Source organism: Cricetulus griseus, chromosome 3 (genome assembly GCF_003668045.3).
Source record: "Cricetulus griseus strain 17A/GY chromosome 3, alternate assembly CriGri-PICRH-1.0, whole genome shotgun sequence".
Lineage (NCBI taxonomy): Eukaryota > Metazoa > Chordata > Mammalia > Rodentia > Cricetidae > Cricetulus > Cricetulus griseus.
The window spans coordinates 213,860,492-214,110,168 of NC_048596.1; the positions used below are offsets into that span (position 1 = coordinate 213,860,492).

Below are 249,677 nucleotides of genomic sequence, written 5' to 3' on the forward strand. Positions count from 1 at the left end.
ACCCATTTTTAAAAATGTGCAAAAATACATTTTTATAGAAAATAGACTACCAGGAATGCACAAATTCATACCGTGAGACATCAGCTTGCAAATTAAGTAGCGCTCACTTTATACAGCAAATTATAAATAGCAGTAAGCTCACCCAAACCTAGCAGGAAACATCATTCAGGTGCCCAGCAACCTGCTACTCTGAGAAAACATTCAAAAACTGATTAAGGCATTACACCTACAGCCAATCTACTAGGAAGTTTGAAAAGTGCCATTACCCTAATTAGAGTTCGTGTGGTTCTCCCAACAATTTCCCCGGCTTGTCAGGTCCTTAAGACTTTTCAAGAGCATGCATTTTGTTCGATATACATTTTGGACAGGGATATGGCCATGGACTTGGCAAGCTCTTCATCGCGTTTTCTCTGCATTTGGGTTTGCTTGCACCAATTGTCATACTCTGGGTTAGGATAGGAGTGGTCAAAAACAGCATCATAGTGTCCATTGCTGAGCCAACTGAGCCAAATACTAGGCCTTAGAGAATCCTCTGGGCCCAGATAGTGGATCATGGTAGACACGGTGGGGCTCTCCAGCCTCCCTCCAGTAGTTAAGTGTATATTCACATTCAGCATCTGCCCCATGGCCAGCAATTCGGGGTATCCAGCCCAAGCCCCGTCTTGGGCAGCAGCGATAATAAACTCCCCCACGTCACCCTCAATCAGGGGGCTGAAGTGGTCGAGGTGGTCCGCGATGTAGTGCACAGTCTGCTCTCGCAGTTCCCGGTGTAGGCTCTGGTCCCCGTACACAGTCTTACTGACAGCTCGATAGAGGCAGTTGCCGTCCGGGATGATGTGGAATCGGTACTTGTTCTTCTGCCGCAGGTACTTGTCCTGCCTCTCCACCTCGGCCAGGTACAGGGCTAACTTCTCATCTCTCGGATCCGCCCGGGGCGCGCCTCCCGCTTCTCCTGCTCCGTTCTGGGACGGCTCGCCGCTGCTCCGTGCGAGTGCGGCGGGTACAGGGTGAGCCTCGGCCTCGGGGTCGTGCCGTCGATGAGACTCGGTCCCGGAGACGTCGCTGCGACCGCTCCCCCGGTCCCAGCCTCGGGGACTCCGCTCCGCCCGGCGCTCCTCGCCCCACGGGCCGGGGCCGGGCTCAGGGCTGATGGGGGCCGGTGCAGGGGCCCGATGCTGGGCGGCGGCCAGGGCCTGGCGGTGCTCGCTCAGTCGGAAGTTCCTGTCGGGCGCGTCGCGGGCGGCGTTCGGGGCCGCGGCTTCGTCGGGTCGGAGCAGCTCCTCCAGCAGCCAGGCGGAGGAACCGCGACGCGGCGGCGCGGGGGCCGCGCGGCGGCGGCGGCGGCAGCAGGAGGCGCTCGGCGCCCAGGGCCCGCACGGCGATGTGCGCTGTGGACGTGAAGTGCGGCGGCAGCGGCGGCTTGCAGCACGCGCCGGGCGGGGCGGCGGCGGCGGCGGGCGGCGGCGGCGGTCCCGGACCGCTCGAAGCAGGCGGAGAAGGCGGGCATGGCGGCGGCGTTGGCGGCGGCTTCGCGGGGCTCGGTGGCCGCGGCGGGTGGGCGCTCTCCGGTATCCGGCTCCGGGGCGGCCGCGGGGCCGGCTGACTGCAAGGAGACCTTGAAGGCGGAGGCGGCGGCAGGCGGCGCGGCGGCCGTGGGGCCCGGAGTGCCCGCGGGGTAGTGGGTGCACACGCTGCTGTAGAGCTGCATGGCCGCGGCCGCCCGCGGCCCCTTATAGCTGCGAGCCCCGGTCGGGGACACACCCTCGGGCGCAGTGCCCCGGAGCCCGAGAATAGCGCTGAGCTCAGCGCCGCGGGCCGCCGCGTCAGGAGCCACGAATAGCGCCCGGGCCGCGACCCAATTCCTGCTGCGCCACAGCGCGCGGGGCGGCCAGAGGGCACCGCAGGGCGCGCGCTCGGCCCGGGACTCGGGCGCTGGACGCTGCGGCAGCTGTGCCCCGCGCCGGCCGCTGGGGACGGTTGGAGAAGCGGCCCGCGCTGCGGAGCGCCGCCCGCCCGGGAGCAGGAGTGCAGCGCGCCGATGGTGGGAGGCGGGGCCGCGCTTGTTTACCTCAGGCCGCGCGGCCGCGTCACGTGGTCCCGCTGGAATGCGCGCCCCATTCAAGCGGGGCCGCCCCGCCCCTAGGTGGTGGCCTCGTGGGTGTGGCCGAGACGGGCTCTGGGCTTCGGGCATGCGCAGTGAGAGTGTGGCCACCTGATTGCTGTAACCGGCTTCCAGGTACCCGGGAGGCTGGATTTGTGGGTTGTGCGGCTGTCATGTTATGTGGCGCTTTGGCGGGACACGCATAGCTGGGGCAAACGCTTAGTTTGGAAAAACGTGTTTCTAAAAAGCTTCCGGACTAGGGACGGAGCTCCGCTTTGAAACTTGCAGGGCCAATGGCATTCATCAACTTCTGAAGCCCTTCCTCGGGTTCATGTGTTTAGGTACCGGCTTCTCAGTGGGTGGTCTTGCTCCCGCGCTAAGCAAAAAATCGACGTTCCTGTACCCCTAACTCAAGTCACCTGGGAAATGCATGGGCGAAAGGAAGTCTTTAGAAAAGCTTTCCTCAGAATACCAAATGACACGCCACTCAAGGCCTTTTGAATGTGGGTGCGGCTGCTAAACTTCGAGGCAAGAGGGAGATTCACAACCAGTATTGTAGGACAACCCAGAAAAATGAAAAAACAGCCTTGTTTCCTTTGTAAAGGGAAGCCAGATATATATCAAACTGGTACCTACTCGCGGTAACAGTAGCATTTGCTTTATTCTGAGTTTCAATCCACTGTTAAATTTAGTTTCCAGACATTCAGATTGAATTTGGAGACTATTTCTTGGTGTGGAAAAACAGCCTGTAGCTTATGCTACGCGCCACCATTCCACTGGAATGCAAATTCCGTTTGTTATTTGGGGTCCTTCCTTGGGGATTCTGAGTCTCCTTAAAGAATTTTAAAAGACTCAAAAGGAAGCTTGGAGACAATTTTATTCATGTTTGAGAGGGCAGGCAAACTGCAAAACATGGCAGGTGGCCAGAGAAGGGAGGAGAGGAAAAAGAAAAAGCCAGGCCTCTTTAAGTAAGGACTAGAAAAGGCAGGCCAACAGGTTCAGCAATGGAGTTTGGCCAGCTGTTGCACTGGTAAGGGATGGTGTAATCCGCCTATCAGGGCAGGAATGGGTATGCTCTAAACATACATTTGTGCTCCCTCTTTTGCTATTAGCCCATTGAAAAACATGGACACACACACATTAGAATTCCCCCCAAGGATCTACCACTGGGAGAAGAAATGGCTGAAGTCCTGGAGGCTGCCAGGGAAGAAACTTATTTTCTGGGGATGACCTTGCAGAAGAGATTTGCAGCAGAGACAGTGATGAGCTTGCTAGTGTTTAGTTAGGCATGCCTCTTATTTTGTGTTTAAGCCTTACCCTCATGTCATGAGATTCAACTCCAAGGCAGGATTTGTAGATTTGTCTCTCTTTCCAGTGTGGCCTCATTGTGTAAGTCTCCTTTTTCTGCTTTCCATTATCCACTTGGCACTTTCAGTTGACTTGTTTGGGAAAGATAGCCAAACCTGAGTTGGAACACAGGCTGTGCCCTGTAATTCTGATAACAGTGGCTTTAGAGAAAAGTAGGGAAGTGAGCCCAGAGTGTTCACAGATGCATGCCTGGTGTCTTCAAGCCAACAGTGCAGAGGGGAAGTCACCCTTTCCTGAAAGAGAGCTCAGGAAAGCAGGAAGGCCAGGGCCACAGTGCTCTTAGCAAGAGACTGACAGTGACTGCAACGTGGGTGAGGGCTTTTGGGAAGGAAAAGTGTATCTTTAAGGGAATTACCATTCCTCCCCCCTCCCCTTTATATTACAGTCTAGCCTGTTGTGCCTCTTCCCTGGGCTAGACACAGAACTATCACATTCTATTCTTTTGACCAGGAGAAAGTAACTTTGTCTCAATGCTCCCCAACAAAACTTCTACCTTTTACATAGTAATTTAAGTCATAAGAGACACTTCCCTTTCTAGTTGTGTAGGGGAGAGGTGAGTTCTAAACTCTTAACTTACTAATGTCTATCTAGATTCCAAACACTCAAGAAATGACCTTTCTTGGACCACTAGGCCCCAAATCATGACACAGAGACTTATTAATTATGAAAAATTCAGCCTTGGCTTAGACTTATTTCTAACTAATTCTTATAATTTAAATTAACCCATTTCTATTAGTCTGTTCTGTCATGTGGCTCATGGCTTTTACCTTTCCTACATTCCCTGCTTCCTTTATGTGGCTATCAACTCACCTTTCAGGTGACTCTATCTCAACTCACCTCTATCAGGGTCCTCTCTGCCCCTAGAAGTCCCACCTATCCTCTTCCTGGCTAGCTGTTGGCCATTCAGCTCTTTATTAAACCAATCACAGTGACACATCTTCACACCGTGCTAAAGAAAATTCCACAACAGTCTTGCTCTATCTAGCACCTTAGTAAGTACACAATGGAGCTGATGTTTACTGAATGAAGGAACTAAATTGAAAGTGAAATCTCAAAATTTCTCAGACAGTGGAGAAGTCAGAATTGCTATCTAGGACTCTTGGTTTTAGCCAGGGCGTCCAAGGACTTGCTAGATCCTGGAGACTGTCAAATGCTCAAATGTTCCAACCTGCTAGGTAAATTCATTGCAGAGAAAGTGAATGACTGCCATTATAAGGAAAGCTAGATTTTGCCCGTGACTTATTGTTCTGCCTTTAAGCATGTTACTCCAAACTCAGTCTGTAGCCTCTCTGTAAGTAACTGGAGTATCGAAACGAGGAAACAATAGGATAATCTTCAAATAATATTTACTAAGTACCAGTATGTGGCTAGCAGGGCTAGTCTAGCCTGAGGAAGATAAGGAAAATATGAAAATTGAAATCTTCAAATAACCCATGGCAACAAGTTGAGGTAAGCACAAGAAAACAAAGTCAAGTGTGCCAAGTACACAGCAGACAGGTCTATCTAGTGTACCAGTTAGGAAGAGGCACAAAGACTTGCTGGCCTAAGCTTTGACATAGGGTACTGCTTTCTCCTTTGGTTCACATGAGCATGGTAGACTGTGCAAAACTGTACATTCATTGTGAAGATCAATAGTATACACAGAGCATCAGAAAAGCCTCCCTCGGGATGAGAGAGCTAATGATTCTATTCTGGAAAATCATCTGCCTAGAATATTATATGCAGAAAAATAGCACAAGTTTCAAAAAACAAGATTCTAAACTGGAGTTTGTTGTTAATAAAAAACAAACAAACAAACAAAACAGGAAATGCTACCAATTACTAACCAGAAACTTAGTGTGTTGTGTATCTTTGTGTACTGATACATTTGATAAGGTATTCATTGAGGAACATTTATTGAGTACCAACTTCACTGCCAGTTACAGGGGACTCAGAAATGGGGTGTTTTGTGCTTTCCTGAGCTATCTTTATAAAATACAATCCTAACGCATTTTTCCTAGGACACATACCCTAAGAACTACCAGCTCAGTGTTTCTTACCTACCCCAATAAAATGAGACTTCCAAAAACACTGTAAGCATTCATACATTTCCTTATTTATCAGTTTTTTTTCTTTATAAACCTATTATGGAAAGAGATGGTGGACCCAAACTTCTGAATTCCAAAACTTATACAAGCCTACAGTCATGCAAGATCCTCATGCTACTTCCTTGAAGACAAACATGGGTCATTGCAATATAATTCATGATTAAAAAAATTCATACATTTAAGGTTAACTTTTGTTGTAAGCATTTATGTTACTTTATGTGTATGTATATGCCGTGTGTGCTGATGCCTGTGAAGGCCAAAAGAAGGGGATCAGATCCCCTAGGGCTGGAGTTAAAGTTGATAGTAACCCACCAGACCTTGGTACTTGGAACCAAACTGGAGTCCTAACCACTTAGCTATCTCTTCAGGCCTTCAACTGACTTTTAACAGTATGTCAAGACAATGCAGTAGAGAAAGAAATTGGATATCTACATACAACAAAATAAGTTAGATTTCCTGTCTCATAACATACACAAAAGTTAAAATCCCAAAATGTTGTGGGATATTTGTACACAATGTGAAGATGTATTGCTGTGATTGTCTTACTAAATTTCTGAATGACCAAAAGCTAGGCAGGAGAGAATAGGCAGGATTTCTGGCAGAGAGAGAGGTCAGAGGGATGAATCTAGACATATGGAAGACTCCAGTCAGACATGGAAGAAGCAGGATGAGCAGTACAGAGATGGGGTAACCTAGCTGTGTGGCAGAACATAGATTAATATAAATAGGTTAATTTAAATTATAAGAACTATTTAGGAACAGGCATAAGCTAAAGCCAAGCATTCATAATCAATAAGAAGTCTCTGTGTCATGACTTGTGAGCTGGCTGTCAGTACAAAGAAAGACTCGTTGCACCAAACACAAGAGCTAACCCTTAGAAAAAAATGTTTGGCATAATTCCTCATGGCTGTGAGTTAAATTATAGCTGCCTATGTTTGACACTAAAAGCATTAACCATAAGAGGAAACTATAGGTATTTTGGACTTCACCAAAATTTGAAGCACTGCAATTCAGGGCACATCATAAAGAAATCACAAAGAGCAGGAGAATGTATTTCTTACAAGTCATATATCTGATAAGGGATTTGTATCCAGAATATACAGTATATAGAAGTTATATAAGGCAACAGTAAATGTTTGAAACCCAGTATTTAGGAAGGAATTACAACGTATTTTCCCAAAGAAGATAAATACACATCCAACACACACTCAAGAGGCTCAGTATCACTAGTGTCCAGGAATGCAAATCCGAGCCCCAATAAGACATACTTCACATCCATCAGGATGGTTACAAAAACCAAGCTAGGCAGGGTGTGGTGGTGCAGGCAGATAAATCCAGCTCTTGGGAGATAGAGGATCTCGAATCAAAGCTAATCTGATTTAGAGAGGGAGATGGAAAGGGGAGGGATACAGTAAGCACTGGCAGCTATATGGATGGTTGGGGGCGAGGGTGTTCAAAGTATAGTGCCTTCCTGTAATAGTCAAGACCTTAAGCCCTAGTCCAGCGTTGTACAGAAACATAACAAAAGTATAACCGAAATATTCTAGAATCCATTATATTTCGTTGCTTTTGAGATAAAATTTTGTATATATTTTGAAAAGCAGTTTGGCAGTCCTACTAAAGGTAACTGCATTAATTCATTTTCTACTATTAAAACGAAATACCTAAGTTCGAGATATATATGTCTGTGATGTGATGGCCATGGGGATGCCCAGAACACCATCCCTGAATCCACTGGTGCTGCCAAGGTCATCCCAGAGCTGAATGGGAAGCTCACTGGCATGATTTTCCCATGGTCCTACCCACATTGTGTCTGCCGAAGATCTGTCATGCCACCTGAAGATAGCTGCCAAGTAGGATGACATTAAAAGGGGGTGTAGCAGACATCCTGGGTGCCAATGAGGATCAGGTTGTCTCATACAACTTTAATAGTGACACCCACTCTTCCACCTTTGATGCTGGGGCTGACTTTGCTCTCAATGACAACTAAAGCTCATTTCCTGGTGTGATTATGAATAGGGCTACAGCAGCAGGGTGGTGGACCTCATGGTCTACTTGGCTTCCAAGGAGTAAGAAGCCCTGGACCACCCACCCCAGAAAGAACAGAGAGAAAGAAGGAGGCCCTCAGCTGCTGGGAAGTCCCTGTCCCAACTCAGCTCCCAAAACTGAGCATCTCTTCTCACAGTTCCATCCCAGACCCCCAGAAAAAGAGGGGGTGCTTAGGAAGTCCTACTCTCTTGAATACCATCAATACAGTTTGCTACACACACATAATCACACAAGAAAAAGAATAGTTTGAGACATAATTGTCGAGGGTCAAGGGCACAGCATCAGCATCTGTGATGCTGTGCTATGATGAAGGCTTTTCCTATGACAGGTGGCATCACAATGGCAACAGGGGAAGCCAGGTTAAGATGATGAGGGTGGTAGTAATCGGCCACACCCCTCTGGATGTCATCACTCTGAGGTCCAGTCTCCCAGCACATGAAGCCTAGGGGAACATACTCACACCACAGCAATTACTCAGAGACTTGCCCATACAATCCAGATATTCTGTTCCCAAAGAAATAAAAACATATGTATCTATATTACAACTTGTCTATCCATGTTCACAGTAACATTCATAATAACCATAAAATAAAAACAACTGAACTATCCATCCATCAAAGAGCAGAAAAACAAAGCATGACTTATGCACATGATGGGATATTAAGTTAGTCATAACTGGAACAAGGTACTAACACATGCTCCATGAATGAACCTTGAAAGTATAATGAACCTTGAAAACATGCATGAACCTTGAAAACATACCGTGTTCATTACTTTTCTCATTTCTTATTCAGTAAGGAAGAATTGGTTTTGGCTTTGGAATTGAAAGCATACAGTCTAGTCCATGTGGTGGAGAAGGCAGGGAAATATAAGGAGGCTGATCACATTAAATCTGCAAGGTGGAACCACAAAGTATTCATGTTTGGTGTTCATCTTATTTAGTCTAGGACCCCAGCTCATTAGATGGTCCCAGTGATATTCATGGTAGGCCAAGACAGAAAGGAAAATTTTATGGGGAGAGGAGAAGGGAAAGGAGTCCCTTGGTCCCTATATCCAGCTGAAGCCTGTCATCAGCAAAGAGCAAGAATTCCAGCATTAACAAGTCCTTACAACCTTTTCTCCTCTTTATCTTTATCGTAAAGTCTTCTAGGAATTTCACTAGAGAGACTCCATCTACAGGGAAAAGATACATACTAAGCCCCTTGTGCAGCCCTAGTGGCTTCCTGTTTTATCAGATTATATTTCCATCCAAGGCATCTCCAGAGCCACCTCATTTGCTAAAAGAGAGAAGAAGTAAGTTTCTTAGCTTCATTTTGAGATGTAACTCAAGAGTCATCAAAATGGTAGTCTATTAGGACCATGGCTAAGGCAATCAGTCCCTCACTTTTCTGGAGGTGCTGGTCCCCACACTTCTGCTGCATCTCTTAGCATGTCTGACCTGAGCACCCCTCTGTCTCTCAACCCTCATGTCTAAACAGTTTATTCAGTTCACAATCCAACCCTGCTTCATACACTGCCTAATCCTGAAACTCTTCTACATCAAACACACGAATCCTGGTTTGTTCTCAGTCACAGTCCCAACAAACTAGGGGAATACTGTTAGGGGTGACAGTGTCCCTGTCAGACCACTGACAGTTCTTCCTTCCTCAGTTAAGCCTCTCTGGAAACACCCTCACAGACATAACAAGAGCTGGGTCTCTCTGTGACTTTGAATGAAGTCAAGCTGGCATTGAGATTAACCCTCCCACATTGTGTGAAATAAATTACATGCAAAATGCTATTTATTGCATGGTATCACTTATATAAAAGTCATCACTTAAAGGAAAATCAGCATTCCATGTTTGATCACTAGCTCTAGAAAGAAAGAAAGGGAAATGGGGAAAGAAGGAAGGAAGGAAGGAAGGAAATAAATAGTGGTCAGGATAGGTAAGAAAGTAATGCAGGTCATGGACCCAAGTCTGATAGCTGGGGAACCAGCATAGGACTGAACCAGGCCCCCTGATCCTGGATGTCAGTTAGGAGGTCTGGGCAATCTATGGGGCCTCTGACAATGGCGCTAGTGTTTATCCCTAGTGCACAAATAGACTTTTGGAGCCCATTCCCCATGGAGGGTTACTCTCTCAGCCTAGACACACAGGGAAGGGCCTAGGCCTTGCCCCAAATGATGTGACAGACTTTGATGATTCCCCCATGTAAGGCTTCACCCTCCCAGGGGAGTGGATTAGGGGTTGGTAGGGGACATGGGCGGATGAGAGGGAAGGGGAATCTTATATAAAATAAGATTATTTCTAATTTAAATAGAAATAAAAATAAAGAAAGCAATACAGGCTAATTACTGATGTGATTTGGGGGGGCTATCTAACATACTCTGTGAGAGAGGAAAAAGATGGCCCAGTGGTTAAGACACTTATTGCCCTTGCAGGGCACACAGGATCAGTTCCCCATAGCCACATGGTGATTCACAGCCATCTTTAACTGCAGTTCCATGGGATCTAATGGCCTCTTTTGACCTTCATATGAAGGTAAAACACTCATACACATAAAATAAACCTAAAAATAATTTTAAGTGTGTTTTAGAAACCATTGTATTACAGACTTTAAAGAGATATATTTTAAGGCACAGGAATTGTGAATTACTAGCCAGTATTGTACCCAGTGCTTTGGAGGAAGGGGTGAGTGTGTCTCCTTTATAACTATCTCAAGCACGACCCTCAGACTTTACTGTGTAAGTTGTAGATACGTTTATGTACTTTTCTGGTAGATTCATGGTACTCTGTGTGTCAGCTTGACATGCAATGGTTAAAACAATAAAAGCAGCAGGATACAGTGACACATGCCTGTAATTCAAGCAGTTAGAAGGCAGAGCCAGGAGAATTGATAAGATTTTGAGGCCAGCCTGGGATACAAAGGAAAGCCCTGCCTCAAGCCCCCCTCTACCTTCACAAAGATAATATAATGCAGTTGAATAAATATTTAAGAAGCTGAGATATTGAAATCCTATTTGAATTTATAATTTTGCTTTTCCTTATATATATTTTAGTATTCTTTTTGTTTGTTTGTTTGTTTTTTGAGAAAGGGTTTCTCTGTGGGTTTGGAGACTGTCCTGAAACTCTCTTTGAAGACCAGGCTGGCCTCAGACTCAGAGAGATCCACCTGCCTCTGCCTCCCCAGTTCTGGGATTAAAGGTGTGGGCCTCCACTGCCCAGCTAGTATTTTTTTTTAATATTACATCTCAAAAACAAAATCCTTCATTTTTAGAAGGGAGGACCACTTCACAAAACATCTGGAAGTGGTTCACAAAACACCTTTAACTAGATATAGAATGAATCAAACCAAAACTGTGATATATCCTAAGTTACAGGGGAAAGACTTGTGGGTTTCTTTCTTACTATCATAAAACTTCATATATGAAAAAAAATCTGAAAATACCCATGGCCCAATGTTTGCATCATTGCCAAACAGATCATCTGGGGAGACATGGATTTCCATCTTTGAGCCATTATGCTTCTGTAAACACTGCCAATGCACTGTACTAGCTCCTGGCATTACCGAAGTGTCAGTGTTCTACTGCCTGCCATCTCCACCCACTCATCTGTCATATGATCATGAAAGGACCCAATTCTGTCACTATTCCTTGCCCATATTGACTGGCATGTAAAAATATTAGTGGTGACTCCTGGCTCAGACTTTTCTTCAACTCTGCAGAGTGACCTTGGCTCATGGCTTCTCCTCAGTGTTCCAGAGCTGCCTAGTACAGAATCTGTGGTCTCCTTCAGGGTTCACGGAAGACACAACTAAAAACAAAAGGTGCAAAGAATTCAGGACACAGCAAGCCTTCTGTAAGTATCTCTTGTCAGTGCTGTCAAATTGAAACAGAACACATAAGCAACAAAGGCAAGCCTCCCGATGAACATATGCTCATACTTAGAAAGCATTCTGTTGAATTGTCAGTGGAACTCAATAAAAAAAGAGACCTCATAATGTGCAGACACCTTAATAGATTTCCTCTGGCTCATCTACCATGGCCGACACACATTGGCAAGAAGTGACAGTTCCAGAAAAAGTGAAAACTACTCAACTATTTTAACCTTTGGGTTCTTCTGAAACTGAACTTTAAAAAAAAAAACATTTTAAAATTACTTGTATAATTAATCCTGTGCTAAAGATGAAAATCCTATTTTTTTAAAAAAAGATTTATTTCATTGTTATTTTTGTTTGTCTTTCCAGACAGGGTTTCTCTGTGTAGCCCTGGCTGTCCTGGAACTTGCTTTGTAGACCAGGCTGGCCTCAAACTCACAGAGATCTACCTGCCTCTGCTTCCTGAGTGCTGGGATTAAAGTCATGCACTCAGTGAAAATCCTATTATTTAATGATCTCATAACTTTAGGATATTAAGTCAAGTAATACATCAAATAATCTAGCAGTTTTTGTTTTGTCCTGTGTTTTCTTTTCTTTTCCCCTTGAGATGGGGTTCTTGCCATATAGCCCATGCTTGCCTTGAGCATCTGATCCTCAAACTGTAGTCTCTTGAGTGATGGAATTGCAACAATCATGATGCTACAATATACATGTATCAAATATAAGGATTGTAGCAAGCTAACTGTCATATACAATACATCAAGCATTTGTCATTATTTTCCAACATTTGGAATAATCAAATCATTTACTACCGAAATACTCAATTTTGCAGTGTACAGTTTTGAAAGAAAATATCCATGAACCTTGGACAGCCGTAGCATGTTGATGACTTTTTCAGTGCTGTGACTAAATGTGAAGAAACAATGTAAAGGAGGAAAATTTGATTTGAACTGATGATTTCAGAGGTCTTAGTCTATCCTGGAAGAAAGCCGCTGATATTGTGGCATTCAGGAAGCAAGAGATGATGCTGTGTTAAAGGGCCTCTTTTCTTTTAATTCTAACAGAGATCCCCCAACCAGTAGGATGGTGCCACTCACAAGCAGGGCAGTGTTTTCCCACTAAGTTAATTCTCTCAAGAAACAATCCTCCCAGACACACCCAGAGTTGTGTTGTACTAATCTATTAGGAGATTCTCAATCAGGCTGTCACTCAGTGTTAGTTAAGACATTCCTCCAAAGCTATCTGTAATTGGTTTGGGATTTTGTAAGAAAAAATATAAAGGATTGACACAGTGTGCTTGGGCTTGGAAAATGACTGGATCCTGCTGGTAAATAGCTGGAGTTTCTATCTACTGATTAGCAAGTTTGAAACCTGTTCATAGGTGGCATTTGTCATCTTGTGAATTCAACTGGGAACTGAGAGAAGTCAGGACTGTTAGTCACAGGGAGGTTTAAATGACATCGTTTGAATATTTGTCTCCATGCCCAGCTTTGAGTCACTCGGGCCTAAAGAGGGGGAGCCCCAGTACTCAAGTTCCCTAGATTCTGTTCTTTTATATTAAAGAAGGAAGAATTGAGAAGCATTTTAATCTGTGCCCTCCTGTCTGCCTCTGACTAACTTCACCAATATGGTAATCAGGTCTCTTGCAATAACTAGGCCTGATAGTTTTAGAAGAGAAAACACTGTAGCCTTGTTTATAAAGAGCTTAACAGAAAACAGAGGAAGCAATATGTGAGTGAGAGCATGTGCAGGCTTGCTTGCATACTTGCGTGCATGTGTGCACACACACAAACAAGTTGAATAAAAATCTAGTAAACATGATTAACGGTTGCCAAGGGTGATTCTAACATAACTCTGTTGTCTGTAGGGCAAACTTACTTAAAACTATCCATTCTTTATAATCCTTACTAGGCTCAAATAAATGAGTGGACTTTATTTTTCATTCCTCCTATGGGGACTCTCCAAGAGGAGCAAAGAAAATAGCCCTGCTCCGTGCGCCTTCTGTAAGGGTAGAAAGACAGACTGAGAAGCACACCCTTAATGGCCTGGAGGTCAATGCTAAAAATGCCTACCTATTGTGTAGCTATTCTCCTAAGCCTCAAGAAAAAGGGAGGAAGAGAACTGGTGTTCAGTTATTTCAAAATTGCTTTTAATTTTTGAAAACAGGAATTGAAAGCAATGCAAATATGTAAAAAAGACTTGAAAGTGAAGGGGGTTGTGGTTTGGTGGTAGAGCTCATGCTTAGTATGTGTGAGGCTCTGGCTTCCAGGCTTGATTCCTGGAAAAGTGAACTTCCATTTCATAACACCCTCTCTACCTCCCAACACATCATCTCCCACTCCAGTGGTAACTAGTATATATTTCATGTAGATATGAATATCATACACACACACACACACACACACACACACACACACACATATATATATATATGTATATATATGCATATAGTATACATTGTGCCCATAGAATTTTTCTGTTTTTCCTCATAGGATCACACTGCATATTTTCTCAATAGGCTTTAATTCACTGTGCTAGATACTTTACTAGCACACAACTATTATTCTTTTAGCAACTGCAAAAAGTGTCCAAAGTAGTGGTGTGTTTTCTCTGTGTGTGCATAATGTCATTTTGTTCTTTTAAAAAATTCATTCTTTGAGAATTTTATACATGTATACATTGTGTTTTGATCATATCCATCGCCTACTTACTCTCCCTCAACTGTAATAGTGTATCTTAATGGCATTTAAATATCTGAACTTCTTCATTAGGCACTGGGGCTGAGAGCATCTTGGTACAAAAGACTGAGCTTTATGTGAGGATTCCCATGTTTATTTTTATAAACATTTCAGAGCATCATGAGGAGGCTTGTCAATATGACATTCTGTATACCAGTCAATCTTTTCTTTCAGAAATCAAACCTCACAACGTATACGTAATTATATTTTAATTTTTTCCTGACTCCAATTTTTATGAGGCACAAGATAAATAGTATATAATGAAAAGGTGTCAGAAGGCCTTTCCTTTAGCATTTGTAAACTTACAGATCAAACATTAATAAATAGATATCTGTTGAATGAATGAATAAAAGTAAAACAAAAAAACTCATACTTACTTGATCATTAAAATGATATATCTTTATTTCTCTGGATATTGAATAAGAAATATGAATTTTTAGCCTTCATCTAAAGTCCCAAGTCCCCTTCAGTTCTGAGCTCCAAGGGTGGTAGTTGTATCTTTGGTTATAATAGTTGGTTCTGAGCCATTCTAAAGTTCTTGAAAGTTAGTAAGCGCTCAGGGTGTTTGTGATTCCTTACAAGGCCTTCCAACTGTGCTGAGTTTTGATTGCTGAGATGACTGAGCATGGGACCCTAAGACAAGTTCAGGGTGGGACTCTCTCCACAAAGAGTACTTTTACAGCCACACATCGGCACTGAGAAAGACCCTGGTGGAAGCATCTGAAATTCTGTCTGACTAAAACTTTTGGTAAAAACCTTTGCTGAAGCTTGGTCCTGCCTCCACTTGATATGCCATGCTTTGTTGATTATCATGAGAGGCCCTACCCCATCTGAATTCTGAATGGAGAAAGAGGAGGTGTAGATTGGGGGGGTAGAAGGAGATGGAGGAGAGGATGGGAGGAGAGGAGGGAGGGAAAACTGTGGTTGGTATGTAAAATAAATTTTTAAAATGATGAATAATAATTTTAAAAAGCTTTGCTGAGCACCTGGGCTGCCAGTAGACAGTTGTGATGGGAAATGGAGGTTCCTACGGGAGGCATTGAAATACATTTCCTCTTCCTCATCATCTCTTCATGTAACTATCCATTTCTATCATTTAAACAAACAGGGAGACCTTACAGAAGTGTTGCTCTGAGTTCTGTGAGACATTCTAGCAAATTAATCAGACCCCAGCTGGGGTCATAGGAACTCCAGGTTGGGCAACACAATCTGCCAAAACACTACCACCTGCAAAGGGACCAAGTGTTCAAACACATGGGCCTGCAGCAGACATTTCATTTTAAAACCATAAGAAATACCAAGGTTGAGAAACTGTGCAATACACACACACACACACACACACACACACACACACACACACACACACACACACATCTTATACACCTTTTTGGCAATGATGCGAACATACTCTATATGATTTTCTGTCATTTAGTTTTAACTTACACGTCCAAACATCATTTTATATTAAACAATACCTCTACAATATCTTCAGTAGCATTTTAATAAACCAGCTATTCTTGAATCTTTTAGAAAACCTGTAACATTCTTGCATAAAGGCACAGTGTTTGTGCCAAACAATGTCTAGAGCCTCTTGCTTTGCCTGCCTTGCCTTACTCACTTAATAATGCTTGAGAATAAAAAGACCTAACAGACACACTTTGAAATGATATTGGATCCTCTATCCCTGCCCGACAATGGCAGCTTTATTTCTAGTTCTTCACCATGTCTCAGAGTTCATCCATTTTAACTGCTATATTGAGACAATCAACTCTTTTGTACCTTACCTTAAGGTAGTATGAACTACACCCACATCTGTGTTTTGACTTTTGAGAACCCCCTCTTCTCCCTCCTCCTATTAATATCCCTAACTTCAGCTGACAGGGCTATATATACCTATATATGTGATGGTTGTTCCCACTTTCATTTCCTGTGACCAAAAGCCCATCACACACACACACACACACACACACACACACACACACACACGAGTCATTTAATATGGTAACACCACCTTGTGGACACAAGATTAGCTCTGTCTTCGGTTTGACTTCTTCTAAATGCTGGTCATATCTTCAGATTCATGAGCACCATTGATACCATTGACTGTGACTTGGAATTTGGAAACTACTGCATTGAGCCCAAGTCTTTCTCTGATTAATCACTGTTTTTCAGCATTAGCCAACTCTTTTCTATCCACCATTGGAGAAGAGTGAAATAGTTCATTTCTTATGCATGTATGGGAGGCTGGGGATTGAAACCAGGGCCCTGCACACGATGAGTACATGATCTACAGCATCCCCAACCTCAGAAATTTTTAAGTTTTAAATAAATTTTACCAAGTAAGCTAAATGCATTCGTTAAGTTTTCTTTCTCTTTTTTGTATGTGTGCAATATACATGCATATGTACATGCATGTTTTAATGTGTGTGAATGCTCATGTGCGTATATATTTGCATATGGAGTTCTAAAGTTGACATTGGGTATCTTCCTCAATCACATTACTTATTGAAGCAAGGTACCTCAGTGAACCCTATGCTTGTCAATCCCACCTACTCTAGATAATCACCCTGTGCCAGGATCCCCTGTCTCTCCCTCTCTGGATGCTGGAACTACAGGCAGCTGCCATGCCTGCCTGGCTTTTCAGTGGGTTCTGGGGACCTAAACTCTGTCCTCAATCTTGCATTGTAAATGCTTTACCCACAGAGCCATCTCCCCAGCCTGAGTAAAATTTTAGAGTATATTGAGACATTCTTCCTAATTATTTCAGATTTGGTGTGAATTGAGGGTGCCCCAAACAAAGCAGGATATATGACTACCAATAATGGACTTGGAAGAGAAAAGGCTAACTTATTGTTTTCCTCTGTTTTGTTATCATATCCATGAATATTTATGGTCTATGGTATTTGGCATATGAATGTTGCAACTTGGTAATGTGAGCTAGAATTAGTTCCTTGGAATTCTCCTCCCAATCTCAAAACTAATTAACTTTGAGAAAATGATTACATTTCCCTGGCCCTTAATTATGCCATCTATAACATGATGACCTAATGATCTCTTTACATTTTAAAATTATATGATTTTTATGCTATAGAGCACTATACAGAAACAGTCTATCAGAACTTACAATAAAAAGTGGGCTTGTGCAGTATCTGGTTATTGAACTTATCTAATTTCTTAGAACACTTCAGTCTGGACACCGGAATGAAAGAGAAACCCTGGGCTGAGCTCAACCAGGGAGCAGCCATGAGAAGAAAAGCACCGAAGGATTCAAAATAGTTCCCTTCTGTCTACAGGGCCATCCCTCAAAAGAAAAAAAAAAAATAAGTGATAAGAGAACTCCTGTGATGGGCAAGCATCTTGAGGAAAACAACAGAAAAACCCCTATAGAGAACAGAGAATTTGGAACCCAAGGAAAATGTGCCAAAAGATTAAATGACAGAACAGCACATGTAGTTTCAAGAGCCACTGACTCCAGATGACATTTGTCATGCTTGTAACTGTCCAGCCTTTTTGGTTTCTTTTGTGTGTGGGGGGGGGGCGGGGGGTGCCTGTTTATGTGTACTGTGTGCATGTCAACACCCTTGGTTGATGTCAGAGATCTTCCTCAATCATTCTCCACCTTATTCACTGAGGTAGGGCCTTGAAATTGAAACCAGAGCTGTCAAATTCAACTAGTCTAGCTAGTGAGATCTTACCTCCTTTGCAGAGCAATGTGATTATAAACAGGCTGCCACTCCCACCCAGCATTATTCCGGTCCTGAACATCTGAAATCCATTCTCCAATGCTAGTGCTAGAAGTGCTTTACCTACTGAGCTATCTCCCCCACCCTCCAGTATCTTTTAAAACACTCCTTTCTCCCACTACAAGCCCTTCCTCCTCCAGGTAAAAGCCTAGATTCATTCATGAGGCTGCTGACAAAATGATGGCCAGAATTCAAGCTAGGTCCCAGCCATCAAATGTGCTCAGCTGCCCTGGACTCAAGTAACAAAGTAATAGGAATAAGTAGCTGAAGAGAGTTCCCGGCAATAGCCCTGCAAGTTTGGGGGACCCATGCACAATAGCAGGAGCGGGACTTTCTTCCAGAGGCAGTCCTTGATACAGTAAGGGGTCCTAAAGCTTGATTCAGACTCTCCCTGGAAATTCTCTGAATGTTCTAAGGCCATTTAACACATTTAAAGCAACAGTGAACACTGTTGTTTGCAACCAACAATTCCAACAGGTACTTCACAGTGTGTTCTCTTAGTAACATTTTCTTAAGGAGATAAAGGAATAATTTGTCCTAAGGCTATATTCTACTCTGAACATTAAATACAGCTATCTGGAGAAAGGAGGAAGGCTGGCTGTTGAAGAGTATACACAAGCCAAATCAAAATAGGAAAGGGGATCCACTGGAGAACTTCAAAACACCAGCCCACATGCATGCACTTGACCTGAAAAAGCAAAAGTTACTTAGTGTGGAGGTCCTCTTAAATTTTAGCAGACTGGAGCTTGGTGTGGGCACTTTCAGGGTTGAAGTTAGCTCACCTCAGTGGCCTCTATATTATTAGTATTAAAATACTAGCTCAATATTGAAAGTTCATTAGAATCCCAGAAGAATACAATTAGAAGAAAGGTCAAAAGAAGAAATGACCTCTTGTGACTACAGGGAAAGTTTGGGAGGAAGAAGGGAGAGGGAGAAAAGCATGTTTAGAATGAGTTTCAATACAGCCAGCTATATCATAGGATTAGAATCAGTGTATAAAACTATTACAGCAAGATGATCATGAGGCTGCCTTAATAAATAACAGGCCATGGCATGAGTGTTTCAACTTTGTGGCCCACACTTATGTTACCACTAGAACATCTGGGCTAGGCATTCTACAGTGTAGTTGAGTGATCTTAGTTCCGTCCTACTCACACATGATAGATAGCCAACACTGTTTGGGCATAAAGAGCATGGTGGGGAATAGAGGAGAAATTACAGTTGTGTACATTTCCATCCATTTCTTCTGAACTTAGTTCTTAATCTTTATTTCTTTGCCATGGCATATGTAAGTTTCACAAATATTACAGTCTTGGGTATCTGAGGCTTGAAAATGAGAGGAAAGAAACCATGGAAATGGCATAACCAGTGAGCCTGTTGGTAGCTGCTGCTCCTACCAAGGCAGGGTATGAACCATGGATATTAAAGTCTACCAGTACAAAAAGAAATCCTCTGTTTCTCATTTACAAAACAAAGTTGGAGGGGGTGATCATATGGCTAACTTCACTTCTATTTTCACTTGTAGAAAAACCACTCTGAAAAATCTTCAGTGTCACCAACAACTGACTGAAAGGTCATACTACATGTCCTGTCAGCTCAGCTGTCAGATCTGAGCCAAACTCCGCATCTTCAGTTTCCTTAGGCCATCTTTCTTTCTTTCTTTCTTTCTTTCTTTCTTTCTTTCTTTCTTTCTTTCTTTCTTTTTTTTGTTGTTTTTTGAGACAGGGTTTCTCTGTGTAGCTTTGGAGCCTATCCTGGCACTCGCTCTGGAGACCAGGCTGGCCTTGAACTCACAGAGATCCGCCTGCCTCTGCCTCCCGAGTGCTGGGATTAAAGGCGTGTGCCACCAACACCCAGCCTCCTTAGGACATCTTAACTGAAGACTGGTAATGATTCGATTCACCTAATAAAATGTCCTAGCAATTAAATGGGAGAAAATTTAGAAGGGAAATGGATGACAGGTTTACCAAAACACCAACCAAAGATCAATGGTATATTAGTCATCTATAGCTTGTGATGAATTGCCCAGAAACCCAATAGCTTAAAACAACATGTATTACTTATAGGAGTTTGTGGACATCTAACATTCAGGAGAACAGGACTGAGTGGTTCATGAGCTTGGAATCAATGTCAGAAATGTCTGCAGTTATACGAAATTTGGCTAGAGATTGTAGAGTAACTTCATAGTGGCTCATTCTCATGAGTGGCAAATGTTAGTGGCTGTTGCCATTACCGTTTTTTGTAAAAGGTTACTCGAGGGGCTGGAAAGATGGTGCAATCAGTAAAATGTGCAAGCAAGAGGACCTGAGTTCAGATCCCTAGTCCCTCTGTAAAAAGCTGGGTCCAGCAGCACACATATTTTTGTTTAGTGAGTAGAGACATGGGTCTTTGGAGCTCACTAGCTAGACAAACTAGCCAAATAGATAAGCTCTAGGTACACTAAGAGCCCCTATCCCCAAAAATAATGTAGAGAGTAGAAGACACCCCATGTTGACCTCTAGCCCATGTACTCATATGCACACAACCACACACAGAAAGGCTATGTGGATGTTTTCATGACATAGTAGCCCATTTGCCATCCCCAAAGCCAGGAGTTTAAAAGGAGCAATGCAAAACCTTCCATGCCCTTTATGACCTAGCACCGATGTCAGACAGAAGCACCTCACAGTAATTTGTTGGACTCAACAGGGCATCCCTGATTTAGTGTGAAAGGAAACTGAAGTGAATACCACGAATACCACAAGATAAATGAACTCAACCAGGAAACTAGCTACTAAAAACCAAGGGGTTATGGTTAGACAGGAAACAGCACTTCTGATTTAGGAAGTAAAATATGAAAGATACCCCCATATCTGGTATATTGAGAACACAAGGAAGAAAGTAGAAACACTTTAAAAAGCACCTCAGGAGCTTGGGTCTACATCTGAATGAGCAATGGCCCCAGTGGAGGCTAGTTCCTTGGGACATACTTACAAAAGCGGACCTTTCCATGAGACACAACTGAAGGAAAGGCAATGTTCGATCTGTACCAGGTTCTTCCTCAGGAATTAAAGCCCAAATATCCTTCAGATTTTTTGGACACCCTTTCTTTGTAGCATCAAACCCATTTCACTAAAATAAGGATCCAGAGACTAACAGTAAAGATGTATTACAACAAATGTGATCTAGTGAAAGTGGCAAACCATTGAAGTTCATGGTCTAGTGAACTTCAGGATGCATCTTGGTGGGTGTGCCGTAGCCTGAACGACAGGGAGCACCTGCAGCCTGACTCTTGTGTTCATGCCCAGCCTTCATGCTTTACTTAGCCAGACTCCCAGTAAGCAGGGCCACTGTGACTAGCTTCAGTGTTGTGGGATATTTGTATACTGTGTGAAGATGTGTTGTTGTGATTGGTTTAACAAAAAGCTTAATGGCCAATAGCTAGGCAGGAGAGGTTAGTTGGGACTTCCAGGCAGAGAGGAAGTCAGGTTTAGAATCTGGGATGGCTTGGACTCTGGGATGGCATGAGACACAAGTGAGACACTGAGGAAGTCAGACATATAGAAAGGAAGAGGGGTAAAAAACCACATGGTAGAAACTGGTTAATTTAAGTCATAGGAGCTAGTTGGGAATAAGTATAAGCCAAAACCTAAGCTTTCATAATTAGTAGTAAGTCTCTAAGGTGTCATTATTTGGGGGCTGGTAATCCAAAGCAAGTCCACTTACATTTGGTGCCCAAAATAGGACACATATTTCCCCATGGGTCCTGAGAAACCTGAAAAAAAGGTTCCAAAATGGGGTCAGTCACAGCTTCCTGGCAACTGTGGTCTCCTGGGTAGGTCCAGTGCTTGCACCATACAAGGTGTGATCTGCATGGTGCAATCGTCCTTTAAGAGGCCCTGCTATGCAACTGAGCACTTGAATGGAGCACTACAAAATAAAATGGGAGACTGGATAGAAACACCAGCTGCACCATGAACACAGCAACTTACCCAAGCTGGGGTGGGTAAAAGTGGCTCCTGGCTGATACCCACTGGCATGAGGCTTGACTCATACCAACCTGAAGGTGTTGGAACCAGCTGACAGCACCTCCTAGACATTTAAGGTTTGGCTTATGTGGACAGAGAAATGCTACAGATGTTAAAAAAAAAACCAAAAACAAACAAACAAAGACAAAACCACAACAAAAATAAAACAAAACCCTTAGCTGGCTTGCTGACTCTGAACTGCCTACTTCTAAAGTAAAAGGGAAATAATGTATTTGATGTAAGTCACTGTTATTTGTTCGCTTTTAGAGTAGTTAAACCAATATTCTAACAAGTGTGTTAACTTGTCAGAGACCATGTAGTAGCAGAGGCAGACATGACATGATGCATCCTCATTTGCTGACATGGGCTCTGTCACCTCCTGCCTTACCCCTTGAAAAGCACAATGTTCCAACCATAAGAGAATGTTCCCCCACCCCTTTCAATACACTAATGAATTCTAAGAATTCGGTAAACATCTGAAAATAGCCACTCATCACTGACAATTGAATGTCCCGATTTATCAAAATCAAAACAAGGATACTCTAAAGATGAGTTTATGTGATTCTATTATGATAAATGATCAGTTTTTTCTAAGTGAGCTCTGTTTATCTCTCTTTTGAGGTTCTGACTCATTTTCTGTGGAACATAAGTCTATTTGGGATATGTTAAATTTGCTGATTGTTTTCAAATGAACTCTTCTGCAAATGTGTTTTTCCCTGTAATCTTGGTATATGCCTCCATCTTACCTCCTTTGTATAGTTATTCCTAGCCTATTCTAAAAGCAGGAGTCTACACAGCTGGTATTCAGCCAACACCTATTAGCACAACCACACTGGTTCACAATAAAATACTGAACTACTTCTTTACTGGTAAATAGCCAATATCTGATGACCTCCAAGACCTCCTCACTGCCTAGCCTCCATGATCTTTTGCTAAGCACTCCTTGGAATTAAGAGTCCCCAGAAACCAATTCCATGACCCAATTCCTTGGGTCAATTACGAGCATTTAAAAATGTCTCTGGAAAGTCAGGCATGGTAGCACACACATTTAATCCCAGCACTCAAGAAGCAGAGACAGATGTATGTCTTTGAGTTTCAGACCAGCCTGGTCTACAAAGCTAGTTTCAGGGCAACCTGGGATACACAGAGAAACCTTGTCACAAAAAGCAAAACAAAACAAAAAAAAAGTCTCTGGGGTGATAGCAAGTTCTTAAAAATTTTCTGAATCTAGTCAATTTCCATAAGTAATAATCCCTTCTAAAGAACCTGTCAGTATAAAAACACTAGCATCAATAATAACAAACCAAAAGAGAAACATGAATTTATAGCAAGCCTCTCCATGTTATATATGAGCACCCCTCTTTTCTTAAGCTAAACTGTATGTTTTCATTCTATGGCTTATAAAATGAGGGAAAGAAAGCATATTCATAGAAATGATTATAAATGTTATGTTATTGACATTCATTCTTTTTGTTTGTCTTTTGAGAGAGGGTCTCTTATACAGCTATGGCTATCCTAGAACTCACTATTTAGACCAGACTGGTGTTGAGCTCATAGAGACCCACCTGCCTCTGCCTTTTGAGTACTGGGATTAAAGGCTCATTCATTCTTAGCAGTTGGTTCATAGACACATAGTAATGTATAAAATTGGTATGTTTCTCTACTAATAACATTTTCAACATAGATGCACTCGAGATAAAGAATGCTATGAAGGTAAATTGTGTTATTTTTTTTAAATGAACCATGGTTAATTTACCCCTTTACTAAACACCACAATCTGGTAACCTTAATACTGTTTGTGTATACTTTTAAAGAATGAAAAAAGATCATTTTTTAAAAATTGTGTGTTTGGTATTGCCTACTGCATCTGTGTACCATGTATATGTCTGGTGCCAGAAGAGGACAGAATAGGGTACAGGATCCCCTGGAAGTGGGTTACAGACAGTTGTGAGCCTACATGTAGGTGCTGGGAATGAAACCTGGGCTCTTAAAGAACAGCCATTGCTCTTAACCTCTGAGCCATCCCTCCAGCCCCTTTTTAGGCTTTAAAAACAATGTAGATAACCTTTCATCAGTTCTGTCTTTCAAGGAGGACAAATATTCATATGTGTACTTGGAATTAAGAGGGGCAAGTGAATCTTTTTGTTGATGTGTTTTTCCAAATATATCCCTTTGATGTGTTTTTCCTAGAACTCACTCTGTAGACCAGGCTGGCCTTAAGCTCACAGAGATCCACCTGCCTCTGTCTATCAAATGCTGGTATTAAAGGTGTGGGCCACCACTGCCTGGCTCTTTTTAAAAATTTTTTTAGGATTTATTTTTAATTTTGTGTATATGTGTGTGTGTGGTGGGTGGTAGTATGTGAGCTTGTGAGTGCAGGTGCCCCCAGAGTTCAGAGCTGGAGTTACAGGCAGTTGGGACTTGCTCAGTATGGATGCTGAAAACCTAATTCAAGTCATCTGCAAGAGCAACATACATTCCAAATCGCTGAGCCGTCCTCCAGTTTCTTATTAACCACTGGGCCATCCCCCAGCCCCTCTTAGCAGTTCTTCAAAGTGAGAAACACAGAGTCATCTTGTGACTTGGGGATTTCCCTTCTAGTTATATACAGACTGCAGTTTCTTAGTGAACAAAGCATGTTGTAAGCATTCAGATAATGATTTCATTCACAACTAAAGTCTCATATGTTGGGCATTGTAGAACACCCTTGTACTTCCCCAAAACCGGAGGCTTAGTAGGAGGATCTCAAGTTCCAGGTGACAGAGTGGAACCCTCCTTAAAAATATAAATAGAAGAAAATGGTAAATAACAGGGAGACATCCTTCCTTCTGATTCTAAGTGTCTTTGTCACGTGTGAGCTTACATTTCCCTGAAGGCACCTTGCTTTTCACAGCAGAATCGATTTATTAACACCACTTGTTTACATGGGGGAGGGAGAACAAAAGTTGAACATGGACACAGGCTGTCTGAATCTAAAACAAAATAAGAAAGAAGGATTGCAAGGCTTTCATGAGTTTGGGGAGAAAGCGTAAAGTCCAGTCTATGGGTGTGCTCACAATATGGATTGAAGAGATGATTTACCGAGAATAAAGAGTGATCAAAACAGTGAATTCACCAAGTGGAAAGAAAAGTCACAGAATGGGAGACAATTCTGTCAATTTGTATGTTTGATAAGGAACTCATCCAGACAGGTGTGAAGAACTCTCATGGTTCAACAAGAGGACAACCCAAGCTTGAAGAGTGGGCCAAGAACTTTAATAAACTGAGGGAAAGAGGGGCCTGGAGAGTAAACACTGAGAAAGAGCCATCTCTATTCTTCAAGAAAATTCTACCAAAACCCACAACTACTTTCAGCTTTCAGCCACTGAATGGTCTGTAACAAAACAAAATTAAAGCAGAAATATAGAGGCGAAAAGTAGGTTAGTTGCCACCCACTGCTGTGGGAGGGAGAAGCTGGGGAAATTGGAAGTGGCAGCTAAAGAGTACTTGTTTCTTCTGTAAGACTATGTGAACATTGTGTTGACAGCTTTGAATATACTAAAGACCACTGGAAGGGACACCTTCATGGGTGAGCTGCATTGTCTTTAAATCATGTCTCAATAAAATTAAAAGAACAGTAACAGGTGCTGGTCAGGGTGTAAGGAACTTAGTGACGGGATCTACTAGGGTGAGGATGGGAAATGAGGCAGCTCCCAAGGAAGAGAATTGGGCAGCTGTTTAAAGTGACAAATATGGTGTTATGTGTCCCCAAAAAGTCTCCTAGGTACGTGCACAGAAGATTTGAAAGCATATATGCATACAAAAACACCAGTGTTCACACAGTCGTTGTTTATTTATATCAACTCAAAATCCAGCAGCCAAGGAACAGGTAAGTAATAAAATGTGATCTGTGAGCACAATGGAACATTAGTTGGGGTTGTGGAATATTATCTTAACTAGGCAAAGATGTGTTACATTTGTTTATGCTGCAGGATATGACTTTAACTGTGTAAACGTGTGTTGCTTTTGTTTTGTGCTGCACTTGTTTACTTATGTAAAGATGTGTTGCATTTGTTTCACCTTGCCTGCCTAAGGCACCTGACTGGTCTAATAAAAAGCTGAACGGCCAATAGCTAGAAAGGAGACTGATAGGTAGGGCTGTCAGGCAGAGAGAATAAATTGGAAAAGAACAAGAGAAGAAGAATGGACAGAACAAAAAGAGAGGGACCTTTCTCACTTTCTCATAATAAATAACTAAATCTGCCTGTTGCTTCTTTTTCTGAGAGTTAGGGGTTAAGACTCTCAGATTTAGAGTCCAACTGAGGCAGCTTTTGGCATGATGGGATTCTGAGGCAATCTTCTGAGAACAGCCATACTTTCTTTATGGTAGCATTTGCTCATGTGTCCTAGCCTACACTGCACCGCTGACTTCATATGAACTGTAAAGTTTCTACCTCCTAGAGCAAGAATTTACCATCCATTCTAGAACAAAAAGGTTTTTTGATCCTGCCTCCATCTGAATGCCCCTACAGCCCCATCTCAAGCCTCTAATTCCTCCAGAGCTAAGCTTACAAAAGAACAGGAGGATGGGGAAATGACTGGTCTCAAAATAGTGAGTAGAAATAGCAACTTCTCTTTTTCTGTATGGCTTAGGTTTTGATCTATCTTTCTTTTTCTTTTCCCATTTCTCCTTTTGCAAAGAGAGATTTTCTGTATCTCAGGCTGTGAGGTCAGAGACTCTAAAATACCACATGTGTCATTGACTGGGACATTTCTCAGAAGGGCATTAACTTTGAGAAGAGTTTGGGCGTTCTGAATGACTCAGATGTAAATGATGAGTCAATTCGTGTTGCTAAAACTGTGGACCCTACATCTTAGCCTTTGGAATATTGGATTCTTTCAGCTTGGCAACTGCAAGCATTTATTGATTTATTTAATAGATTTTCGTGACCATGAGAATGAAGGCAAAAGCAGATGTCTTCCCATGTCAATACAGTCTATCAAGCATTATCTGATACCTGGAAAAGTAATGGACTCAGGAAACAAGTTTTTTTTTTTTAACCACATTAAAACTGTTTCTGACAAATCTTCTCAAGAAAAACGTACTCGCAGTTGGGTCTCTTTTTATTCAATAATTAACCAAGACCGAGTGACCTTTATTGAACACACAAGTATGCTTTTCAGCGTGGAGAGAAAGCTCATATTGTCTGAGGCCACCACATAGCAAGCTGCCCATGTGCTGCCACCTCATAACAAATGTTGTTTTAACAGAGTCCTCTTGGATGAGGCTGCATATGAGAAACATTGATTGAGCTTTTTGTTGTGTGCACTGTTTTGAAACTTCCCATATCTTCTTTCAATATAACCCCACCTCTATTTCATAGCAAAGTAAGAATATTACCAGCAAGCTATACAGGAGGATACTGAGTTACAGAATAAGCAGTAGGTGACAGGTCAAGGTTTAAGCCTTGTCCTATCCAAGGGACATTCTTTTTATGCTTGTACTTGCTGCATTTTCTATGTGCAAAGTGCTTCCAGGGGAGAGTCTAATGGCTGGATTGTTGTGATAAAGACAGGTAGAATTAGTGGTGGCTCTGATGATTTTTGGTATGCCCTTTCTGAGTGAAATTCTGAGTATTCATCTGGAATCCTTGTACTCTTGAAGGGATCATGAATTACTATATAAACATTTTATTTATCCAGATGAGACACACACTTAAGTGACTAAAGCCATTAGTTCCTGCGGGATAGAAAAATGGGATCTCAATACATAAAGATCTTTGAGTGAGGCTTCCAAGAATGGCTCCAAGCTGGGCCTTAGTGGCATCTGCATTTAATCTTGGCATTCAGGAGACAGTAACAGGTGGATCACTGAGAGTTCAAGGCCAACCTGTGCTACCCAGAGAGACCCTGTCCAAAAAACAAAACAAAAAAAAAGAGGAATGTCTCCATGTTAAATAGTTTACACTACAGACTAATGGCAGAGAATCAATCACAAGGCTTTGGGCAGCTGGAGATTTCGATTGGGATCCCCTCCTCCCAGGGTATCAAAGCAATACCATTTGATTCAGATGTGTTTCACAGTTTGAAAATAGTCTGTTTCTTCTTGTAGAACTGGTAAAAGCTTTATACATTCAAGAACTCTAGCCAATCCATAACTTATCTGGGGCTAGAGGTTCTGACTTACAGAGATACTGATGTCACACTGTTTGTAGTGTTGAGATTGTGACATAAATACTGGCTCCAACAGGAGTCTAAGACAGAGTTTAGAGTTCGTTTAACATTTATATTAGTAGTAGTAGTAGTGCTTGTGTGCCCATGCACATGCTCACACTTCACATGGGGCACACATATGGAGATCAGATGACAATTCTGTGGATCTGGTTCTCTTCTTCCACCTTTAAGTGAGTTCCAGGATTGAATTTAGGTCATCAGGCTTTCTCAGTAAGAAGCACCTTTACCTGATGAGTCATCTCACCAGAACCACCCCCCCCTATATTTTAAAAGATGAATAAATGTATAGTTAGATAAGGTTACTCCAGCTAGCTAGATGCCCATTTCTTGGTTTTTATTAGCCTATGTCCTAGCAGTGTGCTTCATCACACTGGTTGGTAGCCTGCTATGAGCTCTCTTATAACGTCACTGTTTCATTCATCCTTCTTAGGACTCTGTTTATAACATTCACAGCACATGGCAGAAAGCAAACACTTATTCAGTACAATCACTGTCACCAAAGCCTCTGGTTGGCTGCCAGTGAGATCATGGAGGTTCCTGGAATTTATTAGACTGTACTAGACAGTCACCAGAGTGTTTTGATACACTATAGCATTAGCAATCCAAACCGTATCTGTCACATGACACCATATATACACAGAAGGTAACTTAAATTTTAGTAACCAGTAATATCCATGGATGGTGCTAAACTTTCTGTAGGCCATTTGCATTCTTTTTCCCCATTATTTATTTTTATGTGCAAGAGTGTTTTGCTAGCATGTATGTATACCATGTACATGCAGTGCCTTCAGAGACTAGGAGAGGATGTCTGATTCCTTGGGGCTGGAATTACAGATGGTTACCAGCCTCCAGGTCCATGCTGGCAATAGAACCTTTGTCCTCTAGAAGAGCAACCAGAGCTCTTAACTGCTGAGCCATCTCTCCAACTCCCAACTTGTATTTTATTTGTTGGTATCCACTAGCATTTTTGCTTATTAACTCCAGGACCATCAAAAGCCAAGCTGGGTCTTACAGATGGTTGAGGCAGAAGGATGGTACAAATTTGAATCCAGGTTAAGAAACATAGTGAGATCTAGTCCAGTTCTAGGCTACAGAGTGAGACCTTGTCTTAAAGAAAAGAAAAAAAAAACCTACTGATGGGGAATGTCCTTCTGTATATGTTTATCTTCTTATTGGTTGTTGAATAAAGTACTGTTTGCCAATGAAGAAGCAAGTTAGGCAGGACTAAGAGTTAAGGAGGATTCTGGAAAATGTAGTAAAAGGAAGTCTTGTGATACAGGCAGGAAGTGACATAGCAGGCAGGCTCATATATAAGCAAGGGCAAGAAGGAAGTCCTTCCTTTTTCTCTTCCTTCTGCTCTGGAGCCACCATGTGATCCCAGCAGGAGAAGATGCCTGCAGCTGGCGTCCAATAAGATAAGTCTTTATGGTTGATAATTAAGACTGAGCATATAAGAAATCCTAGTCAGTTGGCCAGCAGCAATGTAAATAATATAAGGCTCTGTGTGTTACTTGGGACCTTAACATTGGCAGTGGGAACTCAGCCTTTGGCAGAAAGACTTATCATTACACCATACAGCACTGATATATCCAATTTTTATGCTTATAACCTTTTGGTATTTGGTAATTCTTTTTACCTGATAGATTTATGAGTTTATTTTATTTTATTCATTTATTCTTGTGTATTCATGTGTTTAGGTGCATATGTGTGTGGGTGTAGAGGCCATAGGACAACCTTGGGAGTTGATCTTTAGAGGTCATCTATCTTTTTTTCTTGAACTCGGCCAGGCCTCTTAATTTCCTAGAGCTCACTGGAAAGCCACTGACTGCCAGGATTACAAGAATATATCACTCTGCCTAAATTCTTTTATTTAAAGGTGGGTTTGAGGGTCCTCAAATTTAGGTCCTCATGCTTTTAAAACAAGCCCTTTACTGACTGAGCCATTTCCCCAAACTGTAATTGATTCTTAAAGAGATTATTTTTAAAGAAGGTATGCAATTGAAACAAACACACTGTGTACTATCTAGACACACCCACTCCCTCTCCAGGATGGTAGGGTGATAAAGCACACAGTGGTGTCATGGTATTGCATTAGGCGGCAAGGTAAGTGTATGGTCCTACATAATACCTGCTCTGTGCCCCTTATCATGGAGTCCAGGCTGAACTGGATTGTGTGATATAAAACTTACACACCTCCTAGAGAACTGTAAGAGTCAGAGACTCCACTTTGTCCCTGGGGTATGAAGGGGTGGACTCGTTCTCCCTTTAGGGCCACATCATGCTGCATTGTCTCTTCCAATTCTCTCTCTCTTCAAGGCCAGATCATGGTCCTCTAGAGTCACAAGGCTTTCTCTCCTAATAAGTTCATCTGAAGAGATCCTTCCCATAAACCTGTTGATTAATCTTCTTTTAAGTTATAATAATCATGTGCTTTAGCCAGTGTTGTGGGAACTTTTTCTGGAAAGATATGAACAAATGTCTATTTACCCCCAGACAAGGCACCAATGATAGACCAACAGACAGTTCCACAGGTGTGAACTTATGAACCTATTGGGATTACTTACAGAACATGGGTAAGGAGTTACCCCCAAATAACTAGAAAGTCCCACCCCATCATGGTTGATAACATCATGGAAACTGGATCATAGTGTTTCCCTTTCAACTAACCTTCCAAGATCATTTGTAGTTTAGTGGATGAAGGACAGGAGGAAATAAATTCTGGACTTCCAGTTGAAAGTCGCTGACCGTTCTCTACCTCTTTCTACTAAGGAGAGTTTACTGTTACCACTCACCTGGCTGTCAATATGTTAGTTTGATCAACTAGCTGCACACACTTTTGGAATTAGAGATCAAAACAGGAAGTTCATTTTTAAAACAATGGAATATAGAAAGGGGAAATATTCAAACACCATCATAGTGGTTCCTGGGAAATTAAAACTTTGGAGGTCAACATTGTTAGTACCTCAGAGACAAATTTAAGTAGGGTTCAAAGGGTACTTTGATATTCCAGTGTGTATTAGCAGTTTCAAAAGGCATGGGGTTAAATTACAACCCAAATGCCTGACTTTTTAGGTCTTCGAGAGAGGTATGGACAGTAGGGTATAAGGAAATTCTCTGGGTGTTGGGTTCTTTTACTTAGCAAGTATTAGACACCCATCATACTCCAGGTAAAGACTAAGAACTTATTGTCACAGAAAATAGGATAGATGTGGTTCCTGTCCTCTGGAACTTGCCTTCTTGGAGAAGATATGGGAAGAAAAGTAAACATCGAATAATGAAAACACTGGTTAAGTTTTATTGTTAACTTGATACAAGGTAGAGTCATTGAGAAAAGGAGCCTCACTTGAGAAAATGCCTCTATCAAACTGCCTGAAGACATTTTCTTCATTAATGGTTCTTGTGTCTGGGAGGGCCCAACCCACTGTGGGTGTTGCTACCCCTAGGCAGGTTGTCCTAAAAGGTATAAGGAAAGTAGATGAACTCCAGCCTGGAGAACAAGCCAGGGAACAGTATTCCACCATCACCTCTGTTTCACTTCCTGCCCCGACTTCCCTTCATCATGGACTGTAGGCTATAAACTGAAATAAACCCTTTCCTCCCCAAGTTGATTTTGGTCCTGGTTTTTAATCTCAGCTATACAAAACAAATTAAGACAGGAGCCAACTTCATCCAAAGCCTGCCAGGAGCTCACTTGTAATTGAACGATTTTAGCCATTGCATTCAAGAGAAAACACATGATGTGAATTGTGTGGTATGTTGGAAAGAGAGGGTAGGGAAATGCTAATGGGTAAGTTGGGTTGGGAACCCAGTTAGGAACAAGACTAATTATAGAGGCACTTTTACCAGTGTTGAAGGAACAGCAGCCGCCTAAGTTAAGTAAAGAGGGAAAGTTTGATATTGAGTGGGTCACAGGGTGGCTTTGTTCTTATCTTGTTGTTTGCTTTGATTCATTTTGCCATGGTCTCAGAGGAAACTTGTCCAAGTTTGAGAGTCAGTAAAGTTTATATCTAGCAACTGTAAATGCCAGGAGAGCTTCTGCAAGCCAGTGTTTCTTCTTTCCTTCCCCGACTCCCAGAGAAAACAATTAAGGGACCATCATGGCAAGTGGGGGAAAGAAATCTATATTCCAGAGGGGTAATTAGATATTGTTCTTGCATTTTACCCTTGGAATCTTGAGAAAGACACTAAATGATATAGCAGTTAAAGATGCAACTAAGTACCTTGTCATTCCAGGTAGAAAGGGGTGTGTGTGTGTGTGTGTGTGTGTGTGTGTGTGTGTGTGTGTGTGTGTGTTGTTGTTGTTGTTGTTGTTGTTGTTACTGAAGAACACGGTCTGGATGACTTAGATTATTCTCATTCATCCAGTATCTGACTCTGACAAGACAGCACATACATGCTTAGTGACAGAGTGAGCATCAGACCCATGAAAACTGACTACAAGTAGTTCTAATCATCATCTATTAATAGCTATCAGCAACACAGACCTCAAATGAACAGGCAAATGTCAGTGGTGTGAGAACTGAGGATGACTTGCTGGTACATTGGCAGGAATTAAAATGGTGGTTTTGAAAAGAGTCATAAGCAGAATTAAACGCCTTCATTTTTCAAGCCTCTCCCCACCCTACCTAGATTCACTGATCTTTCAGCTTTCTATTTTTACCAGAAAAAAAAAAACTATATTAGGAAGATGTTTGTGTGCTGTAGATGCTGTCTGGGATGTCATGGCAACTGCTTGCTTTTCATCAAGGAGTTTGTGTCAAGATTATACATTTAGCAGCTTTCTGCAGGATGTCTAAAATGATGGGTTTATTCCAGACAACACTTCAGGCATTGGTGCCTTATTCAGAGACTCATAAATTCAAACTTGTGTGAGTAAAGGATGGGATACAGGGATCGTCTATGCTTTCTTTCATCAACAATGGATGACTTACAGAACTCATGTAGATGGCAGGCGCAGCACACAATGCCACCACACAAGTATAGAGGTCCATGAGGCAATGACCAGACTGAGATACAATTCAGCCCTGGTTTCTTGACTCTGCTATGAAGCATGGCACCAAAGACTGCAGGACTCAATTTCTCTAGCTGAATGATAATGAATTATGTTTAGAGAAGTCCTTGGAGTCTTGGTTTCTGTGGTTGAGGCTTTGCCTTCATAAGCCTTTGTTCAAGAGGCTCCTCCGGCATTTCCTCCTAGACAGAGAGAGTGGTGTGGGTAAGAGTTCATGTTTGGAATGAAAACAAACTTAGGTTTAAATAAACCCTGGCTCTTCCCACACACTTGCTATGTGTCCTTGGAAGGGTTCCTCATTTCAGAAATGGACCTTATAATAGTAACCAACTCATAGGGTTGTTGGAAGGAGCCACATGAGCTTAACATAGTATCTACCTCATATGTTATATTAGTTATGTGAGTATGGTGGTTTGAATGAGAACGGTCCCCATAGGCCCATATTTTTAATATTTGGTTCTCAGTTGGTGAAAATTTCTAAGGGGGATTCGGTGTGGCTTTGTTGGAGAAGGTGCATTGCTAGGGAGGGCTTTGAGGTTCCAAAAGCCAATGATATCCCCAGGTCCCTGTGAGTGGTTGTGACTCCGAGATGTAAGCTGTCAGCTAGTAATGTAGCATCATGCCTGCCTGCCTGACTGACTGCAACTCCCCTCCCCCATCATGATGGGCCTAGACTCTAACCCTCTGAAACTAGAAGTCCCAAACAAACAAGTTCTTCTATAAGTTGCCTTGGTCATGGTATCTCATCACAGTACTAGAAAAGTAGCTAAGACATATGAGATAATATATTAAAATGTATTTAATATGGTGCTTGCCCCATTGAGAGTAATCAATAAATATTAACAAATATCAATGCCAGCCTTAACAGATATCCCCCTTAGGGAACTGTTAATTTAACACATGACTAGCCAGCCTTGCAGATTTAAAAATAATAAGACCAACAAAAACCTCTTCATAATAAAGTAAGATAATCTGAGATATGTTAATGTTTGCATATTAGGGCATAATGCATATTTCTTAAACAGTCTCAGAATCTGTAATCTCTAATTGCTTACAGCTAACAGTCCTTTTCATTAACCTGCACCACTTGGATTAATCAGGCCTGGGGTCCGACTCAGGGAGTTTCTATAGAACCATTTTTCCTAGATTTATGCTATCACAGAAGATCGTGGTGGTGGTGGTAGGGGGGTGATTACTCCCTGTCAGCCAGGAAGCAGAGAGAGAAAAAGAAAGGAAAGGCGGGCATCCAAATGTCCTCAAGTACATGCCTCCGACCCCACCCCTATAACTAACTTCCAGTAGGCTCCATCCTTTCAAGTTTTCACTACCTCCCATAGTGCTATAAGATGAGCAGGAAGTCTTCAATACACAGATCCCTAGCAGACATTCAAGAGTTGAACTGTAATACCACTGGGGGGAAAAATACATACTAACCGGCTGAATCCCAGACCTAAGCCTCTGCAGCTAATCCACCTGTGGCCAGTGAAGGATTGTGTCCTAGTTCTCCAGTTTTCCACATTATATTTTAATACTATTATTTAGTTTTTCTAAAAGCAGAGTTAACTTAGCTTTCCTGTCCTAAGTTACATATAAGTAGAGTCACATGAATATTTTGTCCTTAGTTACTGCCTGGCAATCAGACATAACCACACACACACACACACACACACACACACACACACACACACACACACACACCTAACACTAATAAATCTGTATTAACTCCATAGTTACTTCTGATGCCTCTGGATTTAATTCAAGAACCCAGTTCTTAAAGTAATATATATCTCCCAAATGCTATGATGGACTTTGACAGTCCCCTGTGGAGGGCCTCACTATCTCTGGGGAGGAGTTGGGGGATGGGTTGGGGGCTGATGGGGAACATGGGAGGATGGGAGGGTGAGGGAATGGGGGGTGAATATGTAAATATGAGTAGTAATTAAAGAATTCAAATAAAAAATCTTAAAGATTCATTTTTGTCTGTTAATAAATTTGTTTTTCTCTGTGGTGGTTTGAATCAGATGTCCCACATAAGTCTCTTGAGCATTTGATAGTTTGCCCTTGTTGGAGGTATGTCACTGGGGTGGACTTAAGGTTTCAGAAGCCACCTGAAATCCCAGTGAGCTCTCTACTTCCCCCTTTTTGGGGGTGGGGTGGGGTGGGTAAGATCTGACCTCTCAGACTCTGCTCCAGTATCATGTCTGCCTGCCTGTTGCCATGCTCCCCACTACGATGCTGATGGACTCTCCTGTCCCCCTGGACCTTTTTAAGGCCCAAATAAACCTTCCCTTCTATAAGTTATCTTAGCTAAGATGCCTTAGCACAGCAATAAAAGAGTAACTAATAGAAATTCTAAGGTGGGAACATGTAGACCAAACAGATTATCTGGCATTCTGAAAAAGGCAAAACTCTAGTGTCTGGCAGGGGTGCAGTGGAGGAAGAACTCTGGGTAAGAAGGGAAATGGAGGAAGAACTCTGGATAAGGGGGGGTACACTGGGGAAGTGAGCACTTGAAAACAGTGGGATTATGCTCCGACACTATAATAATGGGTTCACATCATCATTCATTTGCAAAAACCACATAGTAGAGATTTGTTAGTAGTTACGGCATAACTGACTGACAGGTAGTGTGTAACTAAGGACAAAACAATGTGGCTCTACTTATATGTAAGAAGAATGTGAAGAACAGACTTGTTGGTTCATAACTATAGCAAACGTACCACATAATTTCAAGATATTAGTAAGAGAGGAATTAAGAAGGGACCTGGAGATCTACAACCTCTCTGAATTTCTCTCTAAAACTAAAACTGCCCAAGGAAAGTTTCTATTTTAAAAATCAAGGTAGCAAGTCTGGGTCATTGTGAAAATTATACTTCTTATGTCAGATCCAGGTTCCTTCTAAGTCATCAACCTGACTCCCATCTTGTCCAGGGTATCATTATTGTCTGCATGGCTACAGTAGGTCACAATCAAGTCTGGATTCCAGTTGGAGGTAAAGGGGAGAGAGAGTGAAGGAAGCATGCCCACAGTGCGTAAGTCCAGACCTGCACACTGCTCCAACGGTTATTCTATTTTGAGAACTTGTCATGGCTGAGAGGAATGCTGGAAAATGTCTACACAGATACTAAGGAGAAGCCAGGCAGCAAGTAAGAATTGTATTTTGGTGAATGGCCAAACATACACATGCACTCAAGTTAATACATATTTTGTGTTTTCTATTATATGTTTAGATGTACTATAATTATTTTCACTTAAAAAATAGGATCATCTAACAACATGCCACCTATTATTTTTCTTTGATCTGGGACATATCTACAAGCTGCTCTGCCCTCGAGTTGTTGGTGACAACAGTAACCTGTTCTGTTTGCAGATTTGCTATCTCTGAAAATCAGGCTGACCTTGAACTCAGAGATCCATCTGCCTCTGCCTCTGCCTCTGCCTCCTAAGTGCTGGGGTTAAAGGCGTGCACCACCACTGCCTGGCTTCCTCATTTGTCATTTGTTATGGAACTCTGTTGAGAGTCATGACTGCAACCATCTTGTTTCCTGCTGCACCTAGGTCCATGTGCTGAACATAGTGCATTCAGAGAATTAGTTGGGTAGGTGAGTGAGTGTGTTGGTCACTTTATCATCACCATGGTAAATGTGCTGATGTTACTTAAGAAGGAAGATTTTTGCTTGTTCTCAGAAGTTTAGCTCATGGTTGGCCCACCTGCTTGGTCAGAGTATCATGGTGGCAGGAGTGTGTTGCTGGAGAGGCTTCATCTGGCAGAGGCTGGGGAACAGAGAGAGACTGCCCCCACTCTCTATCGTCCTTTGTACCCTTTACTCCATCCCAGTCCCAGATTTTGGAATGGCACCACACATATTCAGGAAAGGTCTTCCCCCTTAGTTAGTCCTCTAAAATAATCTCCCAGACATACCAGAAGGCCTGCTTCTCCACACCAGCAGGCACTGCTTCATCCAGGGAAGCTGGCAATCAAGATTAACCAGATTACTGAAGAAGCAAAGTACCTCAGAGTTCTCAGGGCATCTCTGGGATAATTCCTAAAGCAGGATTGCTTCATCAAATTCATATGAAAATTACATGTTTTTATGGCTGTTGCCAGGTTGACCCGAAAAGAGTTCATACTCCCATCTAGAGTGAGTGAGAAGGACCCAGTTCCAAAAATGGGGGAGGGGTACAGATTTATCTTTCAACAAAAATAAATAGGATCAAAGAGAACAGTTGTTTTAAAACCTGATTTAATGCATCCCTATAATTATGTGTAGAGAAAATGTTTTTGTTGTGGGAAAAAGTTGAAGATCGTAAAATAGGGGCTCTTGTTAAATAATCGTGTCTGTTGGTTTTTTTCTCTGTAGAATTTCTGAACACTATTCAATGTTCAAGACAGCTTAAATATGTCTCGGTGTGTATAGATGGCTTGTTAGAATACCTTTCTTCTTCTTAAAAAACAAAATTAGTGGGTAAGGCTATACCTCAGTGGTACAGTAAATGCTTGGCATGTGTAAGGCTCTTCATCTCCAGCACCACACAGAAACAAACAAAACCTAAGTTGAAATAACAGACATTTAAAACCAGTTTTAAAAAACTCAGTATAATACAGAGCAGGAAACCTATGTTAAATGTTTGGTTCAAGGAATGCTCACAGACTCAGTAAGCTTATATAACAATCTCAGACCAGGAAACTGAACACTATTACCACCTCCCAGGAGTCCACTAAGTACATGTTTATTTATACAGATGTTCATCTCAATGATATCAAACTGATCATTGATATTAGTATTGACATACATTATTGCAATTATTTTTATTATTAATGAGGATTGAGCCAAGGTCTTTAACACTTACTATACACAGATTCTACCACTGTGCTACACTCTCAGACAGAATGTATGTCTTATATGAGTGCATTTAAACCACATTTGTATATAGTGGCATTTCCTCTGTCATTACACTACATATTTTTTTCTTTTTTATATTCCTTTGTTTTTATTTGAATTAGAAACAAGATTGTTTTACAAGTCAATCCCAGTTCCCACTCCCTCCCCTCCTCCCCTACCACCCCTCCAACTAAAACCCTACCTATCACTTATCCTTTCTGCTCCCCAGGGAGGGTGAGGCTTTCCATAGGAGGGGGGTCATCAGAGACTATCATATCCTTTGGGATAGGGCCTAGCCCACCCCCTTGCGTGTTGGCTCAGGGAGTATCCCTGTATGTGGATTGGGCTCCCAAAGTCCACACCTATTCTAGGGATAAGTACTGAACTACTACAGGAGTTCCTGTAGATTTCTGAGGTCTCCTCACTGAAACCCACATTCCTGGGGTCTGGATCAGTCCCATGCTGGTATCCCAGCTATCAGTCTGGGGACCAAGAGCTCCCCGTTGTTCAGGTCAGCTGTTTCTGTACACTACATATTTTAAAGACAGACCAATGTAGACAAATAGACGGTTGGTCACATCATGGATAACTAAAATTAACATCCCTGGTCACTCTGCACATTCTCTGAGGTTTCCAGATAGCTCCAAAAGCCAGCCACGCAAGTCATGGAAACAGCTGAGGGGACTCCTTGTAACAGTCAGTGAGGAAGATGATTCAAGTCCAGGGCTATTATTAGACTCAAGTATGTGCTAAATGTGTAAACAGATTATTAAATAATCCCTTGGATGAGGAAAGAGAAAAGGAAGAGCAGAAGTCCCAGTCACTTTATCTCTCCCAACTGTACCATCAGAGTCCAATTCTAGTGTCAGCGTCAGTCTGTGCTCACACTGCTTGGACTCCATGTATCTGTCAGCTGCCTGGGAAGACACAAGCAGCAGGTGTCTGTGTATCTATGAGTGACTCAACTCAGTGCACTTCAAAGAGTGCTCCATGAGAAGTAAAGGAAGAAATGCCTACAGCTGCAAGCAAAGCTCCAGAGCCTTCAGTGAGCATGCATACTCCCCCTGACCCCTGTTCTTTTATCACATTTTCTTTGACCTCAGATGTGCCAACTTATTTCATTAGACTTGCTCTGTTAGTGCCACCATGTGTGGTAGTTTGGTTTAGGGTAGTGGTTAACATCTTACATATGAAGACTCAAGTCTAAAAGATAAACATCTGCCCGAAGTATAAGAGGAATCAAAACAGCCTCCCCAAAAACAGACCCAAGAAAACACAATGAACTACATAAACAAACCAACTGTGGTACAACGTGAAACAGGGTCAGTCTTTGCCTCAGTTCCCAACACAGAAATCTCTCATAACTCCCCTAGTGACAAGAGCACCAGAAACCTCTATTGCTGTAATGTCTGGTTCTTGACATTGTTAAAACCCCAGGGGTTCCCCCAAGTTACAACAGTATTTTTATTTCAAGCCTGTGATGGTTGGCTTTGGTCACAAATTAGAATCACCTGAGTGGGACCCTTACCTAGAGAATTGTCCTGGTTGTTTTTATTGACATGGCCAGCCCCCACACCAAGTGTGGGCGCACCTTTGTTCACTTGGCTTTGTCTCTTGCCTGCATAGACTTTCTCCTCACTGCAATAGTGATTTACCTTGGTGGAGCTGCTGATGCTACTGATTCCTTTGATAATACCAGAACCAGCATTTCCAGGCTCCCATCACTGAGTGAGGACCAGTGGCACTCCAGGGACCTCCCAGGTTTTCAGTGCCAGATTGGGACTTCGGAGGTACCCAGCATCATGGACTAAAGAACAGCCTTTTGGTGTGAGACAACCATTAGCACTATTTTAATGTAAGTTGATTAACAAATACATGTATTTGTTATATATATTCATAATACACACACACATATACATACATACATACATACACACACACATACATACATACATACATACATACATACATACATACATATATATCCTATTGGTTTTATCCCAATAGAGAACTCTTACTAACCCAAAGTCCTTTGGATCACATTGAAGTTGGTGCTAGTGGAGTGAATTTGGGGAGGTGGGGTCTATAGACAGCATTAGAATGAGGTCACATCTCCAGAAAGATCATGACATTAGAGAGTCACTTCAGCACCATACACCAACCTTGAGGAAAGAGGGCTGAAGCATTGGAGACTGACCTCCATAGAAACGCTTAGACAGTAACATTCAAGAGCTTCTAGTTGAACATCTAGAGATGCTAGCAAGGTGGTGGGCCCAGAGAAGATCGTGGAGTTGCCAGCCCTACAGACCAAGTTCTACCTGTCTTTGACTCTGAGTACTCATCTGTAGCTTTCGCAATATGTTTTCCAATAGAAGGTTATAGTTTGAGTCTGAAACTTCTTGGATAGTTCATGTGTCCTCAGCTGGTTAGCACCATTTAGGGCATTGGTGAAACTTTCAGGAGGGAGGGCCTTCCTAGATGAAGTAGGTGACTGTTGGCATGCTTTTGAAGTCGCACCTACCTGGTCCCTAGTCTCTTGCTCTTTCTGCTTCCTCTCTGCTATGAGGCAAACAGCAGCCTCCTCTGCAAGCTGCCACCACAATGGTGTTCTGACCTAGTGCATAAGGCTAAGTGTCTATGGACTGAATCCTCTGAAGTTGCCAGCAAGGTAAAACTTCCTTCCCCGGAGCTGCTTCTGTTGGGCATTTTGGTACTACACAAAAGTAACTAGTTCAGCACTGGTAAACTTTTCTCCCTCAGCTCCAAGAGCCATTCAAGCAAATTAGTCAAACCTGAGAGACCCATGGGTCAGGGGCATAGATGAGCTACTTGACAATCAGCATGGAAACAGGACAGAACATTGTGGGAGTGAGCCTTCAACCTGTGGGGTTCTGTCTCTAGGTAGATAATGTCAGAACTGAATTACAGAACACTCAGTTGGTGACTCCTAGAGAATTGCTTAGGGTGTGGAAACTCCCACACACCAGATCACAAAAGCTTTCTGTGTTGCACTGAGTGTATGAGTAGAAAAGAAAAAAACAAGTTGTTTTCCCCTTAACACATACAAAAAAACATTTTAAAGAAGTAATAGTGCTAAATGTACCAAATAATTACAAATTTGACTTTCAATCTTGGCAGACTCCATCAACATTCAAAATCCCAGTGAATGGGAGAAATTGCCTAAGAGGGAATAAAGTTCAATGTGAGCCTGAAGCAGAAATCTTAAGATTATCAAGTATGACAAGTACTTTTGCATTCTTTTCTTGTTTTGTTATTAGGAGGACATAATTGCCATTGTGATCTAGTAACTAAGGACACTGAGTGACAGGACTCAGGTACATGTCTGGTGGGAGATAAAGAAAACAACCTAGGTCTGTTGGACTCTTATATAGCAGGTTCTGCAAACGATCACACACTCTGTCAGCATGGCTACCCTGAAACATTTGGTTTAAAGAGGGAGTGGTAATATGAAAACAAGTCAAAGCCAAAAGTTATGGGGTTTCCAGACAACCTACAGGTTCATGAACATCTGCAAATGTACCTTGTGACTGTCTCCATGAACCCTGCAGCAAATAGCTTCTTAAGGAAGCCAGCCCAGTGAGGTTTGGAAGGGTTCAAGCAGATAAAAGGACTGGAGGTGGGACTTGAACCTAGGTTTGTCTTTTTGTTCCCACATTATGGTTTTCCCAAATGGATTCCTATGCAAGGGAAGCACATCTGAAAAATTACACTAAAGGAGTCTTCTGTTTCTTGGACTGAGTACCAAAGTTTGGATAATTGATACAGAATAAAGTTTTAGAAGCGAGGAAGTCTCAAGTTACAGGGCTGCATAGGTTAATGTCCTTTTTGCTTGAGGGGACTGTGTGGTATGTCCTTGCTGATGGGGTCTTTAGAGAGCATCACAAGGGAGACAAAGCAAGCATGCCTCTTTGCGTCTTTCTTCCTCCTAACTCTTCTTTTCTTCCTCCATTTCTTTGGTTGTCTTTATTTGTTTACTTTTTATTTCTAGATGAGACCTTTCTTTATAGACCAGACTGGCCTTGAATTCATGATTTTCCTACCTTAGGTTCCTGGGTGCTAAGAATAAATGTGTGTTCTTCTTCCTCCTCCTTTTTAAGACACAAATTCCTCAGGACCTCCTCCCCTCATCAGTGCTTCTTAGCCTAATTGCATCCCCAAATCCCAAATCACCTTGTGGCTGAGGATGTATTTGGGTAGGGACACCCAAAGCATAGGCATAGCACTAATTTTTATGCCTGATTCTGAATATAATTACTGTAAATCTTGTAGGCACATGGTTCTCTACAATCAAACATAAAGTTTCCCATCACTTCTGGGCTCCAGATATAAGTACAAAATAAAGATGCAAATGACAAATGACTAAATATTTCAATATGAACAAGGTCCCACATAAATGATGCTGCTCTTTCTATCGAGACGATTGTATCTTTGACACACTCTGGATGTCTAGCTTTCATCTCCTGTTTCTCTCACTCCTTGTCATTATAAACCCCAGGGTGACTGCACAGGTCCACACTGAATTTCCTCTTCCAATACCTTACAGGAGCTCTTGCTATGCAAGTCTATGCCATGCCTCACCACCCAGAATCCTGATCCTTGGGAAGACAGATCCCCCCCCCAAAAAAAAAAAAAAAAACACTAGAACAATCCCGGTAAAGAAATGTGTGACTCTTTTTGCTCAAGAAAGTTTGGGAACTAGGGAACTTAGGACCATGCTCCAGAAGAGGGAGGTGTAGGGGTTGTGTGGGCACCTTCTTTAGTCCCATCACCCCAAGCAGAGGCTACAGCTGGAGGAATATCAGAGCTAGGTCCTCCTGGGTATAAGGCCCCTCCTGCTGGGCCTATGGGCAGCAGGAGCTGCTCCTGGTCCCAAAGCCAAATGTAAAGACAGATCCTTCAGATGGTCAACATTACTTTTTAAAGTGAATTCCATTATTTTTCAGCTGCCTAGCCTCTCAAACATTAAATGTTTTTTAACGTTTAAATCCCGGTAATAATTTTTTAATCGTTACATTCATTGCTGTACCAAAATATCTGATGAAGATATCTTAAGGAAAAAGCATATATTTTCCTTCCCGGTGGGGATGTCACAGTGGTAGGAGTGTGAGACACGTGGTTGACTTGTAGTCACGGGCAGGAAGCAATAAGGGACACACAAATGTTAGCACGCCACCCACTTCGCCTCTTCCCTACCCCCCTTCTTCAGTCCAGACCTGAGTCTATGGAGTGTTGGCAATCACAGGCAGGGCAAGTTTCCCATGTCAGTAAAAGCCTCACTAGGAATGCTTCACAAGCAGGTCAAGAAGCTTGTCTGTAGCTGATTCGAAATCCCATCAAGTTGGAGCTTAGCCAACACCACCATTTTTCTTTTCCCATTTTTATACCATTTCATGGCTCCAAAGACTTCCAGTCACACCTGCCCAGGTAAAGGGCATTTCTCCCCTCAGCTATCAGCTCTACTCTCTTAGTTTTCCTTTTCTCACCCCCACCTATATTCCCTTTCTTTAGCTTTTTATTGTGTGAGGCTTACCACAAAAATTCTGAATTTTTTAAGACACCTTTCTCCTCCAGCTTGCGTTCCTTTCATCGCCCCGTCTTTACATTACAGGTATTTTTAACTAAAAGAGAGAAGACCACTTAGGGACAAGGGTGGGAGGGAATGTTAAGAGTTAGAAGTTGACTACGAGGTTGGACGCAGTAGAGGGATGATATGAAAACAAAGAGCAACTTCTTGGGTGGAATCTAAGAGGAAATCTGAAAATATGACTTGGATAGCTTCAAAATGCATCAAATGTATATTCTTCCTTCGGTTGAAGTATACACTGAAAATGTGATTTATAGACGTGAAATGCAGGGAAATCATTTCAGATATATTTATGTGTGTGAAATGAATGTTTTTTTCTACTAATTAACTTGATTTCTTGTTCAGTATGTCTGTTTAAAGGGCAAATGTCCCTCTAACACTTCAGAATGTACCATGTAGGCATCCCAAGCACTTATCACAGACTACATTCAGGGAAGGTATTTATGACAACTTCAATTTGTATTCAACTCAAGGTTTTCTTTTTTCTGGCAATATTGGAGGGATGGTGTGAGGATTGAACCCACAACCCTGGGCATACCTGCCAGGCAAGGGTCTTGCCATTGAGCTGTGGCTCCCTAACCACTTTTCCTTAAGTTCAAATGAGGTGTTTTCCTCTCATACTGAATTTTGAATGTGTTTTTAAAAAGTAAAAATAACTGCCACATTGCTTCTGTTGGCACTTAGCTTATATAAATGTTAATGTTTTAAATAAAAATATTATTTTCCTTCAGCTGCATTTGTTACTTGCTTACTGAGTTCTATGTTTCTTCCTGGGAGACAGCTCTCGAATTTCATTTTGAATGATATGAAGAAAATAAGTCTTGATCAACAAGCAGATGATTTTAGGATGATTTGTGTATTGATTCCATAAAATAAAGTGTGTCTGCCTTCTTTTCAAGGTTCCCCTTTGTGTTTTAAAGGCAAATCCATGTGTTGGTTGCAGATTTCTTCTGAAACATTGCTACAAAGGAGACATCTGCTTCCTGTGAAATGAAACAAGAGCAACACTTGTCGGTGTTTTTAGCCATGAAGTGCTGTAGTAGGACAGTGTTGGTGCCGAGGACTGCATGGTTAATTCTGGAGTAGGCAGAATAAGCTATTTGGAGCTGTAATTTTGCAGTAACTAGGTCTAAGGACATGAATGCCAAGCAACTCGCATATGAATCATCCTTCACTTCCTGGTTCTTTTTCTGACATTTTGAAGGGCTTCTCAGCTTCACATGATGCTCCACTTGGAGAGAGCTTAGAGATCTTTTGGTCCACTAAAGTAGACCATGACTTGCTATCTTCATTGTTGTTTGGGAAGTCTGCAAAGTTCTAAAAATTGTCAACAGAGCTCAGAACACAGAAAGAAAGAAGTACACAGCAATTGTTCCTTAAACTTTGTACCATATCCTCTCATATGCTATATTTAATTCTGGGCTTTGCGTCTAAAAGAAGACAGAAAGCTTGGAGAGAGTTGAAAGGAAAGCTGTAAGTACAATTAAGGGTTTGAGAAACCAGCCCCATGCAAAGCTTCAAGAGGTTCTGTGAATCCTCCTGCTGTCCAGAACTCAGCTCAAAGGACTCGAGTTTTCAGCTGCAGGGAGGCCATTGACTTTGCTACTACACAGAGGGGATTCCAGTTAAATATCAAATGTTCTGACCATGGAAGGGTTTACCTGAAGAATCATGCACGCACAAACACATCCCTCATCTCAAAGGGGATAGTTTATTCTGGAGCCAAATATGAGTGAGCTTGCACTGGGAATGCAGATTTAGGTTACCCCAAATTCCACATTCCAATGGGGAAGCTTTTATAGCAATACAATAAAGAAAGTCATGAATCAATACACTTTTCAACTATATTGCTGGAGACATCAGGTAGGCAGATGAGAAGCAAAGTGGGAAACCTCTGCTGAAGGCCCCAGGTGCTATCTGATGACATTCTTAGCTGTTGGTTGGTTAGAAAGTAGCATTTTGTTGTACAAACTAGGTAAATCCAAAAGTTTCACCTAGTGGTCATGGAGATATTAGGTCAGGTACAGAAAAGGGCACTACGGATACTAAGGGGCCAAAGGTGGCCCAAGATAACTAGTTTTTTGGATGTGCAACATTCCAAACTCTCCACTGAGGCTCCAATCAGCTAAGCACCTTCCAGAAGTTTCAGTGGAGGGGGCAGCTCCTTTCTGGAAACTTTTGTTCACAGAACATAGAAAAATCCTTTGCAAAGAACAATGAAAAGTAGGGTAGATTTTAAAAATAGATCTACCATATGATCCAGCTAGCCTACGCCTGCATATATATCCACAGGAACTCAAAGCAACTTACTGAAGAGACTCTTGCACATCCATGTTCATTCACAGTAGGGAACAGAAGCAGCAGCATAGGTACCTATCAACAGATAGAATGGATAAAGAATATATACACAGCAAGAGATCCTGGCTCAAGGGAATAAAGCAGAGAACAACAGAGGAAGACTTCCAAGGTCCTCCTCTAGCCTCTGCATGCACAGCCATTTACACATTCACATGTGTGCATCACACATAAACACCACACACAATGGCTATAAATACTATGTCAGTCATTTGCAGCAAAACGGGTGACCTGGAGGATGTTTTTTGAAGTGAACACAGAAAGAAAGGTAAATATTGTATACTCTCTCACAGTGGAAGCTAAACCAACTAACAAACAAAATAATAACCTGAAAGTAGTCTGGAGATTGGGAAGGGTCTGAATGTGTGTGGTGGGAGAATGGGAGAAGTGGGGTGGGGGGGGGAGCTGCATTTGATCACTGCAGGATAAATGTACATATGGAAATATCCCACTGATGCCTGCTAATGGATACAATTTATATCTATCCAAATAGCTACACACAAGTATACATAGCTATAGCTATGTAGACAGAGATGGGGGGTGGAGAAGGGAGTGAGGGAGAGAGGGAGGGAAGAAAAAGAAAACGATTTTCAATTTTCAGGAGAGAGCTTTGGCCTTCCTGATTCAAAGAGAATGTAATCAATAGGCATTTCCACTTACATAAATCAATGATTGATCTTACACCTCAAATGGAGAAATTCCCAAGCTCAAAGTGAAGTTTAAGGTGAGTCAAAAAGTGATGACAGACAAGTAGCCGCATTGGTGGCAAGTCAGTAAATATGGCTTGAGAAGAGGACAATATTGTGTCGAAAGCCCATTTCTATTGACTTTCACACCAAGGAATTAGTCACTAGAGACTACCATCTCTCCAGCTGAAGCTCAGCTTCACCAGTAACCCTATACAACTTAGAGGAGGGTGTGAGGAAATGGCTCGGTCAGCAAATTGCCTATGTTGTAAGCAACAGGATCTGAGCTCGGACCCCCAGAACCACATAAAAATACATCAGGCACATGCTTAGAACCCCAGCCTTGGAAAGGCAAGGTAGTGGTGGAGTCAGGTGGATTCCTGAAGTGCCTTGCCTGGCTGCCTAGCTGAATTGATTATCATTAGGGCTGGTGAGAGACCCTGTCTCAAAAACTAAAGATGGAGTATGATCAAGGAAAGACACCATGCATCCAACTAGGGCCTGCAAACACACACACACACACACACACACACACACACACACACACACACACACAGTGTGGGGGGTAACACTTAAGAGAAGTCATTGAAAATTGTGTGAGCTGTACAGATTTAGTTCTAACTGAATGCTTACGTTTCCCGCCTCCAAATTCACATGTTGAAATGCTAAGTGAGAGCATTAAGGGATGGTGCCAGGTGATTAGGTCATGAGAACAGAGCCTCATGAATGGAATCAGTGACTGTGGTATGAGGTGTGTTTGATATTTCCTGCTGGTTCCCATTGCAGAGTTCTTAAATCCCTAAGGTGTTGCTGGGTATTATGGTTTAAATCTGGAATGTTCCCATAGGCTTACACTTTGAAACCCTGTCCCTAGCTGGTGGCACTGTTTTAGGATATATGAGCTCAGCTTAGGCAGTGGAGCCTAGCTGACAAAATTGGTCAGTGTGAAGGGACCAGTCCCCTGCTTTAGCAGCCATGAGAGGCTACAGAAAAGACTCAACATGTACTTGCCTGACCTTGCCACTCCTGCCCTAGTCACTAGGAAGTCAGATACCCTCCTCGTGGCAAGGTACCAATTAGAAGTTAGCTGGTGGGGCTGTGCTTTACGGTACAAGTGGCACAAGAGTGACATGCAGAGCATAGCAACTGCCCTAGGAGGACCTATAGGCCATAACAACCAGTTGACCACTCATCATAGGACTGGTCGACCAAGCCCGGAAGCGCACCAATCCTGAGACTGTTGCATACCCCTAGACACTCCTCTTATGCTGCCATATAAGTTCCCACCTTGTGGTTTCTCTGGGTCCTTCTCCAGCCATCCGCTGAGATGAAGGGCCCCAGCTAATGGGGTTAGCTCGTTAAACAACAATAAAAGACTCTTTGCATTTACATCAGAATGGGTCTCTTTGTGATTTGGGGGATTCAGAATCTGGACATAATAAATGGAGATGAACTTTGATAGGGCTCCATCACTGGTTCTGCAGCCCTCTCTGCCTCCTGGTCCATTGTGTTGTCCAGAGCCTCAAAGCCATGGTCCAGCTACCATGAACTCCATGGAACTCCTGCCTTGATGGACTAAAACCTTTAAACCCTCCCTCCTTAAGTTGTTCCCGGCAGGTGTTTTCTCACAGCAATGGGAAAGTAACAAATTACACGGAGATAGGAGTGACTTTTCTCCTCATAGAGAGCCCCTTTGACAAATACCCGAGTTTATCCATGAGATGACTTGGGGTGGGGTTGCTCCTCCATAGTCTCAGAAAAGGGTTGATACCTGGAAAGGCCAAATGGAATAGGGTAAAAGTCAAGCCCTAGGGATTGGAGGTCAATATGGAATAATTGTTACAAAAACACAAGCTGATCTTTGAACAGCTTCCCGGTTGTTAACACATGGAGGGGTTGGGGGCAGGGCACTTGGGGAAGCATAGGGTCCCTGGGGCATCTCTTCATTTGACTGTTCCTCTTTATCCTTTAAATAAACTAGGAAACATAAGCAAAGCATTTCCTGAATCCTGTGAACCATGGTAGCAAATTAAACAAACCTGATGGGGAAGAGGGGGGTGACTGAGAACAGTTTATAGCCTGTCCTTTGCCCATTCGGCCTCTGGCCTAAATTGCTGTCATCTAAAGTGGGCAGGATCTGTGGGACTCAGCCCTCAGCCTGTGGCTCTGACAACATCCCCAATAATGACAAAATTCAGCTGAACTGTGGGACGATGTTGGTTGTGAGAAAAACTCCACACAGAAATATCCCTTATTGAGTATGGGAAGAGAGAGAAAACACAGTTCTTTTTCTTTAGTGCAACCTTTTAAAAATGTCTTTCTTTGCCTCTGATCACACAAGGACAGGGTGAGAGGATAGCTACTATAAACTGAGAAATTGGTCCTCCTTCTCCTCAGACATGGATGGAGGCTCAGGACTTCCCAGTCTGCCATACTGTGACTTGTTTATAAGTTACCCAGTCTAGAGTGTTTTGTTGTAGCAGCCCAAACAGACCAAGACAGTTATGAACCCTTGTAACCCAAAAACTTTTATAACAATTTTAATAATGAGGAAAATTTATTTAAAATTACAATGCTGTGACTGGCATGTTCCTTTATTTGTAGAATCTTTCACTTGGTATTTATTTTGACACTGTGGATTCTCAAATGACTTTGGAGACTCAATAGGGTGCAAATGATAAACTGTATAAACATGCCTACAAGTGTTTACTGTTATGAAAGGAAAGAACTATGAACCCTGAGCATTTTCATGGGATTAAAAGGGCTGAAAATGTCCTGTCCTCAGGAAAGCAAAGTCTCCTAAAGAGACAGATGTATTTGCTAGCAGACCCATACTGTTCATTATACTGGATATTTTTTAGCTCAAACTGTCTATATAGTGCATTGCCAGGGATGCTAAAAGTATCAAAGAAAATTCAAGACCGATCTTCAATATTAATGTAACAGTTGTGCAAGTATATTTACCAAATTCAATTACTCTAAGTTTAATATAAAATCTAAAATACAAGACAATAGTTCAAGACTCATGGAAAAAGTCACTATCAGAGAAATATGTATGTGTGTAGGGTTGAACTGGAACTTTCCAAGTAAACTAGGGTGTCCTCAAACTCACAGAGCTATGGATTACAGGTGTGTACCACCACAGCCTGCTCATAAATTTTTGTTTTGTTTTTGAGATAGCAGCAGTCTCTCTGTATAGCACAGGCTGGCCTAGAACTCACAGAGATCCCCTTGCCTCTGCCACCCCATTGCTCAGAACAAAGGTGTGTGCCAGCACCACCTGGCCTTCATAGAAATATTTTTAAGGTGGACTATTATCTGAATTAAGATCTAAAGAGAAATAATAAAACAATAAACAAACCTGGATTGAAACAAAGTTAGGAAAAATAAAATAAGCCACTTTTAGAACAATTGAGAAAATCCAATATAGATTCTCCATAAGTCAATATTATATGATTAATGTCAATTTTCTTTAATGTAGTGATAGTACTGTGGATGTAAAATGTATTGCTTTGGTTTTAGATAATCTGTCTTCTCTCTATATATATCTGTACATATGTGTGAATAGCCAGTTGAATTCTTTTTTTCTTTGCAAAATACATAATGGAAAGCTTAATAAGACAAATACAATTTTCAGATAAGCATATACACTATGTATGTGTATGTGCATGCCTGAATATATGCATACACAGATTAATCAAATATGACAAAATATTTAAAACTTTGAACTTAAGTGAAAACATGTGTGTGCATAGGCTATTCTTTAACCTTTCTGTAGTTGTTTAAGTTTTCAAAATAAAAATGGTCATGCAATATTATGTAATATTAGTTGAAGATGTGTTGCATTTGTTTATGCTGTGGAATATTTGTTTAATGATGCAAAGACGTGTTGCATTCTTTTATGTTGCATTTGTTTAACTGTGAAGCTGTGTTACTTTGCCAGTCTAAAACACCTGATTGGTCTAATAAGGAGCTTACCAGCCAATAACTAGGCAGGAGAGACTAGGCTAGGTGGGGCTGGCAGGTGGAGAGAATAAACAGGAGGAGAAATCTGGGAAGACAGTTCTAGGAGCAACAAAAGGAGAAGAGAAGACATAAGGGGCCAGCCACCCAGCTACACAGCAAGCCACAGAGTGAAAAGTAAAGAAAAGTGTATAGAGTAGAGAAAGATAAAAGCCCAGAGGTAAAAGGTAGATGGGATAATTTAAGAAAAGCTGGCTAGAAACAAACAAAACCAAAGCTCAGCATTCATAATAAAGAAAATGCCTCTGTGTATTTATATGGGAGCTGGGTCATGGGCTCCCAAAGAGTAAAAGAGCAAAGAGTTAAAAAACCAAGTAGAATGCAATGACTTCAAAAACGATCAACAAACTCTGCTCAGTCATTAAGAATCCATACAGTACTTGAATTTACAAGAGCAATTTCCTTTGATGGGATCGTTTACTCTCTGCCTCTTTTCTTTTCAGTGCAATAGCTGCTGTTCAAGAATTCTCTTTAATACACAAGCTTCCAGCACGAAATTAATCACTAAAGGAACTGAGCACAAAGGACTGTGTGCAAGTTGAACACTCTTAAGCCCCAAAACCTGAAATCTGAAAAGCTCCAAAAATCTGACACTATCTGAGCAACAGGATCCCACAAGTGGAAAATTCCTCACCTGACCTACTGGAGTGGCTCACCGTCAAAACACAGGCTCACTGAAAATGCCATACAAATTCCCTTCAGGATATGTGCCCAAGGTGGAGATGAAACAAAAATAAATTTCATGTTTAGACTTGAGTCCCATCTCTAAAGGATCTCTGTCTATGCAAATCTTCCCAAACTGGAGAACTAAAACTCGGAACACTTCTGTTCTCAACCTTTGCAGATTTCAAATGGACAGCCATTGTTACCATTTATGATTTTTTCAATCTTTAATTTTCAGAAATACCATCTGTGTTTTTCAGTGTGAACAGATCTATCAGTGAAAAGTGATAATAATTAGGGGCATAATTAAAAATGCCTGGAGTACTGGGTGGAAAGGGAACTGAACACATTCTAAAGAGAACCTTTAGACTTTTGACTATCTGCCTATTGAAAGAAAGGACATTAGGATTTTCCCCCAAATTTCCTGCTGGGAAAGAACTGGCCTAAGCCCTGGTGGCAGCCAGAGGAGAAACAACTTGTGAGGTTCCTGCAGACAAGAATGACCTTGCAGGAAAGACTCAGAGATGAGACAATGTTGTTTAGTTAGATATGTCTCTTGCTTTCTCTACTTAACTCTACCCTCATATTGGAACCTCCAAAGACAGACTTAGGTGGGTCACCAGATCTCATTGTCCTTCTGCCCAGTATAGCCACATTGAATATACTTTCTTTTCTGCTTTTCAATGTTAATTTGGCTCCTTTAACTGTCTTATTTAGAAGCAATAGCTGAAGTGACTTTCTGGGGCACAGGTTGTGACTCTTCAGTGTAACAACACAAGTTGTCCTCTGACCAGACCATTTCCACCACCACATACACACAGTAAGTAACTAACTCATTAAATAAATAGATATTTAAGTAGTTGGATAGATAATAAATAAATGAAAAATATTCAGAATACCTTGGGTTCTCAACTTTTAAAGTATCAGGTCGTAAGCCTTAGGCTATCATTTGCTTAATTATTTTACTAGTGCATAGAGTTTATTTAAACAGACTGCCCATGAACGCATGCCATTAATACAAACATGCTACAATTCTAAAATATTTTGGTGCTCTGATCTTATCAAGCGTAAATAATTCATGAAATTCTATTTCATTTTGCCAGCCTTCTTATTTTTTTAGATGGCCTATCACAACCTCACCATGTTGATTGGTGATTTGCCTATGGGTTACAACTTGCAAATTTCATATTTAGATTAGAGAATCCTTCTGGAATGCTAGAAGCTTGTTTTGTTCTGCAGATTGAATTCTTTGTGAGATGTTTTGCAAAAATAATCCAGCTGGCTCCTAAAGGGCTCCACCCAGTAAATGCTTCAGAAACACAAGCTGAACAAGGCATTCTGTCTCTGCTTAGGAATTGCCTGAGTCACCAGATGACTTGTTGGGTCTTGAGAGCCTGTTGAATAGAACAGGCTTGAGCTGTCACAACAGCTCTGTGTGGCATGTTAACATCAAATCGAGTTCAACACATTTATGGCTTTTTTCTCATTATTATATCCACATTCCAAGATTTCTTTGGAAACACTCCCTATTTAAATAGTATTCCAATTCCTTTGCAATATGGCAGCAAACAATATGGGAGAGATGGGCCCTTTAAGGTATTTCTGGGAACATGCAATGGATTCTTGCAGGGAGAAGTGGTGCCATGGGAGTGTTATGTGAAGGAGAGTTCAAAGGTTTTCTGAGTAATAGCAAAAGAGAGACCTAGTCATTATGACATGTTTGCTTCTGGAGAGAAGGAGTTGAAGCCTTGTGCCATGAATGCATTTCAAGCAAATTATATAGCTCATGTAATGTGAGCTAGAGAAGACCAGGGTATAAAAGTGTGATATAGAAGTCTATCCAGGAAGGTTTCTTCTGTGTACATGAGCTTTCCAAACCCTGCATTGTTGAAGAGTTCCAAGAAGATACTCGACACTTTCATGCATTGCCATTTGACTTTAATGGATTGTGAACAGCTCAGAGTGAATCACAGTGAATATACTCTCCTAAATGGGATTTTCACTCCTCATTTTTACTTCTACTATTGCCACAGAATTGTGCAGTTTTCACTAAAAGGTATGTGGCCCCAACATCTAGCACATAAATCCACATAGGGCCCCCTGAAAAAGCTGGAAAAAATAAAGTTTCAAGTAGGCTCATTGCTTGCAGGTGCCCTGCTACAAAGCACCTGAATGGTGTTTATGAGCAGCATTAGTGGGTGGTGCACTACTCTGTGGCAGGGGACTAGGTGGAAATATCTATCACAGTGTGGACCCAGAAACTTCTCAGAACTGAGGCAGATAGACCTGCAGGCATGAGGCTCCACTGTCACCTACCCAAAGCTGGTGGAGCCAATCACCAGGCCATGTGCTAAGCAGAGCCACGCAGCTGGAGGGCCTACCCACTGCTTAGTTTAGGGTTTGGCTCATGTAGAGAATGCTGCAAGTGCATGGCTGCAGGTGATTAGAAAGACAGGACCAGACCAAGGAAACATCTGAACAGGTATAACCTGCTTAAAAATGTGCTTAGATACTGAAGAAAGAAAAGAAAATGGGCATAGACAGTCATAGAAAAAATTAGAAAAAATAGTTTAATAATAATAAAGTAAAATCTTCAAAGAAGGAGTAAAGAAATAATAAAATAAGACATATAAGGATGGGAAATACACAGGGTGTCTGCATGCTTTTTGACTTTTTTTTGCTTTATTGCTTTAAATTTCTTAAATGCTAATGAATAAAAAACAACAGCTGCTGAGAGACATTGGGTTATAGAAACTGCTAAATTAAACCAACCTATATATTTTAAGAATGTCTTAACTTCAGAATAAAAGTCAGAAAATATGTTGCATTGGGGGAAGAGGTTTTGCTTTTGTTTCCACAGGAAACAAAAAGCAATGGATTTCTTCAAAATTAATAAAGACCAGATTTGATCAGGGAAGACCTCCAAAAGATCTTAACTACAGGCATGAAGAAAAAACAAACAAACAAACAAACAAACAAACAGGAAAAAATACAAAACAAGTGACATATAAACTGATCCCTTGACATGAGAACAGCTCAGAAACTGGATGAGACATGCTAACCCTTGTTGGCTACAGAGTCCTCATAACTTATTACATGCCATCCTTTCATATGTCACAGATAGAGGTTTGGTTATACAGTCCAGACAGACTTATAAAGTTAAAAGATAACGTTAATAGATATCTTTTAACTGTTCAAACATAGAACAGAAAACCATCTTTAGTTGACTTGTGCACACTGTAAATTCCATACTCATGTTAACACAGTTATATATGTTACCCTTAAATGTTTGTGTGTTTTCAGGGCAAAAAAAAAAAGGACCAGACACCAATGGTGGCAAGTAGTCCAGATGATTCAGCCTCAAAATGCTTCTGTTGCAGTTTCCTCAAAAATCTGCATCCAGAACAACTTCAAAGCTGCTAGCTAAGATAGTACAGCTTTACACACTACTCCAGACAGGACTACAGATAAATCCTGCACTTTCCCATTACATAGAGACTGAAAAACAAATGATACAGTCTCCCAGGACTTGACCATTATCTCAATTTTCTCAGGGTACCCTAGAGATTCAATCACCCCCCAGACAACAGGAAGCAGTTTAGAGAGCATAATACCCACATTCCCAAAGGTGGGGTGGGTGGATTTTTGTCATTTAATGAATTATGGATTTTTATCATCATTTGGGGGTTGGTTGCAAGTTGTTGTTGGTCATGGTTAGGGAGAAAGCTGAGCAAAGAAGATTAGATTCAGGGATCTCTTTCTGAAGGAAAAGGGGGGTAAAGTATAGAAATGATAGGGAAAAGGGTAGATTATTGAATCTACTTTGAAACTCAAAAGCAACTACTAGTCTTAAATGTTTTACATTGGTATGGATTTTATATATTATAGAAATTTAAGGTTATTTTGTTATACTGTATATATGTTTCTATTCTTGTTTAAGGAATTGAACTATGCAACTCATTTAACAATGTAATGTAAACTTCTAGTCCTTGAAAGTTATTATTACAGACTATTTAGGATAATTAAGAAATATAGATTAGTAGTTAGTCCTCTATAACAATCAAATTTGTGGCCATGTTAGGTATGTTTTCAAGGGATTTCATGACAGTGAGACATGTCTGCTCCTGGCAGCACCAATTTACTTCAAAAAGGATGATGGACATCGAAGAAACTCTATATAGATTTTGCTTTTATTTTGGCAAAGTTAGCCACTGGATAAGAAACTGCTCTTACCTCAACTGCTGACAGCATGCTGCCCAAACTGGACCAACAGAACACAAAGAAAGCTGACTGCTGAACTTTGTTAAGAAAAGGTAGGCCAGTACTTCAAAATTCCTGCTTCACAAAGAAGTCTGTCAGATATTCTCGGCCTATAGGTTGAAGATGATACTCCAATGTTGCAGAGAAACCTTGGAGTGTATGCCCAGTTGTCTCTGTCATTTCTATTGTTTTGGAAGTTGTTTGATGCACACTTCCTTCTTGGGTCTTTGATGGAGTTAAAAACTAGATAATTATAGTTACAGTTTTCCTTGTTACCAAATGCAGAAAAAAGGTGTAAAGTATAAGGTTGAAAGATAAAAAGCTTAAGTTGTTTATCCTAGAAAATGTTTTAAGTCTAAAAAGATATTTTTAGCATGGTAATACAAATTATGATAGAAAGTGGTTTAGGGGGAGTGAGAGGAGAGTTAGGAGGGGGAACTGGGATTGGAATGTAAAAAAATAAATTAATAAAAAATAAAAAAAGAATGGTTCAGGTATAAAAACCTTAGATTCATCAAGATAGGACAGAAAATAGAGTATTTTATGGACTGGACCCTGTGAATGTAATTCTTACCTAATAATTGTTTTTATTATATATAGTTTTACTATGTTAGAGTTAAAACCTTTATTTTGTATTTAGACAAAAAGGGAAATGTTGTGGGATATTTGTACACCGTGTGAAGACGTATTGCTGTGATTGGTGTAGTAAAAAGTCGAATGACCAATAGGTAGGCAGAAAAGTATAGATGGGACTTCCTGGCAGAGAGTGAACTCTAAGAAGAAAGGCAGAGTGATGAGTTAGACACAGACGAAGTAGGATGGATAGTACAGAGATAAGGTAACATGCCATGTAAAAGAACACAGATTAAAAACATGGGTTAATTTAAGTTATGGGAACTAGTTAGCAACAAGCCTAATTTAAGGCTGAGCTTTCATGATTAATAATAGGTCTCTGTGTCATTTTTTTTTGTGAGATGATGACCCAAAGAAAAGTCAACTATAGGTATGTGTCAATTTCCATTCAGATCCTATGTCCATTGAGATCAAAGACAGTGTTTTCTCACAATGGGCTCTAGCTAGCCTTGAACACAAAATCTCCCAGCCTGAATCATAGAATTAAGCATAGACCATCACCCGCAGCTGGAGATGTTTTATTTAATATTATCTTCTTATATGTTACCTTGTAGACAGAAATGTCTCTACAGATGCTTATGGGATTAATAATGGACTGAGAGACAATGAAGAGTGATTAATTTCTAAGCAAAATGTACTTCTGGACAATCGGGAAAAGCTGGAGCAGATAATTGCTTTACTTCTATGCATATAATTTATAAACACGTGAAAATGGTTCTTTGGTGCCTTTTGATCCTTCTGTTCCCTTTGACCCTTCCCTCCCTTGCTCCTCTCACCTTTGAGCATAAAAAGTCTACAGAAACCATTAGCTCCTGAACTTCTGAGGCTTCCAAAAACTCAAGAAGTGATCATGGAAATGCATATTAAAATGGCTTCGAGATTTCATCATACCTCAGCCAAAAGGGCTAAGGCTTTTAGGAAAAAAAAAAATGTTGGTGTAGACAGATTTTTCTTTGAGTCACCAACTCACAAATACTGATACGGAGACTTAATAATTATTAATTGTAAAAGGCATGTTTTTAACTAGCTCAGAATCGGGGGTGTTAGGATGAAAGTGGTATGAAGAGGGGAAGGGAAATAGTGAAATAGTAAGGGTTAAACGGGGTGGTAGATAGGAGAGCAAGGTAGAAAGAATAACTAACACTAAAAACATAGGGAAGCCTCCCAAAATACATACGTACATATTTTTTTAAAAAAGAAAGAAATGGACAGAAGTGACTGGACCTATTACCCAAGTGAATTCAGGGTCCGTTGGTGGAAATATTTTTGTCCATTTTTCTAAGATGGGTCATTCTGTCAAGGGTGTTGAAGAGGTAAGTCTAAGCCAGATTTCTGAGAGAACAACCTGCGGAAGAGACTGTAACCACATCAGCACCCTGATCCTGACGCCTTCCTCATGCCTGTCCTAGCCCACTGGGAAGGAAAAGGACATTTCTCAAAGGAAGATGCAAAGAGCTAGGGGGCTCCTTCCCTCTCTCCTGTTCCCCCTGCCACATGTGGATTTGCAGTTTTGAGTCCCTATTGAATGCCATAGCATCATCACAGGGAGCTCAGGCAATCCATTAAGGCACCCTGGAGCAGCAGAACCTGTTTCTAACTTTTTATTAGTGTTTAGTAACACCCACCACTTGCAATGATTTCAGGAACCACAGGCCAACATTTCAGGCTCAAAGGCATCAGGTTCCCAGAATGCCTCCTCATAACTACTGAAACAGTGTGTCTTCCACTTTAGTCCTGGGGATTCTTCCATCCCTATGCAGAGAATCCCACTTTAAAAGTAATTTCCAAATGCAATCTAGAGTAGCCACCACATGTTAGGCACATTGGAAAATGTATGGGGCCTCTTATTCAAACAGCAGGATAAAAAGTAAACTAAATAGAGCCTGGGCTGTGACTTTCCTAACACACCCAAGACCCTCAGTTTGCTCCCTGGTACCAGTCAAATAAAAGAACTAATACCAAATGTTTTCCTTTCTTTTACATGCTTTTTCTCAGCTTCTCATGGTATGTTTTGTAATTTGATATTATACTACCCTAAAAAAAAAAAAAAACCTTAAATTGTTATCAGGGGCTAGAGACAGGGATCAACCGTTAAGAGGAGCACTGACTGCTCTCCCAGAAGACTTGGGTTTTATTCCCAGGATTCATATGGTGGTTACATCATCTGCAACTCCAGTCCCAGGACATCAGACAACTTTTGCAGACACCATAGGCACAAGGTACACAGACATACATGCAAGCAAAACACCCATGCACCAAATAAGATATTTAAAAACACACTAGCATGTTGTTTCCAGATCATGTTTTGCAACACCAGCCTTCCTCCTTTTCAGCAGGGAATTCATGTGCCAGGAGGGTATCCCTTCATAAATCTCCCATTTAATATTTATTTTTCCCAATTTTCTACAGAGAGCAATTGCTTCTAGCCTTATTTTTTGAAATAAAAATCAATTTGAATTTGGATCAATTAGTGAATGAGTTAATGGATTTTTTTGTAGTGATAGAGGTGAGACTGAAATTTGTACACGCTTGCCAAGTATTCTACCACAGAGGAAAATCCCTAGTCAATATTTTTTTCCAAGAAATAAAATAACAGGAAAGACCCCCCCACACACACACACACACACACACTCTTAAGTTTGGTCATGTGTGCATTTTTTTATTTGTGATATAATGAGATACATGTGCTGTAATGCATTTCTAGGTTTAAAGAAAATGCCAGGACACAGGTTTGCAATGCTGAGACCCTGAAACTGCAGTCAGCATACTGTCCCCCACCCATGCCTTCACGTTTGCTTTTACACAGAAAGGTGTATGTGACACATGCATCTAAGTTGACCTATATGTCTTGTCTCAACATTTACAGGCTCTGCCAATAGCCTACCTCCCGTTTACTGATGATTAAAGACTAAAAAGGAACTAGGAATTGCCTGTTTTTCCCTTTCTGTATATGTATCATTTTCTCTACAAGTGGTTGACTGATATAGAGAAATAATATGAATAAGAAAGAGGACAGTTGTGGTTCTGTGTCCTTCATATTTCTTAGAATGTTGTTCAGGGTCTACACATGAGAGAAGACATGACATATTTGTCTTTCTAAATCTGGTTTATTTTGCTTAACATGATGATTTCCAGTTCCATCCGTTTGCCTGCAAATGACATCATTTCATTCTTCTTTACAGCTTTATCAAACCCCATTGTGTATATAAATCACATTTGCTTTATCTATTCATTTGTTGATGGGCATCCAGGCTGCCTCTGTATCTTGGCTGTTGTGAATAATGCAACAATAAATACCGATTTGCCAGCATCTATGTAGTCTGCTGACACATTCCTTACTTAGAATGGTTTAGCTGTGTCATATGGTAGGTGTTCTTTTAACTTTATAAGGAAACTTTATATCAGTGGTTCTCAACCTTCCCAATGCTGTGTCCCTTTAACACAATTCTTCTTGTTCTGGTGACCCCCCAACCATAAAACTATTTTTGTTGCTACCTCATAACTAATTTTGCTATTGTTATGAATCATAATGTAAATATCTGTTTTCTGATGGTCTTAGGTGACCCTTTGTGAAAGGGAGGTTTGACCCCCAGGTTGAGAACCACTATTGTATATTGATTTCCATGGTGCCTGCGGTAGTTTGCATTCCTACCAGCAATGAATACACAGATTCCTTTGCCTCACTGCCTCACTGCCTCCCAGCTAGCATCTGTGGTTGCTTGGTTTCTTGATGATACTCATTCATTCTGACTGGGCTGAAATGGAAACTCAGTGTAATTTAATTTTTGTTTTCTTGATAGTTAACAATGTTGAATGTTTTTCATATGTTTATTATCCATTTGCATATCTCTTTTGAGAACCATGGACTTGGTTCATTTGCCCTTTGATTGTGTGAGTTGGTTACGAAATGTTTAATTTTTGCAACACCTTCTAGATATTAATCCCTTGTGACATGTGTAGCTGACATAGGCTCTGTGTCTCTTCACACCACTGCTGCTTTCCCTTCCTATTCAGAAACTTTAATTTCACACAGTTCCATTTGTCTACTCCTGGAATTATTTCCTGACCTGCTGGAATCATTTTTCAGGAAGTCTTAATAGCATCTGTACCTTGCAGTGTTTTTCCTCTAGCAGTTTCAGAGTGTCAGGTCTTACATCAAAATCTTTCATTCATTTTGACTTGCTTAATTTTGAACATGAAAGAAGGATCTAATTCCTTCTACATATAGTTATCTGGTTTTCCCATCACCATTGATTGAAGAAGTTGTCTTTTCCTAATGCATATTCTTGGAATCTTTGTCTAACATTAGGTGATTGTAGCTGTGTGGGTTATTTCCAAGTCCTCTGTTCCAGTCCACTGGTCTATGTGTCTGTTCTTACAGCATGCTGGCTTTGTAACTCTATAGCATAATTTGTGGTGGTACCTGCAGAACCACTCTTCCTGCCCATGGTTATTTTGGCTATTCAAGGCCATTTGTGCTTCAGATGAATATTGGGACTATGTTTTCTTGTTCTGTGAAGAACATCATTGGAACTTTGGTGGGGTTTGCTATCTTGGGTGTCATCAGAAATTTAATGACAATGATAATGATAAGTCTTCCTCTGATGTTTGATATCTCAGAAAGTGTCAATTCATTAGTGAATAAAACAATAATGAAATAAAAGCAGGAGGACATGACTACTCCTAAAGTATGGAGAAGATTCTTACAGTAGACATAAGGGAGAAAGCAGGCAAAGGGAAGAGTCCAGGCTGAACATGACCAATAGACTAAAGCATACCAGGAGGAGAGAGGGGGTGGGAGAGCGAGAGAGGAGCCAATGACCAAGAGAGGCAGCCAGGCCAAGAGACCAAAATGACTGAGTTATAAAAGGGATCAGGCTGGGGGAGGGAAGCTGAAGCTCAGCCCCTGAGAGAGAGAAGTTCAGGAGAGTAGGGGGCAGGGTGAAAAGTGCTGAGTGAGACTTTTCCTGGGTTGAGATCTAACAATAGGCATATGTTGGGTTGATTTATTTTGGTTGCATTACTTGACATTTTCCCTTAATATAACTCCTGTGTTCCTTTTCTGACCACAATGTGCTTTTAAAATCCGTTCTCATTATTGATTTGTTAATGCTCTATTTAGTGAGCTTCTACATGCAGTAGCTTTGGACTGCACGGCGTACTTGCCCTTTCGAATCTGTTAGTTTAAGAACAACTGTGTGTTATTTTCTGTGGCCCTCATTAAGCCCTCAATAAAACAAAGTGTTCTATGAAGAAATCCTACAATTGAAGGCTTACAACTAACTGAAGGATCTTTATAGATCTTATCTAAAGCTCCCTAGGCATGCAGGGACTCAAACAATAGATAATTATCTCCAGTGTTGTCCACACTTACTTACCCCAAAGACTGCTTTTATTAGTAAGGTCAAATCTCCCTTATATCTTCCCTTCCAGAGGTCAAATGCCTCTTGCCCCTGTCAGAAAGAGCAGTCACCTCTGAGGAAGTAGTTGTCTCTGTAGAAGTGGCTTGTGGAGGGGGCAGGGGTGTAGGATGTGTAGTGTGCCATTGAGGTAATAGTTAATGGAGCATTGCTATGTTTTAAACAATTAGAAATTCCTGTTTTAAAAAAGATTTCCCATGAGCTTATTATGCACCCTAGCCCTAATCAGTGACCAACATGTACAGAGTTCTTTTGACTACCTAGGCCAGGCAGTCATTCATTTCTGTCTGTGTAGAATGAATCCAGTTTCTTAGGTGTGTTAGGGAAGTGTTTTATCACCGAACTATTTCCTAACCCCCATCCATAAGCACTCTGAGTTCTAAAAGAAGGCTTAAATGATTAAGATGTTAACTGCTAAATAGTATTTCCTTAGGTTTACCTAACAGAATCTAAGATGACCCTTAGATGATGCCAGAATGTGTAAGGCCTCTCCTTGTTTGATAAATCTATGAGCTATACAAAGCACATCAGTTACTGTGATGGTAAATTAAAGAACTATAGGAACTTGTGCCTGGAGGTCAAGGTCAATATGTTCTAGTCAGATGTCATGAGCATTAACCGGGCTATAACCCTGGAGAAACGATGACAGACTCAGCAAGTTGGTTTTGAGTATGAAAGACCCCGAAGAGGCACTTTTGTAGAGGGAGACCCACACACCCAGGAACCAGCGAGGCCACGAACTGGATGTAAAAAAACAAGAGGCTTTATTGGAGACGCGGGTACCCGGGGCGACTTAGCTTTTCTGAGGCCAAGCGCGCCCGCCCCAAGGGAAAGGCGTCCTTATATAGGGAAAAAGGCGCAAGCTAGGAGCAGGGATTCTATTTGATGGTTCAAATGAGGCACAGAGCCATTCCAGATCAGCATATTCTCAAGGTCTGGTGTCTGGTACAACAGACTTGATTCCTCCCTCCGCGCCCAGGTGGCTGACCTTGGGGGCGGAGACCTTGGGACGGAGCGGTCCGGCGGGGGCCGGGGCCGGCCTTGCGCGGCGGCGGGGAAGTGCCGGCAGCTGTGGGGATCAAGGGTCAGGGGGTGCAGGGGAGGATGTATTCGCCAGCTGCATGCGGGAAAACTTAAAAGAGAAAGCTAAGGGCGGGGGTCTTTCATTCCCCCATTTCTCTTGTAACTGAATGGAATCTTTCATTCAGAGGTCTCTGGTTAAGTCTTTCTCTAAGCTTGGCCATGCTGTCTCTAACTATTAAAAATAATAAATCTAACCCTCGTCTGTTCTGCAGGACTACCTCAGAGAGTGATGTTAAGGATTTCTCAAGTGCGCTTATTGACTCTTCTAGGGCCCAGATATCGGTATGCATGGCTTGCTGTAGAAGTTTGAAATGACTAGTTTCCTGTAAGGCAACCGTACCAGTTCCTATGCCAGCTGCTATACCTCCCATAGTTATTCCCCCGAATAATAGGGCCACGGTTAAGGACATTGGCTCCCTCTGATGTCGGGTTGACTTCTCTAGTACCCTATAAACACATTCAGGTTGGTGATACGTGACTCTGGGCCAAAGTTCTGTCAATATACGAAAGTCAATGGTGGTGTTGAGAACAGTGGTAGAGACGCAGGGGGTCAAACCAGTACTGCCTATGCATAGCCCCTTTCCTGAGACCTCAGACAATGTGAGCTTGTGCTGCATGGCAGTTTCACAACTGGTAGGCGCTGAGGTCTGGTGACGCCGGACCCAGACAGTGTCCCCGATCTGGTAGGAATGGGGAATGGTAGGATGGTCCCTCTGGTCTTTATAAGTTTTTTTTTTTTTTTTAAAGGTGTGAGCCCATATGGCCTAGGGGTATGCTAGGGGGAGTAGGAGGACCCAGTCTCTAGTGTCCCCATCAGGGAGTGATAGGTACTGGCATCCCCTCGCAAGGAAGTTCCCTTTGACTTAGCATTTCAACCAGGGAGAATGGACGGCGAAATTCTTTTCCAAACTGCTTCCTGCTGACTTTGGGACGAAGTTAAGGACCCCAGAAGGTTGAAATGCTAGTCAAAAACAAAAAGGAATTTAGGCAACGGGGAATCCATCAGGGGCTTCTGGTTAGCAGACACTGTTGCAGAGATAGGGGGTGTCCATATCAGCAGACTAGTTCACATCCATAGCAAGTCTAGGGTTCGCAGTCTACTTAGAACAGTCTGAAGTCAGCAACTGGTACTCAGATGTCTGTCAGAAGCAGAAACCTGTTTAAGACATATTTAAACTAGGAACAGAGGTTAAAACTTATTTATAGAAGCCCACAGTGCAGAAAAAGCAGATATCTGGATATCTGTTCAAACAGCAAGAACACATTTATAACTTTGAGTCCTAGCAAAAACTACAGATTTGGGCTATAAGCATGTACATTTTTCTTCTGTCCAGAGAGCTAGGTATGGATTGGACAGGGGTGCCTTTGGCCTGATGAAAAGCCCTTTAAGTTTGTACTTAGATGACAACCAAAATAAACTTAAAAACCTTGAGCTTGTGCCTGAACAGTAGATAGTCATTATTTTATCAGCTAACATACTGACTAGTCTATAGTGGATCTAACTGTCTGATGCTGTCAAGCTGACAACCAGTAATATTTCAGAGATCTGAGAAGGGTATATTTTATCCGAATCTACTAAAAAGTGACAGAAGCCAGTTAGAAGTAGGTCCATATACAGTTAGCCAAACCCAAGTTTCTCCATTACCGTTGGAGGCAGCTGTCTCAAAGAACAACAATCTTCGCCAGGCCTATCTGTGAGAGGTTTTATTTTCTCTCTGTGGAAGAGGGACATGGAAAAGACTGACCTTGTTTTGTCTAGGCAAAGGGGTACAATCAATTTTCCAGTGTCCAGGACTGTCCAGTGTCCACAGTCTTGGCCAGGTTCTGGCAGGCGGCAGGTTTCATATCTGAGCATCTCGCTCATTGGTCCAGGTGCAGGAACTGAGGTGCCTGTAATCTTCGGGTCATTGTCAGGATCTGGCAGTCTGTCTGACATTATAAACTTTAAAGATAACAATTTAAATGCCATATTCTGAAGATCTCTGAAGCATTAGAGGTCTGTTTGTCTGTTTTAATTACTTGCCTTAAGCACACATTAAGTATACAGGTGGCTAGGTAAGGTCTTATTTCTGTAAATAATTTTTAGTCTGACTGTAACTGGTTTTAACTTAGTAAGATGTTTGAAACAGCACAGCTGAACTTAAAACTGCATAGAGCTACCTTATATTCCTTAAACAGTAGCTTAACTTCTTTCTTAGGCAGGGTTTTTCTGTGACTTTGGAGCCTGTCCTGGAATTCGATCTGCCGGACCAGACAGGCCTTGAACTCATAAAGATCCATCTGCCTCTTACTCCCGAGTGGTGGGATTAAAGGCGTGTATCCCCAATGTTCTAAACTTAAGGCGTGTGCTACCAACATCCTGAGCTTAAAGGTGTGTGTTATCAACATCCTAAATTTATTTCTAAAATATAAACTGTAATACCTTATAATAGATCAGCATCTTTCATAAAACAAAAACTTTACATTGTCAGGCTTTGCTCAAAAATAATTTTAAATTGAAGCTCTTTAAGTACAAACATTAATAAAAACAAACATAAAAAAAAACTGGTTTTAAAAAGAAATTTAAATTCCCTTAAGGTCTTTCTGTAATATATAGAAGCATTAACATTGTAAATCTCAATTGAAAAACTTGTTTCTAAGATGGTACCTCTAATTTCCATGCGGTCATCTTTAGTCAAGATGGCGGTTTAAGTATTCTTTTTTTAATTTTAGCAAAATGGCGACCAGTCAAGTCATATGAACATTTTAAAACAAGTATATATAAAACAGAATTAGCTTAATATGGTTAAAATTTTAGACATGAGAAACCATAGCACAGTTTACATTTTTCTCTGACTTATAATAACCTTTTTTCTGACTTTTAACAACTTTCCTCTGACCTTTTACAACTTGCTTTGACCCTCCATAACTTTCTGTAACAATCTTCTCTGCTATGACTTGCTTGCTTTAATTTTCTATAACCTTTTAGTTCATTTCTCTGACTCTCTTAGACATTCTTAGACAAGTTTTCTTTTTTTTTTCTTTCCCTCTTTATTATTTAAGTCTCCTACATTTTTTTTTCATTTCTCAGTTAACATCAAAATTTTATCAAAGTCCTTTTTACAGTTCTTAATAACTTTAAGGCCGTTTAGATGTCCGGATCAGGCCAGATAAGTTTATACGCTCGAGCTGAGGAACAAAGAGTAATTCATTTGCGTTTATGCACATCAATTATAAAACAAAGGCCAAACAACACAGAACACAGAACAGGTTTTCGCAGCGCAGTTTTCAAAGTACAAATCCCTCACATTGAGGGCTTCCCAAGTTCAAAATACAAATCTCTCACACAGAGGGCTTCAAACGCTACCAGGACGTCTCCTGGAGCCGCGGTCGGGAGTTCGGACCCGTCAGTCCCTCCTCGGATCCGCCTACAAATGTACACAGCTGTATACTACAAACGCAAGCGCAATTCACAAGACAGACTCAGACCAGACAAGACAAAACAGCGGATCCGCACAACACTTACCTCCCAGACGTGGGTCGGTGGTCCCTGGGCGGGTCTCAATCCCGGACGAGCCCCCAAATGAAAGACCCCGAAGAGGCACTTTTGTAGAGGGAGACCCACACACCCAGGAACCAGCGAGGCCACGAACTGGATGTAAAAAAACAAGAGGCTTTATTGGAGACGCGGGTACCCGGGGCGACTTAGCTTTTCTGAGGCCAAGCGCGCCCGCCCCAAGGGAAAGGCGTCCTTATATAGGGAAAAAGGCGCAAGCTAGGAGCAGGGATTCTATTTGATGGTTCAAATGAGGCACAGAGCCATTCCAGATCAGCATATTCTCAAGGTCTGGTGTCTGGTACAACAGACTTGATTCCTCCCTCCGCGCCCAGGTGGCTGACCTTGGGGGCGGAGACCTTGGGACGGAGCGGTCCGGCGGGGGCCGGGGCCGGCCTTGCGCGGCGGCGGGGAAGTGCCGGCAGCTGTGGGGATCAAGGGTCAGGGGGTGCAGGGGAGGATGTATTCGCCAGCTGCATGCGGGAAAACTTAAAAGAGAAAGCTAAGGGCGGGGGTCTTTCAAGTATATATTTTACTTCACACTTATATCAAAACAATACACACAAGCAGAAACAAAGTCCTAGGGACCATAGTCACTAGTCTCATGACCGGGGTACCTGTCTAGCACAGGGCCACGGTCAGGACATCTTAAGATTCCTCTGGATTCAAGCAGTAAGTCCACCGAGGTCTCTGGTCTCCAGTGTCTGTTATCAGATGGGGCGGCTCTCAGCTTAGTGGATTGGATTCTCAGGCAGAGGAGAGTTCCATCCAGGACGTGTCCTTCAGTCAGTCATGGTGGGCTCTGCTTCTCAGTCCTGAGCTGGTCCCTAAATACCTTGCTTACTGAAAGACCCCCGGAGGCTCAGGCCCCCAGGATCTCGGCCCAGGACCGCAGCAACACCAATCACCAGGTGGAGGTGGAAAGCAAGAGAGTTGTTTAACAAGCTAACTCCATGTTAGCTTGGGCCTTTCATCCATCCACCATGGTGGATGGCTAGGAAAGACACTGTGAAGCCACAGCATAGAGATCTTATAGGGCAGTGTAAGGGGAGTGTTCTAGGGGTACGAACAGGCTCAGGATTGGTGTGCCTCCAGGCTTGGAGGGCTTGCCCTGTGTTGATTGGTCAACTGGTTGTTATGGCCCATAGGCCCTCCCAGGGTGGTTGCTATTCTCTGCATGTCATTGCTGTGCACTTGCCCATAAAGCACACCCAGAGCCGTAAAGCATAGCACTACCAGCTAACTTCTGGTTGGTTCCTTGCCATGAGGCAGCATCTGACCTCCTAGTGACCAAGTCATGGTCAGGCAAGCGCGTGCTAGGCTATTAAGGCTGCTGAAATGGGGAGCTGGTCTATTCACTTATCACACTCTGCCACACATGCACACTCTCTTTCATTCTTATCTCTAATAGTCGGACAATGGGTCTATGCTCATTTTCCTAATCTCCCTCCAGCCAGGCTTCTGCCTGACCGGTTACATGCTCCTTAAATCAGAGGAGAGAGGAAAATGGAGAAGAGTAGGTGGCATAGGCCCTGGATGATGAAGCCTGCACCTCCACTTCCTGCTCCCTGTCCTCTCCTTTCTTTCCTGTGAAAGCACTTCCCCATACTAGAGTTCCCTAATATGTTCTTTTTGAGTGAGACAACATCTCTATCCCCACCTTCTTAGGTTGCCAGCCCTCCAGTAAACATGACTTGCTTTTCATCAGGTCTCACGTTCAAAGCACTGGTTTTTAAGTTGTAAGCAGATGGATTTGGCTCTGTTTAACTGCCCCAAAGTAAAGGATGGAATTCCTCTTTGGTGTTTCTATATCTGGGAAGTACAGGCTAGCTCTTATTCCTGTGTCTTGAGTAGTTAATAAAACAAACTCACATAAAGCTATGAGTGACTCATTAGCTTGTTGGAGAGGTTGTCACAGAAGGCATGACCTCATACAAGCGGAAATTGATAGCGGGAATGTTGACTGTCCACTAGGACAGGCTTTGTATGAGTTTCATCTTAGTCATGTATTTCACAAACATTTATTGATTTCCCTATATGGTAAGACATTATACTGGTCATTAGCAAGGAAACTGTGACTTAACAGCAAAATGATAAGTAATTGTAGTACATTCTGGTACAGTGAGAGTGGGAATAACTGTGTGCCTGCGGCATGGATGCTGGGAGAAGAATGTGAATCAGGAAATCAGGATTCTTTGTCTTCCCCTTTCTGTGCAGGTCTAGAGACAGGCACTGCGCCTCCCCCAGGCTGCCAGGCTTGCTCTATGTGTCTCATTCAGGCATGGTCAGGTGACCAGAGTTGTTCTGAGGATTTCTGTTCATGCTATGGTTTTATTATTTCATCATTTATCTTGGGTTAATATACAAAATAGTGGGTTTCATTAGAGCATCTCCACATATGTGTATCATTATACTGTTCTTCATCGCCCCCCCCTTTCTCGTGCCCTTGCCCCTCCTATACCTGATCCGTTTTCTTCCCTTCATCCCCCTTCTGCCCTCCTATTGCTGGTATTCAGTTAACTTCTTTATTTCCCACTCCCTTAAGATCTCTTTCCTCCATCCCTATGATCTCCGTTCTAGTTTCATGACCTACAAGTACACATATAAACACATACACATAAAATCTAGGTTCTGCAGTATTTGTCCTCCTCGGTCTGGCTTATTTTGCCTGACATAATGATTTCCGATTGTGCCACCTGTCTTGCAAAGGTCGGCATTAAAGGTTTCTTTGTGGATATTAAAAATCCCATTCTGTATTACATTTCCTTTATCAACCATCTGTGAGTGGACATCTAAGCTGCTTACATGCCCTGTCTATTACAAATAAGTCAAGGGTCTCTGTGCTGACTTGGGAGTTCTACATGTATAGACCCAAGAGTGGCACAGATGGGTCCTATGGTAGCCCTATATTTGAGGTTTTGTTGCTGTTGATTTGCTTTGATTTTACATTTGCCTATTTATTGTATGTACGTATAGAGATCAGAGGACTGCTTTGTGGCAATTGGTTCTCTTTCTAGTATGTAGGTTCTGGGGAATCCAACTCAGATCATGGGGTTTGTCATTAGTGCCTTTAACCACTAAGCCATCTTGCCTATTCTTATTTTCATTTCTTTTGAGGATTCCCTGTACTCATGCTCATAGTTCTTAAAAACTCAAATATAATTCAGGGTTGAGAAAGAAGGTCCAAGGTAAAATGTTTGCCTAGCATGAGCACTACACAGCAGCCCCCCTCCAGAAAAAAAGTCACACACACACACACACACACACACACACACACACACACACACACACACACACACTTCACAGGCCATATTATTTAACATTCTAAAGTATACATCTTCAGGGGTTAATTTTAACTGTCATTCTGACATGAACTAGAGTGAAGGGGGAACCTCAACTGAGGAATTGCCCAGATCCTATTGGCCGATGGCATGTCTGTGGGTCATTGTCTTAATTGCTAGTTGCCATAGAAGGGCACAGCCCACTGTGGGTGGTGCCATCCCTAGGCAAGAAGTTCTGAACTGTATCCACAAAGGTAGTTGAACAAGAGTCATGGGGCAAGCTAGAGAGCAAACCAGAAAGCAGCATTTCTTCATGGTTCTTGCTTGAGTTCCTGCTCTAACTTTCTCAGTGATGCAGTATGACCTGGAAGTATAAGATGAGATTTCTCCCAAGTTGCTCTAGGTCATGGTGCCTATCACAGCCACAGAAGGCAAATCATGACAACATTCTAGTAATTTTAGCATATCCATAAAGTGTAACCACCAACCCTGTCAAATATCAACACATTCTTACATTTCTCAAAAGAAGCCTCCCTATGTAACCTTGCTTCACCTAGCCCGCAGGAAACCATTACTCACCACCACCCCCTTCTCCTCCTCCTCTTCGTCCTTTGCTGAATTTTCCTGTTCTGGATAGTTTGTGCACATGGAATCATAAAATATGGATTATTTTAGTTAGTGCAGTATGTCCAGGGTTAATTTAGAAAAAAAAAAAAAAACAGGGAGTCAATTCCAAAGGTGATATCAAAAGAATATAGGAGAAAAGGTAGTTCCACTTTCTTACCCTTTGCAAGGATCATGGCTGCACCCCCATCCCAAGTGACAGACAGATAGAGAAACTTTTTTACAGGGGTGGAGAGAATTCTGTGGTCAATAGCTTGCACTGAGGTCCATGCTAAGTGGACAACTACCACTTGTAACTCCAGATCCAGGGGATCTGATGCCCTCTTCTGATCTTCTCAGACACCTACACTCAGATACAGATGTTCGTATGCACTTGCGTGTGTGTGTGTGTGTGTGTGTGTGTGTGTGTGTGTGTGTGTGTGTTTATGTGTGTGATTAAAATATACAACAAACCTCTCCTTTTTTTCTTAAAAAAAGGAACATTTGCCAAATGTATTTAACAAAGTTTTCCATGATGTGGGAAGAGTCCATGATTTAGGGAGAACCATGATGTTGTTGTGTGAGAGGGCATTTCTCCTCCTCTGTACTCTTTTGAGAGCATGTTTGGAAGTAACTCCCTTCCTGTTTCTGGACAGTGAGAGTGACTGACCTGGAATAGAGGCAGAAATCTTAACAAAGGGCTGAAAATGAGCCAAGAGGATGCAAGGAGCTAGAGTTGCAACTGCTGTATTGAGCCACTCCCTGGAAGAACTTTCCATTTCATCTCTGGACTCTCCTCTGTAGCACAAATAATAAAAACACAGAGACAGATGTTGAGGTTGAAGCTGAAGATCAGAGAAGTAAAGTGGCCAGCCACTAGCCCTTCCCTCTACCTCATACAGAAATGGACAATCCTGTTCCCAGAAGTCCTCAGACTGCACTGTTCTCCACCAAACCTCAGACTGCACTGAACTCCTGATTCCTCCTGCCTTATATCCCTCTTTAGTGCTGGGATTAAAGGTGGGGATCCCAAGTGCTGGGATCACCTCTGTTTGAGCTCTGTCTTTTAATCTGGATTAATTTCAGGTAGCTCAGGGTGGCCTTGAACTAACAGAGATCCATCTGTCACTGTCTCCTGTCCCGCGCTATCGCCTCGCCAGCAAGAACCACACAGAACATTCGGATCCTTCTGCAGTAAAGCTTTAATGCATCTTGAGAGGAGAGCATAAGCTTACCAGAGCGGAGACCCCGAGCCAAGAATCCCGTCCCCTAATAAAGGCTGGCAGCCGCCGCCTGGGACGTGTCACCCTATGATTGGCTTCAGCTCATCAGGCCATATGACGCCACGGAATAGGCAGAGATCAAGGAAATGGAAAATTACCCAGCGCCTGCGCAATAATTTACATTCAGTGCCTGCAGGCGCCATCATTGTAATGGAGAATGCAGGGACGGCTCCCTACAGTCTCCCAAGTGCTGGGATTAAAGGTGTGTGCCACCACTGCCTGGCCTCTATGGCTAACTATTGTGGTTAGTTTCACACTCTGATAGTCAGGCAAGTTTTATTTATTAGATGATAAACAAATATCACCACACTCCTCAGGTTCACAAGTCAATATATTTACTTATTGATTAATTGTAATGGTCAATGCCCTTTTGCTAAAAGAATCTTAAATAAATCAAGCATCAAGCCAGCCTGCAGAAGAAGACATCTTGACCTTTTCTTTCTGTTCAAATAGAACTACAGAGTTCAAGAACTAACCCTGAATGATGGCACGAGCCTCTAAAACATCATCCAAACCTAAACAGAGTTGTGACTTGTATCATCTTTGCATGAGGGGAGCAGAGATGTAGATGCTGACCTCCTAGAAGAATCAGTTTGTAGAAGTTGCCACTGCATTGTTAATTAAACATTGGCTTAACAAACAACGTCTATCTCTGCATCCATTTTTGGATTTTGGATTGAATCTCTAGTTTAATGGTCTTTGGGCAGATCAATAGGGCAAAGACTGAATAGCAAATTGACCTTCCCAGTCAGGAAATCGTTCGGACTAATCAGGTTTCTGAATGAAGCACAGAGTACTGGCCAAATTCCACTTCCTCTCTTTTGGCTCAAACAAACTGTTCAGCTATTTTGTTTTCAGAAACCTCAAGGTATATCAGTTAACCAGCTGTCCTGAATGAGGCTTGGCAGGTTTGTGTGTGGACACTGAATGAATTCTAAAGGGAGAAAAGAAAGAAAGAGCAAAAGCAGGCTGGGTGTGGACAGAAGTCATTGCAATGAAGCAATCCAATGCAGCATGGGTGAATTTCACCCGCATTTGGAAAGCCTGGGGATAGGAGGGCCACTCAACACCTACTTGATTCTGTTTTTCTTAAAAGAGAACTCTTTCCCTTGCAAAATCAAAATGCTTGATCATTCTCACCAAAACTATTCTGTGGGTCTTTTCCAGCCCATTTCTCACAAAGATTTAGTAACAAGGTCTAGGTTAAGTATAGTGTTCTCAAGACTTTCCTTTTAGGCAGCATTGTGCCCAATGGTTCTGAGGCTTATGTAGCAGCTTACCAGGGATCTGTGGGGAATCCTAGAAAAAGGAATGAACTCACACGGCAGTGTCCCTTGGTGAATCTGACCCAGACGCCCACAAAGGCTCACATTCCTTGCAGAGTATGTGGCTAGAAAACTCGCAGCTCATGGGGAGGCATAGAAGTATTTACTGGTCCATGAATGAGTTCACTGGTTTATGAAAAAGGCAGTGGGGCTATTTCTCTTGCCACATCTTCCTGTAACATTTACTGAGTGACAGTCACCTTAGAGGGACTAGAGTCAGGATTGAGTACTAGGACCACTGCAGCCAGCCAGCCAGTGACAGAGTAGCAACTTCAGGCAGGATGGGTGCTTTGGGATCAGTGACCCCAGTTACCCAGAGCGAGCCATATGGCTCATTGCTGTACTTGGTTAAGTGACCTCCCAGAATACCTTTACCTTCCTCACAGTCTCAACTTGTCCCTTTGAGTCTTAAATGAAGGGGCAGCTCCTTCTCCAGTCACTTGTTTATCTCCCGTTAGACTTCATCCTCAGCTATAGGGAAATGTTCTAGAAAAGTGGTTATATTTGCTAAAACAAGTTTGCATCTTGTTTTTAATTTATTTTTTATGTCTACACATGATTTTTTGGCATGTATATTTATGCATCACATCTGTGTGCCTGCAGAGGCCAAAAGACAGCATTAGATACCATGGAACTGGAGTTATAGACAGTTGTAAGCTGCTATTTGGGTGCTGGGAACTGAACTGTGTTCTCTGCAAGAATAGCAAGTATTCTTAACTACTATGTCATCTCTAGCCCCAAAAGTCTGGATCTTAAATGCCCATCTTTTGTGTTGAAAGCTTGGTCCTGGTGATGGTTGATCTGCATTGTCAATTTAGCCAGATTTGGAATCCTCAGGAGACACACTTCCAGATTTGTGTGTTAGAGTGTTTCCAGGGAGGTGTGACTGAGATGGGTGGCCTACCCTGAGTGTGGGCAGAGCCATCCCACAGGCTGAGTTCCTAGACAGAATCAAAAGAGTAAGGGGGAAAGAAGCTGAAGACTAGCATTCCTCTCTCTCTCTCTCTCTCTCTCTCTCTCTCTCTGGTCCTGACTGGCGACACACTAGGAACAGTTGGTTGATGTGCTTTCTATGCACTGATAGACTATATCCCATAAACCATGGCCCAGGATAAATTCTTCCTTCCTTGAGCTTCTGTTGCCATCAATAGTGAAGGGTTATTGGATCATGAGTGCTCTGACCTTGTAAACTCATTGGTGGATTAGTAGCTTGAAAGATTTGGAGGGATGGGTATTCCAATAAAAAAAAAAAATTATCTTCCTCTTTGCTTCCTGTTGCTGTTTCTGTGTCAAAATACCAGAGGAACATGTGAGGAAGAAATGCTTTATTTGGGATCCTTGTTTCAGAGGTCAGTGGTTCATTGGCTTCACTGCTTTTGGGCTGATGTGAGCTAGAACATCATAGCAGGGAGAAGATGGCAGGCAGACTGGAAGGAGGCTGCTCACCTGCCAGCCAGGAAGCAAAGGGAATCAAGAGAAAGAAAGAGATTGGGATCCCAGTGTCCTCTTGAAAGACATACTTCTCTAACATAGATAACCTAATCGCTCTACCATGCTCCACCTCTACCGGCCCCACCTCCTGCTCCATTTCTATAGGCCCTGGTTCCTGATAGCATTGGCTGGTGACCAAGCCTTTAACAAAAGAACTTTAGGAAAATATCTAAAACTAACCTATACCAGAAGCCAAGGCATTGCTGGATATCCAAAGTAAGAGACTTGCAAAAAAAAAAGGGGGGGGGGTTCTATAAATGTGGAATGATAAGGTAACTGAAAAAAAAATCAATAGATCTAAGTTGTGATAGTTTTTGCAAGAGAAAGATCTGAGCATTTTTAAAGGCAAGATAGAGCAAACAAGGTAAATAGTAGGGTATGCCTTTGAAAGTTAGCTACCTACTTTCCCATCTCATTTGCTTCATTTCTGTAATACTAGAGCCCATTGATTTTAAAGTAGTCACATGGCCAATCAGAATGAACTACGGCCACTGTTGACCTGGTAGGGGCCATGAGCCTGAGCTCTGCTAATCAAGTCCAATGGAGGTACTGTCTTCAGAAAGCTCCCCCAAGGGCAATTTCTCTGCCTCTTGACACATTCTCATTTCTACCTCTTTGCCTCCGGCTATTATGCAGATGCAATGGCCAGGGTTGAAACACTTTGAGAAATAAGGTGGCCACACTCAATGAGTCAAGGCACAGAAGGAAGCTGGATTTGGTGGAGCCAAGCCACCTCAGCTCCCATGGTTGCCAACTTCTACACAGAAGGGCATTAGACCGTTTTGGATACTCTTGTTGGAATGATTATTCTACATAGACAAACTTGTACCGCTTATAGTGGTTTTGGTGGTGGAAGCTTAAAGGACTCTGTGTTGGTCTGTGAAGTAAAATAGGACTCAAAGAGAAGGAGAGACCAGGGAAGGACAGCAGAGGTACAGAAAGATAGGAGGCTTGAAATAGCAGTGCAAATAAGTAAAGCAGTGTATCTCATTCTTCTAGGGCCTGGATAGTCTCTGGTCTCCAGATTAAATCTCCACTATCCTCTACCTAGATATGGCTACAAGAACTGATTTTGGTGCATGTTTCAGTCAGATTCCATCCTCCTCTAGCTCTATATGGTTTGGTAACCCTGAGGCACCAGCAGGAGAGTGAGGATGGGCAGACAAGCTGAATACCTGCTAGGCTTGACTGCATTACCCTTCCGAATTCTACAGCCCCAGTCACGGCTGCGTTCCAGCATGCCTCTGATGTTCCCATGTGTAAAGGGGTGTGCTCTTGCTGGATTTCTGTAACCAGGACCACACCTCGCTAAGTCTTCCCTTCATCAGCCCTCCTCAGCCCCTTCTAAGTGAAGTGAGTCACCTGCTTCCTGTTGGGCCATGTTGGGAAGTATGTTTTGCTGTGCTAGGACTTTTGTGAATCTACAGTATATTGGCCTTTGAATTATGATTAATGTAACTATGCTTTGATAGCACTAATTCCATTTTGAGCTTTTCCGCATAACCCACGCTGTAACAGAGCCAAGGGCGGTCTGAGAGTCACCTTAAGAAACATGAGCCAATACGCAAATAGGAGAACCAGTGTCTGGGACTTTTGTGTCCAAGGTTGATATCTGGAAGTTAGGCTAATACACCTCCTTAAGACTATAAATACTGGGAACTTAGGCTGCCATGTAAGACACAGCTCACATTTGAACAACTTCTTCTACAAAGTGTTTGGCTCATTACAGGTGTTCTGCACTTGGATGCTGTTCTCATCACAACCCTGAGAGGTTGAACCCAGGGCCTAGCAGATGGTTGGCTTGACAAATGTTCTAGCACTGAGCTAGAACATTTAGTGTTTAGTATCCTAAACACTACCTTGTATTATATGTGGTGGGGTGGGGAGGCAGAATTTTGTTTTATTTTGAGACAGAATCTTGCTATGCATTCCATGCTGGCCTTGAACTTGTGATTCTCTTGTGTCAGCCTCCCAAGATTACAGATATGAGACAACCAGATTCTTTTACTTATTTTTGTCTATATTTTAATGTCATTAAATTTAATATAGTATATATCTTGTTATTTTTGCTTATTCTGCTTTTGTGTCTATTGTAATAGACTGATTAACTCAGGAACTGTCTTTGTCATTTGAATAGAGACTTTTAGCCAGTTAAAATTGTCAGCAATTACTAAGGAACTAGACCACTTTATTTGGTCTGGCACAACAGCCACTGGCTGGGGCAAGCCCTGAGGTTCCTGACCACAGTCCATGGTGAAATCAACAGACCTCATACTGTGACCCTTACAACTGAATCATGCCCTGGTGGAAGCAAAGAATACATTAGTAGTCAGCTAGCTGTATACTCCATGAAGAGTCAGGTCAGTGACCATATTATTAGTATTGAAATAATAACCCAGAAAATGTCAATAGTAATGGAGACAGAAAGGATAAGACTGGAGATGGTAGAGATGGTTACTTTACTAGAGGTTCTATGGTCAAAGGTCATATGGTGAAAAGACCTGCAGGCTAACACTTAGCATGTGAGAGAGTGAGACACTTGAATCAATGAGCCCAGAACAGGTTGGACAGCATCTGAGGGCTTCTAAATATCCCTAGAAGAGTTACAATGAATAGGAGACTTTGCCTGGGAAAGCCAGACAAAACACCATTTTCTTCCCTGAAGGACTTAATGCTTGACTTGAGAAGGCAGATCATAAATATGTAAATTTCAATTTACAATGATCAAGACTATATGTAAAATGCCAAATTATGTTCAGAGAAAGAAGCATTCTCCAAGGTTCCCCCCATCCTTTGGGAATTGGTGGAGAAGGGAGGGCTTGGCACTGGCCTTGAAGAAGGGAGACTTTAAGCCTGACAGGGCTGGAAGTAGTTCAGGTGGGGAGGCAGAGTAAGGCTATGGGACCAGGCATGCCCAAGGAGTGTTTAGAGTGAACTGGATTAACTAGAGTTCATGGAGAGAAATAAAGAAAACATGGAGAGGTACAGCAGGGACACCCAAGAGCATCTCTAGAATCAGTGAATGATTTACTTGATGGACTCGAAAGACTTAGGCAAGGATTGTGGCTATGAGCAAAAGGATGCAGAAGAATATCAGCCAAGGGAGAGATGTCTGGAAGAAACAAGACAAGCCTGTAGGACTTGGAAGATATGGGCTGTGTTTAATTCCTCCTGAAGCAAAAGATAACAGCACAGCAAGATGTCCATTAGAAGAGCAGAGTCAGTGCCCAAGGCTTTTACAGAGGGATTATTGCCATAGTCATCTTTTCCTTAACAGTGTACAAATCCTAGACTCCAGGAAGAAGAGACATTGAGCACAAACCACCCTGTTTACACAGTTTAAACATACAGAAAAGCTTCTACCAGTTCGGAAATGATGGGAGCCCTCTGAAATTCAAGTTGTCAGAACTAGCCAAGGTCAGCATTGGTAGCAGGCCTCTCTCAGCTAGCATCTCAAATGTGATGTGTTCTGCATAAGGAATTACTGTTTTATCCTAGAAGGATATTAGACACAAGCTTAAGAGAACTCGGCAAGACACTAGCAAGACTCATGAAGACAGGGACAGCTTCATTTGGAAATGATATGTAGGATGGCGGAGGAAGGGACTGTGCACTGCAGAGAGACCGCGAAAAAGGGGCAGAGTTGGCCAAAAAAACACAGAGACTTCTTTTCTGAGGGATAAAAGGTTCTCTTTCATTCTATTATTTTTTCTGTTGCCTGTTCTGCTCTATTCCTTTTCTGTTCTGTTCTGCCCTGATGTTTCCCTTTCTCCTTATAGCTTATATACCCCAGTAGAATCTTTCAAACAACATAAAAATTACAATGTAGCTAAATTCTATTGTTAAGTGAATGTTTACAATGAATGCAAGCAAAAAAAAAAAAGACCCATTTCCCTTACATGATTAAACGTTTTACATATTACAGGTAAAAAAAAAAAAATATCACCAAGAACCCACATAGAGTTAAACATTTATCCTTTAGGCTTCTTATAGGAGCCTTCCTTCCATAATTGTTTACATAGGCAGTTGTTTTTATAATTGCCAGAAAAACAGGTTACAGGTTTCACTTTTTATATTTTGGAGTCCAGTCCAATTATCTTAACTAACCATCTAATTCTTGGTTTTCTAGTATGTGAACTCAATTGTCTAAAGCTTTGTTTTAACTCTGATGCACACCGAAACTTGTCAACACATTTCCCAATCTCAAGAAGAACATGATCTAACTCCTGGGACAATTGTTTTCCTTAATCATTAACCTAAACCATAGCCTATATGGCTCCTCAAGAGAAACTCGTAAGTCCTAGCTGTGTGACACTTCCTTGTTCTTATTTTTCTATCCTCTGCAGCCCCTGCTTTATCAGGGGTCATGGCAACACTATTTCCTACCTTTACCTACATTAATTTCACCCCAAACTAACCTCTATCATAAACCCTTACTTTATTTATTAGAAATCCTTAATCATCAAAATATTATTATGTGATCCACCGACAAAGAGGGACGCCAATAAGGCGTCTTCTTTGTAGTAATAACCAACACTATTACTATATAAAATCATATTACTGCATAAAATCACTACTTCAGTTAAACAGTACAGCTTTAGGGGAAACTGTTTTCATAATAATCCACAGGTAAAATGCCCAGTAGAACAGGCACTAGGGATCCCCCCCACACTCATTTGCACCGTGCCAGATACCACAGAAAATGACAGCAGTAAGCATGTAAAGGCACAGCAGTAGCAAGAGACATTCTGGAGCAGAAACCCTCAGGCCCTTGCCTATCCAAGGTTCACCCATCAGTGCCTTGCATTCAGGTGGGCCAAACTCCTGAAGCTCAAGTGCCATCTACTGCTCCTCTGACATGGCCACCAGCAGCGGGGACATGGCTTAGCAGAGGAACATTACCTGGCATACTCAGGGTTCTCAGTTTCATCCCCATCATTGAAAACAAACAAAAGGGGGAGGAATTGGGGAGAGGAAGGGTCCTAAGAGGTGAATAAATGGAGCCTGGAGGGGAGAGGTTAAAGTAGGAACAATTGTCCATTCTTATGAGGTCTCAGGTCGTGGGACTTAAGAGGTAGTTAGTTAGGCCTGTAGTGCAACCAGGCTATGAAGCAGAAACTATAGAGAAGAAAATGCAGATTGAATTCCTCTTTTCCCTGGGACTCTACTCACCAGACATGGACCTGAGAGTTGCCTACACAGAACACTGAATGCTATGGGATGAAGAGTTGGATGGGATTTCAGGCCAGTCCCTTTGTATTCATGATATCAAGAATTCATACTTATACAGCATGCTGCCCCTCGAGATGAAGTTTTTCATGCACTATATTCTTGGAGCAATGAGGCAGCTTGATAAGTACACAGAGCTTAGAATGCCATGGCCAGACCTGAATTCTAGGTGGTAACAGAAGCAAAGGGGACATTAAATGGACATAAATTAGACTTATATCCAAAACCACAGTCTCTTTGAAAATACTAACTGAGCATTTGTTCAATATGTTCTCTTGAAGGTGGGTGGGTACACTGGTTTTCCATGCCTTATACTACTTAAGCTTTATGAATAGTGTTCTGGGCATTGCATCTGTTCTGCCTGCAGGTTCTGTCATTGTAGCTGGCCCTTAGATCTCTTGACACAAAACCCATGGTTTTCATGTTAAAGTGTTACGATAAATCTTTCTGCCAAAAGCTGCCTGAGCCCCACTGCCACATGAATACACAGAAACTTGTATTGGGTTCAAAGCGCTTGGCCAATGACTAGGATTCTCATCTGCTAGCTCAGTCTTAATTATCATAAATCTATATATGTTATAAGACTTATCGGACGCCTTATTGGCGTCCCTCTTTGTCGGTGGATCACATCCTGCTGCTGGAGGAGGAAGGGGAAAAAAAGAGGGCCCTTCCTGTTTCTCCTTCGCTTAAATATGAGTCTCCTTGCTATGCCACTTCCTGCCTGGATTAGCACTTCTCTACTACATTTCCCAGAATCCTCTTTGACTCCTAGTTCCGTCTAACTTGCTGTCTCAGTATTTTATTTAACAATCAATAAGATAAACATACACAGTAGTACATTCCCCATCATTAAAGAACATAAGAGATAGTTTATTCTGGAGCCATTTTGAGTAACCAAGGTCCATGAATACAGATGTAGATTACCCTAAGTTCTATGTTCCAACACTGAAGCAGTTTCGTCAAGTTTTATAGTATAAAAAGTCATAAATCAAGGCAAGTTTAAAATACATCGGTGGGTACATCAGAGAAGTAGGTACATCAAGATGGAATTTGATGGTCTAAGATGCTATATGATGACATTTGTAGCCTAATGGTTGGTGGAAGCTAGTTGTCTGTTAATATCTATTAGTCATAAGAAGTTAGTTCCAATACAGAGGTAGGAAGCGACTGACTACTCCAGCTGGCTAGAACTAGCACAAGATGACCATCAGAGTGTACATGGGGGCTTACTCTTGGTGCTTTCGCAGCCCAACTCAGCTCTATAGATGCTAATGGGCATCATGTAGGGCAAAGGACGATTCTTTGCTTCTCTAAAGGCAGTACTAAAAACTGCACATATTCAGAATTCTTCTTAATCCATGACTTACCAGAGCTACTGTATGAAACATACAATGTGAATTTCCAAGATGCAGAATAAAATTGTAGCAGTCATGACGGTTTGAGGAATGCACTGTGCTGTGGGAATTCAAAGTGAATGGTGGTCTAGACAATGAGCTCTCTGTCTGCCTTGTCACTGCCGGGTCCCCTGTGAACACCATAGGGGCAGGCACTGAGCAGCTGTCCATAAATGTTGGTTAAATTAATGAACATAGGGATCTCAGACTTCACCCTGTACCTCCAGCTGGTGGGCTGAAGTAACAGATGACAGCTCTCAGCTCCAGTTCCCATGGCATCAGCTAAGGGCATGATTTCTGTTCTTGTGCAGAGTCTTGGGGGGTCACTAATGATGGATCTTTTACAACATTTGTGAATAGTCTTTTTTCTGTCAGATTGCTTTTCTTTTCCCTTCGTATTTTTTGTTTATTCTGTTTAACCTTCCCTAAATATTTTGTTGTGTTTATTGGGATGGTTCCCACTCATCTTGAATCAGGTGCTTTTCAGTGCTGCTTCCTCCTGAAGGAGCATCCTTCTGTCAGCCTTGCTTTTCTGCCTGTGGGCTGACAGAGGACAGTGGAGCAGCCAACACACAAGACTACCGTTTGTGCATGGCTAAAGACCGTGGTGATTTTATAGCATCCTGGGCACTTCACATCCATAAAGTAGGAATTGGGGCTCTGCACCAGGCGCTTTTTCTTGTGTTTCCTCTTTTCCACTTCTGGAGAGGGGTGAAGGAGATCCTTTTCGAGAGGCATGTTCTCGTAGGGAGGTCGTCACAGCTGGAAAGGCTATTTTGTTGATTCTTAACACTTTATTTATATGTCACAGTGTGTGTTCTTATGCTAGAAGAGAGAAGAGGTATATGGAAGCCATCTGGACAAGCACCAATGAGGCCATTTTATTAGGGAAAATTCAGAGCCTGTGTCTCAAATAGAGTTACTATTGCTATGATAAAACACCATGACCAAAAGTCAGTGAGAGAGGAAAGAGTTTATTTATTTGGCTTACACTTCCACGCCATATAGTCTATCATTGGAGGAAGTCAGAGCAGGAACTCAAGCATGGCAGAAACCTGGAGGCAGGAGCTGTTACAGAGGCCATAAAGGGTTACTGGTTTGCTCCCCATGGCTTTCTCAGCCTGCTTTCCTATAAGACCCAGGACTACCAGCCAAGGTTGGCACCCACAGTGAGCTGGGCCTTCCCACACCAATCACTAGTTAAGAAAATGCCTTGCATGCTTGCCTACAGCCTTCAGTCCCATCTTATGGGGTCATTTTCTCAATTGAGGCACCTTTCTCTCTAATAACTCTAGTTTGTGTCAAGTTGACATAAAACTAGCCAGCACAATCTGTGTTCTTATGTCTTCCAGTGTTCTCAGAGCCCTGCCAGGGGCTATACTGGAGATCTTACCAGCCTTGATGGAGACTGTCCTTTTGTAAATACAGACATCACCTCCACCATGTCTTGGATCCCCAATCCAGACCCGTCTCTAATCCTCACCAAAAATAAATCTCTAATTTCTGCCAAAGTATGGAAATTTTGGCATCTGATCAACATGGACCTGAGTGAGGAATCTGGTATCTCCCTTACTCTGAAAACCACTTTCCATCTTTTTCTGAAGTTGAGCAGGTTTCCATCCTGCCAGCTAGTAAGTTTCTATCGAGTCTTTCACCCATCCTTCTGTTTCCAGTTCTAGTATCTGGCTGATACTGACTCCATCCTGTTCCCCTAAGCTTAGTATGTTTGCATCTTTTTCATACCCTCTCCCACAGCTTCAGCATGGTTGCAAGATGGACCCTGTCACCATTCCCTTTCTGCTAGCCTTTCCCTAGGTTCCTCCCTCTCAATTTCTCATCTGGACTAAAGGCAGCACCCAAAGTTGCTGTCTTTATAAACTCACCACAATGCAGTCTGTTCTCTGCACTGCAAGCAGAATGCTCCAGAGTGGAGGTGCCCCAAGGAAAACATCTGGCCCTTCCATTACAAATGTACTAGCTGGCAGAGCAACCTCTGCAGTTCCCTGAATGAGCTCACCTCCTCTCTTCATGTGTCCCCTTCCTGTCCCATCCAATGTGCGCCCCCCCCCCAACCCATGTCCTTAGGTCATTCATCAAGTGCCTTGAATGACTTTTCCACACTTGTTCACCAGGTTCACTCCTACACAGTCTCTGAAATTCAGTACTGGTGATGCATTCTCCAAGGAAAGTACCTAATAATCCCTAGGAGAGAGTGTGGATGCGGGCAGCTTGAGAGCATGAGAGAGAAAAGGGCCAATGAGGAATTCCTAAGTGGAAGGATGATGCTGTTTGACATCTAGTTGAAAATTCCCTTGTTTTTAATGCTGTCCTTGTAGCCTCTGTCTCCCAGAAGGCTTTCAAGATAGCAGAGTTGGTAGTCTCAGTTCAAGGTGATTTTAGATTAAAAAGGCTGTTTTATGCTCATGGAGAAAGCTTGGGGACAGTGTCAAAGGGACAGGGGAATAAAACCTCCATCCCTGAATGTATGCTAGGAATCTAATTTTGCTCTGTTTCATCTATTTTGTAGTGGTAAGGATGGAATCTAGGGATTTGTACATGTTAGGCCAGGTGCTCTAGCACTGAGCTAAAACCCCCTTGCCATGTTGAGATAGTTTTTAAGCAAAGGCAACTACTATTAACTATTTTATTTATTAAACTATTTTATATATATTAAATATATATTAAACTATTTTATTTATTTAGATATGAAGGGAAAAGAAGAAGCAGAAGATAGATTTTTTTTGAGAATCTTGTCTACTAACATAAACAACACTGAGAAAATGTAGAGGAAAGAATAAACCCATTAATAATCTTACCTATGTAGTATCCATTTTCTTTTCTTTTTCTTTTATGTTCTGTGTGCTTTTTAAAATTCTTTGCCCATTGTAACTGCAGACATTTCCATAGGGTTTTATGGTTTTACTTTTAGGGCTCAAGTATTTTGTGCCTTGTTTTTATACAATGGTTCATGAGTTTCGTATTTATTCATATTAATTCCTATCTTCTTTTTGTAAGGGAGAGCCTGACTTTTGTCTTAATCAGCAATTATGGACTAATAGCCCTTTATCAGGAAGGCGGGTCATTACTGTACTTTCCCAGCTCACCCCCAAATCACAGCATGATTATATAAGAACATTTGAGAGCCGGAGTTGCTGGGGGTGTGATTAGAAGGGCAGCCTGTGGAAGAGGAAGTATGATTATGTCAGAGGCCCAAGACCATAATTTGAACATACTAATCTCTCTTCAGCTAAGCTGTCTAGGATGCCAATGAAAACAAAATCTAAAACCACAAACTGTATCATGCTTTGGAGTCCAAAGAGTTTGTACCAAAAAGTTTTCAGATGGTCAGTGTTGATGTAGAGATAGGGAGAGGTACAATTAGAATTCATTAAGACACACTAGGAAGCCGTAGTGTGGGCTTTTTGACTGCGCCAATGAATTATTCAAGGTGAAAAGAGCTGAATGAGGGAATCCTCTCTTGGCTTGGCAACAGTTCAGACATGGTTCACATTTTCTCCCCAGGTAATAGGGTAACAAAGAGTCCCAAAGAAGCATGCTCCTTTGTTGCAGAGTACTTTGTGAGTATTAAAAGGTCTTGGCAGGAGTTCTCCTATTACAGTTTGAAGCCTTGTTAGTAATTTGGGGAAAAGAACATTAGGACTATAATCTTCCATTTACAAGTTACTAATAAACAGGTTCATGTAAAGTTTGAGGTATCATGGGAATTCCTCTTTAATGATCTTAAGCAAAATAGTAAGCCACATCAATTAAGCAATTTTAAACATCTTGTGTGGTGTAAATGCACTGCCTCTCCATTTACACAGAGAAAAACAAGGCCCTTTCCTCAAGACACTCGTGATCTAGCAGTGTGAGTCTGCATCCTAGTAGTTCTCTGTGATTGAAAGAAAAAGCTCTCCACATGAAGTGTGTGTGTGTGTGTGTGGTGCTGCTGCTGGTGTAGTGGGGACAGTTTCTTGTCTCTGTCCATTTGCCAGTGAGGAGGCCCATTTCCAGTACAGCTGCAACAAAGAAACCTGTGTATCTTGAGCCTTGTTCCTTTCTACCTGTCCAATCCATATGCAGGCTTAGCCTTGACTCTATAGTAGCTTTTTATGAAAGATTCCTTAGATGTTTCCTATAAAGGAATTCTTTCTTTCTTTCCTCCTCCCTTCCTCCCTCCCTCCCCCTCCCCCCTCTCTCTAATTTTTTCCTTTCATTGAAAATAGATTTTTTTCTATCACATAATATATCCTGTTTATGGCTTCCCCTCCCTTTAATTCTCCCTGCTGCTCCTCCCATCCTCTCCCCTCCCCTCCCATTTGGACCCACACCCTTTCTGTCTCTCTTTTGAAAACAAACAGGCATCTGTGGGATAATCATAAATTATAATAACATAAAACAAAAAACTGACACATCAGACCTGGACTAAACAAACAGAAAGAAAAGAGCCCAAGTTAAGGTACAAGAAACAGACACCCTTTTATTTGCATACTCAGGAATCTTGTAAAAACACTAAACTGAAAGCCATAACATGTATGTAAAGGACCTATAGGGTTAAAAGAGAAAAGAAAAATATAAATAAAATAAAAATAAAGAATAAAAATAATAAGATAAATTTTTAAAAAGGAAAAACTTTGAGAGATATTACAGGACAAGGAACCTCCAAAGATGTCGTTGAGTTCATTTTCTGTTGTTCATCTGCTGCTGGGCACACAGCATGTCCTTAGTTAGTTTGCCCAATAAGACTCCCTTGGAGGAAACAATCTTCATTTACAAATGGCTTTCAGTTGGAGGGAATCTCCTTTCTTAAGATAAAATTTCCTTCTGCTTCCCATCACTATTTGGCATTTTCTTGACTGAGCAGAATGCTATACAGATTGTTTAGGAAGAATCTATCATTTTACATGAATTAGTTTTGCCCTCCCAATTAATTAACTTGAAAGCAACCCATAGGGTTCCCATACCTGGTTTTCTGACATCGGCTACTGGGAATTTAGAGTTTGGAAATTGCAATTGGTGATTCGTTCCATCTTATTTATTTGAGACAGGCTCATGTATTGAAGCCTGGCCTTGAACTTACTATACAGCCAAGAAAGACTCTAAGCTTCTAATAGTCTTGCCTCCACCTCCTGAATTCTGGGGGTTTATGAAGATCCAATATCCAATTGAAGATATTTGTAGGTGAGCACTCTGCTCCAAGCCACATCTCCAGGCTGAATTCTGTTTGAAAGACTTTCTGTCACTCACACATTTAACCAGTGTTCACTGAACTCTTACCATGTGGAAGGCAGTGATGAGGGACCTGAGAATAGAAGGATGACAAGATGGATGCACTCTACTACACAGCAAAATCAGTACCACTGAGAAAGCTCTTATTTCTTGTGGCTTCTCACCTAATGTGCTCATAAGAAACTCAGATTTCTTGGGATGGACGTTTTTGTCTTCTGAAGAAGTTTGATGAAGGTAAAGATTAGTTGTTTCCCCAGGTAATGGGTAACAAAGAGTCCCAAAGAAGCATGTTCCTTTGTGGCCTTAGAACTTTGAGAGTGTTACAAGGTCTTGGCATGAGCTCTCCTGTTATAGTTTGAAGCCTGTTTAGTAGTTTGGGGAAAAGAACATTAGGAATGTAATCTTCCATTTTCAAATTACTAATTTGTATTGTAACTCTGATCTCAGTTAACAATGAATACAAGTCTCAGAGCACCATGGGAGGAAAAACACATACACACAGTGAAATCAGGTAATTTGAAGGAAACTGAGAGGAAATTGTGGATCATCAACCTTGAGTCAGTTTCTCGGGTCTTGTGAGACTTCTTACCCCTCTAGAAGGGAATGTTTAAGTCTGGAGAAACTAGCTACACAGACAAACAAAAACAAAAACCAGTTCCTTTTAGGTGGACTTCCACTTAGTGAAAGTGAGGGCGTCCTGCTTTGAATAGCAATTAATGGGCCACCATCCCTGGACTGTTGATTCCTGGAAGACCTGTTGATGATAGCACCAACTGACCTCCAGAAAGACTTTATTTGTGCAAGAAAAATATCACCACAGTGAAGGGTTTCCAAGCAATAAAACCAACATCACAACAGCAACAAGCCTGCCTTTCATACAACTGTGGCTACCATGTAACTTCCCCCTCTAAGTACTCAAAATTGCTAAATACAAGTTTTGGCACAGGAATACATTTCTGTGTTAAGAGTTTAAAGCTAGGCCAGGCCATTATGATTATATTGGCATGAAACTTTAGTCCCAGCACTCAGAGGCAGAGGCAGGAATTTCTGTGAGTCTGTCAACCCAGTCTATACAAACAAACAAGGCTATATAGTGAGACCTTCTCTGAGACAGACACACACACACACACATACACACACACACACACACACACACACACACACACACACATATATATATATACATATATATATATATATATGTATATATATATATATATGTTGATTGCAGGTACAGAGTGTTAATGGGAGAGCCCAGCTGCCTGCCAGATAAAAATCTCAGTTGATATACCTAGAGGGGACCTCTTGATTCCGAGTTTAGACCTGATGTATGGGGTCTGAAATTTGTTAGTGCTTTACCCAAAATCTCACATTTAATGCCCAGATTAAGTCTTTATGGAATGTATACACCAGAGAACATGATTTGGTCATTGGCCTGCTGCCTTGTGATAGCGGGAAAGAACAAGTAACATGGTGATCCCATGGGATGATTTAAGCTATGGGAAATGCTAGGTTGCCCTGCTTCTCAAGAGAAATCCCCTCTGGGTCTGATGAGATAGAGCTCACAGTAAGAATCTTTAATACTCTTATTTTTCTAATCTACATTAAGGCATTATTGTAACTGATATTTTTTCCTTAGCATCTAGTAAAATAAAGATGCATCTTACAAAGCATTAAGTATTCCATGGCATTAAATTCCATGGCATGATGATTGTTCCTATATTATACTCCATCCAGATTTCAATTTGTCCCAGTCACCCCCCTCTGTACTGCAACAGCATCACATGACAGTGCTCTGAGGTAACAGCCAAGATGAAGGGCCCACTCTAAATTACCCTTGGCTCACACACCTTCCTTCTGAAGGGTCCTTCCTTCCGAAAGTTCCACCATTATTCTGTCACTTGGCTCTTTTTCCTTTCCCAAAGGCCCTAATTTAAAGTTAGCTCAAGGACACCTGACAACCAGCATCCCAGTTGTAACACAGGTCACCTGCCCAAACTCTGCCTTACCTATCATTGTCCCTTACATTTCAACAGCCATTAATGGATATTTACAGTGGTAATAGTGACTTGCTGCAACACAGTTTAAGACATGATCTAGTCTCTTTTTGTGCTGGCTAGGGCTTCACTGTTTCCTTTCCCAAGCCTTTACTTCAGATCTTTGCTTAGGGGTGAAGCGTTACATAAAACAAGTTTACATAACAGCGCCCATACCACATAATCACATATTATGGTTGGTGATAAAGAAAAAATAAGCACTTCACATAGCATGACTCTCTCAAAAGAATTTAAATTACAAACCTAAGCTGAAACCTCTTGGCTTTTACTAGAGTTACAGAACTGATAATGTCCAACTGGGATATATAAATTACCATGTTCAGGGCCACCACTTGACTCTTAATCAAACCCTCCTGCTACTTAATCTAAGCTGCAATCACTCTTGATAATTGGCAGGTGACATTTTCATAGGCAGCCACAGTATATTTACACATGTATGTGTTTAAGTTGTGCTCTCAATCCTGTTGACAGAGAAAGTGAAGGATCATTCTAGCTTTTGAAAGGTTCAACTTTCAGAAAGCTGAAAACTTTGGATGCTGCACTTGTATTCTTCGGGGGTGGTTTGGGGAGGGAGAAGGTACCATTTGTAGAGCCTGGCTGGGGTCTGTTTTGCAGTGTGCTATGTGGGCTGTGAGTTCTTCCCACTTTATAGTTTATGCCCAACTGCCTGTTGAGAAAGGTTTATTATCCAGCTTTTGCTGATAAAACACCAGAAGCCTAGAAAGACAAATATAATATGTACTCACTCATAAGTGGGTATTAGACATAAAGCAAAGGACAACCAGCCTACAGGCCACAACCCCAGAGAAGCTAGGTAACAAAGAAGACCCTAAGAGAGACATACATGGACCTACCTAGGAAGAGGAATAACACAAGATTTCCTAAGTAAATTGAGGGTGTGGATGGAAGAAGAGAGGAGGGAAGGGGAGTGGGAAAATGTATAGCTTAATAAAAACATAAATTAAATTTTAATCAAACACCAGAAGCTTGGGAATGTTAAATAAATGAGCCCAATATTCTGTCGGGGACCAGGAAAATTCCATTAGGAAATTTCCAGCAGTTCCAGTTGAATAGAGGATACTAACTGATTTGCTATTGAATAGCATGGTCTCAGTGGAGAATGTCCCCGAGTTTGCATCACTACAGAACTAAGCATTTGAGTAGGCCTGCACCTGGGCGGAGGGTGAGGTGTCTGAATAACAAGAGAGGACAGAGAGAGTTAGGAGCAATCAGGCAGAGGAGTCACTAGAGGAGAGAGAAATGGCTGGGTCTGGGAAGCATGGTTAGGAAACATCCAGAAAGATGCGGAATAAACAAGAGACTCCAGCTTTACAGCATGGAACTGAGAGCTCTCTAAAGATGACAAGATGCCTGTGTTTGGTCTTTATCGCTGTTGGGCTGCTAGGAGTTTCCAAGTCCACGCTCCCCCACTCAGGCCAAACCTCATGGTTACAGTGGCTTGGGGCTGAGACATGCTGGGCCACAACAGTATTCAAAAGTGAGTTTCGAGTCTATATTTTCAATGTTTACCCTTGAGTCCATGAACTTTCTCCACTAATAACCATCAATGAATTCCACATCTGATGAAAGAACACTGGCTTCAATATGACAAACTCTGCCTGTGCCAAGTCTCCTCACTGTAGGTGAGATTGTGATCTGAAATGAACAGTTGTATAAACCAGAGCACTCAGAGATTAAACACAGGTGGCTGACAAGAAAGGTTATATTGCTCATAGTTTCAAACTCATTCCTTAGTGCCTTGAATGCTGAAAATTGAATCTTCTTGATAGGCTGTTGCAAAGTTCCAATAAAGATGTTTTGCTTGGTTCATGTTTCTGGGGGATGGCGTAACTATGCAGCCTGACCAACAAATGCCACGAAGCCCTGACCAATGACTCATGGGCTCAACTGTGAGATCTTGCGTCAGTATCAAAATATCATTTATAATTACCTGAGCCAAATAGCCAAGGGCTTGTCAAACTCATTATACTATCTTGGCTCTGTTCTAATTTAATCTTAAAAAAAAAAAGAACATGTATGGTGAAGAAAATGGCAATGTATTATAGATATCTACATTAAAAATAATTTTATATAATAAAAGTTTCCTAAGTTATGTTGAAGTGTTTTGAAGTTGGATTTTTTTTAACATAGGACCTGAACCCCCTATGTAGGAAGAATGACCTTGAACCTCTGATCCTCTTGCCTCTAGACTGCTGGTATTATGAGCATGTACCACCATACCCATTTTATGCAGTGTCAGGGTTTGAACTCAAGAACTTGTGCATGCAATGCACTCTACCGCTGAACTAAACAACATGATAAATAAAAAACCCAGAGACAGATACTGGGAATCAAGCTTCAAGCTGAAGATCAGAAAAACAAAGCAGCCAAGCCACTAGTTCTCAGGTCTACTTCAGGCTGAAAGGGTTGATCTTGTCACCAAGCCCCAGACTGCTGCCTCTCCTCAGCGTGCCTGAAGAATAATCCTAAATCTGACTACTGAAAACCCCGCTTCTATCTTTTACATCTCTATAATACTGGAATTAAAGGCCTGAGCTCTGTTACTCTTTTAGACTGATTCAGTCTCATGTAGTCCTGGGTGGCCTTGAACTCAGAGAGATTCATCTGCCTTTGTCTCCTGAGTCCTGGGATTAAAGGTATGTGCCTGACTTCTATGGATAACTAGTATGGTTGCTTTGCTATTTTGATCTTCAGTAGCTTTAATAAACCATAAACAATATATCACCCCAGGGCTACATGCCCAGTCCTAGAAGTTAGTGTGAAAAAAAAAATTTAGAAGAGTAAAAGTAACCCTCTCCCCCAAGGAAAACAATTCTTGTTTAACATTTTATATGCTTCTTCCCTCCCTCTTTTCTTTTCTTCCATTTTTTTCCCTTGTGTTTTGAGATAGGGACTAAGGCATAGTCTAATGTGACCCTAAACTCTGTATCTCTTGTCTTCTGCCTGTATCCAGTATGTTGGGATCATGAGCATGGGATCATGATTACTCTCTGTGTAAATATAAAAGAGTGATGGGGCTGGAGACATGGCTCAGCTATTAAGAGCACTAGGTACCAGGGATTTGGTACCTAGTAGCCAAAAGGCAAATCACAATGGTCTGAAACTCCAGCTCCAGCTCCAGCTGATACATTGTCCTCTTCTGGACACACACACACACACACACACACACACACACACACACACACACACACACCACGTTTTTAAAAATTTAAAGATAATGGAAGTGCTACAGTAAATGTCCTTCTCTGTTTTACACTCCTAACACCAAGCTAATTAGAGGGGAGAGAAGAAAGAAAAAAGAACAAAACAAAAACCAGTAACTCTGTAAACAATATAGTGAAAGGAAGATGAAGAACACTTAGTTCTAAAACAAAGTGATGACACCCTGAGCTTAAGTGTCCCTTGTCAGCTGTTGTCACAGTTGAGAATGAGTGATAGCTTCACCACTCAAAATAGCCTCTCTTAATACTGGTAGATAGTGAATTGAATTCCCCACCACATGATACACTGTAAATTGCCATGCCTTACATTCTGACCTTTATATTAAATAAGGATGTAGGCTTGTTTAATCTCTGCAAAGAAAAGCTTTACTCAGCAACACTCCTGGTGTGTGTGTTCAGGTGACAGTGTCAGTATTTTATCAGGCCACCTGCTCTCTTGTGGTATTGCTGACAGCCTGGCTTCTTTATGTCATGAACATAGCCAATAGATGGGGTCACTACTTTCCATCTTCCCAGAGGGTGACACTTGGTAGCAGGCCGAGCAATAGAGAGTTAAGCAAGCTACGGGTCTGACAGACACGTGGGCGGGGCGTTGACTTAGCAAATTTAAGTTCCACCAGGAAGGAGGCTGAGCTCAGAACCTTGGGGGTGAAGGAAGCGGAAAGGGTCCGGAGGCGTGTGGGCCGCAGCAGAGTTATTTACAGGGTGCAGCTTTGCTTGAAGACATTTTAGGAGCGGGTTGGTTTGTGGGCATCTAGGGGCGGTGGGGGGGGCGGGGTGTGCTTTGCCACAAGGTGTATGCTTGCTGGGTCAGGTGGCATGGCGGAACAGAGGGGCACTTCCGGAGCAGGCCAAGCACCTCACCCACCCCACCCCCTCCCGCTCTCCGCCCCGCCCCCGATCCACACCCACCATTCTCAGGTTTCTCTGGGAGTCACCATAGCAACGGACGCTAGCTTTGGAATTCAGACTCTCAGAGCTCAGAACAAGCAGTTAGGTGGTGGCTGCACGGCCCAGCGGTCATGGCGGAGGCTGAGAATGAGAATTGGGAGGAGAGGGCGAAGTTGAAGACCCAAGGATGCCGGAAGATTCTCAATAACCTCGAGGGGGTTATTGAACAATTCCGATTCAACCCCAGGTGACCTGCCCCTGTGCCCACGTGTCCCAGAGCAGGCCCGCAACCTTGTGGCCTTTGATTTCTAAAGTAAACCATAGGCTAAAAGCACAGACTCGGTCTGGGTTCCAGTTCGGCTTAATGTCTCCCCAGGTGACATTAAGGTAACTTAGATGGTTAGCCTCTGTTATCTCAGCTGGGAAATAGGACTGTGGCCAACTATGCCTATTCATCACTGACCACAGGGCATGTTAAATATATTCACCTAGGTACAGTCTAGAAGACAGACAGAAATGGCACAAGGATGCTTTAAGAAAATACCAGGACTCCAGTTTTTAAACACCGATTTCTTCGGCAATTCTAAGGCTGGAAGTCCAAGAAATGGACACACTGATTTGTTGTCTGGTGATCCTTTCCCATAAACACGTTCTTACTGTATCCTCTAGTGGGACCAGCGCGGGAGCTGTCTCTCAACTTCCCTACTCTCTATCACCACCACCCTGGCTTTTTATAAGGGTAAAGTCTTGTTTCTAAGGCTCCCACATCAGGACCCACTCACCTCTCTTGACCCCCACCTCTGGAAGCCATCGCTTTGGAAATTAAGACACTTATATGGGTTTTCTTAGAACCAGAGCACCCTCAAACACACAGAGACAGCAGGCCATATGCCTTTGCAAACGGAGTCATTATGTCAGGGTCCTAGGGTTTCATTCCTCCTTGGGATCATTAGTCCTAAGCCCTACTATTGTTATTTGGATAATGTAGAGTTGACATTTCTGAGAGAAACAAAACAAAACATTTTCCTTAAAACACTTTTTCAAAGTAGTAAGCACATAGCCTTGGATTAACTGCTATAAGATATAATTCCATAGGCAGAGGCCTCAGGGAACCAGGCAGTTGGTTCCAGGCAAGCCCAACACCAAGGTAGCAGCTCCATGTTGAAAGTGGGGATGACTATGGCTGGACCAATCTAATAGTGGACCTGACCCTGTGACACAGTCCTGCTGAGCTCAGCCTCCCTAGTGCAACTGTATTAAATAATAGGTATGTTGGTCAAACTGAGTCAGGGTGCACACAGATCCTGATAAAGCTGTAGAAAGTACATAGCCCACTGTGCCCACATGCCTCAGAACAGGCCCACAGCCTTGGGGCCTTTGATTTCTTAAGTAAACCATAGGCTAAAAGCTCAGACTCGGTCTGGGTTCCAATTCTGCTTAACCCCAGGTCCTGACTTAGATGGAGACAGCTCCTGGCAGACATCAGTGGAATGCTGTGTCTAATCTGTTCCTAAGAGTCCCTTTCTCTTCTGGATTCCTTGACATTCCACAGTGGAATAAGTCCCCAACAAAACATTCCAGCCAGACTCAAGGAACCCAAGGGTACTAACACACCTTAATTTGAACCAAGGAACCACTAATGCCCATAATAATTTTCCTCCACACAAAGGCTCAGGGATCCAGGTTGCAGCTCTGAAATGAGTGGGAGAAACTGAATACTGCAGTGCCCAGGGATCTGAGCATTGTTTCGTTAGGCCTGGGTAAACAGCAGTTCACATAAAGACAGCCTTGGTGAAGTAGACATTCTGGTTAGGGACCAATGGTAAAGTGGTTAAGTCAGTAACTATGTAATGAGTCAGACAGCATTTCCACGTGAAAGAAGAAACAGAAGCAAAGGGTAGCAGGGGAAAATGTGTGTGCATGTTACACATCCCCAAGTCACCAAGTGGAAAGGTGGAATTGTAATTTTAGATGTGGCTGTCAGGAAAGGCTTCACTGTGATGACATTAAGAAGAAAACTGCAGGGAGGAGCCAGACAGATATATCCCGATATATCTGGTGCCAAAAATCCTGACTGAGAGAACAAGAAGTGGAATGTAGGGAGTCTGGAAATAGGAATAGCAAGGAAGCCAATATGGCTATCACATAAAGAGAATGGGGTGGGGCAGAAGACATATGGCCAAAGACTTCAGCCTTTATTTCAAAAGAGGTGGGAAGCCAATTGACCCAAGTGCTAATATTCTCTGACTTAAATATCTATGGGATTGTTCTGCTGTTTTGATAATAGACTATAGCAAGGACACAGGCACAAGTGGGGAAACCAGTTAGCAGACTTTTACAATATCTATCAAGGAGGATGGCCATGGGGCCTGGGTAAAGCACTTGCTATGAAGGTCTGAGTTTGTATCTCCAGCCATGTACAAAGCTGGGCTTGATGAAGCAAAATTGGAAACCTAGCACAGGGAGAAGGGGAAGGTGGGTTCCAGGTGCTCACTGCCAGCCAGTCTAGCTGATACAGCTTGAAACCTGAATTCATCAAGCAGTCCCATTCCAAAAACTAAGGAGGAACACAATAGAGAAAGACAGTCAACATTGAATTCTGGCTTCCACATGCATATACCTGTAGACAAGTACATGGGTGCACCCATTCATGTGCTCACACACAAGCAAATAACATTTGCATGGAGGAAGGTGGTCTTGGGGAACAGGAGGTAGTCCTTGGAGGTGCTGAAGATGTTGTCAGATTCTAGCTGCTCATTAAAAAGGGGATTGGTTGAGTTAACTGATTGACTGCCATGCATAGGACAGGCTCCAAGGTTTCTGACCTGAGTAGCTGGAAAAACGGGGTTGCCATTAACTTTGTTGGGAAAGGGAACATGAGGAACAGGATGGGGGTCATGTGATATCCTCACCTTGGGATACAGAATGTCAGCAGTGACTGGTAAACATCTATTTAAGCAGTTCAGTAGTAAGGTCTAAATGTTGGAAGAGAGGTCCAGCTTGATGTATCAATTTGGAAGTAATTTGTAAAAAGATGCTGTGTTAAGTAAACTATGAGATTTGATGAGATCAGTCAGGAAACATATGTATATATATATATACATACATAAGTATATATATATGTATATATATATATACATACATATATATGTGTGTGCATATATATCTTTGAAACAAAAAACAATAAAAGAATATTTTCCTTAAATAACATTGAGCCATTCACCACAGTGAAAATTTAGCACCTCTAATGTCATCTTCATTGACTAATTCATTAACTGGCATTTGTTAGGACGGACTATTCCAGGGCTCAGTGGGACGTGTTGCTGCAGTCTATTAATAAATATTCATGGGTCTGCTTGTGTAAGTTAGCATATTAATTTTGTGTCTAATTTATTAAACATAATTGTTATCTCCCGAGACCATGCTTTATGCATAATGAGCAACCTATTATTGAGGAGAATTGCACAGACTATAAATAAGGACTGTGTAGGAACCACTTAGCTAAGGTCTTGGAATGTGGGCTTCCGTTCTAGGCAGTTCAGTTAGCATCTAAAATTAGAACTCCTTCAAATCTGAGGAGAAGCTGAAGAATGAACCTTCATATTTTATTTAGGTTCTGGGTGAACCAGACCTTTCTAAACCAACCATACAAAAAGTTAAGACCAGGGTAGGGGGACCTTACAAACTAGATCTGTCCCCGACCCCTGCCTTACAATTTTAAATGAGTTGTTTACCTTTGTTAGACCCCAGTTTCCGAATTTTTGAAACAAGATGTTGAAAAATCACTGGAAGAAGAAAAGGTGTAGATTAAAGCATACATCTTCACAAAGCCTCTGGGGCAAGTTACTCTATAAATAGGTGTATTGTTTTAAACACTCCAGAAGGTTTATCTGTAAAATTATATATTTTATCATTGTCCTATTATAGTAACAGTAGGAATAGCCAACCATCCTATGCTGTTTCTAAATCATAACCTGAAGAAATATATCGATAATAAAATTATACACACACACACAAAATTATCTACATTCTATAAACTTAACACTCAAAAATGTTTTGCCTAAAATAAGAAGGAATAAAAAACACAAATGTCAAGCCTAAGGGAAAATGAAGTTGAATAGAGAAAAGAAGCCACTTAGCACTGGGGGGAGGGTAAAGGATTACAGCTCTAGACTAGAAGAGCAAACAGAGGTCTGTTAAACATACAAAGTGCAAACTACAGAGAAACAGTACGTTCAGTTCTATCTGTTTCATTGATGTAGCACCCAGGGTTTAGACAATTTAGAATGCCCCCAAACGCTGAAGACTGAGATAAATACCTACTTGGAGACAGCATGAGAGGCACTCAAGTTTCAGGCTAAGGTGGCAAAGAGACTTGGCAGAGGTTGTAAGCAGCACTGGTCTGCAGGGATAGCTTGCCCACTGGCTAAGGAACACTAAAAGGTGCAGTCAGACCAAGACTCTTTACAGAACCAGGAGATCTTTTTGTTGTTTTGGCTGCTATGTTTTACCACTGATCTTGGGAAAATTCGGAGGCATCTTCACTCAGAAAGATGCAAAGAATTGCTCCAAATGTTAACATTGGAGAATCTCCTTTCTTAACTATCATTCATGATCACTTCTGGATGGGTTTGCCAAACCGTGTGAGCCTACCAGCCAACTTCCCTGGAGCTGAAGTTACTGATGGTTGTTAGCCGTAATGGGTGCTGGGACCCAAACCAGGGTCCTCAGTAAGACCATCAAGCATTTTTATCTGTCAAGCATCTCTCCAGCCTGGCCACCATGTTTATATAAGTAACAAGATTGCTTCCGGCTAGGGGGAAGATGTGACCTCATTTTTCAAGGTGTCACTCTCTGAAAACATAACTTAGAAGGGGTCAGCAGAAAGACTTCTCCTTCTTGGCATCTCCTAAAAGAATGTGCAAGGGATAAGAAGGGCCTGTGGGGATTTCCAGAACAAAGTGCCAGTGAGGAAAACACGTAAGCACCTAAACTGAATTAAACTAAATCTAAAACACAGTTTCTTCTGGGGGAAAAAGAAATCAGAAATTTTAATTAAAATCTGATGTTTCATTTCTGTCTAGCTACTGCTGAAAATAAGGTTTGTGATCCTAATATTGACGTTCATGGAAGCACAATTGAGAACTTGGTGGGATTAATTGAAAATCATTATTTTGAGCATTAAATTTTAAATCTCAAATTAGCTTTTCATAGTTGAATACCACTGTGCTTTCATAGTTTTCTTCAAATATGATGAACAAATTTTGATGTTTGAAAACCTGACAGTCAACCATGCAGTGGTGGTACATGCCTTTAGTCCCAGCACTTGTGGACAGAGACAGGTGGATCTTTTTGAGGTAGAGGCCACCCTGGTTTACATAGTAAGTTCCAGGACAGCCAGAGCTACATAATAGAGAGACCCTTTCTCAAAGAAATAGAGAGAGGGAGAGAGAACAAAAGAAACCTGATGACAGTAGCAGTATAATAATAGCTCCCCCTTACCACCAATATCAACACTATTCCTTGAGGGCTCACTGTACATCAAACATGACACCAAAGTGATTCTAAGATTAATACACTCAAGTCTATCAATGATCCTATGGACTATGTACTGTTGCTATCCATAAGAAGAAACTGGGACATGCTGGAGAGATGATGGCTCATTGAGAACTGGCTGCTCTTCCAGGACTGGGTTTGATTGCAAGCACCCATGTACAGGCTCACAACTATAACTCCAGTTCTAGGGTATCAGACACCCTCATCCAGACTCTTCTAGAACCAAGCACGTGGTACACAGACATACATGAAGCAAAACACCCAAACACACACACACACACACACACACACACACACACACACACACACACACACACACAATTGAGACAAGAAAAAGTTAACTAATTTTCCTAAATTAATGTGGTTAGATTGTCAGTTAGGATGCTTCCACTATGGCTGGCAGAAACTGCCAACAGGAGGTGCACATTAGGTGATAGTACAGGAAGAGCAGAGGTGTGGCAGGTATTAGTATAGCTAGTTCTCCCGGCGGAGTCACCTACAGCTCTGCCACTGTGCAAGAAGAGAGGGAAGGCCATTGTGCCCTTGCAGGGTCTCCCCTGCTGCTCAGCAGAGAATGAGTAAGAGAAATGTCCACTATGCATCAGAGCCTCTGTCTCTATTGGATTTTCTTGACTTGCTTGCATCCATCTTCCTTTCTTTCTCCCCCTCCTCCCCTCCCTCTCTCCCCTGCATCCATTGCTCTACTCCCCCTCCCTCCCTTTTTTCCCTACCCCCTTTCTCAGCTAACACTTTAAAAACAAAAGGTTGTAGTAAGTTTGATCAAAATGATGGATATATGCAGAAAGTGAGCTCCCTTACTAACTTTTTAAGATTCTTAGTCATCTCAGTCATCTCAGAAGGCTGGCAGGCAGCTAGCATGGCAGATGAGGAGGAAGACCCCATCTTTGAGGAGGAAAATGAAGAAATTGGAGGAGGAGCAGAAGATGGACAGGGGAAAAGAGTTAAACTCTTCTCCAAAGAATTATGATTATGTATGATGTATGAGTTTGGGGAATACCAGAATCCTTACATTGAGTCAGTGGATATTCTTGAAAACCTTGTCATAGAGTTCATTACTGAAATGACCCGCAAGGCAATGTCAATTGGAGATAGGGTCGAGTGCAAGTTGCAGATATTGTCTTCCTTATTCGAAAGGACCCAAGGAAGTTTGCTAGGGTTAAAGACTTACTATGTTTTTGTTTTGTTTTGTTTTTGTTTTGTTTATCAAGACAGGGTTTCTCTGTGTAGCTTTGGAGCCTATCCTGGCACTCCCTCTGGAGACCAGGCTGGCCTCGAACTCAGAGATCCACCTGCTTCTGTCTCCCGAGTGCTGGGATTAAAGGCATGCACCACCAATGCCCCAGCTGACTTAACTTACTATGAATGAAGAATTGAAATGGGCTAGAAAGCCTTTGACGAAGCCAACTATGGATCTTGACAATGTTTGTAATATGTGAAATTTTGATATTGCTGTAGTCGAAATTAAAAAGTAGAAATTAAATGTATGATTATGACTCCTTTAGCATGGTGATTAAAAAATGTGTTAATATAAATAAAAAAACTTAAAATAAAATGTAACCATGTTTTTTCAGAACTTAAATTTTAATGTGAAAAGTGTCACTGTTTTTGCAAATCTTTTTTTATGCCTGGCTTCAAGCCAGGCAGCTGATATATCCTAGCTGCTTCTGCGTTCTTGCAGCCACACAGCCTGGAGCCATGAAGCACTCCGGTGAACTTTTGTGAGAGAATCATAGAGAAAATGAAAAATTCCTAGTATTACTATGAAAAATTGTTTCCTCTCTTGGATTCTCCCACAGGAGTCCTGGGACCCCAAGGGTTCTCAGATCACAGTGGCAGGAGAATCTCCATCTTGATGTGCCACTGTGAGATATACTCATGCATAAATTATAATCATCTCTAGCAATTACACAGGATAACATATTACGATAATAGACTTAAGTACATCATATCTCAGAAAAGTGGAGAAAGCACACAGAGATGAGCAGTGTAGGGAGTCTGATAACCAGCTCATGCATGACCAGATGTTCCCGAAGTTTCTGCATTGAATAGTCTCTTGCAGTATTGTAAATATAATCAAATTTACTTCCAAATATATGTGCTTACCTTTTTCTGAGGAGATTCAATATCTCTATTCTCTTTCCAGATTAACTATTTCAGATAATTTAAAAGTTGGCTTTTTCACTTCAGACCACGCTACTCAGACGGATTGCAGTGAAATTTTGCCATTGAAAGATTTGACTCAATCAACAGAAAAATTAATGAAGGTAGATCTGGGTGTAACTTCTAAGATAACTTTGTATGTTATTTATCTTTTTATGGTGAATTTTGTTTGGGGAGGGGTTGATGTACTGGAGATCAAATCCAGTACCTCATGAATGTTATAAAAAACAACAACAAAAACACTTAGCAGTGAACAACATCCCTACACCTGTGGCTTTATACATCTTTTATTGGCAAAACTGAAATGATTGAGATTGTCTCAAAATATTAAGGTCTTTGGGAAACGGGGCCAGATGGCAGTTGTATTCTCTTTAATTTAATTTTTAAAGATTTAATTTTAACTTTGTGTACATGTGTGTTTTGCCTGCATTTGTGTCTGTGCACCATGTGTGCCTGGTGCTCTCAAAGGTCAGAAGGGATCAGATCTCCTGGAATTGCAGTTACAGATTCTGGTTGTGAGCTGCTATGTGAGTGCTGAGAACTGAACCCAGTCCTCTGCAAGAACAATAAACCACTGAACCATCACCCCGGGCCCCCAGTTGTACTTTATAATTGATCTAAGATATGACCTATACTTGCCGTGTTTATGTCGTATAGGTGAATCTGTTCAGTAAAATTTCTGTTCTTTTGACATACGTAAATACGTTCTGCTTATGATCCATTAAGAAAAGGAGAAATTATTTTACATGTAGATAAATGAAGACAATGAGATACTGAATAATTTTCTAATGGTATAGCTTGGTCAAATCATATCATTTCCCTTGGATCTTTTGAGAAAAAACAGAGTATTTCATAAATATAAGATATTGAGTTATTAAAACTACTACATGAAGTGGAATGCTACTACAAATTGTCTCAGGTGCCTCATTTTTATTCTCACCAATATCTATGCATAAATATCTTCCACATAATTGAACAGAGTAGCACATGCCTGAAATTCCAGATAGTCAGGAAGCTGAGACAGGAGGATCACTTGTTGTGGTCAGCCTGGGCAAATTCATGAAACACTATGTCAAAAATTAAATTCAAAATTTAAAAAGGGGGAAAAAACAAAGATAAAATCAACTGGGGAGAGAGCTTAGTGGGATAAAGTGCTTGTCCAGCTTAGATAAGGCCCTGGGTTCGATACCCAGTATCTTCATTTCACAACTACATCACAAGATATACATCATATATTTCACTAGCCCCTGTGTTGATAGACATTTTGGTAGTTTATAATCTTTCTCTGTTTTGAGATTAACCCTGTATGGGCTCAAGTGCCAGTAAAACTGTAGTGTAAATTCTTAAAGAAGAACTTGTGAGTCAGAGGGTATGTACATGCGCCATTTTGCAGGGCAGTGCCAAGATGCCCTGCTGAAAGACTACCAATTTACACTAAGAGCTTTTGAAGATGTCGCCTGGACAAACACTTGTCAATTTATTGTCCTCTTTTAGAATGGCATATGTTCTTGCAGCATCTTTATAATTTTCTTCCTCGATAACTACATATGCCCAAACTAAGTTTTAGTCAGGAGGATTTAGATGGCCTTGGTAGGGGGAAGCTTTGGGAACCTTCTTTGAGACACAGTACACAAGCACTGGCTAGCCTGCTCTTGCTTCTCTTCTGGTTCCTCCTTCCCACACCTCTCTCTCTCCTGCCCCAGGATTTTATCTAATCCTAATCACATCTCTGTGTTCACACCTGTAAACACCATAGCACACTAAGATTTCACATTTCCCTTAATGTTTTGTGATGGAGATTAAATTCCAACATAAGTTTTGGAAGGAACAGGCCATCCTCAAACCATACCATTCCACTAGCATATCTTAGTTTTGAAATTAGACATCATTTTTGAAGACCTAGACATGGCAAGGGAGAATTATTGGACTTCTTCAAAATAGTATATCTGAGAGATAATATTCAAAGGTAAACCAGGCACCAGGTCTAGTGCTCCAAAACAAGGAATGTGCTGGAATATTGGCACCCAGAACCCCACTCTTGACACCTATATATGGTTTTTATTTTGTAGAAGATTACATCACTTCAGGTGGATTTTGGCTTCCTCAAAGATTTGGTTCAACTGAAGTTTGAGGACCGACTTAAAGAGGAGTCTTGGAAAATCCTTGGTGTGCTTCAGGACAGGATTTCAGAAATGAAAAAATATCAACGACAGGTAGGCGATCTCTCGTTTTCTCTCCCACAGGAATTGATCCTGTGTTGGATGTGTTTGGGTTTGGGTCACTTATCAGGGAGACTGCACTTATGTAAGATGTGTCTCTAGGAGCTAAAGCTGTCAGGAACTTGGGTGAACACTTCATGTGTGACCTCAGTAACCCTCACACTTGCCTTGTACAGTTGGTATGATTGTTACGGATAGGGAAACAGGCTCATTTGCTCACAATTACCACCCAGGAAGTAGAACTTGAGATTCTCTGCCAGACACTTGCTTTTGAATGTTTTTATTTTTAAGTAAGGTGCTTTTGTTTATTTTTCGATAATTCCACGCATATATACAGTGTGCTCTAACCATATCTATCCCAACTCCTCTTTCCAACAACCCCAGACCCTCCCCCAACACATGTCCACCCTGCTTCCATGTGTTATTATTTTTTTGTAAATAATCCATTCAGTTCGCTTAGTGCATCTGCATGGACACGTGCATCCTATCAGTGGCCATAGAACCAAAGACAAATGGCTTCCTCCCCCAGCACCCACCGACCTCCAACAGCTCCTCAGCTAGGGGCGAAACTCTCAGGAACCCTTCCCCATCCACATTGGAATTATTTTTTTCCAACTTTTTTATTTGAATTAGAAACAGGATTGTTTTACATGACAATCCCAGTTCCCTTCTCCCACCCGTCCTCCCCTACCACCCACAACTAAAACCTTATCTGTCACATATCCTTTCTGCTCCCCCTGGATGGTGAGGCCTTCCATAGGGTTTCATCAGAGTCTTTCGTATCCTTTGGGGTAGGGCCTAGGCCCACCCCCGTGTGTCTTGGCTCAGGGAGTATTCCTCTATATGGAATGGGCTCCCAAAGTCCACACCTATGCTAGGGATAAATACTGAACTTCTACAGAAGGTCGCATAGATTTCCGAGGTTTCCTCACAGAAATCTGTTCCTGGGGTCTGGATCAGTCCCATGCTGGTATTCCAGCTATCAGACTGGACCCGGATGTTCAGGTCAGCTGTTTCTGTGTGTTTCACCAGCCTGGTCTCGACCTCTGTGCTCTTCACTGGTCCTTCTCTGCATCTGGGTTCCAGTTCAGATCGGTGATTAGTTATGGGTGTCTGCTTCTACTTCCACCAGCTGCTGGATGAAGGCTATAGGATGTCATATAATTCAGTCAACAATCTCATAATCAGGGGAGGGCATTTAAGGTAGCCTCTCCTCTGTTGCTGAGATAGTTAGCTGGTGTCATCTTTGTAGATCTCCAGACATTTCCCTAGTGCCTGATTTCTCTGTACACCAAAAAATTCTCCCTCTATTATGATATCTCCATTCTTGTTATCATCTATTCTTCCCCTGACTCATACTTTCTACTCCCTCATGTCCTTGGCATCCCTCTTCTTCTCCCCTTTTCATTCTCCTAGCTCCCTCCCCCCTCTTCCTGTGCTCCCAATTTGCTCAGCAGATCTTGAACCTCTCCCCTGGCTTGAAATAGCACAGGTCTTGCTTAGGTAACCATGGCTACTATAAATCCAGCATCTCACAGCACCGTCGATATTCTCTGGCACTTGCCCTCTTTCAGCTACCTCTTCTGCATGCTTACTGAGCTTTAGGGGGCAATATAGATATCTTGTTTAGGACTGAATATTTCTTACTCTCCTCACTTTGACCACCTGAAAGTCTCTGCCTTGACTGCTGCCACTGAAAGAAAAAAGCTCTGACCAAGGTTGAGAGCATCACTAATTTGGGGTTCTAAAAATATTTAGAAGGCCATTGGAGCTTTTTTAAAATGTCTGTTTAACAAAACCTTAGTAGTAGGTTTCCCACGTCTAGGGCCTATGACCTCCTGAGTCATGTGATTTTATTTTAATTATGGGTGTTTTCCTGTGGGTATGTCTACTCCCTGCACATGACACCATCTGGTGCCTATACATAAGAAGGTGTTGAATCCACTGGAATTGGAGTTACAGTGGTTTTGTGAGCATCTTTGTGGGTTTGGGGAATCAAACCTTGGTCCTCTGGAAGAGCAGCCAGTATGCTTACCCTGAGCCATGTCTTCAGTCACAAGTCATTGGCTTTTGATCAGGATTATGGTACCTAGCACGAATTCTCTCCTGTGAAACAAGTTTCAATTCTAATCAGAAACAAAATTGATTACCCTCATAACAGTCACTCTGTGATTACAGCTGTGGTCACATCTTTCCTGGCAGGTCAGGGTTAAACTTGCAGGATCTGCCACTGGGTAAGTCCACTGATGACTTTGCTCCCCAGTGACCTGCATAGTGTTCTTTGGCACTGTGAAAATTAACCATCAGGGAACAAGTTTCCAAGTCTGTTCTAACTTGGTTTCTCTATACACTAAAACAAAATGTTCTGTGTTTCCGTTAGTGAGATGCCATCATCTAGTTAAAATGGGCAAGTCAGAGCAGGGGCACTAGCCGATGTTGTTCTGGAGGCCTTGGACCTTCACCTTTAGATCAGGGGGTGATGTCCTGACCCATCCCTCGGGTCGGTCATTCAGGGTTCCGAAGGGGGACTGCCTGAAAGAGTCATGGGCGAGAGAAGGGAAGGAGACCAAGTGCGCAAAAGAGGGGACCAGAGTCCATCTGTGCAATTGTCAAGGTCTCGATTTATTGGAGCTCAGAGTGGGCTTATATAGCCCTGCAACAAGGAAATTGGGTAAGCGGGGTGGGATAGCAGGAAGGAACGTCTGGTATTTGCTGGGGCTGGGACCTTCTTGTGGTATCTTCGAAACAGCAGGCAGAAAGGCCCACACCTTTTCTCGGAATGCAGTCGTTATCAGTCCTGCTTGGCCAAACTTATCTAATTATGGGTCACATGAGGCTCACAGAGTTGTCTTTAAGCTGCAAACTTTAAAGGTCATAAAAAGCTTACAAAGGTGGGCTTTTAAACCCCATAGTTTAGGGCCCATGGCCCTTAACATCTCCCCCTTATTTTTTCCTTAACAAAGGAGGGAGGTGAAGACTAGGCCACAGGTAGCATTCTTAGGGGGTCTTTGTACACATCTCTGTCTTAGGTTAGTTCGACCTTGCCACCTCACTGACTTTACCTGTCTTCGGGTGATAAAAAACCCTCCATCCAAGGGTCCCATGTCTTAGGTTAGTCTAGGAGGGAAGGAAGTTGCCTGTCATTGAGGCGGCCATTTGTACCCGGGGCTACCAGTGCTGCATGCCTAAGGATGGCAAGTATGGCTCTAAAGCCTGTGACTAGACCTTTAATAGTTTAGAAAAATTAAGCCTCTCTTGATGGCCCAAGGGGTTGCCTGGTTCGCTCTGCTCGCCACGCTGCTCGTCACCTGGGTTCTGGATCCGGTGATACCGTACGGAGACAAAATCTTTAGAAAGGGATGAATCGATTTGACCTTTTATAAAGCAAGTTATTCTTTGGAGGGCCCATGTGCCAAAAGAAATCAGCAGCAATAATCCTATAAGCGGTCCCAGGAGGGAAAGCCAGGGGGAGGTTGAAAACCAATTTTTATATCAGGACTCTTGTTGTTCTCTTTGTTTCTTTCTATCCTCTAGATTTTTCTTTATTTTTTCTATATTATCTTGTACTAACCCAGTTTTATCTTTATAAAAACAGCATTCCTCTTTAAGAGCTGCATAGAGGCCGCCTTCTTTAAGAAAGACCAGGTCAAGACCTCTCCTATTTTGCAACACCACCTCAGATAGGGAGACCAGAGAGTCCTTTAGATTTTGGAGTCCTGTATTAAATAGTCAATCAAGTAGAACAGGCAAGGTAGGAATTAAATGCCTGCAATTCCCTGATAAAGGGGAGGGGTGGAAGAATAGCAGACCCAACTGTCCTCTATAAGGGAGTGGCTGGCTTGATGAGGGGCCTGATCAGTAGGATTAATTAAGGCAGGGGTTCCCTAGTCTGGAGAGGCCCCTAAGGCTAAAGCATATAAGTCAACTATCGGGGGGAATAAGAGGGGGTGGTCGCAATAGTTGTGAAGCATTGGCAGCATCACTGGCTCGGTTGAGGATCATCCAGGTGTAGTTGTAGATCTGATAAGGGCTTCCAGTGGCAACGGCAATCGAAGGTGATAAATGCCCAAGTAGCCAGAAAGACAGCATCTTTTATCTAGAATTAAGCATAATTAGAAGTCTTCTCAGGGGCTTCCCCTGGATGGATTAAAAAGGCATTTAGGCAACCATCTAGCATTATTGGCCTGAGTATTAAAATCCATGCATGTCCTTTTCCCCAAATGAGGACCGGATCTGGTCCGTGCCATTTGTAAGTTAGGGGGTCTTTCCATAAGGCTTGAGCATAATTTTGAGCCCTTCATGGATGCCAGAGGCGATCCGCGGCTGATTTTTCTGTAACATCATACATGAGGAAATTTAACATATACAATGTATGGTATAGAACTCCTCCTCCTTAGGCAACCTGGTGGCCGCCCGCTCTCTGGAGGTCACCATATTGATGCCGAACTTAGTGGGGACATCCGATCAGCATAGTGCACTACAGCCCAAAATTCCTGGACTCAAGTGATCTCCTGTCTCAGCCTCCCGAGTGCTGGGATTAAAGGTGTGTGCCACCACTGCCTGGCTTGTGTATCCCTCCGGCTCAGGAGCGCCACTGCCTGAGCTGTGGGCTTGCCTCATGTCTCACCGCTGCTATAAAATCGCGGAGGCAGGCGTTTCACTCCCCCAAGTCAGCAGCATGCTGCGTCCCCAAAGGCCCAAAGGCCCAGCCATGCCCGCTGACTACAGGCTTTGGCAGGCAGGTCCACGCGCGCGCGCTGGGCGGGACTAGGCCACATGGGCTGTTCCTGTAACACTGGTCTCAGGAATTAAGCACAAAATTGCTGGAAACTTTGCTAGTATATCTAGACCCATTATCTGTTTTTACAGCTTTTGGCATTCCCATGTAAAACATCTTAAACAGTGACTTATAACATGCCTGATGGCTTCTCCCGTTTGTGGAGTGGCACATTTTTAACTTGCCAAACTCTGTAATGTGAGTCACATCCATTCGCCATAAATGGTTGGTGAGCAGGCCTTGAGGATTCATCCTTAAATTAGCCATAGCCATATTGTGGACATATTCCACATTGTTTGATGATTTGATCAGAAGTCTCTCTGGTTAGGCCAAATTTCTTACTTAGACTTGCTATTATGATGAAGAAAAGTTACAAGCCTGTTGAGCTTTTTCTATTTAAGGCAAATCAACTGATTTTATTAATCAATAATTTATTCCATTTGGCCAGTAATCAGGGAAAGACCTATTTAATAGGTTCCCCATGTGACCCATAAACATGATAATTCTTAGGTGAATAACATTTTGAATTTGCTCAAATAATATTTTGACTTGGCTGTTACCAGATCCTGTGCATGTGACTGTTTCTGTTACCTTACAAGCCTTAAATACATAGTGACTGTCAGTATACAAATTAAATGAATTAAATTTAAAAGACCATTGTAACAGCTTGCAGTTTGATTATTTGAGCTGAAACCAGAGCTGTCTGCTCTATTTCTTTCTATTAATAACCTACGTAAGTGACTCTCCCAATAGAACTATCGGTAAAAAATTAACATAGCATATTTTTATAGGACTGCTTTTTACAATTTTCGAAATACAAAGGAAAGGGATGCACAGTGCAAATTGTAACAGTCCATGAACTAGAAATTGGTTATCAATTCTTCCTGAAAATTGAGCAAAGACAATCGCCCATAAATCATTGTTCTGAAACCATCAATTAAACTGTTGCTTAGAGTAGGAGACATGTATCATACTTGGTTTTCTCCTAAAATACTTTTTAGAATCTATATGGCATTTCTGTACCAAGTAGGCTAATGCTTTAAATTAAGGGTTTAAAATATTTAGGCTGGTAAGACGGGTAGGCATAACCATAGTAATGGTTCCTTCTGCCATAAACCAGAAATCGGACTATGCTTTGTAGGGAGTACATAAGTTTCCCATGGTTTTGCATATGATGCTGAATCGCCTCCTCAAATTATAGAACTTGTCTACCTTCTTAGTTAGCTGGATCATTATCTCCTTATAGAATCTTACTTAAAGGATTTAAATCATCATTAGATGTCCCCAAAAAAGGTACTTAACCAATGAATATTTTATTAATTTCTTTAGAATACAACATATGTCCTTAACAATTTTCCAGATTTAAAGTTTCTGAGTAGCCTTTTTTTAATCTAACCTTTGAAGCTGACAAGCTGATAAGACCTCATTTGCATGTTAGCTGACCTGCCAAGCTGTGAATCTAACAGGTTGGCTCTTTTTTGAGGCTTCTCACAAACCCTTTTTAAAATCATGTTTCAACTTTAATTTTCTAGATTTCCTTTTTTTAACCATAAAAATTTGGTAAGACCTATATCCTCTCATCTGCCAAATTTTATAGAATCATCCATAGATTTCTCATGTCTCTAAGCTAATGCTATAGGCTTTTGCTAACTTTTTAATTGACTGTCTCCTAGGGCTCAAATAATAATTTCTCCTGTTAAGACATTGACTGACTGACTGGATGCTCTTTTTGACCCTATTAAAGTGATTTTGATATCTCTAATCATATCCAAGGCAATTTAGGCATTTTCATTCTTTTGCATTCATAAATTCACAATCACATCACGCATCCAGTTGTGGCCACACCGTTCATTCATAACTTGCATACGTCTCACATTTCTCCTTTTGCCTAGGTTATGATCTGCTTGTAGAAAAGAAAAATCCCTAATTGAAATTTCTTTGTCCAGGGCTGTCCGCCGTCCAACAGCTGACCATACTTTGGGTCCCCTGTTCCGGTGCCACTTGACCCGTCCTGCGGGTCAGTCATTCAGGGTTCTGAAGGGGGGCTGCCTGAAAGAGTCTATGGGCGAGAGAAAGGAAGGAGACCAAGTGCGCAAAAGAGGGGACCAGAGTCCATCTGTGCAATTGTCAAGGTCTCGATTTATTGGAGCTCAGAGTGGGCTTATATAGCCCTGCAACAAGGAAATTGGGTAAGCGGGGTGGGATAGCAAGAAGGAACATCTGGTATTTGCTGGGGCTGGGACCTTCTTGTGGTATCTTCGAAACAGCAGGCAGAAAGGCCACACCTTTTCTCAGAATGCAGTCGTTATCAGTCCTGCTTGGCCAAACTTATTTAATTATGGGTCACATGAGGCTCACAGAGTTGTCTTTAAGCTGCAAACTTTAAAGGTCATAAAAAGCTTGCAAAAGGTGGGCTTTTAAACCTCATAGTTTAGGGTCCATGGCCCTTAACAATATGTCCCACATCTGGCATTGATATTTTCAGTTAATAGTTGTCCACTGATACAGGGTAGCTTCATTTAAACTCCTCCTTTAAACACACACAGAGTCCATCTGTGCAATTGTCAAGGTCTCGATTTATTGGAGCTCAGAGTGGGCTTATATAGCCCTGCAACAAGGAAATTGGGTAAGCGGGGTGGGATAGCAAGAAGGAACATCTGGTATTTGCTGGGGCTGGGACCTTCTTGTGGTATCTTCGAAACAGCAGGCAGAAAGGCCACACCTTTTCTCAGAATGCAGTCGTTATCAGTCCTGCTTGGCCAAACTTATTTAATTATGGGTCACATGAGGCTCACAGAGTTGTCTTTAAGCTGCAAACTTTAAAGGTCATAAAAAGCTTGCAAAAGGTGGGCTTTTAAACCTCATAGTTTAGGGTCCATGGCCCTTAACAATATGTCCCACATCTGGCATTGATATTTTCAGTTAATAGTTGTCCACTGATACAGGGTAGCTTCATTTAAACTCCTCCTTTAAACACACACACACACACACACACACACACACACACACACACACGAGTAGAAGGGAGGAGAAATGGGTTTTCATAAAGTTTCTTCACACATCCTTATGTTTGGTTGAGCCACTTCTCAATATTCCTGCCTGACCCACCCCCCATGGCCCTGCTCAAGCCTTTAACCCCCTATACTCCTTTTTTGGTTTTTTTGAGATTATAATATAATCACAACATTTCCCTTTTCCCTTTCCACCCTTCAAACCCTCACATATACCCTTCCCTACTCTACTTCAGATTCATGGCCTCTTTTTTTTCATTAATTGTTATTGCAATTTCTAAATATAACCCTCTTAGTCCATATAATGTTACATGTATGCATATTTTCAGAGCTGACCATTTGACACTGGACAGCCAATTGTTGTGCCTTTCACTGGGGAGGACCACCTCTCGCACCCCCAGCTTCATGGGTTGCCTATAGTCTTGTGTATGGTTTAGGCCTCATAGGCTTTTCCCCCATCCAGTTTTGCATGTCTATTGGTATCAACCTTGTCCAGCTCACATTTGGGCAGTCATATTGGTAACCTGCCCTACATTTATGTCACATGTGTTCTGCATTCTCTCCCCAACTTAAGTCATCTTCTCCTCTTTCTACCATGAGCCCTCTCCAGCTTCCTTACCACTGCAGACACTACAAGTTGAAGAAACAAAAAAAAAAAAGAAAATTCAAAGCTAAGCTAAGATCTACATGTGAGAGAGAACATGTTATTTACCTTTTGGGGCCTTTTCCAGTTCCATGCACTTTCTTGTAAATTTAATTTTTTTACAGCTGAATAATATTCCATTGTGTCGATGTAGCATATTTTATTATCATTCGTCAGTTGGTAGACATTTAAGCTGATTCCATTTCCTATTGTTAGTAGAGCAACATGAACACAGATGAATGAGAAACACTGTAAGAGGATTGGAGTCCTCTGGGTATGTGGTATAGCTTGATCATATGGTAGTTCTATTATTGGTTTTGTGAGAAACCTCTATATTGACTTACAAAATGGCTGTACCAATTTATACTCCCACCATCAGTAGGTATTTCTGCCCCACACCTTGGACAGCATTTGTAATCTTTCCCTTACTTGATGATAGCCATTCTGACTAGGGTGAGGTGAAATCTCAAAGTAGCTTTAATTTGCATTGCCCATAATAACTAAAAATGTTAAAGACTTTTTAAATATTTATTAGCCATGTGTGGCTTTTATTGTTTTGAGGGCTTTCTGTTCAATTCCACGAGCCAATTTTTAAAATTGGATTGTTACCTACCTGCCTAGTTTCCTGAGGGTTTTTTGTTTGTTTTGTTTTGCAAATTCTAGATCCTAATCATCTGTTGCATGTCCAGTCAGCAAAGATTTTCTTCTGCTCTGTAAGCTGCCTCTTCACTCAACTGACAGTTTTCTTTGCTCTTTCGAAGCTTTTACTTTTATGAAATCCCATTTGCCAATTATTGGTCATATTTCTTCAGAGGATGAAGTTCTTCCCATTCAGAAAGTCCTTGCCTATGCCTGTGTCTTGACATGCATGCTACTCTTTCCTCCATCAGTTTCAGTGTGTCAGGTCTTACACTGAAATCCTTGATTCTTTTGGAGTTAATGTTTGTGCAGGGTTAGAGACAATGAAAGGTCTAGTTCATTCTTCCGTATGTTGATATCCAGGGTTCACAGAATCATTTGTTGAAGATGCTTTCCTTTCTCCAATGTGTATTTTCAGTGCCTTCATCAAAAGCCAGGCAGCTATAGTTGCATAAAGTTATATCTGTTTTCTATCCTATTCTATCGATACATACATATCTGGGTTTTTTGTCCAGTATCGTGCTGTTTGTATTACTGTGCCTGTATAGAATAAATTGAAGCCAAACATGGTGATACCTTCAGTTGTATTCTTTTGGCTCAGTCTTTTCTGTGACTGTGAAGAAAAATGCTGGAACTTTGGTTGGGATTGCAGTCATTGTGTTTGCTTTTATATGAACTACCATTTTTGTAGGTTTGATTCTTCTGACCCATGAACATGACAGTATTTCCATCTTCTACTGTTTTCCTCAGTTTCCCTCTTCAGTGCTTTAAAAGTTGTAATTGTAGAAGTTGTTCAAGTCCTAGGTTGGTTTTATTCCAAAGCTGGGCCTTTTTTCCCTTTCTTTCCTTCTTTCCTTCCTTCTTCCTTCCTTCCTTCCTTCCTTTCTTTTTCATTTTCCTTCTTTCCTTTTCTCCTTCCTCCTTCCTTCCTCCCTCCCTTCCTTCCTTTCTCATTGTTATCTGTTTGTTTTGAGGCTATTGTGACTGGAATTACTTCTCTGATTTCTTTTAAGTATTTTTGTCATTGGAATTTAGGAAGGCTACTCATTTTTGTATGATGATTCTAAGAGTTTTTTGATGAAATCTTTATTTATTTCTTAGTTATAGAATTATATCATCTGCAAATAAAGGTATTTCAACTTCTTTTTCTCTATTTGTATCCTTTTACAAATGTATTATTATTATTATCTATGTGAATGCATGTGCACATGTGAGGGTGGGTGCCTACAGAAACCAGAAGATAGTGTCATATTCCTTAGAGCTGGAGTTACAGAGGTTTGTGAATCACTTATGGGTGCTGTGATCTGAATTCTGGTCCTCATAGTTGAGCAACAAGTGCTCTTAACTAAGTCACATCTCCAGCCTTTATATCCCTTTTATTTGCTTCTCTTGTCTAATTGCTATATATAGATTTCTGGTACTAATTAAATAAGAATGGAGAAAGTAGGAACCCTGGTCTTGTTCCAGAATTTACTGAAAGTGCTTTTTAGTTTTTCACCATTTAAAATATTTTTATTGTAGTAAGTAGATCTGTTTAAGTTGTTTGTCTCAGCTTGGTTTAATTTGGTCACCTTTACCCATCCATTGCTGTTAGATTTTCAAATGTATTGAAATATAAGTTTTTAAGATAACTAATGATTCTCTGAATTTCATTGATATCTGTTGCAATGGCTCCATTTTAACCTCCAGTTTTACTAAATTGTGTGTGTGTGTGTGTGTGTGTGTGTGTGTGTGTGTGTGTGTGTGGTGAGATAGACATGTAAGCACCATGATACCCATGTAGAGGTCAGAGGTCCTCTCCTTCCACTGTGTAAGTTCAGGGTATCAAACTCAAGTAATTGGGTTTGGTAGAGAGTCCCTTTACCCTGTGAGCCACCTTGCTTGCATTCTTTGGTTAGTTTGGCTAAGCGCTTGTCAACCCCAGTTTTCAAAGAACCAACTCTTTGTTTCCTTTATTCTTTGTATCGTTTTGTTGTTGTTGTTGTTGTTTGCTACTGTGTCATTAATGTCTGCCTTGATCTTTATGATTTATTTCACCTACTGACTTTTTCCAGGGCCTCTGAGAGTTTTAGGCTAGCCTGATCTACACAGTGAGACTCCATCTAAAATAAACTATAAAAGATTGGTATTATTTCTGTGCTATAAAAGAACACTACTCATATTTTAGTGACCACATCATAGCAGATGTTTGGCTAAGCATTTTGAATACATTTATGCAATTTTCAAGTCTCTCAAAATCCCCAAATGGAAATTCTGTTGGTCTTGAGATACAAATTTCAGAAACTAAGCTTGCCAAGTGTAATACCTCATATCATCTCAAACCATAGGGGGGCACAGTATTTAAACTCAGACATTTCTGACTCTAATGCCTACTTGTTGTTTACACACTATGCTGGAATCAGAATGGATATGAGAATCAAAAGTATTTTTAAAAGTACTCATTCTTACCCTAAGCAAATATAATCAAACTTACTTGAATAATAAAATTATTATAGGCTATAGATTAACAAAGCTAACATTGTTTTTATGAGCCTATTCCATCAAAAAGTAGAAGGACTAGGGCCTGGAGAAGTCAGTCAGTGATTGAGAGTACAGACTGTTCTTTAGAAGATGTGGCAGTTCACAAACATCTGTAACTCCAGGTCAATGGGATCTTACTCCCTCTTCTAGTCACACAAGTGGTACACAAATATAATGCAGGAAAATTACCCATACACACAAAACAGTTAAAATTCAAAACAAAAAAAATATATGGACTATAAGCACATGTGAGTATCAGCAGATCTTACTCTTTTTCTAAGTAATTTTGGGAACAGTCTGTAAGACTCCAGTCTATATGTAAAACAAAACATTGTGAAGTTATCTGTATTTTATCCACAGCATTTTTGTATTGGTGTTGGGTAATCACAAATAAATAATAAATGTGCTATAATAACTTTGTCATAGAAAAAATGGTGATACATTGAAATTCTTAAGAGGTGGGTGGTGAATTTTTGCTATGCCTTCATTCCAGGAGGTATGGACTGGATTCGGAAGTACAGTGGTGCTTACTACATTTATTTCGGTTTGCAGGCTGAAGAGACAATGAGAAAAAGCTTTCAACAGCAGTTAAGTGATGCCATAGCTGTTATCAGAGGAACGTACAAGGTGGGTTTTGAACGCTGCCAAGGACAAGGCTTTGGCATGCAAGCTTTGGCTCCTGCATGGGCAGGGAGTGGAGCTCACTTTGAGTTCCTAGTCTCTACTTTTATCTCTACTATTAGCTTTGAAGGTATGTTTCCTCAAATTTCAGGTCATCTCAGAGAATTTGGGCTTAGACTGATCATGCTCACATTAAGTATACCAAAATAGCACTGTATGATGACAAGGCAAAACTTCTAGGAACTGGAAAATTGCACTCATTTCCAGAGCACGCGGGCAAGTAGCCAAATCATCTGAAGTTCTGTGGTGAAGGTGCAACTGGACAGAAGAAAGTCAGATAGTCATAATACTAGAGTCATAAACACCAGTGATGCAGTGACCTCACTAGTGACAGGGTACTGCTGTGTGCTCAGGATGGTGCTTCACTCTCTCACACAGTGGGAAATGCATGCTTTCAAAGATGATTTTTAGACTTAGCAAGCACCTGATGCCTCTCTTTGTATTAAAGCTACAATCTCATCTTTCGTTTTCATATGCTTTGATACATAATTATTTATACTTATGGCTGACTGGCACAGTGGTCACTGAATGGCATTTGGCATGTCTTCATTTAACTATGTAACTGCATGTTGCATGCTAGAAGATAAGGATGGTGCCTTTCTCATTGGGGTGGCCCTTCTCTTAGCTCTATGCATGACTCATGGCTGAGCATCAGTTAGTACCCCTGAGTGGACGCTTTCCAGAGACTGTTGTGGATTTTGGTGTTGCTCGCTTCTCACCCATTCTCACCAACTGCACATCCTCTCCTCTTCTTTACCAACTTTATAGACTGTGAAAATATTATTTCCACTCTAGGTTTCCTTTTAGCAGTGCCCTGACCAATGGGACACCAGGTGGGTTGCCGTAAGGCTTAGAGGAAAGGATTTGTGCTGATTCAAGAAATTTGCCTTAGTTTGCCTTCTATTGCTGTGACAGACACCAAAACCAAAAGCAACCTGGAAGGAAAGAGTCCATTCAGTCTTACAGCTTACAGTCCATCATCAAGGAAGTCAGGACAGGAACTCAAGGCAGGATCCTGGAGGCAGGAGCTGAAGCAGAGGTCATGGAAGAGTGTTGCTTACTAGTTTGCTCTCCATGGTGAGCTCAGCTTGCTCCATTATACAATCCAGTAACACTCAGTGGTCTTGGCTCTCCCATATCAATTATCAATCAGTAAAATGCCCCACAGATTGGCCTGATGGAAACTTTTCTTTTTCAGTTGAGATGGCTCCTTCCCAGATGAATGTAGCTTGTGTTAAGTTGGAAAAAAAAAAAAAAACAGAATCCATAGGAGAAAATGTCACCCCTTTCCCTTTTTTACATTTATTTGTCTATTTATTTATTTATTTATTTGTTCATTTGTTTGTTTATTTATGGTGGTCATAGGACAACTTTATGGAGATAGGTCTGTCCTTCCACCTTTATGTGAGTTCTAAGAATCAAATTTGGGGCATCCAACTTAGGTGACAGGGACCTTGACCTGCAGAGTCGTGTTCCCAGCCTTTCCATCTTAATTTTGAGGCAGGATCTTTCACTAAACCTGGACCTCACTGTTCCGTCTAGACTGGATTGGCAGTGAGTTCCTAGGATTGACCTGTCTGCACTCTCCCATGGGCCAGGGATATTACAGACATGCAGCCGTACTCAGCTGTCCTGAGCATGCAGAAGATCCAAACACAGGTCTTCATGCTTCTGAAGTAAGTCCTTTATCCATCTTCCCTAGCCCAGGTCCTCCTTTTACTTTGTCACTTTCTATTGCTATGTCACTTTTTGGTAGGTAGAATGGTTACAGCAACCAGAGGACTGAGTTTCATTGTGAGTGCTGAAGTGACAAGGTTGAAAGACAGCCGGTCCCTAGTGATGCTGCTAAGCAACTGGTGTAACTTGCCCTTTTGCTTACAATAATAACCCTCATCTTTAAGCCACTGCTAGATGACTCTTCAGTTACTTGCAGGTAAAAACTTCCTGGAGACAACTGCTTTGTAAACAGTCTTTGTGCCTCTGTGCCAACCATGTTTCTAGGTGACCTCATGCTGCTGTGTCCCACTCACCTGCTCTTCTGCAACGTTGACACTGCTTCCCTCCGAAGCAAGGCCAGAAGAAATCTTGAAAGTTACCTTCAGACTCTAAGAAGGCAGGCTCTCTGCACTGTCTTTCTCTGAGCTCAGCTGCCATGCTGAAAGAAGCTTAATCCATATAGAGAGTCTGGCTGTGGGTACTGGATATCCAGGCTCACCTGGGTCCAAGTTTTTCATCTCTAAACTCCAGCATCTCATGTATGGGTAGAGAAATGTCCAGATGATATCAGCTACTAGCAGTTAGAATCCGTCTGTGTGAGGGAGGCTATGGACCTGTGCACCCTCTGCTACACAACAACTCTGCCATTGCTGTCCCAATTTCCTCCCCTAGAATGCCACATCAACATGATAAAAATCTGTGTTTTATGTTGCTACCTTTGGGAAGGTGTGTTATGCATTAGATGATAAATACAATAGGATCCTTCTGTTCACAGCAACATTCAATTTCTTGGTTGTCAGATTGCTTTGCTCATGGTTTTCTACTTGCACTGATTAGCTAAGAGTCAGCATAGTGCATGTTTTAGAGCAAGTGCTACAGAGGTAAATAGCCTGAGTTCAAATCCTGGCTTTGCCACTTTATTGCTATGTGACTTTGGGTAAAGTACTTGATGTGCTGCTTTGATTTTCTCTGCTGTAAAATGAGGATAACAATAGTCCATACTACACAGATAGGCATGCTCCAAGAGAAAGACCAATGGATCTTTAGCAAAGCATTTAGAACCATAACAGGGCAGATAAATCTTAGTGTTAAACGGATAGCTGCACATACACATAGTCCTCTTGTCTTAGTGTTGCTGTAGTTTCCTCTTTCTCAATGGTCTTGACCTTCTGCCTACTGACTGAGAATAAGATAAAATGCCCATTCATATTTGTTATGTTGAGTCAGATGAAATTCCCATTTGGGGAGGCAAAAAAGCAAGTAACTCATTTATGTGGTACCTGGCTTAAATAATTACAATTATTTTAATAAATCTAAAGCAAAGAAAGCAATAAATCACATGAGAAATGTATTTTTAGTAAAACATATCTTGGCATACGATATTTTCAAATGAATGCTCTGTGGTATGATAAGCTGGGTACCAATGTTATAGAGATGGGGTAGGGGTAAACAGAGAGGGAGATCATAAACAAATCACAAAATATAGTGGGTATGTGCAGATAAGCAAACATAGTAGGGATTTATGGGAAAACCATAAATGAACAGTTATTTCTGCTCGTGAACTTTGCGACGACATCGTTGAGAAGCTAATACTTGTGCTGAAACAAAGTGCTCAAAGCAGATGGGCAAGAAATCTAATGAGAGTCCAGAAAGACAGTTATACTAGCATATATTGGAATATTTTTGGTGGCAATTGATAGAAATGTAACTTACTTGGTATTAACCCCTTCCTCAAGCTGGCCCTAGCACTATACCCAACCCTACTTAAGTAAAAGTGGTTGAGCAAAGTGGGTCCCCACATCTAATAGCACGTGAAAGAGAAGCTGGGACCTGACCAGACCTGTACATTGCCACTGTCACTGGGTGTGGCATTGGCCCATGAGGTAGCTACTGGTCACCTGTGGCTTCTTAGATTGACATGAATAATTCAATCCGTTACTTTTATCTTTTGAGGTCCTGATATGTCTCTCAAAGTGATATTATTAATGATAAGTGGTATTATTAACAGATAATAGGAGGGATTTATCTCACAGCCCTGTATTCTAAGTGAGTTTTCTTGCTGGCTAGATGCTAAGTCCAGTCATGTCTAGGCATCCTTTCTGGTTCACTTACCTTAAATGTTGGAATTAAGTTTCTTCTACCCATTTTCACCCTGTGGAGAGTAAGTGTTCGAAAGGCATCATCAGCATCTGAAGAATACAAGACACAGTATGTTAAGCAAAATCCTCACAGTCATGGGGTGGATAGTGATGGAGCTGGGAGTCAATTCTTATGTCTCTAAAGTCATTCATTCTATAGACCACAGGGTTTCCTACGCAAGAGGAAGAGAGGGTGGTCACTTCTGTAACTATTTCAAACAAGACACTGGACAAAAGGAGAAAGGTGGGTTTTTTTCCCCACTGAGTAATATTCCATTGTGTAAATGTACCACATTTTCTACATCCATTCTTCAGTTGAGGGGCATCTAGGTTGCTTCCAGGTTCTGGCTATTACAAACAACGCTGCTATGAACATAGTTGAACATATGTCCTTGTTGTATGAATGTGCATCTTTTGGGTATATACCCAAGACTGGAATTGATAGATCATAAGGTAGACCGATTCCCATTTTCCTGAGAATCAAGAATCAGCCATACTTCTTTCCAAAGGGGCCGCACAAGTTTGCACTCTCCACCAGCAATGGAGGAGTGTTCCTCTTTCTCCACATCCTCTCTGGCACAGACTGTCATTGGTGTTTTTTATTTTAGTCATTCTGGCCAATGTAACATGGTATCTCAGAGTTGTTTTGATTTGCATTTCTCTGATGGCTAAGCATGTTGAACACTTTCCTAAGTGTCTTTCAGTCATTTTAGATTCCTCAATTGAGACTTCTCTATTTAGTTCTGAACCCCACTTTTTAATTGAATTGTTTGGTGTTTGGTGACTAGCTTCTTGAGTTCTTTGTATATTTTGGAAATCAGCTCTCTGTCAGATGTGGGATTAGTAAAGATCTTTTCCCATTCTGTGGACTGCCATTTTGTCTTGTTGACTATGTCTTTTGCCTTACAGAAGCTTTGCAGTTTCAGGAGGTCCCATTTATTAATTGTCAATCTCAGTGTCTGTGCTACTGATGTTATGTTCATGAAGTGATCTCCTGTACCAATTCATTCAAGGGTACCTTCAATTTTCTTTACTAAGAGGTTCAGTGTGGCTGGATTTATGTTGAGGTCTTTGATTCTTTTGGACTTAAGTTTTGTGATTGGCAGTAGATATAGATCTATCTGCAATCTTCTACATGCCAGCATCCAGTTATGCCAGCACCATTTGTTGAAGATGCTTTCTTTTTTCCATTGTATAGTATTAGCTTCTTTGTCAAAAATCAGGTGTTAATAGGTGTGTAAGTTAATATCAGGATCTTCAATTCGATTCCATTGGTCTTCCTGACTGTTTCTGTGCCAGTACCAAGCTGTTTTCATTACTATAACTCTATAGTAGAGCTTGAAGTCAGGGATGGGGATGCCTCTGCAAGTTCCTTTATTGTACAGGGTTGTTTTGGCTATTGTGAATTTTTTTTGTTTTTCCATATAAAGTTGAGTATTGTGTTTTCAAGGTCTGTGAAGAATTGTGCCAGTATTTTGATGGGGATTGCATTGAATCTGTAGATTGCTTTTGGCAAGATTGCCATTTTACTATGTTGATCCTACTTATCCAAGAGCATGGGAGATCTTTCAATTTTCTGGTATCTTCTTTAATTTCTTTCTTTAAAGACTCAAAATTCAAGCCAGGTGGTGTGCTGCACGCCTTTAATCCCAGCACTTGAGAGGCAGAGGCAGGTGGATCTCTGTGAGTTCGAGACCAGCCTGGTCTACAAGAGCTAGTTCCAGGACAGCCTCCAAAACCACAGAGAAACCCGGTCTCCAAAAACAAAAATAAACAAACAAACAAAAACAAAAAATAAAAAATAACGAAAACAACAACAACAAAAGACTAAAAGTTCTTGTTATACAGGTCTTTTCACTTGTTTAGTTAGCATTACCCCAAAATATTTTATGTTGTTTGTGGCTATAGTAAAGGGTGATGTTTCTCTGATTTCTTTTTCAGCCCATCTATATATAGTAGGGCTACTGATTTTTTTTTTTAGTTAATCTTGTATCCTACCACTTTGTGAAGGTGTTTATCAGCTGTAGGAGTTCCCTGATAAGAGTTTTTCAGGTCACTTATGTAGACTATTATATCATCTGCAAATAGTAAAAGTGTGTCTTCCTTTCCAATCTGTATCCCCTTGATCTCCTTTTGTTGTCTTATTGCTCTAGCTAGAACTTCAAGTATAATATTGAAGAGATATGGAGAGAGTGGACAGCCTTATCTTGTTCCTGATTTTAGAGGCATCATGTTGAATTTCTCTCCATTTAGTTTGATGTTGGCTGTTGGTTTGCTGTATATTGCCTTTATTATGTTTAGGTATGTTCCTGTTATCCCTGATCTCTCCAGGACCTTTATCATGAAGGGGTGTTGGATTTTGTCAAAGGCTTTTTCAGCATCTAGTGAGGTGATCGTGTGGTTTTTCTTTTCCAGTTTGTTTATATGGTTGATTACATTGATGGATTCTCATATGTTGAACTACCCCTGCATCCCTGGGATGAAGCCTACTTGATCATGGTGAATGATTTTAATGATGTGTTCTTGGATTAGATTTGCCAGTATTTTATTGAGTATTTTTGCATCAATGTTCATGAGGGATATTGGTCTGTAGTTCTCTTTCTTAGTTGTGTCTTTGTGTGGCTTGGGTACCAAGGTAATTGTAGCTTTGTAAAAAGAGTTTGGCAATGACCCTTCTGCTTTTACTGTGTGGACAGACTCTGGATAGTCTGGGCTGCCAGAGCGGGTCCATTACATGCTGAGCAGCCCCAGGAAGTTTTAAGGAGGGGATGGGGGGAAGTCAGGCTTAGGCAGAACCTGGACTCACCTCAACTGGAGGGCATAGAGGGGGCAAGACTGTGATTCAGGCAGACTCCAGAGAGTCTGGGCTGCCAGTGTGCATCCCTAACTCTTACACAGGCGGTCTGAAGTCTCTCAAGCTAAATAACACTGTGTAGGTTTCCCTCAGGAATACTCAAGCTCCTAAGTAGATATGTGGACAGCAAACTATTATTTTCACTATTTTGGTTGGTTATAAAAATTTCCATCAGGGGCTGAAGAGATGTCTCAGTGGTTGAGAGCACTGACTATTCTTCCAGAGGTTCTGAGTTCAATTCCCAGTAACCACATGGTGGCTCACAACCATCTGTTATGTGATCTGGTGCCCTCTCTGGCACGCACTGTATACATGATAAATAAATAAATAGATCTTTAAAAAAAATTCCATCGGAAAAAATAGACATTATTGAAAGTCAAATTAACTGTTTCTAATTTTTATCTACTTATTTTGTATGTATGCACTTTTATCATCCTCTGCTCAACCCCTTGAGACAGGATCTCTCATTGAACCTGGAATTTGCTTTTTCAGCTCTGTGGGCTAGCCAGCATGTCCTGGAACTCTTCCTGTCTGTGCCTTTGTACTTGGGTTACAGATACATACAACCATGCCTGGCTTTCACACGGGTGCTGGGGATCTGAACTCAGGTCTCCATGCTGTGCAACTCTTACCAAGTTGTCTCCAGCACTCACATTACTTTTAATATGCATTAGTACACTCACATGAACTTATAGTTTGTGCTTCATAATTTACACACCTTCCATTTTTGAGGTTCTGGCAATTGTCTCTCCCAAGTACTATCCCTCACTCATGTGATGACATTTGCTTTTGAGTTCTATGGTGTTTAATTTTGAGCTCATGTTCTTCAGAGATCTCTGAGCCCCCAGATAGAGGGAGGTTTCTTTACAGAACATTTGCTTCTGTGAGACTCTGCGTGTCTGTGGAGACTATAATGTAATTCTCAGCTGAACTGTTTTAGCCTATCCAGATGTATGAGCATGGGGAGAAAACTTTTCAGAGGGCTTCCTGTCCCCTCTTTTGCTCTATTCTTATAGCCAGTTTCCAGGCTGTCTCTAACTCTAGCACAGTGTGGTGGGAGTGGGTGCAGAGTTCAGGGGGTTGTTTCCTACAGGAAAGGCTGGCCCTGCCCCCATGTTGTCCCACCTTTAATAGGACTCTCCAACAAAGACCAGTTGCATTTTCTCTATTGCTGTAGTGAGCTGGAAACCATTCCAATAGACTATATCTCAAACCATTCCAATAGACTATATCTCCAGAGCTTGACAGATAATGTAATGGATAAGACCACATGTCTGGGAACCTGAGTGGGGATCCCAGCACATCTGTAAGAAGTCCAGAGAGGTGTGCACCTGTAACCCCAGCATTTGGGAGTGGAGGCAGGAGGATTGCTGAGGCTTGTGGGCCACCAGGGTCAGTGAAAGACTGTCTCAAAGCCACAAGGCAGAGAATAATAGAGTGACCACAGGATGTCCTTCTTCGGCATCTGCATGGGACCTGTGTATGCATGCGCGCGCACACACACACATATATAAACACACACACACACACACACACACACACACACACACACACACACACACACCACATACAAAGAGTTCTCCAGAATTTTTGTTTACAGTAAGAGGGTAATTCAGAAATCTATTGTTTATTAGAATAGGTTTTAATCACCATTTGTGTCTTCAATAATTCCTGGAATTCTGTTTTTAATATACATCAAATATTGAAGAATATGGCAGAGCAATGAGTGTCCCTCCAATCTCCATTTCTGGGAGTGGAAAGCAAAAATGGCTAAATCCTGCCTGTTTTCTTAAACATGTGCTAGCGCGACGTGTTTAACCACGCCCACGTAAATTGTGGTTAGCTGCTTTGTCAGATTAAAAATATTATTTCTATTAGGTTAAATTAAAGTTTTTATTTGAATCTTCACTTGGGCTTGTTAGCTTTGATTGACTTATGACCTCACAAGCCTCGCTAATCCTGGCCACCCACTTCGCTCAGGATTAGTCATAGAACAGTTGAGTCTTGGAAATAATAAACGCCACAGGTCTCTGTCTTTTGGCGTAACTGACTCCCCGCTGCCCCCTAGAGATCAGTTAAGGATGTAGTTACTTTTCCCTGCTCTGGAGCATGGCTCTAAAGTTACTTAACTTTTAAGTAATTTGTCTGAAATATTACTCTGTTTTACTCAAAAAAAAGAAAGAGAGAGAGAGAGAGAGAGAGAGAGAGAGAGAGAGGGAGAGGGAGAGGGAGAGGGAGAGGGAGAGGGAGAGAGAGAGAGAGAGAGGAGAGAGAGAGGGAGAGAGAGAGGGAGAGAGAGAGAGAGAGGGAGAGAGGGAGAGAGAGAGGAGAGAGAGAGAGAGAGAGAGAGAGAGAGAGAGAGAGGGAGAGAGAGAGAGAGAGAGAGAGAGGAGAGAGAGAGAGAGAGAGAGAGAGAAGAGAAAGGAAAGGAAAGGAAAGGAAAGGAAAGGAAGGAAAGGAAAGGAAAGGAAAGGAAAGGAAAAGGAAAGGAAAGGAAAGGAAAGGAAAGGAAAGGAAAGGAAAGGAAAGGAAAGGAAAGGAAAGGAAAATTCTAGAAAGCAACATAATCCTTATATTTTTAGTTTTCAGAAAGGTGTTATCTATACTTTTGACAAAAAACAAAACCACTCTCAGTATTTCAAATGGGATTTTAATACAAGGACTTAGGTATTTACAAAACCTGTAAAACAGATGGATAACAGAGCACCATTACCAGCCTTCAAACTAATAAGCATCATTTTGGAATTCCATTTGCTGGATATCTTCCTTTCCCCTTGATTTTGATCTTTTCCTTATTGATAAATTTAGATTCACTTCAAGTCTGTCTAGAATTTTGTGGCCCTATATGAAAACAATCTAAAAGAAAAAAAAAAAAAAAGCTAGTCTGGTGTGATGGCATAAGCCTTTGATCCCAGGCTTGGTGTCATGAAATCTCTGTGCATTTGAAGCCAGTCAGGGTTACATAGCTAGTTCCAGGTCAGACAGGGCTACCTAATGAGACACTATCTCAAATGAACAAATGAAACAATCTGTTTACCTGTTTACTCTGAGTTGTGGAATTATACCACCTTTGAATTAATCGTGTGTGTGTGTGTGTGTGTGTGTGTGTGTGTGTGTGTGTGTGTGTTTTGCTGGGGATGAAATTCAGGAGCTCATGTCTAGGCAAGGGCTCTATCAATGTATAGCAAGTTGTCTTATTTTTATTCTATCACTTTTTCATAATCTTTTCGGCTTTTTTATTCTTTCAAATAAACTAAAATAATTTGGGGGCCTATTTCATCTTCAACAAAGCTTCCCAGTTTGCACTTGTGTTGAAGCTTGATTCAACAGTTTTATTCATGAATTGTAGATTTTTTAAAATCATTTACAGCATTCAATTTCCCCTTCCAAGAATGTTATCTCGTATTATTGGTTCATTTCTGTCTTTTATATTTCAAAAATTTTATAATTTTATATACACTAGTTGTAGATATTTTATATATCCAAGTTATTCCTAAGTGTAATAGTTTATTTTTTAGAAGGTGCAATCTTTTCTGCCACATTTTTATGGCTTATTCCTAGCATATACTAAAAACATTGGTATACTGAAATCACTTAGCAGTTTTATTAAATGCAGTTTATATAGCATAAGGTGTACCCACTGAGAGTGTACATCTTAATTGTGTTGTGCAACCAGCACCACAATTTAATTTTGGAACATTTCACTACACCTTGAATCCATTAGTTACACTCCAGGTGTTTCCTTGCCTTGTCAAGGAGAAGAGAATGTGTCTTCCCAAGGAGGCTCAGTGGGGATGAGCTCCTGGCTTGCTGATGCGTTTGCTTTGTTTGCCCCCTTATTATTCTAAAAGGTCACTAATTCCATTGTCTAAGTAGTGTTCCATACATGTAGGATTGTCTATGCTCCTTGTCATGAGACAGAAGGTCACCACCTCTCCCCACTTCTGTCATTCTGTATCTAATCCAAAAGTTCATCTTCTAACAATACCAAACTTTTTACAGTCATTTGCCTTCATCTGCACACCTCAAGTTATTAGCCACCTCCCCAGAGTTTTCACACATTATTCCTCTTTTCTATTTCTCATGTCTTCAAGTCTGCAGTTTTCTTACTGAACTTTTATGCTTGATCTATTATTAAAAGTGGAATGTTAGGCTAGGGGTATAACTCAGTGGTAGACTGCTTACTTAACATCTTAACATGTGTAAAGTACTAGGTTTGACAGAAAAATTAATGGGTTATTAAAATCCCCTTATATTATCATATTGGTATTTCTTTTCTTTCTTTCCTTTCTTCCTTCCTTCCTTTCTTTCTTTCTTTCTTTTTTTTTAATTTTTTGAGACAGGGTTTCTCTGTGTAGCTTTGTAGACCAGGCTGGCCTCAAACTCACATAGATTCACCTGCCTCTGCCTCCTGAGAGTTCGGATTAAAGGTGTGTGCCACCACTGCCCAGATTTCATATTGCTATTTCTTTCTTAATATCTATTTTATATATTTCATTTTTTTCATTGCTGAGTGCTTATATGTTTATGACTGTTACATCTTTCATGTAAATTGGTTCATTTATTATTATTATGCAATGACAAATTTGTTTTGTCTGATATTAGCATAGTTGCCCTTATTCTCTTCGGGTTACCAATTGCAGGGAAAACATGATGTTGTCTTAAGCTTTCAGCCCATGTGTGTCCTTCAGGCTAATGTGAGTCTTTTATAGGCAGTACATTTTTGGATCTTGTTTCTATTTCATTCATTCACTGCTCTACCCTTGGTTAGATGCTTTGATTCATTTACACTCTAAAGTAACTGCTGATGGGTAAGGACTTTCTGTGGCCATTCTGTTGATTATCCTGGTTTGTGACTCTTTTGCTCCCTCTTTCCTTTCTTACCATCTTGTGATTTGCTGCCTTCTTTTTAGTTGATTGCTTTCTTTTGTTTCCTCTTTATCTTCATGTGCCGACTAGAGGATTTTTGAAATTTTCATCTGTGGTTAACATGAAGTGCATATAAGATACCTCATAGTTAAGAGAGCCTGTTTCCAGGCATGGGAGCCATGCCAGCATCCCAGTACTAAAGAGGCTGAGGTAGGGAGAGCTTGAGTTCTAGACCAACCGGTGTTACATAGAAAACTCAGTTTACAAAAGCTAAGGGAAGGAGGGAGGGAAAGAGGAGTAATTTAAAATAAATAGTAACTTAATTAAATGATATACAACCCTGCACACTTTAATATTTTCATTCATCCAATATTTTATACTATTAATGTCACACTTTATTTCTTTTAAAATTATTTATTCATTAACTACTTACTATAGCTATAGTTACTTTTAATGTTTTTTGTATGACCACTACAGACATGTACCAGGGACACAGATGAACCTGTGTTCTGCTAGATGCTGGGGATTCAGAGGCACCCCTTGGCTGAAGGTGGGTTACAGGGCTTCCCTGGAATAGGAAACTGAACTAATGGCTGCAGGCTTCCTTTAGGAGGCCTGTGTGAGCATGTCTCCCAATGGGTCTCTGAATGGGCAGGGCTGCTTCTGTACTGGGGCTGGGGTGAGATGGAAAAGGTGTTCAGGGCTACTCATGCAATGGGACATGAAACAGTAGACTCTGAAGGCATGGAGACAACACACATCCCTAAGGTCCCTTGGTGGGTTGCTGCTGTTAAATGACAGCTAGGGCTGTTCCATGGAATTTCGAGATTTGCTATGTGTCTAAAAACAATGACTCAAGGACATGAACTGAACAGTGTGATTCCTGCTCAGTTCCTGGGAAGGTGACACTGCTTTCAAATCACAGCTGAAACAGTCATTAGATGGATTTTGGGATCTGCAACTATCACATGCCAGCGGATCTGTTACCTAGCAGAAACATGGGCAGGCAAGCTTCCTCTTGAATTTTTTAGTGGCTGGTGTCAGTGGTGGGACCAAAACCAAAAGTTTATAGCCAAGTCCTCAGTGAAATGAGTCTATTTATGACTCTGTTGTCAGAACTGTTACTGTTGAACCTGCCACTCGGTACATACCTACCCTCTCAAAACAGTTCTTGTTAGGGCCAACCAGAGTTGCCGTCTAGCTGCGTAGGCAATTGTCTCAACAAATGGCTAACAAATTCCTGTGGCTGTGGGAGGGATGCCTGTGGGAAACCTAATTCATCATCTTCCTCTCTTCACTCTTTGTATGGCAGATAAAATTAGAACAATACACCATGTTTTGTGTTTTATCAGATACTGTGGTACTGGATTACTTGATTGTATATTTTAACTTAGAGTGATTTACAAAGAAACATAGGAAAATTGCAAAAATGAAATGGTTTCCAAGACAATAAATCAAATTAAGATACAACAATTTCTGGTCATATTGGTAATGCCTCTCTCTGCCTTCCAGAAATTCTTCGAAATGGAAGAAGAGAGAGCTGCCCTGCAGGATGCTGCCAATATGAAAATGGATGCTTTAGTCAGAAAACTGAAAGAGAAAGAAGAATTGCTTAAGGATTTAAAGTATGAACTACAACAATATGAAGAGATTGGATTTGGCAGGATTGTAAGTTTCATTCACTTTTATAATAGATTAATTATAGTTAGTATTAAATCATGTAAATAGGATTGTAGATAGCAATAACCCTGGGTTAAAAAACATGAGGACTTGAGTTCAGGCCCCAATAGTCACATAAAAGCTGGGCCTGGCAGCATGTCCCTACAACCGTGGTATTATAGGCAGGATCTGAGACAAGAGACTCCTTAGGGCTTACTGGCCATCCTGTCTAGACAAATCAGTGACCCCAAGGCTCAGGGAGAGATTCTGTCCCCAGAAATAGACAGTAAATGAGGAAGACTCCTGCTGTCACCTCCTGGCTTCAGCTTCCACAACACATGTGCACAGGCACACAGACCCACACACTTCCTTAAAGACGTAAACACATTCGCACACACACCTACTCAGAAACGAGTAATGAAAGAGGTTGATTTGGTGCATCTTGTCAATCTCCCCACAATGTAAGCCAGTCCAGTACTTTACTCCCCTGTGGCACATTCTAGAAAATCCATAGTAATCACAAAGAGGATCACTATAATTGTCCTCAAATTTTCATTTATAATGGAAATGAAATAACCCACGTGCCAGTGCCAAGAAAAACCCCATTCTAGAGAATAACCTCATGAGTTTTTATTGTAATTTCTAAGGCTTCAGTCTTCTTTGCAGTTAAGATATCTGAAAAGTGATAAAGCCAATCTTCCCTTGTCAGAGGCTTCCAACAAGCCAACCAGGACTGAACAGAATTGAGGCAGGATAGAAAGATGGGGAAATGGGGCGGGGGCATGGGAAGGACAAGGAGCCTCTGGTGGAAGTTGTGTGAATTCTAATTGGTCTTAATAATAAAAACCCAGAGTCAGATACAAGGGTTAATGCTGAAAGATCAGAGAAGCAGAGTAGCCAGCCACTAGTTCTTACCTCTACTGAATCCTCTGACTGAATGGGCGCCTGTCTCTACAAAACCTCAGACTGAAGGCCATGAGCTCCTATTTCCTCCTGCCTTATATTCCTCTCTCTGCCCAGCCATATCACCTCTGTCTCCACCTCCCTAGTGCTGGGATTAAAGGAGTGTGCCTCCCAAGTACTGGGATTAAAGGTGTGAACCACCACTGCCTGGTTCTGTTTCGTTTTGAGACTGGATCAATCTCTCATAGCCCAGGGTAGCCTTGAACTCAAGGAGGTCCATCTGTCTCTGCCTCTCGAGTGCTGAGATTAAAGGCATGTGCCATCACTGCCTAGCCTCTATGGCTAACTAGTGGCTAGCTCCACACTCTGATCTCCTGGCAAGCTTTACTTGTTAAAGTGAAAACAGAATATCACCACAGAAAGCCTCTTGCTAGCTGAGAATCAAGAATTCTAACACAATTTTGGGGCCTGAAGGGATAGCTCAGGGGTTAAGAGTGCTGGTTGCTCTTCCAGAGACTGTGTGTTCTGTGCCTAGCACCCATATTGGACCATTCACAACCAGTTGTAACTCCAGCACCAGGAGATCTGATGCTTCTAGCTTACACACACACACACACACACACACACACACACACACACTTTTTTTAAGAAAAGAGATTGTATTTTCAAGTAAGAATGTTAAAATATTAATAAGCCAGGTGTCAAGCCTCGGCTATCTGACTTTGTGATCTTACTCTACTCTAGGAGTCTCATAAACTAGCTAGTGTTCAGTGAAGATATCCAACTTCTGGAGTTTTAAGTTATCAGTTGTAATCCTGTTCAATACATCTCAAGACTGCCCTGTGGTCTCATTCATGTTTCTTGACAACCATTTCATTCATGTTTCTTGACAACCATTTAAGAATAAGGATAAAGTCATATTTGGTACGACTGCATGTGAAAGAAGTGTGACTCTCACTTGGACCCTCACTGGGGTGTTTCTTACTTTTTCCCTGAATACTTTTTTCTGTTAGAAATCTCACACTTAAATACGGGTTACATTTTCTCTTCTCTGAATGCATTCCAACTCTGCTGTAAATTAGAACATTCTGGAAATCTTCTCCATGGCCTGGTCAAGGATCTGGCTTTACACAGTGGAAGCCTTGGAGGATAAGGGAAGTCTTCAGGATGCTACCCAGAGTATTGTGGAACTGTGTTGTTGCCCCTATCACGGCTGACAGAATGACGTTGAAATCAAGATGTTGAGACGGAAAATCTCAGATTTCCCTATTGATGGTCTCCCTAGCAAGAAGAGCCAATCACAACCTTCCTGCTTAGACACATGGCCAGTGGGAACACAAATGGGAAGAGTGGACAGCAGAAAGGAGAGCATGAAGTTCTGTCAGGGAGGAATGTGCAAGATAGGCAGGTTCATTCTCATCTCCCATAGGCTCAGCACTTCCAGCTGTCTGGGGCCCAGCAGCAATCCAAAGCAGGACAGGATTTTATCTTGAGCCTCTAAGAGCAAGAAGATGACTGAGTGGGAGTTGCAGGACTGAGGATGAATAGGTGATGCTAGAAGACACATACACACACACACAGAGAGAGAGAGAGAGAGAGAGAGAGAGAGAGAGAGAGAGAGAGGCACACACACACTGACCATCAATCCAGATTGAGTCTCCCTTGTCGAAAAATACCTACAACCAGAAGGGTTTCAGATTAAAGATTTTTATTTTGAATTTGTCTATCAGTCAGCCTGTGAAAACATTTTACTAAGTTCTCTAGGAACAGACTTCCCTCTGTTCAGTTCTCAACTGTAGCTTTCTATTTGAAGTTGCATCATAGGCAGCTGCTCCCTCTAGTGGTTCAAAAATCCCCCGAGAAGCCACACAAAGCCAACCTGCAACTGGATTTGGAGCACAGAAAGGAGAGAAACAGTAAAGATGCCAAGGGGAGGGCCAGCAAATGGCCCAGCCGTTAAACGTGTAACATGGGTCTGAGGACCTAAGCTCTATCCCTAGAACTTAAAAGTGAGAGAGCCCATTCCACAAAGCTGTTGTCTGCCCTCCACACCCCCCAGGTGGCACTCATGCCCCACCCTCACCATACATGTACATACATTACTAATGAATAATTATTTAGAGGAAATCTCAAGAGGAATATTTTTTGAAAACATGCAAAATAAACCAGTTTTGTTTAATCCATGTAAGAGCTGATGGATTCTTCTGATAATCAGATTTCATTAATAACTTACTAATGTTAATAACTAGTCATGCTATCTCTCCTGGCTTGGTTCTGGGAGAATGCTGATGAGATTGGCTAGAAAAGGACAAGTTCAATAAACAAGTAGCCTAAATGACATGTATGGCCAGGGGAAAGAAGAAGGAGTGGGGGGTTCAGGTTACAGAAACCTGGGCTTCCAATGACATTCTTGGTGTCAATTTTTCTGAGAGCAACTTCATTCCAGTTTTTATTCTGTGGGAAATCAGTGTGACTTAGTTGCAGACTTGTGTGGGTTCTGGTTTGCCATGCTGTCTGTTGAGCACTCTCCCTAAGACCTGTAAAGAAAGCTACCCCATTAGAGTGTGTTTGTGTACCTGTGTGTACCATGCAGGTGTGTGTTCACACTCTCGTGCCTGCTTATGCACACCACATATTGACTTTAATTTCAGCTGGAGTCCTTGTATTAGACCGGCTTTTCATTTTTCCTTCTTATTCCAATATGGCCAAGCTGTGTGACCATCATCTGCCCACCCTCCACTGATAAACAGATCTGCTTGTTGCTAACAACACAGCCACAGAGCTGTCATTCAAGAATGGCTACTCTGCAGGGCTGCGCTGTCCTAGGGTGCCACTTTCCTGGTTGTCACTCATTGGGGAGGCACCTGCTCTTCTATGTGGCTGTCACGAGGCAAGGGCATGCATCAGAATTATGCTTGTCTGCTCCTTCACCCCCACCCTCCTACCCTCTACCCCCCATGTGCCATCCACAAATTGAGATGTCCGAATGCCATCCACAGAGTCTGCCAATACCACAGAAGAGAGCTGCTGAGAAGGCACACAGAGAGCTCCCAGGCAGGAACTTCTCAGACTCAGGTTCATATGCATCACCTGCCCAGGTTGCTCAGATAGAGACCTACATAGGCGGTCTGGGCTGGAACCTGAGATGCCGCATCTCCAGCAGGTTCCCAACTGATGCCTAGGCACTTGGTCAAGAGCCCACTGAGAGAAGGAAGGTTCTGCTTTGGGAAGCATTTCTTTCCAGACTCAGCTTGGAGTTCTGAGACCTGCAATCAGGACCTTATGTGTATTCACAAGAGAAACGGCATTTATCCCACCGATTAAAGACCTCTTTTTTTTATAAAATGGTAGAAAATCAAGAGAGGGGAAAGTGCCTTTTTGAATTTGAAATCCCAGGATGATTGAGGATGGATCTTGGATTATGCTGTGCCTTTAAATACCCAACTAACTTTCCTTTAATGATCCCCACCTTCGTTAACCTTGTTTTATGAATGCAGTTTATTTTCAAGGAGATTCATGGTTTAAGCAAGACAGAGCTAGCAATGTGGGGCAGATGGCAGAAGGAACATCACCACAAAACTCTCCACTTGAGTTTGAGAGAGCAAGGCAGCAGCCAGGACGAAGGCTTTGTTTCTTTCGCTAATGAAGTATCCTCGTTGCTCCGGGTGTCTGAATAGTTAATTACTTGCAGTTCCTGTATCTGACAGATGGTGGCAACAGAGCTAAAGGCTAACCTCTGGACAACTAGGACTGCAGATGGATGAAGGAAAAGTGGCTCACTTTAATGGGTTTTCCTTGAATCTTGCTTTCTCACACAGAGGCTTCGAACACATATTAGCTAAGAGCTGCTCCCACTTTAATCACCATCTGATTTGTTCAAATAGTTCTTAGGTTATGAATGGTAACAGACACCCATGTAATCCTCTATGGATGGCCATGAACTGTCAGGTGGGAAATACAGTCTTAAAAAGATTCAAGTCGGTGTTGTTTATATTTAGACCATAAACACATTTTGTAATCTCAGCTTTGGTGACATGAAACAGGAGAATGCTGAGTCTCCCTTTATTTTATTGAGAAAAGCATGCCATTTCTTACCTGTTCATTAAACCTGTTAGTGCTCTCCCATTTCTGCACGTTAGAATCCAAGCACTATGGTTGCTTACTTAGGCAGGTGAAGAGTTCAAGACCAAGGGCTGAAGGGATGGCTCGGTGGTTAAGAGCACTAGCTGCTCTTCCAGAGGACCCAGGTTCAAGTCCCAGCAACCACATAGCAAGCCAAAACTATCTATCACTCCATTTCAAGTGGATCCAACAGCCTTTTCTGACCCCTAACAGCACTACGTGTACACATGGTGCACAGACATACATGCAGGCAAAATACTCATACACAGAAATCAGTAAGTAAATAGTGTCATTGGGATAGCCAGGCTAGGCTATGTAGTGCTAGCCTATCTCAATGACAATAAACAAAATAAGAAGTGAATTATGCTGAGATGGTTTAAATAGAATGAAGAGTTCAAAGCTCAAGATTTATACCCAAGCTTAGTGTAAAATTCAATAGCATATTCAAATGCTATTAAGTACAGTATATATGATTATAATTCCATTGGTAAGTCACTAATTTTAAAGGGTTTTATTAATGTACTATGAAACATTTTAACACTGTTTTTCTTTTAAAACATTACTATCCCAGGGAGAAAACATTCCAATAATTTCCTCTCTGGTTCCTCTGCAGCTAAGTCAGGGTACAGTTCCAGAAGAAAAACGGCATACTGGAAAAGCCACTTTGTTTTTGAGTGTCTATTTATTCTTATTTCTTTGCAATCATGGAATTACGATAGTTCAGCTAAGATTACTTTTGAAGTTCAAAAGCATTTTCAAGTCCATGGGAATTTCAAAGCCAGACATGTAGAATTGTTTTCCCATTTTAGCATAATAATGTGACCCTTATTTTGAAATTGCATTATCCGTGATGGATTATAAAATTCTGCACCAGTCTCCTTGGTCCATGACATCTTAATTTTCCTAAGTGTGTCCATGAAACATAGACAACCATAGGCGAGTATATTCAGATGTTTTCAATAGCTTTGAAACAGACAAGAGGAAGAAGAAGAAAAAAAAAGAGAGAGAAGCCTTCCCAAATAAACTTCTATTGCATAGGAAAAAGCCTCCATCATAATGGACATGGCAAGATTTAAACAAAAGACGCACATAATAAAAATGTAAATGAGTTTGCTTTACTAAAACTATAACTTTAAAGTCCTTTGTTGTAAGTTATCCTGAAACCTTCTTACAAGGTAATCACTTTGCATAGAGATTGAAACCCCAGTCTTCAATAGCGTTAACTGCCTGCGCAGCCCCTGTGACAGGCATGCAAAGCCACGTTAATGTTCAGAATATGAATTGCCTCTGGGTGGCTCCCCCACCCAGCAGAAAACCAACTGTGTGTATATCTGCGTGCCTGATGGGCTCCATGCGGCTCCCAGCCTGCACACGTCACCCCTTTGACATGTGATGGGCTCCTCACGACACTGGCAGCACTGACACTGGGAAATGCCACAAAGGCAACAAGCCCCCCTCCTTAGTCTTGCACTTTGCCACCCCCTGGCGCTGCCCATCCATGGTCTCCCCAGCCTGCCTAGTTACAGGCAGATACTCAGAGGGAAGTGTGGGTGGAGGGGCCCCAGCTGCCTCCCTGGACACAGCCTCCATAATGAATTGACCTGAATGATGAGGGCACACAAACAGTATGATATGCATTATTCCTGTCAATAAAATGTCCCCATGTGCTGGGGTCTTTGTACAGAATGTACTGCGGCCTTTCTTCCAGCCAGTTCTATTTAGTCCCCTTCCTTTTTTCTATTCTTATTATAAGTGTGTAATTGAATTCAGAAAATTATATGATAGTGCCTCTGTATCCGCATTGTCCTAGAGTTGCATATTTAAACCCATGGTTCCCTGCTTAGAAATATGGAATTCCCTGTCTTTACAGGACTCTTCTTCCAAGGAGCTTAGCTCTCCAAGGACAGTCTCAGAAAAGGATATTACGGAATACAAGATGGAGAATGAGAGGCTGCTGCAAATGATCTCAACACTAGAAGAAGAAGCACAAGCACACCAGAAAGAAAATGCACTATTAGGTAACACTTCCAACCCTTGCCTTGTGAAGAGGACACGCAAAATTTATTAATCTGTTTGGCTTTTCTTCTTACATGTGTTTACTTACACCTAAAAGAAATCAGTTTGATAGCTATCTTTTTCTTTTTAAGATAGCTTTCCTTGCTTGGAATATAGAATTTATCTGTATTTGCACTTCTGAGGCATGCTATGTGAACTTAGAGTGCCTGTTTAAAACACACACACACACACACACACATGCCGCGCACGTGCGCCTTGGCAAAAAAAAAAAAAAAAGGGCAATCAGTTTGTTCTACTTTACTTAGAGGTATTATAAACAGACACATGTGAGCATTTTCTTTCACACGCTGATGGTCTAAACTATATCATACATAAGGGAACATGTTAAGATGCACTTGTGGAGAAGCAGGCTTAACCCTTCAGAACAAAAGACACTCAGTTTTTGATAGAAATTTTAAATGCAAATTGTCCTTTTGGTGGTTTAGATCTCCTTTTGTTCAGACCATAAACATTGATAAAAATTACATTTTTAATCACCAGAAGTACACTGTTTTCAAGTGCCTGTTGCTGTTGGGTATGTGTCCTGTTTTGGTTCTTTTTGTATGGTGCTCTGGTAGCCTGCAGTATGAAAGCAGAGCAAAGATTAAGAACATGGGTGTGAGCCTTGGTGAAATGATTCATAGTATAGTGTCCCTTTAGTGCAGGATGATGCCATGCCCTGTGACTCCATTTCTCTTCGGATGTGGTAGGACAATGCTTTCTCAGGTTGTGGTCTTTCTTAGCAAATCATAAAGTGCCACCTGCTAAAGTGCTTAACAGCAAAAAAAAAAAAAAAAAAAGCCCACTGCTAGTATTGATGAAAAGCATGTAGCCCTCAGTCACACTTAGATCTTGAACTTACTCCCTATCTGATCAGCTAACCTAACAGCAGGAAGAAGACTGTGAATGTCAAGGGCATTTGTGAAGGTCACAATCCTGCTAGGACTTGTGAACACCATGCCTGCCGGTGCCTCTACAGCCTGCCCCAAAGCAGGCAGTTTGAATACAGGGGCATACGTGTGTAATTTCATGGTCAGCCTCTCTCTGCTTTTGTTTACAGAGGATGAAATTATGTGTCTGAAAGAGATGTCAGACCAGGATCAGAGAACTATTCAAAAGGTATGTGCATCTTTTACATTGATAAATGACTTTTTTTAAATTGAAATATCAGCACCATTGGTGAAATGACATCATGTCCAGGGTATCTTCAAATGGACAGAAAGTTGGCTTATACATTTCCCCATTATGTCATTTTAACAATATATTTATTTCCTTATTATTTGGAATAGCATGGCTAGTAATAAGAATTCTGACTGAAAGACCCATTGGAATATTGACCATCTCTTATTTGTAGATATATGAACATCCATCTTGTTGGTTGTAAGGAACCTACAAGTTACATCATGACTTTGGAAGTTTCCAACCTTTGCTTGTAAGCATCTATTACTAAGAATAAGACTACACTGCCACATCTTGTTTTCAGGCCGGATATTGGTTGATGCTCTTTTATTCTGAGTGAGAATGGATTGGCTTACTCTGCTAGGTCAGTCTTTATTTATAGAAAGAAAGGTTTCAGTATCATGAAAATCAAGAATCCCCTGTGCAGTTGACACATAGAACCACCAACTGCAGTAGCTCCTCTCCCAGCCCCCGCTGGTGAGCCACCCTGCTTAAAATCTTCTGAGCAGCACTCCTCCCCTGTACAGTCTTCCCTGTATTTCGATCCCCAGTGCAAACAGCGCACTATCTCAACTGTGTTGAGGACCATGCCTGGAACCCTGAAATAAACTCCTGTAGGGATGCATAGAGTGAAGATGCATTTAGGTTTCATAAAATTTACAATGGAAAAGGCAGACCCACATCCCCAAATTATTCTAATAAATGAATGTATTTTCCAGTAACTCAACCAACTGTCAGTTTTTTAGGTTAAACTAGGCAAAATTAAAAGCATGGTTCTTGGGGTTGGAGAGAAGGCTCAGTGGTTTAGGGCACTGGCTGTTCTTCCAGAGACCTAGGTTCTGTTCCTAGTGCCCGCCCACCCATCTATAACTCAAGCTATGGGAGATCTGATGGCCTCTAAGTACAGGATATGAATTTGCCACACAGACATACATGCAAGCAACACAACCATACATATAAAATAAATATTTAAAAAAATAATAAAAGAGGATATATGTGTGTGTGCACAAGCCACATTTCAAAAGCGTGGTGGCCACATGGACCCAACTAATTTAGGGTCAGATTCCAATCAGGTCTGACTTTGCAGTGCAGGATATTCTTGGAGTTTAGATAAAACTGGTTTCAAGAACTGTAATAATAGATCAGAGCTGGGTCATGATTTCCTCTGCTAGGCAGGTTTCCATGAAATGATTTCATTTTCTCAGGCTTCACCTGGTCTCTTCCAGCATTACTGTAAACCCCACTGTTACAGAGTAGTGATGGCATTTGTGGACAGTCCAGGAGTCTCAGGGTTGGTTTTGTTAGTGTAAAAGTGGAAATGTCCAGATTCTGGTTTTACTTTGCCTACAAGGGAAACATGCACTTTATAACAAGCTCCCCAGGCCACTCATCCTTACTACCTCGGGTAAGAAGGAGTTACAGAGGCTTCCTAGTCTATGTGGACTACAATATGTGGCTAAAGCCAAAAACGTGCCTTGTATTTCCTCAAAGGTGCAAACCATGCCTGTGTCAGCTGAAATCCCTTAGTCACAGGCTACCACAGGTTCTAGATTTGGGACGCCCAGGGCTTCCCTCTAGCCACATAGGACCACTGAACATTTGCAACAAGGCCAGGGCTGCCTGCCTCCGGGCCACATGTGACCACTGGACATGTGACCACATGGCCAAGCAACAGAGGAGATTCATTTTGAACAATGTTAAATTTAAATGGAAAAAAAAATGCTTCTTTCAATGACTGGAAAAAACCTTCATATTTTCAATAACTTAGATAAAAAATTTGCCCTTTTATTTGTAAGTTTTCTGAAGTCTACATAGATAAGAATTTAGCTCTCAAATTTGGCTTGTATTTGAAAAAGATATATAGATATAGATATAGATATAGATATAGATATAGATATAGATATGTATGCACACATGTTTTTAAAAATTTGATATAAAATATAAGATATTTCCCTCATAATTTTAATATTTATTAGTATTTGGAGTATATATGTAGAGATAGATAAAAACATAGTTTGACTTTTTAAATTGGACTTACGTATATGATTCATTATGTATTTCTGTTTGCCAGCTCTGTTTTAGACAACTACAGCAGTGCTTCTCAACCTTCCTAATGCTGTGACCCTTTGATACAGCTCCTTATGTTGCGGTGACCTCAACCATAAGATTATTTTCATTGCTACTTCATTACTGTAATTATCTGATATGCAGGATCTCTGATATACAACCCCTAGGAAAGGGTCATTCGACCTTTCAGTATAATCTGCTATAAAATAGCAGATCTCTTTCAGTCCATTCCTCCTCTGAAAGTCCTGTGTTTTCTTTTGCTTTTCCTTCTTCACTTATTGAGAAGAAAAAAATCTAGACCCCTAGGTTCCTGTTTTATTCCTAACTTGTCCCTATAGGCTAGTTCTTGCCCCCTCCCTTTCCTTCTCCCAGGCTTACTATTTATGTAGTAGAGATAGTGTGTGTGCAAGTGGTTTGTCAACTGGAAGCAGGTCAGACCCTGTTGAATAAGAAAGAATGGATCTTTGAAGTTTGTTCCCAATACCATTCAGCAAATTAATCCAATAGTGTTTATAAAGTTACTTTGAATGTCACATACTACCTACTTCTAGAAAATTTCAAATGTGTGGACACGCAAACACATGCACACACACACACACACACACACACACACACACACACACACACACACACACACACAGCTGCAAAGTCATGGACCAAAACTACAGAGCAGGGTGATAACATGGAGAGAAGTTGGCTCTGCTCTATCTGGAGGGTTCTAGAAAAGCTTCGCAGACATTCCCATGTTCTTTCTCCCATGGTCCTCTTGGGAGGACTGCCTGAGCTGTTACTTCCCAGAGAACAAGAGGACACAGAAGCTGGCGGTCAAGTGTGGGTGTGTGATAAGTGGTGTGAAGGGTATTCCAGGACTTTCAGAAATGTGACATGGCTGGCTCATGTAATAGGGACCTGTGGAGGTGACAAAATAAGTATCTGTTGTGGAACACAGAGAGGAAGACTAGAGCACGGGGGAGAGGCAGACAGAATAAGAACAAATGGGAAAAAAAAAAAAAACTCAAAAGCTTCAGCTAAGGGACAAGTTTCTTTCTTTAATCAGTAGATATAATAAAATAAATAAATAAATAAATAAATAAATAAATAAATAAATAAATAAATAAATAACAAGTTGAAAATGGACCTGAGTTTGGGTTAGCCGACTCTTGCCATCTGTCCAGGATAAGCACCCTAGAGTATGGGATTCAGTAGCATTTGTGCTTTAATTCAAGTGGTCTAACAAAAGAAGTCCTCCATCTGCTGCCACCTCATAGTCCCTTCTTGAAATGTCATTCTAGTAGGTGGCAGACCACGAGGCAGAGGGGACCATACAAATGTGATGCCCCGAAAGCTGAGGAGGCTGCAGGTGTGCCCAGCTTTAGTGGTAGGAGAGCAAAGCTGGCTGAAGGCAAGGCATTGAGCTGCCTCCCACAAGCTAGACAGAGCCAGGCAGGGAAAAAAATGGAGGTCCAGAAGTCAGAAGCAACATCTTAAAAGACAAGATATGTGGTTTCACTAGCTGAGGGCATACAAGAAAGGAAGGGTAGCAAAGGTCACTCATGCCAAGGGGTTGGATGTCTTCTGAGTCCCTGAGAAACCTGGACACTGTGCTAGGCTCAGACCTGTGTTTCTGATGAATAGGAAGGGGGAGAGAGGATCTGAGCCAGGGTGACAAGTCAGTAGATGACTTGGATAAATAGTAGACAATATAGAGTCTTGAACAGTGACTCTAGAGATGTTTATCAGATTAGTAAATACAACTAATTTATTGAGTTGAACAAAAGTCTAAATTAGGGCTTGAATTTTAACCGATATAAACAGAGTGTTTCAACTACAAAAAAAAAAAAAAGCTGAATGCATAAGGACAGAGGTAAGATGTGTGGTTTTAAGGAGTATTTTCAGTCAATATGAATATAGTTTGATATGTAAATAAATATAACACAAAAACCTGCAGCAAGAGAATGTGCCATACAGAAAGTTAAGCAAAGCTGTTTTGGGAGATACACTCACTCACTGGATTACATGATGTCACATTTGACAGTGGCAAGGAAAGTTATAAGTACATTGGCATTGTTTTTGTATATTATCTTGGCTATATAATAATATATAATCTGTAGGAAATTATTTTTTTCCTTTGATCACATAAAATGCGTTTTTAACCACATTCTACTGAGGAAAACATTTTAGGTGTTGTGTTATCTTTAATTAAAATGCCATTATTTTTCTCTGTTACAGTTAACGGATAGTAGAGAGAGATTGAGATATGAGCTGGATTGCGAAAAAATAGCCATTCAAGATATGGTAAGATGATTTATATTCCCCCTAAGGAATTTGAATTGGAGACTTTAGTTTCACCTGAATGTGTTTGGTGCTTCATGTGTAACTTTGCTGTGAGCAGTCTGTTTCTCCTTATCAAAATCCTAACTATATATATAATTGCAGAAACTTTTAAGTAGGCATTTGGAGGAAAAATTTGAATGCTGGTATGATAAGCTGGAAGTAAACTCTGGGTAAGAAACAGTATGACAACTTAAAAGAGTGTACAAAGTATTCACATTTTATTCTGGAAATCTGAAAGCAAAATGAAATATGAGAGCACAGGATTTTGAAGGATTTGCTATTTTTAGTTACAAATTGCAGTTAGTGACAACAAGAAAGGAGCCCAGCTCAATAGTTTGGCATTCTGTGGTAGTCTCCTAAGACAACACTGCCTTTTCATGGTCTTAAAGAGAACTTTCCAGACGGCTGGCCTTTTATCAGTTGACTCCCCACCCCCAGGCCCTCAGCACCAGCTCCTGGTGCTGTACTGGCTTTCAGCTGATCGCCACTAGTATGTCTTTGTTACAGTAAACTGTGTTTATTATAATAAAACATAAAACCCAGCTTGACTTGGGTCCCCAATGCGCTTGGAAAGAATATGACTCTGTCTGCAGGAGACTAGGTTGCTCCAGGAAAGCCACACCACTTCAGATAGTGAAACATTTGCTTTTTCACAGCTTGTCACACTTGTGCCAAGTTGTAACTGTCTCCCCAATTCTGTTTTGTTACTCCCAGGCACCCTGTGTTTTAGGTTCCTTGTCATAGAAATTAATGCAAAACAATGGTCCTGGATTACAATGAAGCCTTCTATTAAGCCAACTTGAGAATGCAGGCGAGGGAGGAAAAATTAAGACCCATTATTCACAAACACCACGTGTTAGCAAATGTATTATTTGGTCCTTTACTTTTAAATACCTACATATAAAAAACCTCCCTCCTTTGAGAACACTTGGTGAATTTCTGGTATTCTCACAGCCTGTCTTCCTCTGCTCTTCTAGTGAAGTCCAGCCTCTGCCTCCAAAAGAGCTAAACATACACATAGTGATTAAAGGGAGCTGTTTTTATGGGGTGGGAAGTAAATGTGACATTGTTAGTTTGTCAGTAGCAATTGAGAGGAACCACAGCCGTCCAGCAATGAATTTTGTGCCTGTACTGGGAGTAGACCCCATGCCCTTTTCTTTTTTAAAAACTGTAAGTGTTCAACGGGTGCTATTGTATCCCCCACAGGGGAACCAATCCTGTTTTATTTTCTTGTTTAGAAGTTTGTTGAGCCCCAAGCTTGTTGCCAAGCAGCAAGAGCCTGCCTCAAAAACAAAACAAACAAACAAAAAACAAAACAAAAACAAAAAAACAGAACAACACTAGAGTTTTTAGTATGCTTAGAACTAGTTTGGGAAGTTCCAGTTTTCAGTAGGGGCATGAGCTTAAGTCTATCCTCCCAACTAAGGTTGCTATGGTGGACTTTCTTCCCTCCCATCTCCCCCAGTAATTGATACTGCATTAGAGGGAAGTGACTTTTGGAATCTTTGCCACCGTTGTTTCGTGCTATGTTGTGTTTGTCCATAAACCAGAGTTTAGGAGTATGTTGAAAAGGAGTGGAAGAAAGTGGGAACTGGCCCTTATTTTATAAACATCTAATTTCTCACTAAAGGTCTTCTGTTTTTCCCAAAATATTTTCTGGCCTACTAAGAGTCTCATGTAAAAAGTAAATGTGTATTTAAAAAGCAACAACAATACAAGCATAGGTAGGCAATCATATGTATTATGTTAGAATTGTTACGAGACAAATGTTTGAGGACTCAAAGGAGGAAAGAGTCACTTGGGTGCATGGTTTCCAAGGTTCCAGACTGTGGCCCTCAAGGTTCATTGTTCCTAAACCTGTGATGAGGTATCCTAAACCTGTGGTGAGCTAGGACATTATTCCTAAGCCTGTGATGAGGTAGAACATCTGGAGGCAGAAATGGTGGAGCTTAAGGTATCAACAAGAGGCCAACATAGTCCCTAGAGGCATGCTTCATATTTTCTGTAGCTAAAGTATCACCTTGAAGTTTCAACTACTTCTTAATAATGCTGGCCACTTATTACTCCCCTAGTATACAAATCTACTGATTAGGGCAGAGTACAAATGACCCAATAGTTTCTCCATGATTGGATCCACTTTCTTCAGATTTAACCTTTGATATGCAAGTCTTTGGGGGGGGGGGAAGTTTCATGTTCCTGCAGTAACAAGGAGAAATTGTATCCCTAAAAGGATCTTGGAGGTGGCACAGGAAAGAGTTCTGCATCTTCCCACAGTTCCTAAGAGAATGTTTTTTATTTGTTTTGAAGTGCACAAATGAGCGAGTTCCCCATCGGAAGAGAAGCTTGGCTGAGCTCCTTTCTTGGTCCATTATCCATATGCTTCATCTCTCTCTGCTTTCTCAGAGCTGCCTAGGGGCAAGACAGACAGGGAGTACCATTTGTGGTCTAGTGCCATTCTGGGGACCAGCACTAACAGACGCCTGAGGTCTACTTGCTTCTGTAACTGGGTTCCAGAAGTCCAAATTCCCTCTAATGCATGCTTCAAGTCGATCCAGTCCTATTGTGTGTGATATGGCAATGTTTCCCCAACCAGATAGGAAACTGATGTTTCCAATAATCTGAGAGAAACCTCACTGATGCCAGAATTCTGGGAAGACCAGTACCAAATAAGCAGCTCTGCCAGGCATCCGGCCACACTGACAGCTCTTCTGAGAGCCATCCCTGGCCAGGCAGCACCTTCCTAGTGGAACATGAATGCTGATCCTTATGCTGGGATTTCTTTGCTCTATTACTCAGGTCAAAGCCTTCAAGTAACTAAGAATAATGAACCATAGTAGGTAAATTCTGCCTGGTTCTAATTTTAAAGAGGTCTTTGCTTTCCTATCAAGTATGATATTTGTTGTAGGATTTACTCCTGCCTGAACAGGCTTCTTTAGCCCTCAGAATGGGTGCATATAAGATGAAGCAGACTGGATGTTATTCTTCTCAAATACTTTACACACATCTATTTAGATAATCATACAGTTTTCCCCCTCTGATCTGATCACATTCAGTTGTTACATTAATAGCTCTTATCCAATCATTAGAAAGCTTCATGCCCTTTTTTCTTTTGCATTTTGTAACCATTGCCTTGTATTATGAGTGAGGCTCATCTGTGTTGTTACATCACCCTGCAAATGATAGTGAAGTAGATAAAGGAGAAAGGACCGATTATTAGACACTGACTCATTGATTTGTTTAGAGACTTAAGTACTGACTGTGCTGCCTATTTGCTAAGCATGACTTCATTTGCTACCTGGAACAGAATGGCATTGAGGAATACCTGAAACAATGGGTTGTTGCCCTTAACAACCTGCTGACTGCCACATAAGCTTTTCCGTAAAATCTCACTTGCCCATCTCTGCTACAATAAATCTTTCCACCAAAAGCCACCCGAGCCCCACTGCCACGTGTGCACTTTATGCCAGCCGCCCACTCGAGTTAGGGCCCAAATTAATACACAGAAACTTGTATAAGGTTTAAATGCTGCTTGGCCAATGACTAGGATTTCTTATCTGTTAGCTCAGTCTTAATTACCATAAATCTATATATTTTATAAGACTTATCTTATAGAGGATGCCTTTCACTGGCGCCCTCTCTTGCCGGTGACTCACATCCCACCGCTGGAGGAGGCAAAAGGGGAAAGGGACATTTCCTGTTTCTCCTTGCTTTAATATGAGTCTCCTTGCTATGTCACTTCGTGCCTGGATCACCACTTCTCTACTACATTTCCCAGAATCCTCTTTGACTCCTAGTCCTGTCTAACTTGCTGTTTCATTGGCCCTGTTTCATTGAACTTTATATAACAATCAATAAGATAAACATACACAGTACATTCCCCATCATCTCCTCTTTTCTGTCTAAATAAAAAGAAGGGTGACTTATCTTTTATAATAACTGAAGAAAGCTATAGCCATAACTATCTGTCTTTAACTCTATCAAAGACCACAGAAGGATAATATATAAACTGAGACATCTCGCTACCTGGACAGTCATCCGAAGTTCCTCTGTAACGTTGGGGCATCCATCTTCAGCCCATAGGCCACAGTGTATCTGGCACACTTCTCCTTTAGTACAGTCTTGTTTTGAAAGTTCAACAGTCCCTTTCTTGTGGGTCCTACATGTCCAGTTTATACAGCAACAAACAGTCCAGGAAAGAGCAGTTTCTTGCCCAAATGGCTAATCTTGCCATGTTGAAAGCAAACTCCACAACGAGTTTCTTTGATGCCCATCCTCCTTTCTGATGTAATTGATGTACCAGGAGCAGTTGTGTCTCACTTTCAAGAAAAACCCTAAACCATTTAAATGTCATATTTCTGTAGGTCTTTGAAAAGTTTGAAGAATACTTATCCATCTCAAATACATCTCTGTATATCTAGAAAACCTAACTAATCTAATTATAAGTTCTGACTATTATAGGTAAAAGATATGTATAAACATAATACCTAAACAAGAGCAGAGATATACATATCACAAAATTGACTTTAAAGTTGTATCAATAAATGCAAATCCATAATGCTACGCCCCTGTTCCCCATTATTGTCTATTAAGGCAGTGTAAGCCTAATTAGGAATAACTTTCTTATTGTTTAGAGTTGGGATTGGAAGGAGGTGTTCAAGTTAGACACCCTTTCCACATGACTTTAGGGCTAGCTGGAATAGACATAGTTAGGATGTGCAATAGCAGATTATTGTATCTTCTTGTATTTCACCTTTATGATTGTTAATTTTGGAAGTTTTACACTATTAAGTTTTAATCCTCTTTTAGACTAAAAGTAGCCTCGTGGCCTAGAAGCCCCTACAGGTGTGCCTGGCCATGCCCATGAGGGCGTGGTCAGAGGAGGTCAAGGATAACGCGGGGGCAATTCTTAAGGGGCTGCCGACACGTGGAGACTCCTCTCTCTGGCCTCCCTAGCTTGCTGCCTCTGGGCATGCTCTGGCTTGTGCTTGGCTGGTGTTACTTGAATAAAGATATCTCGTTATACATTTATTTCACCTTGTGGTTTTAGAGTATGAAATGAGAATGCAAACTGGGCCTGAGACCCAGGCCTTTCAGGAGATGCTGTGGCTTCGGTCCACTAGTGACATCTCCTCTTTTACTGTCATTTGTGTCATTGGAATGCTTATTCCAGAAATATTCCCACAACAATGGATATCATTTTTCCTATAGTGAAGAGACATTCTGAAGGTTTCAACTTGATGGCCCTTCCTACCCTGAGCCTTTCTGTGCATGCGTCCTGGTACCATGCCATTTGTATAAGTCTACCCATTGTAATTTAATGTTAAATCTTTATTTGCTAAATAATTTTCAAAAATAACTCTACTGAACTATATTACTGACATCATCATAGGGAAGTTCCACAGCCTCCCAATTTTGTGAACCATTAGTATTTTTGGATTTTTAAAAATTTTTATTTTTAACCAGTCAGTCTGGTATGTATAGTATTAAAGTTTATGACTCTAACCTGTTTCATTCACTATTGGTAAAATGAAATACCTCGTGCTATGTTTCATACTTGAGTGACCTCTTTTCAACTCTTCCTGTTATTGTCTATTAAACAGTATAACTTTTCTGTTATTAAATTGGATTTTGATGTTGTTTCCTGTGTCTTGTGGATCACTTTGCTGTTCTTCATGTGGGTATCCAGTTTCCTCAGCACCATCTGTTGAAGATGCTATGTTTTCTTCAATGTGTTCTTTAGCATTGTTGTCAAAAATTGTGGAGCTGTAGTTTTATGAATTTACATTATCTGTTCTCTGTTCTCCTCTGTTGGTTTATATGTCTGCTTTATGCCAGTACCATGCTGTTTTTGGTACTATAGCTTAGTAGTGTAACTTGAAATCAGATATGAAGATGTCTCAGCAGTAATCTTTTCCTCAGAATTAATTTTTTACTATCTAGAGTCATTTGTGCTCCCATATCAGTTTTGTTTTGTTTGTTTTTTGAGACAGGGTTTCCCATGGTGAGTAAGAGAAAAGGAACAGGATGAAAACAAAAAAAGGGAAAAAACAATAAAATGACAGAATGAGTCCTGGTATATCAATAATTCCCATAAATGTAGATAGCCAAGGGCATCAAACAAAAAAAAAACAGAGAATAGGCTAAGAAATTACAATCCAATACCTTATTGTATACAAGAAATTCACTAACTCCAATTACACTAGTAAGTTGAAAGTTTAATAAAAGAAAATGGAAAAAATAGTCTGTAAACAATTTTAAAACAAAACAAATTTGACCTTATCAGACAAAGTAGACTAAGAGAAAAATGAATTACTATAAAGGAAAGTGATTAAAAATGTATCAATCTGTCAAAAGGACACACGATCCAAGATGCATATGAGGTATAAGACAGCATCACCCATAAGGAGCAGGTGTCGATGGAACTGAAGTGCTGAGCGAACAAATAGATAAATCTAAATATGGCTGGGACTCTCAGCATATGGTTGAACTAATAGAAGAAATAACCATGAATATAGCTGAGCCAAGTCATGCAATATACAAGCTATCAGAGGTTTAATTGTTCTATAGAAGAGACTGTGTAACTACAACAGAATACATATTTTCTCAAGAGCCTATGGCATTAAGAATCATAACATAAACCTGAATGTGTTCAAAATAACATGGTCTATAGTCATAATGAGTCTAATCTAGCAACCAAAAGAAAAGAAGACAATCTCCAAACACTTGGCCATTAAACAACACATTTCCAAACAATTCATGAATTGATGTAAATGTTTGAAAAAGGAATGAAAAGTAAGACATTCCAAATATGTAATATATAGATAAAGCAGTGCTGAAGGGAATATAGCACTAAGAGAACAAAGAAGTTAGAATGCAATTATCTGCCTACCCCAAGAAATTCAAAAAAGAGCAAAATAGACTCAAATCAACAAAAAGGAAATAATAAAGATCATAGCAGAGATCGTTAAAACTGAAAATAGAAAAATAACAGAAGTCAATCGACAAAGAGATGAGTCTTTGAAAGAAATCAATGCAATTGATAAATCTCCACCAAGACTAACACATGTATAAAGAGATGGGTGAAACTCCAAAGTGATGATGAAATGAGATGTAATATAGGAAGTTCAGCCTTCAAGATAACAGGACACCTGTATCACATCCCATCCTCCCAAGGCTCAGGAGGCATTGCAAAAGAGGGGTCAGACAGTATAAGAGACAGAGGCAGTGGATGAAAAGGAAACAGTGTCCTCCAGACTAGTCAACAACCAGGCCACTGTACATGTGCACTCATAGTGATTGTGAGAGCATACAGACGCCCAGTGCAACCTGAATCAAACCAACTCTCAGCATGGAAAGGGCAGGTAGACATGAAGTCCTACGCAGAGGTGAGGAGGTGAGCTACTAGAAGAGGAAGAGTCCATTACCTTTAAGAATGTAGCCCCTGGTAAGTCAACCATGCTCCAGTGGAAAGCCCAAGAAAATATGGGCAGCACAAATTGGACTTGATAGGTGGAGAAAAAAGGGAGGCAAAAAGTTGGGTGGACAGAAAAGGGGAGGAGGGTGAATATGATCAAAATACATTGTAATAAATTCTTAAAGAACTAAGTTTCTTTTTGAAACACAATCAAGAAAACAACAACAAACAATTCAATTTTCATAGATTTCTCAATGTTAAGAACTGAGGCAATTTGGGAGGTCATGGCAGGCAGTTTTCTATGAACTTGAGTCCATTCTGGTCTACACAGAATGTTCCAGACTAGCTATCCAGCCAGAGTTACACAGTGAAACATTGCTTCAAAAAACAAAATAAAAGAAAACCAACATCAATAACAAAACAAGCCGCCACCCACAAAACCTGAAGCAATTCCTGTGAGGAGAAAACTCCAGAAATTTCTATGAAACATTTGTAGTTTCTCACAATGCATCCTGGGAAAGAAAATATCACTTCCCAATGAATTTATGAGACTAGTTAACCCATGATAGCAAATCTAAATAGAGACAGTAACAAATACTAGTAAATGGAAATTTGTTGCATATAAAAAGAATTATGAGTTGCGGTTAAATAAGTTTTATTTGTAGTGTGTAAGATAGTTCAACTTTTACAAAACAATTGTGATGGCTATTCTTGGTTGTCAATTTAACTACATATGGAATTAACTAAAACACAAGTGTCTGGGTACACCTGAGGGATTTTTTTCTTAATTAAATCATTGGAGGTTGGAAGATCCATTTTTAATCTGGAGGTGGGAAGATCCACCTTTATTTGGGACACATCTTCTGCTGGCAGTCTATATAAAGGACATGGAAGAAGGAAGCTTGCTGTCTTTGCCTGCTTGCTCTAGCTCTCACTGGCAAGTACATTTTTTCGTTGGCATTAGAGCCTACTTCTTCAGGATTCTGGCATATTCTGAAGACCAGCTAAGGCATCCAATCTGGTAGACTGAGCAATTACTGTATTCTTGAATCTTCCATTGATAGATAGCCATTGTTAGACTAACTGGATCACAGCCTGTAAGCCATTCTAATAAATCCTCTTCATTATATAATATATTAATATCCTCTCAAAGTCTCTACCCTAATACCACATTGGTATTGGTATTACTTCAAAATACAACTTTCCAGGAGCACAAATCTTCAAGTCCAGGTCAGTGCAATTAGAAGCTTTTGCTCCATGAAAGCACATGTGAAGCACATGAGAAGACAAACTGATGTTCTACCTACTGAGATATCTGGGCTCTTATACATTTGAAAGAGAAAGTATTCTCAAACCATATATCTTCCCAAGGTGTACTATCTAGAATACATAAAGACTTCTCAAAACATAGTAGTAATCCAATTAGAAAATAGCCAAAAGACATAAGCAGATATTCCCTTGAAGGAAAAGATGCCCAACTTTATTAATCAGGAGGGAATGCCACACTAAAGGCACAGGAAGATACAACTATAATCCTATTAAATTGTTTGTTTTTAAAAAAGAAAGGAAAATAGCAATAACTGTAGATAAATTGGCAAGAATGAAGGAAAACTAGATAACATAAGGGGAAAGTTTGGCTATTTCTTAAAAACTAAATGTAATTATACCATCCAGCAATCAAACCCATGGATTTTTCCATAGAGCAAAATGAACACTTGTATTCATGCACAAAAATATTCATTAACTTTACTCATAGTAGTTAAGAGTTGGAAGCATCCCATACATTCTTAACAGTTGAATGATTGAACTATGAGTTCTCTGTATCACACAGTACAATTTCACAAAGAATAGAAATAAAATTGGACTAACCTCAAGAGAATCCTGCTAGATGGAAAGGCAGGGCCACTAGGGTAACATGCACACATCCTTTGCACTATTCCATTTTTATAATATTTTGAAAGATACAATTTAGAACTTGGGTACAAACTATAATAGTATTTGCCAGTGTTAAAGATGAGGGGGAGAAGCTCAATTAGGTAGGTTGGTGCAGCTATAAAAAGCATTTGGCTTTGCCATATCTTCAGATCAGACAAGGGACAATGATGCCTAACTCCACTGTGTTCATTTAAAATTTCTGGTAGGGATATATTATACTAGCTATACTTCGCAAAATGTTTCCATTGAGGAAATTAGGTAAAACATATCAGAATATCTTACATTTATTTATTGCAGTTGCATATGGGTCTCCAATTATTTCAAAATAACTGTCCATTTTAAGTTTCCCATATTTTTGCTTGTTTTTCTTTAAATTTATTTATTCTTATTTTTATGTACATTGGTGTTTTGCCTGCATGTATGTCTGTGTGAGGATGTCAGATCTTGGAGTTACAGACAGTTGTGAGCTGCCATGTGGGTGCTGGGAATTGAACCCAGGTCCTCTGGAGTGCTCTTAACCGATGAGCCATCTCTCCAGCCCACAGCTGTCCATTTTAAAGTACTGAATTAATCATTGGTGAGGAAATGTTTGCAACCTGAATAACCATGCACAATCTGATAGTTGATAAACAAAACCAAGCATGTAATTGCAACACAACCTATAAACTGTTTCCTAAATGGCAATCTTTTCTAATATACAGTTATAGATATCTTCTACCCAGCTGTACTTCTTCTGTTCATTTAAAAAAAGATTTATTTAAACTTTTTAGTATTTTTAGTTTGAGAGAGTACACATGGGTGCAGGTGCCCAAGGAGGCCAGAAGAGGGTGCTGGAGCTTTCTGGAGCTGCAGTTGCAGGCAGTGTTGAGCCACTAATATGGGTACTGGGAACCAATAATGTGTTTGATGACTAAACTTTTTTTTTTTAAATCTGCATTAGTGTTTTGCCTGTGTAAGGGTGTCATGTCCCTTCAACTGTAGTTACTGTTGTAAGCTGCTATGTGGGTGCTGGGAATTGAACCCAGGTCCTCTGGAAGGTCCTCAGTGCTCAAACCACTGAGTCATCTCTCCAAACCCCAGATGACTGAACGTTTTAAAGCCCAGTTTATAAATTTCTGTTCTATTTTGGCATATTTAAAAGCTTTTATATACCCCGGAGTCGGGGAGATAACCATAAGCTTTCTAAATGCTGATGATTTTATCTTTTTGTTGAATATTATGGAGAAAACATTTTTTAAACTGTTGCAATCGGGCTTAACTATAATATTAGGTTTAACTTCACACCCACTGATACTACTTGATATAGAGGCCTTCATAGGCATCAGTGACTATCCTCTCAGATAGCAAGACATTATAAGACACATTTCTAGTGAGTTCTGATCAATGCTTAAAGTAAGGAGGTTTCAGATGTGATGTGACGAATGGTCACATGTATTTCCCATCAAATAAGTTTGGACATAATTACAATCATTGGCATTACTTATAAATTCATATTAAACAAATCTTAGTGTTATTGAAGCATGCGTTAGTAGAATATTTCATAGAATTGTTTTTATGCCTGGAAATCAGTATTAACTTTTAAAGTAAAATTTTGTTTTTTTATATTGTTGAAATTTAGCTGTTAAACTATCTTGTGTGTTTTTAATTATAAGTATAATAATATAATAACATATCAAAATATCAGTTCATAAGCAAACAACACAAGAATCTATATAATCTATTATACATAAAAGCAGCAAACAAATGCTAACAATAGTCACACTTATATGTATTTTTGTTTTTATTTTAAGGGCCTTTTTCTTAGGTACAAGTTTGTTTTCTAATTAACATTCAGCATATAATCTGTTTGAGATGTTTTGTAGTGGTGTCTCCTTTTTAATCTTTGCAAAAGATAACAGATGGTACGGCCCTTGGTTTTTACAGGTCAATAAACAGAAAGAAGACATAGAAGTAAGAAGAAAGTATGCCAGTATAACTGCCAAGGTTGTATGGACTCTATCATCATCTGTCTATCTCTACTGCTATGCTATGACTCTTCATTCAAGAATCTATGCATGCCATTGCTTTCTCATATATTAGTTTAAAAGAAAGTGCTTGCTGGGCCAAACTCTAGGAGTCCAGTCAGATGGGGGGGAAGGGATTGTATGAACAAGGGAGGTCAGGATTATGACTCACGACACATGATGGGGACACCCACAGAGACAGCTGACCCGAGGTCATGGGAGCTGACAGACTCTGAACTAACAGCTGAGGAACCTGCATGGGACTGAACTAGGACCCTCTACATGTGGATGACAGTTGTGTGGTTTGGTCTGTTTGTGGGGCTCCTGGCAGTGGAACCAGTAATCTATCCCTGGTTCATGAGCTGGCTTTTGGAGCCCATTCCTTAAGGTGCAATGCCTTGTTCAGACTTGATGAAGTGGGAGGGGCTTGGTCCTGCCTCAACTTGATGTGCCAGGCTTTGTTGGCTCCCTATGGGACACCTTGCCCTTTGTGAGCAGATGATAGGGGAGAGGGAGATGGGGGAGGGACAGGAGGAGGGTAGGGAGAGGGAACTGTGGCTGGTATGTAAAATGAATAGAAAATTCTAAATTAAAAAGTAATTTTTTAAAAAGAAGGTGCTTGATATCAAGAGTAGTCAATGCTCTTGTGGAAGAGCCTGGTTCCTAGCACACAACCACCTTAAACTCTAGCGTCAGAGGATGCAGTATCTTCTTCCAAACTCTGAGGATATCAGCATTCACACACACACACACACACACACACACACACACACACACACACACACACAATTAAAAGAAGTCTTTAAGAATAGAAAATGAGGAAAGTAGGAAGGGGAGGACGAAACTGAACAGTGGAACCCGCAAGCCAGCCATCCCTCAGAGAGGCTGCTGAAAACCCAAGGGCACAAATTCCTTCTTCTCCCTTCCTCCATTTCTGCTTCCTTTCCCTTTTCCCACCTTGACACAAACCTCAGACTGCCACCTCACCAGCTTCATAAGGACTGCATCTTTACAGGTGTTGCCAAAGAATGTCTGTTTCTATGTTTTTATCCTAGAACAATGGGTTAGAGGCACGTTCAACTTAGCTGCTAATCAAGGCAGGCAAGGGTGGACTGTGGAACTAGGAACAAGGGCAGATGCACATCCATGGAGAATGAAACTGCTCCCTCTGGGACTCCTGCTCAGGGGAGGGCAGGCGGTGGGGTACAAATCTAAGGGATAAAAATAAGAATAATTATTCTTGACTGTTTTTTGAGCAGAGAACAGCCAAGGGAAGAGAGTCAACTTTCTACCCACGGCCTTCAAGTCATCCGCCCAAGAGTTCGACACCAGGAACTGATATTCCACGTTTTCTAAGGCTACCTTCTGCTTCTCTCAGTGTGTCACCTAGGCTAAAAAGGAAGATAAACAAGAAATACTTTGGTGCTGCTATTATTTCCACTCCTTCTCCAAGTGACACTACTGCTACTCCTGAACCAGTGACTCCTCCTGCTGCAGTTACTGCTGATGTCTCTTTCCGTCTTCGTACCAGTGTCACTGAGAGGCCTGACAAGGGAAAGCGCGTAAGAACCATGCTGAACTTCACATACTTCATGTGTAAAAGGTTCCTGTCTTGTTAGCCATTTTCAATTTCAGTCTCATGCCTCCCACTGCCTGCCCAGCATCAGCAGGGCCCACTGTCTAACACGCCTGACTCTCATGTAGGAATAAGGCCTCTGGCAGCAAACCAGGGTGCCCTTGATAGGTCCCTTAGCTTTCTCAGAATGATACTTCTGTTACCCACAGCTGGCTGCATTGCGTCGGTTAGTGAGCCTTAGTAAATCTCTATTGGATTAGCAAAATCTGAGAAACTGCATTCTAAGTGCTTGTTAGGGCACATATCTCTAACTCCTTACTATGTGGTATTATATTACTGATGTATCCCTGAAGGACATGGAAGAATCTGGTCACTTTGGTCACTTAAGAGTCTACACTTCACAGTTAGATAAAATAACACTATTGGGAACAGATATATATGAGTTGTAAGCTGTCACTCTCCTTAACCGTGTTAACAATCAGTTCTCTGAAGTTCAGTTGATTGGTGGCTTATGACAGTTATGATGGCACTATTCCCTAGGCTTGGGTTCTAGGCTGCATACAAAGGAGAAAGCTAGCTGAGTCCAGGCATTACTCTCCCTCTGCTTCCTGACTGTGCATACAGTATGACCAAAGGATGCGACCTCTTGCTACTTTGACTTCACCATGATGGGCTATATCCTGGACCTAAGAATCAAAAAGAAACCCTTTCTCCCCTAAGTTTCTTTTGTAAGGATATATAACAACAGTAACAAGTAGCAAAGGGGTGTGCCTTATTATTGGGTAGTGTATTCCACAAGACTGGCCTTTGTAATGATCCTGGGGAAATTTTTCTTTGTGCTTAGCTGTGAGGATTTTGATGATTATTGGTGCACATAGTCTGTAAGCACCATGAATTGTGTAACTAAACAAGATTCTTTTCTGGGCTGACTTTCAAAGACCTTAGATCCAACTGGTGACTCACTGGGCCAATGGATAGCCCTTAACACAGTGTCCACTTGGATGTTTAGATTTGCTGTGTTCCTGAGCCTTGTTCTGCTAGGTCCTGTGTCCTTCCTCCCCTGCAGGTGGCAGAGTCTGCCTGTCCCTAGGACTGGAAACAGAGCAGAATTACACAGTTTTGTGCAGCTTGCTTCCAAAAAGGGACAGGAAAAGCTACAGGCCTCTTATGCCACTTAATCAGAGAAGTAGATGACTCATTTCTCCAGTGAAGGAGTAAGAAAGAGGGAGACTCGGTATTGCTCTATCTAGCAGGGAGTCAGTCTACTTGGAAGGAAGCATCAAGAACTAAGAAAAAGCATTCTCAGCTGGCATAGTGGTGCTTGCCTGAGTGATCCCAGCACACAGGAGGCAGAGGCAGGAGGATCACCATGAGGTCGGGGCCAGCCTGAACTATAGTAGTGAGTCTAAGGCCAGCAAGGCTACACTGCAAAACTTGTCTCAAAAACAAAAGAAAACCAAGAGACAAAAAGGGGGAAGGAAGGAAAGAAGGAAGGAAAGAAGGAAGGAAGGAGAAATGTTTCCTCTATAAAAATTAGCAAGTATGGTCAGGTGGAAGGCTGAATGAACCTCCAAGGAAGAGATTTCACAGGTGACCAACCAGTGGCTTGATTCTCAAAGTGACTGTTTTATAATCCAGATACTGAGAAGTGTGTTTTTTGGTTCCCACCAAACAAAAACTGAGGGAAGGCTTACTGATTAAGAGTGCTTGCTGCACAGCATGAGGACCTGAGATAGCATGCCCAGCACTCATGTAAAAAGCTAAGTGTGGCTGCTTATACTGGTACCCTCAACATTCCCAGGTGAGACAGGCCAGCCAACCAGCCTAGCCAAACAAGGCGTCTTGCCCAGTAAGGGACCCTGTTTCAAGGGAATAAGGCAGAGCAGAGTAAGACATCTGAGGCCCTCCTCTGGGCTCTGACTTCTTGGGCAGGTGCTCACATGTCTGTCTGTCCATCTGTCTGTTTCTGTGTGTGTGTGTGTGTGTGTGTGTGTGTGTGTGTGTGTGTGTGTCTGTCTGTCTGTCTGTCTGTCTGTCTGTCTCTCACTCTCTCTCTCTCTCTCTCTCTCTCTCTCTCTCTCTCTCTCTCTCTCTCACACACACACACACACACACACACATACACACAGAGACAAACAAAAACTAAATTTCTGGTCTGAGTGGTTAGTGCCACCCATGACAGGAGCAGGGAGACCAATCATCCACCCTGGGTGACTACGATAGAAGAGCAAGGGCTCCTTGCCAGAGGATCATTGGGACAATACTATGTCACCTAGTTTTTCCAAAACAAAGAGATTTTTAGAAAATGTGTGGAGATGTAGCTCAGTGATAGAGTACTTGCCTACCATGCCTGGACCCATAGATTCCATCCCCAGCACTCCCAAAAGAAGGTTTTCACTGAAGGTTCGCATTATGGAGACTTAGGAGTACAGATCTGTCACCCTGGTTAGTGTTGTGGGGAAAGAGGAGACACTGCTCTTTTGGACAAAGGAGGGAGGATATCTTAGGGTTTTTGAGGGGTAGGCTCAGGCTGCCATAATGCCTTTCTGTGTCTGTTGGAGTTTTTACATGGCAAGGAGGGATGACCTTGTGATCTCACAAGGTCACTGACTTGTAAATTTCACTTTGCAAATGTCCATCCATGAAAAGTATATTTTGAACCATCTTTGGGTAAATTCTGGAGGCTTTTTCACTGAATGAACTTAAGCAGGTTGTTACTTAAAGAATTTATGGCCATATAGCTGAATTCAAGGGGCCCTAGTTCAAGCCTTAGGCTTCTTAGTGAGCTGGTGCAGGACAACATGTTCCAGAAGCTGTCAGTGGACAGTGAAGGCGGTACCTTTCAGGAGTGTCTGGGGTCTGAGCTCCTAGATACTGGCTGTAGGAGCACAGAGCGGTGTCAACAGCCAGGCCCAGCAGCTGAGCTCCCATCCAGAGGTCCCAACAGCAGGGGGCAGCTGCACTGGTGGGTTCCCTGCCCCACTTCAGGCTGGAGCTGGATCCTAGATATCAGCTTCAGAAGCCCTTGTGTCCTCAATGTAGATACAGGCTGAGCTTTCAGCATTGAGAGGTACAGGACACCCCACTCCCACCCCCACCAACACACACACACACACACACACACACACACACACACACACACACACACACACACACAGAAAGTGTACTTAGGGTCTCTGAGAAGTATGGTTTCAGTTGGCTTTCCTCCTGGTATCACACTTTCTCCTGGAGGTTTCCAGAGCCTCATGGAACATTCTGTCAAATGGTGAGACTCCCGAGTTAATGTTTAATGAAAAAGCACAAACTGGACAAGAGTGGGGGCATGGGAACCTAAGCTGCTCCTCTCACTGTCACAGTCATTTATTGAGTTTTTAAATACATGTTCTGGTTGACAGTTGCTGCTGTCGCCTATGTTAGTAGTCATAATCGCATGGCCACCTTCCCCTTGTGATTTCTTTTTCCTCTGTAAATTAAGTCCATCAGTGCTCCTCTGCTTAGGATTACCTTTAAATGCTTAACTCAGAGAGAGGGTCGATAGACCTCTTTAAATGACCTTTAAAGGACTTTATAATATCCACTACATGCAAATGACCACATGGAAAGCTCACCGCCGGAACTTTTACATCACTCATTTCACTTCCTAATTAATCATACTTATTTTTGAAATCTGTGTCATTTGGTGGGAACGGTGCACATGCTGCCTGGGGGAGGCACACAGTGATAAAGGCACTGTTTAGCCAGTCTGAAAAACCATGACACAAGCATTGCCTTCAGATATCAGTTTATAAACGATTTCACAGCGTAAAATTTGTATTTGTACAGGGTACTTATGTAAAGTTTATTTTTTGATAGCTGTGAAACAGTTCAAATACTCAGGTTTTATATAACAAGGTTAAACTGGATTCCCAGGTTTCCCTTCCACCTCACCCCACCCCAAGTAATTAGTTAATTAAGGTCACACCCAGTAAATGCCTCTCTGGAAGACTTCTGAGCCTCCTTTGGGGTAGCCTGGTCTACACTGACAGGCCATATGGCATATGCAGTGGTCTGCTCTGGGCCCTTCTGTGTGGGAAATAGGACAAGGGACAATGTCAATCTTGTCCTTGTTCTTTTCATAATACAAAGCAATTCCTATAGGGGAAAAAAGCCTCCAAAAAACAAAGGAACAGAAGCTATAAAATACTTAACATTTCACTATGACTAGGAGGACATTTTTGCAGTAGTTTGAAGTTGTGACTATAATCATCATGCAAGCTAGAAATTTTTAAAATATGACTGTATGATACCAAATTATTGCTACCTAACAAATTATTGTTATCTACCAAATTATTATTTTCACCATTCAGCTCTTTTGTTTGGCAAAATGACACATAAAGTTTAAAACAAACTGTACAAGGGAAGAAAGGGATGTATCTGTTCATTGTTTCAGCATTTCATTCATTTCCCCCTTGGCTGAGCCTTGTAAATCCAAGAGCAGAGAGAAGCCAGCATTTTGCTGGTTGCTGAGCTGGGAATGCCGGAGACTGAGTCAGACAGACAGAGATCCTGGATGTGATCTGTGTGGTCTTTGGAGGCTGTTCCCTTTTATTTTGCATTTCAACAGAGGGATTACATGCCTCTGGGCTTTTGTTGTTCAACCCTCATGCTGTTTCTTTATATTTACTTTTATTGTTATACAGTTTATTGGATTTAGGATTTGATATTTGTTGGAGATACAGCCCACCATTAACAAAACTGTAATGCAACACAAAAATGCAGGTCTGTTCAACAATCTGAACTGCTCCCGAATCCTGGAAAGCTCTGTGCATGTACTTCTAAACCTTTTCCTTTGCCTGTACCCTCTGGTACATTAATAGTGTCCAATTAATAGTGTCAATGTTCATATGAAAGTGAGTTAATAAAGATTTAGATAGAAAAACAGTTCATTTCTTCCAGAATGTTTTGGTTTCCTTTCCTGTTTCTGTGATAAAATGTCCCAACAAAAGCAATTTGGGGTAAGGAGAGTTTGTTCTGGCTCTCAGTTCCTGGGGAGTGTCTATTCTGGCAGTGGAATCTGAACACCAATACCTCCAGGCAGCCAGTCACTTTATGTGCACTGCAAGGCAGTAGGGAATAGTGAAAACAGGGCACAGCTAGCCTTTTCTTATATAGTCCAAGATGCAAGTGTAGATAGTGATGCCACTGGCATCCAAGGTAGACCTTCCTATCTCAATTAACTTCACCAAGATGATCCTCACAGACTTGACGGAGGCTGAATCGTCCCTCACAGGTGTCTCTGGAAGCTTGTTGTCTCAGTAATTCTGTGTCATCAAGTTTATAATTGAGATTAGCCATCACAGTGCATTAGAAGATTACTTTGACATTGATACATTTAAGTGTTTGAAGGAATTAAAAGAGAAAAGAGCTTTTTTTTTTTTTTTTTTTTTTTTGAGACAGGGTTTCTCTCTGTAGCCCTGGCTATTCTGGAATTAGCTCTGTAGATCTGGCTGGCCTTGAACTCACAGAGATCTGCCTTCCTCTCCCTCCCAACTACTAGGATTATAGGTGTGCAGCAGCACAAACCACAAAAAAAGAACTTTTGACAAGAAAAAAGAAAATTGGTATATGTGAATATTGTAAGGAATGTGGTGGATTTTATGGCAGTTAATAAGCATAATAATGTTTCTTCTATTACAAACCTTACTGACTGCAATTTTTTTAAATAAATGTATTTATTTTACATCCTTCAGTTACCCCTCCCTCCTCTCTCCCCAGTACCCCCCCCCAAGTTTTTCCACCCCCACAATCCACTCCTTCATTTCTGTTCAAGAAAGGCTAGGTCTCCCATGGCTATCAACAAAACATGGCATATCAAGTTGCAGTAGACTAAGCACCTGCCCATGTGTTAAGGCTGGGCAAGGAGACCCACTATGAGGAGTAGGATCCCAAAAGCCAACAAAGGAGTCAGAGACAGCCTCTGTTCCCACTGTTAGGAGTCCCACAAGCTGACCAAGCTACACAACTGTAACATATATGCAGAGTGCCTAGGTCAGTTCCATTCCGGCTCCCTGGTTGTCAGTTCAAGCTCTGTGAACCCTGATGAGCCCAGGTTAATTGATTCAGTGAGTTTTCCTGTGATGTCATTGACACCCCCCACCCCGGCTCCTACAATCCTTTCTCTCCCTCTTATGCAGGATTCCCTGAACTCTGCATAATGTTTGGCTGTGGGTCTGCATCTGTTTCCATCAGTTGCTAGATGAAGCCTCTGATGACAATTGAGCTAGGCACCAATCTGGTCACAGGAGATGGCTAGTTTAGACTATGTATCCACTATTGCCTGGAGTCTTAGCTGGGAACATCCTTGTAGATTCCTGGGAGATTCCTTTGCACTAGGTTTTCATCTGACCCCAAAATGCCCCCCTTTTCAGTAATCTCTTTCAGTACTCTGCCCCCTCTGCACTCCCCAACCTGATTGCTCATGTTCCCATCCCCGCCTGCTCTCAGTCTACTCACAAAATCGCTTCTATTTCCCTCTCCCAGAGAGATCTGGGCATTCCTCCCACCCCCACCCCATGAACCCTCCTTGTTACCTAATTGTTCTGGGTATGTGGATTGTAACATAGTTATCCTTTATCTTGCAGATAATATCCACTTATGAGTGAGTACCTACCATGTTTATCTTGGTCTGGGTTACCTCACTCAGGATGATTTTTTTCTAGTTCCATCCATTTGCTTCCAAATTTTCCGGTGTCCCCAATACTCCATTGTGTAAATGTACCACAATTTCTTTATCCATTCCTCAGCTGAGAGGCATCTAGATTGTTTTCAGGTTCTGGTTGAAAATAAATCTGCTATGAACATAGTTGAGCAAGTGTCCTTGTGGTACAATTGAGCATTCTTTGAGTGTATGCCCAAGAGTGGTATTCCTGGGTCTTGAGGTATACTTATTCCCAGTTTTCTGAGAAACCTGGCCACACTGACTTCCAAAGTAGCTGTAAAAGTTTTCATTCCCACCAGCAATGGAGGCGTGTTCCCTCCATTGTGTGGAGTGTTGCTCCACATCCTCTCCATCATGAGCTATCACTTGTGGTTTTGATCTTAGCCATTCTGACAGATGTAAGATGGAATCTCAGAGGGGTTTTTTTGTATTTTTTTTTATTATTTGTATTTCCATGATGGCTAAGGATGTTGAACATCTCCTTACGTGTTTTTTTTTTTTTTTTTTGCTATTTGAGATTTTTCTGTTGAGAATTCTCTGTTTAGATCTGTACCCCATTTTAATTGGATTATTTGGTTTGTTGATACCTAGTCTATTGAGTTCTTTACATGTTTTGCAAATCAGCCCTTTGTTGGATGTAAGATTGGTGAAGATCTTTTTCCATTCTCTGGGCTGCTATTTTGTTCTTTTGATAGCGTCTTTTGTCTTACAGAAACTCCTCAGTTTTATGAGATCCCATTTATTAATTGTCAATGTCTGTGCTATTAGTATTCTGTTCAGGAACTTATTTACTGTGCCAGTGCATTCATGATTATTTGTCATTTTCTCTTCTATTTGTCTAACTATGTCAGGTTCAGTGTATCTGGATTTATATTGAGGTCTTTGATCCTTTGATTGAGTTTTGTACAGGGTGATAGATACGGATCTATTTACATTCTTCTACAAGGCAACATCCAGTTAGACCAGCACCATTTGTTGAAGATGCTTTCTTTTTTCCATTGTATAATTTTGGCTTCTTTGTCCAAAATCAGGTGTCCATAGGTATGTAGATTAACATTTGGGTCTTCAATCCGATCCATTGACCCACCTGTCTGTTTTTATGACAATACCATGTAGTTTTTATTATTATAGATTTATAATAGAGCTTGAAATCAGGTATGGTGATTCCTCATGAGGTTCTTTTATTATCCAGGGTTGTTTTAGCTATCCTGGGGTTTTTTGTTTTTCAATATGAAATTGAATATTGTCCTTTCAAAGTCTATAAAGAATTGTGTTGGGATTTCTATGTGTATTACATTGAATCTGTAGATTGCTTTGGGTAAGATGGTCATTTTTACTATGTTAATTTTACCAATCCATGAGCATGGGAGGTCTTTCCATCTTCTGGTATCTTCTTCAATTTCTTTCTTTAGAGATTTAAAGTTCTTGTCATACAGGTCTTTCACTTGCTTGGTTATAGTTACACCAATATATTTTATAATATTTGAGGCTAAGGTAAAGGGTGTTGATTCTCTGATTTCTTTCTTAGCCCATTTATCTGATCTTGACTTAACTTTGGTAAATAGTATCTATCAAAAAATGTGTCCATTTCTATTAGATTTTACAATTTTGTGAAGTACAGGTTTTTGAAATGTGACCTAATGATTCTCTGGATTTCCTCAGAGTCTGTTATTATGTCCCCCTTTTCCTTTCTAATTTTGTTGATTTGGATATACTCTCTGTGTCTTTTAATTAGTTTGGATATTTTGTTGGTTTTCTCAAAAAACCAACTCTTTGTTGATTCTTTGTATGTTCTTTTTGTTTCTATTTATTAATTTCAACCCTTGGGTTGATTATTTCCTGTCATCTTCTCTTAGGTGTGTCTGTTTCTTTTTGTTCTAGAGCTTTCAGGTGTGCTGATAAGACAATATAATATGAGATCCCTTCAAATTCCTCATAAAGGTACTTCATGCTGTGAACTTTCCACTTAGCACCACTTTCATTGTGTCCCATAAGTTTGGGTATGTTATGCATTTATTTTCATTGAATTCTAGGAATTATTTAATTTCTTTATTTCTTCCTTGACCCAGTGGTGACTCAGTAGAGAGCTGTTCAGTTTCCATGAGCTTGTAGGCTTTCTGTTGTTGTTGAAATCCAGCTTTAATCCATGGTGAGATGAAAAGTTACAAGGGGTTACTTCAATTTTTGTATCATTGAGACTTGCCTTGTTGCTGATTATAAGATCAGTTTTGGAGAAGGTCCCATGCAGTGCTGAGAAGAAGTTGTATTCTTTCATGTTTGGGTTAAATGTTCTGTAGATCTCTGTTAGGTCCATTTGAGTCACAACATCTCTTAGTTCCATTATTTCTCTGTTTAGTTTCTGTTTAGATGACTTCTCCATTGGTGAGAGTGTGGTGTTGGAGTCTCCCACTTCAATGTATGATTTAAGCTTCAGTAATATTTCTTTTACAAATGTGGGTGCCCTTAGATTTGGGGCATATATGTTTAGAATTGAGACATCATCTTCATGGATGTTTTCCTTGATGAAATACCCTTCTCCATCTCTTTTGATTAATTTTGGTGGGAAGTCTATTTTTTTAGATATTGGGATAGCTATACCAGCTTGCTTCTTAGATGCACTTGATTGGAAAATCTTTTTTTTACTCTGAGGTAATGTCTATCTCTGGTGTTGAGGTGTGTTTCTTGTATGTAGCAGAATGATAGATCCTGTTTTTGTATCCATGCTGTTAACCTGTGCCTTTTTATTAGCAAATTGAATCCATTGATATCAAGGGACATATATTCACACATTGTACAGAAGCCTTATTCGACAGCATGAAACAAAAAATTATTTGCATTATTTTTTAATTTTTGTTTTATATTTATGAGTGTTTTGCTTGCATGTATATGTCTGGAAACCCCTTTGGGTGCCTGGTATCCAAAGAGACCAGAAGAGGGCATTGGATTCCCTGGAACTGGAGTTACAGATGGTTGTCATGGAGACGCTGCGAATGAAACTTGGGTTCACTGCAAGAGCAACCAGTTCTCTTAACTCTGAGCCATCTCTCTAGCCCCTAAAATGAATATTCTTAGCTATAAAATTTTAGTTATAAATTCAAAAAGAAAACATACTTAGAAAAATTATTCGTAATCACAGCTCGAAAGTATAAGTACAGTCATTTAATTTTTATTTTCCCACTCAGGAAGCTAAGTGTTGTCTCATTAGCACAACCATTCATTTTCATTTCCATCCATTGTTTGGCAGTCCAGTGTTTGCACCTGTCAATAGAGTGACCACATAAAGACCAGCATGTGTAGTCCAGAGAAAGTGGAATGTCAGCAGCTGGCAAAACAAAATGACAGTTTCATGTGGACAGAGCCACGAGTCAATATAATGTGCTGTAGCAAGGTGGAAAATTTGACTTGGGACAAGGAACAAATACTGTAGTCAATATAGGGTGCTTTGCTTTCCTTTGTTTTGTTTTTTATGGAAAGAAATGCTATCTCCATTGTCACAACTGAACTATATTTTGAGAAGACTGAATAATCACTTGCATTACAGAAGATATGCTGCATCAGTCTTATCGCTGGTTCCATGCTTAATCACCTTATGAGAAAAATAGAACCTTAAAAATTGATAGTGGTCCTGGAGAGATGGCTCAGAGGTTAAGAGCACCAACTGCTCTTCCAGGTGTCCTGAGTTCAAGTCCCAGCAACCACATGGTGGCTCACAACCATCCGTTATGAGATCTGGTGCCCTCTTCTGGTGTGCAGATATACATGGAAGCAGAATGTTGTATACATAATAAATAAATAAAATATTTTTAAAAATTTAAAAAATGATAATATATTTCACTACAAATTCAAGTGCAGAATGTTAAAATAAATTTTTAATTGCTAACATGAATTTGGATGGCATGAAGTAAGACATCAGCATCTTCCAATGTGGTACCTTGGTTTGATTTTGTTTTCCTAATTATCTGAGTTTTAAAAATTTAGGTGCCTTTTCTTCAACACAGTGGTGAAACCCTGGGAGTGCTTGGAGCTTCTGTGCAGTGACCTCCATGACCTACAGTTGGCCAAAAGGCACTGAATTCACCCAGTACCCCATGCCTTGGAAGACAGACCATTCAAGTAGACTGTCTCCATTGAGGACAAATAGATGGAGTGATTCTTAAATGTGTCTGCCTTGTGTCACTTTCATGGCTTCTTCCCTTTTCATTTTGTTAATTCTTCCCAGCTTTTCCAATGGTTATACAGGATCTAGTGTATTAAAAGTCAGGGATAAAAGGCACAGTGAACCTGTAATTTTGATTAATTGTTGTTTTATTTGTCTGTTTGTTTGGGGAGACAGAATCTCTTTGTATCTCAGGCCACCCTCAAACCCACTACCAACAAGGACCTTGAACACCTAATCCTTCACCTCCATATGCTGAGTGCTGTGCACTACTGTTCCTCATGGTCAGGGTTTGGACCAGGTGTTTCATGTTTCTGTTCTTAGCTTTTCATGCAAAGAACTGAGATAAAAATCCGAATAGATCTTAAAAAATAGCACGACAATTTCATTCAAATCAAAGCAGTAGTAGATATTAGAAAGGGATATATGGTCAAGATTGACAACAGGCCATATGAACAAAGGTTTCAACAGCCTCAGTTACTGTTTGAGACTTCCTTTTATGGAGTTTAAAAGAAGTTTGGTTGTTAAAGTGTGCAGTTTGGATGATTCTCTACTTTGGCTGGCAGGTTGTTATACAAATGTTTTCTCTCCTGTGCATGTCCCTTCCGGTAATGCATCTAATTTTAATCATATGCATGCTCGATTGTGCATAGGCATAAAATGATAAACAGAGGGTTCTTCCTAAAAGGCTACTTTAGGATTTAGTTTGCACACCCAACAATAACTCACAACAGAGGGGCTCCCCACTTTCTGTGACTAGACACAACATAAATATTGATGAACAAGATCTATGTAAGTTTGATGCTTGTTAATGAAAGGAGAAACTTATTGCACTGTTCAGAGAGAATAAGTATAAACCTCCATACAGATTGGGGTCCTCAGTTGTTAAGAGATTGCTAGGAGCATTGTTCAGAGATGCTGCCATAGTACATGCAGATAAAAGTCTCAGAATGCCAAGTGCATTGTTAGAAGAGGGGTAGGCACATAGCCCAAATGAAGTAGAGTCCTAGGTTTGTAAACTATTCCCTATGCTTGCCTGACTCATCACCATGACAGGTTTATGTGTGCTAGAGTTTGGATTCAGAGCTTTTTGTGCATACTAGACCAGAACTCTGTCAACTGAGCTATACCCTCAGCCCTGAATTGAGTCAGCTTCAGAATCTCATCACATTCTGCTTGCTACACCAGTTTGCATTTTTTGTTTAATAAATGTGGTTGTTAAACTTTTCATCACTATTACCAAAGAAACAACATAAGGGGAAAAACTGTTTTGCCCGTGGCTTCAGACATTTCTGTTCATCTTGTCAGGAAGGGTAGAATGGAGCAAAACCACTCAGATCATGGCTGACCCGAAGCAGAGAGAGAATACCTACATTGCCTTTCATTCTATGGCTCCCCTTGCCCCCAGTCTACAGAATGGTCTCACACACATTCAAGATGGCTTAGAGCTAAGTTATTCTTCTCTGGAAATGTCCTCTCAGATATACCCAGAACTGTGTTTTAATAATCCCATAGGCAGGACTGGGTATATTGCCTACTGGGTAATGCTTTGCTGTGCACACACAAGAACCTGAGTTTAGACCTTCGGCACCATTTGAAAAGCTGAGCATAGAAGTGTGAACCTGTAATCACAGCACTAGGAGGTGGAGGCAAGAGGCTGAGGGGTCTTCCTCTATCACTCTTCACCTTATATTTTTGAGATAGGGTCTCTCACTGAACCTGGAACTTACTGATTTGCTAGGCTGGCTGGCCAGCAAGCCCCAAGGAGCCCACCAAATGCTGGCACCTCCCACTTTTTGAATTTGCCCCTTCTTTGCCTCAGCTTTTACTTCTGGTTACCTGGGCAAGCTCTTTTTCTTTAGACTACAGAACTGCTCAGCTCCCTCTAACCCCTTCTTTAACACAAGCAGGCAATGGACCATGAGGCTGTGGAGAAATTTGCGGTGTAGTGTTGAGTGGGAAGTTTTCTGTTTGCCACATAGAAACATAACATTCATTAACCAAGGTGTGTGTGTGTGGGGGGGTGTTTCTGGGAATGGAACTGGAACCTCATGTAAACTAGCTAAGTATTCTGCCACTGAGCGCAGTCAAGAGTTTTCTACACAGTGTATTCTTGTATAGTGGTGGATTCGGGTAGGAATGAGCACATGCCCATAAGAATTCTCTGAACTGTCACTGCTCTGGAACCATGTGACATATTCTCTCCCTTTTTCATTCTCCTCTTCTCTCTCCTCTTCTTCCTCCTCCTTCATTTTCAGTCTCTCACTAGCCTGGGCAGTAAGAGCCAAAGATTCACCTGTCTCATCTGCCCCACCACAGGATTACAAGCTGATGCCACCAAACCCTGTAATTCTAAAATGGATTCTGGGAATCAAACTCTGGTCCCAGGGCTTGCAAGGCAAGCACTTAACCATCTCCCAAGATCTTATACCCAATATATTGTCACTTCCAAATAACCTGCTGGCCCTTCTACAGATAAGTCTAGCAATGGAAACATAATTTCCAAGTACTTTTTTAAAACAAATATGGCTTCATTGGAAAATAACTTCCTGCTCCTGCTTCACTGTTTTAAAAGTGTGATGGTGAGTGGGACTGAAGAGATGGCTCAAGCACTTAAGAGCACCCACCGCTCTTCCAGAGGAACTGAATTCAATTCCCATCATCTAAATGGTGGGTCACAACCATCTGTAACTCCAGTTCCAGGGGATCTGATGCCTTCTTCTGACTTCTCTGAGCTAGGCACACAGGTGGTATGCATACAAGTAAAACAGTCATGTAAATAAAATAGTCTTTTAAGAAGTTTTTAAAAGTATAATGGTAAAGTTTGACCTATCGCCGTAGCTGCCATTGCCCAGCTGCATGTGTGTTATGTGCACACTCAATTTTAGGGATCAGATGAGACAGTGAAGACCTCTGGGCTACAGCTGGCAAATTTCAAGTCTCTATTTCATTTTTCAAACAAAGATAGACAAGACAGAAAGGAAAACTATCTAGATGCATCAATTTGACATTTTGTCTTTACTATTGTTTATTCTCTTCACAGGTTAAATTTCAACTACCTCATATGGTGTCTGAAGAAGTAATACTAAACTTACAGGCGAAGAAGGTATGACGCTGACCACTACAGACTCCATTATTAATCTCATTATTGCTTCTGGATTCTGGCTATTCCTAAGAAGTAACAAAGCCGATCATTTACAGAAAATAGAAGTGTGCGGTCATACAGTATTCTGATTTTCAAGGCAATCTCATTATTCTCTCAAGGGAATCTCAACATTTCTTTCTGTTGGTGATAATCAAGATTCACTTACTACTTAGCAGAAATAGCCTTTCCTCACTTAGAAGAAGGACTGGTATCGTCCATGTACTTAACCTTGTGCTGGGTTTTTGTGTTTTCTGTTAAAAGGATGAAGAAAAAAGAGCTTTAGAGGATCAAATAAGTATATTAAAATTTGAATTGGAGAATGAAAGGAGGAAGACGGACAGGTACTGGGCTTAATGATTCATATGTTGTCTGTCTGCAGCTGAGAAACTATTTGACCATTTGAAAATATGTTCCAGGCATAGAAAGGAAATTGATCATATCAACAAAAACTGGGAGAGGAAATTCATCATCCTCAGGAAAAGGTATAGTGTAAACAGTGTTCATATAGTTATACAGATGAGTCCCATTTGCAGAAATACAGCCACTCGTCTTTTCAGACTCTTGCATTTTTCTTTATATATCAGTTAATGTTAAATGACCTCACATAAAAGAGTGTAATCCCACCTATCCAAACATCTTCCTCAGCAGCAGTTTGCATATGATCATGAAAAGTGGTTTGCATCTTCACGAATTGCTTCATATACCAGGTCTTTTACCCACAGCTCCTTTATCTCTTGCCCCCAGTTTACTCACACAATTTCTTCTCCCTGAATTATGTTTGCTTTTTTTCTGATGGTGAAAGTGTAACTGTAAAATTCTGGGCCACATATTGTAGCATACATATGTAATGCCAGCACTTGGGAGGATGGAGCAGGAGGATTGCTAAGAGTTTGAGGATAGTCTTGGCTGCATTGTAAGTTCAGAGACAACCTGGACTACATAAGTGAAACGCTGTCTTATGAAAGCATGAACAAGAGAGGATAGAAGGAAATGACAGGAGGAGAGTTTAAGGAGGGAGTGAAAGAAGAAACTAAAATCCTGACTAACAGTATCTAATATTTGTATTGAATGTAGTTGCTATGCAGAGTAAATGCAGCTTTTCTCCTTTGTCCCATCATATGGACATTTAAAAACGCATTTCCTGTCTACTTGTTTCCTCACATAACTTCCCCCCACATTTTCTTAGTCATCACATACTGGAAGTTTCTTTGCAAAAGACTTAATAGTGAAGGGCAGGGATGGCCTGATGTGGGTCACTATAGGCCAAGCTTGAAGCTCATGCATGACATTAATGCATTGCATTTGCTCTGGAGGGCAATAGTATACTCTGCATGTCATAAGCACATGACACCCATTGTGCATAAAAATCCTACGCCCAATGCTGTCATAGTTAATACTGGCTGCCAACCAAGGTCTCATGTGATGCCAGAAATGGTGCCAGATGGGAAGCACAAGTCCCCTTCTCTGGGAAAAAATGTCTTCTTTGTGTTCCTGTTTGGTTCTGCGTATCTTCTGGTGACTCTTGTGCTCTATAAATATGTATACTTTTGGGGTTTGGCTGTCTGACACAAGATGTCACTCTAATGCCCAGGCAGGTCTTGAACTCACAACAATCCTTCCGTCAGAACCCAATGTGCTAGAAGAAGAGAAATGACTCCCATAGTTATCTTCTGACTACCACAAGCACTTTGTGGCATGTACATTTCCATACACACAAACACAGGGAGAGTAAAAAACAGGAAATGATACCACAGTTGAAATATATTGAGAATGGAGTGGGCAGTACATAGCTACCAGGTGTGAGGAGGGGGAGCAGAGAACACCTATATGTGGGCATGCAGACTATGTACATTACAAAGAGGAAATGGGGAAGAAATGGGCATTTTTGGTGTTGAGGAATATTCAGTCCACCCTGGCCACTCTTTTGGCCCCAAAATATTTATGCCTATCTGTAGCATGAATAACAAAAACCAGAGAGAGAGAGATTGGGGTTAAAGCTGAAGATCAGAGAAGCAAAGATCCTCTCCTCACCATGGCTGGAGACTAAATCTCAGAATATAGAATGAGACACTGGGCTCCTGTGTTTTACATAACTCTCTAGGGTAGATTAAAGGTGTGATCTCTATTTTTCTTTTAGATTATTTCACTCTCATGTCTCCCTAGGTAGCCTAGAACTCACAGAAATCCATCTGCCTCTGTCTCCTGACTCCTGGGATTAAAGATATCTGCCACTACTACCCAGCTTCTATGGCTGTGGCTATCTTTGCATTCTGATCTTCAGTGGCTTTATTAGATCATAAACAATATATCACCCTACCTGTCCTACATGCAAAAATTATATCCCAGGGCATTTTAAGTCTTTCACCCCACCCATGACAGTGTCAGTTCAAGTCTAAACCCTTTCTATGGTTTATATCTCAAAGTCTCAATTCTCATGATCTAAATTCAGGATCAGTGAGGTTCCGGCTATAAATTGATTCATTGTGGGCTCCCAAAGATGTAAACAAGCCCATTTGCTCCCAAATGCAAAGTGGGGTGGGCATAGTATTGATATAGCTGCCAATAATACATTTTAACACTCATGATCAAAAAGGGAGATTTTGTTTTTTGTTTTGTTTTGTTTTCTAATGCTGGGGATAGAACCCAGGGCCTTGTCCATGCTAGGCAAGTGTTCTACTACTGAGATACTTCCCCTATTTTACTATGATGTTTTTGTTCACTTACAATCACTAGAAAAAGCATGTCCAGACACATTCCCAAGTCATATATCTCTAACAACAAATCTCATTTTAGCACTATCCACAATGTAAATAAGCTAAATATTTCCTAAGTGATAAGTTGTGGTTCTTATTATTTCTGATGCTTAATTTCTCCAATCTTAAGTCAGTGAAAACCATCCAAAGATAAAGAATGCACTGTTGAGCTAATCTTTGATTATTTGATTTCTAGTAGAATAATATATCTTAGACTGTCTTGCATATTTGTTTCCTTAGATCTAGAAACAGCCATTTCTCAAAAATGCCCTCATTCATTTCAATGATTACCTACAGTCTGGAGAGGTAGTCATTGCTGTTACTTCTATACTTTTTTGGAGCTAAGAAATTCAGTTTTTTAAAGAAGAAGAAAGTTTAATATTTTTACTTGGAAATACTTAAAATGTGGTCCCTACCCAGATGACAAATGTTGGTCTTATCCTATGACATCTATACATCTTGTTATATTGCTTCTTTTGTTTCAGCTTTCATGTCCTAAAGAATGAGATGTTCATTAGACACACATTTTTCCGGCAGTTTGCAATGATTTCTGAAACCTCCTTCAATTACATTGTAAGTACTTTGAATACATGCATCTGTGTCTATAAAAGACACAGATTTATTTAACATAGAAGCTCTAGTGATAACACACAACAGTCACTCTACAAGCTCCTGAAGGCATAGAACAAAGTTCAGGGCCCCAAGGTGCTCGGTTAGTGTGAAATACAGATGTGTAAATAAGGCTGCTTTAATGCAACATGATGGCTGAGCTGAGATAAAGTCCTTGCAGATCCAGAGGATGGGATTCTTGTATTGGGTAGTAGTGCCTGCCCATTTGTTCATCTTTGCCCACAGATACTCTTTTGGGGTGTATCCAACTCAAGTTCAAGTCTCCTGTCACTTTCAATGAGCCAAAGGAGTAAGCACCAAGTCATTCATTCTGATTAGAAACTGTACATTACGGATTTGCATTGCTATGACAAAATACCTAAGACCTTTGAAGTAAAGCAGTTTACTCAGCTCACAATTGGAACTTCAAAGTCCATATAACACAGTGTAGGCTGGTGGCAAGGGCTGCACCATTTCACAACAAACAGCAACGCCAGGTGAGTCTGTCATAACAAGTAGTCACATCCTGAGCCAGGAAGCAGAGGGAACAAGAGAACCCAGGCTTGTTTTATGCAACCACCATCTAGTGAAAACTCAAGGTTGCACAAAACAACCTTCTGAGAGCACACCCCAAAGTGACAAAAAGACCTCCCACGTGGCAGCAACTCTTGAAGGCTCCATCACTTATTAATGCCATGTTGGGGATCCAGTCTCCAATATGTGAGACTTGGTGGCACAACATATCATATCCAGACTGTTCCATAGCAGACATGTAGGTCAAGGCTGACTCTGAAATAGAGCAAGTACTGCTTATGAAAGGAAATGATGGTCAGTCTAGAAACAGATCTGATAAACTTTAACTGAGAAGTCAGTCGGCATGAGTAGCAACTCCTTTCAGCCTCTGCTGCCATGTTGTTTTCTTTGTATCAGTCAGGCTGTTTTGTTTTGTTATGTTTTTTGAACAGTACATAAGGTTGTAGGGTGTTGCTATAAGAGAATTATAGTCTAAAATAATTTTCTTTCTAATTCTTTTCAAATTTTTCACTTTAACAACCTTATTTATACATCTGTATTTCACACTAACCGAGCCCATTTTCTAGGTATAAGTTACTACAAAGTGTTTTGAAATATCCTGTCAGGACAGTATTTTTACCTAAATCTATTTAGAAATCTGAGAGTTTTAAGAATTGTCTCCTAAGCAGGGTGGTGGCATCTCCGGCAATGTGTCCAGATTGCTAAGAGTGGGCTGACAAAGAGGCAAGCTATTTCTTCACTGTCATTACAGCCTACTTCTTTGGGACTCTAGCATATACCAAAAAACAGTTGAGGCATCCAGCTTCTTAGAGTGAACAACTGCTGGATTCTTGAACTTTCCATGGGGAGAAAGACATTGTTGAAATAAGCCACTCTAATAAATCTAAGTAAGTTTTATATATGTAGATTTGCTATATCTGCTCTGCTACTCTAGAGAAGCCTGACTAATACAAAACATGTCCACATCCCTCTGCTTTGATTATGATTTCCTCTTGATCCACAGTACTTGCTGCTTGTATCTTGCAGAAACTCAAGCCCGTGTATGTGCACTCCACAATGAAGGCGTTGGAGACATCCTCTCCGACAAATGTTTTTCACTCACCCGTGGTAGGTCAATTGTTTTTCCCTATTAATAACATTAATTGGTTAATATTATTGAAGCTCAGTAATGAAACGTTTTGGCTACTGTGCAGGCGCAGCACAAGTATGTGGATATACCCAGTGACCAGGAGCCCGTTACACGCGTGCCAAAAGGTAAGAATCTAGGGAATGGAGTAGGGGTATTTCCCATAATGCCAAACTAATATATTGGAGGCCCTGGTAGCCACCACATCACCAAAGGAAAACAAGGTAAGATCCTATTGTTAGGAAAAAAGAGTTCACACAGAGAAAGAGGATGCAAAACAGGTTAACCTGCTTGTCTCTTCCTCTTCTGTAGTCCAGGCCAGCCAAAACCTCACAGAGATCCTCCCTCCATTTTGCTTTTCTTGTTTGGCTAAAGTATTTGGTATTATGGGTGAAACTGGGACTTTTCAGCCAATTTATAAACTGTGCATTTCTGTATTCTGACTGCTGCTAGTTGAAAATGAATTTTGTCTTTCTTCAAACACAGGAACTATCTCAGTTAAAATTTCACTTCTTTTTACTAGACTGCAATAAACAATAAAAAAACCAAACCCTGAATCTCTAGTTAAATGTCTATTGATCCAATTTAATAACTAGCAGAAAAATAAGACTCTTTCTTACAAATTTCTCTTTGATCAACCCCTAAAGAGCTGCACATTTGATGTGTTCTTACACTCCAATTTATTTTGTCTATATGCATGAGTAAAACATTTCTCTGACCTTGGACACCAAAATAAATCCATGTAAGAGTGCTCAGGGTGAGGGCAGATATATGTAGTCAGAGACGCTTGTGGGCTGAGGGTGAATCTCAATGGTAGAGTGCTTCCTTAGTGAATATGAGAGCCCAGGTTCCTCTCTAGGATTGGGGAAAGATGATTCATTATTTAAAGCTTATAAATGTGTAGCGCATGGTGAGCAAGTAGAATTAACAAAATTATTATTATTATTTTGAATTGTGAGCATTGATCGTGACCGATCACTGAATGAGTGATTATTTGGTATATCAGGAAACATTTACAAGTAGACTAGGTAATGAAACTTTCTGCAAGGGGGGTATAAGCGATAAGAGCTTAAATCCTGGCCTCTGCAGACAGTGTGAAGGGTCTCTTTTCATGGGCGTATTTGCAGTGGGAAAGTTTCTTGTGGTTATATGCACTGCTGGTATCAGGTCAGTGGTTGTCTTCCTAGGGACAAAGGAATCTTTGAGTAATCACAGTGATAGACGCCTCCTCGGGGATGATGATAGACTACAGTCATGCTCAGATTGGACTCCATAACTTAGGAAAAGCAATGTTTAAAGATGTCAGCATTTAAATAATGAATTAGATCTGTTAAATTGCAAATCATATGATAAGTTATTTCTAAAATATCTAAATGTACTTGTGGCTTATCACAAAAACATTGTGGATTGGTAAATTTAGAGTTTGTTGTTGACCTGAAATTTGAATTAGGAAACTATAAAATCAGCAGTGCATTCCCAGACAATCCAGTTGTGGACACTGCATCCGCAGCAATTGACTTTCCAGGACTGAAGAACAGTTCAGTAGAAAGCCTTTGCCTTGTATTCTCAAGGTGCTGGATTACACACACACACACACACACACACACACACACACACACACTCTCACATCTAGGTAATTTTTAATTGACTTTCTAAGGGTGAGAAAATTATTTTTCAAAGGCCCACTTAGAGTAAAGCAGCCCTGGCTGAAACACTACCAAGCCTTCCTCATCCTTAGAAATGCAAAATGTAGAATTGTCTCTACCTAGTCTGCCAAAAGTCCTCCAAACAGTCATTATTTCACTTTTTTGTCACACAAATCAGATTGAATATAAATACTTTGTGTAAACATGAGTTTGCAGACAAAATCACCATAAAGCGGGTGATTTTGGCTATTAATCCACACCGGGGAAAAATGTTTACACCATAATGTCTTTGTACAAAAGAAAAAGAAGCAAATCTCTGATAAAACTTGCACATGTTTTCTTCTTCCTCTCTGAAGATAATGCTGAGAAATAACCCAATTAGCCAACATGTCTGGCTAATTAGCTCCAAATGAGCCAAAATTTGCTAAAATCAAAATTTCCATTTTTATTGATTGAAGACAAGCAAATTAATGTAAGGAAGAAAGCTCAATTAGTAATTTAATAATTTGAGAAGTGGATGAATCTCCTCACTAAAAGGCAGTTTTTAGAGGCAGAAGCTTGTGGATGGATAGTATCCATGACACCCTGGCAAAGGACAACATTGTCACCACCAAGCACATCATTCTGAGCTCCTCAGCCACTTTGTAGGGTTAAGAAAATAACTTTTGTGGCTCCTAGAAAATAATTCAATATGTTACTAGTGTTTTTCAAGCACTGATGGGGAATGTACTGTGTATGTTTATCTTATTGATTGTTAAATAAAATATTGTTTGGCCAATGAGACAACAAGTTAGACCGGACTAGGAGTCAAAGAGGATTCTGGGAAATGTAGTAGAGAAGTGGTGATCCAGGCAGGAAGTGACATAGCAAGGAGACTCATGTTTAAAGAAGGAGAAACAGGAAGGCCCCTCTTTTCCCCTCTGTTCCTGCTCCTGCAGCACAATGTGATCCACCCACAAGGAGGGATGCCAATAAGGCATCTGATAAGATAATTCTTATAAAATATATAGGTTTATGATAGTTAAGACTGAGCTAACAGGTGAAAATCCTAGTCTTTGGCCAAGCAACTTTGTACCTAATATGTCTCTGTATTATTTTGTCCATCCATGCGGCGGGGAGAACTCTGGCCGCTGGCGGAGACCGCCCACGTGGCAGTAGGGCTCGGGCGGCTTTGGCAGAAAGATTTATCATAACAAAGAACTAATTCACAAATAATAATATGGTGTTAGCTATACAGTTATGTGTCTGAGCTATAAGTAAATTTATATCACTTCCTATACCGTGAAAAGAGGTGTTCACAATAAGGTATCTGGCAATGGACCGTAACTGGGTTATTCTCTCTCTTCTTTCTCTCTCTCTCTCTCTCTCTCTCTCTCTCTCTCTCTCTCTCTCTGTGTGTGTGTGTGTGTGTGTGTGTGTGTGTGTGTGTGTTGCATGCACATGAGTGCATAGTATGTGCACCCATGTATGTGCACTTGGAGGCCAGAATGTCTGTCACTCTCTGCTTTATTGCATGGAGACAGGGTCTCTCATAGAACTGGAAGCTTGACTTTTTAGTTATGCTGGATGGTCAGTAATTTCTCAAGGTTCACCTGTCTCTACCCTAATGCTGACATTACAGACACATGCAGTCATGCCTAGTTTCTTACCTGGTGCTTGGGATTTGAACTCAGGTCCTTGTGCTTGCTGAACAGGTTCTCTTAACTACTCACTCAAGTCTACAGCCTCTGGAAATAGGACTCTTTGATGTCACAGGCTTATTGTTGTGGTGGTTGTTCAAAATATTCAAATTAATATTAGGATTTAGAATGCCCCGTGGAACATGAAAAAATAACCCTCTCTGTTAGTGTTCTTACCACATCAAAGATTTAAGTTCCTAGGCTGCATTTTCACACCACAAGATACTCTTTGAGAGTATGTAAAAGCTGACATGTAGTAGGAAGAGATAATATTCTAAGTGCTTCTCAAGTTTTAACTCTAATTCTCACTAGTGCCTCCTGAGGTAAGATTTCCCTTATTAATTTCCTTCACTTAACAGGTAGCTCACATGAGTACATCTAGGGTTGGCAAACTGTTATGGATATACCAACCATGGGACTGGGGGATTCAATCAAGTCACCCAAAAGTCTGTGCCAGGCACCCCTGGACTGGGCTATGTGACCCCCAAAATGCATACAAGACCAGATGAAGTCTTGTGTCAACAAGATGCAGGAGATATTCTGTGATGCCTCAGGAAGACTGGGAAGCTGGCAGACTCAGATTCCAATCTCAGTTCATTCCTCAATCCCTAGGCAGCTCCCTCTGGCTTTCCTCTGCTGTGTAAGAGCAGGGGCAACCCTACCATGTGCTCTCATTAAGAGTATTAAATAAAATAGTCTACTAGAAGACACATGGAGCTCATTCTCCCATTTGCTTTTCTTCACCAGCCATTTCTAATTGAATCCCAAACTAAAATCTGGCAGATCTATAATTTACCACATGAAAGTAATGAGGTTCTAGGCAGTAGGCACATAAATTAAAATAATTTCACCTTTGTTTCTTAAGTAACTAGTTTTCCACCAGGCATGAGTAAAACTGAAATCTAAGGCTAGTACATGCAATGCTTTGAGGAAGGAAATTGAAATAATAACATATAGTCAAAACCTTGTTATATCAGGATGACCTGCCTAAGCAGGCTGCACGTGATTCCTTTGTTATGAAGTCCTGAGAGTTCTAAAGAAAGCCATAGGACTTCATTCATGCTCTAGCCAGTGTTAAGAGATAAAAAAAAAAAAGCTGACTAATAGAAGGGAATGAAAAACAAGGCACAACACTAACTGCAAAATCTCAAAGCAGTTTTTTACATGGTAGTAATTATCCCAAGAGAGCAAAAGTAAGATTATTAATTTGTTTGCCACTTCCCTGTGATAAAATGTGGGATGTGAGCCTCCCATTGTGTGTCCCTTGCTGCCCCCGATTTTATGTACTCAAGCAGACCTTTCTCACAGCCCAGCAATTAGGTGTTATTGACATTGTAATCTCTGGAAATGTCCTTAGTGAGCCCAAAAGACACGAATCCCATAGATAAAACCTCAAAGTAACTGGCTGTGTAAGCACCTTGTCAGGAAGACAAGGCTCAAACATCAGTATCTGTGTCAGGGGAAACCTAAACTGGCGACCAGATTACATTGTGTGGTTGATTTTCTGGGATTTCTAGGAAAGAAGTAACCAATAAGTCACTTGAAAGCTTTCGAAGAATAGTAGAATGACCATAACATATTTGACTTAAAAATAATTAGTATCTTTTTCACCCTTTAAAAATTTGGACCTGAGAATGGCTTCCTCGAAGTCTTTTCTCCGCCACTTGGCAAGAGTGAATGTTCATTAATAGTTAGGATTAGTTGCACATGCTGCTGTTTTAAATACAATTTTTTTTATCACACAAGGAGCTGGAGAGATGGCTTAGTGGTTTAAAGTACTGATGCTCTCCCAGAGGACCTGGGTTCAATTCCCAGCACCCACATGACAGGTCACAACTGTCTGTAACTCCAGTTCTAGAGGATCTGATACCCTCACACAGACATACATGCAGACAAAACACAAGTGCACATAAAAATAAAATAAACCATGAAAAAATAAGGTATATGCTAAAAAAATCACACAAGAAGTTGGAACTTAGATAAAAGATAAGCACTTTTAAGCTTATGTAAAATTAAAATCCAACAAGTTGGAGTTAGTTTATGTATCTTTTCTAAGCTCTCAACTATAATTAATAGAATTTTAAAGATCAGTCGAATTCACATTCAAATGTGTATTTTAAAACATAACTGCATGTAAAACTGATACAGCACATCTTTTAGTTTCTAGCTATAAACACTAATGTGCTTGTAGAGGCTGGGAATGGGCACACACTTGGGAGGTGAAACAGGGGAATCACTGTGAGTTTGAGGTCCAGCCTCAAAGTGAGTTCTAAGCCAGGAAGGACTACAAAGTGAGACCCTGTCTCAAAGAACAAATCTAGATGGAATTAACCCATGAATTATATCTAATATCAGGGCTAGCCTGCGTTTCTAGGTATAGAGTATAAAAAGACTGTCAATGTTAACACTGTCATTGCTACCAACTTTTACACTGTTTCCTTTGCTGTTGCCAATTCTAGTATATTGAAATACTAAATTATGTATCATCTTTGTCTTAGGGATTTGAGCTAATTCTCTTTCTTTGAGAATTTTCTTTGTTTTTCATACATTTACTCTGAGAGATGTTTTCTCCTTGAGACCATAAATCTTAGCACATTAGACAGTGAACTGAAATTGAGCCATCAGTAATCTTAGTTTATCCTTGCCAATGCTGTAAACACTGGATTGCATAGAAAAGGGTCCAGGAGCCAGTTGTATTAAAGATATGATAGAATTAAAGGGCTTTCTAAAGAGTTGTCCATGGGTCAAAGAAGGTATTGAAAAGTATGACAAGTGGGGGTAGAGGTGCAGCTAGCTGATGGTCAAGTGCTCACCTACCATTTACTGGGTCCTTAGTTCAAGCCTCATGACTGCACAAAAAAGACAAATGAAAAGGAGAAGAAACCTTGTTTTTTTGTTTTGTTTTTTGAAAATGCAGTGCTTGGAAAGGTGGCTCAGGGGTTAAGAGCACTTACTGTCCTTACTGTCCTTCCAGAGGACCTGGGATTCAGTTCCCAGGACCCACATTAGGGTGTTCACAACTGCTGATAACTCCAGTTCTAGGAAATCCAGAGTCCTCTGGCCTCCATAGCAGACATGTGATATACATAAGCAAATGCAGGCACAAACACATGAATAAAACTGAATAAATCTTTCTTTAAAAAAATAAAGAAAATGCAGTGCTAATATTTTAAAGCCTTATTATAAAAAGTTCAAAACTAATTAAAACTGTACTTCATTAATTTGATTGACTATCTTTTATTAATTAATTGTACTCATATTTGTAGAAATATGTGTATTTTGTTTGATAAATGCCATTGAGCACAGTTCTTATCATGTGTACACCAGCACGAAGAGGGCTTTTCTGGGGTACATTGATCGAATTTGTTTTATTTATCTTTAAAATATTGGTTTTATCTATTGCAACCATTAGTTATTCAGAATTAAAAATAATTATATGCAAAAATTAAATCCTAACTACCTTTGGTTTCCTCTTTAGCATGTGGCTTTTTCTAAGCAATTTTTCAGAAGTTGGAGGCAGAATTCTGCAGCATCCTATTAGGTCATCTTGTTAATTTAGTAATTCAAATGTTTTCTGCTTTCTACTCTACTATATACTTAATATCTTGCTCTTCTAAAAGAGGACCCTAGAAATATCTCATCATGCCTGAGGGCTTGTCTGTTTTTCTGAATAGTTCAGTACATTTTTGTCTTATTTATTTTAAGAATATATCAAATTAGTCAAATTTATTGCTTCACTGGAGAATCATAGTGTGCATTGTAGTTCTTTCATGTTTTAAATTATATTGTCTCATGTAGCTGATAAAACAATAGTGTTCTTATTAACATTTGCATTGCAGGGACTGGGAAATGTGTACCTAAGAGTGCTTGCTACACAAGCACTAAAACATGAGTTCACATCCTTAGAACCCAAAATTAAGAAGCTGTGCATGGTCACATGCTCTTGTAAGCCTGGAGAAAACAAAGACAGGAGGATTGCTGGGGCTAGATAGCTACAGTCCAGCTCCAAGTTCAGTGAGAGGTCATGTCTCAAGGTGGAGAGTGATGGAGCAGGACAAATACTATCACCCACTGGCTTCTGTGCATTGGCCCAAGTGCACATGCACACTCACGCATGTGAACAAAATACAACACATGCACATAAAAATATGTTTGCACTGTGTCTTCTTTTCAATATTGTTACAACTTACTCTATTATATTTTCTAATTTAAGCAACTTACACTTGAATTTTTCTTGTCTTATCTCTAATAGTTACTCATGGTGTGTGTGTGTGTATGTATGTATGTATGTATGTATGTATGTATGTACGTATGTATGTATGTGCACATGTCCATGTGCAGGAGGTGGATATGTACATATGTAGCTGTGCATGTGTATGAGGATTCCAGAAGACAATCACAGGTATTGTTCTTCAGTGTCTTTAAATAATTTGGAGCAAGTAGGCTAGGATGGCGGGACAGAGAGCGTACCACCTCCCTGCCCCTACTTCCCCAGCACTGTCATTACAAGAATGAGCCACCATGCCCAGTGTCTTTTTTCTTTTTTTGCTTTTTTTTCAGATTTTGTTTATTTATTATTTTATTTAGGAACAAGATTGTTTTACATGACAATCCCAGTTCCCTTCTCCCTCCCCTCCTCCCCTACCACCCCTCCCAACTAAAACCCTACCTATCACATATCCTTTTTTCTATTCTTCCCCTGACTCAACCTTTCTGCTCCCTCATGACCTCTGCATCCTTCCTCTTCTTCCCTTCTCATTCTCGTAGCTCCCTCCCCCCCCTTCCAGTGCTCTCAATTTGCTCAGGAGATCTTGACCCTTTCCTCTTCTCTAGGGGACAGTGTTCGTCTCTTTAGGGTCCTCCTTGTTTACTAGCTTCTCTGGCAGTGTGGATTGTAGGCTGGTAATCCTTTACTCTGTGTTTAAAATCCACATATGAGTGAGTACATATCATGTTTGTCTTTTTGTGATTGGGTTACCTCACTCAGAATGGTTTCTTCTAGTTCCATCCATTTTCCTGCAAATTCCAAGATTCCGTTGCTTTTTCCACTGAGTAGTTCTCCATTGTATAAATGTACTACATTTTCTCTATCCATTCTTTGGTTGAGGGGCATCTAGGCTGCTTCCAGTTTCTGGTTATTACAAATAGTGTTGCTATGAACATCCTTGAACAGATGTCCTTATTGTATGAATGTGCTTCTTTTGGGTATATGCCTAGGAGTGGACTTGCTGGATCTTGTGGTAGACTCATTCCCATTTTCCTGAGGAGTCACCATACTGAGGAGCACAATTCCAAAGTACTTGCCCAGTGCAAATGACATGAGCCATTTGCATCCAACCCTGGTCCTTGAGCTTATAAGGCAAGCACTTTACCAACTGAGCCCTCATAACCACTTTCTAATAGGTAAATTACATTTAAAATTGCAACTTTTGTAGACATGTAATTATTTCTATCTTATTTCCTGATATTTATATTATTTCCTAGTGTGCTTTTCACTATTTCCTTTAAATGGATAACATTTTCTGTATTCTTTCTCCCTTTTGCTTTTGAAAACTTGAGGTACTATTTATTTTCTTTAAATATATACATTAGCATATGTGTACCTTTTAATATATATGCATGTTTAAAGTGTTGATGCTTGGTTTAGTGGGAGTCTAGTGATGGCAGATTCTGTGTTCATTTTTTTCACTCATTATTGGTGGAAGTTTAACAAGAGGTGAAATCCCAGGTTGTCAATGAATTAGTTTCATCTTGTTGGTGACAAAATACCCCAAAAACATGACGCAAACTTAAGAAACCCGGGGTTTATTTGGCTCAGTTTGAGCGTATAGTTGATCACAGTAGGGAAATTGTGGAAGCAAGGGCTTAGGGGAGTTGAAGGAGAGAAGAGAAGAGTGTTCCCAGCTCTCAGATGGCTTCCATGTTCCTCAGTTCAGGACCATGGCCCATGCAATGGTGCCCCTATGGGTAAGGTGGGGCCTCACACCACAGATAACCTACTCTCCATAGTCTCAGAGCTGTGCTTGGAGGCATATCTCCTATGCCACTCCAGACCCTTTTGTTGGCAAGCATGATTAACCATCACAGGCAGCCAGCCATTCTCCCTCCTTTGCTATTTTATCAGTACTTTTGAGCCACTGCACAGGATTCTGGAAAGTTATGTGAAAATTTGTCAATAGCTGGTGGGTTTTCTCCACTTTTTTATGGTTTAGTCATTATTCATGGTGATTATTACCTCTACAATCTATTCAGTTCTATATTAGTTGCTGTCAATATAGAGAATATGGTTAAGATGAGATAATTTATATGTTTGTTTACTTCTAGAAAATTTTCCACTGTTGGTTTTTCAAATATTGCTTTTCAACATGCAGCATACCCTAAATTATTTTATCCTGAAACATCTCTCAATCAATTCTACAGTCTCTAAATCCACACAATTCTTACATTTCTCTATTTGAATATATGTTCTATATATTCAGATCTGTTTTCTTCACATTATAGACCAAGGAAACTTCATTTTATTTAAGCAGTATTTATACACTCTATCCTATGGTGTATGCTTCAATACTGTTCCAGCTTTCTATTTCTCTCTTCAGCAGAGCCAATTTAAACCATGTTTCAGTCCCTCATTTGCTAACTTTCATATTTCAAAGACATTTGTTTTTTAATTTTCTTGTATCTATTCTTTCATATGCTTTTTGGCGTATTTTAGACATAATTTTGTTTTTCTTTCTAATGGACATTATTAATCATCTCATTGAATATAAATACATGTTTTAGGCCATTTTGATACTATTTCATTACCTTGAAATATCTGCAAATACATGTTGTGACAACTATTATCTTACTATTGTTTGTTTTATATTATAAACCAGTATTTATTCTGACATTTTGATTTTTAGTTATGAACATCTCTCTCCACCTATCTCTCTCCAACCTCCCTTCCACTTTCTTCTCTCTCCACAGCAACCTCATTTTAACTTGATAGCCTAAAATGATTCCATCTCAAATAGGGTCACATGGAGGCACTGGGGTGCTAAAGTTTAGATTTGAAAAGTTCCCCAAAGCCCTGGTGTTAAATGCCTGTTGTGTACTGAGAAGTGGTCGAACCTCTAAGAGGTGAGACTTAGACTTAGGGGGCAGGTTTTGCTCTGCTGGTGGCATGTGCTTAGGGATATTGTGGACTCCAGCATTTTTCAATCCACTTCTGATTTGAAGGCAAATTGCTTTGCTCCACTACCCTGACACCGCCACATCATCAGCTCAAAAGAGTAGGGCCAACGGATGGTGGGTGAACTCTGAAACCACATTCCAAAATAAGCTTACCGTCTTCACAGACTGGTTTCCTCAGGTATTGTGTAGTAAGTATTGCATAGTACAATAGAGAAAGCTCACAAACACTAGGAGTTAGGACTTCAATATTTTTTGAGGACATGGGATTCAGTCTACAGCATACTATTTTATTATTTTACAATTTTTTACCACAAAAAATGTTTACCTTATTTTATGCAGCATGTCTTTTTTATTTTTAAATTTACTATTACGTCCATGTGGAATGTTAAATAATAAATTCACTACAGCATTATGCTCCCTCATCCACCCCAAAATAATTCTATATATTCAAATCTGTTTTCTTCACATTATAGACCAAGGAAACTTCGTTTGACTTAAGCTGTATTTATACAGTCCATCCTCTGGATGTCAATAGCCGTAGTCATTATTGTCTTCTGCATCAAAATTACACCTTCAATATCTGTTTTTAAAAGATTATTTTTTCCTTAAAGTGATTTTATTTTTTTTCCAACTTTTTTTATTTGAATTAGAAACAGGATTGTTTTATATGACAATGCCAGTTCCCTTCTCCCATCCTTCCTCCCCTACCCGCCCCCCCCAACTAAAACCTTATCCTTCACATATCTTTTCTGCTCCCCCTGGATGGTGAGGCCATCCATAGGGTGTCATCAGAGTCTTTCGTTTCCTTTGGGGTAGGGCCGAGGCCCACCCCCGTGTGTCTTGGCTCAGGGAGTATTCCTCTATATGGACTGGGCTCCCAAAGTCCACACCTATGCTAGGGATAAATACTGGGCTTCTACAGGAGGTCCCATAGATTTCTGAGGTTTCCACCCATATTCCTTGGGTCTGAATCAGTCCCATGCTGGTATTCCAGCTATCAGACTGGGGAGCAAGAGTTCCCAGATGTTCAGGTCAGCTGTTTCTGTGTGTTTCACCAGCCTGGTCTGGACCTCTGTGCTCTTCACTGGTCCTTCTCTGCGTCTGGGTTCTACTTCAGATCGGTGATTAGTTATGGGTGTCTGCTTCTACTTCCACCAGCTGCTGGATGAAGGCATATAAGTCAGTCGTCAGTCTCATAATCAGGGGAGGGCATTTAAGGTAGCCTCTCCACCGTTGCTTAGATAGTTAGCTGGTGTCATCTTTGTAGATCTCCAGACATTTCCCTAGTGCCTGATTTCTCTGTAAAGCAAAAATGCCTCCCTCTATTATGATATCTCCATTCTTGTTATCGTGTATTCTTCCCCTGATTCATATTTTCTGCTCCTTCATGTCCTCGGCATCCCTCTTCCTCTCACCTTCTCATTCTCCTAGCTCCCTCCCCCCTCTTCCCGTGCTTCCAATTTGCTCAGCAGATCTTGAACCTCTCCCCTTCTCCAGGGGACCATGTATGTCTCTCTTAGAGACCTCCATGTTTACTTGCTTCTTTGGCAGTGTGGATTGTAAGCTGGTAATCCTTACTCTATGTCTAAAATCCACATATGAGTGAGTACATATCATGTTTGTCTTTTTGCAATTGGGTTACCTCGCTCAGAATGGTTTCTTCTAGATCCATCCATTTTCCTGCAAATTTCAAGATTCCATTGTTTTTTTCCACTGAGTAGTACTCCATTGTGTAAATGTACTACATTTTCTCTATCCATTCTTTGGTTGAGGGGCATCTAGGCTGCTTCCAGTTTCTGGCTATTACAAATAGTGCTGCTAGGAACATCGTTAAACATATGTCCTTGTTGTATGAATGTGCTTCTTCAGGGTATATGTCTAAGAGTGGAATTGCTGGATCTTGTGGTAGACTGATTCCCATTTTTTTGAGGAGTCGCCATACTGATTTCCAAAGTGGCTGTACAAGTTGGCACTCCCACCAGCAGTGGAGAAGTGTTCCCCTTTCTCCACATGCTCTCTGTCATGAACTGTCATTGGTGTTTTTGATTTTGGCCATTCTGACAGGAGTAAGATGGTATCTCAGAGTTGTTTTGATTTGCATTTCCCTGATGGCTAAGGATGTTGAACACTTTCTTATGTGTCTTTCAGCCATTTTAGATTCCTCTATTGAGAATTGTCTATTTAAATTTCAGGGCTAGGAACTTAGATTAGTATCAGATCATTCCCCTTGTGTAATTTCAGTACTCAGTACCACACAGACACACAGACACACACACACACACACACAGAGTATACACAGGGAAATTCACACACAGACATACAAATACACACACACACACACACACACACACAGAGAGAGAGAGAGAGAGGAGAGAGAGAGAGAGAGAGAGAGAGAGAGAGAGAGAGATACAGACACATGCACAATATACACACAGGGAGACACACATAGACAGACAGACAGACAGACAGACAGACAGACAGACAAATACACAAGTGTGTGCATGTTCACAATAAGTCTGTTACAGTTTTAAATGACTTTGTACGAGTTCTGTGTAAAACATAGTTCATATTTCAGGAAAAGAATATGTATGGGTTTGAGTATGTCCAATCTTACCCCTCCACCAATACAAAACAACAACAATATAACCAATGAAACTCCAAGTTCGTTTCTTGTGAATTATATCTTCTTAACTGCAATAGGGTCTTTGCAAGTGTAATCAAACTCAGATGAAGTTGTTAGCTGGGTAGCAATGAGATAGGTACTTTTCTGCTTTTTCTGAAAGCCACTGGCTCCTCATTTGGGTCCATATTTAACTAAAACAGATTGAAAGCATAATACATCTTCTTTTATTTGTGGCTGTCTGTCTTACTTAACTGAAGACACAGAGTTAAGTCACTGCCCCTAACTTTTCCTCTTGAGTGAGCTTCGATTCTAGGTACAGCAGCGTTTCACTGGACACAGTGGATTCCGACACCAATGAGACAAAATAACAGTGATGGCGAGGCTACATCTTGGAGCAGAAGTAATCATTTAAGGACCACTGCCTTATCCCTTCAAGCAATAATGATTTCTTTGGACCACACTCAAGCACCAGAACTAAGAACATCCAAGGACATTGCACCTTTATCAAGACTGCTTAATCATGTATACTTCTTGCCACTTAGCACACACCTTCTTCCATTTAAACATAAAGCTGGTGTCTATACCATGTAAATGAACTTGGGGTCAACAGATCCCTTTATCTGTTCTTCCCAGTGTGGCCACTTTGAATAAATCTCCTCCCTTTGCTTTTCCCAATTACTTGTCTCTTTAATTGGTGCATAGGAGACAAGCTGATAGAACCTAGCTTGTTGGGCTTCCAAATTCGGGCTTTTACCCTAAAATCTCTGGTTATACCAAATTAATATCTGGTATCAATATTAGAGAAAACACTATATAAACACTCAGGACTCCCAGGGACAGCATTAAGTTATGACAAATTGGGCTGTGGGAGAGGAGAGAAAGAAAAGAGTAGAGAAAGATAAGAAAGGAAGAGAGGAGGTAATCAGGGGAGGGAGACTGGCATGATTAAACTGCAAGCAAGGATGCATGGTTCATAGCCATCACCAGCAACTGTGGAGAGGCAAAGAGGGCATGCACCCAGTCTCAAAGGAATCATGGCTTTCTGACCTCACATGCTTGAGTTTTAGACTTACAGTCGATAGAACTATGAAAGAATGCATTTCTATTAAGCCATCCAGCTTTGGAAATGTGGTGATCCAAGTAAGTATCCTTCACTGTGTATTGAAGCACTTTGTACTCCATTTGGTAGCAGCGTGGGGAGATTATAGAGCCTTTGGAAAGAGAAGCCCTACTGGAGAAAGTACATCGCTGGGCATGGGGTGAGCATTGTGGGTTTGTAGCCTCACCCCTTTCTGTTTGTGCTCCACCCCTCCCCTCCATCCTGTGTGTGGATAAAACTGTGATAGACCAGCTTTCTGCCACTGCTGTCATCCCTCCCCCACCATGATGGACTCCATCCTCAGGACTCATGAAACAAAATAAACTCTTCCTTACATTGCTCTTGTCGGATTATTTTATTGCAACAGAAAAGCGACTAAGACAGAAATTGGAACCAGGTTGTTACTGTGAAGAATCTGACCATGTTGTCTTTAGGAGGAACCAGGAAGACTTCAGAGATAAGGAAGATTTTATAATGTTGGGCTAGAAAGCCACTGAATGTTGTAAGCAGAGCTCACCTGGACATTCAAGTAGGAGCCTGGAAGGCTAACAATGCTGAGAGTTATGTGAACAGTGAAACCCCAGATAATGAGATTCCAGAAGGGAACAAGAACTCTATTAGCAACTGGGATAGAGGCCATTCATGCAATATTTTGGCAAAGAATTTGGCTATTTTCTGTCCGTGTCCTGAAAAGTTACCTGAAGTAAATTTAAAAACAATGAACTAGATGGACGTTGGTGGCATGCCTTTAATCCCAGCACTCCCGAGGCAGAGGCAGGCAGATCTCTGTGAGTTCGAGGCCAGCCTGGTCTCCAGAGCGAGTGCCAGGATAGGCTTCAAAGCTACACAGAGAAACCCTGTCTCAAAAACAAAAACAACAAAAAAACAAACAAAAAAAAACAACCCTATGAACTAATGTATTTGGTGGGAGAAATTTACAGCAGCATAGCATTGAGTCTGTGATGTGGTTGTTACTGGTTGCCTTATGCAGATGTACAATGAAAAAGAACAACTAGCAGGGCAAAAATAAATGAAAACTGCAGCTTGGAGAAGAAAAGAGCATTAGGAAGCATTGTGGAATATTTGTTTATGTAAAGATATGCTGCATTTGTTTAACTGCATTTGTATAAAGATGTGTTCTTTTACCTTGCCTACCTAAAGCACATGATTATTCCAATACAAAGTTGAATGGCCAATAGCAAGGGAGGAGGTTTATGTAGGACTTCTGGGCAGGGAGAGTAAGTAAGACGAGGAATTTAGTATAGGGAAAGGAAGAAAAGAGATGCCATGCCAGGGAGATGCCAGAAAGACATGAAGGAGGCAGGAGAGTAGGACATACAGAATGAGAAAGTAAAAAGCCCCAAGGTGAAACATAGATGAATAGAACTTGGTTAAATTAAGTTAAAAAGAGCTAGTGGGACAAGTCTAAGCTAAGGCTGAGCATCTATAATAATGTCTCTGTGTCTTTATTTGGAAGCTGTGTCTTTATTTGGTGGTCCAAAGACAATCCAACTATGGTTGTGTTAAAAGAGAGATTAGCACTATTAAAGAGAAGACTCCTTCTCTTCATTGGGAAAATAGAAAAGTACCCTCAAGGCAAGACCACACCTGACTAAGTCTCCATCTTGTGAAAGATTGATAAGGGGCTGCTTATTTATAGAAAGCAGTTGCTTCGGTGTCCCAGTGTTGGTGCAACTGTGGTCTACACGGCCCTGCTACAAACCATGAGGGCAGCCAAACTCAGCAGTTTCATCCATGAGGTGCTGGTTTTGGAGACAAGAAAAATGCAAGATTGAGGGAGTTCTGGATTCTTCCTTTGTAGTTTCAGAAAGCTACTGTGGCCAGGACACAAGTGACAGGGTCACAATTCCTGCAAAGATGCCCTGAGGGGCCATTGAACAAAGCTGTTGTAGTTGTGGTAGAGACCTCAAGACACTGGAGCTGTCAGAATCATAAGGAGAGTGACACACAGGAAGTGGAACTAGTCCAAGATAGAGATTTGTAGCTCAGGCAGAAAGCTGGGGGACAGACCCACCTAAGCCCCGGAAACCAAAGCCCTAGATACTGGACATGGAGCTGCAGGATTTGGTGTTTGCCTGCCTTCCTGTGGCCTCTTCTTTCCCCACTATGCTCCCATTCCTCTCTTCTAGAAGGATAATGTATCTAACGTGTCACTGTGTTCTGGGAATGTGTAAGTTGTCCTATTCACCTTAGGGTCATAGTTAAGAAATTACCTTCATTCTTAGAAGGACTTTAAGCTTCTGAACAGTATTGAGACTGTAAAAAAAACTATGGGAACTTTGAAATTGGACTAAATGTATTTTTCAGTATGATATGACCATGAGCCTGTAGATACCTGAGGTGGAATATTGTGGTTCATATGTTTGGTCCCCCACAGGTGGTGTTTATTGGAGGTTGCAGAAACTTTAGGTTGAGCCTTGCTGGAGGAATTCAATAACTTGGGGATGGGTTTTAAATCTCTCTCTCTCTCTCTCTCTCTCTCTCTCTCTCTCTCTCTCTCTCTCCTGGGTGTGAATGAAAATTCCATGCCTTCTCCACCAAGATGGACGCTATCCCTCTGGAACCCTAAGCAAAACTAAACTCTTTCCTTCTTCAGTTGCCTTTGTATTAATTACAACAAAAGTAACAAATGCATGAATCAAACCCAGGATAACACTGTAACAATGTAAGACATCCGTGTTATAGAGAGTTAGATTATATTCTGCCAACCAAGTTGAAGGATCTAATACTTCCATTTTGCCTCACAAGAGATGGTAAGATGTCCTACCACATGGTACCTGTCATGATGCTGCCATTGCTTCTTGGTTAGAACACTACTGCTCCCCAACTTCAGCTTTCTTTGATAATAATTAAAATGGGATAAGGCTCCTATGAGTATGTGTTTGCTGAATCCCTGGCAGTTAGTAAACTAACAATTGTTTGACAGAACCGAACTGCAGTGGCTCAGTTAATAGTGCTCACCTAGCAAGCATGAGACCTGAACTTAATCCCAGAACTCATGAAAAGTTTAGACACTGTGGCTTTCACTTGTCATCTCAGAGCTGGGGAAATGGAAACAGGAGGATCTCCAGACTCACTGTCCAAACAACCTAGCCTACTTGGTGAGCTCTATAACAGACCCATCTCAAAGGATGTGGGTGGCATGTATATACTTGTTTGCCTGTGTACCCACAAGGACAAACACATACACAAGAAAATTGAGTCTCAAGTCTCAAGCTCATTACCTTGAGTTTCTAGCTGATACAGCAAGATTATGCTCTCTCAATATCTCTAACTGTCCTCTCACTAAAGAGAGCATCTATAGTGGATTCTTCCTGACTCCAAACTGGGATTAAAAACTAAACCTCCTGTCTCTTCTCTCTCCAGCCAGTTCAGACTCTGGATCACCTATTACTCTCTGAATTGCCCTTGCTGTGAGCATCAGATGTCAGGCTCACCAAGAGTATCACTCTCTGGCTTCCCCACTCTCATGTTTTGTTATTTCTTATTTGTTCCTTTAATAGATCTCTATAGCTTTCAGTTAAGCAAGGAGAACTATTCACAGCTCCTGCTTCTCCCCTACAAGAGCTCTCCAGCTGGTCCTATCAAATAAATACCTTGCAGTTTTGAGGCCATGCTGGGCTTCTGGGTTTCTGCAGGTGTCTTTACCTAATGCTGGTCTTCTATATGGTTGCTGGGTTCATTAGTATTCACCTGATCATGAGCAGCCTCACACAGGCAGTCTGCAGAGCTAATGAGCAATAAGATTCTTGTCTCTCATCCTCAAGTAGGCTAATTCAGGCTTGTTCAAGATGGACTTTGGGTTCTCAAGGACAGGAGAGAACAAACTTCACTTGAAAGGTTTGTTCAAGTTCCTATTGTCTTCACCCTTTCCTGTTTTGTATCAGTCAAATAAGATTATGTGGCCAAGACTAGGGCCGACTTGGGCAAAAACCACAAATGCTGTGGATTCTAAGGGGCCACATTATCTTCTAGCTTTCACCTTTTCCTTGTCCATTCATTCATTCATTCATGAATTCATCCATTCATTTATTCACCCCCACAGTCTTTAGGAACATCTACTGTAATCAAAGCCAGGGACTAGGCACTAAGGACACAGAGAATTTTCCAGGGCTTGGAATTTATATTGTGAGACAGTCATCGAGACCAGAGCATTCAGTAGAAATCAAGTTTACAAAGGACCCAGGAGATAAGGTAGGATTCTCACATTTGTCATCATTTCAACAGAAGTCGCCTTTTGATTACTCAGAAGTGCTTATCAACATCCCTGGTTACCTAGGATTGCCTGTCAATAGCATTTTCCCCATAAGAGCTACCCAGAACTGAAATACAGAAGAAGAAGAAGAAGAAGAAGAAGAAGAAGAAGAAGAAGAAGAAGAAGAAGAAGAAGAAGAAGGAAGAAAAACATCAAAGTTACTAAGACTGCATTTTCAACATTTTAATTAGGAAAAATCAAATTTGTTTGCTCATAGAAATATCTAAAAGTCAAAGGTAGGAACCAGGTGGGCATAACAACAATGTAATCCTTCGGCCTTGTATGGCAATGGCAACAATGTAATCTTGAGCCCCCCTCCATGGGAATAGCAACAATGTAATCCTGAGCTCCCCCTCCATGGGAATAGCAACAATGTAATCCTGAGCCCCCCTCCATGGGAATAGCAACAATGTAATCCTGAGCCCCCCCTCCATGGGAATAGCAACAATGTAATCCTGAGCCCCTCCATGGGAATAGCAACAATGTAATCCTGAGCTCCCCCTCCATGGGAATAGCAACAATGTAATCCTGAGCTGCCCGTGAGAATGGCAACAATGTAATTCTGGAGACCCAAAACTGTCACTTGTCTATAGAAATAGCTGCTTGTGACTTTGAATTCATGTTTGCAAAAATTGCATAGTCCAAATAAAAAGCTTTTCAAAAGAACTCATGAAAAGTTTCCATATTAAGGGGATTTCTTGTTCTCTGCTATGAGGACAGATCACATTAGGAGCCCAGGCTCTCTTGGGGGGGGGCAGAGTAGGGCTTCATTTTCTCACAAAAGGCGCAATGTGAAGCACATCTGTGAGCACTGCATAATTTGTTATGTTCTACAAAGAGGTGGGTTTTTGTTATACACACACCAGAGCTGTTTGGCACTGCTTCACCCATGGTCTCTATTCAGGTCTTGCAAAGAACCCAGTCTTCAAAAAGTGAAAGGAAAGTAAATTGTTCTTTTAAAATTAGATACAGATTATCACTTCAAAATGCAGGAGGGGATCTTACAAGTGATGGTATGTGGATTAGCTTTGCAATGGACATCCAACCCTTTATAATAATAAAAAAAAACACATACTAGCAGTGGTCAACTGTGACAAATGTGGTTTATTACTCCCCGAACTGAACTGTGACTACCCATCTAATGTAAATGAGGGATGTTGGGTGAACTTGAACTGCTTCTTGGACATGAATGACCAGAGAATTTATTTGAAGAGACGTTAAAGGCTAAATATGGGAACTGTCTCTTTGATGGTTTGATATGATCAGTCCTTTAGTTTATTAACATGTCTTTCATAATTCTGCTATTATTGTTTTCTGGTAATTGCATAGCAACCTAAATGAAAAGGACACAAGCTTATGTACAATAGTTTAAAAATAATAGCAACCTTATATTTAGTGGTAAATATTCATGTTTTTATATAGTTAATTCTTTTTAAAAGTGCTTTCAAATACAAGAAAGAATAAGCTCATAAAAATATGGGTACATTCACTCTTCAATGTGCCACTCTCTGGATGACTTTTTTAAATGTCTTCTGTTTTTTCAATAAGAAAAAAACGGGCTTCCTGAAATGGGCTTATTATTCACCAAACCATTTCCCTTCCGACTGTGCTGCATGAACTCTTACTGGGGGCATATCCTTGGTAACCCTAACAACAGTATGTAGGCAAGGTACCATGATACTGCAACATTTTCAAATCTTCTTATGTGTCTACTCACATTTAAGATAAGTGATGCTTTATTCCCAATAGCTAATGCTAAGGTATAATTGTTATGCATGCATGTGTGTATTTGTGTATGTGTCTGTATGGTGTATTTAAATATTATCTTTTAAATTATCCACAGAAACTCTAAGAATAAATTACAAAATCATGTTTCATGTTACTAGTGATTCTTTAAATGGAATTTCTTATTGAATCTTTGTCATTAAAACAGAAAGGCCTTTTAGTTGTGTCCATACAAGCATAATAAATTGTATATGTTTGTGATACTGAATGACTCTTGCCCATATGCTCCACTGCAAAGCTACATGAATGAGGCATTTACCAAATCAGGCCCACCACATTAAACAGAAAAACAATCTTTATCCATGGTAACTTATCAGTTTCAATTAATCAACCTTAACAATGGAAATTCTGATGTGTTCAAGCAACTTGAAAGCAATAGGTCATCTCCAGGGCAGCCATGTTGTGTCTTTGTGCCTATGGTTTCGAACAAAGCAACATCTCCCATAAATAGACATACATATACATACGTGTGCATATATATACATCCATATGGACAGTTAGTTATATTTATGCTGTGCAGTGTCAACAAAAATGTATGTGGACTGTATATGATTGTTTTAACATGGCAAATGTAATTGTCTGCTTAGTATTACTTTTTGAGCTCTGCAAGTTTAAACAAAAGGAAAGAAATCTCCATTGGATGACCATCCTTTCAGTTTCTGTGCTGCTATGTGAATAGCATTGTGCAAACCATTCCAATGGTTTTGAAAAGGGGTAACCATTGGTTTGATTTGGTTACACGGTTTAGTAAAGAGCTCCCTCCCACTGCCTTAGGGTCTGTGAAAGGTCTGTGACCTGTTTAGAACTGCCAAGTGAAATGTCATGTTGCCCCTCCCAAATGGGAGTATCTGCATTCATTTGATCAGTATAAAAAATGATTGGGGATGGTGAGATCACTGCTTTTGAATTGCAATTTATAGCAATTTACAAAAATGCACATTGTTGGAAAAGAAAACATGGAAGTGTTTCTTTCTAAATTGCATTACCTGTGAAATGTCATTAGTCTTTTAAGGATATTTACATCTCTTTTTATTATTTGAGAGACCTGCATTGATTAAAGAAAATCAGAATTTCGGAATATTATGGGTTTTCTTAACTTATATTTTTGTCTTACTAGTATAATTTATGGGGGGGATGAATCTGTGTTGGAGTTCTTAAGGAAAACAGAACATATCATGCCCATTTATCAATCCCAGGACATAATCTTTGCTAATGAGACACATTAGAAAATCCCCAATTATCTTTCACAGAAAGTAAGAGAGATTATGTGGGTAAATGCCTTGCTTGCTGATGTCTAACAGAGAGACTGAAATCTCTGGCTTCCTTGGCTCTACCAATTCCCATTATTCTGTTAACATTTTAAGTCTTTTGATGAGGTGGCTATTTTCAAAACTATGTTCACCCCTGGATGTAGACATGTAGATTCATCCTCATCTTCTCTACATAGTTTAACCAAAGGTAATCTGTGTGAAAGAATATGCTAAGAAAAAGTTAGGTAGGTTGTTCAATCTCATAAGCACTGTTATAGCCCCCTGAGGCTTCTGGGTGCAGAACCTGATACTTTTTATACTGTCCTCACAAATCTAGAGAATCCTTCTTTGCATCTTAGAGTATGCAGTTGCTTTGAAAAAAATCTTTGAGACAGAAAAGTTACCTTGGGAAAGGCCCTTAGAGTTACTCTCCTTGGTAGTTGGCTAAAATAAGAAAGGCCTTTCTCAGAAGAGACTTGACCCACACAGACTCGGAAGCACTCCACTTTGAACCTTGTCACTATTGAAAATAAAGGTTGTCACGTTTTTATCTTTGTTCATGTTGAGCCTTGGAGTGACAGCCTGCCTCTCTGTTCCCTCTCCTACTGCCCAGTCTGTAAGGGCCCACATTGACACCTACTGGTGACCAAGGCTGAAAGTCTTTGTTGCCGTCTCCGTGCTCCTGCTTTCACTGAGCTTAGTTCCAGACCTTTGTCCCCCTTCAGAGCTGGAACATTTTTAGGTTGTGGCTTTCCTGTTTCAGACCCCCAAAACCTGACTCACAATTTACACACCAGGTAAAAACCTTTCCCTATGGGGCAGAATCTCACCTAAGAGAGGCTAGATTCCAGTTCCCCTGCCTCAGTGGCCCTTCTTTAGTTTTCTTTCCTTCCCATTCCTAACTTTCCATCTCACAGAGAGGGGAACTGGAACACGAATGTTAAATTACATTAGGTAAATTTCAGCACTGAATCTCCAGATCCAGAGATCTGTCTTCACTACTCTACCCAGGGTTTCCATTCTCTTATAATAATGGCTCATAATTCTGAGCAGAAGAACTGGCCTTGGTCACAGACAGCTAGGACAATCTATCCCTACAGCCTGGGGCCGCAGGAAAGCTATCATAGAGGAAAATTTGGCTGGCACAGTCTATTTTGAAGCCCAAGGATGATCTGACTCCTGTCCCGACCTACTTATCTACCGACCATTTACCTTCCTGGTGACTTAAAAAGCCCCCAGATGGGCAAGGGCCATTTTAAAATGTGGTGCAGGGAGAGTGGGAGGGGTCGGTCGGATAGAATGAGGATGGTAAAAGAAAAGCTCATGTCTGTTCATTTTTCTTCATTTCTAGTGAAGTTCTCTGAACCTCAGAAAGAGGTTCCCAGGAGAGGATCAAACCCACATAATTAAAGACACAGCAGCTTGGGTACCGCAGAAACAGCCTCAGATGAAGATGCTCCTCATCCTGGCTGGCGTGAGACTTGCCCACTCCTGGCAAGTGATACTGTCTCCAAGACGTTTCTAAACTCGCCATTCTGCTGCTTCTCGTCACGTACAGGAAGTGAGCCCCGCCTTTGGTGGACCTGTGTTTGTGCGCTCCTTTGCGCATTTTCTCAAGCCCTGCGGAAACCCTCCAGGGTAAAATTCCGGGGCACCTTTCTGGGGTTCAGAGCCCTGCCCCTGTGCCTAAGGGTGAGAAAGAATGGATTTCAATAATATTAATAAAAAATAAAAATTGAGGCCCTAAACTTGTTTAAATCACCCTCCACCCCTCCACCCCTCCACCTCCACCACCCTCCACCCCCTCCACCCCTCCACCCCTCCACCCCCACCCCTCCACCCCTCCACCCCTCCACCCCTCCACCCCTGCCCAATGCACCCAGTCTCTTATTCAAAGCCAAATTAATTCGATTCCTCCTGGACCCACGGTCTAATGCCTGCCCGTGAACATGAACCAGAAAGAGGCAAAGGGATTTGAATTTCCTGATGGCAAGTGCACTTTGCCCTCATTTCCGCTCAGGGACCTTTAGAGGCATCCTAAAGGCAAGCAATGATTCTTTGGTAAGTGAAGAAACTCTTTGGAGTTTGCTTCTTGGTAAGGATGAAGACCAAGATTAATGTAAATTCGCTCTGTCTGCAAACTAGGTGCCACTTACCGCAGAGCCAGGCTGCTTCTCTCCCATGCGTAACGTTCAACTTTGTCTTTTCTATTCCCTGAACTTCAAGGCTGCCTGCCTTGTACCTGATCCTAGGCTTTGTGCAACAAATTTCTAGGGCTACTTACCAAGTCGCAAGCGATATATTTGGAGTAGCTGTCACATAAAGCTGGCATAGACTGGTCCAAAAGAAAGCTGGAGAGGCGATTTATTTGTGCGTAAAAGGAACAAGATTTAATTGGAAAGAGACTTGTTATTTCGAACGCTAGTACATAGGATGGCATGGCGCCGTGGAGCATTATTCGAGCTTCATCTACTGTGCACTATATGCCACCGCCTCCAAAGGAGTGTTGCCCTAGAAACTTGTTTTAAATCTGCTGCTATATATCAACACCTTGTTTTAGCAGTCCTTGGCTGAATTACAGTTACACAGTTTGGCGCTTCTTTCAAATTTCCTCCCATCAGTTTGGCTAAAGAAAGGAATTTTTCTCCTTTAGAAATGAATTGGCTTAATTAGTAAGTAGATTAATGGCAATTGCTGGTGAGTTGGTTTCCAGCAGAGTTTCACCAGAGAGGGTTAATCGGAGTCAGGTCTGGAATCTTTCCCAGAACTGGCTGCCAGCCATTCCCACCAACCAATCAACCCTCCAAGAAGGAGATCACATAAAATTTAGATTCTCTGTGCCATTATCCTGGACCAAAATTCCACGGAAGTGCCTCCTGGTTGGATGTAGTAAGACCTTCCATTTCAGAATTTTACTGGACATTCTTAACCTTTAAGCTTTGAGTACCAAAGTGGAATTTCAAATGGCACAGTAAGCATCACCACAGAGGCTGAGTGAGTTGGAGACATCAGAGTCTGGTCAACTTTGGATTTAGAGACCTCGAAGCCCCCTCCCAAGGCCAGCCCTAAACCGGTTGCCCACCAGAATGCTTTCAAACGTTTTTGCTGTATGCTTTGCAGCCTTTTCATTCATTTTTTCCATAGCGATAAAAAAATGCATTCATAGTTTAACTCGCAGCTGCATTAGTCTTGCAAAAAAAAAAAAATCCCTGCTGAGAAATGCATATAATAGGAAAAACAGATCGGTTGGACAGCAGTGTAATTAATGCCAGAAAGGGCTGAGGCCGGTTTCATAGTTTGTCTTTTGAGGATATCAAGACCAGACCTGGTGAAAAATGACGCATGCTTTAGCATTTCAGAAAGCTGGCAACTGGCGGGGCTTTTCCTTTTTTCTTTGACTTTCTGCCGAGGAACAAAGAGGTCGGCAGAACTAGCTAGGTTGTAATGAGTTCTATGTCCCTGGCACATTAAGTGCATCATGGAAACATATTGTATCGAAATAGTTTGGAGGAGAATACTGGGGATGAAAGAGAATGGGTGCTTTGATCAGCTCCCTGGGGTCCTGAGCGCGCACAGACTGACTTGCAAGGAGTCATTCAGCTCCAGCTAGACACACTTACAACACCATTCAAAGAAATTTGCATATCTGTAATTTATCACATTGGTCCAGAACATTATTGCAAGGTAAATAAAAGTTAGTTGAATAAAAAAAAAATCAATCATTGCAGATATAGAGGAAACTGTGAAGCCAATCCTGAGATTAAAAACAGAAATAAGTATGTCCAGAAACATGGTGGTTTTGAATTGACTTTAATTTTTGCAGCAGCCTTAAAGCAACAGGTTATGCTCTGTCAAACAAACAACAACAAACCTCGAAGGAGCAGCCACAATCTCTGTGCCTTTCTGCTTTAGAGGAGTGTATTTGTAGCTTCCTACTAGAATAAAATGATAAAGTTGAACATGATGTGTGTGGTTATAACCAGCCCCTAACACACATAAAAATTAGTGCACACTGTGACGAGAGATGACTTAATCTCCTCTGCATCTGTCAAGGGTAAGGTTAAATCTCATTTTTCCTACTGTTGATCTTATTGCCTGTTTGCTGAACTTAACTCAGAAAGATGAAGTATCCAGAGACCCAGTCAATAGGAAAAGCTTGCTTTCCAATGTCCCATGAGAACAAGTGAAAATTTAACAGGCAGGCATTGTTCTGAGCTTTTAAACAAGCCAGTTAAACAGCAAACAGGAATCTTCAACTTGACCTTGGAAAAGGCTGTGCGCCTACAGATAATCTATCAAACAACTTGGGATGACAATGATATATTTCAAAGTATTGTCACATGAAAAGATTGATAAATTTGCTGCTGCACAGAGAGAACTTGGAAACAGCACCAGGCAATTTAACTTACCAGCTCCCCCTCCTCCTGCTTGGTCTCCCTTGTCCCATCCCCACCCCTCCACCCCTAGAGTGCCTTGTGACCGACCAGCCAGCTCTGGAGAAGGGGACCAGTAAATCAGCACTGTAATACTTCTTACAGGGCACGGAAAAGCTGTGAACAGTACTTTTCATATTAAACGCAATATTTCTTTGCTTTCGTGGTGAACAAAAGTCATAGCAAGACGTCTTTGTGGCTAATTCAGTCAAAGGCACATCTCTGGTTCCCCCGCAGAAAGGTCAGTGTCGTTGTGTTTGGTCCACCGAGGGGGTGTTTTCACACTGAAAACTAGCCAGCTGTCCCTGTCATACCCTCACCATTGGGGAGCAGGCACTAGCCATGGCTATTAGGCACATTCTACACCTGCAAAATATACCGATTTCCAAGACTTTTCAAGACACCCTCCCGTTCTCATGCCCCCTCCTCTGTCTACTAAACTTTGACAACACAATTCAAGCCCTGGATGAAAGCCCCGCAAGCTAGAGGAGCGCTGGGGAGGGGGCAGCTCCGCTGCTGCTTCAGGGTGTCTTTTGAGCAGTCATCAAAGAAATGAGGCGTCAAGTATGTCTTCAAAAGTATGGAAAAACTTCCAAATAATTGCTGTGAGGAGTCACACATTTGCTATTGCCACAAATGCTAATTGGTGAGCCCTAATATTTAATTGTATGCACTTGTGCTCTTTGTAGGGCTACGAGCAAGCGTCCTTCATTTGGAAGTGGCTCGTTTTAAATCATCCAGAGTAAGGGCATGCCTAATTTGTTTTGTTTTGTTTTAATGTAAAAGCTTGTCCAACTGTACTTCTTAATAAGACTTCTAGAGACATCTCCTAGGTTGACTTATCACCCTATTAGGTTTCCAATGTCTTTCTTATATTCTAGCTGTAGGTGACTAGCTCATGGGGAGATGACCTGGTACTGAATCATGAAAGAAGCCAAAGGGGAGCCTACACAGCCGCTGGAAAGAAACTGCAAAATAGAAACAATTAAAAAATCTTTAAGAGAGAATTACCCCACGTATCAGTCCTTCTAAGACAGGAGCGCGAATAAAACATTAGCTTTCTTTTCTGGGTGCTTATACACCAAAGAGTCCTATCTGGCTGCGGAGGGGAGGGTTGAGGGAAGCGAGTGCAGAAGTGAGGGGGTTGTGGATTAGCTGGTGTCTCTCTAATCCTGATCTTTGTCTATTCTTACTACCCAAAGTATAAAGAGTTACATGAGGAGGCCCTAGAAGAGGCAAGGTACAACGATGCCCAGGACACCTTGGGTTGCTGGGACGCAGGCAGGGGTGAAGCATTCCGGGTATCACGGGAGGAGGAGAAGGGTGCCTCTCATTAGCAGAGAACATGAAAGCCTTTCCTGGAAGCCAGGGGCCGCCACACAGCCTGCCTCCCCCAAGCAAAGTGCCTGCGCCTCTCCAAAGCAATGCCAGCGCAACAGGTTGTTTGGAACTAACGCAGACACGCCAGGAAACCTGCTGGCACTAATCTGCGGGGATCATCCAGCGAAGTCTCTCAGAGAATCAACGATAGACCCCCAAGAGTACGAAAGTGGGGCCAGCTAGACGCTTGTGTTCCACCACTGTCGCTGCTAGAGCAGGCACTGGGACCACCAAGCAAAACCAGCCAACCAACAACCTGCGCTCCTGGCCACCCGACTCCTTGAAGCCGGACTACCCGAGGCTCCCCGCCGAGCCAGGGGGCGGCAGTGACCTGGGGACTCCTTAGAGGAAGCCTGGGGTTCTCATTAAGGGCCTCCTCCCGGTGGCTGGCCCCCAGTTCCACTCGCCGCTTCCGGGATACCCTCTTGGAGACTTCCATGCGCAAAGATAGTAGAATGGCGGAGAGCTGGTGCGGGGCAGCAGCTTCCAGCATCCTGGACGGACAGACCACACCTGAACCCAGACTTTTTGGGTAGCCGGAGCTAGGCGGGCCTCCTGGGCTACACCACCGACTCCATCCCGGCTCTCCGGAACCCTGGGAACAGGCAAGAGCAGACGGGGCGCATGCGCGCCCACGGCCAGGGTCCCTCCCCAGCCGGCCGAGTTTGGGGAAAGTTTGGCGAGGTTTGCCTTGGCAGCGACGGTTGTCCCAAAGGCTGGGTTGCCCTGGATAGGAGGCCAGGAGCCCCCCCGGCGTCCCAGGAGCCGGTTTGGCAGGGGACCGAGGGTTGAAAAGCAGCAGAAGGTGGGAGAAGAAGGCCTTTTGTGTGTGGCACAGGAGTGTCACTTGCGCACAAACGCAGCAGTGCGCTCAGCCGCCGCCTCAGCCTCCTCCGCTGCACCTCCGCCTCCGAAGCGCTTCATTACAGGCCGAGCCGTTCCCCCGCCTCCCCCCGGCCCGGCCTTTGTTCGGTTTGAAAGTAATGCTGTGAATTAAAAGAAATGACAATATTTTCTATCTGCTTGAAAGTCCAAGAGAAGAGCCCTTGAGCCTGGCAAAAACCAGGCAAATCATTCATCATGCCACCCCGCACCTGTGGTCTTGGCATTGAAAACCCTCCAGACCTATTCCTATTAAACTTAATTATTCCTCCAAAGCGCACAATGGTTGAAATGGAGCAGGTTGGAGTCTGTTTATTGGTGGTAAATGTTTTTCTGAAGATCTTCTGAATCTCATTGTTAGCTCGTTGTTTGAGGCTGCCCTCTTTCTTTCAAACTGGAGTAGCCTTGGACTTTTCAATTTTCAATCGTAACATCTGCTTAATCGTACGGATCAAAATATGGAGACACAAAACATATGTAATGGTTGATTTGTTAAATCCTGGTAATGAGTTATTAACAAGGGAAAACAATGGGCCAGGGTGGTGAGAGCCTTATGGTAACAGAGTCACTTTATGTAATGCCTGACGTTCCCTTCTTGATAAATGGAACTAAGGTCTGAGCGCCAGGTGATAGCAAGAAAATCAATGTCTTTAGGGGCCAGCACTGAGACTTTTTTTCTATGTGAAAAATTAGGAGACATAAAACTTAATTGGCTGGTGAGGAGTGGGGGGAACAGTGGTCTTAAGTTTAATTGCCAGTGGGCTTAGCAAGTGAGACAAAACAAGATTTGGGCCTGTTTGTTTGCTACACCCCAGCCTCAAGTCCAAGTGTATCATTGAAAATGTGTTTTATTATAACACATGTCATGCTTTACAGTTCCCATATTGTGTAAAGACAATGGTTAATGGTACATTAAAGACAGGCAGGCCATGCCAACACGTCTTGGAGACATTGTAAGGGCCTCTCTCTTTGCTTGTTTTAGGCAGCTGCAGTCCAGGACCCAGAAGCACAAAAAGAACAAGTTTGAAATACCAGGTGCATCCCAGAGAACCACGACAGGGATTGATATGTTATAGCCCAGGACATGAACCTAGCAATAAAGATATCATTTCGATTGTCTGCGGCTTCCACGGCCTGTAAAGCTGTGAGGCCCTGAGCAGTCTGCTTTCTGGCAGGCCTGTCTCTCTCCCTGGGTTTCTCCATCTCCCTGGGCCAAATCCGAACACCTGTTGGCCAGACCTCACATCCTGTCGTGGGAATCCTTTCCTACCAGTGGTTCCAGATCTCAAAACATGCAATTGGTTGTGGAATTATTTAGGACCATTCCCACAGGCTGCAGAAGGCTTTGGAAAGGCTGTGGGAGGGGAGGGTGAGTGAGAGAGGGAGGGAAAAAGCTCTTCCCAGAGAGATTCGCCAGGGAGTACTCAACTGGTGTTTGTTCATCCTCGCAGCTGGTACTCGGTGCCACTGCAAAGGCCCATTAATGGAAATAGGATGAGTTTGTGGATTTAAAGGGCTTCACACCCTCTCCATGGAGGGGCGTTAATCCTGGTACTGGCAGATGAGCAGTCCTGGGAATGGCTGGCAGGCAGTTTCACAGGAGCTCCAACAAGGCCTTTTATGCCCTCTGCTCCCAGCCTGGGGTGGAGGACTCACCCTTTTTCCCATCTAATTTTTCTGCCTTTGAGTCCCACAGAATTCAGCTCCTTCCAAGAGTTTTTAGTTAAGCCACAGTGTATCCTCCATGGACAGGAAGGGGCTCCACCAGGGGGCTCCATTCCTGAACCAGGTTAGCCCAAGTTTGCAGAAGTGACTTCCCTGTCCTCCTTGGACCTTGCTAAGCCTTCCCCACTTTAAGAGTCTCCTCACCCCTAGTTCATCTCAAAACTGGAAGTCCCATCAAGAGAATAAGAAGGAGGGGCATGATGGATGTGCTTTCTAGGCCCTGACAATAGGAAGCCATCTTTTTCTTGGAAGCAGGGTGACATCTGTCTCTTAACATCATGACAAGAAACCCTGATGGCTCTCCCACTTGAAGTGTGAGGGAACAAGAGAGGTGGGGGAAAGGAGCTTTGACTAAATATTGTCCTTGGTGCTCACCCTGGAAGACAGATCTGTTCAGTAATCTGGATGGAGAAAGCATGGTAGACTGGAGTTGGGGGCGAGAAGGACATGCCAGAGCACTTTCAGCAAAGCATTGCAACACTTCCCCTGCCCCCACCCCCACGGCCAGCACTGGAATCCGGACCACTGAGGAATGATTTTGCCAGCTTCACAGTAAAGATCATAAAATATACCCGGGTTGGGTTCACAGCTTCTTTATTATGCTAAAATGAACCACCAGGGTGAACTTTAAAGTCTTTCCCCTTAGTGGTGGCAGGCTAGTGTTCAGCACAAGGGCTGATGGGTTAGAAAAGCAATGTCTGGCAAAGCCTCTCCATAGCCACCCAGACTACTTCATTTATTTTCATAGGCATTTTTTTTTTCTAATTTGGACTGGGGTGGAGGAGTATTGACTTAGGATTGCTGAATACCCATCACTTAAGTTGTCCCCACATGGTCTTCCCAGGGCCAGGCTGTATTTATGGGCCAGAGATGGTTCAGGCCAGAGACTCCACAGCCTGGCTCCCCTGAGCCCAGCACAGCTCAGGCCTCAGGATGCCAAAGGAGGCTCTGAAATGAGGCTCTGAAATGATACGTTTGTTCTGCTTTTGCTGCTGTATATTTTAAGAAAAAAGAATTGCTACACTGGAATGAATAGATTATGAGTAAATAAAAAGAAACTGTCAGTCTCTTTGAAGATTGTGCTTAAAGGGACTTGCCAAGTCAGGACATAAGAGTGACAAGATAGAGACCTCGGTGCTTTACAGGCTTAGCTGGGCTCTTCCGCTTCATCTGCACAGCACTAAAGGATGTGTTGATGCATTGAATCACAAAAAAAAAGTGGCATTCGAAATAAAAGGTGCCACACCACAATGATTGTAGTGTTTGAACTGTGAAGTGCCACACTGCCCCATCCAATCGGAAGGCAGGTCTACACAGAAGGAGGAAAAAAAGATACACTTTCATAACATAAGGAAGTTGAAGTCTAACATTTGACTTTCTAATGAGTGTAATGAGATTACATGCCTGATGGGAGCGTTTGTACAAAAGCAACTTTCCTGTTTAATGAGGCCGTAATACAGGGCAAAATCGAATTATTTTTTTTCTCCTTCTCAAACATCTCCAGAGTAAAACCAACTTTTAGGGAGAGAGGAGGTGTGAGAACAGGAGAAGGCTGGAGGAGATGAGGGGGTCCAGGGCTCTAGGCCTCCTGGGGAGCGTCGCGACCCAGAATCTTAGCGTGTCTGGCCAGGCGGCTCTGCCGGGTCGGTCCAGCTCCTAGCCTCGCTTTAATTACTCTTGGATGAAGTCCATGGCACCCGCGGCGCGCGCGGGGGAACCCCTCGGTGGGTCTGAAACTAGGTTAAAGCGATTAGCATGCTGTCTGTATGCTGTCCTCTGGCCAGGCGCTCGGAGCGGCTGAGGTGGGGGGAGAGGGGACAACCGGAGATAGGCGATCGCACCTTGACTCCCCCAGGCTTCTGCTGCTGGAAGAAGCAACTCACCTTGACCGGCTGGCGGTAGCTCTGAGTCAAAGGTTACATGCCAAAGTGAGCATCTCCTGCCCTGCCCCCACACGCCGTCCCCTTCACGAGCCACCAAGAGCCCAGACACCACACTGGCTGGACGGCAAAAGCGTCTGGAGGGTCTGGGAGTCCACCGTGGCCCAGGAGGAGATAAATTCAGCCCAGCCTTCAAGGGCTTTCTAGTAGAGGACCCAGACTTCTCCATCGCTTCTCTTTCGATTCGCTAGAGGGCGACCCTGCTACCTCCGCCTCAGGCTGGCCTTCCTCCTGTTAGGGCCAGAGGAGGGCTCGGTATTGTTTTAAAGTAAGTGTAGAAGTGGCCAGGTGGGGGTGGGAGGAAAGCTTCTCTCCGCCTTATACAGAACCCCCGAAGGTTGTGGGGGGGGGAGGGGGGTTCCTGACAAGGTCAACTACTCGCGTTCCTTTCAGGGGAGAGTCATGGCTCAGCCCTAGAGTCGTTCTTTCTCCCTAGCCAGTGCAAGCAGAAAAGCCCCTCCCCTGACTAGCCAGGAATCTAGACTCTGATTAGGCGCCATGGCAGTCACTTGGGGCAGGCCAAACATTGTTCCTAACCTCAGCTTTCCCACTCTGGAAAATGGGAATAAGAAATTACCTATGGCCTAGTTATCCTGTGGGGTGTCTGGTAGTTAGGGCACAAATCCAGGCAAGTTGTTACTATCGAGAGCCAGGGTGACAGATTAGTGTCTGTCAGAGAGCTGGGATTTATACTCCCACCTACACCCACTATCCTTCAGACCAAACCTAAATGAAATGTAGTTTACTCCCAGATGTTTAGGATTTGAGCCTGTCCCTGTCACGTTTAGGCAAGTTAATTCTTTTGAAGACACAGTTACCCCTATGATTGACTAAACAAACAGCGTATAGAAACAGGAGCCCATAGCATTTATTAACAACTCTTAGAAATAAGCCAAATCTGACATTAAATAAGCATGAAAATTTCTAGCCAGAGTTCTTCCAACAACTCAGTTGTGCCAAAGGTGCTGGGGAAAATCACCCTCTGATGCATATTATAGAATATCATGATAAATTATATAAATTATATATTTAAAAAGTGACCATCTATTTCATTAAACCAACAGAACAATAAATAGATAAATAACGAACAGTTGATTGCCATTAGAAAAATGTGATCTTTAAATTACATTTACATTATAGGTATTTACACCGTACAATATGCACAGAGACACAGTCTGCCCTTTGTGAGCTTTCTCAGGACACAAACTCAAAGGGTGGTTCGTTCTCTATGTTGTCGAAAGATTTACTGTTGAGTTTTCTGGGGTCCTCTGGGGTCCACACTTTAGCTGTACGGATAATATTTTGTTCTTTGAGCTGTTTTTCATCAGTCCATGAGAGAGAGTGCCCAGCAAGAGGAGGGAGGCCATAATCCGGGTCACTGGGGGAGGGGGAGCCTGGGAAGGAGAAAGGAAAAAACAGATTGTGAGCACCCAACTATGTTCCCAAAAGTCACTCATGGTCCTTTAGGGTCCCCTCTGAAGCAACTGAGACCCTTCTCTACTACACACCTCAAAGTCTCAGCACTCTCTTTCCGAAACCCAAGGAGGCCCATGTCTGAGGAGGACCCACGCCCTCCAAGCCTAGGTCAAGTATCAGAAAACAGAATCGAAAGGTCATCCTCAAGGTTCTTAGTGCCCACCTATGTTCCATCCTCATTAATCAGCCCTTGTGCCAGACTTCTCAATATCCTGTCTCTGTCTCTGTCCCTGTCCCCTCAGCTGATGCTAAGACACAGATGCACTTACGGGTGCCTCGGTGGCAAATGATGACCTTCTGGACCTGGTTACCCGGGCTGTCACAGCCTAGATGCCGGCTGCCACCTGGGCCCCCACAACCACCTGTGCCACCACCGCGCAGTGGCAGGTCCGCCTGCACCAGCTCGCTGAGGAAGTTGATATAGCCGATGGCCAAGCGCAGCGTGTCTACCTTGGAGAGGCGCTTTTCGTAGGGCAGTGTGGGGATGTGCGAACGCAGCCCCTCGAAGGCATCATTGATAGACTGCATGCGGCGCCGCTCGCGCACATTGGCCGCTTGTCGTAGCTGCTGCAGCTCCGCCTCGGAGCGCACGCGTCGCCGTCGCCGTGCGGCCGCCGCCGCCGCTGCCCGGTTAAGACCACGGAGCCGCGCCCCGGGGGACAGCACCGCAGAACAGGGGTAGGCAAGACACGAGGGCGGCGAGCCGGGCGAGTAGGGGAAGCTGCCTAGGGGCGCCCCTGCCTCGCAGCAGTAGCTGCCGCTGTCCTCGGGCTCGCCAGGGTCCCCCAAAGACGGCGGGGCAAGCGCGTGCTGGGCTGCCGAGGGTGCGGGCTGCAGCAGCAGGCACGCCCCGTCGCGGTAGCAGTATTCGTGCAGCTGGTGGCTGAGGAACTCCACCTCCGCCTGCTCGTCCCCCAGCAGCTCATCGCCATCCTCCAGCGGGTCCCGAGAGGACTGATCGGTGAAGAAGTCTTCCTCATCGAAGTAAGCAGACGGGAATGTGTCCAGCCCCCCGGGGAAGTGCTCCAGCAGCACGGCGTCCATAACGGCCACAGCCGAGGCCCAGAGGGACTGCTGGACTGCTCGGGGTGAGGCTTTGTGAATGATCCGTGGCTGTTCGGGCAGGTCCCGCAGCCCCTCCCTCGTGGGGCTGGCTCTGGGGAAGGCTAGGCGGCCACGGGTCCCCGTCCCAGGGCCTCCCTGAAAAGTGCGAGGCCGCTAGCTCTGACTGGTGCTGAGACTGCACTAGGGAGGGCTGAGACCCGCTTTTTGGAGCTGAGGGCCGGCACGCGAGGATTCTTATAACTACATCCACAGGCGCGTGCCAGAAACCCCGCGCGCCAGCCAATCAGAGCGCGGAAAGCGGGCGGGGAGGGGACCCGCAGGACAGGCATTCGCAGGGGCGCTGTCCTCAGTTCCCAGCTCCCGCTGCTGAGAGAGGTGTAGCTTCTCCCGCTCAGGCTTTCTTTGGTGCTTGCCCAGAGCTCAGTTTCCCGGACTACCTACAGCCTGCGATACTCGCCTCCGGTCCTCAGTGATGTGCTCCGGGTTTCCTCCGGTGGGCTGGAACAGCTACCGAAGGACCTAGGCGTGAGGGACTGGAATTCTAGTTAGCCAGTCCCTAGCCGGCAGCCTGGGAAATCCAAGGGTGGCTGCACTCAGAGACCGGTTGGAGATGCCTCTTCATACCCCGGACGTAGAACGGGTGCTCTAGCTTGGATCAGGTTTGGTGCTTCCATAACATCATCAGACCCTTCAGGACTCTTGAAAGTTTGCGAAGGATGTGCAGAAGACTGGTAGTGACTTAGTCCTACTACCTAAGAGTTCCAGATGCAGCGCAGGGAGTAAGTAGGTGCATGTCCAAGGGTGCCTCCCACTGTCTTGTCCAGCCCTAAGAAAGGGAGCTGAGCCTGGAGGGGCAAGCTCCAGAGCAGCGCCATGGGGTGTGTTTCTTCCACAAGCAAACCCAGACCCTAGGGGTTCTGAGCAATAAACCGGCTACAAAAGGAATCAATTGAATTGTCCAGTACGGAGCAGTCAGGAGTGGGGGTTGGGAGGTGCCATTGTAGTAAAGGGCAGTGTAAATGATTTTCAAAGCCTGGGTTTCACCTTTCTGACTGGCCACCCGACCATCTTTGAGTGATTCCTCCCCCCTCTCTCGCCCTTTCGACCTTACTTCCTATTTTCAGACATCAACCAGCCCCAAGACACACTTTCTCACAGACTGTAGTGCAACAAAGAAACACTTGTTCAAGGTCGGGGCGGTTCCTCCCTGTGAGAGTAAATGCTACCAGGACCAGTCCAGCAATCTTTCAACAGAGGGCTGGAGTTGTCGTTTTCCCGGGGCTGGCACTTCTCTTTTCAGACAGTTGTCCTACAGAAGCATCCTACATTATTAAGACTCCCTTCATGTCAACAAGTTAAGAAAATGCACTAAACATGCTTCATTTCATTTCGGGCATTTCACTGTAGTCAAATAGAATTCCAAGGTCTAGGCATTGGGGCCAAACAACATATAATAATAGTTCAGAAACTGAGCCTCCTTGGCTTGTGGAAACCTCCAGACATTTTAACCCACAGGCCACTATTTCACAGTAGGTTCTTTCATGTGTTAGGTTTTCCTCCTGTGCCTCCTTCATACCAAGGTGATTGTCAATAAGAAAGTGCAAAGGTGGACAGGTTCCCTGCGATGGAGGAAGGATGCCTTGGAATTCTTTTTACTTAGATATTTCTGTGATCTCACAGGGAGGAAAGCTGTAGGGTCCAACTTTCTTATATTGAAAAACACCCAGTGCCTGGGCATGGTGGTACATGTCTAGTTTCTGGGGATTCCAGAGGTCAACGGAGGCAAATTGTGAGTTCAAAGCTGATCTTGTCTAAAACAAGGGTGAATGAGGGAATGAAAAGTTCTATTTACCTTAATTAATTAAAATAAAACTAAGCAAATCAACCTAAGGACTTGGAAGAAGGATAAATAACCAGATTTCAAACCTTATCCAAAATACTGATGTCCAACCAGAGCAGAGAATACTGGATTTGAACCTACAAATACCAAGTGACTTGAGAAATTTGTATTTGACTCCTTGATACATTAGTGGGATGCCCAGAGATTTGAGAGTGTGTACTAGGATCTTTATTCAGTGAGATTGTTAATAAATCTGCTTCCTTGTGGGAAACCATCCTCATTAATGTTTGTTGCATTTGTGAAAAGTTCCAGAAATGCACCTTTGGCAACCAAGTAAGCTGATGGAGACTCCACTCCTGGTGGAAGCCTTACTCTCTGGGAGGCAAGCAAGGCAAGCATGGCGAGTAAGATCAGAAGAAAAAGCACTCACTTGTTTTGTAGATAACCGTCTGTGAACCCTGTTCTTCCTAATCTGTCTTCATTTTTCCTCTTAAGGATTTGCTGGCCAGCCATTCAAAGCTAAAAGCTCAATGAGAAGGTTGAAATAGAATTTTGTCCTGGCAAGTGAGATGCCCCAATACATATTCCAATCCTTTCTCCATAATCCAAAATCCCCAGGACACTGAGTGAACATGGACACACCTACTATCAAAATACACAGGCAGTTCATATAGAAAGAAAGCTGTTCACACTATTCTCTGATGAACTCAAACTTACCTTTCTCCTCACTCTGTCAACCCTATAAGGGACGAACCTCCATTTCACTAGAAAATGGCATCCTATGCTCCCATGGAGGACAGTAAAATGAGCCCTAGCTAACCTACAACCAAGTCCTTGTGAAGTCTCGTGACTCTTTCATATCTTTCAACAGGGCCTCCTAACCTCCTGGCACTGCTCACAGGCCTCAGCCCATCTCCTGGGTTTTCAGTTCCAGAAGCACTGGCAAAGGCCACTGAACTTGAGCCTGAGTCTCCTCCTCAGCCCTTCAGTTCTTATTTCCTCCCAGAGTCGTGGGTCTGAATTCTTCATTTGTTTCCTATCAGACATTCCCACTCATTACCCAGTGTCTTTTTAAAAGTAAATTTTCTAATTTAAATTAGAAACAAGCTTATTTTATATGTCAATACCACTTCCCTCTCACTCCCATCCTCCCCTGCCCCCCACCGACCCCTGTCTCATCCCCTTTCTGCGCCCCAGGAGGATGAGGCCTTCCATGGGGGTTCTTCAAAGTCTGTCAAATCATTTGGAGCAGGGCCTAGACCCATATCCCAGTGTCTTGCAGAGCAGTGACAGGAGGGTTAGAAATCAGGTCTCTGACTCTCCCCAGAATGAATTGGGTAAGAGATGTTAGTGAGGATGGAGCCTTGGGCTTCCTACTTTGTTACTGAACATTCTTGGTGCCACACAGGATGCCAGCAGGTGCACTTCTGGTACCTAAAATACAGCAACCAGATCCAGCTTTCCTGCCCACAGCATCCTGTATGCCTCCAAAGTGTCTGCAAGCAAGTTCCTGAAGGTGGGACTCCTGCAGGTGGGGCTCAGTGCACCTCCAGCCCCTAAAAGTGTCCCAATTATTCCTGTAGTGTAAATTGTCTCCTTGTCCTCCTCATGTCAAGGCAAAAGCAGGTGTGTGGCTGTCCTCTCCTGTGCCCCTTTCCTTCTCTTTGCCACATCTGTATCCCTAATCTGGAGTGACTTTCCTTTCTTTGCTGGAGTGTCCGGGACATTCATCAGTCTGCTTTTTAAAAGCCCTTACACCCCTAAACTAGGATTTGAAAGTACAATCAGAGTTGATGATGAAAGCCTCCTAAGGTCCAGTGAGGGTCAGTGACTTCCCTAAGGTTGATGTCAGATCCACTGGCTGGTAAGAACAAGTACCAGCTCTCCTGGTTTCACTCCACCAGGGACATTGCACATTACTGATGTGCGATGCTGCGCTGTTCAGGCTTCTTCTAAAGCAGCTCAAGTGATCAGTACTCACCAAGCCCCACCCTGCATTTGCTATCTGGATTACCGCTGAGCCTATAAATGACATCTGAAGAAGAAACCATGCAATGGTGCCACTCCCAGCTCAAAGTACAGGATGCTAAAACCAATTTGAGAACCAGCAAAAGTCTCTGACCACTGGTGTCATACCCCATAGCTTAGGGGAATTTCCATTTAGAAGACTCATCTTGTTGATGGAACATCTCCTCCCATGACAGCCTTCAGGGATGTTGAACTACTTATGTTGGTGTTGGGAATGGAACTTAGTGTGGGGATATTTTGTTTATTATATAACAAATAAAGCTTGCCTGAAGATCAATGGTGGTACACACCTTTAATTCCAGCACTTAGGAGACAAGGTGGATGGATCTCTCTGTGAGTTCAAGGCCATCCTGGGCCACATGAGAGAGAGTGAATCAGTCTAAAAGATGAACAGCTCACTCCTTTGATGCCAGCACTTGGATGACACACCTTTAATCCCAGCACTAGGGAGGTGGAAACAGGAGTGGTTTGGCTGGGCAGAGAGAGGACTATAAGGTGGAAGTGAGGAGCTCATCGAAGTCTGGGGTTTGGTGGCGAGCAGGCAGTCTGGAGATGCAATCTGAGGACAGGATCACCCCTTGAGTCTGAGCATTGGTAGAGATGAGCACTCTCTACTGGCTAGCCACTTTGCTTCTCTGATCTTTAGCTTTAACCCCAATATCTGTCTCTGGGTTTTTTTATTAATAACAATTAGAATTCATGCTGCAACCTGAGGCCTTGTGCTGTATATGTATACAGCCTCCTGACTTCATCCTTAACTTCTCACAACAGTAAGACTTTCCTCCTACCTCCCTCTGCTCTCCATCCTGGACCATCATCTTCTGAGTAGGACTATGCCTTCAGATGCCACGGTACTGTGCCTTGGTCTCTGAGAACCCCTTAACACTTCTCCCCAATGGCTGTGAGGTTCTGTTTGACTTAAATACCTTATTTTAGAGGATCTTCAAATATATTTTTCAATCCTCTTCAAGCTAAACGGAGCTCCTTTTTGTTCTATAGATGACTACTTGAGAGTAGGGCTTTTTTCAAAGCTATGAGTCCAGTAAGACGAATCAGAATCCAACAAGTGAAGTTTGGTTCATTCCATACCCTATAAGTGTTCCATATGTTGTTTTGCCCTTTCTTTGTTTCTATCTCATTGCAGCTAATTTTCACATAGGTCTGCTTATCTACTCCTAATGTAGCTCTTTACTTTTCTTATTGCATGTGTATATACACAGGTGCATGTTCATTTCATGTCTTCTCATGTGTGATGGCACATGTGTGTGCAGTGTTCATACATACACATGCATATGCCTGTGGAGGTCAGAGACCAACATTGGTTGACTTCCTCAATCACTCATCATCTTACATTGAGGCAGTTCCTCTTGCTTGAACCCAGAGCTCACCGTTGGGTCAGTCTAGTCAGCCACTTGGCTCTGGGGATTTGCTTCCTGTGGGATTACAAGTAGGTCTGCCATACCCACCTGACATTTACATGGGTGCTGGAGATCTGAACTCTGGCCCTCATGTTTGTACACAAGACTTCATCCACTGAGCTGTCTCCATACAATACCCCCCCTCCCGTTTTAAATTTTAGAGCATCATTTCCAAATAAGAAGATTCCCAGTGGCTAACTAACTGGATCCAAGTGACACAGCTGACATTTTAGGTACATGAGAAGAAATGAACAGATTTCCAACACAGTGGGATGGAAGCCTCAACACCATGGGAAGGTTCCCTGGGAGATACTTCCTACTCTGAGGTTGCTCATCTGGGAGAGGAAGAATCACTTTTTTCTGGGGAATGTGGCTATTGGTAGGTTGCCTATGCTCCAGTGGATATCCCCACATTCGTACCCATATTTACAGCACTAATTAGGCTGAGTGGGTTTTACACACACACACACACACACACACACACACACACACACACACACACAGAGAGAGAGAGAGAGAGAGAGAGAGAGAGAGAGATAGAGAGAGATGGTAGAAAGACATGTTAGGAAGGGCTAAGGGGTTGGGAGTAGATACAGTTAAAATACATTGTAGAATGGGTATGAAATTTTCAAAGACTACATGCAAATATTTCAAAACTCATAAGAGAAGTTGGACCTTGTCCTATGGAGACTGGGGCAGGAGATGCAAGGCTGCTATGACACAGAATCTTCTTTCCTCTCTTGCATTTCTTATTGTTAAACATTAATCTTTAAAGGAGGAAACACCTAAATGCTGATATAAGTATCCAAAGAAACGTTTTCTGTCCTGCCAAGGTCTGTTTGGAAAACTGCAAAGCTTTTGAGCTCTGTCCTTCAGACTGTTTTTTCTGGAAGGTGTTTGAACTTTAGTAATGCAAACATAGCTAGTTATTAATACCATACATGTCAGTCTCCGTCTCTCTACTGAGCCACAGGAAGGGGAAGAAGGAATTGCATAGAAACAAGAGCAAGCCCTCTTCTGCTTCCTCTGAAAGCCATATGCATTTGCTCATTGTGTGTTCATTGGTGAGGCTCTGGTGACTTGTGATGCATCCATGCATGTTCAGCAGGAATGGGACACAGGTAGTGAAGTGATTTCTAAGACACATTGTTAAGTGAAAGAAGCAAGAGTGACTAACTTGTTCAACTTGCATTTAAAGAGGACAACGAGTTGGTGTGGGACTTAATAGTACAGTTCTTGCTTATTATAAACAGGATCCTGGCTTCAACCCTCAGCATTTCAAGACACAAAATGGGGGAGGGATACTGAATATTGGCTATATCAGTATATTTGTGCAGGAATCAAATAGCTCTGGATGGATATGCAAGATATGAATGACATGAACTGTATCAAGAAAGGAATTAGGAAGCAAGTGCATAGACTCTCTTATTGTAAACTCTACTGTGCCTTTTGAATTTTGGAATACAGGAATATATATGTAGAGAATTCTTTAATTTTAATTTAATGAGCATTTTTAAAGAAAAAATTATAATTCATGATCTCTTTGTCTAAACCCCAGAGGATCTGTATATAAGCTTGTGCCATCTTCAAAAACGAGCAAGCAGCCTTTAAAGGACCCATCAAAGAGTCTCAGGGAAAGCCTTGAGTCCCTTCAGTAACCAAGTCTTTCATATTGTACAATTAAACTAGGATGACATTGGAAGGAATGATATTTTCTCTCTAAAATTGATATTGGACAAACTTTGGAGGACTTTAATAATTTCAAAGAATATTCAAATTGGGCCAGCAAGCAAGCTCAGTGAGTGAAGGCACTTACCACCTAAACTTACAACCTGAATTCTATTTCTGGAACCCACGTGGTAGAAAGAGAGAATTTTCTCCCACAAGTTGTCCTCTGACCTTCACAAGAGCTTCATATCAATGTGTACATGCACATAAAGAAAGTTAATATTTTAAATTTAAAATAATATTCAAATGATTAATGCTCATGAAAAGCATCTATTTTCTACAGCTTCATAGCCTGCAAGTGATGCCGGTTGAGCTTTTGGTGAATTTCCCTCCTGTGCTTGTCCTGTACCCCATAATTGTCACGTGGCAGCATGTCATCCTACTTTCCCCTAGTGCTTATTGACTGGCTTCAATGATGATTGGAGGATTCATTACCAAAAGCACCACTCACAAAATATTGGAACTCATTTCACACTTCCTGCTTTTGTATTCTGCTCACAGTCTAACCTTTTTTCTTGCCAAGTAGGTCATGATTCTTATTCCTCAGACCTTTCCTACTTTATATCTATAACATCTTTTGATCCAATCAGAGATCCTAAAGACATTTGGGCTTGACAGTGGCATTGTTATTAAGGCTCCCTTAAACTCTGCCTAGAGCCAAAACTTTATGTCTCAGCTGGCTTCTCCTGAACTTTAAGAAATGTATAACAAGGCTAGGTTTGTAGATCAGGTGTTAAAGTTCTTGCCAGGCATGCATGAAGCCCAAGGTTCATCCCAGCATCTATTGAGCATGGTACATCGAGTAATCCCAGTACTCAGGATATGGAGACTGGATGACCAGAAATTCAAAGCTAATGAGGCCAGTCTAAGATACCTAAGACTGTAAAATTCTGTGACCCTCACAAAGCATCTAGCATACTATGTCTGGCTCAAGCATGGATGTGCCCAATGTTAGGGAAGAACCATCATCTCTGTGAGGGATATTTTCCTAAAAATAGTACAAGTTTCCATGATCAAACTTTCTCTTAAAAAATTTTAAGCCTCTAGAGAGATGACTCGGTAGTTGAGAACACGTGCTGCTCTTGTAGAGCACCTGGGCTTGATTCCCAGCATCCACGTGATGGCTTATAATCATCTATAACTCTAGTTCCAGATGATCTGATGCCACTTCTGGCTTCTGCAGGTATCAGGCACACATGTGGTTCTATGGACATAAATGCAGGCAAAATGCACATATCCACAAAACAAAAAACTTATTAATCTTATAACCATCTATTTATTTGCACGTGTGTGTATGCATACATGTGCATGTGCACACACATGCCATGGTGAGTAGAGGTCACAGTACAACTTTCAAAGATAGGTTCTTAAATCTACTATGTGGATTCTGGGCATTGAACTCAGATCATCAGGCTTGGCCGCAAGTGTCCTTACCATCTCTCTGACCCCACACTTGAGCTTTCTATCAAATAAGCCCCTTTGCATGTCTTCTGTCATAACTCAGGATTTTTAATCCTGTGACTCTACTCCTGTAGATATTAAGACCTGTAATATTTCGTTTGGTTACTTAACAGACTTAGTTAATAGCTACAAAGCATAAAACCAGTGCCAGGCACATACTAGGACTTGCTGGTTATTTAGTAGTGGTAGGTGGCAGTGAAATGGATGAGAGTGCATCACAGGTGGGAAGTGAACAGACAGGAGTCATTACTCTTGTCATTGGCCACCAAGCCCACTTCCTAGGTTTCTAGTGGACAGATATGAACAGATAGATACAGCAGCAACACTGAACCTAAGTCACCATTGATGCTGAACACAGCACACTTTTCTGCCAATCTCATGGCTTAAAATAGTCAAGATTCTTTTCGCTTCTGACTTTTTGCTACTTTTCATGCCTCCAAAGTGGGAGCTAGAAAAGTAGCCCTCAATGTAGCTTCTCATCAGAAACTTGTGCAGGGGCAGAACAAGATCACAGCACTCATTGGGTATCCAGATAGAGCATTCTTCCTTACTTCTATGCAGTGCCCCTCTCCTGGGCATACCACAGGCTCTTATGCAAGGCTGATTGGAAGCTGTCATCCTCCCTTTTACACAGTCATTCACACTAACCTCAGAGAAGTCTAGTATGTGTTTCTCACCTAGAAGAGAAGAGAAGCCAGGTTGACCATAGGCCTCACAGCCCACGTGTTCCTCAGCAGTCAGCAACTGTGTTCACAGCAATTTCTCTGTTCTTCAATTCTTGCAACTGTGATTAATTTCCTGATGGGGCATGTCTTTGGATGTGCCACTTCCATGCACCTCTGCTTTTCTTTCCTCTGCTTCAGGAAAGCTTTTCAATTTTATAGTATAATTCATTGGTGACCATCTTTAAAAACAACAAATGGAACCTTAAAACCTGGTCCCAACATTGAACTTGGAGCCTGAATCTTAAGTAGGCTCATGTTTACAATTATGGTGATGCAGTCCAAACCATTGTAGTCACTTCAGGCAACAGGAAAGTCACTGATGATGTACTGATGTCAACAAAAGACTAAATGACTCAACATGTAGGAGACAAAGCTATCGGGATGTTCTAGCTGAGCTGAGTGCAAACTTGGGTCTTCACATGGCACACTGTGGCTAGAAGACAGAGGTCACCAACACCATTCCAGCTTTATAAGCAAAGGTGTGTTATAAAGAAATTACATTATCCATCATATTAAATAGGTTGATTTGAATTTTATAGATTTTCAGATTTTTGTATTGAAAAGTGTTTTGTTTTTCAGTTACCTGAGAACAACACATATGAGGAATATCTTCTAGGGACCAATGGAATAGTTCAGAGGGCAGAGGAGAAAGCTACTAAGACTGATGATCTGGTTTTTACCCATGGGACCCACATGGTAGAAGGAGAAAATTTATTCTCAAAAGTTATCTTCTGACTTCTGACACAAGTACACACACACACACACACACACACACACACACACACCAAAATAAATAAGTAAAAATGGGATTTGAACTTTTTATTTGCAATTATTTAAGTAATTCACATTACTAATATTTTAACATCATATTAAAAGCTATAAATCTTCATTTTTCAAGATGGAGGGTTGAACCTAGGGCTTTGGGCATGCATTGCAAATTACCTATCACTGAGCTGCATTCCCAGCTCCATATGAGGTTCACATTGGTGATTGTTTCACTTTCCTATAAAAAGGCGGCTATTTTACATAAATGTGCATTTGGATATTATGTTGGCCTATGTATACATACATGTACCTAGTGTGTTTAACAGTACATAAACATTTTGAGAGTAGAGTTTATGCAATGGCTCAACAACTATGAGTGCACACTGCTCTTGTAGAGGACTAGAGTTCGACTCCCAGCACCCACATCAGGCAGCTCATAACTGCCTGTTGCTCCCCATCCAGGGGATCTGATGCCCTCTTCTAACCTTTGTGGATAACTTCACTCACATGTGCATGCTACATACAAACACATACACATAAATAAAAAATAAATACCTTTAAGAAATACAATTCCAAGAGCATATGCTTGTTTTTAGAGTTATTGAGAAAAAAAATGAGGACCAAAAATTGAAGCAAATGAGAGAGAAGAGTCAAGAGGAAAGGTTAGCCTGTCTTGTCTCTCTATTCTTCTGTAAAGAGGAGAGTGCCAGGGGCTTCATAAAGCCAACCTCTCTCTCTTCAAGTCCCCTGACCTGCAGCTTCTAGACCCTTCCTGGAGGCAGAACAAAGTAGCCATCATCATTGGTTGCCATTCCCATCTTGCCCCTCCACCCTCCTGGAGAGAGGGAGGGGACCTGGAGGCAGAACAAAACATCCAGCATTCCTGTCTTGCCCCTGCATCATCCAGGAGAGAGGAAAGGATAGAGCCTTGAATGCATACCCACCAGGAAAAGGAGAGACCCCACTTATACCCACTGGAAGAAGAGATGGGAAGACAACAGTATAAGAATACATTCAACAACAGAAAGACTTATATGATACCACCAGAGTCTAGAGACTCTACACCAGCAAGACCTGAACATCCCAATGCAGATGAAACAGAAGAGAATGTCCTTTAAAACAACTTCATGAAAATGATAGAGGCCCTCAAAGAGGATATGAGAAAATCCCTTAAAGAAATGGAAGAAAAAAACAAACCAAAAAATGCAAGAAATCAACAAATATCTTAAAGAAAGCCAAGAAAAAAGCAATCAAACAGAAGAAGGAAACAATTCAAACAGTTCAAGACCTGAAAATTGAAACAGAGACAATAAAGAAAATACAAACTGAGGGAATGCTGGAAATAGAAAAGCTAAGTAAACAATCAGGAAATACAGAATGCAAGCATAACCAACAGAATACAAGAGATGGAAGACAGAATCTCAGGTGCTGAAGATAAACTACAGGAAATATATTCATTGACCAAAGAAAATCTTAAATCCTCAATACAAAATATCCAGGAAATATGGGACACCATGAAAGGACCAAACCTAAGAATAATAGGTATAGAAAAAGTCAAAGAAACCCAGCTCAAAGATGTAGAAAACATATTCAACAAAATCATAGAAAAAAACATTCCCAACCTGAAGATGTGCATGCCTATGAAAGCACAAAAAGCTTACAGAACACCAAATGGACTGGACCTAAAAAGTCCCCTTGGCACATAATAATCAAAACACCAAACATATAGAATGAAGAATATTAAGAGCAGCAAAGGAAAAAGGTCAAGTAACATATAAAGGCAGACCTATCAGAATTACACCTGACTTCTCCATGGAAACCCTGAAAGCCAGAAGGTCCTGGATAAATGTTATACAAACATTGAGAGACCAGGGATGCCAGCCAAGACCACTATACCCAGCAAAACTCTCAATCACTATAGATGGAGAAAACAAGATATTCCATGACAACACCAGATTTACACAATACGTATCCACAAATCCAGCCCTACAGAGTTCTGGAAGGAAAACAGCAACCCAAGGAAGTCAACTACACTTACAAAACTATAGGGAATAGATAATCTCACTTTACCAAAAACCAGAAATAGGAGAAAAACTCACACACAATACCATGACCAAAAACAAATCCAAAACAAACAAGAATCAACAATCAATGGTCATTAATATCCCTCAATATCAATGGTCTTAATTCACCTATAAAAAGACACAGGCTAACCGAATGAATATGAAGACAGAATCCATCCTTCTGCTGCATACAAGAAACACACCCCACCTTCACACATTACCTCAAAATTAAGGCTTGGGAAAAGATTTTCCAATTAAATGACCCTAAGAAGCAAAATGTTATAGCTATTCTAATATCTAACAGACTATACTTCAAACTAAAATTAGTCAAAAGAGATAAAGAAGGTCATTTCATATTCATCACAGGAAAAATTCATCAAGATGAAGTCTCAATTCTGAACATCTATGCACCAAATACAAAGGCACCCACATTCATAAAAGAAACATAACTAAAAGACAAATTACACATTAAACTACACACACTTAGAGTGGGAGATTTCAACACTCCACCCTCACCACTGGACAGGACCACCAGACAGAAACTTAACAAAGAAACAAAGGAACTAACAGAAGTTACGACCCAATTGGGTTTTACAGACATCTATAGTACATTCTATCCAAACACAAAAGTACATATATTCTTCTCAGTGCCACATGTAACCTTCTCTAAAATTTACTCAGAAATAAAGCAAACCTCAACAGATACAAAAAAAAATAGAAATAACCCCCTGTATTTTATTGAACCACCATGGCATAAAATTAGAATTCAACAACAACACGAACTGTATAAACCCCAAAAACTCATGGAAACTGAACAATGCCCAACGGCATCACTCCTGGGTAAAGTAAGAAATAAAGAAAGAAATCTAGGGCTTCCTAGAATCCAATAAAAATGAAGGCACAACATACCCAAACCTGAAAGCAATGCAAAGAGGAAAGTTCATAGCACTAAGTGCCCACATGAAGAAACTGGAGAATAGCCACATTAGAGAATTAACAGAATACCTGAAATCTCTAGAACAAAAAGAAACAAACTCCCTCAGGAGGAGTATATTCCAGGAAATAATCAAATTGAGAACTGAAATCAATGAAGTAGAAACAAAGAAAACAATAAAAAAAATCAATGAAACAAAGAGTTGGTTCTTTGAGAAAATCAACAAGATAAACTTTTATCGAACCTAATCAAAAGGCAGACAGAACACATGCAAATTAACAAAATCAGAAATGAAAAGGGGGACATAACAACAGACACTGGGGAAATACAGAGAATCATCAGGTCATACTTTGAAAACCTGTACTATACAATATTGGAAAATTTAAAGGAAATGGACAATTTTCTGGATAGATATCACTTACCAAAATTAAATCAAGAACAGATAAGCAATTTAAGTAGACCTATACCCATAATAAAATAGAAGCAGTCATCAAAAGTCTTCCAACCAAAAATAGCCCAGGACCAGATGGTTTCAGTGCAGAATTCTACCAGAAATTCAAAGAAGAGCTAATACCAATACTCCTCAAATTGTTCCATACAGTAGAATCAGAAGGATGATTGCCAAACTCTTTTCATGAGACTACAATTACCTTGGCACAGAAACCACACAAAGACACAACTAGATAGAGAACTACAGACCGATCTCCCTCATTAACATTGATGTAAAAATACTCTATAAAATACTGGCAAATCAAATCCAAGAACACATCAGAAAAATCATCCACCATGATCAAGTAGTCTTCATCCCAGTGATGCAGTGATGGTTCAACATACTAAAATCCATCAATGTAATCCACCATATAAACAATTTGAAAAAGAAAAACCACATGATCATCTCACTAGATGCTGGAAATGCCTTCAACAAAACTCAACATCCTTTCATGATAAAGGTCTTGGAGAGATCAGGGATAGCAAAAACATACCTAAACATAATATAGGCAATATACAGAAAACCAAGAGCTGATATGAAACTAAATGGAGAGAAACTCAATGTGGTTTCTCTAAAATCAGGAACAAGACAAAGTTGTCCATTCTCTCCATATCTATTCAATACTGTACTTGAAGTTCTTGCTAAAGAAATAAGACAACAAAAGGAGATCAAAGGGATACAAATTGGAAAGGAAAAAGTTAAAGTTTCACTATTTGCAAAAGATATGATAGTTTACACAAGTGACCCGAAGAATTCTATCAGGGAACTCCAACACCTGATAAATACCCTCAGCACAGTGGCAGGATACAAGATTAACTCAAAAAAGTCAGTAGCCCTAATATATGTAGACATAATGGGGTTGAGAAAGAAATCAAGGAAACATCACCCTTTATAATAGCCACAAACAACATAAAAGGTCTTGGGATAACTCTAACCAAACAGGTGAAACACCTGTGTGACAAGAACTTTGAGTCATTAAAGAAAGAAATTAAAGAAGATAACAGAAAATGGAAAGATCTCCCATGATCTTGGATAGGTAGGATCAACATAGTAAAATGGAAAATTTGCCAAAAGTAATCTACAGATTCAATGCAATCCCTATCAAAATTCCAGCACAATTCTTCACAGACCTTAAAAGAACAATACTCAACTTTATATGAAAAACCAAAATAACAATGATAGAAAAACAACCCTGTACAATAAAGGAACTTCGGGAGACATCACAATCCCTGACTTCAGGCTGTACTACAGAGGTATAGCAATGAAAACAGAGTGGTATTGGCACAAAAACAGACAAGTTGACCAATGGAATTGAATTGAAGACCCTGATATTAACCCACACACCTATGAATACCCGATCTTTGATAAAGAAACTAAAACTATACAATGGAAAAAAGAAAGCATCTTCAACAAATGGTGCTGGCATAACTGGATGCCGACATGTAGAAGATTGCAGGTAGATCTATACCTATTACCATACACAAAACTTAAGTCCAAATGGATCAAAGGCCTCAACATAAATCCAGCCACACTGAACCTCTTAGAAGAGAATTGGCACAGGAGACCACTTCCTGAACATAATGTGAATAACACAGACACTGGAATTGACAATTAATAAATAGGACCTCCTGAAACTGAGAAGCTTTTGTAAGGCAAAGGACACAGTCAACAAGACAAAACAGCAGTCCACAGAATGAGAAAAGAAATTCACCAACCCCACATCAGACATAGGGTTAAATTCCAAAATATACAAAGAACTCAAGAAGATAGTCATCAAAACACCAAATAACTCAACTAAAAAGTGGGGTACAGAACTAAGCAGAGAATTCTAAATAGAGGAATCTACAATGGCTGAAAGACACTTAAGAAATTGCTCAACATCCTTAGCCATCAGGGAAATGCAAATCAAAACAACTCTGAGATATCATCTTACACCTGTCATAATGGATAAAATCAAGAACACCAATGACAGTTTATGCTGGAGAGGATGTGGAGAAAAGGAGAATGCTTCTCCATTGCTGGTGGGAGGGCAAACTTAAACAGACACTTTGGAAATCAGTATGGCGGTTTCTCCAGCAAATGGGAACCAGTCTACCTCAAGATCCAGCAATTCCACTCTTGGGCATATATCCAAAGGATGCACATTTGTACAAGGACATCAGTTCAACTATGTTCATAGCAGCACTATTTGTCATAGCCAGAACCTGGAATCAACCTAGATGCCCCTCAACTGAAGAGTGTATACAGAAAATGTGGTACATTTACACAATGGAGTAATACTCAGATGAAAAAAAACAATGGAATCTTGAAATTTGCTGGCAAATTGATAGATCTAAAAGAAACCATACTAAGTGAGGTAACCAAGTCACAGAAAGACAAACATGGTATGTGCTCACTCATATATGGATATTAGACATAGAGAAAAGGATTGCCAGCCTACAATCCATACCTCCAGGGAAGCTAGGAAACAAAGGAGGACCACAAGAGAGACATACATGTTCCCCAAGTGAAGTGGACAAGGACAAGAGCCCCTGAACAGGGTGATTCAGTGGGGAAAGGAGTAGAGGAGAGCAAAATAAAAAGAGACACATCAACAGAGGGAGCCACTATAGGTTTAAAGAGAAATCTGCCACTAGGGAATTGTATAGAGATCCACGAGGATGACCCCAACTAGGAATCTAAGCAACAGTGGAGAGGCTACCGTAAATGCCCTTCCCCTATAATGAGAATGATGACTACCTTAAATGCCATCATAGAGCCTTCATCTATGGAAGCAGATGGAAGCAGAAGCAGAGACCCACAGCAAAGCACTGAGCCAAACTCCTGGAACCAAGTATCAGAGAAGGAGGAGTGATGAACAAAGGGGTCAAGACCATGCTGGGAAAACCCACAGAAACAGATGACCTGAGCAAGTAGGAACTCATGGACTCCAGTCTCACAGCTGGGGAACCAACATAGGACCAAACCAGGCCCCCTGAATATGGGTGTCAGCTAGGAGCACTGGGCAGTCTATGGGGCCTCTGACAGTGGAACCAGGTTGTATCCCTAGTGCATGAATGGACTTCAGGAGTCCATTTCCAATGGAGGGATACTCTCTTAGCCTAGATACACAGGGGAGGGCCTAAGCTCTGCTCCAAATGACTTAATGGATTTTGATGATCCCTTATGGAAGGCCTCACCACCCCCACCCCGGGGAGTGGATGGGGGATGGGATGGGGGGGTTGGTTGGGGACATGGGATGATGGAAGGGAGAGGGAAGGAACAGGGATTGATATGTAAAATAAGATTGATTCTAATTTAAATAAAATCTATAATAATTTTTTTTAAAAAAAGAGGAAAAATTAGAAACTAAGTAACTTACACAAAAAATCAGAGTGTGGGGGGAGTAGAAAAACACATGACTCATACACAAAAAAATTCACATGTTCAATATCCACTCTGATTTATCCTGGAAAAGCAAATCTTGCTGACCTTCCAGTTTACTGACTAGAACAATGGAAAGAAAAAATTAACAGTTGCCTTGAGGAGTTCTGAGTAGCTTTGTAAATGTGACATGTCTGGTACCCAGTGCAGTAACCCACCCAGCTTCCCTCACTCAGTGGATAACCAGTAAGTGTTTACTAAGTAGGCACAGAAGAAAAAAGAGGTAAGGAGAGAGTCTTCAAGCATTCAAAGAGCTAGTGTTCTTTCTCATTGGTGTGTTTCACCCTGAACCATGTCTGTAGTAGAGGGTCGCTTTTAGAGTAGTTGTTTTCTACTATGTATGCATATGCATGCCTATAATCTCAGCACTTGGGACTGTGAGAAACTGGAGCTAACCTATGCTACATAACAAGATTATGTCTAAAAAATAGGTTAGTTGTCTCCCATTTTTTGTTATTTTCGGATAAAATAGCAAATATCTGAAGTTATGGCTGATTAAAACATAGGTTCTCTGGCATGGAGATGGTTGCACTGTGCTATTATTAGTTTAGAGTGATCTTATAGTAATGTACATGGAGTGGAATTCAGGTGACGAGTAGTGACACAATGTGTCTGAGCTAGCACATAGCCACATCTAGCTGCAAGGGAAGCAGGCAGGCTTAGTTTTAAGTTTGGTTGCCACATTCCTGGTTAAAACACTGGATACTATCAAAAGAGGGAGAGGAAATCAGCCATGCCTGACACACCTTTATCTTTGCCCTTTTTATAAATGTAGTCTTATAAATCTGTGTTAAAATGTGTATAAGTAACTGTTAATCCATGGATATGTTTTATTTATTTGTTTATATTTTATTTTATATGTATGGGTATTTTACCTGCTTATATGTCTGTACAGAATGTGATCGCCTGATGCCCACCAAGACCAAAAGAAGGCCCTGGAGCCCCTAGAACTGGAGTTACAGATAGTTATGAACTGGCAAGTAATTTCTGGAAATTGAACCTGTGTCCTGGAAGAGCATCCAGTGCTCTTAACTCCCAAGTCATCTCTTTAGTCTCTCATTGGGGATATTTTAAACATGCACAAAAGGAAAATTTTAAGAAAACAAGTAACAAAATGATAGAAATTCTATCTTTTTTCTGTACCCCAATAGACCAACTTCTGTTCACTTAGGAGTTTATTCTTTATAAAGAACTCTTTAAAGCTAAAATTTCCATGTTTTATCATTACATACAAAACTAAAACCCATACAGATATGCTGAACTGTAGGAATGTCTCAAGTGGTAAAGTGCTTGTTATACAAATATGGGGACCCAAGTTTGAAAAGCAGAAGATAGTGGTACATGCTTGCAATGCCAATACTGAGAAGGCAGAGTCGGGCAGATCCCTGGGCCCCTCTGGGCAGCCAGCCCAGCCTAGTCAGTAAGTCCCACTGAAAAATTCTGTATCAAAAAATGAGATGGACATCTCTTAAGGCACTAAGCTTGTCTAGTTTCCACATGTCTATGTGTATTGCATATGCACACACATACGCACTGTTTTAAGACTTAATTATAAGTTATTTTATTAGGAAACACATTTTTAGCATCACCTCTATTCAAGACACTGTATTAAATGGGAGGAAACAGTCTCCTTCTCTAAGATGTGTTTCTTAACATGTTCTTAGGGACTCAGGGAAAGGGTCAATTAATTAGGGTGTAGCGCAGTAGGAGATACTGGTGAGAAACAGGGGCTCTGTCTGTACAAGAATAAGGGTGTGGGAGGCTTCCTACAGAGAATGATGTTGACCTGGGTGTGTGGTGCAGTAGCATGTGTGGGCCCGGAGTTCACTTTCCAGCACATATGCACACAAACAAGGCTGGCCATGGAGGGGAGGGGCAGAAATGCGTTCCTAAGAAAGTGAAAGTGTATATCAAGCACAATGGTGTGTCATAGCTCACAGATCCCCCATTGCACCTAGTTTAGGGGAACGTGCAAGCAAATGCACCGGATGGTGAAGCCTCCACTCCAAGCAAAACTCAATGCCTCTGCCATAGCCTTTTTACCCTCTGTCCCCTCCCAAGAGCAAAGTGGCCTGGTGATGACCACATGGATAACCCACCAAGACCCGTGTCCTCAAAGAAGGCCCGGTGCTCAAAATTGTCCTTTTTGCCCTCTTCAAAGGCCAATTATTTCGGGGCCATTGATCTCAGCAAGAGGCAGCAGAGGAAACAGCTGCACCATAAGGTAGCAGCAGCACACAGCAGCCCAGTGGCCTGGCCCCAGCCCAGTATTTGCATGCTAGGTAATGCTGTAAATCAGGGAGTCAAATTTTAAAATAGAGCTTTTAAACTTTTACTGAATTTGATTGAAAGTGTTTGAGGGTTGTCAGGCATGTGATCTCTTGTGTACCCTGAATCTCAGCCTTAGTTATCCTTCATCAGACCATTTACTTAGAAAACTCTCATAGGAAAAGACATTTCTGTGACACATGACAGTAATCCCAGATCTTGGGAGACTGAAACAGGGGAATCATGAGTTTGAAGCTAGACTGGGCTACACGGCAAGACTTTGTCTCAAAAGCAAAAAATATGATGGGGGTGTGTGTCTTTCTGTATTCTTACGTTCTCCTAATCCTTGGGATTTTTTCCTGTCAGAAGTCTGAAATCTCCCATACATGAATACAAATGCACTGCAAAAAATCAAAGAAGGAACAAGAAACACCTATGAAGACTCATGAATATGTTTTGAGACTCTAAATGGAGTCCAACCTTGCAAATGCTTCATTTGCTGAAGACTTCCCTCCCCAGTTTAAGAAGATATGAGGGACTAAAGCTGCCATTGGCTTTTGGTGTCTCCAGTATGTAGGTGGCATTTTCCCTCTGGAGCTGAACAGGTTAGGAATACTTTGTGCATACTTTGAAATGTTACAGGAAGTTAACCCAAAGCTCTTTGGCTTTCACAGGAATGTGGAAGGCAGCGTAGTAAGGATACTTCTTCCACAGGGCCCCTTTAAGATCAGAGGCAGCCATATGAGCCACTCAAGACTAATTTTAAAAATGAGTGGAAATGGTGCGCCACTTTGGGAGGAAGGAAGCCTCAAGAGCCAGTACACAGCTGACCTCCTTTGAGCCCCTCTTCTGAAATGGTTTCAGAAATACAGCTGTCACTTTGGGGACCTCAGGCAACTGTGATGGCCAGAGGTCTTCCTCAGAACTTCACAGAGCAGGCAGGCAGCCTGGACTATATGAAAACTGCTAAGCCACTGAGGTTTAGGGACAGTCACTACAGAATATCTCCTGCCCTGGCATACCTGTGTGTTGCAAATGGAATTCTGGTCCCTGTGACATTGTACATATGTGTGCTGGTTTGAAATCTTCTAGTGGATATGAATATGAAGTTCTCAGATATTCAAAGGGTACTATGACATGTAACACAGATCTATTGAAATCAGAGTGGAGGATATGGAGGCCTTGGGAAGAAAAAGGTGGCAAGCATGGCAGAAAATGAACACTCTCCCCTGGTCTCCACCCTCTCCTTCCTTCAGTAAGAGAAGCCCAGAGTTTTGGTTTAGCACATAGCCCCCAGAATAAAAACTACACTTGTTAAGCCACACTTTAATTTAGAGAGGAGGTGAGAAACTCACAGAGCAGATATGAGGTGCACATTTGGGTCAGCCTTTGAAGGAGGACGGATCCTATGTTGTCTATTTCTCCATAGGAAGGAGATGGAGCGGTCATTGTGAACCAGCAGTTGAAAGCTAGAAGACAGATGACCATTATTATTCAGAAGAAGCTGGGATGGCCAGTATTATTCAGTTTCCAAGCCTCTAATCCCTATCTTGTTTTGTTCAGTCTCTGTAAGAAATACATTGTTATCTTGATTTTTTAAAAGCTGTTTCATATAATAATCTCATGGGTGTCCCAGTTAGCACTCCATGTCTGGAAGGACACTCCACCCTCTCCACTTCTCCTGAACCTCGTTTTGTTGCCTCACACATCTTTAATTCTTTTTCTTTCCTATCTGATTTCCAGCCTATTTACAGAAAACACATTTATTGAGAGATTGGTCTGTGTTGATAACCGTGATGGCCATCCACAACAGTACAATAAACTAAGCAGCTTTTTTCCATAGAATTTACAATCTCCTGCGAACAGAGGGCAGAGGTAGAGGTAAATGTGGAACAGACAGGCAATGGTTTTCATGACAATTGAAGGCAGACAGAACTTTATCAAGGATGAAGGGAGAGGAGAAGGAACACCCTTAGTCAAGGGCAAGGAAATCCTGAGGAGCTGTATTATGAAGTTTAGCATCAATATCAGCTAGCCATTTCTAGAGCAGATAAACACCAGTTGGAAGAAAATATAAGATCTATCATCCATATTTTTAATCTCATTCTTTTAAAATTTGCTCATGCATTCTTCATGGTGTATGCAATTTATTAGGACAGTAGCACCAAGGGGCACATGCATATAATGTAGAAGTCACCAGGGAATCAGGTTGGGGAAGTAACTCAGTGGTAGAGTGCTTACCTACTATTGGGGAGGCCCTGGGTGTCATCCTCAGTGTCCTGACAGAACCAAAGAGAATAGTCAGGGGAAAGAGCATCAAGACAGGAGAGCAGCATGGTTGAGCTTGCCATTAGGGAAGCATACTTAGGCTTCAATGTGGAGAATCAATGGAAACAAAATGATATCACCATGGAGGCCAATTAGGAGACTGAAACCAAAGGGCCAAGAAACTATGAACATGTTTCTGAGGCCAGTTGTGTGCTCAGGTAGGTTGGAACCATATTCCTGGGGAGAGAGCTGACTTATTGAACATGGACTTGGAGATGAGAAAGAAAAGGAAGATGGGAATGATGATTCTGCCTTCAGTGTGGGGATGAATAGCAGACCTGCTTCTGCAATTTTAGGAAGGATACAGTTTGTGAATTGTGCTTGAATTTGAGGACAAGGAAGTCATTCGTGAATGGGATTAGCCAAAGTTTCAATGTAAGTATGTGGGCCACAATGCAGTGCTGAGGATACAGGCAAGACAAAAAGAGAAACAGCTGCTTCCGGGAATGTATTTGAGACAAATCTTTGTGAAGTGATGAGGCAGGGCAATGGCTCCTCCCCTTTTAAAGACAGTCTTTCTTCCTGTAGAGATTCTACTCTATTTCTTTATTCCCCTCTCAAACAATCATTCCACACACACAATCATCTCCAGAAAGGGGTTCACTTGCAGCTTGTTAAGAAAAATTACTCGATTATACTCAGTCATAATGTAATCCTAAAACACATGAAAGAAACGACAGTGTTGACTTCAACAAGGAAAAGGACATCTCCAGATGTCCAAACACAGTATGGAACCTTCTAGAATCTTTAGAGGTTTCCTTCAGACACCTAATATTTGCTTTATTCTTTTCCTTTTTTCTGTTTTTTTTCCTTTTCCTTTTTTCACACTAGCCCTGAAAGTGGTTGTACGCTTCATTCTTTCAGTAAAGTGTCTTATTCCCATAGCAGTATTTTTGTGTGTAATTTTATAAAAGTATGGCATCACATAAAAGCGTTTGGCAGGGGATGTGTTGTGACCTAGGAAATAAACACCATCTATAATCCCCTTGCTAAGAGAAGAAAACATTTTGAGGTTTGCTTTAGAAGTCAAATCTAAGGAATGGGTTCTTGGCTAATGAGGTCGTTGAGGTCTCCGAGGGACACAGGAGAGACCCACTATGGGTTACTACAACCTTTGCTGTAGTTCCTGAACCTTCTTTAGTTTTTTTTGGGGGGGGGGCAGAGAAAGACCGACACTGTAGAAAGGACTCCTGGACTACTTAAGTACAGCTGTCAAACGCTCAGCACGCGGACAGAGGCCCATCTTTCCACAGTGAGAAAGAGTTCAAGTTTAGTCCAGGCAGGCAGGCCTCCAGGGGTCTAAGCAAGGTCAAAGGAGTCTCTTCCCAAGCTCAGCACTAACTTCCTGCTCCTGGTCTCCCTCTCCTCTCAACCCAGCTAGGCAGAAGCTCAAATCCCCTCCCACTGCCTTCTCCTGGCCGCTGCTGACCTCCAGGCTTTCTCTCCTACTCCCAGCCTCTCGCTGCAGCCCAGACTTCAGAGACGCTGAAGTGGCGCAAGTGGCGAGGCGGGCGGCTCTCCCCCCACCCCTTGGGCGAGCGTACTGTACAGCAGACACCTGCAGCACAGGCGGCCGCCAGGGGCTTCTCGACACAAGGCGCTGGTACCTGAGCCCTTGACTGGTAATGCACCATAAACAGCTCCTTTCAGGCCCTTTCAGAGTCAGAGCGCGGAGGTCACCGTGTGTACCAACCCCTCTGTGTCCCCCCACGTCTCTGGGGCCCCGGGCACCCGGGCCTCCAGCCGCAGAGCACGCCAGTCCGTGGGAATCACAACACATGTGCTAGGGCGAGGCCGGCGGGGCGGGAGGAGGGGAGTGGGGACCACCCGGCCCTCCCCCAGCCCGGCCTCCTGCTCGCCCGACATCGGTTCATAGAGCGCAGCGAGTGGAACGAATGGGGTGCCACGGTGTTCAGACGCTCGCGGAAATCAGGCGATCGGGCGGGGCGGGACCCTCACTCGGGCTCGGTGGCCAACGCCCTTTCCTCCCCAAAGGTACATCGCTGGCACCTGGCCCAGTAGCACAGCACCTCCACTGTTCCCCTCGCTCTTGGATGTTTTGGACCCCAGCGCAGCCAAAGGGTGGGGCGCAATACCCACTGTAGGCCGTCCGGATTCTGGCTCAGGTCGCCTAGTCCGGACTATTAATGAGTGTTCCGAGCAGGCACTGGCTCTTGAGCCACAGTTGCCAAGTGGGTATGGCTAGCTAGCGGTAGTTGGCCTTAGGCCATACATTGGGCCCAACAGTGTCCCCGGACTTAGCGCAGGAGGCACTGGTTGAAATGCGGAGGTGAAGTGAAAAGTGTTCCAGTGTTCCTAGGAAATGTGATACACAAGAGTCACAAGTGCAAGAGAGCTCGTCAAGCGCCCATCTCTCCCAGGCTGTCCGGGCTCCAGAGGCAGGTGGGAGGGACACACAGCGTCCGAGATCTGGCAGCTTTAGGGATTTTGGCAGACATAGGCTAAAACCACCAAGTTCAGCAAGCAAGCCATGAGCTGGAGCGAGTTGTCCAGAGGGCAGAGGTATCGTGGCGAGGAGGAACAGAGTGAGCGGCCCGGGCCAGTGCTGTAGCGCCGTGCGCCCCCTCCCGGGGCCGCGGGGAACCGGGGTTACCTGGGGAGCCGGGCTTTATCGCCCACACAGGCTCTCCGCTGTCCCAGAACTAATTAAATGGCTTTTTGGCTCAGGGAAGGCCGAAGTCTGCCGGGGGTGTGGACGTGTGGGGGGGGGGGCTGCATGTGGGCACGGGAATAATCAACCCCATTCTTGCGCTGCCACAAAACCCGCAGCGCAGCCAGAAGTGAACAGCGGCCGCCTGAAAGGCAGTTTCAAAAGGCGACACCTGCAAGCGTGGCCGGTTGTGAATTGAATGTGGCGCCCGCACGTACCTGAGCCGCGAGCTATTAGTGTCAGGCTCCCGGTCGCCGGGGCCAGCAGCACACGTCCGGGCAGCCAGTGCTGAATACAGCAAGCTGCAGCGCGGCCGCTCCATGGGAATGTCGCCACTTGTGCCGCTCGTGGTCGGGAGGGGGTGCGCTGCCCTTTCAGAGACAGACACAATTAGGCAAAATGCTCAATGAACATTATAAATGATGTGCGATCGCTCTGCAGATTGCCTGGCAAATCAAATTATATGGTCGCTCGCGGGCGATTTCCATGTTCTTTAAAAACTTAAAACAGGTATTTGCCCATTAAATTAAAAAGAAGAAGAAGAAGAAGCCAAGTCAAGGATTCCGTAAAAATACAACTGAAAGACTCGGTGTTGAATATTCACAAATCCCCTTTGTTAGCGATTGACTTCACAATGGGCTTGGGGAGGGGGTGCGCTTAGACCAGACACATTTTTTACTGTCTTACATGCTGCAGAGGAAGGCACCAGAAGTTCGCATTTGTTACAACTCACAATTACAGTGCAACCCTCTCTTTTCTTCTTTGAAGACTAATTTTTTTTTCATAGTGAATGACTGGAAAGATAGTGTCTGTCATTCTAACCAGAAGAAGAAACAGTCTCATGAGATGGATGCTCTTCAGGACGCACTTCGGGAGGGGTTAGGGAGCCTTGCCCCTCTCCCTGTACTGTCCAGGTTCTGGACTTGGAGTAGGGCCCCAGAGCTCCCTGGCTGCCCATGCTTCCCGAAACTGGCAGCAGCAGCCCGCCAGAGTGAAGTGGCCTCTTTCTGTGCAGTGTGCTCAGGGCGTCTCTGGCACGGGAGCCACCGCTGCGACCACCCTTGTTCTTCTGTTTTTGGCCCTGAGCTCTGAGGCTGGCGATCCGCTAACGAAAGGGGGCAGCTGCATTCGCTGACATTGTGTGGACCCCCGCTGAGGCCAGGAGCTGTGCCGCGGGCTAGGGGATGTCACCCAGCCATCACAGAGTGGGTTTCCACTTCTTAAAATGGAAGTCCAAAGCAGTTATCCATAGCCTCACTTCCCCGCTGACACCCATCTCATTTCCCATTTTCTAACGCGTTTCAAACAATTGGACTGGAACAAGAGGTGAAGAACTGTGACCCCCCAGAGACAGTAGTACATCTGTATACTTTGCCAAAAAGGACCAGTTTTATTTTGGGGTGGACATTCTCTGGAAATCTGGCTGTTCAGTTTACCATGGTCAGTGACTCGCTGTACTATCAGGGCCACCAGTAATCTTTTGGGCCCAATTTCCTAATCTAAGAAGAGAAAACTAATGTCTGATTTGTCCCCTCGTGGAACTTTGGCTATCTTCTCTAGGAATATCAATCTTTGTGGCAGAGCCTTATCGTTTGTTAGAATCAGGAGTTATATATAAACCTTAAGTACAAGCTCTTTGGAAAAAGAAATCTCAGAAAATCAGAGCTCTGAACATTTGGGTTCCTCCTTTCCTCAATCTAAACAGAAATCACTCCTCAACAGGACTGGAAGCAAGAGGTGTTCTTAACTCACTCTTTGTTCAAGGAGGGGCTGGCCCAGAGGAGTGGCCTTAGAAGAGTTCAGCCAACACAGCCCATTTGGTGTGTTCATGTGCACACATGCAAGGGGGCTTGCCAATAAATTGATCGTTTCATCTTTCGTAGCAGACAAATCCTGCTGACACAAAGGACCACGTTGGGGAGATTAATTACGGAAGCCTGATTCGTAAATTAGGAAAGCGCCTTTCTTTGGTAAAATGTTCTGACTTTACAAAACAAACCTAGGTAGGCTTGAGTGCAGGAAAGTGGAAGGTTCTTGTCAGCCAGGTGCGCTGGCCTTGGTGCTGACGGTAAAGTCTGCTGGAGCCGAGTCCTTCAAACCATTGGCCACCCGCTAAAGCAAAGAGATTTTGCATTCTCATCCTGGCAGCCCAGGGTTTGAGTTTATTCTACTCTATCAACCTCCAGGCCCCCGCCGCGATTCTACTCTGTCAAACTCCAGGCCCCCACCGCGTGTGTGTTCAGTGTCGGGGAAACTTCTAAAGGATGGTCTTATAGTATCTTAATGGCACTTGTATTCTTTCTGTAAGAAAGTTTTCGTGAAGGGCATAAGCTATCAAAGACAAGAACTGCCCATCCAGGCCTACTCCCTGGTGATAATCAGGGACTTCACTGCCTTTGGGCCCAGAAGGAGATGATGGCATCTCAGAAAGAAACGAAATGTTTCCAGTTCAGACTGCTATAGATGTGGTGTGAGTATTCTTGCCCATGTTGGTGGGTGCACATGTGCAGAGATTTTTCAAAGTGGACCTAGGAGTGTGAATTCTGGGTCACAACATGAGCATAATCTTGGCAACAGCCATTGTAACGCCAGCGTGTTTCCCACAGCATTTCTCATGTTTAGTCTCCCCTGAGCAGGAAGCATGGGCATTATTTGGAGCAGAAACACAAGGCCCCTGAAAGAGCTTCTAAGACACTTGTGTTTAGCCATTTCCTTCCACAAGAAAGTCCAAGGGAAACCTCTGTGCTAAAGTCTAGGATTGCTAAAGCTCACAATGAACCCTGCTATCACTTCCTGGGCCAGAAGCTAAGATGAACTGGAAGACATGAGCATTTAAACCTGCTCTACTGTGTAAAGACACGGCAGGAAAACATTATCTCAGAAACCCAGCGATCTATATCCAGTCTTCTGGGGCCGTTATCTTGAATTTCCCATTTCCACAACTGTGAGAAACAAACGGTTTCTTCTTATAAATTACTCAGTTTGAGGCATGTTGTTAGAGCAATAGAGGGATATTAAAATAGACTCTCTTCTGTCACCAAAGCTAGTGACAGTACATCCTTCTGACTGCCTTTTCCCAATCTGTTCTAAGACCCCTGCACAGTGCTACCAGGAACACACAGGAAATGCCCCATATTGTGTTGAGCTGATTAGCAACTTGTGTTCTATCAACACCCTTAATTCCCTCTGCAGCCTAGCCCATTGTTCTATCAGCACCCTTAATTCCCCCTGCAACCTAGCCCATTCACATGGGAGTAGATTAGGTGTGCACATGTTAGGAGGGCATTATTCTAAACATAACTCTTGGCTACAAATGGTTTATTGGTCAGCCTTGAGCTGCAGAAGTGGGAGAAGGCTCTGGCTGCCAGTGGGAATAGGAGGCTGAGCTGCAGGGCGGTACAAACTGCTCCCCCAGTCTCCTGCTTCTCCCTGATGAGGTGGAGTATAAGTGATGTGACTAGACACTAAACTTCTATAAAGGTTCAGCTTAAATTGTTGTCTAGACAATGGAGTGTGTAGTGTTTCTTCACATGTGTATTTGAGATTTTCTCACTTTACATCCCGGAAGCGGTGTGTTCATCAGCTTAATGTCACTGTGGCGTGCACTGTGACATGATCTCAGGAGCCTCAGTTCGTGGGTGCTTGACCCCATATCTTTGAGCAGGTGGTGGCTTGGGTACTGTATTAGGGTGTGTGACAGAGGAGGCTTCTCAACTGGCTGTGCCTAGAAAGCTGAAGCCAAAAGAAGGAACTGAGTTCAAGTGCTCCCTAATAACCAAACTTCCTTCCACTAGACCCCATCGCTTAGTGGGTCCATAAGCTCCAAAAGTACTCCCTTGGGGACCAAGTCTTCATCACACATGCCTTAGGGGGACATCTGAAGTCCAAACTATAATGAGAGACACCTAGATGTTGCTTTAAGGAGTGGAAGACTAGAAATCCCAGGCGGAGGGATTGAAATACTATCAGCTAGGTCATTGTCATCACTGCTAACACAGGTCTTTCCATATGCCAGACACCAAAAATAAGCACTGGACACACATTGACTCATTCCGAAAAAGTCGATGCTGTTTATTATTAATCTCATTTAGAGTTGAAGGAAATAGATGCATGCATGGACCTTCAGGGCTGACCCATGGAAGGGCCAGAAAAAGAGCTGGACACCTTGGAGATCTCCCAGTCAGAGATCATCATTCCCTTTAGCTGTGGCAAGCCTCACAGATTGCATGCTCTGTCTGTACCTCCTCCCCACCAAAAGGAAGCCTGGCAAAGGGAAACAAGAAGTCCTCACATTCCTGATTGAGCAGATTGAAGATGCCCGTTCCCAGGAGCTGATGGCATCACTGTCCTCAGTGCCACCTGGCCTCTTTGAGGCCCCAGCCATGCTAGGGAAGGGTAGGGGGTTGGGACTGGCTGAGGGATTTAGCTCTCCTTTGTCCCCAAACTCTTGTTTGGGTGGGGCTGCATCTGTTGTGGGGGATGGTTGTCCTATAATGAGGCCAGTTTCCTGCCTGCTTCTGCCTCTGGCCTCATTGGCACCATACCAGTCTTGCTTGGGTGACATACACTCTGTGGCCTCTTTATGGAGCAGCCTGGGCAGAATTCTTGAGAAGGGCCACCTCTGGGCCATAGCTGTGACTCTTTTAATTTATTTCCAATTGTGGTACTTTCCTTCTGGGACTCTCGTGCAATGAAGGTTAAGATGAAGGCCTCAGTGCCTTCCACATCAACACTGACATTTGCCATTCACATTTCAATTATTTCATATGTGTTGCTTCCTTACTTGTTTCCAGAAGATAGATACCCAGTTCCTTTGTGTCAGATGAGTCCTGTTGAGACCTAGAAGAAGATGCACAGTTGCTGGTTTACTATTGTTATCATCATTGAGATGTCAGAAATTGTGTCAGAAATTAGATAATTTAAACTGATTTCTAGTGTATATGTGCCTCTGGTAGAAAATGCCAAAAGGTCAGAAATAGCAGAGCAGCATTCACAAACACATGCAAAAGGCTTTGCTTCCTTTGTTGAGGACTGACTTCTTTACAGAACTTGTTATTAAACCAAAACTTCACGTCAGGAAATACTCCAGCTATTTTGTGCCTTTTTAAACTACAACTATTTTTTAATTAATTGCAGTGAAATGAAGAGCAATGAAATGATTGCTTAAATCATCTGTTGGCTTTCTCTGGAGGAGAAAGAGCCGAGGTAGCCCGTCCCTCTCATGACTCTGATTCTCATACTACTCTCAGGTTATTTTTGGAAAGGAAAAGGGGAAAAGAAAGCGGGACTCTTGGGTGTTGCTGGACTGACTGACAGAAGCACAGTGAACAGCTTCTCAGAACCACCATATCTGCACTATTCAGATTTTCCTCTTTTCAAACCCGTTTTCTCCCCAGCTGCCTCCTCCTCACCTCCTCTCTTGTTATTGTGTCCACACAGCTGCCATATAACTGCTAAAGCAGATCCCCTTCACAGTCAACAACACTCTACTTGGTGTCAGTGACCATTATGAGGTCTCCCAAGAATAGGAGTTAGCCAGGCCCCTCTCAGATAACTCTAGCTTGTGTGTCAAGTTGACATAATACTAAGCAGCACAATGTACATTAGGGGCATAAATCAAAGTATAGAAACATTAGGGGCGTAAATCAAGTATAAAACATGATAAATCTCTATTAAACTTTTTCTAAGGACTTGGGCCATTTTGATCAATTGACAGTGTGTGAGGTTCCAATTTTTCCATATCTAACACTTTTTATGACGTAACCTCCTCTCCCTCTACCTACCTTCTCTTCTTCTTCTGAGACGAAGTTTTCCTGAGTAGTTCAGGCTGGCCTCGAACTAGTCTCCAGAATACTAGAATTACAGGTGTATACCAATATGCCTGGCCTAAATATTTTTTTATTTTTTTACTTATTCATTGTGTGTTTGTGTGTGTGTGTGTGTGTGTGTGTGTGTGTGTGTGTGTGTGTGTGTGTGTGTGTGTGTGTGTGTGTGTGTGTGTGTGTGTGTGTATTCAGGTCAGAGGTTGACTTTGAGTATTTTCTCCCCTCTATCATTCTCTGCTTTAGTTTTTGAAACAGGGTCTCTCCTTGAACCAGGAGTTCTCTGATTGGCTAGACTAGTTGGTCAATGAGCCTCAGGAATCTACTGGTCTCTGTCGTCCAAGTGCTGGTGTCACAGAAGTGTATCACAAAGCACTTGTACAGCAAGTGATTCTCCCATTGAGTTTCTCCAGCCCAGCATTCTTATAACTGTTTTCTTTATAGGCCCCCACTGCCATCGGTGTGAAGGGCTCACTCATAGTGGGTCATCTGAGTTTCTGTATGGCTAATGATGGTGATTATCTTCTGGGATCGGCCATTTGAGCTTTAGAGATCTATCCAGACAGCATAGGGGTTAGTTTAGATAGCCATCCTGATAAGATTCATCTAAGCTGTGAGAAAGACACACCTTTGGGTGTGTTTTCAAGGGCAGATTGAACAAGTGGATCAGACCTGCCATAGATATGGGTGGCACTATCACAAAGGCTGGGTTCTCTGAAAGAATAAAAAGAGAGAAAGGAGAATAGCAGGTCATCATCTCTGTCTTCTGGCCCAAGGAGATGTGTGACATCCCAGCCACATACTCCCTTCTCCACCATGTTTCCTCTGCCATGAAGGACTGAAGTCACTTAAACTGTGAGCCAAGTAAACCCTCTTCCTCTTAATCTGCTTCTTGTCATGTTACAGCAAGAGAGAAATAACTGTTGCAGACAGTCTACCCACTTGAAAATTAAGCTATCTGCTGTTGAGCCACTTATCTTACTTATAAAGATCCCCTCCTCTTATGCAGCTTGCTTTTCTGCTTTTTTGATGTTACCCTTGGGAACACAAACAGTTTGAGTGTGGCTGAGTTGTGCATGGTTTTTCTCTTGTTGCTTATAAATTTGGTGTCCTATCTGAGAAGCCATTGCCTGGAGTGATGAGTTAAGAAACAAAAGTGTCCTTGATCTTCTAAGATGTTTACTCTATAGAGTATCTTTCTGCAATATGATGGTCAAATGACACTTGCCCCATCAAAATGCTGAGCAAAATACTGACTAGCACAGATGAGTAGAAGGTTGGCAGGTGACTACCCACCCAAATCCCCATTTGCTTTATTGTATTTACTTTTTTTTTTTGCAGTGGGAATGATGGGATCCAGGGTCTTTTGTATGCTTGGTCAGCCTTTCCTATTGAGCTATATCCCTAGCCCTTTCTTCTTGCTCTCCCTTGCAGCGCTTTAAAATGGACTTGTGGATGAGTTCAGGACAGCCCAGGGAGAACTAATTCCCTGTAATTAAATATGGCTAGGTGACCAAGTTCTCCCCAGAGATGGGTGCTTGACACAGTAAATGTGGTACCTTCCTTCCAGATGGAACCTGAATCCGGTGTTATCCATCCTCAGCCGCACAAAGCACAGGGCCCTTAGGGATAGCAGTACTAAAATGGAGAAGCCTGGGTTTCTGGATAAGAGGAGAGCTACCAGTGACCTGGAGGGATTACTTCATGTTGTTACCTGGACAAGGCGGCACTATGCAACTTAAAGCACTGTGCTTGCAGAAGTCTCTCTCATTGCCTTTTGCCCCTTTTAAGATCCTACAGAAAGAGCATGACACTGCCCTCAAGGTGTCATCATTCTTGAACTAATCAAACTGAATAGGCAGGCTGTGCCATCTACCTTTGAAGTTCAAGCCTGGTTCTCAGCTCACAGGTCTGCCAGGTGGGCAAGTCACTGCCCTCACTCAGCACCGGTTTCCATTGCTGTGAGTGGAGATACCAGGGATTTCCACTGTGGAGCTCAGAGGTTGTCAAAGGGCCAGATGAGACTGCTACACAGTAAATCCTGGCTCACCCTTAGCTCTCACCTGCTCTTAAGTCTCACCAGGCTTTTAAGGATGTTTAGCTCAAAAAAATGAATTGTCCTGTTGCACTGGTTTGTTCTGGGGCTACAGTGAGAATTATGACAAAATTTTTTTTAACTTCCTTCCAGACTATAAGCTTTACTTAAGCCATCCAGTTTTCATCTGTGTGAGTGTATGTTAATATTCAGAGTATGAGTTAGCCTGGGACATTGCCATGTGTGCATAACACTTGACTGTATTTCAGCCTCCATCACCCTGTCTTCTCCCTCCCCTCTCAATGGTCCCTGTCATTTTCTCTAGCAGCCCCTCCTTTTTATTTTTACAACTGAAAAAAAATCTAGATTCCACATTTGAGAACAATTGCCCTTTTGGATCTTGTCTGGTTTTCTTAACATGATAATCCCCAGATCCACCTACTATCTTGCAAATGACATAATTCCATTCTTGGTAGACGAATCATGCTCCATTTCCTTCATTGATTATCTGTTGGTGGGGTTCGAGGCTGTCTGTTACTTGGCAGTTGTGAGAGATGCTGTAAAGATATGTATGGGGGGCTGGCTAGGCGGCTCAGTGGGTGAAGACACTTGCTGGCAATCTGATGACCTGGGTTCCATCCCTGTGGCAGACATGGTGGAAGTGATTCTCAAGAGCTGACCTGCTGGCGTCGATGCAGATATCAGGGTGAATGCACACTCCCCCACACGCATAAGCAAACAAACCAATAAATACATGCAACAAACGTTTAATTATGACAGGAAAAGACATGGAATGCTGGCTTAGATTCCTTCAGACGACGACTGCCAGGAGTGGTTTATAGCTGGGCCGCATGGCAGTTCTGTTTTTAGGTCTTTGCAGCATCTTCATACCAATTTCTGGGATGACCATTCCCACTCTCTGGTCTCTTTTCCCCTACAGTCTTGCCAGAATTTGATGTCACTTGTTTTTCCAGGGATTGCCATTCTGACCAGATTGAGACTGAATCCCAGTGTGGTTTATATTAAAATTTCTCGGGCGATTTGAGCCATTTAACATTTCTTTCCTATATTTATTGCCCATTTGTTCTTTTGTGAAACCTACTTATCTCATTAATTGGATTACATAAGGTTTGGGTGGGTTTGTTTGTTTGTTTGTTTATTCCTTTTGAGTTCTAAGGCAAAATTCTTTCCACAAGGCATGGAAGATTCTTGGAAGGAAGACAGAGTTAGACTAACCATGTAGTGGAGTAGGCGCTATAGTAGCTTAGAGTGAGGGATCTTCCAGGAGGTCTCACCGCCCAGGTTGAGGGTAGAAAGACAGGGTGGGGAATCAAGAGAAAAAGGGGACATTTGGAGAATTTGGCTGCATTCACATGCCACTTTCCCAACTGATTCTGGGCATAGAATGCCCAGTCCCAGCATGTGCCCAGGACATAGGACAGGCAGACAGCCTTTTGTGCTTGAAGTAAGATGGGAAGGGAGGTCAGCCCAGTCTACAGAGAGAGTACCAGGCCAGCCAGAGCTACACAGAGAAACCCTGTCTCAAAAAAAATAAAATGTGGCAAGAAGAGATGTGCACTGTCAAGTGTCCCCTAAATTAAACAGGCATTTAAAATGTTGTTCAGAACCACATGTGAGGAAACATCCCTAGGATAGTTTCCTTCCTTGTTTGTTTGTTTCTTTTGCTTTTTTGTTTTGTTTTGTTTTTTGAGACAGGGTTTCTCTGTGTAGCCCTGGCTGTCCTGGCACTCACTCTGTAGACCAAGCTGGCCTTGAACTCAAAGATCCGCCTGCCTCTGCCTCCTGAGTGCTCGGATTAAAGGTGTGCGCCACCACCACAGGCTAATTTCTTCACTGAATTTAGTCCTCACGATTTAGCTACAATTTCATATCTCTCTTAAACAAGACCTCTTTAATTATTTCCTACTAAGAAGACAGCATTCATGCAGTACTATCGGCGAATGTCTGTGATCAAAGTAAGAAAATACAGAATTTGAAGTGCCAGAGCTGTTTCACTTTCTGGGTTTTCATATGTCTTGTGTGTGTGTGTAGGGAGAGGTAAAGGAATATGACTGGAAGAGGGGGGGGGAGGAGAGGGGGCAGGAAGGAGGACAGCTCAATGGAATTGAGGTGGAAGTCATAGGAAAGCCTGTGAAAAGCAGTCTTTTGGCTCCCTCTGGTGGGGTAGTACGGAATTACTCGTACAGAATTACTCAGAACCAGGTACCATCGAAAATAGAGTACTTAATTATCTAGCCCGACCCCATTGTTTTTTTGAGACGGATGGAAGACACGGCTAAGGACTGACTTTAGATAAACCTCGTTATACCTAATTTAACTGATAAAATGACTAAGCTCTTTGATAAAAGGATGTGACATTTTGGCAATATTCCCGCTGACTTTGATAAAAATCATTTCCTATCCCCTCTATGCCTTAGCAAAAACTCACTCACACAGTAAAACTTTCAGGAACTCCCTCCCCTTGCTCACACGGTGCTAGAGAACTGTGAAGGTGAGGTACGCCCCCTATCCGTTCCGATAAAATCCCACGAGTAAGTAATCCCTTTGTTCTGAAGTCATGCCCACGCTGGGGCTGCTTCTCAGCATTTTAGAGTTGGAAACCCTTCCTCTCTCCATGAGGTATTAGTTACACGTCTATAACGGGTTTATGAATAACAGCAATTAAGTTGACGCTTGTTATAACCCTCCTTCCCTCCGGGGTCCCGGGAGCCCGCCACCTGGAGGTCAGAGCCGGTACTGCAGGGTTTTCCACAGGGGCTTCTTTCCCTTCACCTCCCTTGGTTGAGTCCCTGCGCTCTGGTGATTCTTCCTCTCAGCCCGTCTTCCTTTTTTATGATTCTGCACCATTAACGGGGATGTATGGTGCCTTGAGCTCATTCCTTGTTGTAATAGCAGTCACAGGTCGCAGGGGAAGGGACATTAGTTTGGGGATGCCTTTCGCTGCCTCGTACTTCAGCTTCCTTTGGCTGGGGGACGGGGGCTCTCTGCAGGGAAAGCATCAAAACTCCTTTCTTTTTTCTTTTCTCCCTCCGCTTTCTCTGCCTTTCCCACTCTCTCCCTCTCTCTCCTCTCTCCTCTCTCCTCCCCCAGCCCCCCTCTCTCGGCTCTCCTCGAACTCAAAGAGATCTGCCTGCCTCTGCCCTCCGAGTGCTAGGACTGAAGGCATGCACAGCCAAGCCCGTCTTTGCAGATGGTGTCTTGCACACTGCCAGCACATCTCAGCTCTTTTACACATCTCAGCACTCCAGGCCGGTTCCAACCTGACCACAGGCAAATGGGAGATGCACATCTGCTCAAAGTCACCTCAAGGGTGGCTTCAGAAATTCGCCTTTCTCAGGGGTTGTCTCTTTGGCTTAATTCAACACCTTGTTTTTTTTTTTAATTTTAAAAAAAATGTATTGAAATGAAAATAATCAGGTCTATGTTTCATAGGCCTCATCCCTATGCTTCTAAGCTGTGTTGTCTAAAGAGACTCTTTGTTCATATTGCATTTTTTAAATAAAAATGTTTTTATATAAAACATGGCATTTATGTACCTATGTATCATGCACCTTATGCTGGACCTCGACTACTCCACCACCACCAACTTTCCTTTACCGTGCAGTAGAAAAGGCAAGCATCCAGAAACAGGCTAACTGTGTGACTTGCACAAAAGCAGTGTGCAAACCTGGAGACAGGACTTACCCAGGTTATAAAGTAGTTATTTGCTTCATATACCTGTTGCCTAGGTTCCCCTCCTGTCCTACGTAGTTTTCTATTGCTGTGATAAGACCATGCATGTCTTAGTCACTCTTCTATTGCTGTGAAGGGGCATGATGACCAAATCAACTTATAGAAGAAAGCATTTAGTTGGGGGCTTGATTACAGTTTCAGAGGGTTAGTTCATGAACATCATGGCGGAGAGTGTGGTGGCAGGCAGGTATTGTGCTGGAGCTCTCTCTCTCTCACACACACATCCAATTCAGACAAGTTGCTGACAAAGAGAGCCAGTCTGGGCCTGGCACAGGCTTCTGAAACCTCAAAGTCCACACCCAGCAACACACCTCCAACAAGGCCACACCTTCTACTCCTTCCAAAACAGTTCCATTTACTGGGACCAAGCATTCATGTATATGGGTCATTGGAGCTATTCTCATTCAAACCAATGCAGTGTAGGGAGGAGATGGTTTATTTCATCTTATAGATCTCAATCCATCACGTAGGAAAGCCAAGGCAAGAACTGAAGCAGAGACCATGGAGTAGTGCAGCTTGCTGGCTTGATCTTCATGACTTGTTCAGGCAGCTTTCTTGTACAGCCCAGGACCAGCAGCCCAGGGATGGCACTACCCAAGGTGAGCCAAGAACCCACACCAGTCATTTCATCAAGAAAATGCCTTACAGACTTACCTGCAGGACAGTCTGATGGAGAGGCCTCTTCTCCGTTGAGGTGCCTCTGCTTAGCTGTGTCAAGTTGATAGAAACTAACCTGTACACCCCTTCTTCCCGGTGCCTCTTATTCTCTTTCCTTCTTCCTGTCTTCCCTCTTTTCTTTCATCCACCACAGTGCATGCATAATTCAGGCCTGTAATCATTTTTAAGATATGCATTGATGAAGTGATGAGCAGGGTTGGCCCCTATGGGCCAAGAGAGGTGGCAGGAGGGAGGTGGGCAGTAGATGTCTCCTCTTTCCAGTGGGCACTAATCTGTGACGGTGGGTGACATCCTCACGCACAGTCATGATTTGATCATAAACAGCCGGTGGGAGCATGAATCCCATCACCCGTCTGCTACTTTCTGATTCTGCCCAGCTGTCTAGCAGGCAAGCAGTCTTCATCTTGCCCAATTTGCAGTTGCTTCTCATGGAGCTTGTTACCCAAGCAGCACTACTCTGACCTTCTCTGCATGTGTCTTTTGATGCACATAAAGACAGATGTTTGTGAGATATTTATTCATCATTACAGTGAAGGAGCCTAGGATGTTTAGCTCTAGAACTGTTACATAATTCAATAATGGCCTGCTACTTAGAAAATTATTCCAAAATTGAAGCAACCCCCTTTTAGTTACTTCTATTTTGTTGGCCTTAATCCAGGAAAACTCACCAGGGGTGTTCTCTCCAGGAGATATAATACTGCTGCTTAAAGAAATGTTTTTTGGATATCTTATTTACTTTGATTTCTTATGTATAGATGTTTTACCTGGATTTGTGTCTGTGCACCATGAGCATGCAGTACCCACAGAGGCCAGAAGAGGGCATCAGATACTCTGGAATGGGAGTTACAGATGGTTGTGAGCTGCCAAGTGGGTGCTGGAAACTGAACCTGGGTCCTCTGGAAAACTACCCAGTGCTCTTAACTGAGTAATTTCTCCAGCCCCAAGACTACTGCTTTTGGGTTGTTGTTTTGGTGGTGTTTGCTTGTTGTTTGTTTTGAGACAAGATCTTGCTCTCTGTCTGGAGTTGGCCTTGAACTTGTGATTCTCTTGCTTTATCTTGGGGAAACTAGGATTACAGGACCACAGCCCCATACAGAGCAAGAATACAGTCACTTTAGTGCTAACTGGCACATGGTGTGGAGTGCTCCAGACAGCATCACCCACATATCCAGTGCCTCAGCAAGATAGTGTAAGGTCATTCTGATCTGAGGCTGTACATACTGCCTTTGTATGGCAGTCCAGCAAGGCCATCTCAGGGTGGCTGTTTTCCATGCTAGCTGGTTTCTTCAGAGAACAGGAGCAGCACCATTGAAAACCTTGGAGTGTGGCTTCTACCATGTTTTGGTAGTCACATAGGTCCTTAGGCTGACTTAGATTTCAAAAGGAAAACTGGGCTCTCTAATTCTGAATGGAGTTGTGGCCACTGTAATTTACCACCATGTCTAATGTATCCATCCTCCCAGCAGCTTATGGGACTGTGTAGTGAGGTTAACGTTCCAGACTAGACTAGTGTTCTAATGGGCAAAGCCTGCTCCTAGGAGTCCAGAAGGCCACACCCCCTTTTCTATACTTGTTACAGGGCAGCAGCAAGCCCACTTCCCTGTCCCCCACAATTCTCTGTCCCCCACAATTCCCTGTTCCCCACAACTCCCTGTTCCCCACAAGTCTGTCCCAATCACCTCCTCCCTGTTCCTCACTTCTGTCTACTCCTCTCCCCATTCAGGTGAATCAGTCTCTCTTCCCCTCAGGGCTAGTTCCCCCCCCCCATTCTCTGTCCTTTGATGTTCTGATCACTAATGCAGACCCAGAAAACACAATCTCTCTCCTCCTTTCTCAGATGCAGTCTCTCTCTCTCTCTCTCTCTCTCTCTCTCTCTCTCTCTCTCGTGTGTGTGTGTGTGTGTGTGTGTGTGTGTGTGTGTGTGTGTGTGTGTGTGTGTGACAAGGTGCCAATGGGGGACAAAAGAGGGCATTAGCTCTCCTAGAGCTGGAGTTACAGGAGGCTATGAGCCCCTGGAATAGATGCTGGAACCAAACTCCAGTCCTCTAGAAGAGCAGCAAGTGCTCCAACCACCCTAACCCTAACTCTAGCCCTACAGATACAAGTCTTATTTAAACCACTGTTGATTTAAAACAGTCACTCAGAAATGTTAGACACATTAACTAGTTTGCTCTTTTAATGTATTTTTAGTGATTGTCTTTGAGTTGTAAAACTGATCTCAACAGAGAGGGAGAATGAGCTAAGAGGAGAAAAGGATTGAAAGATTATATATATCCCATATATATTTCACCAAGAAAGTCCAGAAGGGAGACTTTTAAAATTATTTTCATTGGGGTTGGAGGGATGGCTCAGAGGTTAAGAGTACTGACTGCTCTCCCAGCAACCACACATGGTGGCTCACAACCATCTGTAATGAGAACTGGTGCCCTCTTCTGGCTGCAGGCATACATGCAGGCAGAACACTATATACATAATAAATAAATCTTTTTAAAAAATTATTTTATTATTATTGTTGTTTTATGGAGTAGTTGTGTGTGTGTGTGTGTGTGTGTGTGTGTGTGTGTGTGTATGTGTGTGTAAGAATAAGATTGAGAGACAGGGAGACACGCATGGTGGGGGGGCACGAATGTGGACATCACAGGAGAGTCAGTTCTGTTTTCCTACCCTTTGATCCTGGGGTCAGTTTGGGTTATCAGGCACTCACAGTGAGTACTTTACCTGCTGAGCCATATGCAGATGGAGGAATTTTTAATGTATAAAATCATGGACTCTAACACTTATTACTGTTGTGTCACAAAGGACACTGAAGGCAGATTTATGTGGTCTAGTGATTATAGCTTTCTAGAACTCTTTCCTGGATATTCTAGTATAGCTGTATAGAGTTGGGAAGCTGCTCCTAGGATCTCAGTCATGGCCATTATTCCTAAATGTCTTAGGAAGGTTTACTATTGCTGTGCCCAACACCATGACCAAAAGCAAACTGGGGAGAAAAGGGTTTATTTGTCTTATGTTTTCCACACTATAGTCCATCATTGAGGAAGTCAGGACAGGAACTCAAACAGGGCAGGGCTGATGCAGAGGCCATGGAGGGGTGCTGCTTACTGGCTTGCTCCCTGTGGTTGGCTCAACCTGTTTTCTTGTAGAACTCAGGGTCACCAACTGAGGGATGACCTCACCCACAATGGACTGGGCCTTCCCCCATCAATCACTAATTAAGAAAATGCTCTACATGCTTGCTTGCAGCCTGGTCTTATGGAGGCATTTTCTCAATTGAGGCTCCCTCCTCTCAGAAAAATTGACATAAAACTAAACAGAATACTAGATATATATATATTTTTTGGAAATCAAGGTGATTTGCGGCCCCCAAAAACTATATTCATTATGTTTTAGAAAAATTCCGTGTGACACTGGTCCCAAATAGACCAGTGGTGAATTAAAGGGGTAGGACAGGTCCTGACAGAGAGCCCTCTCCTCTGACTGCTGACACTGGTGTGCCTTGGCTTGCTCTAGATGAGAGGCATATCTATCTAGGAGCAGACACACGGTGTCTGGGCCAGAAAGGGTTACCTGCTTCTGAACATCCTACAAGTCTAAACAACATCAGCCTTCTACCCCCCCCCCCCAGAAGTTGCTGGCAGACAATTAGAGCTGTTAGTTTATTAGTGGCTACAGCCACAGATCAGGTCCCTAAAGGGAACGGAAGACAGACTGGCCCAGCAGCAGGATCCAGTTTTCTACCAGAAGCAGAAGTATAAGACAGTGCACCTCAGCGCTGGCTCCCAGGCTTGGCGGCAGAGTCCAGGCACCTGGGAGTAGTGCCTACCTGGTGTTCTGAGCACTTCAGCATAGGCTTAGCGTCTAGGCTGACAGAAGCTTCCAGGCCCTGCTGGGAACACAGTGGGAGTGCGAAGGGAGGCCTGCTGGATGGCTGGTACTTCCGGGTATGCATTCTTGCCAATTTATTTGGTCCTTATGGCTCACACACTGGTCCTTATGAACCAGCTGTCCTTGGTTTGTTTCTACTCCTTAAACTGACAGAAACCAGCTGTGGGAACCACAGGCCAAATCCCAGCTCCTATGGGTTTTGTTTTCCATCTGGGCAAGTTGGAATTAATTAGAAAGATCCTGTTTGGTACCCAAATTCAATTTTATTTCAACTACACTCCAATAGCATGCAGACAGCAAATCCTGCTTATTCTTACACAACAGGCACGGTGTGAGAACCATCTGTTTTATTGTGGTCATTTACAACATTCTAAGGTACATCTTGGTTTTCTCATCACCCATGATGTTACATACAAGGAAGCTGAGGTGTACAGAAGTTTTTTTTCAAAACTCCCTGAGATCACACAGCTATTCGGTGTGAAGCAGGATTCACACAGTAGCGGACTTTGAAGGTTCAATTTTCAGCCACACTACAAAGCTAGAGACCCTTGTGTGGTGGTGGGTGAGAGTCGTGTTTTTCTCTGAGAGTCTAGTTTTAAGGTTTCACAGCGGTGGGAGGGGGCGGGGTTCCTAAGAGAAAGCCAGTGTTTGTCTCTAAAATCTATTCGGAAAGTCTCTTGAAAACAGTGAGCATTTCTACAGACTTTTGTCTCTATGAGACAGATAATGAGACAGAAGAGTGAACCAGAACTTTGAGCCTTGGAGGCCGATCAATAAGAGTGTAAATAGTCTAATGTCAATGTGGTGGGCTGGGCTGGGCTGGGCTGGGAATCTACTGTTGGGGGAGTGTACAGAGGAAATGAACCTGGCAGCTTTGAAATGTGTGTGCCCCTAGCCCAATAAATACACTTCTCAATACACACCTTGAGCAACCCTGACAGACTGATGGTAGAGAGAACATGCTCTTGCTATGCCAGAAGCCCTGGGTTTATTACCCAGGGTCAGAGAGACACATACAAAGAAACTCAAGAAAGGGTTCTCTGTGCCACAGTGCTCTAACAATAAAACATTAGACTCTCTAAATTTTGACAAGGGAGGAACAAATAAAATGTGATATACTGACCTAACAGATACCACCCAGATAGATAAACAAATCTGTTAATGCCACATACACCTTAGAAAATTTTAATTTGATGTGTTTTGCTGGGTGTATGTCTGTGTATCACAGGTATGCAGTGCCCCCGAGGCCCAAGGAGGACCTGAAATGGAGTTACAGATCGTTGTGAGATGCCATGTGGGTGCTGGGAATTGAACTTAGATCCTTTGTAAAAGCAGCCAGTGCTCTTAACTGCTGAGCCACCTCTTTAGCCTCACACCACATGTATCAATATGCAGAGAGCTGAAAATTGCAGTGTGGGTGTAAGAAGTTGTAGACCAATATGCACTGTAATTACTGTTTATGCAAATAAAATAAAGGCACCCACAGTTCTGTGCTGGTTGCTTATAGGGAAGAAGAAAGGGGATTAAAACATCAGAGAGGAATAAAGAGGCAGTATTTAATTTACACAGAGAGGGGGGAGGGAGGGAGGGAGGAGGGAGGGAGGGAGGGAGGGAGGGAGGGAGGGAGGGAGGCATCATATATTAATACCTTCTTATTTACTAATTCTATTGACAGCTGGTACAGGCTAGTTTAAGCTACACAGTTCTGTGTCAAAATCATTAAAGCTATTACCTATGTACTCTTATTGCTCTTGTGTGTAGATGTGTGTGCATGCATGTTGCATGAAAGTATGTATGTATGTGTTCTCCGTGTGTGCAAATGTATGTTATGTGTATGTGTGTGCTACATGTGTGTATATACGCATGTCATGAACCATGCCTCAGCCTGCTGAGTGTTGACAGTCCGGGTGTGTACACTGTGCTTGGCTATTTGTTTACATTATCTCCAGATGTGCTCTGTCCTACTGGTCAGCTCCACAAGCTGGACCCCATCAAACTGTACCCCCCCACACTCCATCCCCTCATTTCCACTCCCACTGTACAGGATTTCTAAGCCTGACCCAGGAACAGCAAGAGGGAGTTGGGGATATCAAAACTAGAAAGCTCATAAAAATGCATTGAGGGACCCTTGATAGAATGCAGCTGCCAGCCTCGAGGACCCAGCCGGAAAGGACCCTCCAAACACAACCCAGAGCACTCTGGTGCATCCCAGCTTTCTTCTCTGTCACCATCTCGGGGAAGAATCGGGTGTGCTCCGGGCCACCATGCCCTTTTCTGCCCCTGAAGCATAATGTAACCGGAAACTGCTTTTCTTAAAAAAAAAAAAAAAACTTCAGGAAAACTTGGGTGCTGTGTAAAATGCTCTAAGAGAAATGCGTTTGGCGTGAACAGGATATGAGTTTTCCTTTTGAAAATGACACAGGACAATAGAGAAGCAAACCACGTTTATGGGCTTCTTATCTTTATTCTCCAGCTTCAGTGGCTCTTCACATGTGAGTGCTCACCCTGTGACT

The 249,677-nt window shown here is 42.0% G+C and overlaps 4 protein-coding genes and 1 pseudogene across 4 annotated transcripts in view; 2 read left to right on the forward strand and 3 right to left on the reverse strand.

The window, feature by feature from the left end:
- Positions 1 to 1,845, reverse strand: part of Otud1 (OTU deubiquitinase 1) — a 2,748-nt gene extending 903 nt beyond the window's left edge. The window contains 3 exon segments of the mRNA XM_027405319.2: positions 1 to 1,328; positions 1,330 to 1,452; positions 1,454 to 1,845. The exon segment at positions 1 to 1,328 is cut by the window's left edge and continues 903 nt beyond it. Of these exon segments, the coding sequence (XP_027261120.2) occupies positions 330 to 1,328; positions 1,330 to 1,452; positions 1,454 to 1,708 (1,377 nt within the window). The 5' untranslated portion in view covers positions 1,709 to 1,845 and the 3' untranslated portion in view covers positions 1 to 329.
- A 79,520-nt stretch (positions 1,846 to 81,365) lies between these two features.
- LOC100752901 (40S ribosomal protein S27) lies at positions 81,366 to 81,683 on the reverse strand. Its single transcript, XM_027405510.2, has one exon. The coding sequence runs from the start codon at positions 81,663 to 81,665 to the stop codon at positions 81,411 to 81,413; it is 255 nt and encodes an 84-aa protein (XP_027261311.1). The 5' UTR covers positions 81,666 to 81,683; the 3' UTR covers positions 81,366 to 81,410.
- A 10,794-nt stretch (positions 81,684 to 92,477) lies between these two features.
- On the forward strand, positions 92,478 to 200,758 carry CUNH10orf67 (chromosome unknown C10orf67 homolog). The gene is made up of 17 exons (XM_035441714.1): positions 92,478 to 92,593; positions 100,067 to 100,187; positions 102,153 to 102,296; positions 114,445 to 114,519; positions 127,663 to 127,818; positions 134,705 to 134,852; positions 135,950 to 136,008; positions 140,365 to 140,430; positions 151,742 to 151,801; positions 153,081 to 153,383; positions 167,294 to 167,356; positions 167,657 to 167,736; positions 167,812 to 167,877; positions 170,634 to 170,721; positions 172,318 to 172,398; positions 172,485 to 172,545; positions 200,298 to 200,758. Exons 1-17 carry the CDS (start codon positions 92,478 to 92,480, stop codon positions 200,756 to 200,758), a joined length of 2,148 nt encoding a protein of 715 aa, XP_035297605.1.
- Positions 98,780 to 99,340, forward strand: LOC100752601 (annotated as a pseudogene).
- A 4,744-nt stretch (positions 200,759 to 205,502) lies between the features above and the next one.
- Ptf1a (pancreas associated transcription factor 1a) lies at positions 205,503 to 206,828 on the reverse strand. The gene is made up of 2 exons (XM_027405509.1): positions 206,054 to 206,828; positions 205,503 to 205,702 (listed from the first exon to the last, which is right to left on the reverse strand). Exons 1-2 carry the CDS (start codon positions 206,826 to 206,828, stop codon positions 205,503 to 205,505), a joined length of 975 nt encoding a protein of 324 aa, XP_027261310.1.
- Between the last annotated feature and the right edge of the window lie 42,849 nt (positions 206,829 to 249,677).

Bases quoted from the DNA above. Each gene is read 5' to 3' on its own strand.
- Ptf1a (XM_027405509.1), bottom strand. From the start codon at position 206,828: ATGGACGCCGTGCTGCTGGAGCACTTCCCCGGGGGGCTGGACACATTC. The intron at 205,703-206,053 runs GTAAGTGCATCT...TCTCCTTCCCAG, and splicing joins CATTTGCCACCGAGGCACCC to GCTCCCCCTCCCCCAGTGAC.
- CUNH10orf67 (XM_035441714.1), top strand. From the start codon at position 92,478: ATGGCGGAGGCTGAGAATGAGAATTGGGAGGAGAGGGCGAAGTTGAAG. The intron at 100,188-102,152 runs GTAGATCTGGGT...TTTATTTTGTAG, and splicing joins CAACAGAAAAATTAATGAAG to AAGATTACATCACTTCAGGT. The intron at 153,384-167,293 runs GTAAGAACCATG...TTCTCTTCACAG, and splicing joins GGCCTGACAAGGGAAAGCGC to GTTAAATTTCAACTACCTCA.
- LOC100752901 (XM_027405510.2), bottom strand. From the start codon at position 81,665: ATGCCTCTCGAAAAGGATCTCCTTCACCCCTCTCCAGAAGTGGAAAAG.